The 253,090-nt window shown below is 54.3% G+C and overlaps 8 protein-coding genes, 1 non-coding gene and 1 pseudogene across 36 annotated transcripts; 4 read left to right on the top strand and 6 right to left on the bottom strand.

The window, feature by feature from the left end:
* Nucleotides 1-1,140: 1,140 nt before the first annotated feature.
* On the bottom strand, nucleotides 1,141-7,719 carry ANKRD23 (ankyrin repeat domain 23). Of its 7 annotated transcripts, none has more exons than XM_070068768.1 (9): nucleotides 7,583-7,719; nucleotides 4,630-4,776; nucleotides 4,390-4,518; nucleotides 3,699-3,827; nucleotides 3,454-3,552; nucleotides 3,268-3,366; nucleotides 3,034-3,132; nucleotides 2,795-2,893; nucleotides 1,141-2,687 (listed from the first exon to the last, which is right to left on the bottom strand). In XM_070068768.1, exons 2-9 carry the CDS (start codon nucleotides 4,672-4,674, stop codon nucleotides 2,592-2,594), a joined length of 795 nt encoding a protein of 264 aa, XP_069924869.1. In that variant the 5' UTR covers nucleotides 4,675-4,776; nucleotides 7,583-7,719; the 3' UTR covers nucleotides 1,141-2,591. The 7 variants fall into 7 exon arrangements, with proteins under 7 accessions (XP_069924869.1, XP_069924873.1, XP_069924871.1 ...); XM_070068772.1 differs by lacking the exon at nucleotides 7,583-7,719 and adding an exon at nucleotides 6,745-7,156 and having other exon boundaries at nucleotides 3,699-3,824; XM_070068770.1 differs by lacking the exon at nucleotides 7,583-7,719 and adding an exon at nucleotides 6,745-6,768.
* Nucleotides 7,684-21,643, bottom strand: ANKRD39 (ankyrin repeat domain 39). 2 transcript variants are annotated; one of them, XM_002710017.5, is made up of 4 exons: nucleotides 21,452-21,643; nucleotides 12,925-13,028; nucleotides 12,048-12,251; nucleotides 7,684-8,047 (listed from the first exon to the last, which is right to left on the bottom strand). In XM_002710017.5, exons 1-4 carry the CDS (start codon nucleotides 21,636-21,638, stop codon nucleotides 7,904-7,906), a joined length of 639 nt encoding a protein of 212 aa, XP_002710063.2. In that variant the 5' UTR covers nucleotides 21,639-21,643; the 3' UTR covers nucleotides 7,684-7,903. The 2 variants fall into 2 exon arrangements, with proteins under 2 accessions (XP_002710063.2, XP_051691834.1); XM_051835874.2 differs by lacking the exon at nucleotides 12,925-13,028 and adding an exon at nucleotides 17,408-17,505 and having other exon boundaries at nucleotides 21,452-21,623.
* Nucleotides 10,884-11,066, top strand: LOC127490436 (small nucleolar RNA SNORA73 family; annotated as a pseudogene).
* Nucleotides 21,644-22,038: 395 nt separating the features above from the next.
* Nucleotides 22,039-32,563, bottom strand: SEMA4C (semaphorin 4C). 6 transcript variants are annotated; one of them, XM_051835801.2, is made up of 15 exons: nucleotides 30,315-30,466; nucleotides 28,765-28,913; nucleotides 28,377-28,439; nucleotides 28,177-28,275; nucleotides 27,989-28,085; nucleotides 27,745-27,861; nucleotides 27,505-27,656; nucleotides 27,235-27,410; nucleotides 26,812-26,956; nucleotides 26,486-26,708; nucleotides 26,281-26,393; nucleotides 25,206-25,363; nucleotides 25,041-25,111; nucleotides 24,319-24,912; nucleotides 22,039-22,238 (listed from the first exon to the last, which is right to left on the bottom strand). In XM_051835801.2, the coding sequence occupies exons 1-15, from the start codon at nucleotides 30,421-30,423 to the stop codon at nucleotides 22,228-22,230; spliced, it is 2,277 nt and encodes a 758-aa protein (XP_051691761.2). In that variant the 5' UTR covers nucleotides 30,424-30,466; the 3' UTR covers nucleotides 22,039-22,227. The 6 variants fall into 6 exon arrangements, with proteins under 6 accessions (XP_051691761.2, XP_069924866.1, XP_051691751.2 ...); XM_070068765.1 differs by lacking the exon at nucleotides 22,039-22,238 and adding an exon at nucleotides 32,425-32,563 and having other exon boundaries at nucleotides 23,278-24,912; nucleotides 30,315-30,469; XM_051835791.2 differs by lacking the exon at nucleotides 22,039-22,238 and adding an exon at nucleotides 32,425-32,560 and having other exon boundaries at nucleotides 23,278-24,912.
* A 4,731-nt stretch (nucleotides 32,564-37,294) lies between these two features.
* Nucleotides 37,295-154,938, bottom strand: FAM178B (family with sequence similarity 178 member B). 15 transcript variants are annotated; one of them, XM_051835742.2, is made up of 19 exons: nucleotides 154,781-154,937; nucleotides 139,319-139,387; nucleotides 138,702-139,126; nucleotides 136,576-136,637; nucleotides 133,597-133,704; nucleotides 126,552-126,704; nucleotides 113,052-113,157; nucleotides 109,810-109,894; nucleotides 86,518-86,632; nucleotides 79,229-79,316; nucleotides 78,702-78,878; nucleotides 78,400-78,497; nucleotides 58,539-58,626; nucleotides 53,389-53,514; nucleotides 41,914-42,070; nucleotides 39,382-39,459; nucleotides 38,873-39,025; nucleotides 38,436-38,525; nucleotides 37,295-37,652 (listed from the first exon to the last, which is right to left on the bottom strand). In XM_051835742.2, exons 2-18 carry the CDS (start codon nucleotides 139,362-139,364, stop codon nucleotides 38,473-38,475), a joined length of 2,118 nt encoding a protein of 705 aa, XP_051691702.2. In that variant the 5' UTR covers nucleotides 139,365-139,387; nucleotides 154,781-154,937; the 3' UTR covers nucleotides 37,295-37,652; nucleotides 38,436-38,472. The 15 variants fall into 15 exon arrangements, 10 of the variants coding, with proteins under 10 accessions (XP_051691702.2, XP_051691678.2, XP_017195318.3 ...); XR_007915557.2 differs by having other exon boundaries at nucleotides 37,514-37,652; nucleotides 38,420-38,525; XM_051835718.2 differs by lacking the exon at nucleotides 38,436-38,525.
* Nucleotides 61,475-61,547, bottom strand: TRNAM-CAU (transfer RNA methionine (anticodon CAU)). The gene has a single exon. It is a non-coding gene; the product is annotated as a tRNA-Met (tRNA).
* A 12,530-nt stretch (nucleotides 154,939-167,468) lies between the features above and the next one.
* On the top strand, nucleotides 167,469-169,368 carry COX5B (cytochrome c oxidase subunit 5B). The gene is made up of 4 exons (XM_002710006.5): nucleotides 167,469-167,702; nucleotides 168,266-168,339; nucleotides 168,524-168,623; nucleotides 169,170-169,368. The coding sequence occupies exons 1-4, from the start codon at nucleotides 167,600-167,602 to the stop codon at nucleotides 169,280-169,282; spliced, it is 390 nt and encodes a 129-aa protein (XP_002710052.1). The 5' UTR covers nucleotides 167,469-167,599; the 3' UTR covers nucleotides 169,283-169,368.
* A 6,893-nt stretch (nucleotides 169,369-176,261) lies between these two features.
* On the bottom strand, nucleotides 176,262-185,343 carry ACTR1B (actin related protein 1B). Its single transcript, XM_002710003.5, has 11 exons — nucleotides 185,091-185,343; nucleotides 183,473-183,537; nucleotides 182,331-182,406; nucleotides 181,488-181,613; nucleotides 181,104-181,228; nucleotides 180,761-180,977; nucleotides 180,555-180,647; nucleotides 180,301-180,475; nucleotides 179,822-179,883; nucleotides 179,570-179,610; nucleotides 176,262-179,395 (listed from the first exon to the last, which is right to left on the bottom strand). Exons 1-11 carry the CDS (start codon nucleotides 185,136-185,138, stop codon nucleotides 179,293-179,295), a joined length of 1,131 nt encoding a protein of 376 aa, XP_002710049.1. The 5' UTR covers nucleotides 185,139-185,343; the 3' UTR covers nucleotides 176,262-179,292.
* Nucleotides 185,344-191,637: 6,294 nt separating this feature from the next.
* Nucleotides 191,638-210,580, top strand: C2H2orf92 (chromosome 2 C2orf92 homolog). Its single transcript, XM_008253663.4, has 9 exons — nucleotides 191,638-191,799; nucleotides 193,227-193,289; nucleotides 197,136-197,237; nucleotides 198,911-198,994; nucleotides 203,192-203,293; nucleotides 204,123-204,191; nucleotides 206,784-206,894; nucleotides 208,163-208,313; nucleotides 210,305-210,580. Exons 1-9 carry the CDS (start codon nucleotides 191,718-191,720, stop codon nucleotides 210,435-210,437), a joined length of 897 nt encoding a protein of 298 aa, XP_008251885.3. The 5' UTR covers nucleotides 191,638-191,717; the 3' UTR covers nucleotides 210,438-210,580.
* Nucleotides 210,581-213,555: 2,975 nt separating this feature from the next.
* ZAP70 (zeta chain of T cell receptor associated protein kinase 70) lies at nucleotides 213,556-239,280 on the top strand. Of its 2 annotated transcripts, none has more exons than XM_008253649.4 (13): nucleotides 213,556-213,687; nucleotides 223,938-224,388; nucleotides 224,820-224,980; nucleotides 232,971-233,109; nucleotides 233,199-233,286; nucleotides 233,367-233,413; nucleotides 233,586-233,649; nucleotides 234,440-234,632; nucleotides 235,076-235,282; nucleotides 237,074-237,266; nucleotides 237,358-237,498; nucleotides 237,585-237,697; nucleotides 238,870-239,280. In XM_008253649.4, the coding sequence occupies exons 2-13, from the start codon at nucleotides 223,987-223,989 to the stop codon at nucleotides 238,991-238,993; spliced, it is 1,872 nt and encodes a 623-aa protein (XP_008251871.2). In that variant the 5' UTR covers nucleotides 213,556-213,687; nucleotides 223,938-223,986; the 3' UTR covers nucleotides 238,994-239,280. The 2 variants fall into 2 exon arrangements, with proteins under 2 accessions (XP_008251871.2, XP_017195309.2); XM_017339820.3 differs by lacking the exon at nucleotides 213,556-213,687 and adding an exon at nucleotides 213,883-214,006.
* Nucleotides 239,281-253,090: the final 13,810 nt, after the last annotated feature.

Raw genomic sequence — 253,090 nt, 5'->3', positions numbered from 1 at the left:
GGGCGGGGGAAGTTTTCAATACACTGATACACTACCCAAATGGCTGCAACAGCTGGAGCTGGGCGGACCTGAACCCAGGAGCCTCTTCCGGGACTTCCATGTAGGTGCAGGGGCCCAAGCACTTGGGTCGTCTTCCACTGCTTTCCCAGGCCATACCAGAAAGCCAGCCAGATCGGAAATGGAGCAGCCATACTTGAGCTGGCACCCATATGGGATGCTGGCGCTGTAGGTGATGGCTTTACCTGCTATGCCATAGTGCCTACCCCAGGTTAAGTTTTTCTTACAGCCTGTAGCTGTCCAGGTGGTCCAGCTGTTGAGGACTGTTGAAGACAGTCCTCCCTCCATTGCTTTTGCACACTGGTCAAGGTCAGTGGGTGTGTCAGTGTGGCCTCTTCCTGTGTTGTCTCATGTTTCACTGATCCAGGCGTCCCTTTACCAGTACAGTGCTGATTGCTGTCGCTCTGTAATAAGTCCTGAAGTCAGGTACACTGACTCCTCTTCCCATGTTAGTCTTTTCCAGAATTGTTTTAATGTTTTTCATGAGTGTTAGAATAACCTCTTCTACCTTTACAAAACTCACTGGCATTTTGATAGGAAGCGTGTTCAAACCGTATTTATCAGTTTGGGGGAGAACTGATTACTGTGCTGTGTGTCCCCATTTCTTTATGTCCTTGATTTCATTGCAGTTTTTGCCATATAGATCCTTTTGCTAATTTTAAGCCTAGATGTTTCCTTCTTGGAGTCACTGTAAATGGCGCACTCTGTTCTGTGTCCCCATGTTCATTGCTATTGGGTGGATAGATTTTTCTGTTTGTCTTGTGTCCAGAGATCTTGCTGGACTCCCTTATTCTAGATGGGTGTGTTGTCTCTAGATCCCTTAAGATTGCCTACACACAGACACATCTGTCTGCTAACGCCAGCACCTGGGTCTGGCCTCTAGGACTTTCTCAGCCCCTCCTGGGTCCCATGAGTCGCTGAGGCTGACCGTTTCTCTGAGTGTGTCCGTCAGGGAGCAGAGGTCCCTGCGTTGGGACCCACCGTGCCACCCCACACTTAGCGGCCTCTCGGCTGTGAGGCCGTGGTTGCTAGGCCTGAGCCTTGCTGCTGAGACCCAGCCTAGAGAAGACAGGTAGACTGTGCTGGGTGATCGACCGCTTTAATGAACAGAAGATACTGACTGGTATAAAAAGGTGCAAAGTGTCCTCATTTCCTGGATGAGGACTTGTCTTTTCCATGGTCTTGGATGTCTGTTTCGTTCGTGACCCCAGTGTGTGCACACTGGCTGTCACCACAGGGCATGAGCTGCCCATGGAAAGGTAGTGTTGCTTGTGCCATGGGGCACTGGTCAGCTTTTATGTAGTAACGTAGTAGCCTTGTTCTTGGCCTGAGAAGGGCACTGGCGGCAGGCCAAAATAACTGCCGCCAAAGGGGTGTCCACTCAGGTGCCGCGTGGAGCCCAGGACCACACGAGGGAGGCTGTGCCTCCACCGGCCAGCCCTTCCCTCAGCCTGGGGTCTCAGTTGAGGACAGCTGTTCAGGATTCACTTTCTGGCGCTTAAAGACCCAGCCCCACCAGCAGTAGGCGCCAGTGAGACTTGACGTGCAGGACATTGGAATAGGACAGAGTGTGTGGGGTGAGGTCCTCCTTCTGCCCCGTCAGCAGACTGGACGGGGGAGGCGTGCGCCTCGCTGCCCCGCCTCAAAGGCAGGATGGGAGTGGCAGGCAACTGCAGGGTCCAGGCTGGAGCTCCAGTCCAGGGGTGGGGTAGGCAAAAAGCCTCGAGCAAACTAGGGTTACGGGCCACCGCCCCAAGAGTTGGGTGGGCCACAGGCAATCCCCAGCACCCAGGCCCTTTACACCTACACCCCTAAAAAAGAGCCACCAGCAACAGTGCAGGAGGCAGTGGACAGAGGCCTTCAGACAGTGGGCGAAAGCTTTCCCCAGCGCCTTAGCTCTGGCTCCTCAGTCTTGGGACTTCTGAGGCAGCCTGGTGGGTCTGGCCTGCTGTGGGCCCAAACCTGTTGGGCAGCGCTTTGAGAAGGCCAGAGCCCACCTCCAGAGGCCTGGAGACTGAGTGCCAGAGCCATTCCAGACCCTGTCAGGGCTGCTGCTGACGGGACTGGAGTTCTCTGGAGAAACCCTGCCCACGGGCATCGGGCAGCCACGCCGTGCCGTGCCTGGCACCTGTATGGCCTGCATCCATCGCCTCCCGTCCATCCTGGATAGCAGCTGCTGCCACAGGCGATTGAGCAAGGGCACAGCTCCCGGCCTGGGGGTTTGTGGACACCGAGGGCGTCGAGCAGCCAGCCCAGGGCTGTTCCCTTCTGCTGCACCCCGCCGGCCCTCCTCTGGCCCTGCTTTGCCGCCCTGTGGTCCTCTCCAGCCCAGCCCAGCGCAGCCCGACACGGAGAGGCCTGCTTGCCACCGCTGGGCTCGGGGCTGCTCCTGGGGCCTGACAGCTGCCTGAGGAAGTGAAGCCCTGGGGGGACTCGGGCCCAGGGCAGGAACCAGTTTGGGGGTGGAGGGGGCAGAAGCGCAGGAGGTGCAAGGGATGGAATGGTGGCTGAGTGACCCCACAGGTCTGTTGTCGTCAGCACCGGGTGCGGGGATGCCCAATGTGGGCCTGCAGTGCTTCCTGGATGCCCCGCTGCCAGTCTCGGGCCAGCTGCACCGGCGTCAGGGAGGCCTGGGGATGAGGACACAGGGTCACTGGGGTCTGCCCCTTGCTCTCAGGGGTTACACTGGCCATCGAGACCACAACACGCTGCGGGCCTCGGCCCAGCTCCCACTCACCATGTTCTGCACGCCCAGCTTGGCTCCATAGAGCAGCAGCAGCTTCATGGCTTTGTAGCGGCCGTGCCGCACAGCCTCGTGCAGGGCTGTGTCGCCTTCCTGCAGAGGGAAGGAGTCACGCTGCTGCCCCGCGTTTGCTGTCGGCCACTGCTCAGAGAACTCAGGTCTGTGGGGCTGGACTGCACCTCTGATCTGGCACAGGGTCAAGGTCCCTGAGTGGAGCTGCCCCGAGTACCTACCTTATCCTGCGCGTCGATGCGGGCTCCGCACTCGATGAGGTGCTCCAGGCAGTCAGAGTGCCCCGTGCGCACGGCCACGTGGAGGGGGGTGCTCCAGATCTGCAGTGGGGGGTCAGCGGTGGGTCTCGGTTGCCAGGGCCTCCTTCCCAAAGGGCTGTGCTTTCTCTTCACCAAGAGCATCTGCTCCCCTGCTCCTCCCAGCGGGCCACCGGAAGTTGGCACCCTGTCCCTCACCTTGTCCCGGGCATTGATCTGGGCCCCCTGGTTAAGCAGCTGTTTGAGGATGTCCAGGTGTCCTCCACGGCAGGCCCAGAACACAGGGGTCCTGTCCAGCTGCACAACGAAAGCCACAAAGCACCGTGACCTGCAGGTAGGCGAGGCAGGGCGTCCGCCACGAGGAGGGGTCTACCCCGTTCTCACCAAGTCCCGTGCGTCCACGGCGGCACCTGCCGCCAGCAGCTTGCTCACCAGCTGCCCGTGACCTTTCAGACAGGCCCAGTGCAAGGCAGTGCGGTGGAGCTGGGGGAGACGTGGGCGATTAGGCAGAGGGAGCGCAGCCCCGGGCCCCACCCTGGTCCCAGTGGATTCCTGCCAGTGCCACAGGGCTGAGGACAGCATGCCTGCAGCCGCGGGTCCTGCAAGCCCAGTGACCCCCACCACACTACCTTGTCGTGGGCATTGGGGTCCCCGCCGTCGGCCAGGTACTTGTCAATCAGGGTCTCCTGGTTCTCAGCAGCTGCCTTCAGGAACGTCTCCAGGGCCACAGGCTCCAGCTGGGCCGGGGGCTGCTGCTGCTGCACGAGTTCAAGGCCAAGGCCGAATCACTCCCAAGCCTGTGGGCACCCCTGGCCGCACAGCCCAGCCTGGTCCCCGAGCAGCTGACTGGACCCGCCCACAGTTGGCTGATAGAAACTCCAGTTTGCACAAATTCTCAGTCCTGCCCTCCCTGGAGACTGTGACAACAGGTGTCAAGAGAGTGCTGGGGATCGACACGAGCGTGGTGAAGTCCTCTCCCGCACTGTGTCAGAGGGTGACCTCGTTTGGCAACGGTCAAGGCGGGGCCACGTGGACTTGTTAAAGCAAGCCCCAGCCCGACACGACACGCCCTCGGATGAAGGGCTCCTTTGGCACCGCAGGCCCAGGGACTTGAGAAGGGGGTGGAGCTGCAAGCACAGCGGAAGGGCAGGAGCAGGTTCTGAGCGCGTGCAGACGGGCGCCACCCTGTGAGGGGCTGCTCCGGCCTCGGAGGCCATCCCTCTGCACTGCCTGGGCTGCAGCCTTCCGCGAGGAAGCCCCCCCTGGCCACCCGCCACAGGAAACGCTTCCTCGGGCCTGCAGCCCCACGTTGTCACTCACCTTAACCACGGGCTCAGGTTCCCTGGGGGGGACTCTGCGTCTCAGTCGCTTCTCTCTCCGTCTTTGAACCAAGTGTTCCAGGTCAGCCAGCGTCTCCAGATGGACTCTGGAGCTGTTAAATCTTTCAAGCTGAGAAGGCGCAGCGAGTGGACGGAAGACAGGAGCAGGCCAGACGTCAGCCAGAGGTTGGAGCAGGGCGGGGCCCCTGGGGCGGCCGCCCCACTCCCACCCAGCGCTCACCTTCACCTTCTTCTCCTCTTCCACTCTCAGCTTCTCCCGGGCCATGGCCTCCTGGGGCCCCAGCCTCCAGTCACAGGGCCAGCCTCCGGGGTCGGGGACTCCATGTCCGATTCCCAACGCTTTCCTCCCAACTCCTCCTCCACTTACCTGCAGGAACAGGCAGAGGACAAGCAATCAGAAAACAGGGTTGTACAGTGCCAGGGAGACGGCTGGCGAGGGCTGTGGACGGGGTGAGTTTTGGGGACTGGAGAGGCTGCCTCCCATCCGCGGTGACGTCCTGGGGGATGAGTGACCTCTGCCTGCCCTGCTCTGTCAGCAGGACCCAGGGGTGAGGCGAGCCCGCATCCATCCATACCGCTGGCCAGGGCCCAGGCACCCTTGAGCCAGATGACCGCTTAGCTTCCCTCCTGGGCTGCTGCCTTAGATTCCTACCGGATCACGCCATGCTGCCTTGCGGTACAAGCTCAGAGGGACTGAGACACACGCCCTGGGGGAATTCAACTCCGCTTGCTGGGAAACTGTCTCCATAAAACGGGCTCCAACCTGCACTTAACCTAAAGGAGCTGGGGCGGTTACGGGAGTTACTGGTCTCGTGCTTGGGAGTGAGTCCTCCCCTCACAGCTGGGGAGCACTGAGGACCGAGCCTGTGGGGAGAACAGGCTGGAATGATAGGATGACGGGGCTGGGGCTCCCGGCCAGACAGAACCAGATTCCCTTCTAAAGCAACGCTGCCCAGGCCCCACTGCTGGTGGGCAACGTGACATCCTCTAGGTCCCCAACACTGACAAAGCCCAAAGCACCCCTGGGGCAAGGATGCCCTTCTCCCTGCCCCCACCCAGGCCCTCCAGAGCAGTGGCCACCCTCGTGCTCCCCGGAGTCTGCCGCCTCCCTTCCCTGTCACGATCCAGGGCGGGGCTCGGTGCACACCAGGACTCTCACGGCCACCACACCCAGCTTCTTCCTTGCCTGCCAGCAGCTCATGCAGAACCAGGCACAGAGCAGACGGGAGCTGCCCACCTCCTGGTGCCTCCGCCCTGACCCTCAGACCCCAGTGAGCAGCTGCCTGCCCGCCACCCGATAGCCAGGGACCTGCCGGGGGGCGCCCCCTGTCCTCACCAACTGCTGAATGCTGATGAAGTCCATGGTCCCCCCGCTCTCCGCACCCCCAGTGAGAGCCCGGGCGCTGCCCTCTTATAGCTCGGCCTCCTCCTGGGGGCGGGTGGGGGCAGGGAAGGACAGATGACTCTGGGGTTCTGTCACATCGACCAAAATACCAGCCTGGGAAAGCAGCCCGCGAGGCAGACAGGGAGCCGCCGCCTTCCACACGCCCTCGCCTGCACCTCTGCCATACCCCACTCCGCTCGGAGCCGCTGAGCCACCGAGCACGCGGCCCAGCCACGAGCCCGTGCTCAAGGGGACACCTTTCCCACCTTGCTGCGTTCGCACCCGCCAGGGAAGAGACCAGTTTGGGCTTCCATGTTGTTGGAAGTCTGGCTGCCTGGGAAACTTCCAAGACCCGGCCCAGTGACCTTGGCACAAGCTGGCCAGAATCCTGCAGGGAAGAGCTGGCCTCTACATGACAATGCACAAACAGCTCTGTGTGATCTCAAGGCTGCCCCCATCCCTCCTGCCTCCCATGCCGGCAGCCCGAGTTACGCTGTGCCAGCCACTGTGGGGGGGCTGGGCCTCGCAAATGTCTCCCATGCTCCCTGTGGGTCCCCACCAGACACCCCCAGCCATGAGTGCACCCTCCACAGGGAAGGGGGGCTGCGGTCGGCCCCGGGTCCCAGGATGTAGCAGGAACCATGAAACCAGCCCCAGAGCAGTCTGTCTCAGGCCACCGTAAGCAAAAGTCCTGGATCTCAGGCCCATCGCCCAGCGGTGACCTTTGCGAGGAAACCTGAGAGCCAGTAAATAAGATTCCAGAGCCCAGCGGCCGCCATCGCCAGACAGCAGGGAGCGCCGGGGTCAGCAAGGGCCAAAGGCCAGCAGCTCTGGCCGTGAAGTCCAGAAGCTCACACAACAGAACCCGAGACAGTGAAGAAACTAAGCTCTGGGGTTTCAGGGGATTTTTTTTTCCGACAGAACTCTTTGGCTACAAGAGGAAAGACTCACCCAGACTAGAACGAGGACAAGTGGACAAGAAAAAGTCAGACTTCAGCCTGTGCGCCTCGGCCTCTGAGCACAGGGGCATTGCAATCAGCAGGCTCCACCCCAGACACTCAGCAAAAAAGCACTCGCCCTGCCAGGGCTAGCGCTGATTTTAAAAAGTCTTCCTAATTAAAAACCCAAAAGTAAACAGGAAGTCCAGGGCCTGCCGGCCCAGGGGAAAGCCCGCGTGGGTGCCGGGAGAAGGCACGCGCTCCCTGCTCTCCTGGCTCTCCTCCGCCCAGCTGCAGCTCCAGACGCACGCACCCTTTGCTGGAAGCGGCCTCGGGCCCCTAGCCCAGGCAGCACCGCCTCTGCGGGGGGCCCCCCAGGCTGAGTGCCTGCACGTGAACCTCCCTGCAGCCACGGGGGAGCAGTCCAGAAGCGCCAGATTCCTGGCTCTGCTCATTTAAATACATGTGGCCAGACTGCCACCTACCGTGACTGTACCGGTTTCCGTGGCCAGACACCAACAGAGTTAAGTGACAGCATGACAGAAGAAATTTGAAACGAATGGACATAAATGTACGTGTAAAACAGAGGATCGATATGCCGAATATAAACGGCTTTTCTGGGTCAAGAAAAGAAATCGACACGGGCGGGAAGCAGTATTCCCCTCACTGTAACTCGCCCGCAGACTAAAGCAGCAGCGCCCTCTGCCGGTCACAGGCCGGAAGGAGTGGGTTCCGACCCTGCCAGCACTGAGCACGTCTGGAGCAGGAACTAAGCAAAGCACTCGCCACGGAGCTCCCCTCCCCCAGTCCCCACGGTGGCCCTGGGGCGGGCCCCCTGTAACCACTCTCACCTCGGACCAGCCACCGGGGGACCGACGGAGCAGGGGCAGCTCTCGCCACGGGCGCCGCACTTGTGTGCTCTGATTTTTGGTCGTTCATCTTGAGGTTTATCTTTGTGGGCGGAGGTAGGGATTTGACTTTATTGGTTTTTCCAAATGGATGGACGTTCCCACAGGACCTGATTCAGAACATGATCGCCTGTCCGGGCGCAGGCACGTCCCGCCCCACCAAACCTCCTCCCTCACATCCACGGAGGCCCGGCGGGGTTCTTCCGGGGTCTTCTGGCCTCAGTTTCCCTCCGCACAGCGTGCGGCAGGAGGGCGGCCTCTCTCTCAGGCGGCCAGCAGGTCCCGCAGGTCGCTGTGGCTGGGCAGCAGGTCGCAGGCCAGCCGCGCCTTCCGGTCGCGGACCGCCTTCAGGGCCGGGCTGTGCTGCAGCAGCAGGGAGCAGATGTCCACGTGGCCCTTCTCCGCAGCCTGGGGACAGACACACCCAGGTCAGGCTCACCCCTGCCAGACCCTGCCCCTTCTTGCTCCTCTGAGATCCTGAGGAAGCGGGCCAAGGCCGGCCTGAGGCGGTTTCCTCGAACTCCTTTAGAAACCCAGCGACTCTCCAGGAGGCGGTGGAGGGCCCAGGGCCCTCTGGCGGGAGCCCGTCTTTCTTTCTATGTCTCCACCCTGTGGCCACTGCTGGCTTGGGTCAGAGCCACACAAACAGCTCGGCCATTCAGCCATCACCTGCAGGGTGCTGGGCGCCACGGGCAGCCGCCAGACGAGCTCGGGTTCCCAGCCTTCTCTTCTCCTTTGAGACACGGATCCTCATTTGGGCATCACTTTAAGATTTGTTTATTTATTTGAAAGGCAAAGCTAAGAGCGGGGGAAGGGAGAGGGACTGCTCTTCTATCTGTTGGTTCACTCCCCAAGATGGCCACAATGGCCAGCAATGGGCCAGGCTGAAGCCAGGAGCTTCTTCCAGGTCTTCCACACTGGTGCAGGGGCCCAAGCACTGGAGCCATCTTCCACTGCTTTCCCAGGCCATAGCAGAGAGCTGGATTGGAAGTGGAGCAGTCGGGACTAGAACTGGCGCCCACATGGTGCCACAGCACCGGCCCCTGGGCAGCAATTCCTAAATGTCGCTAAAGGTAACCGAGGTAAGCGACTGTGTAGCTTACCTTTCCCGATACCTCTCGGAGGTGGGAATCGCCACTACTGCCCCAGACAGACTGCAGCGCACAGAAGCGAAGCAACTTGCCCGAGGTCCCCGAGCTGCCGTGGCAACGTGGGGATGCGAAGTCGGCCCTGCTGACGGCTGGGCTCTGTACCTTCCCCGCACCTCCCAGCAAACTGACGGACGCCAGGGGCCCGCACAGGGCGAGAAGCAGCCCCAGAATCCACCACGGGACCTCCGGAGCCCGAACCTTCACGCAGCAGGTCCTCCTGGTGAGCGCAGACCCGGCTGTGGCTTCTGTCTCGCTGCCTAGTTCAAGCAGCGGTCTGCTGTGAGCAGGGCGAGATGCGGCCCCAAGAATTCCTCACGGAAAGCAAAATACCAGGGGCCGCACTGTGGTGCAGCAGGCTAGGCTGCTGCCCGTGACGCCGGCACCCCACGTTGGAGTGCTGCTCCAAGTCCCAGCTGCTGCTCCTCCAATCCAGCTCCCTGCAATGTGCTTGGGAAGGCAGAGGAAGATGGCCTAAGTGCTAGGGCCCCTGCACCCATGTGGAGACTCAGACGGAGATCTTGGCTCCCGGCTTTGGCCTGGCCCAGCCCTGGCTGTTGCGGCCATTTGGGGAGTAAGCCACAGGGAGCTCTCTCTCTGTTTCTCCCTCTCTGTCACTCTGCCTTTTAAATAAACAGAATAAATCATTAAAAAAAAGTTTGCAAATAGCTTATTTTAAAACCTAGCAAAGAAGAATAACTTCCAGCCCTCACACATTTTCCCTGTCCACATGAGAGAACAGGGGATGCGATGCATCTAAAGTGCTGCGCCCCCGTGGGTGACGCCAGCCAGGTGAACATGGAGCACCCTGCCTGTAAACACCCACCATGTGAACTGTGGTGATGAAACGTCGGAGCGACACCACTTCACACCATTAAGACCTAGGCAGTCTGCCCAGCCAACTGGCAAGGATTAAGAAAAACCCGACACCCAGCTGTCTGTTCAGCACATACTTGTGGAGCACCTGTGCCAGGGCTGCCACAGGGGTGAGATAAAGGCCCAGCTGTCTCCAGGGAGAGACAGGCGGCCAGTGGGGAAGCTCAGGGTCACAGCAGTCAGGCAACCTCGCGTCCAGGGAGCACATGGCTGGGCAGGTCTGGGGGTCAAGGGCGGGTAGGGTTGGGAGGGAGGAAGGGAGGGTGTGCATGTGTTACAGTCCAGAAGGAAGCGTAAAAGGGGCCCACGTAAAAAGGGATGGGACAGGCATCTAGAAAGGAGGAATAGCGTCTGACGTGTGGCCCTGGGGAGACAGAGTAGTAAATTAAGGAAGATCAGCAGGTCCTTGGGGTAAGGGACACATGGATAAGAACTCGGAATAAAACGGAGAGGGTGGTGGGAGCTGTCCCTAGAAGGGAACAGAAAGCCTCTGGAGGATTCCAAATGCGCATGATCAGAACCACTTTTTTTTTAAAGATTTTATTTATTTTTATTTGAGAGTTAGAGTTACAGACAGTGAGAGGGAAGGACAGAGAGAAAGGTCTTCCCTCTGTTAGTTCACTCCCCAAATGGCCACAGTTGAGCCGATCCAAAGCCAGGAGTCAGGAGCTTCTTCCAGGTCTCCCACGTGGGTGCAGGGCCCAAGGACTTGGGCCATCCTCCACTGCTTTCCCAGGCCACAGCAGAGAGCAGGATTGAAAGAGGAGCAGCTGGGACTTGAACCTGCACCCATATGGGATGCCAGTGCCACAGGCAGAGGATTAACCTACTGCGCCATGGCACCAGCCCCCAGCACCACTTTTTAAAATTTATTTTCTGGGGCCGGCTCTGTGGTGTAGTGGGCTAGGCCTCGACCTGCAGTGCTGGCATCCCATACAGGTGCTGGTTTGTGTCCCGGCTGCTCCTCTTTTGATCCAGCTCTCTGCTATCGCCTGGGAAAGCAGCAGAAGATGGCCCAAGTCCTTGGGCCCCTGCACCCACGTGGGAGACCCAGAAGAAGCTCCTGGCTCCTGGCTGTGGATTGGCCCAGCTCCAGCTGTTGCAGTCATTTGGGGAGTGAACCGGTGGGTGGAAGCTCCCCCTCTCTCTCTCTCCCTCTAAGTCTGTAACTCTGCCTCTCACATAAATAAATCTTAAAAAAAAAAAAAAAAAAAGTATTTCCACTGTGGATGCCCTGGGAGGGCGCTCTCCCTGGCTCTGTCCAGGGGCTTTGTCCTGTGCTGTACAGCCCCTCCCCACAACGCTGGAGATGACGTGGGCCTGGCGTCTGCGCCTGCAATTCCTGCAGCTTCCCCAAGTCCTGCAGGCAATGGCTGCGGAGATGAGCCGTGCAGGAAACACGTCTAAGCAGGCTGGAGTCTCACGGTAGAGTGAGAGGCTTCGGAATGTCATCTCAGATTCACTATCTCTCAGGGGAGCAGAGGAGCCACTCTGGGGCCCGGGCTCCCTTGTCTAGCAGGGAGAGCTGGTAAAGGATTCAAAAAATAAATAAAACAACTTGGGAATGCAGCAGGTTTGAAAAATCTTGGGCACATTTGTAGATTTTGGGGATTCAAGAGTTTCCAAATAATTGAATGGTACAAATGTGAAAGCATTAGAAGCTAGATTATTTAAAAAGACCAATGTATTTTATTTCTGATATAAATGTTTGCAGTTCACCTAAGGAAACTAAAAATATTGATGTATTGTGAACTGATATAAAGATGACTGTTCATTAAAAATATAGATTTTTATTCACTTGAAAGGCAGAGCAACCGAGACACGTGGCCCCAGTACCTGAGCCGTGACCTGCACCCAGGATGTATTTCAGCGGGAAGCCTGACTGGACACAGGTGAGACTCCAACCCAGGCACCCCAATACAGGATGCAGATATCCCAGGCAGCAGCTTAACCCCCTGGGACACAACACCCTGCCAGAGCCACTTGTTAAAATCCTCGCCCTCTGGAGCTAGTGCTGGGGTGCAGAGCAGCGCCGGCATCCCATACAGGTGCTGGATTGCATCCTGCTGCCCCACTTCCAATCCAGCTCCCTGCTAATGTGCAGCAGATACACCCGTGTGGGGGACCTGGATGAAGCTCCTGGCTTCTGGCTTCAGCCTGGCCCAGCCCTGGCCACTGTGTCCACTTATGGAGTGACCCAGTAGATGGAGATCTCTCTCTTTCTACCTCTCCCTCTCTGTAACTCTGTTTCCTATAAATAAATAAATCTTTTCAAACAGTCATTCCTCTGGAAGAAATTCAAGGTGGCAGCAAGGGAGGAATGTATTGACATACGTATGTCATAAATGCGCATAAACTGCCTCTCAGAGGGTGAGGGGGCCTACCTTATGCAGACTGGTCATGCCGTCATCGTCCACCAGCCTCGGGTTGCAGCCGTGGGACAGCAGCAGCCGAGCGATCTCCGTGTGCCCGCAGTAGCTGGCCCGGTGCAGCGCGGTGGCGCCCCCGTGGGTCTGGGCATCGCACTTAGCTCCGCTCTCCAGCAGGAACTGGCACACGGCGTAGTGTCCGTTGCGACTGGCGTAGTGCTGCGGGGAGTGAGGTCAGACAGCGGACTCTGGGCGGGCTCGGGGCCTGCACACGCGCAGGGGCCAGCCCCAGCGGCTCTGTGACCTGGGCGAGCTTCTTGACATCTAGATTCATCCTCCTCAACAGGGAAGACGGGGACACGAGCACTCCTCTCTCCTGGGACTGTCACGAGACAGAACTGAGCAGCTGACAGAAAGCTGGGATGCTCATTTGAAAACCCGGTTCACAGGACAGTTAAGAGAGCACTTTGTGGCCGGCGCAGCAGCTCACTAGGCTAATCCTCCGCCTGTGGCGCCGCCACACCGGGTTCTAGTCCCTGTCAGGGTGCCGGATTCTGTCCCTGTTGCTCCTCTTCCAGGCCAGCTCTCTGCTGTGGCCAGGGAGTGCAGTGGAGGATGGCCCAAGTGCTTGGGCCCTGCACCCCATGGGAGACCAGGAGAAGCACCTGGCTCCTGGCTCCTGCCATCGGATCAGCGCGGTGCGCCGGCCGCAGCGCACCAGCCGTGGCAGCCATTGGAGGGTGAACCAACGGCAAAAGGAAGACCTTTCTCTCTGTCTCTCTCTCACTGTCCACTCAAAGAGAGCACTTTGCCAGAAGAAGGGAAGGCAGAGGCAGCTTCCCACCCCAAGCTAAAGCTCCCCACCCCCACTCCCGTGCTCCTCCCAGCTCACCAGAGCAGTGTAGCCGGCAGAGTCAGGCTGACTGGGGTCCGTGGCCTTCTGGATGAAATACTTCACTCGGCCCAGGTCCCCGTGCAGAGCCGCCGCCCAGATCCCTGCAGAGTGAAGCACGGGCCTGTGTTACGGTGCCTGGCTGCCGATGCTCGGCACCTCTGTTACCCCTTGACTGCACTGTTCGCCCCTGTGAAATGGACAATATTTGTTCACTCAACAAATATTCACTGTGCCAAGGATTGCTCCAGGCGCTGGTGACACAGCTGGGAACAAGACACAGGGTTTGTCCAATCAGGCAGTCACAGAAATCCCCTCCTCCCTCTTCCAGCATGTAATGGTAGATAAAGTAGTATCTGCAATGTCTGAATATAGAGTCAAGGTCAAAAGCAAGAAAAGGAAGCTACCAGGTGCCAGGAACAAAGTGAAAACCCCTGCCAAAGTAGTGAGCAGGCATTGAAGCTCAAGAGCCCAGAGCACAGGGCCACCACCCGCAGTGCCCGCATCCCATGTGGGTGCCGGTTTGAGTTCCGACTGCTCCACTTCTGATCCAGCTCTCTGATATGGCCTGGGAAAGCAGTAGAAGATGGCCCACGTGCTTGGGCCCCTGCACCCACGTGGGAGACCTGGAAGCAGGTCCTGGTTTCAGCATCTGTGGCCATTTGGGGAGTGAACCAACAGATAGAAGATCTCTATCTCTGCCTTTCAAATAAATAAATATTTTTTAAAATTTGGCTGTTTGCAGCTCATTTTCTAATTACAGGAAACAGACGAGAAACCAACATATATTCACTTGTATATCGTGTACATATCCTTGCTATGTTTGGCACATAAATGTTATTTCATGGTGTAATTTTACCCAGGTATTCTCTGGATTCTATAAAGGAAGACAGGTGGTGCCAAGGGCTCTGAAGAAAAAGCAGGGAAGGGGAAGAGGCAGTGATCAGGGATGGCTTCTCCAAGAGGGGGCAGCTGAACGGCAACCCGAAGGGAGCAGGTGTGTGGGGACAGCAGAGGAGGAGCCCACACCAGTCCCACGCCCCGGCTCAGGTGCCTCGGAGGGCAGAATCGCCAGGAGAGGACGCTGCTGTAATCCAGACTTGCCCAAGGTGACCCAGAGAAGTGAATTCTGTAGGGGCCAGGCAGAGGCAACTTTTTTTTTTAAAAAAAGATTTATTATTTATTTGAAAGGTGGAGTTAAACACACACACACACACACACACACACACGTCCTCCATCCATTGGTTCACTCCCCAAATAACCACAATGACTGGGGCTGGGCCAGGCCAAAGCCAGGGGCAAGGAGCCTCCTCCTGGACTCCCAAGTCGGTGCAGGGACTCAAACACTAGGGCCATCTTCCACTGCTTTCCCCAGGCCATCAGCAGGGAGCTGGATTGTAAGTTGAGCAGCCAGAACCAGTGCCCATATGCCACAGCGCTGGCCCCAGAGGCAACTCCTTAAAAATACCCTGTAAGATTACCTCCAGGAGTTGGCACTGTGGCACAGCAGGGTTAAGCCATCACCTGTGACACAAGCATCCTGTGTGAGCACTGGTCTGAGGCCCAGATGCCCCACTTCCAATCCAGCTCCCTGCTGATGTGCCTGGGAAAGCAGTGCAAGATGGCCCAAGTGACTGGGTTCCTGCACTCACATGGGAGACTCAGATGAAGCTCCTGGTGCCTGGCCCAGCCCTGGCCATTGAGGCCATCTGGGGAGTAAACCAGTGGATGAAAGACCTCTCTCTGTAACTGCCGGAAGGGAGGGAGACCTCTAGGGGTGGGTGTTCTGGTGCAGCAGGTTAAGCCTCTGCACGGCTTACCCTCATCCCTTTATCTGAGCACTGGTTCAAGTCCTGGCTATTCTGTTTCCCATCCAGCTCCTTGCTAATGCACCTGGGAAAGCAGCAGAGGACGCCCCAAGTACTTGGGTCCCTGCCACCTACATGGGAGACCTGGATGGAGTTCCTGGTCCTTGGCCTCAGCCTGGTCCAGCCCTGGTTGTTGCAGGCATCTGGGGGAGTGAACCAGTTGAAGGAAGAGGTCTCTTTCTCTATCCTTTTCTTTCTGCCTTTCAAATTAATTACTTTTTAAAAGACCCCTCCTCCCTTAAAAGTATTTCTACAAGCCAGCCAAGGCAGGCTGAGACTCTCCCACAAAGGGGTGCAGACACTGCCTTGAAGAGCTCTAAGATGGGGCCGGCGCTGTGGCATAGCAGGTAAAGCCTCTGCCCGCAATGCCGGCATCCCACATGGGCGCTTTTTTTTTTTTTTTTTTTTTTTAAGATTTGAGGGCGCCGGTTCGAGTCCTGACTGCTCCACTTCCAATTCAGCTCTCTGCTATGGCCTGGGAAAGCAGTAGAAGATGGCCCAAGTCCTTGGGCCCCTGCACCCGTGTGGGAGATCCGGAAGAAGCTCCTGGCTCCTGGCTGTGGATCGGCGCAGCTCCAGCCGTTGTGGCCATCTGGGGAGTGAACCAGTGGATGGAAAGCTTCTCTGTCTCCACCTCTCTCTGTAGCTCTGTATTTCAAATAAATAAAATAAATCTTTTTAAAAAAAAAAGATTTATTTGAAACTCAGAGTTACAGAGAGGAGAGGCAGAGAGAGAGAGACAGAGAGAGAGGTCTTCCATCCAATGGTTCACTCCCCAAAAAGCTGCAACGGCTGGAGCTGCGCCAATCCGCAGCCAGGAGCCAGGAGCCTCCTCCGGGTCCCACAGGCAGGTGCAGAGGCCCAAGGACCTAGGCCATCCTCCACTGCTTTCCCAGGCCACAGCAGAGAGCTGGATCAGAAGTGGAGCAGCCAGGTCTCGAACCGGCGCCCATGTGGGATGCCAGTGCCCCAGGCCAGGGCATCAACCTGCTGCACCACAGCGCCGGTTTGAGTCTCAGCTACTTCACTTTTTTTTTTTTTTTTTTTTTGACAGGCAGAGTTAGACAGAGAGAAAGGTCTTGCTTCCGTTGGTTCACTCCCCAAATGGCCGCTACGGCCGGCGCTGCACCAATATGAAACCAGGCGCCAGGTGCTTCCTCCTGGTCTCCCATGCAGGTGCAAGGCCCAAGCACTTGGGCCATCCTCCCCTGCACTCCCGGGCCACAGCAGAGAACTGGACTGGAAGAGGAGCAACCAGGACAGAACCGGCGCCCCGACCAGGACTAGAACCTGGGGTGCCAGCGCCGCAGGTGGAGGATTAGCCTAGTGAGCCACGGCGCCAGCCTTTTTTTTTTTTTTTTAAAGATTATTTATTTATTTATTTGAGAGGTAGAGCTACGGACAGTGAGAGGGAGAGACAGAAAGAAAGGTCTTCCTTCTGTTGATTCACCCCCCAAATGGCTGCAACGGCAGGAGCTGCACCGATCTGAATCCAGGAGCCAGGTGTTTCTTCCTAGTCTCCCATGCGGGTGCAGAGGCCCAAACACTAGGGCCATCTTCTACTGCTTTCCCAGGCCACAGCAGAGAGCTGGATTGGAAGAGGAGCAGCTGGGACTAGAACCAGTGCCCATATGGGATGCCAGTGCTGCAGGTGGAAGATTAACCAAGTGAGACATGGCGCCAGCCCCACTACTTCACTTCTGATCCAGCTCTCTGCTATGGCCTGGGATAGCAGTAGTAGGCAGCCCGAATACTTGGGCCCCTGCACCCATGTGGGAGACCTGGAAGACGCTCCTGGCTCCTGGCTTTGGATTGGCCCAGCTCCAGCTATTGCAGCCATTTGGGGAGTAGACCAGCAGATGGAAGACCTTCCTCTCTCTACCTCTGCCTTGCCTCTCTGGAGCTCTGCCTTTCGAATAAATAAATCAATCTTTAAAAAAAACAAAAACAAAAACAAAAACTGTGAGATGAAAAATTGCAAAGCATGAAATAAATGATCCACTGCCATGAGAGGCAGTCAGCAAAGACAAAGGAGAAATGCAGGCCGCAGACACCAGCTGTCACAGCACAATCTAAAAATGCGTTTAAAACAGCAATGTTTAATATATTCACAGACACAAAGAGAGAATCCACAAACTGACATGTTGGGCAAAAACAGCCGCCAACGATAGGCAGATATGAAACAGAAGGCAGTAAATTAACCAAGGCAGCGCTTTGGCCTAACAGGTTTGTTGTGTGTGTGTGTGTGTGTGTTTTGACAGGCAGAGTGGACAGTGAGAGAGACAGAGAGAAAGGTCTTCCTTTACTGATGGTGCACCCTCCAATGGCCGCTGCGGCCAGCACACTGCGCTGATCCGAAACCAGGAGCCAGGTGCTTCTCCTGGTCTCCCATGCGGGTGCAGGGCCCAAGCACTTGGGCCATCCTCCACTGCACTCCCGGGCCACAGCAGAGAGCTGGACTGGAAGAGGAGCAACCAGGACAGAATCGGCACCCTGACCAGGACTAGAACCTGGTGTGCCGGTGCCACAGGCGGAGGATTAGCCTAGTGAGCCAAGGCGCCGGCTGCCTAACAGTTCTGACACCTGTAAGACGCCCACCTCCCACCTCCCAGTACCTGGGTTGCGTCCTGGCTCCAGCTCCCCATTCCAGCTTCCGGCTGATATAGACCCTGGGAGGAAGCGGTGATGGCTTCAGTAGCAGAATCCCTGCCACCTGCATGGGAGACCAGGATTGAGTTCCCACCCCTGGACTTTGGCCCGGCCAGGTCCCAGCCACCGTGGGCATCTGGGGACTGAACCAGCAGATTCACTCTCTCCAATAACAAATTCTAAAATTAAAAAGCCAAGCCAGGGGCAGGCATTTGGGAGCGCGGTTAAGATGCCACCCTCCTATATGGAAACGCCTGGGGTCAGCTCCTGTCTCCGCCTCTGATCCCAGCTTCCTGTTTAAGTCAGAGGGTCACTGTAACTTCCTATTGGGTTGCCAGCTCCTGGCTTTGGTTTGCCCCCACCCTGGGTGTTGTGGATATTTAGAAAGTGAACTAGTGGATGGGACATCTGTCTGACTCTCTTTCTCTCTGCCTTTCAAATAAATGAAATGAATCCATTTTTAAAAACTAAAAATAATTTGAAATAAAACAACTGATAGATTGAACAGTATGACAGACCCAGTTGAAGAGAGACTTAGTGATCTGGAATTCACCTGGAATACAGCACAAAAGGATAAAGAGAAAAATACTACAGAGAGGTAGAGAAATGTGGAAGACCCAATGTACCAACACAGGTCTAATAAAAGTTCCAGAGGATGAGAGAGAGGGAGGGAGTGGGAGAGAAACAGGGAGGGAAAGAAAACTGGATACAATGGGAGACAAAAATCACATGAACTCCCCAGGAGGGTTAACAAAAACAGGCCTCGCATGATGGACTGACTGACTGACCATCAGCAATAAAGAGAACACTTAAAAGTCACCAAAAAGTAAGCAAGCTCATGACCCATGAAAGGCCATCCGTCCGACTGCCTGCAGCAGCAGGTGCGGGGAGACCCAGGAGTGACGCTTCCTTCCCGAGGACTGAGGGGGAACAACTGTCAGCCAGGGCTTCTACACTTAGCTGAACTCTCACACAAAGAAAACAAGTGTCCCCACTGAAAAAACCATTCCGCAAGAAAGAAAATGAACTCGGAGATATGACATGAAGAAAAAAATCCAACCTACAAAATACATAAGGAAATTTTAAATGATTTTTTAAGGGGCCGCTGCCTGCAGTGCCGGCATCCCATATGAGCGCCGGTTCAAGTCCCGGCTGCTCCACTTCTGATCCAGCTCTCTGCTGTGGCCTGGGAAAGCAGCAGCAGATGACCCAAGTCCTTGGGCCCCTGCACCCACATGGGAAACCCGGAGGAAGCTCCTGGCTCCTGGCTTCAGATTGGCTCAGCTCTGTCTGTTGTGGCCCTTTGGGGAGTGAACCATCAGATGGAAGACCTCCCTGTCTCTCTCTGACTCTCTGTAACTCTTTCAAATAATTAAATAAAATATTTTTAAAAATTTAAATAAACAAAATAATATCAAGTTATGAAAACTGCTTTGATGAAAGCAATGAAAGATGACAGATTTATCAGGGTGACCTGGAGAAGAAGGCCCTAGCATGGATGGGGATAGGTTCTTTTCTTTCTTTCTTATTTATTTTATTTTATTATTTTTTTTTGACAGGCAGAGTGGACAGTGAGAGAGAGAGACAGAGAGAAAGGTCTTCCTTTACCGATGGTGCACCCTCCAATGGCCGCTGCGGCTGGCACACCGCGCTGATCCGAAACCAGGAGCCAGGTGCTTCTCCTGGTCTCCCATGGGGTGCAGGGCCCAAGCACTTGGGCCATCCTCCACTGCACTCCCTGGCCACAGCAGAGAGCTGGCCTGGAAGAGGGGCAACCGGGACAGAATCCGGCACCCCGACTGGGACTAGAACCCGGTGTGCAGGCGCCGCAAGGCGGAGGATTAGCCTAGTGAGCTGCGGCACCGGCCCAAGGTTCTTTTCTTTAAGATTTTATTTATTTATTTGAAAGGCGGAATTACAGAGGCGGGGTTGGGGGGGGTCTTCCATCCACTGGTTCACTCCCCAGATGGCCGCAATGGCCAGACCCTGGCCAATCCAAAGCCAGGAGCCAGGAGCTTCTTCTGGGTCTCCCACATGGGTGCAGGGGCCCAAGCACTTGGGCCATCTTCTACTGCTTTCCTAGGACACAGCAGAGAGTTGGATCAGAAGTGGAGGAGCCGGGACTCGAACCTACACCCATATGGGATGCTGGCGCTCTACCCTCTATGCCACAGCACCAGCCCCAGGGCTAATTTTTCTCAACAGCAGCACAATCCACATTTTGGGGCAGATAACTCTTGCTTGTGGGGTTGCCGTCCTAGGCATTGCAGTGTGTATGCAGCACCTCCTGGTTTTGACAACCAAAAACAAATTTTTAAAGTGTTCATATAGCTTTTTTTTTTTTTAAGATTTATTTATTTATTTGAAAGGCAGGGTTACAGAGAGGCAGAGGCATAGAGAAAGAGAGAGAGGTCTTCCAACCACTGGTTCACTCCCCAGGTGGCCGCAACAGCCGGAGCTGGGCCAATCCAAAGACAGAAGCCAGGAGTTTCTTCTGGGTCTCCCACGCGGGTGCAGGGGCCCAAGGACTTGGACCATCTTCCACTGCTTTCCCAGGTGCATTAGCAGGGAGCTGGATTGGAAGTGGAGCAGCTGGGACTTGAACTTGTGCCCACATGGAATGCTGGCACTGCAGGCGGTGGCTTTATCTACGCCCACAGCTCTGAGCCCCCAAAGTGTCTTTAGACAGTCAAAGTTTCTTACAGGGCAGGACCATCCGCAGCTGAGGATCTGAAGGCAAAGCATCAGGCAGATACCAGCCTAATGGTTGTGGAAGTTCATTTTTTTTTTTTTTCTATTTTATTTGAAAAGCAGAGAGACAGAGATCTTCCATCTTCCAGGGCTGGAGCAAGCTGGAGCCAGACCAGAACTCGATCTGAGTCTCCCACTTGGGTGGCAGGGACCCAGGTTCCTCTGCCATCACCTGCTGCCTCCCAGGGTGTGTGTTAGCAGGAACCTGGATCAGAACCCGAGCTGGGACTCAAAGCTGGCACTCCAAAGCGGGCGGTGGGGCACCCCAACCAGTGCACCCACGCCGGCCCCTGCAGGAAGTGCGCTCCTTGGGGGACAGGACAGCAAGAAGGAGGGCGTAACTCAAGAAGTCTCGCTTAACTGAGACACCAAAGCAAGTGTGGCCGATGCCCGGTGACTGAGAAGGGAAAGGTTGGGAAATAAAAGGAGGGTAGAGAAGCACAGTGGGCAGCGCTTAGGACCACAGAGCTCTGGCAGGCGGGGCTGAGGCTTTTGGGTTTATTCTAAAAGCAACGGGAACTGGTCTGGTCTGGTATTTTGCAAGGGTCTCTCTGGCTGCTGTGTGGGAGATGGAAGAGGGGAAGCAGGGGGACTACTGCAGTCGGCCAGGAGGTGGCAGTAGGACACACGCAGGGAAGCGGGCAGGTGCCAGCGACGGTGGAATGCGGCTGTCTATAAAGCAGGAGCGCTCTTACTACGGAAGCTGCCTCTGCAAGGCGTCATGACACAGCACGGTAAAAAGGCACAGCGGCTCCAACTCGCAGAAGGGGGGCTCGGGCGGCCAGCCCTCCCCCCGTTCCTCCCCGGCAGCCCCACAGGCCCAGAGGTACCGCCTAGCTGGCACGAAGGCTGCCGGTGGGCAGCTCTGTGCCTTCCCTAAAGCATGCACAGGGCCCACCCCAGCAGGCGCCCCCGGGCCGCAGCGCCGCGGCAGCCCCAGGCCCGAAGCTCCCTGCCTCCAGGTGCAGATTCTGCTCCCGCGCCCCCCTCTCTGACGCCCGAGCAAGCTCGGGTCTCCAGGCCCAGCCTCCCCACTCGGAAAAACTACAGAAACCAATGGCTGTCTGCCCGCCTGCTCGCCAAGACGAGTGTTCCATGGCCGAGCTCGTACCGGCCTCGTGAGCCCCCTCCTCGCCCTCCCCGCACACGGCCCGCAGCCCTCGGGGTGCCGTTCGCAGCCTCCCCCTTCAGCTCGCAACCCTGAGGGTCCCAAAGGGCCGGGCTCCGGGCCTGCGGGGCCACGCGACCGCCCGCCTCACCCCTCTCGAAGTCCATCTCCTCCAGCGTCTGCTGCACGCCGGGCACCGCGCTGGGACGAGAGCAGCAGGGTCCGTCCACGCACGGCCGTGGAGCCGCCATTGCAGCTTCTGCGCCTGCAACCCAGGGGCCGGACACCCGCTCGGCCCCCGCTGGCCAGAGTGACGGACGCAGTGCCCCTCCCGCCATCCCCGTATCTGGCCACTCACCGTGCGTCCTTGGCCTTAGAGTCCCGCCCCCTCCCCGGAGCCGGCCAATCCAGAGTCTTAGGCCTTAGCTCGAGAACGAATCGTGGTGGCGGGGCGGGACTTGCTGCGCCCCGGCGTCACCCGACAGCGCCACGCGAGGGCGTCCGAGACTAAGCGGAGGGCTGAGGGCGGCGGCGTGGTGTTCTGGGCCCTGGGAGTGGGGTCCCGCGGGGCGGACTGGCGGGGCTTTGCCAGGATGCGGAGGCGAGGCGGCTGGGCCCGGCCAGAGTTTTTATGTAACCTTCAGAGGCCTAGCGGGTTTTTTCCCTCACCGCCCTTGTCCACCTGGGCTTCCTCCACGATCCTTCACCCCCTCTTCCCACACCATTGTGGCCGCGCAGTGACCTTTGAAAAAGCACTTTATTTTAAAGGCAGGGAGCTAGGCAAAGGCAGATCTTCCATTGTCTGGTTCGCTCCCCGAACGTCCCCAACGGCCAGGGGTCCGGAAGTCAAGTCTGGGTCTCTCCCGTGGGCAGCAGGGCTCCAGTTATTTGAACCGTCAAGTAATTACTCGCCTCTCAGGGTGCAGATTAGCAGGAAGCTAGAAGCGAAGCGAAGGAGCTCTTCAAACTCAGCCACACCTATGGGATGCCGGCGTCCCAAGTGGCGTCTTAACCCCTGTGCCAAATGCCTAGTCCCCGTGACCTCTTCAAAGGCTCCCTGCAGATGCACCGTGTTACTCCAGCAAGGGGCAGCTGGCCACAACTTGGCCTGCTAGTAGGAGTAGCCCCACAGAAGCCCCAGAGGCAAGGCCAGGGCCTAGGTTTGTGCCCCACCCCTCTCCCCATCACCTCTCCCACCACAGGCACCTGGTTTACCAGATCAGTCTTCATGTATCAACCTCACAGACTGACACCTGTGGACCCGGCACTGGCACTGAGTCGCCAGATGAGCACACACAGGGCAGCCCGTGCCAGCAAGCCTGGGTCAGAGGCTGTGACAGCCACGGGGGACCTCGTTTCCATGTCCTGGACATGGGCTGGACTCTGGCGTGTCTAAAGCCATCGGGAAGGAGTCCAGGCTGGGTCCTGTTGTTTCTCACATCTTGGCCCCAGGCCTCTCCCTCGCTAGGACACCCTGGGTGGCAGCAGCAGCTCCTTCCCGGAGGACCAAAGGCCGGACGGGATCTCTCTTCCCCTAAACTGCTCGGGCGCCCAATCCCTCACGCCAGTGAGCATAACCATGTTCACCGCCTACCCGAGCTTAAAACTGCTTCTAGGAAGTCCCCTCCTTCGGCCCCCTCACTGCCCGGGGTTCTGGGAAGGCAGGCCCCTCCTCCTCCTCCTCCTCTCCCAGTGCCTGGACTTCTCCCTTTGGCCCGAAGCCAAGGCTGGCTCCCAAGGGGCTGCAGCCGTGGTCTGGTTCCCAGCCCTGCTGCCACCACTGTGGGAAAACCCTGGAGGAGTCTGGGCCATGCTCCCTGCAGAGAGGGGCACAGGCTGGCTGGAACCGCAGAAGGGGCACCGCCCAGGGAGCGTGCGTGGGCCCAGGGCAGCCTGGCTCAACCCACACAGAGCCTTGCCTCTTGGTACCTGCAAGACTTTGAGCTCACATGCCTTATCCCCCATTACCGTGAGAGCTTTATTTTCTCCATTTTATTCGTCAATATAAAAATACTCAAATATTTACAACAAATAAATACGTGGGACACAATAAGTTACAGTTAGGGGCCCTCCCCCTAGGGCTGAGAGGATATGCCCACCTTGCCCCTGCACAACCTTCCCCAGCCCTGGATGGGGGGAGGATGAATATAAAATACCACTGAACCCAGGCCAAGAGGGAGGCCCCGCCCACCCCTGCCCCCAAACACACAGGAGGCTCCATCTCCCTCCCCCCACCCTGAAAACATTCACAGCCCTGGGGGCGGGACCAGGCCCACCCCCCTCCCCCCAACGGAGCCCTGCACTCCCCCAAAGGGGTACCGCACCCTGCCCACCCCACCCCCATATGTACAGCACTGCCCCACGCTTGGGACAGGTGGGGGTAAGAGAGGCAATGCGATACGACCCCTTCCCCTTCATAGCTCCAGTGACTCACCAGGGAGACCCCAGGCCAAGGGAAGACTGAACAGAAAGGCTATGCCACATGTGCACGCGTGCACACACACACACATACACACGCACAAACACAAATACGCGCACACACACACACACAACTTGAAACTTCTGCCTTGGAAGGTTTTGGCGGCTGGGGTCCCACATGTCCGTGATCCACAGAGAGGAGGAAGACGCCTCCCATGAGGCCGGTGTCCTGGTGAGCCACACCAAGTGGCAGTGCCCATGCTGAGCGGGTGCCCGTGCCATGTCCCTGAGGTAGCTGGTGCCTGTGCAAAGTAGGAGCTGCGCCTCCCACGTGCCCCCCGCCACTGCGGTGGCGGGGCTGCCCTCATACTGATGACTCCTCGGGGTTGGAGTCGGGCAGGGGCTGGCGCTGCTGCAGTTTGCGTCTCAGTTCGTCGGCGAGTTCCGGCAGGGGGTGCCCAAGGCCTCCCCGGTCCTCCCCTCCCAGTTGTAAGCGCACGTAGCCGTTGGCGTTTGAGTTCCGCCCACCCCCCAGGTGAAGTCGCGTCGGAGAAGGCAGGGGCTGGCCGGGCATGCCAGGAGGAGGAGAGGGGGGCCCACCTCCAGGCTGGCACCGGGCGTGTCCAGGCACTATCTTGAGGGAGCCATCGGAGTAGTAGTAGCCAACCGGATCCCAAAGTTTCTCGTCGGTTTCAGGGCCAGGCCGGAAGGGGGCGCCAGTGGGCTCCTTGGGCAGCTCCAGAGGGTACACCAGGGTCCTCTCGGCGGCCTTGGCACCTTTCTCCAGCTCTTCCCGCAGCCGCCGGCGCAGTGACAAAACGAGGAGCAGGAGCACCAGACACACAGCTCCCAGGGCCACCACGGCCAGCCACACCAGCCCCAGGTTCTCCAAGGGGGCCCGGGCCTCCATGGTCACTGAGGGTCCCACCATGACATCCACAAGGTAGCTTTCAGCAGCCAGCCGCGCCCCCTGCTCCTCCGAAAAGCAGCGGTAGGTGCCGGAGTGGTGGGGCTGGGCAGCCATCACCACCAGGGCCTGGAGTCGGGCATCCGAGAGGAAGAAGCCGGGCTGTTCGGCGGGCAGGTCCCGGCCCCTGAAGGTCCAGTGGGCGTGAGCCAGGTTGGAGGAGAGGCGGCAGGGCAGCACCAGGTCTGTGCCCGCCACCACGGTGATGTTCTTGGGAGTGAGCCTGACTGCAGCGGCAGAAAGAGAAAGGGCAGAGTTAGAGCAGGAAACCCAGGGCCGGGGGGAGAGGAGCGGGACCGCCAGCTCGGAGCCAGGGCCCGGGCCGATGGAAGGGGGCACAGAAAAGCCAGCTCACCTTTCTTACCGCCCCGCTGGTTACAGACGCCTGAGGTGTCCGAGGTGTTCATCTGCTGCAACAGCAGGGATCTGCGGGGGAGCGGGGGACCCGTCAGCAGCCCGGCTCCACCCACCCCTCCTTCCTCTCCCTCCGGGGCCCCACAACGCCAGGAGCCCTCCTCACCCGGAGTGGGCGCCCACGGCCACGCAGCGGCTGGTGTTGGCGTTCCAGGCACAGAAGGGGTCCCGGGCGAGGACACAGTCTGCACAGGAGCGGTACTTGGCGCAGTCTGCCAGGGGCACCTGAACCAGCTGGGAGCGGGACCCAGCGAAGAGGAGCTTCTGCAGGAGAAGAGGGGCTCAGGCCAGGCCAGCGCAGGGGGCACACGAGGACCAGAGGGCGCTACAGCGGGAGCGCTAAGACCCAAAGACTGCACGGAGGGAGGGCTTACTACAAGCCACACGCAACCCTAAGCACCTTACAGACATGACCTTATTAGAAACAGGTGACGGAGCCAAGGCCGAGCAGCATAATCTCACACACACACACACACACACACACACACACACACACACACACACTCTCATACTCTCTCTCTCTCTGCAGGAAATACGTTTTTCTCAAGGCCAAGCAGCTCTCTCAGTAGCAGCAGCATTGCATAAGGTGTTTTGCTCTGTTGCAAGGGTGACTGCCAATCTGCGTGTTTATTCAACCACGCGCTTTCTTTCTGCCATTATTCCATGTTCTAGGGAACAATTTTGAATCACAATGGCCGGTGAAAGGCAAACAAACCCACGATCGATGTTGGGGGGGGGTATGTTGGGGAGGGCAGTGCTGCTGCAAACAAGCCAGGAAGGAGCCCTGCACGAGGGCACATTGAGAGCGCTTTAGGGAGTACGGGCTCCGGGGCAGAGCCCACTGGGGACTGGTGGGAAAGCTGTCCCACTGGTGGGGACTGGATGTCATGTGGGTGCCACCAACAGCTCACAGCCTGGGAGGGGTCAGGTCAACGTGGCACGATAAGCGGAGCCTAAGGGGAACAGTGAGAGCAGCTACTGAGGCCTCCCAGGGACCTGGCTATGGTGGCCCCAGGCAGTGCAGATTCTGTTTGCTTCTAGAAACTCGCCCCAAGCTCAGCGCCCTGTGCTAGGCTGGCCAAGCACACAAGCCAGCCTGGGGAAGGCAGAGACGAGAGGAAGCAAGCCAGGAAGGGGGGAGGGGGCAGGGGACAGTGCGGGTGTGGTGCCTGATTCATTACCTTGCTCTGGGACAGCACCAGGCTCTCCACCGGCTCTTGGTCAAACACCTGCAGTTCCTCGATCATGTGGACCCAGGGCCCCAGGCTCACGGCCTTGAGCAGCCAGCCATCTCCTAGGGAGGCGGAGCATGGAAGGGGTCCGTCAGAGGGCCCGAGGCCCCAGGACAGCCACATCTCCCCGTCCTGGGTGCACCCACGAGCTTACCTGTGCCAATGAACAGCACTATATAGGTGACTCCATCCAGCCCCGCGACCCGGTCGGCCACCACGTGCGTGAAGTTGGTGTTCTTCTTCACCAACAGGGGCCGGCCCCAGCGAGGGCGCACCTGCTCCTCCATCAGCGGGTGCTTCTTGATGAAGTTGAGGGTATTGTCAGGCAGCTCCAGAGAACTGGTGTAGCCATGGCGTCGGTGCCAATTATTGATGCACTGCCCGGGGTAGGGATGTGGGGAGGAGAGCCGTCAGAGGGGTGGGAAGGGCACAGGGGTGAGGGGTTGAGGGCGGGAACCCACCCCTGCCCCAAGGACTCACCGAGCCGGGCCGGGGGCTGGGGACCGGGTCGGTATAGCGGCCCCACTTCTGGGCTTCCTCCCGGTACTCCTTGTAGGGGCCCTCAAACACCTGGTGGATGTCTGCCAGCTGGTACTCGCAGATTGCCGACAGGTCCATGTCGCCCCTGTTGCAGCGAAGACAGGGACCGTAAGGGTCAGGTGTGGCGGCCAGCCCTGGCTCCAGGCACAGAGCAAGGAGATACAGGCAGGAGGACACACTGGCCACTCTGAGATGCCACCTGGGACACACCCTGCCCACCTCCCACAGGGAGCTTCGGAGAGGGACAGGTGCCCGAGTCCTCCCCCACCAGGGGCCTGGTGCAGGCTCTCACACCCACTCCCCGCCTCTAACCCCTGCACCTGCTCCTCCCTCACCCCCCAAGACTCAGGGCCAACAACTCACCATCGTGCCCTAAAAACCCCAAAGAAGGTGGTGTTGTGCCAGGAGGCGCCCTGTAGGGTGTGCGTGGCCTGCAGCTGGTTAAAGTAGAGCTGCCAGTCGGGCGCAGAGCACACCAGCCGCGCCTTCACGAACGTCGTCCACTTCCTCTGCAGGGTCCGCGCTCCCCCCAGGTCGCTCTGGCAGGTGACAAGGGGACAGAGCTGGTCAGCCCTGTGGGGGGGGTGGGAGGATGGCAGAGCACCCCGGAGCCCCTGCCGCGTGACTCGGTACCTTGCAGATGCGGGCCACTCGAGCCACCACCTGCTCAGCATAGCAGTCGTACTCCACGGCCCGCTCTCTGAAGAAGAAGTAGATCTTGTCATCGTCCCCCGTGAAGCTCCCCACGCTCTCAGGGATGTAGGCGGAGCCTACAAAGTGAGGCTCTGCGGGAAGCGGAGCGGGGGTCGGTCAGCGGGACGAGGCGCTGGGCCACCCCCAGCCCCACCCCGCACCAGCGCCTCGGTGGCTCACCGTTGAGCCAGGAGGCCAGGTACTCGGTCTTCATGGTGTGGTGAGGCCCCATGTTACGCAGGATAACAGGCTCCGTGCCCAGGAAGTTGTTTAGGGTGGCCGAGTAGAGCTCCCCATCTGTGAGAGACACAGGGCCGGGCCGGCCACCAGTGAGGCATGCATGGCTGCGCTCTGGCCAACGCGGCCCCACGGTGGGAGCAGGTCCCGGGGACTGGGCCAGCCTGCATCGGGGGCAGCCACTCACCCACTAAGAGGCCAGTGTGGCCCTTGGTTGGGTCGTAAGGACACTTCCCCTTGCCGTCCTCCGGCTCTCTGCGCTCCAGAGTGAAGGTGAGCATGTCCTATGGGCAGGGAGGGGCGTGAGGAGCCGCCCAGGGTGGGGCGGGGGCGGGGGTGGGGGCGGGGCACCCAGGGCAGGGGAGCGGCACTCACTATGTACGTGCACTTGGGCTGGAAGGCATAGGTACCACACACATACAGGTGGGACGCGTTGTAGGGCTGCAGGAAGCGGATGAAGTTGAAGCACTCCGTCTGGGGGGGGAAAGGCATTGGTTAATTAGCGAGAGTCCCGAGGGCCCGCGAGGATGGACTGAGACCAGCACCGGCACGCCTTCCCCAGGCCCAGCACCCACCTGATTGCTCTTTCCTTTCTGGGAACACTCAACCTTCTTCTCAGCCGGGGCCTCCCAGGAGATCTGAGGACGGGGAGCACACATCAGTGGCAGCCCGTGCTAGGCATGTCCCCCGGAAAGCCTGCAGCAGCGATGCGGGGACACGTAGCACACAGGCACAGTCCCCATTCTCCGGGAGCTTCGTCCGCTAGGGGACAGAAGTCCCAAACTGCCCCGTAAGAGGAGAGTGAACTCGCTGGTCCTAAGGAGTGGGTGGAGTGGGAAGCCAAGCAAGACATCCCCGGTGGGGGGGGCAGCTGGGCTGCGGGACAGCCGGAGCGAGCCAAGCCCCTCGGGGTCCTGCCCTCTCCCCCCTACCCCGTGCACCTCCCGCTGCCCCACCTCTCACCACTCCTTGTAGCTCCAGAGCCTCCACGCTGAAGGCAAACAGGACCTCACGGGCCCCCACGTACAGGAGCCCGGTCTGCTCGGTCAGGGTCAGTGTCAGGAAGTCCTGGATCCCCGTCTGCGAGAAGCGCCGCACTACCGTGGCCAGCTCTGTGGGAGCGAGGATGGGGTGGGCGTGAGCAGGGCTGAGGCTGGGCAGGCCTCCCCGGGGCTCCAAGCACTCCCACAACATCTTCCTCTCTCCCTGCAGTCCCGGCTTCCCCACGTGTAAGCCACCCCCGGCAATAAAGGGCACGTGCTGAAGAGCCTTTGGCTCTGCCAGCGCCCCCTGGGCCTCCCTGGCCATCCCCAGCCTGGGAGGCGGCAAATCCGGGCTGGGAGGAGGAAGGAAGGATATTTCAGCCACAGCTTCCGGCCAGAGGAAGCCATCAGACTGATGGCACTCCCTCCCGGGGTCAGTCACACCTCTGGCCTCAGAGCTGGGCACTTGCCCCGCCCCTCAGCTTCCGAGGCTGCTTTTTTCTTTGTTCCGCTGCCCACGGCAGACGGCGGGGTCCAGCAGGGCAGGAGGTACGGCACAGCCATGAGTGCTCCTTGTTTCAGGAAACCTTCATGCCAGCAGGTATCCAGACCCAGGCTGCCAGAGACGCAAGCACAGCTGGCCATTGGGGTGGGCAGGAGGGCCAGGGGGACCAGGAGGAAGTCAGGGCTCGGGAAACCAGAGCTGGCACTGACGCCTGGGGCCTGGGAAGCCTGGCTGCCACTGGGACACACAGAGCACAGTGACGCTCAAGTATCACGTGGTTCAATGCTAGGCCCCAAAGAGCTGCGGATTCGTCCTCAGGATCCCCCAAACCAGCCCTAAGTCAACGGATGCAGACACAGGCCAGCACAGGAGGGCGTCATTAGCGCCAGAGCGGAGCCTCTGGGAGGTGAGCTCATCCCAGGTCCCCAGAGCACAGGGATGATACAAACACCTGACATCACCTCTTCACACAGGTGCGTGTGCACAGGGAGGGCTGTGGGCTTCCCGCTGTGGACCCCACGCGAGCAGGTGCACGCACACGTACACCCCCATCCAGGGCCAGCAGAGGGCAGGAGCACAGGAATCGTGGAGGATCTACCGGGGCTGATAAGGGGGTTCTTGAGCACAGAGGGCTGGGAAAGCTAGCAGGGGCGGGAGGGTATTTGGTTTACACCCGTCCTGGTTCAGTGTTCTCTGTGCGGGCTCCCGGCACCACTAGTGATGGGGAGAGCAGTGCAGGATGGTCTCTGCCCCTTGCATTCTGGGCAGCCAGGTCTGGGGCGGAGTTGGTGAGCTATACCTAGCGCCACCAGCAAGTGTCAGAAGGAGGCGAATTCCAGGTCCTGACCTCAATGACCAGGTCTGGGCCTCTGGGCCACTCCCATTTCCTAGAAAGCTGTGCCACACACACCAGCACCTGGCATCCACGCTGGGGGCAGGGCCTCAGCAGCGCGCACCTGCTCCTGCCGAAAGCAGCCCTCTCCCACCCGCCACTGCTCCTGCGCCTCCCAAGCTCAGGCACTCACCCCCAGAAGGTACTGTCTTCCGGGGCACGAGGTTCCACCACACCTCAGCCCCAATGCCCAGGCCCCACAGCCCTGCTGCCAGCAGCCAGACGGCCCAGTGCGGGGCCATGACACACGCCCCGGCTCTAAGCTCCAGCTCCAGGCCACCTGCCCTGCTGAGGGGAAAGACATGGTCAGAATGACAGGTAGAGAAAAACAAACCAGAACTGGCGGCACCAAGACACAGGGCAGGCCAAGCCAAGACACCTGATCAGGCCTCTCCACTAGTCCTTGGATCACCTCCGGTCCTCTATATGGAAGGGGACCTAGCGCCTCACGCGGGGCTCAGCATCCCCAGCCCCACTTAGACCTGGGGGCAATGGGGTCTCCCTGGGAGGCAGGGGCGGGGCGAGGCTGCTGGGGGCGTGTACAAACACCAAGAGGCCCTATTTGGCCTCCAGGCCCTCACTCCCTCTTTAGCAAGAGAAGTTGTTTAGAAAAATTAAAAGGGATCTCTCTCTCCACAGCCTAAAAGGCTTGAGAGTTGCTTAAAATAAACTCTCGGGCAGCAGGACCAGTATCCACCGCCGCTCCACCGGCGCGAAGACCTAGTTCAGAGAGGCCAACCTCTCAGTGGGGCGGGGGGCATGTGTGGGGCAGGCAGTGGGCAAAGCCTCCCACGAGCACTGGGTGCAGCAGGCTGCCTGCGTGCAGAGGTCCCAGCCCGGCCGGTCCCCTCCCCCAGCGCAGACAATAGCCCGGCAGAGCCCAAAACCCCGTTCCACATCAGCAGGGCCGGGAGCCGAAGGGGCCCAGCTTCCCGAGGCCCCTTTGTTGCCCAAGAGGGAGGCAGGAAGTGGGTGGGATGGGCGTGGAAATGACCCGGGCCTCATCCTGTTCCTCGCACCGCCTCTTAGGAGACACCAGCCCATGGGCTGAGGGGTGGCGGGTCAGGAGCCCGCTGCGTTCTAATCAGCGATCTCCCCGCGGCGCTGGCCGGTGGGGCGGGGAGGGCCAGGGGGTGGGGAACACGAGGGGTTCCTCTCGGATCGCGGGGGACACACCGCCACCACGGCCGGCGCCTGCGGCACTCCCCCGGGGTCTCACGAACCTTCCCAACTCCCGGACTGCGCCCCGGGGACCCCGGCCTGGGCAGGCCAACGGGACTGATTTCCACTGCTCCAGCCCTCCCGTGCCGGGGACACAGATCCAGAGGCTGGGGACCTGCTCACCCCAAAACAAAGGGTCCCCGACAAGACCCCCGTCCCGGGTCCCCCACCCCACCCCGAGTTCTCCCCTCCCCCCGCTCCGGGGATTTGAATGCAAACAAAGCGGCGCTGGGAGCGTGGCGGAGCCCGGCCTGCGGACGCCCCCTGTCGGCCCAGAACCCCAGCGCGGGAAGGGTGGGGGGCTGGGGCTGCGATCGCCCCCGACCTGCCCCTCCAGTGCACCTCCGACCCTGCCTCTGCCGCTTACCCCAGGCTCGGGCTGGATCCCGCGGCGCGCTCCTTCCAAGGACCCGCCCGCGCAGCGGCGCCCCCACCCCCAGCTCCTCCCAGGGCGGGGGAAACGGGTAGCCAGAGGCGGTAGGGGGTGGAAGGGTGCGGGGTCCAGGCGGCGCGCACCGCACCACTGCCCACCCCGAGCTGCCGCCCGTGGACGGCAGCGCTCTAGCCGGGGACAGGGTGGCCGACGGGGGCCGGGGGCCTGGCTTTCCGGGACGACCCACCTCCCCAGCGGAACGGGCGGGCGGGGGGCCGCGGCAGGGAAATTCGATCCCACAACATCGGCCTTGGTCCAAGCCCGCCCCAAACTTTCCGTCGGGGGTGGGGGAGCCGGGGGGCAATTCGGGAGCCTGGCGAGGATCCCGGCCGCCAGCCGAACGACACAAGGGGACCCCCACTCCCCCGATCCCGCTTTCACCAACCGGCCAACCCCTCCGGCCCCCTGGGGGGCTGCGTGCACCATTCGCCCCGCTCCCGAGCTCGCTCCAGGCAGCCCGCCGCGCGCGCAGGGAGGTGCTCGGACGCACAGCTGTCTCCGCGCCCCCGGCCCCTGCCCGAGCAGGGGGACAAAGCGGCGGCCCCGGGGCCCCACGGCTCCAGCCCGGCGCAAGCCTGGCCTCACTCACCTCTTGCGCGCAGCTCAAATCCCTGGGCGCCGCCCTCGCGCTCTGCTCCGACCGCGGCCCGCCCCTAGCCCGCGCCGCCGTCCGCCCGCGCGCGGCCGCCAGCCCTCCTCGCAGCCCCTCTGCCACCGCCCCTCCGTCCCCGCTCGGTCCGCGCGCAGAGCTCGGGCTACCCTCGCCACCGCGGCGGGCGCCGGCTCTTTCTCCACCACCGCCTGCGCTCTCCGCCCCCTCCTCCCTGACGTCAGGCGGGGGGGGGGCGAGCGCAGGCCGGGGGCGGGACGCAAAGGCCCGCCCTGGATGGGGCTGCCACCCTCCTGGTCGCCCGCCCTCGCCGTGGGGGCTAGGACCCCCAGTGCCCGGCCTCTCCGTGCCGGGCAGTCGCCGTGTGCGCCTTGGCGCCCGGACGGGGGTGGGACGGGGAGGAACACCGGGCATTGCCACGGCGGGCAGGGGGGGATCGGACTCACCGGATCTTTCCCAAGTGTCCCCCGAAGACTTACGGTGGGGTTCGGAGTGGCGCTCCAGTGACAAGCATTAAACAGCAGAACCGGTTCGGGGCGAACGTGACTCCAAATTCTGCCTCTTTCCTGGGTCCCCCACGGCCCCACTGGCCCCTGCCCTCAGGCAACAATGGGCTTGGCCAGCCAGGAAGACCCCCCTCCCCCCAGTCGCCGGAGACACTCAACTACTTATTTCTTAGGTTCCAGGCAGAGCCTTCCCCCAGGAAATGACTCCTCCTGGTGGCACTGGAAGGCTGCTTAACAAGTGGCAGGAGCCCTGATGTTCCGATGAAAGCAGCCACCTCCAGACCGGCCTGCCTCGCCCCCAGCTGCTCTTCCAAGCAAGCCGTCCTCCTCCCTGCCAGCTGGGCAGGTGGACAGAGGAACCTCAGGGCAGCCGCCCCAAGGGCACCTGGAGGCAGATGCCAGCCCCTGGCTCGGGCAGAAGGGGCTGGGGTCGGGGAGAGAGGGGAGCTTCCACTTTAAGCCAGGGTGCAGCAGTCCTGGAGGGAAGGAACGCTTTAGTCCCCGGCAGCAGGTCTGGATTATAAATCAGTTGGACAGCAGCTTTTGTTCTGGGTTAAAACTTGGCATCTGAAAAGTGGAGACCAGAAGAGCAGTGGAGATAATTGAGAAAAGCGGCCAGTTTGGTTTCAGTAACAATTGAGTCTTTGCTGGTCACACATAAAGGCCCCTTCTCCCGCGCTGGCCAAAGCCACATTTCCCAGCTCCTTCCCAGTAGGAGGAAAAAAAAAAAAAAAAAAGCTGTGGCCTTGGAGATGCTGGAGATAGGGGCAGGCGGGTGAGCCTCACCACGGGGCAGGGTGGGACAGGCTCCCTGCAGCAGAGCCTGCCATGTGTCTCAACACCAGCACAGAGCTTGACTCTGCAACCTGCCTCAGGGACCTTCTTCTCCTTCCTCCCTCATGGCCACCCCCTAGCGAGTAGCGATAGTGTGTCTCTGGTGTTATAGACAAAATGAGTCTCAAAAGGTGGAGCGGTGGGTCCAAAGGCTCGTTATGTGCAAAGTGGCAGTGTCCGCGATCAGGGCTTGGAACTCCCAATTCTGTCTTCCCACGCAGTCACCAGATAGCCCCACAAAGCTCCCGTCCCTGTTTTTCCTCACTTCCGAGCCTCGGCCCCAGCCTCCAGGTGTGAGGGCTACCAGGCAGCAGAGACCTGAGCCCTCTGGCCCCGTGTCTCCAGGATGGCCCAGTGGAAAGTTTCAAAAGGCGATCTGGTTTCAGCAGCGGAGACTGCCTTCTTCTGTCCCTCGGTGGCAGGTGTTTGGGATCCCCGAAGCCAGGGATGGAGGCAGAGAGAAGCCTCCTCCAGCTCAGAGCCTGCAGGAGCCCCCCCCTCCAGGTCTCCTCCAAGCTGAGGCTCCAGCCGCCCCCTTCTCCCCACCTCCATGCATTTCCTGCTGGGTTCTGTTCATTCCCAGCGCTGGCCCTTTTCCGTGGGTGGCTGGGCAGAAGATAAAGTTTCCTGTAGGACTGCTTGTTCATGATTCATACTTTTAATAAAAGCGCAAACTGGTAGAAAAATGAGTATTCCTGGGTCTTCCATTAAGAAAAAAAAAGATACCAAGGCCAGAAAAAAAAAGTGCCTGTGCAGTCTCTTTGGGGTCTGCCTGGCATTCCGCCCACCAGCCTTGTGCCCGACATACCTTCCTACTCGCCCCTTGTATTCAACTGCTTGTGGCCAATTCAGGGGAAGAGACGCGCTAAACGCCTCCTGGAGCTAAGATTTGAGATGGCGATTCACTGGCAGCTCAGGCCAGCCCCCCACCCCACCCTCAGGTGGCCCAGGAGTCCACCTAAAAAAAGCGAGTGTCCCCTGCCCCCTTCTTGTACGTTAGGCCTGGTACCCAGCCCTGGAGCTGCCCGCCTGCCTGCCCACCCGCTCTCCCAAGGCAGCTCCCTGGCAGGAGGGAGCCCAGGTGCACACTGGGGTCTCTGGTTAACGCTCCCTGGGCCATTCCCATAGCAGCCAGGAGCTGCTGTCAGCCAGCAAGCGCACAGATGGGGAAATGACAAGACTTGGGCCAACCACCCTTCAGGGAGGGACCGTTCCAAGGGCCTGGGGACCGAGGTGAATGGGGACATAGGAAAAGGACTTCCTCTCCCTACTTCCTCTAAAGGGAGAGTTATCAAAGCTGTCCACCTGGGAAGCCTTTCCCTTCCCGGCCCCTCCCAGCCACCATCACCAAAAGGAAGCAGGAAAACATCGGTCATCACAGCCCCGGATGCTGCTTTTCCAGTGGCTTCCATCAGGATATCCCCCACTTTTTCCCAGGGGCTTGGGGATCTAGAAAGGTCGAAGACCTGCAGGGCAAGTGGTAAAGTTGCCAGCACCACTGGGGACAGACTGGCCTTGTGAAGGCTGAATTTAAAGATTTTTAAATGTTCTATTATTTATTTAAAATAAAAAGAGAGACAGACACACAAAGAGAGAGCTTCCATCTGTTCCCCAAATGCTTACAACAGCCTGGGCTGGGTCAGGCCAAATCCTGGAGCCTGAACTCAGTCCAGATCTCCCATGCGGATGGCAGGGACCCAAATACTGGGCCATCACCTGCTGCCTTCCAGGGTCAGAGCAGCAGGAAGCTGGGATCGGAAGTGGAGCCAGGCACTCTGCTATGGGATGCAGGTGTCTCAAGGGATGTCTTAATGGCTGTCCCAAATGCCTGCCCACCAGCCCAGTTTTTAGATGATCTGGTCAGCTCCCAGCCAGTCTCAGAGAGGGCCCATTACATGCCCCAGGGGACAGCGTGCACCCTTGGGTGACCTCCCACGGTGCACCTCTGCTCAGGTTTCAGCCAGGGCTGTGGAGCGCCTGAGCCGTCACCGACACCTCCTCTCCCCTCGGTGTCTGTTTCTCTCTTGGGGATGAGTGCGTTTCGGGAACAAGCAGCCAGGGCTGGGGAGCAGGGCTCCCCATGTCTGCCCTGATGGCCAGCTGGGTCCCTTTCTCAGCACCAGGTAGGGGCGGCATCGAGAACTGGAAACTCCCTGGTTCAGACTCTCAGGATCGCCTCTCTGCCCTTGGCAGTGAGAACAAAGAAGGGAAATTTCAAAGGTGATTTCCAGGTTTCTGAGGATTGACTGTCAGGATGTGTGGTGGCACAGCAGGGGCATCCCTGAGGGCGGGCGAAGGTGGCTGGCTCCCTGGAGTCCCCTTACTCAGGGGGCGGCCTGAGGCCCACGTAACGCTGCTGGGGCCTGCGGCCGGGTGGTGGGTTCCCAGCCAAGGACGCAGGCGACGCAGCCAGGAACAGAAACCAGAACTCTCCATCAAGTCGCCTGGGCATCCAAGTCTCGCTGGCCCTGAATGGGTTTCTTCCACCTCTCGTTTGGCAAAGGCTGCAGGGCAGAAAAGGTGGCCCGTGTGGTGCCCTGCGCTGCACCGGGCTTGTGCCCGGGGTTGTCTGAATAATAGATGCCCCCAGGCTCCCAGCATGCCCGTGACCCAGAGAAGGAACTGTGTCTGAACAGGCCCAGGGAGGGACGCGCTCTGCTGGGGGTCTGTGCAAGAAGCCCCTTAGCCCAAAAAAAAGTCCTTTATTTTTGGAGCAGTCTCTCTCCTGGTCGGCCTGCTTCTTCCTAACCCCTGTGCACGAAGCACAGCAAAGGACAGAGACGCATGCGCAGAGCCAGCTGTGCGCGGCAGCCACCTAGGGCTGCGTTGAGAAGTGGGCCCAGGCCAATCTGGGGAGTGCGTGGCGGGGAGACCGGCTGCCACTTCTGGCTCCCTCGCGTGCCTCCTGCAAAACTCCATCCCAACCGAGCAGACATCAGGACGGGGAGACTGGACACGGATTCCCAGGGTCAGAGGAGTGGGCAGGAATGTGCATATCCAGTAGCCTCCTGGGGGACACAGGCCCACTCACTCCTCCAGGGGGTTCAGGTCAAAGCTATCCAGTACCCTGGTAGGGCTCAGGACCCATGAAACTGATCCAGGCAAAGCCGCGGGAAAGCAAAAGCAGGATCTGGAACTGTCTCTGGGCCCGCCCCCACCCCTGAGTCTGGGGAGTTGCTTTCAGGCCTCAACAATAAATCGAATTAAGCGTAATTACAGCCCTGATCCACCATCTCAGTGTAGCCTCCCCAGCGGAGGCGGGACGTGGGGAGGGGTCCCACACTGGGTCCAAACAAATGTTCTTCATCCCTGCCCTCCCCCTGCCCTCCCTGGACAGTTCTCTGGCCACAGGGTAAATGCTCCTCCCCTGAGACTTGCAAAGAGCCCACTGCTGCCGGAGGCAGGGCCTGGCCCAGTCACGTGACTGTCCGAGGTGAGAACTGGGCAGGGCAGGCGCAGAGGCTGCCGGAGCCCTGGGGATAGGGATTGAAGGAAGTCTTCTACACCACTGATGCCGAAATAAGACTTTAATGTGCACAAAGAAACCTCACATTAGTGACAGAGAGAGGAAGGAGGGCGGGGAGGACGGAGGCCTGCCAGGACCCAGGAGGCCCCGGGGGAACCAGAGCTATGGAGACAAAAGCCTTGGGGAAGAGGAGCTGGGGGGAGGGGAGGCAGGAGAGCAGAGGGCTGGGCCAGGTGGGAAGAGGCCCATCCCTTGCTGAGTGGGGGGCAGAGGGCAGGAGCCCAGGCAGAGGCATGCTTTTGCAGCATCAGGCTGGTTGGCATCCGGGCTTCCCCTGCCCTTGACTCTGACCTCCGACCCTTGCCCCTTTACATGTCCTTCCAGGCACTGAAGTACTGGGCCTGTGCAAGGAGAAAAACAGGCTGTCCTGAGGCCACCAGACCCTGCCCACCTCCCCCCTGCCAGGTGCTGCAAGCAACAATTCTGAGTCTCAAGGCCCTGGACAAGGACGCAGCAAGTCCGCAGGCCACTTGGCCACAGTGCTCACCGCCCGACACCCAAGGGGTTGCCGTCCCGCTCTGCCAGGCCACCAGTCACTTTCCCTTGTCTTCGAGAGAACCACACCACTGCTTCCCAGCAGACGTAGTGTGATCCTGTTCCTCGTTCCTCGGGGCGGGAGGGGGAGGCTTGCTCTCCAGCTTTCTCAGAGACTTGTGAAATCTGAGCCCCAAGCCACAGCCTGTGGCCAGTGTGTCAGCCCAAGTCAGAGGTTATGGAGGGAAGGACCAGGAGGGAGTCAGAGGAGAGGCAAGCTGAGAGCCAGGGAGCCCTGCAAGGCAGGGGATGGGGGCAGGGAATGGTTCTTGCAGCCCCAGCTGTCTCCACCAAGGGGAAGAGCGCCCAGCCAGCCCAGCAGGTGCTGAGGCTTGTAGAGATGGAGGCCCGAGGTGGGGGGAGGGGGAGGGGGAGGACAGAGCAGGGCTTGGGGGTGAGGCTGGCTCTGGGCCCTAATTCTGACATTCCCAGGAGTGGCCTATGTGATGGCCTATTTCACCTCTCAGGGCCTCTAGTTAGTTTGCTCATCTGTACAATGGGCTTCTAACCATGGCTGCCTGGTGGGGGTTATGTGGGTTCACTCAATAGCTATAAGCTATACACATGGTGTTACCCTGAGGAGCTGACACCTGAAGGGTGGAGGGTGTTGCTCCAGAAATGGATGGATCAGGGCAGCCGAACAGTGGTCCTCCTACGGGGGCAGGAGGCCAGCCCAGGGCCTGCAGGACAAACGGGCAAGGGTGGACAGCTGGGGTCTCTGGCACTCCTTCTTGGCACTGCTAGCCACACACTGGCACGCCAGCCTGGGCCTTCTCTTCTCTGGAACTGTTTCTCCGCATTTGCCCAGCAGTAGGTTTCTCCCGGTCCCCTCACCCCACCCTGGGGCACTGGATTCCTGACAAGAATGATGGAAGTCCCCAGAGGCATCTCCTCCTTCCCCACCCTTTGCCCCCCGGCCTGGGGCTCAGCAGCTGCCGAGGGGGTGGACGCATACTGCTGACACTGGTCAGCCCTGCCTGACCACTTCCCTCCCCTCCCAGGGCTGGGGGACCGGAGGGGGCACCACCTGGGGCTGGCAGTGGGCCAGCAGCTCTTGCCAACGGATGTAGGTCTGGGTGGCCAGGTCCTTGAGGTTGGTCCTGTGCATGGCCTGGGGGCTCTCCCGGATATGGGTGCTGATGTGGCGGTCCAACTCCATGCAGAGCAGCTGCAGCTCCCCCTGCGGAGGCGGGCGGAGCGCGCGGGCCGTGGGCAGGTGGCCAGCGCATCCGAAGGGCAGGGTGGGGGAAAACAGGGGCAGAGGAAGGGAGCGACATGAGTGAGTGACAGCTGGGAAGTTGGGCAGGAAAAGGAGGAGAGGGCTGGGGCAACGGTTGGGGGGGGGGCTGGGTCAGCACCCAGTGGGACACGGCGGGAGGGGAGAGGCCCTGGCTCCCCTCGGCACCCTCTTTCTTGCCTCCCACTCTCGGCCGCTCCTGACAGCCGGACGAGCTCCATCCTGCTGACTGCTCGCTGCTTGGTGGAAAAGACACAGCTGGGGGCCCCCAGCCCACCCCAGCCTCCTGCGAGACTCACCCATTGGTCTGGAGTGATGTCCTGGCTGCTGACCACCACCCCTGCCAGGGTCAGCAGGCTGTGGCACAGGTAGCAGACCTGGAGAGACAGTGCAGGGAGACCTGCTTCCTAAGTCCCGGCTTTCCCTTCACCGGCGCGCCCTGGGCTCTGAGGGACTCAGCTCACCACGGAGGCCAGCGGCAGGGCCCAGGGAGGCATCTTCCAGGGCGCTGGGTGAGCCGCCACTCTGGGCCCCCTCACTCTGAACCGACCCCACCCCCAGGCAGCCCCCCCAGCTTTCCCTCTAATGAATGGCTCTCTCTGCCACCCAGAGCACACACTGCTCCCGGCTTCTCCTAGGGCTCCAGCAGAGGAAACCCGCTGGGGAGGCACAGAGGCACCCATCCACTGTGACCTGTGCATGCGTGTGACCATGTTTGTGCGTGCTCTGACCCGGGTGCCACTCTCCCCTGTGACACCTTTGTGCAAACAAAGAAGCACCCCCTCTGGTGGGGGGGCAAAGCCCACAGGTGTACAGCTCCTGCTCTGCACCCCTCCTTTGTGAAATGCCACCTGCACACACCTGGCTGTGGCTCTGCCTGACAGCTGACAACCTGTGCCTACATGCGGGGGCAAGGAGGGAGGTGGTTTGGTTGGGCATTCACACACCTTCCCCACCAAATGCACCCTCAGCCTTGCCATGGGATGCTCTCAAAGGTGAACACAGGACAAGGGCCAGTTCCATCTGATTAGAGAGCAGCTTGGTCCCAGGAAACACTGGGACTCTATTGGCACCTGTTCGCTTATGGGACATTCAGCTACTATGTGGAAACAATGAAATGGGGGCCATGGCAAAGATAGGATGCTCCTAACAGGAGAGCGCCGGCTCCTGGCACCCCACCCTCGCCCACAGCCCCCCGCCAGAGGTTCGTCCTGCCTTGTCCCCTTCAGACTCCTCAGGTCTCAGGGAAGACGGGTGGCAGGACTGGCAAACAGGCAGCTCTAGGCGTGAGCCGGGGGCGGGCAGGGGGCGGGGGCGGGGGCAGGCTCTGGAGGGGGCCGGCAGCACTCCAGCTTGGTGATGATGGGGCTGCAGCCCAAAACCCCAGAGTGGTGCGCTGACCACTCTGCCCTCTTAGAGCACCAGGCAGTGCCCAAGAAATGGCAGCAGCTCCTCTGGGCACACAGAGGCCACCCCAGGACGGCACAAAAGCGCTTCTGAGAGCATCTGCCTTGGCGCGATGAAATTTTTTTTTTTTTAAGATTTACTTATTTATTTGAAATGCAGAGTTACAGCTCTACAGAGGTAGAGGCAGAGAGAGAGAGAGAGAGAGAGAGAGAGAGAGAGAGGTCTTCCATCCACTGGTTCACTCCCCATATGGCCGCAACAGCTGGAGCTGTGCTGATTCAAAGCCAGGAGCCAGGAGCTTCTTCCAGGTCTCCCATGTGGGTGCAGGGGCCCAAGCACTTGGGCCATCCTCCACTGCCCTCCCGGGCCACAGCAGAGAGCTGGATAGGAAATGGAGCTGCCGGGACTAGAACTGGCACCCATATGGGATGCCGACACTGCAGGCGGTGGCTTTATCCGCTATGCCATAGCGCCAGCCCTGAACAAATACCATGATGCAAAAGTCGGAGGAAAGAGGCCATCTGGGTCCCCAGTAGCAACCACTGCCCTGCCCAGGACCGGGTCTGTTCAGCCCAACAGCTGGGCTGGCCGGACTGGGACACTCTCCCGCATCACAGGGAAGACCCGGCTGGGGAAAGCCAGGGTGTCGGGCGGGTGGGCTTGCTGGGGAGCTGCTCCCTGCTGGCACGGGCTGTGCTCAGCGGCCCTCGGGGCTCCTTGCTCTAGGCCTGGCCTTCCCTAGGGAGAGACCACAGCCCCGCGTGCCTTAACTAAGACACAGACAGCCACACACGCGGTCATGTCAGAGGGCTGCTGCCTCCAGCAACCTCAGCTGCCCCGCAAACCAAAAGGAGACAGGGTCCTTCTAGCTTTTTTTCCGGGGGGAGGGGGCGTGGTGGGCGTGAGTGGGGAGGAGTGGGTGCAGCTCAGTGTTTGCCCAGAGGAAGTGACTAAGCTAACGCAGGCCTCAAAGGAACGGCAGGATTTGAGGCAAAGATGGCCTTGTAGGGGCGGGGGTGGGCAGATTACAACAGCAGACAGGTCCTGAGGGCTGATGAGAGAAACAGAGGCAGGGCAAGTAAGGACTGCCGGGCCAGGTAGCCAGCTGGGCTGGTGCAGGGACAGGGCTGGCTGCACAGAGTGGGCGGGGGGTGGGGTGCGTGCTGGGTTGGTGGGTGGATAACGGGGACCCTGGGGCAGCAGGAGACAGAGTCTGTGCCAGTGTGAAGAGTGGCTCCCCCGGGCAGAGGGCCCGCGCTACGTCCTTTCTCATCCCCGGACTTTTTCTTTAAGGTGATGTCTCTGCCCTGCGTGCTTTCACTCTCACGACCACAATACAAGGAAAGCGTGTTTGTTTTCATTGTAACTACACACTGCCCACTCACTGCACCTAAGCACCGGGGCACCGAGGGTAAAGCACTTGCCCTTGAGTGAGCTGCCCGTGAGAGCAGCAAAGAAAAGAATCCAAAGGCCAGGGCCATGACGTAGTGGGTAAAGCCGCCGCCTGCAGTGCTGGCATCCCATATGGGCGCTGGTTCGAGTCCTGGCTGCTCCACTGCTGATCCAGCTCTCTGCTGTTGCCTGGGAAAGCAGTGGAAGATGGTCTAAGTCCTTGGGCCCCTGCACCCACGTGGGAGACCCGGAGGAAGCTCCTGGCTTGGGATCGGCCCAGCTCTGGTTGTTTCATCCATCTGGGGAGTGAACCAGTGTATGGAAGACCTCTCTCTCTGCCTCTGCCTCTCTATAACTCTGCCTTTCAAATAACTAATAATAAAAACAAATCTTTAAAAAAAAAAAAAAAAAAAAAAAGAAAGAAAAAGAATCCAAGCAAGGGCAACAGAGCCCCAGGGGGTGTGGGGATGGCTGGGTGAGACAGCCTTGGGCCATATGCAGAAGTGGGGAGACGGGGACCCTGCACCTCTCAGACACCTGCACCTCTCAGACACCTGTCATGGGGAGGCACCCTCCCAGCATGGGGCAGGCCGCAGCCCAGAGGAGGGGTCTCGGCTGTGGAACTTTTCTCCTTCTGGGAGGAGGCATGGCCAGAGCTGAGGGACGCTCTAGGAAGACCGGGCCATTCACCCCGGCAGTGGGGACTGACTAAGCAACAGAGCCAGCACGTGAGCGGCTCTGGTTTCACAACTCGCTTCCTTTGCTGATCCCCACGATCGAATCTGCAGGGAAAATCCCAGGAAAACTATTGTGAACAGTGTAGGGGGCAGAATAGCAAGTACGGGGTGCGCGTCCGGAAGGAGAGCCCTAGGGACCTCCTCATGGAAGCACTTTCTCCAGAGGGGAAAACCAGGCGCCGGCCAGCCCTGGCCTGCAGGCCACTGCCTTTCCCCTGGTGCTCCAGGGCACTTGGAGGTGGACCCACGTGAGGGGAGGCCCCTTTAGGAGTATTTTGACCCAGTTTAAAGGGACCAGGTTCCACCCGTGGCCAGAACTCATGACCTGGACAGCAGCGGAGCCAATGCCCTCCCTTGGGGGCACGCGGGGAGCTTGGCCCTAGCTGGACTCCCCTGTTTTTGCTTCTGAAAAAGGGTTTCCTAATTGGCACAGGACACACAGAGCCCCATCTCCTGTTGCCTCCCACAGCCCCATGGTCTTGAAGGTGAGGAGCGGGAGGAGGGGGTCCGATCTGGTCCAGACGAAGCGTACAGTCAGGCCTGGCCCCTTCTGAACTCCCCCACCCCCAACCAGTGTGAAGGGCGGAGGAGCCAGCCATTAGCAGAAACCAGGGGCTCTGCCCCAGGAGTTTCCCCTGGAAACGCTGGTTAAAGTTGGGAGACCGGAGGGCGAGGAGCGTGGGGCAGGCAGGGCTGGGCGAGGGAGGGGCCGTCACTCCTCCTGGGGTGAACAGCCAGGTGCCAGCGCCACACACTCGCTGCTCCCTTCCTGGTCTGACCAATCCCTGAACTCTGGCAAGCCTGCTCCTGTCCTGGCTGGCACCGCAGAGACCCAGGCTGCAGCTTCCCTGTGTAGCTCAGGAAGGGGTGGCCGCTGGGCAGGTGCACGTAACGCAGTGACCCCTGCCTGCGTGCCTGCCCTGTCCATTCCCTCCACTGCTACGAGCCTGAGGCGGTCCCTTCCAGGTCTCAGTGTTGGGGGAAGTCAGTATGGCTTCAGGGTGAGCCCCCTGTGGCTGGTGGCGGCTACACTCGTCCGGGCCTCAGGATCTTGTCTGCCAGGTCCCTGACCAACCCAGACAGCCCAGCTCCTTCTGCGCAGGACATGAGTCGAGGCTGGGAAGTCCCGATGGGAGATGGGACCCGGGAAACCTCAGTCAACATCGTGGGAAGACGCAGTCTGCAGGCAAGGAGAGCGACGTGCCTGAACCCAGCACCGACAAGACAAGGCAGGGACAGCCTCTGTAGCCGCTGCCAGCAAGGCCTGCAGCTCCTGTTGCCTGGGTCTCCCCAGAGTCTGGGGGTTATTCCCAGCAACCCCGTGCGGGCTGCCTCATTCCTGGCTCCCCTGCCTTAAACGGGGAGGAGTGACAGCGAGCAGCCTGCTTGGCCTTGTCACCCGCAGAGGGGGAGATGACCAATGACTCCCAGCTTCGTTTGCGCTGGTTTTGACCCCAGGAACCGCCAGCCAAGTGTTCCAGCTCAAGCGGGATCCATTCTCAGCACTTCTGACACAGAGCAGAGGGAAAATGGGTGGGCATTTCCCAGGAACTCCATACTCTAGAAAATTCCCCTCCAGCGATTGCCAAGGGAGCAGGCTGAGGCCCGGCGTATTTACGCTGAACATGGGTAGAGAGGAGGGGAGAGGCTGTCCCCGGAAGCTACTCGCACGTCACAGTTCCTCCTGCCGCAGGTCACGACCAAGCCCTTTCCCTGGAGGCTGCCCAGGCACGGTGGGCACGGCAGACCCTGCAGGAGGACCCTGGGAGAGCAGCTCTGGGGCAGCTGCAGGCTGGGGGCAGGGGAGAACGGAGGCTGACCCAAAGGACGTGGCTCTCCCAACCACGCTGCTGACACGCAGGGGCTCACCCCACAGGGGTCCCTGGCTCTTGCTCAGGGAGTTGGCCCTGAATGCCTGCTGATGCCCAAGCCCTGGGACAGGAAGGTCCCAGTACAGCCTCCTTCGTTTTCACCTTTCCAGTGCAGCCCTGCCTGCTGACAGATCCCGAGAGAGGATCTGTGCCCCACCTGCCAGCATCGCCACCCGTGGGTCCTCTCAGGGATTCAGATGCAAGCACAGGTAGATCAGCACTAGGGCAGCTGTTTGGCATGGCGGCTATGCCTGCCTGGGACGCCTTCATCCCATGTCGGAGTGCCTGGGTTCGAGGCCCTGCTCCACTTTCAAGTCCAACGTCCTGCTCATGTGCACCCTGGGAGGCAGAGGTGATGGCTCAAGTACTTGGGTCCCTGTCATGTCCAGGGGAGACCTGGATTGAGTCGCAGGCTCCTGACTTTGGCCTTGCCCAGCCCTAGCTGTCACAGGCATTTGGGTAGTAAACCAGTGGATAGAACACCTCTTTCTGTTCCGCTGTCTCTGCCTTTACAATAGATGAAAAATAAAATAAGATGAGCTCCAGAAGACAACTAGCCTGGGAAAGACTGAAGCTGTGCTGGCCTGCCTTGGGCCATTTCAGGCTCAAGGCTAGGTCTGGGTCATGGGACTGCCTTTCCCCTTTGTATTAAATGGAAGCCTCCAGCATCCGTTCACAGTGTCCTGACCCAGTGGGGCGCAGAGAGGGCCTGGGGACCCTCATTTTACAACACACGTGGAAGCTGAGACTTGGGGAGGTCCCCTGCCATGCATGACATCGTGCCAAGTAAGGGCAGGTGTGGCCACACACAGGTGGCTGCTCTCACACCTCGTCCAGACAAGCTTCCCATGTGTGCAAGGGAGCATGCGATGGGGGCGGGGAGGGCCTAAAGGGAACTGACGCTGGGGAGACAGCCAACCGCTGTGTACGCGGCAACCAGAGCCAGGGCCTCCTAGAGGCCTGGCGGATGGCGGGCGGGCGGGGGGGGGGGGTGCTGGAGTGCTGCCCGGGGGTGGGGGTGGGGGTGGGAGTCTTGTTAAGCTTCAACCCCCAAGGGCATGGCCAGGTACTCTACCACAGGTGGAACAAACAACAACAATCATTAGCCATGAGTAATCCCAAGCTGGCTACCTGCAGGCCCTGGGAGGGAGCCAGCGCTTGGCCAGCCAGTGCGTCCATCAGCACGGGCAAGCAGGGAGGCACATCCCACAGCCCCTGCCTCCATCTGTACTCATCCTGGAGTATGGTGACACCCACCATCGTCCCCAGGATGCCACTTCTCCCCAGACCCCGCCAGCATGCTGCATGACCCACAGCCTGTTGACGCAGCTCCTCTTCCAAGGTTACACCCCCTGAGCATGGATTTGGCAGGCACTAAAGAAGCAAGGGCTGTATTTGAAGTTCTGTTCTTAAAGGAAAGCTGATGTTGGAAGCGCCTCTGGCCAGGACAGGTCAGCAGTCGTAATTCCTGGTGAGCAGGAAATGACAAGGACACAGGGAAAAGAGGCGGGTGACGTAACACTTCTTCCTAGTCTCAGGTCCCTGAAGACACTGGGCCAAGAGGCCAGAGAGCAGCCGTCACGGGAGGGGCCTGCTGGCTCTCCTTGGAGCTTGCTAGACTGGACACTCAGTTCTGTCAATGAAAGCGCTTGTTTGGGTGTGGGGGGTGGGTGGAGCAGGAAGGAGGCCAATTTAGGGTGATGGGAGACAGGCTGGCAGCATCTGGACAGGAACCGGACTTCCGGCTCAGCTGTAGGAATGGCCGCAGCGCGGAAAGTGGCTCTCGGGGCCCAGCTGGGTGCAGAGCGTGCGCTCTCTTCCCAGGCTGCCGGAGGACTGCAACGACCCAGCATGCATCCCTGCTCCCCTGCACCCCAAGCTTCCCAGACAGTGAGTTCAGAGATCTGAGAGCCCCTCACAGTGGGATTCCCTTTTAAAGCTCTATCCCAGACTTGTGATTGCGCACCCTCAGTGGCTCTGGCTCCTGCTCTCCGTACTGAGGACAAACAGGGAACGAGGAGCCCACGGCACAGTGGCTTGGGGTGGGAAAGAGCTGGGGGCTGGGGCTTTTTTCTTCCTGTGCATGCACTGCGGGGGGTGACCGCTGAGTGCTCCCCCCATTCCTGCATCTGCTGCGGGACGAGCTGAGAGGCTGGGGGAAAGCTGCCTGGAGGGCTCCCACCAGTCCACCCTTCCTCTCTTGGCTTCCTGCTGCTGCTGCTGCTGCCGGTGATGGGAGGTGACAGGCGAGACTTGTGGGCTCTTCCTGCTTCTCCAGCTGGAACCAGCAACTTTTTATAACAAAGATTTATTGGGGGCAGGTGCCATGTCACAGTAGGTTAATCTTATGCCTGTGGTAACGGCATCCCATATGGACGCTGGTTCTAGTCCCGGCTGCTCCTCTTCTGATCCAGCTCTCTGCTGTGGCCTGGGAAAGCAGTAGAAGATGGCCCCAGTCCTTGGGCCCCTATACCCACGTGGGAGACCCAGAAGAAGCTCCTGGCTCCTGGCTTTGGATTGGTGCAGCTCTGGTCTTTGCGGCCACCTGGGGAGTGAACCAACAGACGGAAGACCTTTCTCTCTGTCTCTCCCTCTCACTATCTGTAACTATCTCTCAAATAAATACATAAAATCTTTTAAAAAAGATTTATTTTTGAAAGGCAGAGATAGAGAGAGAGATGGGAGGCTATCTTTCATCCACTGGTTCATTCCCCCAAATGGCTGTAATGGCTAGGGCTGGGCCAGGCCAAAGCCAGGAACCAAGAGTTTCATCCAGGCCTCCCATGTGGGTGCAAGGGCCTGAGTACTGGGGCCATCTGCCACTGCGATCCCAGGCACAATAGCAGGAAGCTGGGTTGGAACTGGAGCAGCCAGGACTGGAACCGGTGCCCATAAGGGATGCTGGCACTGCAGAGAGAGGCTTAGCCTTCTATGTCACAGCACTGGCCCTGGGACTAGCAACCCTGACCCCAAGGGGACGTGGACTGGAAAACTCAGCTCTGCCAGTGACCCAGCGAGGGGCAGGATTCTCGGCACACGTGTGCGTACATGTGTGACATGAGTGCTTAGGTGAGCACATGGCTTGTGTGAGTGATGGGAACCAGCCTGAGTATTCGCATGGCCACCCTCCCAGAGCAACGGCATCCTTAAAAGCCAAGGCTTCCTCCATCCTCCTCATCTTGCTCCCTAAATTGTCTGCAGGAGCGTTGGCCCAGCTGAAGCTCGGAAGTGCCGCCCTCCTTGTACCCCATGGGGACACCAGAGTAAGGCCAGTGCTCCTGGCTAAGAGCAGGAAAGATGGGACAGCCAGTTCCTGGGCTTCCAGCACCCTTCCCTGTCCTCTGTGAGTGTGTCCCAACCTCTCACCTCCTACACTCAGGCCAAGTGGTTCCATGGTGGTGACTTCAGCTGACCCAATGGATGGACACGTGACCCCAGGCTAGCCAATCCCTGGATCCCAGCCTGACTTTGTAATTGGCTTAGAGATGGGCACATGACCCAGGCAAAGCACTGAGAGTTGACTCTGGGGCTCTGGGGAAGACACTAGGGCAGCAGCTCTTTTTTCCCCTATAGCTGGGGTTGCTAAGTTCTTCACAACCGAGAGGGGAGAGCTGGCCTGGGACATATCGAGGGACGGAGCCAGGGAGTGGAGGTAGTGACCCCGACTCCTGACACAGTTCAGCCCCTGGACTGGGTGAAGCTGATAAGCTGTCCCAGGACAGCCCAGGGTCTGCATTTCTGTCAACTGCAGAGGCCTGGCAGAGACGGGGGAAGAAGGGACACAAAAGGTGGACAGGCAGAGAGCAGTCGAGAAGGCTGGGGTCTGCCCGGCAACTGCTGCTCCAGTCTGAGGACAGTGTATGTGGGACCCTCCCCCACCTTCCTCAGTCCTCTGGAGGACGTAGGAAGCCCTGCCCCTCACCCACTTGGGGCTGGCTCCGGCCTGGGAGGGAGAAGAGGGAGAGAGGCGGGCTTGGTGCAGGGGAGGCGGGGGAAGGGTCCCTCCTGGCAGGCTGCACCTGCTCAGGCTCAGGCATTTCAATGGCAGCCGCGGGGACACGGCTGAGAAGCTCTGGCCCGGCCGTCGCAGGTGACTCGGCTCAGGTGGGTGAAGCAATGTGTGCCTTGCTTTGAGGAAGCTGAGTGTAAGGGGGTTTCTGGGGAAGACACGCATTGCCGGGGTTCAGAAAGTGGGACTGGAATTGCAGGGCTAAAGCCGTGTGGATCAGGCAGGGCTCTGTGGATGGCAAAGTTTGAGCCAGGATCTATTTCTCCCTCGATCAGGATGGTAGGAAGACCGTTCACAGAATCATGTGCTAGAGGCTAAGCTGGGGACCCCAGGAGGACTGGGCCCAGGTAGGGCAGGACACACAGCAGGCCCAGATCCTGCCAAGGCCTCAAGCCAGCTGGGCTTGCACCAGCCTGCCCTCCCCGGCTCAGCTCTGTCACTTCGAGCCCTGCTCATGCACTGGCAAGGCAGCTGGAATGCCTGGGACCTCAGCAAAGCTGGCCTGGGCCACGACCTCGCACGGCCTTGGCGTGTTCAGAGAAAACTGGCCGCTTCCCAGATCTGCAGAGGTCTCCCTGCTCCGTTTCGGGAGGGCTTCCTAGAGGCCAGCGCCCTCTCTTTGAGGTTTATGTCTGGAGATGTCCACTGCTCATCATGCTGGCAGAAGTCAGACACAGCCAACCACAGACTAGCTGGGGGAGGGACCACCTCCTTTCCCCTCCTCCAAGCCAGTCTGCTTCCTGGCAGCCCTCCTAATGTTGGCCTGGGCTCACCCTACAGTGCACCGTGAAGGGCAGGAGGGAAAGAACTGGCACTCGCAGGAGAAAAGACAGAGACTGGTGGGGAGGGGGCCCCGGAGGCTCCAGGCTCTACTTGTCTTTCAGGGTAACACACAGGGCAAGGGCCCATGGGCCCTTGCTGGGTGAGAGTGCCATCGAGAGAGAGAGAGGTCAGAAGCAAGGACAGCAGGGCCACAGGGCAGCAGCACCCTCCCTGCCCCACCCCTGCAGGGAGACAGGCCTCTCCCCGCCACAACCTCCCATTAAGGCGGCTCTTGGCAGGGTCACCAGCCACAGGGACAGACAGCTGCAGTCTGCAGGAGCCGCAGCCAGCGCAAAAGCAGTAAAACTTGTTGGCCAACTCTCTCAACACCAATGGCACACCGCGCAGACACACAGGAGGTACACACCACCACGTGCTCACGCACGCATACCCTCGGCGGGGAGCTGCACAAACACCCAGGGTGAGCTCCAAGGTGGCCGCACGGCTGTGTGCCCTTTATCCTAGCATCACCCAACCCCCCGGAAAATCAACCCTTCACAGGCGTGCTTGTGTGACGGAAGAGCCACCGTTCAGGCTCAGGAGCCTAGATCCCGGGGACCTGGATGCTGTGCATGGAGAAAGTCTACTGGTGCCTGCCTATGGGTCCCGTCACAGCCGCAGATTTAACTATCTGGGCAAAAACTTCCACGGTGCCCAAAGATCCCGTTTCCATATACTGCCCCAAACTCTAAGAGGGAAAAAAATCCCATGGCTAGACAAGGCATCTGTGTAGCCAAAGGCACGAGGCAAAGCAAGAAATAACAGGCCAGAGTGGCAAACAGGGCCAGGATGGGCAACGGCACGTTTAACTGGACCAAAATGTCAATAATTTCAATAAAGGTGAATGAACCGTGACCCCGGCCTTGGACAGAACACAGCTAGACAAAATCTGGCCCCACAAGGCTTCTGTGAGTCAGCTAAAAGAAAAGCAAATGGCCCAGGAAACCTCTGGCTCCGGGTTGGAGGGCTGAGCTGGTAGCTCTGAGGAGACAGTGGCAAACTGAATCAGGTTACGCAATGTTTGTCTGCCTGGGGCCAGAAGGACGGTGTCCCCCAGTCCAAGCCTGGGAAGGCGCTTGCCTCTTGCAGAACTGGGATCCAGGGGCCAAAGGCAAGCTCTTGGAAGCCAAATCTCAGCGCATCAGACTCTCCTGTATGAAAACATCCTCCCTCCCACAGCTCCTCTGCAAACAGTGCACCTGCCTCTCCCTGGGCTGGACCAGACCTCACGCATCACTCCCACCTACATGTTCCTTCTTCTCCAGGACAGCCTAGCTACAAGCAAGCCAGCACAGGACGACCCCCTAGAACTGCCAAGGGCTCAGCACTTTAAAACGCCAACGCCATTATCATGGTTTTGTCTAAGAGGACGTTCCATAGGCGCTCTTATGTTCCATACAGTCCTGGCCATGATTCACTCAGTGACTTTGACCACGCTGAGACAGACAGCACAGGAACCCACGCCCGCACTGCCTCCCCTCCTGCTCCCCCCTACCCCCCCCCCACTTCCCCGCCCCCTCCAGGCAGTGTTGCTGTAGGAGCATGTTGCTTCTTTTGTCAAAGTACTTGGAGGTTAGCTTTCCCAGGCGGGAGCCTCACTAGCTTATAATTAGAAACAATGTGCGTGATTGGTTCTCTCATTATGTAGGTAACACTTCTGAAGTTGGGGGCCTCCGACAGAAGCCTAGGCCATAAACTCTTGCAACCTCATGGGGAGACTGGTCAGGTGGCGTGCACAGGGAGGGAGGTTTCCAGAATGGGGGCCAGAGTGGATGGCCAGAACAGGGTGGAAGAAGACAGATTGGAGAGGGAAAGGAAGGAGGATACAATTCATTCATTCATTCATCTAGCAGCAAAAATAGGATGCAACAGTGCGAGGCACCAGCTGTACCCGTGGTCTCGCCACATAGCCAGACAAGTAAAGGGAGCCAATGAAGTCACATCACGTCCTGGGCACCAGGGAGCCGCTCTCCCAGCCGCTTCCCAGAGGGAGGGCGGTGCCTGGACCAGGGCCTGGGGCGGGGAGAGGAGGTGGGGAGACAGGGGAGAGAAGCTGGGCAGAAATGTTTATTTGCAGGCCTGGAGGAGGGCTGTGACCCGCAGTTTAGGGCAGGAAATCTCCCAGACAGGAGGGGGCAGGGCAGGGGGATGGGAGGCATCAAAAGGCAGATGGCCCCCGCCAGCAGCCCCAAGGCTTGGGAGAGTGGCCGCTTCCCCCAGGCCCTGGCCTCAGTTTCCTCACTGTACTCGGAGGGGAAAAAAAGGCCAAGACTTTGAGCTCCACGGATGAAAGGCTCAGCCACAGCCCAGACCACCGCTCCCGTAAAACAGCGCGGGCGACGCCGGCCGCTCTTTTTGGCTGGTGAGTAGGGTGATCCCCTCTTTGAAGATGAAACGTGCTCAGGCCTAATGAGGAGTCGGGCGGCTGGGGCTGAGGTGGGAGCTGGGCCCAGGCACCTGCCCCACCTAGCTCCTCCCAGCCCAGGCCTTGTGTGTGTGTGTGTGTGTGTGTGTTGCACACTCTTTCCTCCCGACCGCCCACTGCTCCTGCCTCCTCCTCTCCTTCCCTCCTCCGCCCTTGACTGCAGTGCTGCTCATTCAGAGGCAGAAGTGGAGGGGGTCCAGCAGGTTCTAAGGTGGTCTCTGGCTGTGGTAAGGGCACATTCTGAGATCCACCCCTTCTGTTCCCAGGCCAGCATCCCCTACATCTTTGGGACACTCTGCTGGGACGTGCTGGCCTCTGTGTTTCCGGGTCAAAGGCGTCCTCATCTACCTGTGTGACAGGATAAAGGACACCCCGGCCGCTCACTGCCCCTGCGCCCCCCCCCCCCCCCCCAGCCAGGCTGCTGACCAGACATGTCCTGCCTCAGGGCAGGCTCAGGACCACACGGGGCCCAAGGGAAGTCTCCAACCTGGCAAAGGCCACATGGCTGCCTGATGGGGTCGGGGGCATGCTCCCGGCTCAGCCAGACCAGACACGACCTCTCTGTTTCTCCCTTACTCGGCCCCTCCCTTGCATCCGGCTCACGAAGACCCCACCCTGGGGCTGGCCCAGCCTCCAGGACCAGCTCCTGTTTCCTGAGGGATCCTTGGCAGAGCAGAAGGGCCTGTGGCAGCGGCGCACACTCTCCTGGGAGGAAGAAGCCTGGGAAGGGACTAGTATTAGGCACATGTCAAAGATAACGTTGCCGACACATTCCGGAAGAAGAGCGTGCACCCCGGGACTATCACATCTTCCTAATGGACCCTGTGTGTTCATTAAGTAATTAATTCATTTATCTGATTTGCACAGTGATGCCCAAAGATTGGGCTTCTGGAGCGTCAGCATCCACCTTCCTAAATTAGGGAGATCTCTATCTGCACTGCTCTCCTTGGGTTTCTAGGGATAGACGCCCTCACTGAGATGCACCCCCCACCCCGGCTCTAAGATTCACCCCCAGGGGCCCACAGGCCTCCCAGTTCAAACCCCACAACCTCCAGGCCCACGGGGGGTTCCTTGTTGCCCCTGATTTCCACCAATGCATGGCTTTCAAGGAAGCTGGGCAAGGTCTGGAAAACCAATGAGGAAGAGTCGGGGCAAAGCCAAGGACTTGGCCTCAGGAACAAGCACGGTGAAGGCCGACAGGGGGCCAGGCCCAGCTCTGTCCTACCAAACAGGATGGCAGCCTCCCATCTCTACACATCCCTGCCCCTCCCCTCCATGGCTGCCGCCATCCCCCACCCGGCTGCACACTGCAGCACTGCAGCTCCCCCGTCCCCTCAACAGAGCCACGCCAGGCTGCAGAGGGTACCGCGCAGGGCCAGGCGTGTGTTCCCCTTGCATGCCTGTGCACACGGCATCCTCGGCGCCCGTGTGAGCAGCACGGTCAAGGGCACTAATGATAGGCCTTGGAGAGATGATGAGCACCTCCCTTCCATGGAGGGAGGCAGCCGCTGGTCTCTGTCCTGGCATGGCCCCAGGGCCCTGGGAGGACTGGCAGCCGCTGGACCCGCAGGCTGTACAAGGCAGACAGCCCTGCCTTCCCTGTGGCTTGCGAGGGCGGTGCCAGGCAGGTGCTGGGTGCTCACCTTGTGGTCTAGCTCAACACCGGTCATTGGCTGTTGCTTCTGGCAGGGTGGCAAAGGATCCGAGCCCAGGCACTGCCCGAGGGATGACGGCCTCATGAGGCTCAGGAGCCGGCTGAGCAGCGACAGCTGGGGAGGACGGAGAAGGGAGGCTGTCAATCACAGAGGGTGGCACGGCAAGTGCTCGGGGTGCTCCAAGGACACACTGGCTGGCGGCAGCGGGTCAGAGACCCGGGGGCACGTCTCACCTGCGAGCTGCGTGGGACTGAGTGATCTCACCTGGAACACGGCCCACACACCTTGTCCCTGGGAGAGGAGGGTCACACCCAGTGCTGGGCACATCGTGAGCCCTCTATGAGGCGAGCCAGGCAATCTGCTGAGGCTTACGGTTGAATCCGCTTCCCTGAGGAACCGAGGGCCAAACAGCGGTCTCCTCTGGCACTGGCAAGGCGCAGCCCCCTCTCTGCACAGCCCCCAGTCTTCATACATGCCGAGGAGAGACCGTGCGCTGGGCCCTGCCTGTCCCTCGCGGAGAGCGAGGCCTGCGCTCATCGTCTGTCTGCCTTGCATGTTCTGTGGGTCCTCTCCCCTCTCCCCGCACCCTGCTCCTTCCTTCTAGAGAAAGCCGGAGGGGGGAAAAAAAAAGCAAATCCAAACATCAGATCCTTTTACCCATAAAGAGCTTCTAACAAAAAGGGACCAGGACTTTCCCCAATATAAACACGACTTTCTTGCCCAACAAAATGACTAAACATTGTGTACTATCACCCAACACCTGTGTTCGGTGTTCTCTGAGGGTCTCAAGAACTGTCCTTTTACGGCCGGGCTGTTCACGTGGGGATTCCCCACCAAGTCCTGCGGATGTGTCACTTCATCCACTGGCCGGCCACTCCCTCCCCATTTAGTTTTTAAAGAACTGCCCACCCTCCCCAAACAGGCAGGTTCTGAGCCCCTGGGCAGAGTCTGCAGCCAGCCCCTCCTTTCAGGCCCAGCCTATGCACCCCATCTGAGCAGCCTGGGGGCACCCCCAGCAAGGACTGCCCAGCTGCCCTGGAGCATGGCCAGGGCAGAGGCCGTGGGGTTCCTGGTCCCTGGTCTTTGTGAGGCCACATGCAACCCTTGGGGCAGCGGAGGATGAAAGATGTACCCTCTCCTTAGATCTAGCAGGTGCGGGTGGCTACGGGCTAGGGACAGAGCCCCCTCCTGCAGGCCCAGTTCCCTGCTTGAGCCCAGCCCGAAGGCACACCTGGCTTCCTCCAGTGACTCACTGGCAGACACCTGCTCAGCACCTCGGCCGGCCTTAAGCTCAGACAGCCCGCAAGAACAGCTGGGCTGGAGCCTAGGAGTCAGGTGGGACTTGGCCCTTGAAAGGGGGCCAGGGCTTCTTGGCTTAGTGTCTGATCCCTTCCGAAGGGGAGAGGCAGGGGGAAGGAGAGGGAAGGTTCTGGTTGAAGAGAGGCACCATCTGGGGCTTCACCAAACCCGGAGCCGCGCCGCCTCGTTCAGGCTTCCCAAGTCTGGGGTTAGTTTCCAAAACAGCCCTGCTCGCCCAGAGCTCACAGCTGTGCAAGCACAGGGGCCTGGCCCTGCAGCCCACGCCCCCAGAGCGGCCCTCGGGGGCGAGCAGGCAGGCAAGCCTCACCCGGACAGGGACCTTCCCTGCTGCGGGAGCCCTGGGCGGGGCTGGCCAGGAGAAGCACCGACAGCTTGCTGGCTTCTGTGTTTTTCCTTTCACTCCACGAAAACAGCTTCCTTGTGCTCAGCAAGCTGCCGCCCCTGCGAGCTGATTGCTAATTTTCTTTTGTTTTCAGCTCAGGCCGTTCCCAGCCGGCTTCTCTACTACAGGCAGGCCCCCTTCCGGCACTGCACGAGGGCTGGTTTGGGCCATGTGGGTTCCCAGCAGGATTGGGGAGGACCAGCGCTTTCCCTCCCCCCCCCTCCATCCCCAAACACTGGGGTGCATTAGGGCAGACACACCTTGGGGCAAGAAGCAAATGATCACCCAGGAAGATAGCACTGCAGAACCTTATCAGATGCCTGGCAGGAGGAGGCAGATTCTGGCTCCAGAGAGCCAGCTGTCCACACAGCCTGTTGCTCTTGCGCTTGAATCCTGGCAGGGGCTCCAGTGCGCACAGGGCTGGTGGGCCCCGTGACTTACTGCTGTTCCCTGGAGCCTGTGCCCAGGCACTGCGAAGCCGCCCCCTCCTCCTTCGCTCCCACCCACCTTTTTTCAGGTAGGCCTGCTGGAGCCCTGCATCCAACACACTGCAGTCAGTGGGCAAGGGCAGGCCTCTGACCCCGAGGAGGCTCCCTGCCTCAGTTTCCCCAGCTGTAAAGTAGAAATCATCACAGGAGCGCTCAGCGCCTAGGGCTGCTGTGAGGGGTAGGCACGTAGGTTGTCTCCCAGGACCCAGCAGGGGCTGTGTGAGCGAGAGCTGCACTGTTGTAGCAGGCAGAAGGGAGGAAGGGGCAGTGCACAGGCACAGTGGTGGCATGAGAGACCCAGGGGCTGGCTGGCCCCTGAGGAGGGCTGAGAACCGGCTGCAGGGGGCAGCGCGTGGCGATGCTGGGAAAGCGGAAGTGCAGGCTGGATGGTGGCGGCTATGGGGGACAGAGTGGCTCTTTGAAGGCGAGCTTCGGGAAGATCCGTCTTACAGGCCCGACTGGAAAGGGGAGTGCCTGCAGCCTGGAGACCAGGGAGAGGCCCGAGTGGCCCGGGGCTTGCAGTGGAGATGGGGAAGCGCTCGGCAAGGCCATGGGCAGGCCCCTGCTGGTCCGCCCCAGCTCTGCAGCTGCCTCGCATCTCTGGCTCCCTCTCCTCTCTGCAGGACAAGCACGGACTCATCCTCAGAGCCCTGGCTTGGGGCACCACAGGGAGAAGCTGCCTTGGTGTCCCGGGGCACATTTAGTCACAGCGGCCGCAGCCGGCTGGCTCACCCCTCTCTCCTGAGGAAGTCTGGGTACTGTCTGCCCGGGGCCTGGGCTGCCTAGCTGGTGTCTGCTGAGCAGGTGGGCCGTCTGCTGTGGTGGAACAGCCCTGGGGGCCAGGGAGTGCAAAGCTGCACTGGAGCTGGGTGGGCCCCTGTCAGGTGGCAAGACACCCAGCCCTTGGGAGCCACTGAGACCTCTGGGGCCACTTCCCCATGGGGGAGGCCCTTGTCACTCTCCTCGGTCTCCTGCCCCTCCCCTCCTCAGCCCAGCCCCTCCTCCCTGAATGCCTCCCCTGGGTCTCCACTGGGGATGCACGCTCTCCACACTTCCCTCGCTCTCCCTGCACAGGCTCTGGCCAAAACAACCCAAACCAACACAAACCGCCAAGCCCTGAACTGGCCCTGCCCCTGAGCGACCCTCTGCCCGTCCAGTCTTTTCGGCGATGCTCCTGGCGGATCTGTCCCCACCCTGCTTCCCCGCCTCCAGCCCAGGACACTGTGCTCTGCTCTCCGTCAGGCTGGGTGACCCCTCTGGACAATGCTACTGCCATTCCCCCAGGCTGCTCTCTGGAGTCCTGTGGACGCCCCCCGCTGCATCTCTGCAGCCTGTGCCCCTCACAATGTCGTTGGGCCTCTCTGCTCTCCCCTCTTCACAGGGTTACCTGTGAAGTGACCCTGCTGCAGGTCACCTCCTCACTCACCCCCCACCCTCTGCCAAGGCCGCGGCCTGGGGACACCCGGACATTGTCTGCTCATCCCTCAGGCAGGCACTGCCTCCCTAGGGTGCGCCAGGCCCTGTGCTAGGTATTGAGGGGCAGCCAGAGAGCAGGGATGCTGAACAAGTAAAGAAGGAAGTACCGGGGCCAGCACTGTGGCTTAGTGGGTTAATCTCTGCCTGCAGCACCGGCATCCCATATGGGTGCCAGTTCTAGTCCCAGCTGCTCCTCTTCCCATCCAGCTCTCTGCTATGGCCTGGGAAAGCAGTGGAAGATGGCCCAAGTGCTTGGGCCCCTGAACCCATGTGGGAGACCTGGAAGACGCTCCTGGCTGCAGATGGGCACAGCTCTGGCCATTGTGGCCATTTGGGAAGTGAACCAGCGGATGGAAGACCTCCCTCTCACTATCTGTAACCCCACCTCTCAAATAAATAAATAAAATACAATAAAAAGGCAGAATCAGGAGGTGGATGCCCAGTTAATTTAAGACAGTGTGGCAGACAGAGCTGGGGCATATTGGGTTGGGAGGTCAGGAAGGCCTCCCGGAGGAGGTGACATTTCAGCTGGTGGGAGAAAGACAAGAAGTTCCAGCTGCGCCAAGTCCTGTCTTGGTCTCAGCCATACAGCCCAGCCTGGCCTGTGGACGTGCTGGAACATCCTGCCAGCAGTGAGGGCAGGCGTGGCCAGGCTCACCTGCTCACCTCCAGGGGCTGGAGCGGCAGCCGTCTGCCCAAGTACCTGTCTTCAGTTGGACCAAGGGCTTCTCCCAGGAGTCTCGCGAGATCCTTGGGGAGGTGAGAGTGCTCTCAACCTCCCTGACCTCCAGCCTTGGGCTGGCAGTGATGCTGCTGCTCCAGGGACCCCAAGCTGCAAGAGGCTGCGGTCAGAGCCCCCTGGCAAGCAGAAGAATGGAAAAGGAAGACGACTCCATGGCCCTGCTGGCCCAGGGACAGCCGGCGCGGGCAACCTAGAGGTTTGGATTTAATAGTATTCCTTTTCATGGAGATTGTTTTCTCCCTATAAAATGTTACACGGCCAGGGGCTGTGAGATGGCGAGTTAGGGTTCAACAGGGATGGGATTTCAGTTTGGGAAGATGGAAGGATTCTGGGGACAGATGCCACCTTCCATCCACACACACGCGCCAGGGTGGGCACACCAGTGGGAACGTCCTTAGTACCACTGACCTGAACACTCAGAAATCTGCACAGAAAATCAGTTAAAATAGTGAAGCAAAAAAAAAAAAAAAGGTGAAATGATAAATTTTGCATTATGCATGTTTTATCACAATTATAAAAAAAATCACAGCAGAGGCCCCCTCTCCTGGCTCCATCCTCAGCACCTTGTGTGTCGTTGTTGAAGGCAAGACCTTGAGTACAAAGCTCAAACCCAGTTTGGCACTCTGGGCAGAGGCTCCCTAGAGTCGGAGGGAGCAGCCTGAGGAGCCAGCAGGCCCTGGTGAGGGCAGTCTCCAACCCCAGGCCCTGCCTGTGCGGGGCACAGACTCACCTGGGTCTTCTCTTGCCAGACAGGGAGCGCCTCTTGCTGGCCCAGCATCCGGGCGATGACCATGAGGCTGAGCCGGCTGCGGAGCTGCCTGGGAGGGAAGGAGTGAGAAAGCCTCAGTGAGGGGAGGGGGGAGCAAGCTGAGTGGGGGCTGGGCTGGGGTGGGGGTGGGGGGCCCTGCCTTGGACAGGGGACTGCACTCTTCTTCCCAGCGGCACCCCCACCCCCCACGGTCACCCATTCCTAGCCACGGGGCCGTCCAGGCAAAGTTCAACATTCTTGCTTGTGTACTCTCAGATTATGTGCCAGCTATGTATAGATAGACAGACAGGGAAAACTGGCAGGGGGGACAGCCAAAGCGAAAAAGGCACACATAGAGAGAGGGGGAGAACAATGAAGAAGAAAAACCCATTTTGCATCCCTGGGGCGTCCTCCCCCGCAGGGCTCCTCAGCTTCGAGCAGGTGGGGCACCTCGCCTGGGGAGGCCACCCTTGGCTGTCTTCACCCAGCATCCAGTGACCTCTCCTTCCAGGAACCTCTCCCCTCACCCCACCCCAACCTGGCCCGCCGGGGTAGGCCCGGGGTGACCCAGTCAGCTGCTGAGCGGTGGCCTCAGGGCCTTGTTGAATTATCAAGAGTACGTGCTAAGGTCCAGGCAAGCAGGCAAGCAGGGCCACTTACGCAGCTACCCCGCAGCTGCTGTGGCCATCCTGCCTTCCTGGTGTGAAAGCCCGGAAGAGGAAGTGCCAGGGAGGCCAGCAGCTGCAGGGGGACGGAGCCAGGGCCCTGGGAACGTGCCACGGGCCCTGCACCATGTGGTGGGTGAGCCTGATTGAGCCAGAACAGCCCCTGTGGCTTCAGTCAGCTGGAGTGGGCTTCCGTGTGCAGCCACCACGCTGCGCCACCCGGACCTAACACCTTCTCCTCAGGAATGAGCCATTGTTGGGTCCTCAGACCCTAAGGTTTGGGCCTCCACTAACATGGGTCCTTGAGCGACAGGGTGAGTGAAAAAAAGAAGAGAGGAGAGAAGTAGAGACTGGAGGATGGGGCTGCGGTGCCAGGGGGCTGGAGAGGGCTGATGTGACCAGGGGACACGCAGCGGGACAAGCTCCTCCCCTGTCTGAGCTCCCGGGGCCACAGCCGCTGCATCCCAAGCCACAGTCTGTCTCCACCGCGGAGGTTGCAATCTTGGCACCCCCACCTGCTGTTGACCCCCATAGGAAACAGCTGGCGAGGACTCTGATGCGGCCACAGCCCTTAATTCCTGAGAAAGGCAGCGCCAGGGAAGCACAGGAGAGGTGTGGAAGCTGGAACACGATGGGAAACACGTGGATTCAGCGACGCGGGGAGACACGCCCTCAGCTGACGACACCCCGCCCTCAGCCGCGGCCCTGCCTGGACACCGTAAGGAACAGAGGGACCCGACACGAGGCACAGCTAGAGGCAGGAGGGGAGACCCGGGAAATGATGCTTCCCTGGGAAGGCCTTCAGGGCGGGAGGGGCTGAGCCCTGTCACCCCCCGGCTGGCGCTGAAGCCTCCGCAGTTTTCCCCACGCGGGGCCACAGTGGATTCCCTGAAGTCCTGGTGTAGCTGAGCGACGCAGGTTCAGAGACCCTAGGTTGTGTCTCTTAAAGCTGCTGTTCATTTTCTTAGGGAATGGTCAAGAAAGTCAGAGGAAGGGGCTCTTGAACTAAAAATAGAGAAAATGGCCCGGCGCTGCGGCCTAGTCAGTTAAGCTGCTGCCTATGGCACCGGCATCCCATGTGGACACTGGTTCGAGTCCCGGCTGCTCCACTTTCGATCCAGGTCCCTGCTCATGTGCCTGGGAAAGCAGCGCAGGATGGCCTGAGCGCTTGGGCTCCTGCACCCATGTGGGAGACCTAGATGGAGCTCCGGGCTCCTGGCCTCAGCATGGCCCAACCCATGTTGTGGCCCTCTGGGGAGTGAACCAGTGGATGGAAGATCTTTATCTCCTCCTCTCTCTCTCTCTTTGCCTTTTAAATAAACAAATCTTTATATACATAAAAAACAAACAAACAAACAAACAAACAAACTAAAACTAGAGAAAGCAGAAAGGGGATACCAACCACGTACCAGGAGGGTTAAAGTGCAGAAGAGGCAATTGCCAGTGTCAGGGAAGGCGCAGGCAGTCACACCCCGCTGGTGGGAATGCCAGTGGACACACCTGTTCCCCAAAACTGAAGCCAGCCTACCCCATGACCCAGCAGTCCTCTCAGGCACGCAGAAACGAGAACCAGAGACCCCATGGTGCTCACGAGGGCAGATTCACAGTGGGTGAGCAGACTGGGCCATGCGTGTCCAGCTCAGTCCCACGGGGGGTGACTGTGACTGCACCCCAAGCACCTCACAGGGACAACATTCATGGAGCGCGGGGAGATACAAGGAATAGATGTGTAGGTTTTCACTTCTATCATGCACAAGAACGGGCTTATCGCGGCTGCTGGGAGCCGAGAAACCTATGACCCTGGGCAGCGGGAGGAGGGCAGCTTTGGACACGTTCTCCTTCTCCATCTGGATGCTGGTTTCATGTGAGCCCACGGAGCCCCACGCTGAATGGTCTGTGCGCTGTTCTGTTTGTCGCTTAGAAAAGCAACTCAGGGGACTGTGACGTGGCATGGTGGGCTAAACCGCAGCCTGTGATGCTGGCATCCCATAAGGGCGCCAGTTCGAGTCTTGGCCAATCTCCTTTTGATCCAGCTCCCTGCTGACGTGCCTGGGAAAGCAGCGGAAGATGGCCCAAGTGCTTGGGCCCCTGCCACCCACGCTCGTGGCTCTGGTCTGGCCCAGATCCAGACATTGTGGCCACTTGGGGAGTGAATCAGCACATGGAAGACTTCTCTCTGTCTCTCCCTTTATTTTTTTTCCCCAAAGAAACCTTTTTATTTAATGAATACAAATTTCATAAGTAAAACCAAACTGCCTCCTCTGAGGATCGAACTCAGGACCTTCAGATTATGAGACTGACGCGCTGCCTACTGCGCTAAGGAGGCAGGTTCTCTGCTTCTCAGATAAATAAATGTTTAAAAAAAGAAAAGGAATGAAATTCAGTTGCAGAGGGAGGGAGATTTCTCGATGGAGCAAATCAAAATATAGAATGTCTAGTTACAGTTGAATTGCAGACAAACTAAAACGTTTCTTTTTTCCTTCCTTTTTTTTTTTTTTTAGCCTAAGTTTGTCTCATGTGATATCTGCTCTCTGTAACACGTGATATCCGTCTGGTAGCCCTGAGAGTGACCGACCATCACCCCTTCCAGGTCTGGCCTGGAAGATCTGGCATCAACCAGTGCGGGGCTTTCTCTCGGGCTGTTTCCCTGTCGCCCGGACTCCTTTCTACGCCTTGCACCCCCTCCACCTTCCCCAGAGCAGAGTTAGAGTTCCGAGCAGAGGCATGCCCATGGAGCCCCTCATCCCTGCTGTCCCCTGGACCCACAGAACCCTCTCCAGACCTCTGTGGGTGCAGGCTAGACCCCACTCCTCCCCAAGAGCCCCACCCTGCGCATCTCTCCTCTGCCGCCTCCCCCTGCCTCACTGGCAGCCCGGACCTGCTTTCCAGCTGTTCCCCGGGAGCCCCTGCAGCAGCTGGGCCCTGACACAGTGGGAGGTAAATGGCCCCTCCGTGGCCACTGCTCTGCAGCCGGAGTCACAAGTCCTACATCTGGGCTTCATTAATCCCACACCCGAGGCCTGCCTTCGCGGGAGCGCCTTCGCCCGCCAACCTGGCGGGGAGGGAACTGGCAGGGCTGGGGGGTGGCTCCAGAAGCGGAGAGGCGGGCCGGGTGGGTCAGGACAGGGCTGCAATCCAGAAAGGAAGAAAAGCTCTAGAAAAAGCAGCAAAGGGGTGAATAGAAGAAAAGAAACCCACATCTGAGAGCGGCACGCCCCACCCCCACCCCATCCCCCCACCCCGCCGCCCGCCCACTGCCTTTCATCCTAGTGGCCCTGCCTGCTTGTACACACAGTCCCTGCTTTCCCAGTGGCCCCCCCTCCCCCAACACACACACACACCAGGACAGGGGGCAGGCCCACTTTTTCAGTTTACAAATGGAGAGAAAGAAGACTCGCCCCCACGCACCACCCAAACTGGGCAGGGCACAAGCAGAGGGGTGGGGGTGGCCGAGGCTGGCCCTGGCTCTTCCTCCCCCCAGAGGTTGCCCTGCCCCCGTCGGCAAGGCCTCCCCAGAACTCCAACCAGGCGGGGAGAGGAGGACGCACAGGCCGTTGAAGCCATCCCAGCCACTGTCATATAAGGCAACGGGCGCCAGCCCTGCACGCTCAGGCCAGGCCAGGCTGAGCCAGCCTCGTCTCCTCCCTTCCCCCCACGGAACTTGGTAAGACCAGGACGCTGGATTAGCATGCAGAGGAGCTGAAGGTGCTGGCAGACTTGAAGATGACTTTTCCAAACTCAGAGTGGAGCACGGGGCGGTGCAAGCAGGCGCTCTGCTTTGCCAGCCTCTGGCCAGCCGTGTAGCTCCTACAAGAGGGAGGCACTCTACGGAAGCACCCAGGAAGGCTAAGGCACCAGTGATGTGTGGGCCAGCGGGATGTCAGGGTGGTGGCATGGGAGCCCCTTGTCTTCATGGCCTCCAAAGGGAGCCAGGCCCTGTCAAGGCTCAACGGCCCTAAAAGATTATCTGGCATCTGGCCAAAGGTATGAGCTGCCTTTTCCACGTCTCCAGGGCAGCTCAGGAAGCAACGGCAATGGCCTGTTCTGCCTGACACCCTCCCTCGGCATCCGCCGGGCCTGCGTCCCCGGGGCTGTCCCCAGCTGCCTCTCCGCTGTCAGGGATGCGTCACACTACTTGTCCCCCGGACCTTCACTTGCAATCCTCTGTGCACCTTGCACATGACTGCCGGCAAACCAGGATCCGGGCTAGACACTGGTGAAACCTCCCCATGAGCACTAGCCCGTAGGGCCATTCCTGCACACATCACTCGCCCCGCTTCCAGCACAGCGATACCATGGCCACTGACGCAGTTGGTGGTTCTCCACCTGGCCAACAAAGGATACGTGTACAACCGACACATCAACGTGGTGGTCCCCTGAACGAAACGTGAGCAAAGGGAGCCAGACGGAGAATTCCGCGTGGTACCATTTAGAGAAAATGCTCACGGGCCGGCGCCGCGGCTCACTAGGCTAATCCTCCGCCTTGCGGCGCCGGCACACCAGGTTCTAGTCCCAGTTGGGGCGCCGGATTCTGTCCCGGTTGCCCCTCTTCCAGGCCAGCTCTCTGCTGTGGCCCGGGAGTGCAGTGGAGGATGGCCCGGGTGCTTGGGCCCTGCACCCCATGGGAGACCAGGAAAAGCACCTGGCTCCTGGCTCCTGCCATCGGATCAGCGCGGTGCGCCGGCCGCAATGCGCCGGCCGCAGCGGCCATTGGAGGGTGAACCAACGGCAAAGGAAGACCTTTCTCTCTGTCTCTCTCTCCCACTGTCCACTCTGCCTGTCAAAAAAAAAAAAAAAAAGAGAGAGAGAGAGAAAATGCTCACGAAGAAGCAAAATGAACCTGTGCAATGGCGATGGGGAAAGGGTTCCCTTCGCAGAGTCTGGGAGGGGCTGGAGGACGCCTTGGGGGACGTGTGACTCCTCTCACAGTCCAGCACTTGTTCCAGGGATGCGCCCTTGCAAAGTGCGCTGAGTGGCACATGCATTTTGTGTCCTTTTCTTCGGGGGGCAGGGGCCCTGGTACTGTGGCGTAGTAGGTTAAGCCTCTGCCTGTGTGGCCAGCATCCCATATGGCCACTGGTTTGTGTCCTGGCTGCTCCTCTTCTGATCTAGCTCTCTGCTATGGCCTGGGAAAGCAGTAGAAGACGGTCCAAGTCCTTGGGCCCCTGCACCCACGTGGAAGACCTGGAAGAATCTCCAGGCTCCTGGCTTTGGATTGGCCAGGCTCTGGCCATTGTGGTCATCTGGGGGAGTGAACCAGCAGGTGGAAGACCTCGCTCTCTGTATCTCCCTCTCTCTGTCACTCTGCTCTCAAGTAAGTAAATTGTAAAACACACACACACACAGGGCAGTCACAACCCAACTCCCATCCTCCTTCTCTCCCTCTCTATCTTCCCTGGAATTAGGATAAAATCATGGAAATTTAGGTTTAGAAAAAGCCTTCAAATTCCCTGGTCTAACGCCTGCATAGTTGCCCATTCAGCTCCTGTTGCTGCAGCCCTAGCAAGTGTTCTTCTCAGCAAAGGAAGCACAGAACGTGCCAAAGCGGCCCAGGTCATTTGTGGGACTAACCGAAGGACGTTTTCCCTACGTTTGGTCCAAATCTGCTCTTCTGTGACTTCCGCCCAGAGCTCCCGCCTTCTGCACCTGGCGGCCTGCAGACCGGTTAGGCCCCTCTGTGCCCTTGAAGGCAGTGGCTGCGTTCCCACGGCCACCCCTTGTCCAGATGCAACAGCCCCACTTTTCCATCTTTCGCTGTCTTTTCGCCACTGTCCCTGGGTCCTGCCAAGGCCCTTGGGGGTTGCCAACAGCTCCCCTTCAAAGGAGCGGCTCAGAGCAGTGGCGGATGCTCATTTTCTTGGCAGCCCCGAGATGCGCGAAGCAGTTAACAGATTGCGCCCGAAATCTCTCTTCACACGTCTGCCGGCAGCCGCACTTCCCAGATCCTGTTCTTAATTGTGCAGCTGGGCCTCTGCTTCCGACTCAGCCCCTGCGACGGTCTGGGCAGATCTTCGGGGAGCTTCAGTTCGCTGTCAGTTGTATTCATGTCAACTGTGAATCTGACCATTGTTCCACTAATGACCTCATCCAAGACGCTGGCTGGTTGTGCCCTGGCCAACCTGTCAGGGAGTGCGGGCCCCTGGGTGGCTGCGGGGGCCTGCCCGGGGCGGACTCTGGCGCCCGGCAGCACCCTTTGAGGAGGAGCCTGGCTGATTCTCCCGTCACTCAGCATGCATTTCTTCATGCTGTCCCTGCACAGGGTGACAGCCTCTACTGAGTGCTCTACCCAGCGCGCTCCCCAACCCTCTGCAGAGTGCTAGTCTGGTCCATGTGGCAACAGAGAAATAGGCCTAGTCTAGTTCGATTTCTTAGGAGTCTTACAAACCAGTTTCTAAGTATGTACTCAGAAACCAGCCCCGGGGGAAGGACGCCGAGGGGCAGGTCACCCCCACCTCCCAGGACCCTCCCTGCTCCAAAGGCACCCCAAGTGTACATCCATGGCCTGAAGTTCAGTCCGCACAGTGGGGTGCTGTCCTACCATCTCCAACACTCCCTTAGGCTTCATGGATTTCAACATTTTTGGTACCAAAATAAACTGATCTTTTAATGCTATTTTCTATGAGCTTTCTGAATTATCCCATGTTTGATTCCAGATGAATGATTAATTTCCATGACAAAGACCCTAGAAACAAAATAGGAATTATGTAGCATTGTTCCTTCTTCAACTATGTAACATCTCACTGTCAGCCTCAAACTGTGCTCCTTCCTTCAAAAATTAACTACACAGGAGCTGGCGCTGTGGCGAAGTGGGTTAAGTTGCTGCCTGAGACACTGGCATCCCATATAATCACCGGTGTCCCAGCTGCTCCACTTCCAATCTAGCTCCCTGCTAACGGCCTGGGAAAAGCAGCAGAAGATGGCCCAAGTGCTCGGGCCCCTGCACACATGTGGGAGCCCCAGAAAGAGCTCTGGGCTCCCAGCTTTGGTCTGGGTCAGGCTGGGCTGATGCGGCCATTTGGGGAATGAAACAGCAGATGGAAGACCTCTATCTGTGTCTCCCTCTCTTTGTAACTCTGCCTTTGAAATAAAAAGTAAATAAATCTTAAAACAAAGACAAAAACACAGAGGCCCCTCCTCACGGCCCTTGGTATCTCCCAGCAATGCCACTGCCAGTCCATGCCATGTGTCTGTCTGTCTGGCCTGGTATCCTGTCCATCTTCCACATCTTTCAAAAACCTGAGCTCACGGGTGAACCCCTGCGGGCCCAGCCCCCGCGGCCTTCAGATCCCTTCTCTGCGTTCCCTCTCCGGGAAAGTGGCAATTCATACTGAGCTTTAGTGCAGGATGTGTCTCCCAGCCCGCTTGAGCCATCTTTCTTCTTAGAATCTGCTACCAAAGCAAAGTCCCATCTCTTTCTGCTTTGTTGACTCCTGGGTGAGCATGCTCACTGAGGCCCAAGGACCCAGAGAGCAAAGCCACAGCTCCTGTCTTTCCTGCTCACAGCCCCGGAGCTGGCTCAGTGGCCAGTAGTCAGGGCCTGTGTTGGGAGGATGATGGGAAGAGGAACGGATTTGAAGCTTGGAGAGAAGGGCTGCTCGTGAGTCTGGGTGGCTGCAAAGTTCTATGATGTGGTGGGTGCATGGGAGCCTGCAGGGAGCAGGGGAACGGGTGGGATTGGAAAAAGAGGCACAAGGCCCTTGCACACCAAGCATCACACTGAGTGGCTTGCATTTCATTTGGAGGACAAAAGAAGGACAGGACCAGACACACATTTGAAGGGGGGGGGGGTCACATCGCCCGACTGCTTCGGGTGGATAAGACCAGGAAGAGCCGCAAGAAGACGGTCAGAAACCCAGGGGTGCTGTACTAAGAGCCTGAACTGAGGTGGCGACAGTCGGGACGGATGGACGCTGTGGGAGACGAGGAAGCTCCAGAGGACACAGCCTGTCCCTGGGACTCAGGCTCAGATCTCAAACACTTGCCCACGCTGATCCAGTGCTTAGCAAAAGAGTCTGGTCAACAGTACTGCTTCGGGAGCCACTGGCACATGTGTACATGAGACTGTCTCAGGCTGGCTTCCCCAGGAAATGGGTTCTGAAATGGAGACCAGCTTGCAGGAAATTTATGCAGGAGGGCAGAGGGAGGGAGAGCACCCTGCGGCTGGTGAGCTCCCGCAGGTGAGTGGAGGAAGCAGGTCTGGGTTTCGGGAAAGCTGGGTTGCAGCAAACGCCTTAGCTGACCTCACAGGAGCTCTGGGGCTAGCCGGCTCCTTCAGAGACATCCTGGACAACAAGCAACAGGCAGCCGGGCTGCCCCCAAGGGAGGGAGCCAGCCTCAGGTACGGTGACAGCGACAGTGACGACTGGGGGAAGAATGCTCCTGGCAGCCGAGGAATGACTTGGTTTCCAGGTAGGGCGGTCTGGGTGGAGCTCCCAGGACCCAGCACCCAGCACAGATGGCCCTGTGGACCTGTGTCCAGCCACCAGAGAAGAGGGACTAGGGGCAGAATTCAGAGGCAGACCAAGGCCTGGGCCCGACAGAGACAGCAGCGAGACAGGAGAACGGATGGAGAGAGACCGTCCATGAGCGAAGGGCATCAGCAGGCCACTGGTGATGGAGAGGTTTAAGAGGAACGCTTGGTGCCAGATGAAGGCTTTGTGAGTCACTGGACACCTCCCACCCACTCGCCAGAGCGAGCCACGTGGCCGCCGCCACTCCTCATGCTTGTGGCCTGCCTGTGACCTGCTTTCCCCTTACTGTCCTTCTCCCAGTACCGGCCATGGAACCTCAACAGTGACCTTGACCTGCCTCACACTAATTGACTTGCAACCCTTCGGAGGTCCCTAGGCCAATGGGACCTTGGCTGCCTCCTTCAAGAATGTTCTGGCCTTGTCCGCTCTGAGGGGCCAGATGTCTGTTTTCTCCCGTGAGAACTCCCTATGATGCTCTGAGCTCTGAAGAATCCCACAGGTGCCCAAGGGTGGGTAGGATTCAGACAAGGTGTGAGAACGAGGGTGGGGGCATGAGGGGGTGAAGGAACTTGGAGCTGCAGCAGGAGCCAGCTGGAGGAAGGTGTGGCTGGAGACAGACCTGTAGAATTGTTCTAAGGTGGAAGACACACGAGCATGTTGATTTGCTGTGCAAAAAGAGCCAGCAGAGGATGAAAAGCTAACAGTATGGGAACAAGGAGAGATGACTGCAGAAGGTTCCGGAAGAGGCAAAATTGCTGGGGTCTAGAGTGGCCGGTTCGGTGGAGAGGAAGGAGGTGGGACTTGTGAGTGTGTCAGGTTTGCAGTGTGGTGGTGGCAGGGATGTGATTGGCTGGGAGTGCAGAGGCTGAGACCACGAAGGTGTAATGAAGTCTGCAATCTGCTGTGCGCCCAGGGAGGCCGACCAGGAACTCCGAGTGAGGCCAGCGGCCAAGGTGGGGACAATGGGTGGACTCCGTGTGGCCGTGCAGTTGCAAGGTGGGCGGATCTAAAGACCAAGCAGGAAGGGAGTGAACAGTGGAGCAAGTGCTCCAGGAACTGGTCAGGGCCTGGACGCAGCGGCAAGCTGGGAGAGCAGAGGGTGGGGCCCTGTGGTCCCGCGGCGACGGAAGGAAACCGGAGGGCTTTGGGGGAGAGGTATGGTGCACTTGCGGACCTCACTGCTCTTGTCCCCAGCACGCAGTGACCCCGGAGTGTGAAGGCTGCTTCGTCCCAACAGCTACCTGAACTTCTACTTTATCAGCCAGTTCCTCCTTGGTGGCCAGACAGAATGTCCTCAGCTGGCTGCTTCGGACAGAAAACACACTAAGGGGACAGTGGGAAGCTCCAGAATTCTCGGAAGGCAGAGAACAGGGCCAGCGGATGCTGGGCAGCAGCAGTGACCCGGGAAAAGTCCCACCAGGCCGAGTCTGCTGAGGGCTGCCGTCCCTGGCTCCTTCCCTCAGGAACATCCAAGCAGTAGAGCGTGGTTCTAGCTCCCAAGAAGCGGAAAGAAAGGCCATCTGTCCCTAGCTTCTGCGTAGAGGCAGGCACGGCCAGCAGCCTCCCCCAACACAGGAAGCGCCGTCCAAATTCTGGGCACGTCCCCAGACCACGCCCCAAGCCCCGGAGAAGTTCGATCACAGCAGCAGAGAGAAGAAGAGAGTCCAGTTTTGCCCTTTACCACTGATTCTGCACGGGGCACCTGTGACATTATGGTCACCGTTCCAGGTGCTGGGGGACAGCCTGGAGGAGACGCTGACCTCACCCTCAGGTCACGTACGCTGTTATGGGAGAGGTGCAGGTAACACAGGAGGAAAAGAAGGAAGAGGAGAGAAGGGCTGTGTTCGGCACGTTAGTTAACATGCTGCTTGGGACTCCTGCATCCCCTATCAGAGTGCCTGGGTTTGAGTCTGGCTCTGCTTCTGATCCCACCTGCCTGCTAATGTGCACCCTGGGAGGCAGCACCGATGGCTCAAGTGGTTCCATGTGGGAGACCTGGATTGAGTTCTGGGCTCCCAGCTCTGGCCTGGCTCAGCCCTGGCTATTGCATTTTGGTTGGGAGATTTTCCTCTCTGCCTCTCAAATAAGTAGAAAATGTTAAAGAAAGAAAAGTGAGGTCCTGGAGAGCCCCAAGGTGGGGGCTGATGTGGAAAACAAGGGCTTCTCCAAGGCAGTGACTTTGGGCAGGGACCACCATGATGAGCAAGCGGGAGTCTCCTGCCAACATGGAACAGGTGCCTGGCACGTTCCCGATACACCTGCAGAAAGAGCAGTGGGCAGGGGTCCCCACAACGGGGACCAAACAGTTCTATTAAAAAGCTCTAGGGGCCCGAGCTGTAGTGTAGCAAGTAAAGGCACCGCCTCCGGTGCTGTCATCCCATAAAGGTGCTGGTTCGAGTCCTGGCTGCTCCACTTCTGATTCAGCTCCCTGCTAATGCACCTGGGGAAGCAGCAGAAGATGCCCAACTGCTTGGGCCCCTGCACCCACAGGGGAGACTCTTCCCTCCCTCCCTCCCTCCCTGCAACTCTGCTATTCAAATAACTAACTAAATACATCTTAAAAAAAAAAAAAAAACCTCTATAAGCTTCCTTCTAAAATGACAAAATCTTGGCAAATTCTAGAGCAAAGAAGTGACTCAAATACTTGTGACGGGTTCTATTGTGAAATGGTTTAGGTGTGATAATGATGTGGTTATGTTTAAAGAATAACCACAACAACCCGCAAGCGCCTTATCTTTGAGGGCTACCCACTGAGACAAACTGGGGATACTCTGGGATTGGTTTCACAGGGAGCTGGGGCTGGGGGTGGGTGCGGGCCAAAGGAATCCCCATGCCTGCAGTAGATGCCCGTGGGCTCGGTGGGGTTATGGACACCCTCTCTCTCTACTTTTGTATGTATTTTGAGACTTTCTGTAACAAAGCTTTAAAAAATTATTAAACACAAGTGACTCTGGCTAAGTGGACAGACAGGTTGTAGTGGGAGAGAAGAGAAACTGAGAGGCCAGTGCTGTGTGTGGGAAAGAGGAATGAGCCTGCAGAAGACCTGTGCCACTGACATTCACTCATCTCCACACCCAGGGGCTCCCTTTCCTCCCAGAGAAGACTGGGATCATGGGACTGGCCTTGTGGCACAGTGGGTTAGGCCACTGCCTGGAATGCCGGCAGCCCACATGGGCACATGTTTGAGCCTCAGCTGCTCCACTTCTGGTCCAGCTCCCTGTCTATGTGCTTGGGAAGGCAGCCCAAGATGGCCCAAGTACTCGGGCCCCTGTCACCCACATGGGACACCTGGATGGAGTTCTGGGCTCCTGGCTTCAGCCTAGTCCAGCCCTGGCCATTATAGCCATTTGGGGAATGAACCAGAGGAGGGCAAATCTCTCTTTCTCTCTCACTCTGGTATGTGTATGACTCTGCCTGTCAAATAAAAAAGCAAATCTTAAAAAAAAAATAAGCATCATATTTCATACATGGTTTTACAACCTTTTTTCATTTGGCATTATTCCCTCAACTTGCCCTTTCTTCTGTCATTTTAAAAACTTATTTACTTATCTGAAAGGCAGAGAGAGAGAGAGAGAGAGATCCTTGCATCTACTGGGTCACTCCCTAAATGCCTGGAACAGTCAGGGTTAAGGCATGCCAAAGCCAGGAGCCAGGAATTTCACCCTGATCTCTCATGTGGGTGGCAGGAACATGAAGTACTTGGGCCACCACCTGCTGCCCCCCAGGTGCATTGGCAGTGAGCTGAGTTGGAAGTGTGGACTGGCCAGAACCCCAACAGGAACTCCAATATGCGATGAGGGTGTCCCAAGCAGTAGCTTAACCTGCAGCCCCTCAATGCCCGCTTTTATTTTTTTTTAAAGATATATCTTATTTAATTGAAAGAGAGAGAGAGGTTTTCCATCTGCTGGTTCATTCCCCAAATAGCTGCAACAGTCAAGGCTGGGCCAGGTCATAGTCAGCAGCCTGAAACTCCACCTAAGTCTGTCTCCCATGTGACTGCGGGGCTCCCAGCACTTAGGCCATCTCCCGCTGCTTTCCCAGGCACATTAGCAGGGAGCTGGATCAGAAGTGGAGCAGCCGGGACTCAGACCAGCGCCCATATGGGAAGCCAGCACTGTAGGCGGCAGCTTAACCCACTGCACCATGACACCGGCTGCTGTCATTACTATGTGCTATAAAATAGCTCATAGTCCGGGTGGAACTTAATTTATGTTGGGGCACTGAGTTGTTCCTGATGTGTTACTATTGTAAACCTCACTCTGCCAAGCATCCTCATCAATAAATCTTTACTCATTCTCTGGTTCCTCCAGGTTAAACGGTTTATGGAAGGGTTTGCGCGTTTTAAAATCACTTACTGGATTTTGCCAAATTGCCCCCCAGAGGGCTGGCGCAGATGTGCACAGGGTCAGCAGGGGAGCACACGCCTGTTCCCTCACACCCTGCCAATGCTGGGCACCACTGTTCTGGCGGATCTATGCCAACCTGTCAGGCAAAAGGCTCAGTGTTGTGGTCACGGCCAGTCTTAGGACCTGTGTTAGGGAGACTCTGTCTACTTCCCTATCCGACTGGGCAGTGTTCTTAAACTGGCTTCACCTCCCCCTCGACTCTGAAGGCCGCATGGGGCAGCACGCACTGGATATTTAATAAACAGGCGCAGATGGTGAAGAAGGCTGGGCCCCCCGGCCGGGGAAAATCGGCCTTCAGTGGAGCGTGGGCAGCCCGTGGCCTCCCCCTGCCCCTTGCAGGGCTCCTGCACATGGCAGCAGGCATTTGCTCAGGGTGCACACTGGAGACCCTGGACAGAAGCTGGGGTCGCACAGGCCCCTCCCAGTGGTTCCCCAGAGCTACTATAGTGGGGCCGCTGTCCCGAGGCAGACTTCCCTCCGAGAAACTCCTCTTCCCATCGGCCTCCTGTCGGGGGGTTGGCACCAGCATTTGCCTTCATGTCTCATAGTGAAGCTCAACTGTTCCTTGAATCTGCAGCGCACCCCGTGCAGCCTTGATCATCGAGCGGGGAGGGAGTGCAAGCGCAGACGTCGGTGGGCGTTCTTGCTTTGTGCTTAACCAATCGAGTAGACTAAGAGTGCAACAGCCCCTTGTACAACAACCTGCTCTCCCTTCTTCCTGGGGTCAGTCTGGGCACTGAGCCCAGTGGGGCGGCCACCAGCGAGAGCAGAACAAGGCAGCCAGAAGCTCTTCCAAATCGGCCCGGCAGGGAGTGTGGGGGTGCGGCGCAAACTAAAGACCTGCACCGAATACAAGGAGGCTGTAAAGAAAGAATTAGAAGCTCTTTACAACCCAATCTGGAGCGACTGCCAAGGCATACCTTGTAGTGAGAGGCGTTCGCAGGGAAAACATGCATATACTCGCACATACGCACAGACGGAAGCCAGGGGCAGGCTAGGGGGCTCAGGGGGCAGGGGTAGCAGCACATTTTCAATGTCTGCTCCCTGGTGCCTTTTGAATTTTGGGCCATTTGAATGATTCTCTAAAGAAGGAACAGAGGCCAGCGCCGCGGCTCACTAGGCTAATCCTCCGCCTTGTGACGCCGGCACACCGGGTTCTAGTCCCGGTCAGGGTGCCGGATTCTGTCCCGGTTGCTCCTCTTCCAGGCCAGCTCTCTGCTGTGGCCTGAGAGTGCAGTGGAGGATGGCCCAAGTGCTTGGGCCCTGCACCCCATGGGAGACCAGGAGAAGTACCTGGCTCCTGCCATCGGATCAGCGCGGTGTGCCGGCCGCAGTGCGCCGGCCGCGGCGGCCATTGGAGGGTGAACCAACGGCAAAGGAAGACCTTTCTCTCTGTCTCTCTCTCTCACTGTCCACTCTGCCTGTTAAAAAAAAAAAAAAAAAAAAAAGAAACCGTGTTCTGTTCCTTTTTTTTTTTTTTTTTTTGACAGGCAGAGTGGACAGTGAGAGAGAGAGACAGAGAGAAAGGTCTTCCTTTGCCGTTGGTTCACCCTCCAATGGCCACCATGGCTGGCGTGCTGCGGCTGGCACACCGCGCTGATCCGATGGCAGGAGCCAGGAGCCAGGTGCTTTTCCTGGTCTCCCATGGGGTGCAGGGCCCAAGCACCTGGGCCATCCTCCACTGCACTCCCTGGCCACAGCAGAGAGCTGGCCTGGAAGAGGGGCAACCGGGACAGAATCTGGTGCCCCAACCGGGACTAGAACCCGGTGTGCCGGCGCCGCTAGGCAGAGGATTAGCCTAGTGAGCCGCGGCACCGGCCAGAATACGGTTTTTAAGTGTTCAGCCCTCATCCTGATGAGTGCTTTGCCCTCCCTGATGCTCTTGGCCAAGGGTGGACAGGTCTGTCTGGGAGCCAGGTGAAGGATGCTCATTGTGTTTGTTTCTCGGCAGCAGAGGGGCACTTGCCATGGGTCCTGGAGCTACCGAGACCCTACAAAAGACACTGATTCCCGAAATGTGGCTGGCAGATGAGTGAGTGAAGTTGTACATTTAAAATTTGAGAAAGGTGGCTTCAATTCTGTTGGGGAAAGGTGGGATTTTTTTTTTTTAAGATTTATTCATTTATTTGAAAGGCAGAGTGACAGAGAGAGATGGAGAGAAAGAGAATCTTCCATCTGCTGCTTCAATCCCCAAATGCCCGCAACAGCCAGATCTGGACCAGGCTGGAGTCAGGAGCCTAGAACTCCATCCTGGTACCGCATGTGGGTTCAGGGACCCAGGTGTCCAGGCTATTTTCTGCTACCTCCCAGACACATAAGCAAGAAGATGGGTCAGAAGCAGAGGAGCCAAGACTGGATCCAGCAGTCTGATAAGGAATGCAGATGTTGCAAGTGGTGGCTTAACCTGTTGTACCACAATGCCTGCCCCAGGATGAATTAAGACAAGAAAAACTGGTGTTGGGTCCATTGGCTCTTTAAGAATGGAAAAAATGAAGTCAGATCCTTGTCTCATACCTAAAAAAAATGGGTTCCAGATAAGATTAGGAATGAAGTTATCTAAGTACTGGAAGAAAAGAGAACACACTATTTTTGAGGTCTTGGAGTAGGGAAGGCCTTCCTAGTCAAGACAGAAGATTCAATTACACAAAAACACCAGTCAACCCTCTGTACTACTGCAAATCTAAGCCTGTCCTACAATCTCAAATTTATAGAAAGTGGTTTTGAAAATATCCAGTTCAGGGGTGGACATTTGGTATGGAGGTTAGGATGCTGTGTGGGACACCTGGGACCAGCCCAAGGTGTTTGGACTTGGCTATGTATTGGACTACCTAGGTTTGAGTCCCCACTCCTCTGCTTCCGGTCCAGGTTCCTGCTAAGGTGCACTCTGGAAGACAGCAAGTAATGATTCAAGTACTTGAGCCCCTGTCACCCTTGCAGGAGAACTGGATTAAGATTTGGGCTCCGGCCGGCGCCGCGACTCAGTAGGCTCCACCTAGCGGCGCCGGCACATCAGGTTCTAGTCCCAGTCGGGGCGCCAGATTCTGTCCCGGTTGCCCCTCTTCCAGGCCAGCTCTCTGCTGTGGCCCGGGAAGGCAGTGGAGGATGGCCCAAGTGCTTGGGCCCTGCACCCCATGGGAGACCAGGAGAAGCACCTGGCTCCTGGCTTCGGATCAGTGCGGTGCGCCAGTCGCAGCGTGCCGTGGCAGCCATTGGAGGGTGAACCAACGGCAAAAAAGGAAGACCTTTCTCTCTGTCTCTCTCTCACACTATCCACTCTGCCTGTCACAAAAAAAAAAAAAAAAAAAAAAAAAAAAAAAAAAAAAGATTTGGGCTCCACTGGCCCAAGTCCTTGGGCCCCTGCCCCTGCACCAGGAGGAAGCTCCTGGCTCCTGGCTTCAGATCAGCTCAGTTCCAGACATTACAGCTATCTGGGTAGTGAGCCAGTGGATGGAGACCTCCCTACCACTTCTGCCTCTCTGTAATTCTGCCTTTCAAATAAATAAATAAATAAATAAATCTTTAAAAAAAAAACTTGAGCTCCTGGCTTTGGCTTGGTTCAGCTATAGTGGTTACAGACATTTGGAGAATGAACTAGCACATGGAAGATCTCTTTTTTTTTTTTTTTTTTTGACTTATTTATTTATCTGAAAGTCAGACTTAGAGAGAGAGAGATATCTTCCATCTGCTGGTTTATACCCCAGATGGCTACATCAGCCAGGGCTGAGCCAGGCTGAGGTCAGGAGCCAAGAACTTCATCTGGGTCTCCCACGTGAGCACAGGGGCCCAAACAACAGGGCCATCTTCCATTGCTTTTCCCAAGGCATATTAGTAGGGAGCTGGATCGAAAGTAGAGCCGCCAGACTCCAAATGACACGGATGGTGGAATTGCAGGTGGCAGCTTTAGCTGTTACACCACAGCACTGGCCCGCTCTGTCTTTATATCTCTCTTTCTGTCTCTCTGCCTTTAAACAAAATGAAAATGAACAATTAAAAAAATTCAGTTCAGTGAAAGATACCACACATAAAGATTTGAAAAGGACAATTTACAACCTTAGGAAAAAACTGTTTGCAGCATATACTTGTATAATAAACAAAACGTAAATCAATACAGTTAATGAGGAGATAAATTACCTGATATAAAAACAGGTAAGAAACACCAAAAGGTAATTTATAGTAAGGAAACACAAAAGGCCATTAAATACAGGGAAAGATGTTCGATTCCACTGGCAACCAGGGGAATGAAAATCAGAACCACGGGATGACACTTCCCACCCTCCAGATCAGCTAAAACTACAAAACAACACAAAACAAGGCTACTCGAGTTAATGACGGTGTGGAGAAACAGGCGTTCTCATAACCACTGGGGTATATTAACCTGGCTACGTTTTTAGAGGTGCAGTTTTAGGACCACAGTATCACTTCAGGAAGTTGATCCTATGGAAACCTCGCATCAATGTCCAAGGCCAACCCACAGAGATGGTGGGTGAGCGTCAGGTATCTGGGGACCTGTTCCACTGGGAACAGGTTTACTGTATAGCTATGGATACAGATACAGGGATGTGGGGGGGGGGGGGGGAGGAAGAGAGGAAAGTAACCACAAACGACGTGGCCTGCTTGGAGTAAATGGGGAATGGAGGCAGATGACAGGGCCTTGGGGTCAGCCTAAGGCGTTTGGACTTAGCGGGGAGCAAAGCGAGGCAAGACATGGTAATCTCAGTATCTGCAGACCAGACGGGGTGGGGAGGGGGAGAAACAGAACACCTCTGCTGCCCAGCAGGTGAGGCCGTGAAGTGGAAGCAGGAGGGGTTGGGGAGGAGGCGACTGATGGCATATGACCCGGACAAAGCACCCGCCAATGGAGCTGACCTAAGGACGGATTTAAGATTCAGAGTTCAGAAAGCTGAAAGAGCAGGACTGAGGCTGGAAGGTAAAAGAGGCGGGGATGGGCCAGCGCCATGGCTCACTAGGCTAATCCTCCGCCTTGCGGCACCAGCACCCCGGGTTCTAGTCCCGGTCGGGGCACCAGATTCTGTCCCGGTTGCCCCTCTTCCAGGCCAGCTCTCTGCTGTGGCCCAGGAGTGCAGTGGAGGATGGCCCAAGTGCTTGGGCCCTGCACCCCATGGGAGACCAGGAGAAGCACCTGGCTCCTGGCTTCGGATCAATGCTATGCGGCCACTGGAGGGTGAACCAACGGCAAAAGGAAGACCTTTCTCTCTGTCTCTCTCTCTCTCACTGTCCACTCTACCTGTCAAAAATTAAAAAAAAAAAAAAAGAGGCGGGGATGGAAGAACCCTTTAGGACTGCAGTTTCCAGCTTGGGCAATGGAGGGGATACAGGGAGGCAGAGGCCAGCAATTGGAAACAGCCAGGTGTCCGGGCTGAATGGAGATGGAGTCCTCTGAGGCACCCACAGGCCTTGGCCAGAAGCTCATTCTTTCGAATCCAGAGCAAAAACCTCCTTCTGGGAGGAAGGCCTAAAGCGCCCCTATAGGAGGACGCAGCATGACTGTACTTGACTTTCTCAGTCACTGCGTACTTCCCTGGTTGGGCCTTGGGGTGAGAGGTGGGATCAAACGCTAAGCCTGCTACAGGCAGCCACCCGTGGCAGGGGCCCAGTGCAGGGTAACAGCCGGAGGCTTGGGTGGGAAGGGGAATCTTCCTAGGAGAACAGCAAATGGCTGGGCCCAGAGAGCAGAGGGGATGGGAACTCCCTGCGGCCATGGAGATGGAGATGGAGAGCCAAGCCCAGCCAATGGGCCTTGTCTCCGGCTGGGCTGAGTTTGTTTGTATGTTCACCTTGCCCACCATTTGAAAAGCACTTGCAAAGTGCCAATCTTGTGCCAGGCACTGTTCTTCTGCACCTGGGGTGACCCCGACAAGTTACCTCCTCTGGTGGAGGTGACTCAGAGGAGCGAGGCAGTCATAAACGGGTGAAGAAATAGTAAGACGACTCCTGGCAGAGATAAATGCCGCGCAGAAAATAATAAACGGAGGGTGTGGGAGGGGACGGGAGGAGCAGGACCAGCTGAAGTCGGAGTAGAAAGCCACCGCAGAGCTTGGGTGGGGGGAGCCGAAGAATGGAGGGCGGGGCACTGCAGGCAGAGGCTAAATGCACAAGGCAATTGTTTTGCTAATAAGAACATGTTAGGAAAATTAGGCATTTTTTTTCATTTGTAAAGAACTCATTAGTGAGTTGTATTTTTAGTTCTTCCTTCTGGGGCTTGGAAATCCGAGTGCGGAGGTTTGCTGGGGCTGGGGCTGGGCCTAACTGTCTGAGAGAGGAGGCACACTGAAGCACCCACCTGCTCCTGGAGGTCACTTCCAGGAAGAACTGCACGAGTGCCAGCAGGTTGTGATGGTGGTCGGACACCCAGCTCAGGGCACAGCACAGCTGCTGCAGCTACACGGGGTACACAGGTGGGCTGTGGAGGAAGCCCCTGACCACGCCTGCCCGACAGCCTACCCCATGGCCTGCCCACAACCTGCCCACAGAGGAGGCCAGGGACACAGCGGATGACCTCCACGCAGTGCTGCCCACCCCAGCCCTGTCCCCCTGGTGCTCTGGGGGGTGCCCTTGTTCCCTAGGGGCTGGCCTGCATGATACCTTCCCTGGCCAGTCTTGGATGTTCTCCAGGAGCAAGAGCAGGAGCTGCTGGAGGTCCGTCTTGGGCAGCAGGCGCAGCCCCACGTCCAGGCCAGTGCGGCACAGCTGCTCGATCAAGCCAAGGAGGTTCCCATCTGTGTAGGCCCCCGGCCGGGCAAGGGCGCACAGGGTCAGGATCTGGGGAGCACAGGGAGAACTGAGTTATCCGCGGCCGTGTTAGGGAGGGGTGGGAGAGAGGGAGTCAGGTGCATGAGAGGGACGGCACCGTGGGCCCCTTGGGCTGCGCCAGGTAGGAGCGGAGAGCGTGAGAATTGAGCAGCGAGGCCAGGGTCCGTGGGTCCGGCCCCTTGTGGGTCTGGAGGTGGTAGGTGCAGCCTGGGGAGTAGGCTGGCCGGGGCCTCGGCCCAGTGCTGGGCTTGTGATGGTGTTGAGCTCAGCAGCTCCCTGCCACTCACTGGATCAGACTGCGGAACAGGTCTGCCCTGTGCACCCAGGTTGCTCTGGGGCACGGAAGGCCCCCGACTCACCTTATAGATGTAGCTCAGACTTATGTCCAAGGCCGACTGCTGAGGGGAGTCCACCTGCCAGTCCAAGCCAGCCTCATTTTCAGTTACCCTGAGGTCCAGACAAAAGCAAAAACAACAGATGACTAGGAAATAAGAGGAGGAGGCACAGGGGAGGACAAAGAGAGAGGGAGACCTTCCCTTGCCCCAGAACAGGGCTCATAGCAACCTGTTCAGCTGAGGACACTCCCACCTGTGCACTGGCCACCTACTAAGGTCTCACAAAGCACCCCAAAGTGTAGTGGCTTAAAAACAATGTCAATTGTCTCATGCAGCTGTTAGGGGTCAAGAATCTAGAGGCAGGGGCCTGTGTTGCTGCCACCTACAATGCTAGCACCCCATATTGGAGTGCTGACTCAAGTCCTGGTCACTCTGCTTGATTCAGTTTCTTGCTAACGTGCCTGGGAAAGTAGCAGAAGGTGGTTCTGCCACCCACGTGGGAGACTGGGATGGAATCCCTGGCTCCTGGCTTTGGCCTGTCCAACCATGGCTGATGCAGCTATTTGGGGAGTGATCCAGCAGATGGAAGAGTTCTCTCTTTCTCCCTCTCTTTGTCATTTTGCCTTTAAAATAAATAAATCTTCAAAAAAAAAAAAATCTAGAGACAGCTTAGCTGAGTGGGTCTGGCCTAGGGTATTTTGGGAATTGTCTCTGAACTACTGGACAGGGCTATAGTCAATCTCAGGCCTGGTTGGACTGGGAGACTTGCCTCTGAGCTCACTCACATGGGCATTGAGTGCCAGGCCCCAGTTACTCGGCATATGGGCCTTTCTAAACGGCTCTGGATATGGATGGCAGCTGGCTTCCCAGAGCTAGAGAACTGAGACCACACAGCAGGGAGACCGAGGCAGAGCTGCAGCATTTCATGGCCTAATCTCGGATGTTCCAACCCATCACCTCTGCTGACTTCTATTGGTTACACAGGCTAGCCTGACTTCAGGTGGGAGGGGGCTACACAAGGGTGTGGCCCCAGGAGATGGTAAATTTTTTTTCTAAAGATTTACTTTATTTAACTGGAAGGCAGAGTTATGGTGGGGTGGGGGGATACATACAGAGTGCTTCCATTCGCTGGTTCACTAGCCACAACAGCTGTGGGCTGGGCCAGGCTGAAGCCAGGAGCTTCTTCCAGGTCTTTCATGTGGGTGCAGGGGCCCAGGGACTTGGGCCATCTTCTGGTGCTTTCCTGGGAGCATTAGCAGGGAGCTGGATTGGAAGTAGAGCAGCTGGGACTTGAACCGGTGCCCATATGGGATGCCAGCACTGCAGGTGGAGCACTGCACACTGGCTCCAGGAGGTGGGCATTAACAGGGGAGGGGAAGTATCCTGGGAAATGGCTCCCACACGCTGCCATTTAGGTGCAGTCTCCAGCCTCAGTTTTCTGGGACTTGGACACCAAAAAGTCACACCTCCAAGCTCCCCAAATGGTCTTCCTCCAAAGAGTTCTCTGTGTGTGTGTGTAATGATGGTGTCTATCCCTCTGCGTGCTGAGAAGTATGTCCCGTGCGGCGAGTTTCTAAAGCCAGTCAGTAAGGCAAAAATTAGCATCCAAAACCCTCTTGAAAACCCCCTCCAGGGTGGGTGTGAGCTGGGGCTAATGGGTTGTCTACTGACAAGTGCAGAAAGGCAAATTTCCCTAGTGACGGATTCAGCCTGGCGAGGCACCGGCTGAAGCTGGAGGCCGGGAACATGTGAAGAAATCTCTTTAAAGCTCTCAGACTTGGGGCGACAGGATGAGCAGTCAGGGGAGGGAAGGAGCGGACGGCAGTCACAGCTCCATTGCTGCAGTTTTTGGCACACGCTCACTGGCCAGAAGGCTGAGCTGGATCACCCACCCTGAATGGTCCTCTCTCTGGTTAAATGCACCTTGCTGACTTCACATACGTGAAGTGGGTTTCTGGCAAGGCTCCCCTTTGCTGTCTCATCTGCTTCTCTACTCTTAGGAACTAGTCTAGAGTTCCCGATCACAGAGGCTCTCAGTAAATGAAAACGCTGATGATGACAACCACACTGTTGACAATGACAGGCTCAGGTGCGGCCGCCCAGGCCACGGCCATGCACAGGGCTACTCCTGCTGCTCCAGGGGGAAGCCTCTGTTCTTCAATTGTGCTGCTTCTCAGAGGGGAAGGGGGAGAACGTTGTCTCCTGGCACCAGGGAAGCTGCAGCTAACAAACCTAAGGTGGTGGCAAGCAAGAGGCAGCAGGAGGATGGTGCTGGCTCAGCCCTTCTTTCAGATTTTGATTTTTCTGGCATTTATTAGGCCAGAGAATGGGTGAGGCTGGCCTTTGAGCATCTGGGGGAGGTCTGGCTCGTACCAGCCTGTGAGCCTGCACCGGCTTCACCAGCATGGGTGGGCATGTTTTCCCGATTTCCCAAAGGGTGGAGTTGCTGCCGAGTTGACTTAGCGCATCTGCTGAAGAGACATGGGCTTCCAGACAGTTCAGTGCTGCCAGAGGGAGGAGGAATGCAGGAAGTGTGAGCTGGTGATGCGTCTTCTCCAGGTTGGGGAGGGGAAGTGTGCCTGCTGGGAGAGCCAGCCTTCCTGGGTGGAGGGGGCAGGCGGCCGCCCAGGGAGCTGCTGAAATCCCCTGGCCCACGTCCCCCTGGGGACAGCAGGGAAACAGGCAACAAAATGGGGGTCCTCTGTGCCTTGTCCTTCTCAGGAATCATGCGCCTAAGCAACTGGTGTCTGTGACTGCTATCCTGAGACACAGCACCAGCCAGCCTCCGGGACTCCACCACTCTCACGTCCCGTGAGAGGAGCATGGGAATTCACAGCCTGTCAACCCCTGCTCCTCTCCTGGACTCAGCAGGTTAAGAGCGAGCCCCCGTCCCCAGTCCCAGCTTCTTGGGACAAGGTTCCCAGTCTGCAGACTGGGGTCTCAGCAACACTTACTAAGTCACTCATCTCACGATCACTTGCACATCACTGCCCTGTACCTAGGTTTCTGTATTTGTTTTCCTTGAGTTGAACAAAAGTGTCGCTCCCCCTCTTCGTGGAGGAACGACACTAAACCCTGCCTAGGCTTCATATCCGAGTCACGGCACCACTATGTCGTTCCCCGTCTTCGTGGAGGAACGACACAGGACCCTGCGCTGTTCTTTTGTCTGCTCGGCCCTCCCAGGGTTTGCTGCTGGTTCTTCCCGGGTTGGCTACCGTCCCTTCTACCTCCGTGGAAGGGCGGTTCCCCCTAGCCACATTCCCCACTTCCGCAGGGGAGCGGCACACCGCCGGCCGGCTCTCTCGGGGGCTGCACAGGTATTCCTTCAGATAGATGTTCCCCTTAGATGTTCCTGGTGCATGTTGTCTCTCTCTTCCTTTATAGTCCTCTTCCACCAATCCCAACTCGACTGCCCACACGCCGAGCACGCTGCTCTCCTCCAATCAGGAGCAGGTCCTGCAGTTTGTCAAGTTGGTGAGAGGCAGCTGGGTAGAAGCTGTTTCCTCCTCTCCCAGCGCCATATTGTGGGAGAGCAGATGCATAGAATAAGTCTTAATTCCAGTAACTTAGTCTAGTCCGAGTTGCTCCCAGTTGCTCCCCACAAAAAGAATCAACTTTCTATCTGTACGGTACTCCCACATTCTTGGGAGGGAAGATGCCACCCTATAGCTGAGAGCCCTCTGAAGGCACCCAGTGGCCAGGTGCCCCGCCATGCTGGCTGTATGCTGGCACCAAACAGGGTACTTTTCCTTAGGCCTGTGCCACTCAACCAAACCACACCTGTCATCTCAGCTCTATACAGCAGCAAAGTCAACAAAGAGAACCAACGCTCCATCAATGGAAGGAGAGAGAGGCAAATTTTACTGGTTCCAATTACACTGTCTGAGGATGGCCAATCACCATCTGTCCCCATGCTTCATGAGTGCCATTTTTTGTTTTTAGAGGTTTATATATTTATTTGAAAGGCAGAGTTATATAAAGAGAGAGAGAATGAGAGAAAGAGATGGGGGTGAGGGGGAAGACACAGAGACATAGAGAGATCTTCCATCTGCTGGTTCACAAACCCAGATGGCTACAACGGCCAGCGCTGGGCCAGGCTGAAGACAGAAGCTTCATCCGGGTCTCCTATGTGGGTGGCAGGGATCCAAACACTTGGACCATCTTCCAGTGCTTTCCCCAGGCCATTAGTAGAGATGCTGGATTGGAAATGGGGCAGCCAGGACACAAATCAGCACCCATTTGGGATGCCAGCTTTACCCACTATGCCACGCCATACCACTGGCCCCTGCAGGGTGCCCTTTCAATGTATTAATTATCATTAATTTATCTGCTTGGCTTGTGCACAGGGTTGCCTCTTCTTTTTTCTTTTTTTACTTGGAAGGCAGAGTTGGAGAGGGAGAGAGAGAGGGAGAGAGAGAGAGAGGTATCTTCCATCTACTGGTTCACTCCCCAGATAGCTGCAATGGCCGTAACTGAGCCGATCCGGAAACCAGGAGCCAGGAGTTCCTTCTGGGTCTCCCAGGCAGGTGCAGGGAGCCAAGGACTTGGGCCATTTTCTACTGCTTTCCCAGGCCATACCAGAGAGTTGGATCAGAAGTGGAATGGTTGGGACTAGAACCGGCGCCCATATGGGATGTGGGTGCCACCGGCAGCGGCTTTACCTGCTTTATCACTGGCGCCGGCCCCCAAGGCTAGATTTCTGAGCAGAACTCTTCAGCTGGGCTTTGTGATCAGGGAGCAGCCACGGCTACCAAGACCCAGCCCTGTGCTGCCTGATAAGACTGGAGCCCCTGACAAAGCTGATCTGTATCGTGGAGTGGGCACACGCCCCCTCCAAGGGTACTGACGCTCTCTCTGCTGCTCTCCATTCAGGCTCACACCTTGGTCCCTCCTCCCCTGCCCTTTCATCCCCAGCCTCAGCACTGGGCAAGGAGCCTCTCTGTTTTCATTTCGGGGGGACTCCGGATGGTCCCCTTGGTCTGGCTGCATTTAGGATGGTGCCTTTAGGAAATCTTGAAGCCCCTTTCCAGTGAGAGATGGTGGTGAATTTTAATGAAATCTGAGATTAGGAACAACAGGGTAAAGCAGGATCTTTTTTGGAATAAGAGAAGAGACAGCCAAGTTGTGAAGCCATGCATAGAGGCTTCTCAACCCCTGGTTTCCAGCCTTGGCCATGATGAGACTGAGGGTGCCCCCTCCATCCTGCCAAACGAGCCCTAGACTGGCGCATCCCTGAAGACAGCAGAAAAGATATTTGCCTGCTGTGGAGTCAACTGGCTAGGGACAAGCCTCTAAGTGTGGTCAAGAACAGGAGGCCTGGGCCGGCACTGTGGCTCACTTGGTTAATCCTCCGCCTGCGGCGCCGGCATCCCATATGGGGCTGGGTTCTAGTCCTGGTTGCTCCTCTTCCAGTCCAGCTCTCTGCTGTGGCCCGGGAGTGCAGTGGAGGATGGCCCAAGTGCTTGGGCCCCTGCACCCGCAAGGGAGACCAGGAGGAAGCACCTGGCTCCTGGCTTCAGATCAGTGCAGCCATTTGGGGAGTGAACCAACGGAAGGAAGATCTTTCTCTCTGTCTCTCTCACTGTTTATAACTCTACCTGTCCAAAAAAAAAAAAAAAAAAAAAGAAAAGAAAAGAAAAGAAAAAAAAAGAAGGAGGCCTGCCCACACAGCCAGGAAAGACATCTGCCCCTGGTGAGGAGATGCCAGAACCTTCCTGAATCCTCTGGAGGAGTCGTCCTCCAACGTCACGATGCCCAGGGTTTCCCTAAGTGCAGCAGTAGCCAGTGGGCAGCCCAAGGAACCGTCGCGGGCTTTTCTTCCGTCACCCACCCACGGGGTCTCCAGCCTGCCCTTCCAGTAGAGGAACAGCCCTTGCAGCCGTCAGCTGGATCCCCCCTTCAGAAGGGTCCAAGGGAAGAGGGCCTGTCTGGCAATGCAGCCATGTGGCGCTGGCAGCTCTCGGGCCCTGCCCCAGGACAGCGGGGCTCTGCTCCTCCCACACAGGGTTTAACTGCGCCTGGCAGAGCTGAAGTCTGCATGCTGGAGTTTGTGTGCCCCAGCACTTGCTGGTTAAAGGGCCCACTGCTCCCTGCTGCCTCCAGAGACAGCAGATTTGCTGCTCGAAGGGCAGGAAGCAGTCACATCTTGGGGAGAACTGGGAAGGGAGGGAGAGGGGGATTTTGCAGAGAGGAGTGTAGTCCGGGGGGTAACAGGCCCCTGTGCCACCTCCCACTTCCCAGGTGGACACAAGTGCTCTGAGGAGCAGTCAGAAGGGGCTCCTCTACATCCCACTCCTCTTTTAATTGCCAGCTCCCACCCCACCCTGCCGCCCCGTCCTCCTCCTCCCTTCCCCGACATGCATTTGTTTTTCTGAAAAGCCTGGCTCTTCCTCCATTCATCAGCGATGGTGGTGTGGCCAAAGCTCAGGGGTAGGCAGAGGCAAGTGGCCTATTGCACCAGAGCTGGAGCCCGAGCTGCAGGAGGCGGCAGGCTGGCACATGCGGGGGTATTTATAGCAGAGCCGGTGCGGTTTGGTTTGGCAGACAATTACTAAACACAGTCGTGGAACAGGTTCTCAGGGAAGTGCCGGGCTCTTCCTGTACAGGGCAAGGGAAAGATGTCGGGGGGTGGGGGGTGGGGAGGGGGGCCTCCGTAACCGCCCGTCCAGGTCTCTAAACCTTCAGTTATATCTCAATCCAAAGAGCTTGAATGTGCCGTAATTTGTAGAACAAGATGATGCTATCTAACACGTTTATGACCGAGACCTAGTCGCTGTGCACCTGACAATAGTGACTTGCATACCAGCACTGCATCGCTCTGTCCCCTGCGGGCAGGGACAGCACATGGGTGAACTACACCGCCGTTCTCCACCACGGCCGGACCCAGCTCGGGCACTCAGGAAGTGCTCACCAAGTGCATAACTGAGCATCATAGAAATTACGTGGCAAACCCGACTCTGCTGCTTGCGAGCTGGTGTTAGGTGACGGGCTTGAGGAGAGACCACGGGGACTACAGCATGTCCGGAGGACGCTAACCGGGCTGAGAAATCTGCACTCTGCCAGGGAGGAGGGGGCAGCAGGGCGCTGAGTGGCAGAAACAGAGGCTGTCAGACGGAGTGGCAAGGCACACCCACCCCTGCATCTTCCTGCTGGTCTCAAGACTGTGAGCATGGATGCTCACACGCCAATCACGGTGCGACATATGCATTCCCAGGGAGGCGTGCGTGGCCGTTCTGTGGCTCCCTGCCACGTGGGCTGGAGCCCGAGTCTGGAAAGTGAGTGTTGGACCCCCGGGGAGGAGGGGAGGTACTCACTGGTCACCGTGTTGGCAGGGCCCCAGCGGGTACAGTGCAGGGCAGTAGGCTCCCAGACTGTAGAACACCTCCATGACCTCCTGCAGCGATGGGTACCACAAGTACATTTCTTCATCTGCAAGGCCACAGCAGGACAGGGAGTTAGGGCAGGGAGGGGAGGACAGGACGCACTGCTCCCAGGACAAACCCCTGCCCAAGGCCACACTGTTTTGGCATTTGCTGGCACCCCCATAGGTGTTATCTGGAGGAACAAAGCAGTCGGCTGTTTTCAGATGCTTGCTGGAGCTTCCAGAGCCTGGGGGCCTTCTCATTTAAAAAAAAAAAAAAAAAAAAAAAAAAAAAAAAAGACTTATTTATTTGAAAGGCAGAGTTACACACACACGGGGCGGGGGAGAGAGAGAAAGAGAGAATCTTCCATCCGCTGGTTTACTCTCTAAATAGCTGCAACAGCCGGAGCTGGGCTAATCAGAAGCCAGGAGCCAGGAGCTTCTTCTGTGTCTCCCACATGGGTGCAGGGGCCCAAGGACTTGAGCCATCTTCTGCTGCTTTCCCAGGTGCATCAGCAGGGAGCTGGATTAGAAGTGGAGCAGCCCGGACTTGAACCGGCACCCATATGGGATGCCGGCACTGCAGATGGCAGCTTTACCTGTTACACCACAGCGCTGGCCCTGGGGCCTTCCCTTATTCTATCTTCAAGGTCTGGCTGCACTGAAGTAGAAGGGTCCAAGGATGACCAGGCCCTTGACCATCCACAGTGGCCAGCAACCAGGGGGCTCAGCTGCCCATGGCTAAGCAGCATGAAGAGTCCAGAACCAAATGTTCCAAAACTGTGCAACTCAGAAGATGCCGGCCTCAGCACTGCAGGGCCCTCTGCCACGAGGTGTGAGCCTGGGATGGCCTCGTCACCACGCCTGCTGCAGCATCCAGGTGCGCCCCCGACCTCCGTCCCTGCCAGGGGTGCACGTGCTCCCCTCTGCAGCCTGGGACCACCCTCTCAGCAAGTGTGACTTACAGGCACCAGCCTCCCTTGGCCAATTAAACAAATGTGAACGATAATCCGATGACATCAACTAAGAGGAGACACTGCACGACTCAGGGTACCTTCACAACCAGGAGAGGAGGAAAATAAAAAACAATGTGGAATGTAGCTTCCAAAGAGGGCTGCGACTCTTTACCCATTCCACGTGCTCTTCTGCAATGGATGTCTGGTTCCTTCATCAAAAGGTCCACTCCATAGCCTTTTGCCATACATATTATCTTATTTTTTTTACATGTATCTTTTTTTAAAAAAGTATTTGAGAGGTTGGTGTTGTTAACCCGGCAGTGGGTTAAGCCGCTGCTTGTGACACAAGCATCCCACAGGGTTGCCAGTTCAAGTCCCAGCTGCTCCACTTCTAATCCAGCTCCCTGCTAATGTGCCTGGGAAAGCAGAGAAGATGGCCAGAGTGCTTAGGACCCTGTGGGACCATGTGGGAGACCCAGATGGAGTACCGGGCTGCTGGTTTCATCCTGGACCAGCTTTAGCCTTTGTGGCCATGTAGGAAGTGAACTGGCTGATGGAAGATCTCTCTGTCTCTCTCCTTCCCTGTAACCCTGCCTTTCAAATAAATAAATCTTCAAAAATTATTTGAAATGCAGAGAGAGAGAGAGAGAGAGAGAGAGAGAGATTCCTAATACCTGCAACAGCTGGGACTGAGCCAGGCCAAAGTCAGGAGCCTGGAAGTCAAACTGGGTCTCCCATGTAGACGACACAGACCCAAGTACTATAGCCATTACCCATGGCCACCCAGGGTATGCATTAGCAGGAAGGTGGAACTGGAAGTGGTGTCAGGACTTGAACTCGGGCACTCCAATGCGAGATGTGGGTGTCACAAGCAGCATCTGCATCGCCCGCCCCGGCCACGTTCTCCCCTTTGCTGACTTATTGCTTCTAGTCTCTCACTCCTCATTAGGATGTAAATCCCACAGGGGCAGCGGCTATTATCTGTGTTGGTCACCTCTGTGTGCGCCCAGCGCCCACGGGAGACGTTGGCATGGAGGAAGCTCAATGAGTGAATGAATGAACAAACAAGTGAGTGGTGAGACTCCAAAACAAAACCTGACCAAGCAGTGCATGACGAGGAGGGAAGTGGAAAAACGCGGCCCGAGATGAGCTGGCGGTGACAAGAATGCAAATGTGGTCAAACGCTGAATTCGACAACGATGAGGGCAGCATCTGAATCAAGAACTTGGAAGCCGGGCTAGGCTCACGTTAGCGCAGGCTTGAGCCTCTGCTAATCTGGAGGGCGAGTGTTCTGTCCTCAGGGCCTACTCCTGTGCACCCACTGTGTGAAGGAACTAGCCAGCCAAGTGCGAAGGATAAAAAGGAGACCAGTGGAGCCCTTGGCCTCAGGGAATGCAATGATCTGAGGAGGCAGAGGAGCTGGGGAAAGAAGTAGACACGAAAGCGCTGGGCAAAAAGCAAAGCAAGGACAGGTGCACGGCTGGCTCAGAGGAGGAGGGATTAGTCGGGGGCGGGGAGCAGGCAAGGCAAGGAACAAGGCAGGTAACGCAGAGGGAGGGGCACGCCTGGCAGAGGGACAGAAGTGACAAAGGCAGGGAGGCACAAGAGAGTGTGGCACTTCTGGAGACCAGAGGCAAGAACGAGGTGCAGAGAAATGAAGGCTAGAGTGGGGGACTTCTGCAAAGACCACCCCAGGACACAGGCTTTCCTAAGCCGCCGGTGGGGAGGGTCGGCCGCAGTCCTGCGTGGCTGCAGCACCAGGCCGGCAGGCAGAGGGTCTCTCAAAGCCGTCCAGGGCCATTTCTGTAGCAGGCATCGAGTATCTCTCTCTTTGGAAACGTATATGGGTCGGGACTCACCAACCAAGTAATTAGACTCTTGGAGGAGGAAAAACTTTCTTGTTTGTTTTTCTTCCTGCTCGGGCAACTTAACAAGTAAGAGAGCGGTAATGATACCCCTCGCCTGCTTCACAAACGAGCTGGGGAGAATGGAGTGGGCAAAACGCAGTAAGATTCCACTCGCAGGGCAGCAGCGTTTGCCAGGGCTTTTGGGGCGCTGAGCACGTATGTGCACGCACGTGTGGGCGGGTGGGCGGACTTTCCAGGGAGGAGAAGAGAGCCAACCTAGGCCAGGCCCCAGGGAGGCCCCACTGACACACCCACAGGGGGTCTGTGCCAGTCCACCCCTCAGCCTACACAGATGCACCTTCTGCTGTCAAACCCCACGACAGGCAGCGGTGCTGACCCAGCCAGCCTCAAACCCGAGGCCTGGCACCCTCCCCTTTCCCCTGCCCGTCTTCTACACAGTGATCACCCCACAGCATCGTGTGACCCAGGCGGCAGCTTCAGAGGAAGGGGCCTGGGACGCTCTGGGATAAATCCGTCCCCATTGCCAGCCCTGGAAGTGGGTTATGTGATGACAGGAAAATGCCACCCTAGAATCCATAATCCACGTGGCCTCAGTAGGCCACGTGCTCAGCCTTCCCTCTGTGCCGTGTGTCCCGGATGAGGGATTTCTGGAGGGCTGACCCAGAAGGAAACTCAGGCACGTGGTGGTGGCCAGGCTCCATCTCCCCAGTTTGGTGTCTCCCTGTGCGGAGGAGTATTTTGGGTGGCTCCCAGGGGAGCACCAGGGCACGGGGCCTTTCAAGATGCCGGTGCCAACAGCTGGGCTTGGCTAGAGGCAGGGGCTGGAGGCTCCCTTTAGGCTGCTCCTGGAGGGGGTGGAAGAAAAGTGGCAGGCCGAAACGATGGGGGCTTTTCCATCTGGGCCACGGAAGAAGTGACTGCTTCACCGCCGCTCCTCTGGCACCATTTGCACGGAATGCAAAAAGCACGCACGTGCACATAAAGGGACTTAAAACAATTCATGGAAAATGGAAACCAAAGGTTAGTTTGGGGCCAGTGTTATGACACAGCAGGTTAAGCAGCTGCTTGTTGCCAGTATCCTATGTTGCAGCGTGGGTTTGAGTCCCAGCTGCTCTGCACCCAATCCATCTCCCTGCTAAAGTACCTGAAAAAGCGGTGGGAGATGGCACAAGTACTTGGAGCCCTGCCACCAATACGGGAGACCTAGATGGATTATCAGGCTCCTGGCATTGGCTTGACCCAGCTCTGGCCGTTGCAGCCATTGTAAGTTGGGGGCCAGCATTGTAGCACAGCAGGTTAAACTGCCACTTGTAATGCCAGCATCCCATACTGGAGCCCTGGTTTGAGTCCTGGCTGCTCTGCTTCTGATCCTGCTCCCTGCTAATGGGTCCAGGAAGGCAGTGGAAGATGCTCCAAGGACTTGGACCCCTGCCCACAGGGAAGACCAGGATGGAGTTCCTGACTTCTGGCTTTAGCCTGGCCCATACCTGGCTGGTGTGGCCATTAGGGGAGTACACCTGCAGATGGAAGATCTCTCTCTGCTTCTCCCTCCTTCTCTATTGCTCTGCCGTTCAAATAAATAAGTACCTCTTTAAAAATAAAAGAATACAAGATAAGTCTATTTTGGTGCAAAAAAAGTTGAAATCCATGCATATGAGGACTCTTCACAAAGTTCATGGAAAAATGTGTGTTCCAGAAAGACTATGCATGGATTTCAACATTTTTTGTTTTTGTTTTTGTTTTTCGGGGGGGGGGGGGGAGGGGTCAAAACAAGCTTATCCTTGAACAAACTTTTTGAAAGAACTTCATATCCTAAAAACCTCCCAGGCAGCCCCACGGCCTGGCTCCCGTCCTCCGCCCTGGGCCTCGAACATTCCCCTCTGTTCCCATCTTGGGCTTTTCTTAGGTGTCCAACAGCTCAGCGTGCATGCAGTGGCTCATGAGCCCCCGGGGCAGCGCTGGGCTGGGCTGGGAGGGCCACACAGCACCACCTGCCTGGGTCCTGATTATCTGACACCATCGCTGAGGCCCCAGGGTGCTGCAGGGGGGAAGGAGGCACCACCAGCCTCAGTGGAGGGGACTGGGTTGTTGGTAACGGCAAGCAGGCTCCCCTGTAAGACTGAGCCCGTCCTCACGGGAGTGTTGGCGGGAGGCCGGGACGCTGAGCGCTGTCTTTCCTTCCTGCTCCGCTCTAATTACTTAACTCCCCTCTGCACTTTTGCACTTACATTGAAACCTGCTCCAATATCCCTAGCTGTCCTCCATTAGCTCCAGCTATAGTCGTTTGAAATGCTCGTTCGCTCGGCAAATGTTAATTGAACACCAGACGCTGTTCCAACAGTGCTGGAGACCCAGCAGCGAACCAGACAGCTCTGCTCGGGAGGAGCTGAGCGCTTGGTGGGAAACCAGACGATGCGCACGTGACAAGGACGCCTACAAGGAGCGGTGCCAGGCAGCCCGGCAGCATGGAGGAAGAGCTGTCAGGGTGACGATGGAGCGGACGCAAGTGACATGGGTGACAAGGGTGCAGGCGGAGGCGGAAGCTCAGAGAGAGCCGAGGCCAGGGCTTGCTTCAGGATGCCACAGCAGGTGCAAGGCCCAGGGGTGGGGTCTGGGGCAGGGGGTGGGGTGGGCAAGGAGGCCAAAGGGAAGCAGCTGGTCTGGGGAGGAGGCAGTGTCATTATCAAAGGACTCCTGTACTGAGTGAAGACAGAATCTTGTACCAAGTCCACACTTGAGTGCACGCTTTGTGAGTCCAACCACAAGGTACGCACAAGACACTGCTGGACTGTCTCCCCGCACTGACCCTGCCTCTCCCCGCAGAGAACTGTGCACCCCAGGGCGGGGGCGGGGACGGGTGACTTGATAAATTCCAGCCTTCTCCTTCTTCCTGGGCTCTCTCCCCAGCAGCCCATTGCAAGGCCTGTATCCAGGCTCCTTTGGAACCTTCTTCTTCCTCTGTGTCCCACCATCAGCACTGCAGTGCCCTCACTGTCCTCTAAGTCCCTGCTCACCGGAGCCCAAGGCCCTCCCTTTCATGCCCCCCCCCCCAACAACTGTACCCTTACCATAACTTTGCAGCTCAGGCTGCACCACCACCCCCTCCCCCACCTCTCTAGGCCCCTGGCCTGCTAATTCACAGAGAGCGTCCCCAGGCCACCTCTCCTCTCTCCTGCCCTCTGTAACTCACACCGCTGCCGGGTGTCACCTAACACCAGCCAACATCCAAGGCCCCGTGTGCACAACAGTCACACTGTGCTACACCACAGGACCTCTCACAGCTGCTAGCATCAGGTTCAGCTGTAAATACAACAAAAAAGACCAAAATCTAAGGCAATTAAACAGGAAACCTCCCTGGGCTTACATTCAGCGACAACTGTATTTCTCTCTAACAACAAAGAAGCCCAGAGGTGGGCGGACGACAGCTGGTGCAGAGACCTGACTGCACCTCTAGGATGCTGGGTGCATTTGGGCCATCTTCCCCCTCTATCCCAGGGAGCTGGATTGGAAGTGGAGCATCCGGGACTCGAACCGACGTCCATATGAGATGCCAGCATTGCAGGCAGAGGTTTAACCTTCTACGCCACAACGCTGCCTCCCTACCCTACTCTCTCCACCTGTGTACTCTTGAGTTGTTTTTAAAAAATGCAGAACTGTTTGAGTGTGACTCAGGAACGTAGTGGCAAGCCACCATCCCAAGTTTGAAAAGTAAGAATTTGAGATGGATTTAGACTCAAAAAGCTTCCCAGTAATGACCATGTCTGAATGCAGAGTCTAGCAAATTCTCTCATTCTGGATTCATTCATTGCTGGGGCTACAGCCACTCTGGAAGAAAGTCTGGCAGTTTCTTACAAAGCTAAACACACGCTAACAATTGTGCTTGTTGGTATCTACCCCCAGCCAATCAAAAACTGACATCCATACAAAAAGCTGCACAGGGATGTGTGCAGTAGCTTCATTCACAAATTGTCAAAAACTGAGAGCAACGGAGATGGCTTTCAATAGGTGAACAGATAAACTATGGCACATCCATGTCATATCACGCAGCAGTGACAAACAAGCTGCCACGCCGTGACAAGACATGGACAGAGGGCCAGGGTGTGGCACAGTGGGTTAAGCTGCCACTTGCCACACCAGCAGCCCACACGGGAGTGCTGGACTCCTTTGCTTCCCACCCAGCTCCCTGCTGATGTACCTGGGAAAGCAGCAGCAGATGATGGCCCAAGTGCTTGGCCCCTGCACCCACAAGGGAGATCCAGATGGAGTTCCTGGCTTCTGGCTTTGGCCTGGCCAGACTTGGCTTTTGCAGCCATTTGTGGGGTGAACCAGCAGATGGAAGATTTCTTTTGTTGTCTCCTCCCCTCTCTCTCTCTGTTACTCTGCTTCTCAAATAAATAAGTCAATAAATCTTTTTTTAAAAAAATACAAGAGAAGCACTCTTAAAACCAAAAACAGAAGCAGGAGAGGTCTCCCTTGGGGGCAGAGCCGACTCCAGCGGTGGAAGGGACAGCAGTGTCTGCCCTCCTCCGTGTCAGGGACCCAGCCGAGAACTTGACCCCGTGGTTTGCTGACTCCTCTGCACGCCAGAATCACTTGGGGAGGCTACGTGGGTCCACGCCCTGCACCATGCTTTAATCACTCTCGGGTGTAGCCCAGGCTCCTGGAATTTAAAAAGAACTTCCAAGGGATTCTGATATGCAGCCTGGTTTGGGTACCGCTGATGGAAGGAAAGCCGTGACCCTGGCTCCAGACGGGCGCACCGGGCAGACGATGAGAGTGGGCAGGAACCCAAGGCCAGCCTGGGCTCACTCTCACCCCCAAATCTCATGGCCTTACACCTGAGGCCAACTGCCTGTGGCCTGGCTGCTTGGTGGAAACACCTGGGGAGGACTTAAGATGCCCACTCCCCCCGGGGTGCCTTGGGCTGATCTCCAAGGGCAGGGCCTAAGCATCAGCTCTTTGAAGGCTCAACCATGGCTGAAGACGGTCATGGCCAGACGCTGAGTCCCGGGGGAGCCACTGGCACCCTCTGACAGGGGTTGAGAAGTCAAATATTAAGAAGTACTTGCCAAGTTCAAGTCACTTAGATTGATTTTCCCTCCCATTTTAAGGGTGGATTGAGTTAAAGAGCTAAGATAAGCCCCCGAGACTGCCTGGCTGCTCTCTGCACCTCTGAGAGGTTTGAGGACTTGGCCACAGTCCCCAAAGCCTGGAGCTTCTTAGCCCCAGCACACATGAGAATCACCAGGGGCTAGAAAAACTTCCCTGGTGCCAGGTACTAGCGGCACGAAGCCACCTGTGCTCCCCAGCACCTGAAGAGCCGCACTCCAGGCTCCCCACTGATGGGGTCAGGGAACAAAGGAAGTACCAACTGAGCTGGGCAAAGCAGGCGTGCGTGTCCCCACGGGGCCACTGGAGCCCACGCCCTGACCTTGGGAGTCCAGGCGGATATCAGAGCCGGGCAGACACAGGCAGCTCCACAGCCGACTGACTGCACAGAATCAGAGCAGCAGCCCCGGGGGGCCGCTGACGTTCTGCGGCCAGTACTGCGCACGTGTTCCACGTTCCTGAGACCTGTCGACTCATTCAACGAGTCACCACCTGGGTCCTACTGTGTGCCTGGCTCACGCAGATGCCGGGAAGCCAACGGAAGCTAAAGCTGAGAACAAAGCAAAGACATGGTCCCTGCACTCCGGGGCTCACAGCCCATTAGAAACCATACGTCAGCTGTGACAGGAAGTTATGCCAGGGAAGCTGGGTAATCCAGAGGAGAAGGCAGAGCTAAGAAGGCAAAACCCCAGCTGGGGTAGGGGAGAGCATCCCAGGCCGAGAGTGGCACATGCAAAGGCCCTGTGGCAGGAGGAAAGATGGGAAGAACAGAAGGGCAGCGAGGGGTTGGTGGTGTGGTGCCCCAGGTTAAACCCCAGCCTGAGATGCGAGCATCCCCTATCAGAGCACCAGGTCAAGTCCTGGCTGCCCTGCTTCCTACCCAGCTCCCTGCTAATGCACCTGGGAAAGGAGAAAATGGCCCAAGTCCTTGGACAACTTGCACCCACCTGGGAGACCTGGATGGAGTTCCCAGCTCCTGGTTTTGGTCTGACCATCGTGACTATTTGGGGAGTGAACCAACAAATGGCAGATTTCTGTCTTTACCTTTTTCTCTGCCACTCTGCCTTTCAAATAAATAAATCTTAAAAAAAAGGGGGGGGCGCAAGAGCAGAGCACAGAGAGAATGAGACCAGGTGAGCTGGATGGCGGGTGGCTGACCACTGGGAGCCAGTGCATGATGAAAACAGTGTGCCGCTCAGGGGGCATTCCTCACACTTGCCAGCCCCTGGGTCAACTGTAAAAATAACAGTAGCTACTTGCCGGGTTGTTGTGCGATTAAATGAGATAGGTCTAGCCTGGGCTCCATGCCAGGCACAGGTCAAGCTCTCCAGAAATACCAACTCTTATTTTCTATTAAATTATTTTATCATCCTATCCAACAATAACATATTTTAAAAGCAAGGATCATTTTGAAGCTGAATTCCTATTATCATCAAATTCCAATGTGAGACTGTGAAGAGGCTGTGCAAATGAGGGCCCCCAGGGAGCCAGGCCCAGGGGTCTCCTGGGTGGTCCTCCAAGTGTTTTCCTGCCCATTTAGGTCTGCACAGCCTTCTCAGAACAGCAGCGCAGGAATTAGAGTAGAGCTGGGCGGCACACCTGGATTCTAGCCCACCTCTCCAGGCCTGGGGACTAAGGTGAAGGGTGTGCTGCCCTGTGAACAGAAGCCGGCGCTGCGGCTCACTAGGCTAATCCTCCGCCTTGCGGCGCCGGCACACCAGGTTCTAGTCCCAGTTGGGGCGCCGGATTCTGTCCCGGCTGCCCCTCTTCCAGGCCAGCTCTCTGCTGTGGCCAGGGTGTGCAGTGGAGGATGGCCCAAGTGCTTGGGCCCTGCACCCCATGGGAGACCAGGAGAAGCACCTGGCTGCTGCCATCGGATCAGTGCGGTGCGCCGGCCGCAGCGCGCCGGCCGTGGCAGCCATTGGAGGGTGAACCAACAGCAAAGGAAGACCTTTCTCTCTGTCTCTCTCTCTCTGTCCACTCTGCCTGTCAAAAATTTAAAAAAAAAAAAAAAAAAAAAAAGAGTCGGTGACATAATCAATGAAACCAAAAGCTGGCTCTTTGAAAAGATCAATATGTTTGATAAACTTGATAAACTTCTAATCTGATTGACCAGAAAGATATAAAAAAAATTAGCAATACCAGAATAAGATTCATCAACACAGACTCAGCAGACATTAAAAAGACAATAAGAGGATAGTATAAAGTCTAAGCCAATAAATTCGACAACACAGATGAAACAGACACAAACTAAAAATACTTAAGAAGAAAGAGATAATCTAAATTAAATAATACAATAGGTAAATATATATAAGCTCAGGGGCCGGGGTTGTGGCACAGTGGGGTAGGCTGCCACGTGCTATGGCAGCATTCTATACTGGAGTGCTGGTTTGAGTTCTAGCTGCTCTGCTTATGATCTGGCCTCCTGCTAATGTGTCCAGAAAGGCAGTGGAGATGGTACAAATACTTGGGCCTCTGCCACCCATGCGATGGACCAGGATGGGGTTCCTGGGCTCAGCCTGGCCAAGCTCCAGCCATTGTGATTATTTGGGGGAGTGAACCAGCAGACCGAAGATTCTCTCTCCGCACCCCCCATCTCTCTCCCTCTCTCTCCCTCCTTCTCTCTCCACCTTTCAAATAAATAAATCTTTAACAATAGAAATAAAGCTCTACTCTTAATTCCTGCGCTGCTGTTCTGAGAAGGTTGTGCAGACCCAAATGGGAAAACACTTGGAGGACCACCCAGGAGACCCCTGGGCCCGGCTCCCTGGGGGTCTTTGATGATAATAGGAATTCAGCTTCAAAATTGATACTTGCTTTTAAATACTTGCTTTTTAAAAATACTTACTTTTTAAATAAAACCCTGGTCTAAAGCGCTGGCATCCCATATGGGCGCCAGTTCTAGTCCCGGCTGCTCCTCTTCTGATCCAGCTCTCTGCGATGGCCTGGGATAGCAGTGGAAGATGGCCCAAGTGCTTGGGCCCCTGCACCCACGTGGGAGACCTGGAAGAAGCTCCCGGCTCCTGGCTTCAGATGGGTGCAGCTCTGGCCGTTGCAGCTATTTGGGAGTGAACCAACGGATGGAAGACCTCTCTTTCTCTGTCTCTACCTTTCTCTGTAACTCTTTCAAATAAATAAAATAACTCTTAAAAAAAGAAAAGAAATATAAATAAGCTTGTATCTACTAAAATCAGACTTATAGTTAAAAACCTTCCCACAAAGAAAACTCAAAACTATCTGGCTTCTTTGGGCAATTTTACCAAAGGAAGAATTAATACAAAGAAGGAAGAATTAATACCAATTTTAAGGAATAATTAATACAAATTCTATAAAAAATCTTCCAGGAAATTGAACAGGAGAGAATATTTCTCAACACAGCCAGAGAAGGGAAACCATGACCACGAAAGAGCATCAGTCTTCAGGGAAACGCAATCTGAAATCACACACCTATTAAAAGGACTGACCATGCCAGGTGCTGGGGAGGGTGTGGAGCAACGAGAATGCTCCACACACTGCTAGCGGGAAACGGTGCAACCCCTGCGGAACGTCTGGCAACTTGCTAAGCACACATTTACTGTCTGATCCAGTCATTCCACTCCTCGATGTTAACCCAGGAGAAAGGAAAGCAGACGCCCACATAAGGATCTGTAGAATCAAAGAGCAGCTTTAGCTTAAACAGCGCCCCCAACTGAAAACAGCAGAAACACCCATCAACATGGAAACCGTGGCCTGCACATGAGGGAATACTACTCAGCAACCAAGAGGCATCGCCTTACCAGCACATGCAACGGCATGGACGCATTTCAAGACAGTTACGCTGAGAGAAAGAGTACCTGCTGCCGATTCCATTTATGTAAAATTCTAGAAAATGCAAAATGCCCATTAACGCATACTGATTAAAAAGTGGATCAGTGGTTTCCTATGATATGAGAGGAGGGAGAGCTCAATTATGAAAGAGCGTAAGGAAATTTTGGGGTGTGATGAAAATGTTTATTAGATTGATTATGGTGACAATTTTATGGGTATAAATTGCACACTTTAAATATGTACAGGTTAATGCATGCCAATTACACCTCAATAAAAAGTACTGTATTTTTAAAGAAGGATGAGCTAGGATGTAAATGTGTTAATGTTAAACTGTTCAACACTTAAATTGTTAGAGATCAACTGTTTTTAAAGTTGGATATTGGGGCTGGCACTGTGGCACAGTAGGTTAATCCTCCACCTGCAGTGCCAGCATCCTATATGGGCAGTGGTTCGAGTCCTGGCTGCTCCAATTCCTATCCAGCTCTCTGCTATGGCCTGGGAAAGCAGTAGAAGATGGCCCGAGTGCTTGGGTCCCTGCACCCGTGTGGGATACTTGGAAGAAGCTCCTGGCTCCTGGCTTTGGATCAGTCCAGCTCTGGCTGTTTGGGGAGTGGGCCAGTGGATGGAGGGCTTTTCTCTCTGTCTCTCCCTCTCATTGTCTGTTACTCTACCTGTCTAATAAATAAATAAAAATATTTTTAAAAAAATTTAAAAATAAAGTTGGATAAGCTAAAGCGTAAATATAAGTGTTCATGTTTTCTTTTTGCACCCCAGTGACTTAGCCCATCTCCAAGGACCCCGGAGACCCAGGCCAGAACCTGGCCTGACCTGCCTGTTTCAGGCTATGGCCTTGCCACTGTACCCTGGAGGTGACTTCAGATGGATCCCAATGTGCCAGAAGAAATACAGTGTAAACATCAGCATAAAAATATGTAGATAACATGCAGTGTGCATTAATTTTGTCCCTGGAAGTAATCACAAGAACCTGTTACTAAAGAGTAATTAGGAGGTGGAAGTCACTTTAAGGAAGGAAGGCTTTCATTCCCATTGGTTCCCTTCTTTAGTGTGTGAATTGCAAACTTGATACACAGGTGGAATATTTTATGAAGTAACAATAGGGGTTGTTACCTATTGTTACCTGTTGTGACCTCAGTGGTCAGATTACTGGCCATCTTAAACAGCTTCCTGAATGTTATGGGGGCGGGGGGAGAAAAGAGGGAGGAATAAGAGAGAATAAGAGAAAACAATAATAGAAAACAAAGTGACCTGCAAACCTGGGGCAGGTCCCAGTGAGTTCCAGTGTCCCAGTGTCTAGAGACAAAGGAGAAGCGTGGTGACCAATGAGAAAGAACAAAACATCCAAAGACCCTGACTAGGAAAATGAAAATAATTTGTGCTTAGAGTTGAACTTCTCGCCCACTGTCAAAACATCCAAAGAATGCACTGAGCAGGGTCATTCTATTTTGTTATATCCCCCTCCTCCTACACAAATATTACAGAGGCAGAGAGAGAATGGAATGGGAAGGTAAAAAAGGAACAACATTGTTTCCAGAGCTAATGGGAAAGAACCTACGCGTGTTTTGTTCCATTTCTGAATTGTCTCAATCTTGTTGGTAGAGCTCCTTTTCTCAGGGCATTGCTTCCTACTCAGTAAAACTGGTGCCAGGTTAATGGCCACTCCTTCACTGGCTCAGGCAAAACATGTTTGTTAAAGAAATATGAAGCCATTTCTTTCAAGCAATTAGGTTGCACAAGAATATGTTCTCTTTCAAAGCCAAATTATACTACACACACGGATAAAACTATGAGACCTAATAAATGAGGCAGGCAAGGATGTTGGATACAAGGTCAATATTAAGAAATCTCTACTCTATTTCTATACAATAGCAATGAACAGTCAGAAAAGGAAATTAAGGAAAGCACTTCCACTTATGATAGCATCAAAAAGATAAAATACTTGGGCATAAATTTAACCAAAGGAATGTAATACATGTACCAATGAAAACTACAACACTGTTGAAATACATGAAAGCACCAAATAAATGGAAAGACATCCCATGTTCATGGATGGGAAGACTTAACGCTATTAAGATGATACTGGGCGGGGGGAGGGGGGCGATGCTGTGGCACAGTGGGTTAAAGCCTTGGCCCAAAGCTCCGGCATCCCATATGGGCACCGGTTCTAGTCTCGGCTGCTCCTCTTCTGATCCAGCTCTCTGCTATGGCCTGAGAAAGCAGTAGAAGATGGCCCAAGTCCTTGGGCCCCTGCACCTACGTGGGATACCTGGAAGAAGTTCCTGGCTCCTGGCTTCAGATCTGTGTAAATCTGGCTGTTGCAGCCAACTGGGGAGTGAATCAGCAGATGGAAGACTTCTCTCTCTCTCTCTATCTCTGCCTCTCTCTGTAACTCTATATTTCAAATAAACAAAATAAATATTTAACAAAAAAAGATGATACTTGGGTTTGAATGTGCCTCTCAAAGTTCTTATGTTGAAAACTTAACAAACCCAGTGCAGCACTGTTGGGAAGTGGAACCTGTAACAGGTGACTGGGTCACAAGGTCTCTGGCATCATGAACAGATTAATGTCATCACCAAGGCAGTGAGTTAGTTATTGTAGGAGTGGGTTCCTCATAAAAGGATGAGTTCAACTCTCTTTCCACCCTTATTTTTAAGATTGATTTTTTTATTATTTATTTGAAAAGCAGTGAAAGAGAGAGAGAGGGAGAGACACAGAGTGAGTGAGGGTGCATGAGTGAGATTCTCCCACCCATTGGTTCACTCCCCAAACCGCTGCAATGGCCACGGTTAGGAACCTGAACTCCATCCAGGTTTCCCACTGGGTGGCAGGGCCCCAGTATGTGGGCCATCTTCTGCTGCTTTCCCAGAAGCATTAGCAGGGAGCTGTAAAGCAAGTACAGTAGCTGGGAATTGAGCAAGTGCTCTGATTTGGGATGCTGGCATGGCAAGTGGCGGGGCCGCACTGCAACACCAGCCTCTCCCTCCCTTCGCGTGGGCTTTCCCTCTCATTAGGTGATGCCTTCCACCAGGTACGATGCAGCAAGAAGGGGCTCCCCGGATGTGGCCCCCAATCTTAGACGTCCTAGCCTCTAGAACTATGAACCAAATAAACATCTATTGCTTATACGTTACCCGATTTGCGGTATTCTATTACACCAGACAAAATGGACTGAGACAGATGGCAATACCCAAAGTTATCTACAAATTCAACACAACCACCACTAAAGCCTCAACTGTTATTTTGCAGAAATTGACAAGCTTATCCTAAAATTCATAAAGAAATTAGAGGGAAACAGAATAGCCAAAACCAGGTTTAAAAGGCTATACTATAGCTGGCCGGCGCCGCGGCTCACTAGGCTAATCCTCCGCCTTGCGGCGCCGGCACACCGGGTTCTAGTCCCTGTCGGGGCGCTGGATTCTTTCCCGGTTGCCCCTATTCCAGACCAGCTCTCTGCTGTGGCCAGGGAGTGCAGTGGAAGATGGCCCCAGAACTTGGGCCCTGCACCCCATGGGAGACCAGGATAAGTACCTGGCTCCTGCCATCAGATCAGCGCTGTGCACCGGCCGCAGTGCGCCAGCCGCGGCGGTCATTGGAGGGTGAACCAACGGCAAAGGAAGACCTTTCTCTCTGTCTCTCTCTCTCACTGTCCACTCTGCCTGTCAAAAAAAAATTTAAAAAAAATATAAAAAAAAAGAATATGTTAAAAAAAAAAGCTATAGCTGAAGGGTTCCAAATTTCGAAACTTACTACAAGCTATAGTCATGAATTTGAGAAAAGGATTAAGGCCAGGTATATAAATCAATGGAATGAAACTTAGGTTTCAGAAATAAATCCTTACATTTACGATTAACTGATTCTCAGCAAAAGTGCTAAGACAATTCAATGGGGTAAAGAATAGCTTTTTTTTTTTTTCTGGCAGGCAGAGTGGACAGTGAAAGAGAGAGAGACAGGGAGAAAGGTCTTCCTTTTTGCTGTTGGTTCACCCTCCAATGGCTGCTGTGGCCGGCACACCGCGCTGATCCGATGGCAGGAGCCAGGTGCTTCTCCTGGTCTCCCATGGGGTACAGGGCCCAAGCACTTGGGCCATCCTCCACTGCATTCCCTGGTCACAGCAGAGAGCTGGCCTGGAAGAGGGGCAACTGGGACAGAATTCGGCGCCCCGACCGGGACTAGAACCCAGTGTGCCGGCGCCGCTAGGTGGAGGATTAGCCTAGTGAGCCGCGGCTCCGGCCCAAAGAATAGCTTTTTCAACAAGATAATTGATATCCATCCATATGCAAAAGAACGAAGCTGGTCCCTATCTCACACCATATATAAGAATGAACTCAAAACAGATCAAAGACATAAATATAGGAGCTATAACTATAAAACTTTCAGAAGAAAACGTACGTGAAAACTTTCAGAGGCCACCTCTATGGCACAGCAGGTTAAGCTGCTGCTTGCAACACTGGCATCCCACACGGGAGGACCTGTTTGAGTCCTAGCACTTTGCTTTCAATCCAGCTTCCTGCCAATGCACCTGGGAAAGCAGAGGGTAATGGCCTAAGTGCTTGGGTCCCTGCCACCCTCATGTGAAACCAGAATGGAGTTCCTGGCTCCTGGCTTTGGCCTGGCCCAGCCCCTGGCTATTGCAACAATTTGGGGAGTGAAGCAGTGATGGAAGACGTCTTTCTTGCTGTCTCTCCCTCTCTGTCACTCTGCCTTTCAAATAAATAGTCTTTAAAAAACAACTTTCATGACCTTGTATTTGAGAATGATATGTTTAAGTTTGACACCAGAAACACAGGTCACAAAAGAAAAATAAATTTGGGGCTAGTGCTGTGGTGTAGTGGGCTAAGACTCCAGCTACAGTGCCAGCATCCCATATGGGCACCGGTTCGCGTCCTGGCTGCTCCTCTTTTGATCCAGCTCTCTGCTATGGCCTGGGAAAACAGAAGATGGCCCCAGTGCTTGGGGCCCTGCACCCACGTGGGAGACCTGGAAGAAGCTCCTGGCTCCTGGCTGTGGATCAGCAAAGCTCTGGCCATTGCAGCCATCTGGGGAGTGAACCAGTGGATGGACGATCTCTCTCCCTGTTTCTCCCTCTCTGTAACTCTACCTCTCAAATAAATAAATATTTAAAAAAGAAAGAAAAATAAATTAATAAAGTTGACTTCATCTAAATTAAAAACTTTCATGCATCAAATGATGACACTAACAAAAGAGTGAGACTCTCACAGAATGAGAGAAAATATTTGCAAATCACATTGTCTGCTAAGAGGGTCTAGAATCCAGAATATATAAAGAAATTTTGCAACTCAACAACAACAATCACAAAAACCAGACAACTCAATTAAAAAAAAAATGAACAAAGCATTTGAGTAGATGTTTCCCTAAGGAAAATATACAAATGGCTAAACAAGCACACACAAAGATGATGGATACGCCTCCTCATTAGGGAACTACAAGCCCAAAGCAAAACGAGATACCACCGACACCACTTCACACCCACTAGGGCGGCTGCTGCCAAAGGGTGGACACTGACAGATGCTGGTGAGGATGGGGAAAGCTGGAACCCTCCTACACGGCTGATGGGAAAGTAAAACAATGCAATCACTTTGGAAAACAGTTTGGCAGTTCCTCAAAAAGCTAAACACAAGAGCTACACTGTGGTCCAGTGATTCTGTTCCTAAGTCCGTAGCTGAGAGGGCTGAACGCATATCCCCACACAAACACTTGTATGCCAGTATTCCTAATGTTATTGGGAAGAGCCAAAAAGTGCATACTATCCAAGAGTCCATCAACTGAGAGGTGGATAAATAAAACGTGGTATATAGAGAGAGCAGAATAGTATTCGGCCACAAAAAGGAATAAAGTCTTGGTGTGTGCTGCACTGTGTGTAAACCTTGAACATTCTGCTCAGAAAAGGAGCCAGGGAGGTGAGTAGTTAGCCTAGCGGTTAAGACGCCCGCCGCCCATATTGCAGTACCTGGGTTTGATACCCACCTCTGGCTCCTGACTTCAGCTTCCTGCTAAAGCAGGTCCCAGCAGACAGCCATGATGGCCCAAGCAATAGGGTTCCTGCCACCCACATGGGAGGCCTGAATTGAGTTCCTGGCTTCACTCTGGCCCAGCTCTAGCCATTGTGGGCATTTGGAGAGTGAACCAGCAGATAGGAACTCTATCTTTTTCTTTCTGCCTCTCAAGTAAATACTATTAAAAAGAAAAAGAAGGCCGGCGCCGTGGCTCAATAGGCTAATCCTCCACCTTGCGGCGCCGGCACACCGGGTTCTAGTCCCGGTCAGGGCGCCGGATTCTGTCCCGGTTGCCCCTCTTCCAGGCCAGCTCTCTGCTATGGCCAGGGAGTGCAGTGGAGGATGGCCCAGGTGCTTGGGCCCTGCACCCCATGGGAGACCAGGAAAAGCACCTGGATCCTGGCTCCTGCCATCGGATCAGCGCGGTGCGCCGGCTGCAGCGGCGGCCATTGGAGGGTGAACCAACGGCAAAGGAAGACCTTTCTCTCTCTGTCTCTCTCTCTCACTGTCCACTCTGCCTGTCAAAAAAAAAAAAAAAAAAAGAAACCAGATACAAAAGGTTCCATACCGTATAAATGGTCAGATAAATGGACATTTACATGGAATGTGCGAAATAGGCAAATCCACAGAGACAGATGGTCGATTGAGGATTGCCAGTGGCCGACGGAGGGCTGGGGGTGGGGGGAGGGACTGGGTATGAGGTTTCATTCTGGGGAGGTGAAAATGTTCTGAAGGTATACAGTGGTGACACAACCGTGAACGTACTAAAAACTAAACTCTTCTGCCTTAGAAAGATGGATTGTGTAGAAGGTGACTTACAGCTTCAGACAACACAAATTTCATCCTGGCCTTGCCCACCACTGCTGAAGCTTCACCGTGTCTGAAATGACACCCCCATCCTCCAGCCCTGGCCCACACTTTTGGTCTCATCCCTTACTGTGGCCCTTTCAGGAGGCCCTGCTCCTGCCATCTCCTTGTCTTTGCTGCCACTGCTCCCTGCTGCCCTTGCACCTCTGCACGCCCAAGTCCTACCTGCAAGGCTGAGAACCAGTGGGCTCTCAGCAAATGCAGCTGCAGATGGGTTTACATGGGCGTTCTGTAGTCGTCTTCCCTGAATTAGTTACCAAGAGGAGACTCCATATAAATATCCGCATTTCAGCTGCTACCGCCAAAAGCCACGCCCCCCCCCAATTCTTCCCTGAATCCAGCTTCCTTCTAATCAAGCAATAGGGTTCCTGCCACCCACATGGGAGACCTGGATGGAGTTCCTGGCTCCTGCATTCAGATTGGCCCACCTCTGGCCATTGTGGGCATTTGGAGAAGGAACCCTGGCTTGTTCTACTGTCTGCTCGGAGAAAGTGGGTCCTCTCCAGTGGAAGAACCATTTTACTCATTCACCATTGTAGAGACAGGTCTAAGAGCAGCTTTTGGAGTGCTCAGAGCCCTAAGCCACAGACAACAGAGATGGGCTCTGGCTATTTCAGCAGGAAACAGGTGTATTCTAGCCAGAATCCAGTTTATCATAAAGGTAACTGGGCTCAGGCTCCATGGCTACCCCACTGCATGGGCCCCGGGTGGGAGGGGAAGCCAGGTTGCCATCAGCAAGCGTTTCTACATGAGCATTTCTGGAACACGTTCTAAAGAGATCCAGGATAAAGGGACGAGAACAGCCCGAGGTCCAGCATTTGGTATGATTTCTTTACCCATTTTAAATAAATGTTGGCTTTCATACTGAACTGTCCACATAATGAATTAGATGACTCATGCTAGAATTACAGGCAAGGGTTTTAAAGTAGCTATTGTGACTGTGCTCATTGTCACAAAGGAAAACACAGTCGTTCCATGATATCTGAGGCCCTTCATAGCAAGGTCAGAGGGTGCTCACACTCCTGGTATAAGCAGGGGCTGGCACTGTGGTGTAGTAGGTTAAGCATCTTCCTGTGGCACTGGCATCCCTTATGGGCACCAGTTCGAGTCCTGGCTACTCCTCTTCTGATCCAGCTCTGTGCTATGGCCTGGGAAAGCAGCAGAAGATAGTTCAAGTGCTTGGGCCTCTACACCCATGTAGAAGAAGCTCCTGGCTCCTGGCTTCAGATTGGCTCAGCTCAGCTCTGGCTGTTGAGACCATCTGGGGAGTGAACCAGCGGATGGAAGACCTCTCTCTCTCTATAACTCTGTTTCTCAAGTAAATAAATATTTAAAAAATAAAATAAATAAAATTTAAAAAATAGTATTTGTACATAACCTATAAGCATCTCCCCATCATTCATCTCTAGGGCACTTGTAACACCCAATACAGTGTAAATACTACATAAATGGTTGCTGTTTTGCTTAGGGAATAACGGCCTCCAAAATTCTGAACATTATCAGTACAGATGCAAGTGTTTCTCTGAGTACTCTTTTTTAAAGATTTACTTTATTTATTTGAAAGGCAGAGTTAGAGAGAGAGAGAGAGAGAGAGAGAAGAGACCTACAGAGAGATCTTCCATCCTCTGGGTTACTCCCCAAATGGCCACAACTGCCAGGGCTGGGTCAAGCCAGAGCCAGGAGCTTCATCCGGGGCTCCCAAATGGGTGCAGGGGCCCAGGGACTTGGGCATCCTCTGCTGCTTTCCCAGGCACATTAGCAGAGCTGAATTGGAAGTGGAGCAGCCAGGACTTGAACTGGCACCCACAAGGGATGCTGGCACTGCAGGAGGTGGCTTGACTTGTATGCCAGAGCGCCAGCCCCTCTCTGAGTATTTTAATCCACAGTTGATGGAATCTGTGGATGCTGAACCCACGGGTATGGAGGGCTGACTGTATGCCCATGCTGCTCGAGCACAAAGGAAATCTCAGTAAAGAAGTGGAAACTATGGAAAGAAAAAAAGAACTAGATGGGAATTTGAAAACTAAAAATTCCAGTATTTGAAAGAAGGCTGGAAAAGCAAGTCTCTTGAATTCTACCTTGGAGGAGTAAGTCCATGAGGCTTAACCCATTATGCCACAATGCCAGCCCCTTTAAACTTTTCTGTAAAGACCTTTTTCTAACAGTTTGATTTATCTATTTTTACTTTATTTGAAAGGTGGAGGGGGGCGGGGAGAGAGAGAGAGAGAGAGCGAGCGAGCACACTAGGCCAAGATGAAGCCAGGAGCCTGAAACTCAATCCAGGTCTCTCATGTGGTGGCAGAGACCCAGGAACTTAAGCCACGACTGCTGTCTCCCAGGAAACAGGAAGGCAGGATCGGAAGTGCAGCCAGGACTTGAACCCGGGCATCTGATACGGGATGTGGGCATCCCAAGAGGTGAGTTTAACCACTGTGCCAAACACCTGCCCCAGCGACTGAGTTTTAGTTCCAGCTTTCGGTAGATTCTCTCCTGGCACCTGGCTGCTTTGTTCTTGACCAAGCCCCCTTTTTTATTTATTTTTTTCAGTTGTGGTAAAATAGATGAAAGATGTACCATCTTAACCACTGTGAAGTGTGTGAATCAGTGGTGTTAGGTACATTCATAATATTGTGCAGCCATCACCCCGGCCATCTCTAGAACTTTCTCATCAGGGCTTGAGCCTGGCAGTTAGGATGCTGGGGAAATGCCTGCTTCCCATACGGGCTCTGGGCTCAGTTCCCAGCTCTGGCTCCTGACTCCAGCTCCCTGCTCTGCAGACCCTGGGAAGCAGCAGTGGTGGCTCAAGCAGGCGGGTCCCTACATTGAGGGACACCTGGGGAGTGAACCAGTGGATGGGAGCGCTCTTTCTCTCTCTCTCTCTTCTCTTCCACCTCTCAAGTTAAAAAGAATATATTAAAAACGTGTTCATCATTCTAAACTACTCTACACCTATTTGACCCCAAGTCCCCACTCGGCCCCTGACAACCACTGTTTTTATCTCTGAAGCTGACTACACCGTGGACCCCACTGAAGTGGCTCACACAGTATTTGCCCTTTTGCTTCTTCCACTTAGCAAGATGTCCTCAAGCTTCACCCGTGCTGTGGCACCTGTCGGAATTTTCTCATGTTTAAGGTGAACGAGGTCCCACCGTACATGAACATGACATTCATCTAGACAGCTGGGCTCCTCCCACCTCTCACCTCCTGGGAATAACGCCGCTCTGTATGTAAATGTCCGCGCAAGCCCCTGTCCTTCTGTGCCCCCGGCCTCTGCTGTTTCCCCCATCAGTCCAGATCCTGACCTTGGCATGGACTTGTCTAGGACAGGTTCTATTCCCCTGGGCAGGCAAACAGAATGCAGGCTGGCCTCTCAGGTCATGCCCACGGCAAACACCTGGAGTGAGGGGAACCAGACCCGAACTGACCAGGAGTGCCACGTCCCATGGAAGGGAAAGGAGGGACAACAACGTGGCAAGCAGCAAAGGAGAGTGGGCTGTCCCCTGGGCGCCTGCGGGGGAGACACATACCACTGCACAGAGGAGAGGGGCAGCACAAGGGAGGCCTCTGTTCCCCAAAAGGGCAGGCACGCCGCAGAGAAGGCCCCGGGGGCTCCAGAGGGCGGCCCAGGCTGCAGGGGCAGAGGTTATGCAAAGGGAGAGGATGCTGGGACTGGCGCTATATTCAGCAGCTCGGCGTGAGGGGCCCACAGGGGGACTGGCTGGGGGAGTCTGGAATCCTCCAGTTTGACAGATAGCCCCCAGCTCAGCCAGCTCTTGAAGCTCACAGGGCTGGGGTGCACAGTGCACCCTGCAACTATGCCCGTAGCCTTCAGAGTCCTGTGGTCTTGTGCCCTGGAGGGAGGGAGGGAAGGAGGGAGAGAGGGAGAGAGAGGTAGACTACAGCTTCGGTACAGGCGGGGCCTGGGCACCCAGGAATCCCTTTCACCCTGGACCGCCAGCAACTTTCAGATGGTTACTTGATATTTTTTGGTGCCAAAGTGTCTAAGTTTAGGTGCCAAGTGATGACAGCCTGGGAAGGGTGCAGTCGCTAAGAGGAAAATTAATGGCTCCCTGGAACTCTGACATCTTAAGGAGTAAAGATGAATTAAACATGTTCCCCCCAGACGACAGGGCCAAGGGACAGACTGGAGGCTCCCATTTCAGCCTGGACCACTGCTGCTCGAGTAGCCGAGGGAGGCTGCCAGTGGTGGGGAGGGCGGTGAGCTTCAGGTGCTTCCCGTCGGTGCCGCCAACCCTGGCAGCTGGTCTGATTCTGTGGATGTGTTCCTGGAACCCTCCCAGGCATGCTCTGTCCCCCTCGAACCAGAGACTACCCCAGTGTGAACCCAAATTTTTAGACTGCTCTGGAATCCCAGGAGACTGTGAGGTCAGCCTGGACTTGGCCTCGGAGACCAGGATCTGAGGCCGGACCAAGGTGCCAATGAGCCTGCCAGCTCAGTTTTTTACTAATGCTGGAGCCAGGGCCGAAGATGGCTCTGATGTCGCCACCAGCCCCTCCCTCTGTGCTGGGCTCTGGGGCACTGACAGCCGTGTGCTGTACGGGGCCAAGGGCGCCAGTCTTCCACCCTGCACCAGGTACTGACCAGACTGACGGAAAAGCCCATCCACACTCAGGTCCCAGAGGAGATCAAAGGCTCTCGAAGACGTTTCTGGAGGCCATGTCAGAAGCTAGGAGAAAAACAAAAACAAAAACAAAAACAAAACAGGTGAGCAGGGTCATTTCTAAGGCACAAAGGCAATGCCTTTCCACTACCCCGCATTAAATAAATCCCATTTCATCCTCACTAGGCCACGTGGGAGGAGGATGTGGTCACTGCTGTCATCGTCCAGATGAGGAAACCATGCTTGGGGGTCGAGCAACTCCCCTCGGGTCACGCAGCCCGTTAGTTGCTAACCCAGGAGTGAAAGCCAGGTCCGTGGGACTTGAAACTCCCTTCTCTGTCCACCTCCCTCTGGGAGGGTCTGGGGCCTTCTGGCTTTTCACTCCTTGCGGTCACCTCCATGTCCCTGCAGGGCGGGGGCCAGCGTAGAGGAGAGAAGGAGCTTGCAAGCACTGACCAACCGCAGTCAGCTGGGCAGGACCAGGTTGGCCCCGCTCTGGGATCCTCGAATTGTTTCCGGGTCAGTGCTTTACTTTCACAGTCATCTGAGACCACTGGCGTGGAAAATCCTGGTCCTGAGTGCAGATCCACAACCTCAAACAACTCCAGACAACAGGGATCCTTATTTGAATGCTCCTGGAGTCAGTGTGTCCTGCGCCGGGGATGTGGGCACAAACAAGTACCCAGCACCCACCCACAGTGCCACCTTGACTGGGGACACACAGTCGGGGCCAGGCCTCGGGGCGGGGTTCCTGAGAGCTCACAGCTGTGGTGGGTGCTGTAGGGAACTCCCCCTTTCAGACACAGTGGCTCTGGAGTGCCCGAGGGCTGAATGCCACTCCTGGACCTGGCCCGAGAGTATGACCTCTCCAAGTGCAGCCTGTGTCTGGTGACAGGCTGATGCTGGGGTCTGAGGGCCTGGAGCCCTCACTTCAACTCAGGCTACCCGAAAGGGTCACCGGATTGCAGAGCCCCTCAGGACTGTCGGGGACCCCTCCTGCTGCACAGCCCCTCCCTCTGCTGGATCTACTGCCCTCCCCGTCACAGCTGGGGCACTCGCAGGGAAGCCACTGCCTCGGGGTCCATTCCTCTGTGACTTCTTGTAACTTCTACAGCCGAACACTCGACTCTCTAGAAACTCACTGAGGATATACGCTACCTGCTCGTGCCCATCCTCCCTGGTGAGGCTCACCTGGAAGGTCCACACGAGGTGGACAAGCCCACGGAAGTCAAGAGCACTGTGGCTGAAGCCTGTTCCCCGAGAGAACATCGGCTGAAGCCTCTGGGGGGCGGGGGCAGCAGGACCAAGACCCCAGGGGAACTCAGCATGGCCTCTCCAAGAACGCAGTGGACTGAGCAGAGCTGGAGAGCTCTGACTCACCACCCCCAGCTCCCAGGATGGACCCCAGGTGTCCGTGTAGGCTCCTGCAGCCCCGCTCACCCAGCTGCCTTGACTGGACCAGGGGACCATTTAATCCTCTCAGGAAAACTATATTGTCCTTCCTGGGGACTCAGATTTGTGGACACAGCCTGGTCTTGCTTGGCCAGGGAGCCCCCCGGGGAGGAGAGAGAAGCGGAGGCTGGTCCAGCTTCCTGATGCTTCCCCATCCTGGTTCCAGCTCCACCCGAGAGCCACCCACATCCCTGTCCTGGGATCCCCAGGACCGTTCTTGCTCTCCTCCCCAGGAGGCTGCAGGGGGGCCCTTCTTGGATTTCTACCTCTTGCAGCCAGAGTCCTCACTAACTATATAAGCTTCTGAAGTGCGCGGAGCATACTGCCCAGAGGTCTCCCAAAGCCAAGGGCACCCCTCTTGCCAACCTGGCTTCCGCCGTGGTGGGGGATGGAGCGTGAACCGGGGCCTCCACCCGCTGACAATGCCAGGCCCTGGGCCGAGCAGTGGCCAGGGCGGTCTGCGAGGGTTACGCACTTCACTTGCACATGGGGCCATCGGAGCACAGGGCAGATGCTAAGGAACACACCCACAGGTGACCAAGCTTGACCTTGTCTTGGGGGAGGCTCTGGGGTCCCAGGACCTCATGGAGACTGATCCCCCCAAGAGGAAGGGCACTCCACGCCGTGTCAGGGTCACACAAGGCCCCTCTGTGGGCGCCCTCTCAGTTGGGCTCTTTGTGTCTCCCAATGCCTAATTGTGTGCTTCGTCATCTGCTGTGCAAGGAGCAGAGAGAAGCTGTCCTGGCTGGGCTGAGAATAATGGACACACTGTTCCCTGTTCCTCCCCATCCACTCCCACCAGGCCGTGGGGGGAGAGGGACACGAGAGCAAGGGCCACACCAGGGCCCCAGGAGCCTGGGGTCTTTCTCCTCTGCAGCAGACCAGCGCACGAAGGCGGCCCCAGGGCTGGGGGCTGGGGGTGGGGGGAAGCAGAAGGAGCTGGAGGGCTCTGCCTGGAGTGTGGCCAGCCTGCCGAGGGGGAGGACTTCCTTGAACCCGCCCTGCACAGTGGCTGTGATTTACAGCTGGGGTCCAGGCTCCAACTGGCAGCAACAGGACGAGCTGGAACTTGTGACCAGCCCATCCCCAGGGGCCCTGGGAGGGGGCCCAGGCCAGGCAGGCATCCTCATGCCAGGCATTCAGATTGTAGCAGTTGGTTCCTGGGCCCGTCCCTGCTGGGTTTTTACTGTCTCTGTCTCTCCAAAAGTTGCAAGCCCCAGGCAGGGTGGATGTTCCCCCAAGGCAAAATGTTCCAAAGACAACCAGGAGGGAAGAGACCGCAGCTGCAGGTTTCTCTGGCCGACTAACAGCAGACAGGAAGCAAGCCCTCCGACCCACCAGCACCCTCGGCTTTAAATCTGTGGGCACCCCCCTGCCCCAGGGGGCTGCCTATCAGCTAGGGGACCTTGGTGGCCGGGGAAGAGATTTTTGACACAACAGGAGCCCTCGTTGGGGAAGCATGGATCCACACACTGAGGGGTTGGACTTCAAGTCCACTGGGAGCGCCAGGCCCCTCCGGAAAGCTAAGCTAGGCTTCTGGGTGGCACAGGCAACACCCGGAGAGGTGCACACCGAGTGGGAGGCAGAGGCTGAGGCCACACCTGGGTCCCCGTGAGGATTAACTCCCCATCAGCTTTCCTCCCTCCTCTGCCCTCAGCCCCAGACTTGGCAGGACAAGGTTAATGCCCAGCCCAGCTCCTCCCGCCTGCAGGCTGGCCCCAGCTAGGAGGCTGCTGCACTCCCGCCACCTAGCGGCTGGTCTGGTCCTCACCTGGAACAGCCACTGCAGAAGGGGCACCGGGCAGCTGGTCCTGTGCAGGTAGAGGTTGCTCAGGAGGCCGTGGTGCAGGAAGGAGAGCTGCTGGGCCTGCGAGGAGCTGGGGGACAGGCAGCGAGGTTAAGGGAGGTCCATGGGAGATGGTCACGTCGCAGCCGCTCCAAGAGCTAATAGGCTTTTCCAGTCCTCGACACGAGGTGCCCTCATCAAACTTGCCTGCTTGTCACAAGGGCTTTCCAGGAACATTCCTGGTCCCCCCCCCCAACCCTTTTTAAAAGATTTATGCATTTGTTTGAAAGGCAGAGTTACAGAGAGTGAGAGCGACAATGAGATTGATCCTCCATCCGCTGGTTCACTCCTCAAATGGCTGCAATGGCCCAGGGCTGGGCCAGTTGAAGCCAGGAGCCTGGAACTCCATCTGGGTCTCCCACATGGATGACAGGAGCCCAAACACTTGGGTCATTTTCTGTTGCTTTCCTAGGATCATTAGCAGGGAGCTGCATCAGAAGTAGAGCTGCCAGGACTTGAACCAGACCCATATGAGATGGCAGCATTGCAGGTGGCAGCTTAATCCATTGCCAGCCTCCCTCACAGTGGCTTTTTTTTTTTTTAGATTTATTTATTTGTTTGAAAGGCAGAGTTATAAAGAGAGAGGGAGGGAGGGAGGGAGAGAGAAAGAGAGAGAGAGAGAGAGAGAGAGAGTCTTCCATCTGCTGGTTCATTCCCCAGATGGTCGCAACGGCCGGAGCTGGACTGATCCGAAGCCAGGAGCCAGGAGCTTCTTCCAGGTCTCCCACATGGGTGCAAGGGCCCAAGGACTTGGGCCATCTTCTACTGCTTTTTCAGGCCATAGCAGAGAGCTGGATCGGAAGTGGAGCAGCCGGGACTCAAACCAGTGCCCATATGGGATGCCAGCACTGCAGGCAACAGCTTTACCCACTGCGCCACAGCGTTGGCCTCTCACAGTGTTTTAAGTATACTTCTGTGTGGCACACTTTGATGGAGAGGGAAACTGAGGCATTTACTAAGGGTGAGTAGAGGGTCGTGGTGCCTTGACTGCAGGCCCTGACCTGAGGGGCAGACGGGATTACCGTGCAGCCGTGCTAGCGTCACAGTATCTGCTTACACACTGAGTTTCTGTCTGTCGTGGCTTTTTCCAACACAGAGGGGACACCTGAGAAGATGGGAAAATAACAGAAAATAATTTCCCAGGACTAGGAAATTCTGGGAAGGGAACAGTCAACAAGGATTCCGTAAAGGACTCTCAGAAACCGAGAGCAGCTGCTGTCCCCGAGTCAGAGGAATGGCGCTCGGGCTGACCATGGGCCTGTGACCTGTGGTGTGTCCACTCTGGCTGGCCTGGGCAGTCAGACCGCCGGCCTGGGAGGAGGCCTGCTTTAGGTGCAGCATTGCCTTTGTAGGACAGCTTGGTCTATCCCAGGTCTCCATAAAATGAGTTGAAGTAGTCGTGTGTGTGGGTTTGAGATTTATTTTATTTATTTAAAAGGTAGAGTAACACAAAGAGAGGGATAAACAGAGATCTTCCATACACTGGTTCACTCCCCGAATGGCCACAATGGCTGGGGCTGGGCCAGGCCAAAGCCAGGGGCTTGGAATTCCATTCTGGTCTCCATGTGGGTGACAGGGAGCCAAGTACTTGGGCCATCATCCACTGCCTTTCCAGGCGCACTGCTAAGCAGGGAGCCGGACTGGAAGCAGAGCAGCCGGGACTAGAACCAGTACTCTGATAGGGGATGCCAGCGTCGCACATAGCAGCTTGACATGCTGCACCACAACGCTGGCTCTGCTCGTGATGGGCACAGGTGCTCTGCAAGTCATTTTAGAGGGGTTGGCTGGGCTTGGTCACCTTCCCAACTCCACCCAGAGAGACTGTCTTTGGGGTGGATTTCTCCACTCTCTGTATGTTTTCTGACTATTAATATTTCTCTTTCTAGATAATGTCCCATTGAGAATTAATATGGAGTCCAGGAAATGAAAAAAGTAATTTCAAGTTTGTTGTTTTTTCTCCTTTTTAAAAATATTTTATCACTCACATTTTTTGATTAACGTAGAATACTGGCACATTTTTATTGGGCAGAGTGCAATATTTCAACACGTATGCATAGCATAAATCCATCATGGCAAGCAATGAGTCTTCCTACTTCTTTATCTTTTGTGTTTGGAGCCTACCAGCTCCTGTTCTCCATTTCAATGGCCAGATCCACACCAAGAACATTTCAGATAGATAGAATTTAACGTCCTGACCCTAGGTAGAGATTTCCTTGGTTAGTCCAACCTCTTCCTTTTTCCCCTCGTCCCTCCATCTCTTCCTCATCCTCCTCCGTTTTCTCCTTTTTTAAAAAAGGACATAGGACTTTAATCTGCCAGGAACAGAACGCTCCACAGTAAAGATCCCCCAAGCCAAGCTGCTGTCTCCTTGAGGATGTCCAGGCAGTTTGCAAAGTGTGTGTGTTTTTTTCCAAGTCATTTAAGTTCAGAGGAGAAAGCATCTTTGTTCCTGGGCTTACGAAGTTTACCGCTGGAAAACAGACCCTGATGTGTACATCCAAACACGCGTGAGCCCCCGGGCTGCTGGCACACGCCACTTTGCCCCACGTGCCTGGTCACACGGATACTTTTGCGGGCTGACCCTGACAGGCAATGCCTTCAAGTACATGCACAATACCCAAGTAAACAAAGTCTGGAGGGCCTTGCAAATTGGCAGGACCCCAGCAGAGGCCATGTGTCGAGGAGGCTGGAGCTCCAGGGGCACTTAGGAGAAGCTGGCGTGGTGCGGTGGGCGAGCGGGCGCTCTGCCAGTTTCCCAGTGGGGTGGTAGTACAAGCCCCCGTTGGCTCAGAGTAACACATTTGCAGCTGCTGCTCTGCGTGAGAGACGTCCTGGGGTTGCAACGTCTTCCTCCTGCTAAGCAGGCCTTGCAGCCGAGTTCCGTTCCTGCCGCAGAATGAGCCGTCTGCCTCTGAGTCCACTGCTGCTGGGCTGGGTCTCATCTGTAAGATCTCGGGAGAGAGAGTGCGCCGGCAAAGACACAGTCCTGCTCTTCCTTGGAGCGAGCGCGAGTGAACAGCTTTCAAGGAGCCGTGTAGAGCTCCATGGGCTGTCTCCGGTGCAGGCTGGGTCACGAGCCGGTGTGGTGCCCGCCCGCCTGGCACCAGGGGAGCGCTGCTTCCTTTCCGCGGAACCGCATGAGCCTCCACCTGGTCACCATGGCATGCAGTAACCTTGGTAACCTCGGTAACCTCAAGTGTGCCGTACGGATCCTCTCTTGGCACACACACTGCCCTGGCTGGGTGCACAGCAGGGGAAAAGGGAAACGATGGGAGGAGCATGCAGGGGAAGCTCAAAAGCTGCGGGTGATTCAATCAGATGTTATCAGATTTACAAAATCCCGTGTCATGCTTGCACGTCAAGAAGGCCGTCCCTGGGCCCAAGCGGGTGCCTTCGTCCGCGCTTAGGCCAATGCTGAGGTCAGAAGTTATGCTGAGAATGCCAGAGGATTTTGGAGTGAGAAGTGGGGGTGGGGTGGGGGATAGCAGGTGCCACACAGGCCTGGCTGAGCGTGAGGCACACAGCTGTCACCCTCGAGGACCCCAGGGAAGGGAGGTTCCCACCCAGGTCCCTTAGCCATGACTGGAGATGAGAGGAGCACGGGGCGCAGCCACAGCCGGAGCCCTGCTAATCTCCAGCCGCGACAGCAATGACAGAGGGCAGATGTCTGCGTCCTCCCCACCCCCAGCCCGCCCCTGGCCGCCCACTGGAGCAGAAGGCGGGGAGGGAGGGAATCGGCCCGGAAGGGAAACACACAAACAAGTCGGCACAGAACTGGGGGAGCTCCAGCCATCTCCCTGGCATTTCTGTCCCTGACAACGTCCAGGGAGGATTCTTGCAGCCTCTCCCTCCTCATCTACTTCGCGGGCAGCAGTCCCGAGGGCACAGTCTCTGCATGCCTTGGGATCCCGAGTGATGGCAAAAGGATAAACACTAAGCGTAGTTATTTACATGGGCTCTGTTGCTGGCCCTCTGCCAAGTTACTCAAATCAAAGTTTCAATAAAATGCCTGCGTAGAACAGAAACAAACAACGGATGAGGCTTCCCCTCCACAGCCCCTGCTTTTTCTTTTCTTTCTTTTTTTTTTTTAATAAAGATTTATTTATTTGATATGAAAGGCAGAGTTACAGAGAGGTAGAGGCAGAGACACAGAAGGAGAGAGGTCTTCCATCTGCTGGTTCACTCCCCAGATGGCTGCAATGGCTGGAGCTGCACCAATCCGAAGCCAGGAGCCAGGAGCTTCTTCCAGGTCTCCCATGTGGGTGCAGGGGCCCAAGCACTTGGGCCATCTTCTACTGCTTTCCCAGGCCATAGCAGAGAGCTGGATCAGAAGTGAAGCAGCAGGGTCTCGAACCGGCACCCATATGGGATGCCGGCACTGCAGGCGGTGGCTTTATCTGCTATACCAAAGCACCGGCCGCTTTTTCTTTTTCTAAATTATTTTTAAATTTTTATTTGAAAGACACACAGAGGCCGGCGCCGCGGCTCACTAGGCTAATCCTCCGCCTTGCGGCGCCGGCACACCGGGTTCTAGTCCCGGTCGGGGCGCCGGATTCTGTCCCGGTTGCCCCTCTTCCAGGCCAGCTCTCTGCTGTGGCCAGGGAGTGCAGAGGAGGATGGCCCAAGTGCTTGGGCCCTGCACCCCATGGGAGACCAGGATAAGTACCTGGCTCCTGCCATCGGATCAGCGCGGTGCGCCGGCCGGGGCGGCCATTGGAGGGTGAACCCACGGCAAAAAGGAAGACCTTTCTCTCTGTCTCTCTCTCTCACTGTCCACTCTGCCTGTCAAAAAAAAAAAAAAAAAGAAAGACACACAGAGACAGAGACCCTTCATCCGTGGAGAGACAGACCCAGAAAGAGACAGAGTGAGATCTTCTATCTGCTGGTTCACTCTCCAAATGCCTGCAACAGCTAGGACTGGGCCAGGCTGAAGCCAAGAGCCTAGAACTCCATCTGAGGCTCTCACGTGAGTGCCAAGGTTCCAGATCCTTGATCCATTGTCCGCTGCCTCCCAGAGTTCGCATGAGCAGGGAGCTGGATGGAAAGCAGGACCAGGACTTGCACCCAGGCACTCTGAAATGAAACAGGAGTCTCCAGGCAAAGCCTTAACTGCTATGCCAAACGCCAGCCTGCCCCTGCTTTTTTTCTTTTCTTTCTTTAAAGAGACGTAAGTACAACCTGGGCAAGAAGCCCAGGGACCCCAGCCACAGTCAAGGTCATCGCTGCCTCCTCTTGTTCTCTCTTCTCGGGGCTCCCTACTGGCAGCCAGTAGGAAGTCCTAGCCTAGTCGACACTCCAGTCTAGACAAATACACTTCACCTGCACTTCAACCTGGTCATCTTCCTCCAGGAAGGAGAGGGATTTGTGGCAAAACAACAACAACAACAACAACAACAACAACAACAACAAACCAGGGGCTGCGGGCCTCAGGGAGAAGCGGTGCACAAGCGCCATTGAGGTCAACAAATCTCGGACCCCTCTGCCTCCTGCCTTTTCCTGCCTGCTGAAGCATCCACGTGGTAGGCCTGGCCTGGGCATCAGGCTCTGGGGGAGTGTGTAGTCCTCACAACCATGGTGGCAGGTGCATCCACAGGACAAACGTGTGCCCCGACACTCCTGAAAGCGCCTCGGGGAGCTTGCGATGAACTGAGCAGGGCAGGCAATCTCCAGCCTTGCACAAGTTGGCTTCTGCCCTGAGCTGTGCGGTTTGTGGGTCTGGTCCTGACACATGCTCTTCCACTCAGGAAGACTGGATCTCCTTCAAGGGCTGCTGTTGAGGGAGGAGGGAGGAGTTCAGCTTCTGGAATTGGCTGGTACTGGCTTCTGTCATCCAGGCCTTTGACTTCGGTCCCAGGGAACTGACCTGAGGTCACGCATCCTGCCTGGTGATGGATGAGAGGATGAGAGGGGGTCGTCCAGACCATCTCCAGTTGCACAGGATCCTGCATCCGTTCACGGGGAGGCCACTTGGGCCCAGACGACAAGTCTGCAGTACTTGATGTGCAACCCCAGACAAGGGGCTTGCGTGATCTGTGTCCACATTTCACAGTTGGTTCAGATGAAGAGAATCTATTACAAGACAGGGTTTGGAATCCCCCCCCCCTTTTTTTTTTATTTTTTTGACAGGCAGAGTGGACAGTGAGAGAGAGAGAGACAGAGAGAAAGGTCTTCCTTTACTGTTGGTTCACCCTCCAATGGCCACTGTGGCTGGCGCACCACGCTGATCCGAACCCAGGAGACAGGTGCTTCTCCTGGTCTCCCATGGGGTGCAGGGCCCAAGTACTTGGGCCATCCTCCACTGCACTCCCGGGCCATAGCAGAGAGCTGGCCTGGAAGAGGGGCAACCGGGACAGAATCCGGCGCCCCGACCGGGACTAGAACCCAGTGTGCCGGCGCCACAGGCGGAGGATTAGCCTATTGAGCCGTGGCACCGGCTCAATAGAATAGAATTCCCTTCTAATAACAGAAATGATACGAAGGGGCTGGCACTGGGGGATAGGGGGTGAAGCTGCCTCCTGCAGTGCTGGTATCCCCTATGGCTGCCCGTTTGAGTCTTGGCTGCTCTACTTCCAATCCAGCTCCCTGCTAATGCTCCTGGGAAAGCAGCAGAGGATGGCCCCAAGTCATTGGACCCCTGCAGCCATGTGGGAGACCTGGAAGGAGCTCCTAGTTCGCGGTTTCTGCCTAGCCAGCCCCGGCCATTGCAGCCATTTGGGAGTGAACCTGCAAATGGAGGACCTCTCTCTCACTCTCTGTTTCTTCTTCTGTCTTTCAAATAAATAATTTTTTTTTAAGAAATGATACATGTTCATTGTAGGAAGAAATACAGAAGAAATGAGGAAAATAAAAAACCATTTGCTCAGAAAATGTTAACTTTTTGCATGGCAAGAATTGACTCAACTGCTTCTTCAGAGACATAATCGGGGCAGGCAGGTGCTGTGATGCAGTGGGTTAAACCAGTGCCTTCAATGCTGGCATCCCACATGAGCGTCGGGCCTCTCCACTTCTAATCCAGCTCCCTGCTGATGCACCTAGGAAAGCAGAAGAAGATGGCCCAAGTGCCTGGGCCCCTGCCACCCACATGGGACAGACCAAGATGGAGTCCCTCGCTCCTAGCTGCAGTCTGGTCCATCCCAAGCTGTTTCAGCCATTTGGAGAGTGAACCAGTAGATGGAAGATCTCTCTCTACCCCCATCTCTGTATCTCCTCCTTTCAAGTAAATAAATCTACGAGAGAGAGAGAGAGAGAGAGAGCGAGAGAGAGAGAGAGAGAGAGAGATGCAGTCACTTGGCCCCTCCTGTGGGGCCGTGCTTCTGGCTGAATTCCATGGGTCGTAACTGAGAGACAACCATTGCCCCCACTCTTGTGCCGTGTGTCTGCACTTGAAATCCTGGACACAAACAGGAAGTGAAAGATGACCCAAGGTTAAATGGTGACCTCCAGGAAGTGGCCCTTACGCACTGCCCTGCAGGGGCCCGGGAGGCTACAGGGGCCCGGGCATTCTTCCAGCAAGTGGCCTGCAGCTTTCTCAAGACTGCAGTCGCAGGCGCTGGCATCACCTTCCCCACTGTGCAGCATGAGCATATCGGAGGGAGGAGGGGCTGAATTCCTGGCTCCAGGGAAGCTGGGCGGCCACCTGGCCCCATTTGGCAAGGCTGCTCTGATCCCAGGTCACCGCGCCATGGGCCATCTCATCTGTCAAACACATCCTGCCTGCCAGCCAGGCCTGCACAGAAAACCTGCTGTCAGCACAAACTCCGGGCCAAGGCAGCGCAGGAAGATGCCTCCTTTCTCTGCTCTCCTCCGCTCCAATTCCTGCTGGCCCAGCCTTTGCCCCTCTCCTTTCTCCAGCTCCACTATCTTTTTCCTTCATTCTCTTTCGTTCCCCCCTTTTCATCACCTCTTTTTAAAAATTCTTTTTATTTATCTGAAAACCAGAGAGACAAAAAGAGAAACAGAAACAGATGAGATCGCCCATATACTAACTGGTTCACTCCTCGGATGGCTACAACAGCCAGGGCTGAGCCTAAAGCTGGGAGCCTAGGATTCAGTCCAAGTCTCCCATATGGGTGTCGGAGACCCAAGGACTTGAGCCACCACCCACCGCCTTCCAGGGTGTGCATCAGCAGGAAGCTGGAATCAGGGGCGGAGCTGGGACTTGAATCCAGACATTCTATATGGGATATGGAAGTCCTTAGTGGCATCTTAACTGCTACACCAAATGTGGATCCCAACTGTTCTTTAAAAATAGTATGTATGTATGTATGTATTAGAGAGGCAGAGAGAGACAGAGAACACTTCCATCTAGTGGTCCACTCCTCAAACGCCCAAAACAGCTGGACTGGACAAGGCTGAAGTTGGGAGCTGAGAACTCAGCCCAGGCAAATCCAACTCCTTGAGCCATCACCGCTGCTTCCCAGGGTTTGCACTAGCAGGAAGCCGAAGTCAGGAGCCGGAGCTGGGTATCAAACTGGGTGGTTCTGATGTGGGATGCGGGCATCCTAACCACTAGGCCAAGTGCCCAGCCTGCATCATCTCTTTAATTACTGCCTTTTCAATACATCAATGTGAAGTTTTTTCGATGGTGATATCTCAGACAGAATGATCTCACATCACAGCTAGAAGTATATTCTAAACCTCCGGATACATATCTATGTATAAGAATATTCTCTACCACATTGTCCAAAAGATCTGGAAATAACATAGATGTCCAAAAAAATAAGAATAGTAAAATGCGTTAGAGCAGCAATACAGTGCAGTAGTATTTCCTTCTTTTAAAGGTCTATTCACTTATTTGAAACATAGAGTTACAGAAGAGAGAGGGAGAGATACAGAGAGAGAGAGATCTTCCATTTGCTGGTTCACTCCCCAAATGGCTGCAATGGCCAGGGTTGGGCCAGGCCAAAGCCAAGAGCCTAGAACTTCATCTGGGTCTTCCGTGTGGGTGGCAGGGGCCCAAGTGCTTGGCTATCTTTTACTGCTATCCTGGGCACAATAGCAGGACACTGGATGGGAAGCAGAGCAGCCTTGAGTTGAACTGGTGTTTATAGGGGATGCCGGTGCCGCAGGCAGCAGTTTAACCCACTGCACCACAACACTAGCCCCTGCACTAGTATTTCGCCTTTGGCATCACATTGTCTAACTGCAGTGTTTGGATCTGTTCAGATCCTGATGAAAACCACTTACAAAAATATTTATAGGGGCCGTCGCTGTGGCACAGTTGGTTAAAGCCCAAGCCTGCAGTGCCGGCATCCCATGTGGGCGCCGATTCAAGTCCCAGCTGCTCCTCTTCCAATCCAGCTTTCTGCTATGACCTGGGAAAGCAGTAGAAGGTGGCCCAAGTCCTTGGACCCCGGCACCCATGTGGGAGACCTGGAAGAAGCTCCTGGCTCTTGGCTTCAGATCAGCCCAGCTCTGGCTGTTGTGGTCATTTGGGGAGTGAACCAGCGGAATGGAAGACCTCTCTCTCTGGCTTTATCTCTCTCTCTAACTCTGTCTTTCAAATAAATAAAATAATTCTAAAAAAATTATAAAACAATGGAGGGAGTCTGAACACTGACCTATACAAATGACACTAAGAAATTAGGGGTGGGCATTTGGAACAGCACTTAAGAGGCTGCTTGAGATGCCTGCATCCCATCCTGGAATGCCTGGTTCAAGTCCTGGCTCTCCCACTTCTTTCTGATGCAGCTTCCTGCTAATGTGCCCCCTTGGAAGCAGGAGATGATGGCTGAACTATTTAGGTCCCTGCCTACCATTTGGGAGGTCCAGATTTAGGTGGCATTGTGGCTTCAGCCTGGCCCAGCCCTGGCTGTTGGGGCATCTGTTTCTTTCTCTGTTTCTGCCTTTCAAATAAAATGCAAATAAATAAATTACTATTTTGGGGGTGTAATAATGATATTAAAGTTACACTTAAAATAGAGTCCTAGGCTTTAGAGACACAAACTGAAATATTTACAGATTAAGTTATGTGTTAGCAGATTTGTTTAGGCAGTCTTAAGGAGATGATGTGGGAAGGGATAGACCATGATAGGACTGGCTTTGAGCCGGTCCTTGTGGAAGGTAAGATATGGGTACACAGGGGTACATCCTACAGCTCACTCTGCCTTTAGATGTGCTTAGGATATGCCACGAGAGACACCTATAAAGGAAATATGTCAAAACATTAAGAGTAATCTTTATATTAAAAAGTAAGATGGACTTAGAAGGAATGTAATAAACATAAGGAAGCCCTTAAGTAGCCAGGAAAGAGATGAGGACTTGTGTGTGTGTGTGTTTAAAGATTCATTTATTTGTTTGAAAGGCAGCGTTACAGAGACAGAGAAAGGAGACACACACACACACAATCTTCTTTTTTTTATTTTTTTTATTTTTAAATTTTATTTATTTATTTTTTTTGACAGGCAGAGTGGACAGTGAGAGAGAGAGACAGAGAGAAAGGTCTTCCTTTGCCATTGGTTCACCCTCCAATGGCCGCCGCGGCCGGCGCATCGCGCTGATCCGATGGCAGGAGCCAGGTACTTCTCCTGGTCTCCCATGTGGGTGCAGGGCCCAAGCACTTGGGCCATCCTCCACTGTACTCCCTGGCCACAGCAGAGAGCTGGCCTGGAAGAGGGGCAACTGGGACAGAATCCGGCGCCCCGACCGGGACTAGAACCCAGTGTGCCGGCGCCGCTAGGCGGAGGATTAGCCTAGTGAGCCGCGGCGCCGGCCACACACACAATCTTCTATCCATTGGTTCACTCAGGGCTGGGCCAGGCTGAAGCCAGGAGCCAGGAACTTATTCCAGGTCTCCCATGAGGGTGCAGGGGCCCAAGCACTTGGGCCATCTTTCACTGCTTTCCCAGGAACATTACCAGGGAGCTAGATTGGAAGTAGAGCAGCTGGGACACGAATAGGTGCCTATATGGGATGCCGGCATCACAGGCAGTGGCTTAACCCACTATGCCACAATACCGGGCCCTAACTCCTGTGTTTTAAGTCCTGATGTGGCCAAAGAGGCCATAGAAGCAGCCCCACCTTTGTGCTTCTCTCCAAGTGGGCTGGCCCCTTCTCCATCCCCTTGACAACCAACCCAGCAGGGCGCTAGTCTGGCCAGCCATTGCCCTGGATCCTGAAGATTCCTTCTTGTTCTTGTTCTTGGATGCATTAGCTCATAATTGCAAGTATTGGATATTAACGTGGTAAATCTTTCAAAACTCATCCACCTACTCAGTGGTTACGTGATACTGTTCAGAATTTACTCCAGAAAAGTGGAACAGGGCAGCTGTCCTGGGGCTGGGGACGGACTCTTGCATTGTCATCAATGCAAGAGAGGAGAGCTGTGTCTCCAACAAATACAGCAACCCCCTTATCCGTGGGGAATGTGTTTCAAAACCCCCAGTGGATGTTCAGAACAGCAGAGAGTGCCAATTCTATCATTTAATGCCTTTTCCAACTTAACTAAGTACTTATCATGCATTCTGGCCCTAATTTTGGCACTTTGAGTTGCGACTGCAAGAACAGCATCAATTTCTATGTCCTTCTTCACAATATCACGGAAGATTCATTCCTCCATAGAGCTCAGCAACTTCAACATACAGTTTTTTCTTTCCCTTTTTTTAAACAAAAATTATTTATTTACTTGAAAGAGTTATAGAGGGTAGGGAGAGGCAGAGAGAGAGAGAGAGAGAGCGAGCGCTCTTCCATCCACTGGTTCACTCCTCAGATGGCCGTAATGGCCAGGGTTGAGCTAGGCTGAAGCCAGGAGCCAGGAGCTTCTTCCAGGTCTCCCACGTGGGTGCAGGAGCCCAAGCACTTTAGCCATTTTTTGCTACTTTCTAGTGCATTAGCAGGGAGCTGGATTGGAAGTGGAGTAGCTGGGACATGAACCAGTGCCCCTGTGGGAGGCCAGCACCACAGGTGGCAGCTTTACCTGCTACGCCACAACACTGGCCCCTTACTTTCCTTATTAAATTGAGAACTTTTACCTTTTCACTTAAAGGAAGCATTTACAGTTTTCCTTTGCCGTAGGTGAATTGCCAGCATCAGGATCCTCGTGCTTTGGGGTTCGTTAAGAAGTAAAATGAGGGCGACTTGAACACAGGCACTGCAGTACCATGGAGGTTGATCTGATAACCCAGACGGCTACGGAGTGACTGGCAGACGGTGGTGGTTACAGTGTGAGTACCGTGTACAACCGGAGGGGCTATGTCTGGGGCAGAGTGGAGCAGCATGGCATGAGATTTTGATATGGGACACGTCAGGGAGAGAGATTAATTTTAGGCTAACTCAGCCCACGGCAATTTCATCACACTACCCAGAATGGCCTGCCATTTAAAACTTACGAACTGCCTCATCCCTTGAATTGCCCATTTAGTATTTTTGGATTGCGAGTGTTTGGCCTGTGGCTAACTGAAACTGCAGGAAACTAGGAAACCATGCATAGTGGGCAGCGGTGGCGGGGGGGACTACCACAGAGGGAAGTGACCATCATACGCTCTGGGAGGCCCAGAGAGAGGCCCCTGCGCTGATGGAGACCCACAGGACCAGTCTGACTCAGACTGTTCCAGGAAACCGCGGCACGGGGGATGAGAAAGCAACATGCACACACAAACGCACGGCTGGGTGTTTGCAATAATGTAGGATTTTTAAAGGATAGGCATTGAAATCATTAAACATTGTAAGCACATACATGCAACTATGGTCACATTTCTAAAAGTTGACATGTGAAGATTGGCCAAAACATCACTTTGGATTTCCTTATTTAGGGTGACCATTTTAAAAAAAAAATAAATTGATTTTGGGGGACAGGCACTGTGGTACAGCAGTTAAACCCCAACTTGGGACTCCCATGTCCCAAATCTGGTGTGAGTCCCACCTCTGCCCCTGATCCATCTTCCTGCTAATGCTTAACACCCTGGTAGGAAACAGGTGATGGTTCCAGGACTTGGTTCCCTGCCGCCCACGTGAGAGGCCAGGACTTAGTTCCAGGCTCCCAGCTTCAGCATGGCCTGGCCCTGGCATTTGGGGAGTGAACCAGCAGATGGAAGATCTTTGCTTGTCTGTCTGTCTGTCTGTTGCTCTGCCTTTCAAAAAAATAATTTAAAAAATTATTTGAAAGGCAGAGTGACACGGAGAGATACAGATGACAGATGGTCTATCTGCCGGCTCACTATCCAAATGCCCAAAACAGCCAAAGCCAGGAGCCAGAAACTTTACCCAGGTCTTCCACGTGGGTGGCAGGAACTAAGCCATTAATTGCCACCCCCCAGGGTGCGCATCAGCAGGAAGCTGGCCTGGAAGCTGAATGTGGGTGGCCCAAGTAGTGGCTTAACCACTGCATCACAATGCCCACCCCTGAGTGGCTCCCATCCCTGGGATCCATGAGGAAGGGGCCCTGACTACCAATGCCCACTCCCTCTACCTGACCCCATGCACACCCACCTGAGAAACAGCCCTTCCAGGTGGCTGTGTGGCTCCATTTGTGAGGAGTCCAGGGCACAGGGCAGAGGGTGGTGTCTAGGCAGAAACACGGTCTCTCCTGGATGTACTGATGGGATGGCCTGCAGCGACACGGAGAACTTCTCCACCAGCATCCTGGCAAAGCAAGGGGCAGGACAGTGGGGATCAGAGGAGCACCGGGGGCTGCAGCATGGAGGGGGCCCCACGGAAAGCCAGGTGGAGCCGGGCACCCCTGCTCTGTGGTCTCCCTTGCAGGTCAGGGGGGACAGTGCCGCCAGCTGATGGAGGAGGAGACCATGAGACACAGGCTGAGGAGCCCCCACTCTGCCACTCTGTCAGGGTGTCCAATGCCTCCCTCAGGGCAGGAGTTGAGGGCCAGGAGACGTGGTTCCTGCTCAAGCCCCACCCACTGGCTCTGGCCAGGTCAGACTTTCACTGCATGTCTGTGATGCCAGGTGCTGAAGGCTGAGTCAGGCACAAGCCACCCAGGAAAAGCAAGCAAACCACTGCAATGCCTCTGGCCAGTGATTGGCCAAAAGATGGCTTACATGGTGCTTTGATGGGTAGGGGACAGAAGTGCTAGGTGCATCCGGGATCAGGAAAGTCATCCTGAGTGCTGGGAGCAGGCGCTGGCCTAGGGGGCAGCATGGGCAGAACCACGAAGCAGTGGGAGGGTCTCAGGGGTAGGTGCGGGAGCCTGGATGCTCCTTCTGGGCCAGCAGGCCTCAAGCTCTAGCCATCATGAGGACACCCAGGGGGCCTGCTGGAATTCAGATCCTCGGGCCCTGTCCCGCCCAAGAGTCTGATGGAGCAGCACTGAACCGGGCCATGGGTGGGGGAGGAACAAGGAACTCCTTCAGAGAGGGGACCATTGGGACTTCACGTCCTACCGAAATGGGGGTAGAAAAAATGGAGGCAGTTGAGACGATGTCCGAGAATGAGCTAAGTCCCTACATGATATAGGACTGGCGTGGACGGCTGACCACAGCACATGTGTGGGAGAAAATGACAAGAATCTGTGCGCCCATGTGTCTGTACCTAAACGGCAATCCCCTTATCCACATAAGATATGTTCTAAGACCCTCGGTGGATGCCCGAAGCCACAGATAGAACCAAACCCTATCACTGAGCGCCTTTTCCATTTCATCCAGGCACTTATGCATTGCGGATGCACCTCCTGCAGTTTGAGGTGTGTCAGCAAAACTAGCGTGAGTTCCCTTTCTTCCCTCACAATTTCACAGCCAGATCTGCTCTTCCGCGGAGCTTCGCAATTGCAGTATACAGTAATTTTTCTTTCCCTGTTAAGAGTTGAGAGCTTGCTTTCTTTCTTTTTCTTTTTATTCCCTGAAAGGAAGCACTTTAAGGCTTCTCTTTAGCATCAAGAATCCTGCACTTGGGGCTGTGATTAAGCAAAATAAGGGTTACTTTAACACAAGCACGGTGATGTCCTGACAGCTGATCTGATAACCGAGAGGGCACCAAGTGACTAACGGGTGGGGAGTGCGTACAGCCCAGAAATGCTGCACAAACGGATGCTCCGTGTCCCTGGTGGGACGCGCCGGGGCAGTGAGTGAGCTCATCGGCAGGGCGACACCCAGCTTAAAAAGTGCAAACTGCTCATTTCTGGGCTTCCCGTCATATTCTTGGACAGGGCTAGCTGTGGGTGAGTGAAACCTCAGAAAACAAAACCATCGATGGGGAGGAGTGCTGTATACGCAGGCACACACTCAAACGTAAGAGGCACATACAATACTCCACACACATAGGATACACTCAACTAAGATCTAGGGTCATCCCAAAGGAAACAATTGGGGAGGGGAGAAGCAGAAGAGGCATTTCCTGTTTCCTTCATAAGGCTGCTCTGCTTGGTACTGTAGCAACAGGACACACACACAGCAATAATGACAACAAAATAAAACACTACAGACACGGTGCCCTCCTGTCTCACCAGGAGACAGCCCAGATCAAGGTCCCCAGCAGGGTCCATTAGCTGAGGAGACCAGGAGAGCAGCAGCCTGGTCCCCATCAGAACTGGGCCACAACCAGCCGAGCCTACGGCCAGCAGGCCAGCCAGGTCGGCTAGGTGAAATCGGCCAAGTGACCCAAGGTGAGGCCCTACCCACTGCACAGGGCCATCTTAAGGATGAAATGGCACCATGAATGAGAACAATGATGGAAATCCAGGAAAATTCTGATCCTGTAGGCTTTTAGAAGCAGTCTCAGCAAACCACCCCACAAATGGCAAAATAATTTTCTGTTTTGTTCGTGTCTTCGCTGTTAGAGGTACAGTATCTATTGCTTCCTACGTTGCTTTCACAGTTAAGAGGAAGTGAATGGGTTATTTAAAGTCTGTAAGACACAGACTCAGCTGTGAAGGCATTCTAGCCCTGTCCCCCAAACCATCGCTCAAAGAGACTTTTGTGATATTAACGATAATGCATGTGCATTATTAGGAGTTCTGAGATGACTCGTACAAGTCTAATTGAAGATTTCCTGTGCACAAAGGATGACGCTGTCATTTAGACATCCACTTCCACCCCCACCCCCACCCCGGTCTCAGCACACATCACAGTCTTTTGACTTTAAGAAAGGAGAAAACTTAGGATGGCGCCTGTTCGAGATGCAAGCCAGTTCTGAGTATGGGCAGACACTCTGCTGTGGATGTCCAGGGGTCCCTTCTATGAGCGGTTATGACACACACAGGCCGGCCTGTCTGCCAGAGGATGGGTAGCCCCCGCCCTCCCCCTCATCCCTTCCTGACCTGCACCCCTTCCCTGCCCACCCCCACCCCACACCTCACTTCCTCAGCCCCATTCAGGCATGGAAGTGGCTGTGGCCTTGGTCTATCAGTGAGGCTTTTTTTATTTTGCAGAAGGCTGAAGAGTCCCAGCAAAAATGATTCCACATCAAAACCACCACCTCAAAGCAGCCGCCATCAAAGAGGCTTTCTCGAAGCACCCCTGGAAAAACATCACGTGCCCAGAAAACGATCAGTGATTTCAGTCAGCTGCACAGGCAGGGATTTCAAAACACCCAACCCTGGCATCCAGAATCCTGGATGGACACGGTAGAAAGGTGAAGAGTGAGAATTACTATTCGTGTTTGGGCATTTTTAAAAGGTTTAATTCCAAGGCTTTCTATCCAGTGAGTGGAGAACCCAGGAACTGAGAGATCGGTCACACAGGATGCCACCAAGGCGCTCAGGCTGGGGGAGGCCCAGTGGCCCTCGGCTTGCTGATTCCACTCAGCTTTCCTGTTCCACCACATCCGGCAGACTCTTCCCGACACAGCCCGCAGGAACCAGCACCTGCCCTCCTGGGGTCTGCCTGTGACTCTGCCCTAACTTTCCCCTGGGTCTCCGGGCAGTGTGGGAGGAGCCCTCTCTCTGGCTGTCTGGGATGACTGCTTCAACCCGAACACATCCACAGATCCACAGTGAAGACTGCGACCAGTCTGGAGGCGGGGATCGCCCCAGGTTGGGTCAGGCTGACCGCAGCCTGTGAGCTGGCTGCTGCCCATCATCGCCTGCATCTGCCAACGCCGCCCTGCTGCGACACGGCTGCACCCACTGACCTGTCATTCGTGGGGGGTTTCACGCAGCCACGGCACAGTTGAGTCACCGCCACAGACACTGCCTGGCCCTTGGAGCCTAAAATATTTACTCTCAAAAACTCGACAGGAAAAGTCTGTTGACCATTGTGGTAAACAGAAGGAGATTAGAAAAACAAGAGAAAAACGCCTATGGCCAGCCGAGGCACTGCACGTGGGCATCTCTGGGCTACTCTAACAAGACTCACAGTGTAAAGCATTGGGGGACCCTAACGACACCGGGTCCCCGAGGAAGGGTGGGGTTGTCACTTCCTAAGTTGTCACTCAGGAAATTGGACACAGCTGTTAACTCAGAGTATATGTCAGTGTTTCACCCACCCCAGCCTGGACCTCTCCTAAACACAACAAACCTTCAAAAAAATCTACGGAGGGGCCAGCCTTGTGGCACAGTGGGTTAAGCCGCCACTTACAAGGTCAGCATGAGAGTGCTGGTTTAAGATCCAGCTGCTTTCCTTCCAATCCAGCTCCCTGCTAATGCACCTGGGAAGGCAACAGAAGATGGCCCGGGTACTTGGGTTCCGGCTACCCATGTTAGAGACCTGGGTTTGCCCTGGCCTAACCCTGGCTGTAGCTGGCATCTGGGGAGTGAACCAGCAGATGAAAGATGTGTCTCTCTTTTCTCTGTTTCTCCCTCTCCCTCTCTGTTGCTCTGCTTTTTAAATACATGTAGACATATATACATATACAATTCTATAAAAGTTCACGGAAAAGATAAGTTTATCTTGGTGCAAAACATTTTGAAAGCCAATTATATAAGGGGTCTTCAAGAAGATCATAGGAAATATTCACTATGAAAAAATGATGTATGGATTTCAAAATTTTTTATACCAAAATAAACTTACCTTGTAATTGTATTTTTCCACAGACTTTTTGAGGGCCCCTCATACATGCGGGCTTAGAAAGCAGGGCCTGGACAGCAGACCAGCCAGGGCATGTGGCTGAGGCCACTCCTCTCCAGTGGCCCACCCAGGGCCTCCTTGGAATGTACTTCCTGAAGTTCGCCTTCCACCCCAACTCCACAGGCCTGTGGCATGCCCATTAGCATCCAAACATGGGACTACCTCCTCCATGAAAGAGACAGCAAGAAGGAAAGACAACACAGCCACCAGCATACCCTGATCCCACTTCCGCCTCTGGTCACTCCCCATTTTTCTCTTCTCCCCTGTCCTCCCATGAACCTATTCGCAGCAGCCCACCTGAGCTGCTCTGGTCAAGGCCACCGTGATCTCGACTTTTTATTTCTTTATTATTGTCTTTTTAATTTGCAAGGCAGAGAGACAGATGGGGGAGACAGAGCAAGAGGGCGAGCAAACTTCAATTCGCTGGTTCACTCCCCAAATGGTGGTGGTAGGGGAAGGCGTCCCTGAAGCCAGGAGCTGGGGACTCAGTTCAGGTTTCCCCTGTGGGTGACAGTAACCCGAATACTTGCGAGGATCTGCGTTGTCAGATTTCCAGGAGCTGCAGCCGGGAATCAAACCCAGGTACTCTGATGTGGGATGCCAGTGTCGTAACTGCTAGGCTAGCTGACCGCCCTGATCTCCGTGGTTTCTGACCCTCCAGCTGCCCAGCGCTCTGCTCTCTGGTTTTCCTCTGCTTCCTCTTCAAATGCCATGGCCCTGCACCCCGGAACCCCTCCTCTTCTCTGTTGTGGCTCCTCAAGTGACCTCATTGTTTCACAGCTTTGTCATTTATACACAGGGACTCCCACGCTCACCTTGCTGCAAGCCGGATGCCAACCCTGAAAGACTGAGTGACAGAGATGGGGGGGGGGGGGGATGAGGGAGAGAGAGAATCCTCCATCCTCTGATCCTCTGGTTCACTCCTCAAATGTGTCAGGAAGTCAGCCTATGTGTGTGAAAAGGGCCTAAGGAAACCGCGGTCTACAGCAGCCCAGCAAATGCATTTCAAAGTCCTGCCCAGACCCTGAGAACCTGCCAGGTGGTCCCCCTTCCCCCACGGGAAAACTCCCTGGCCTGATACACACCCTAGAGGAGCCCCCTGGCCCAGCACCAGCAAGACTCCCCCGTCTGATAACAAACTTGGGAAGGAATTTCCTAATTTACACTCAACAAACACTTTGTCCTGGAGAAGGGGGAGGGGGTAAAGAGACTCCCTTAAAAACCGGGAGTCTAAACAAAGATGGCGCTCTCCTCTCTGCTCTCTGCTGAGAGGCCTGCAGCCGTATTCTTTCCATTTAACTATGTAACCCTGCTTTCCCCAGTCTGAGTGACTGGGCGCTCTCTCTCCCTCTCTCTGTCCCTTCCATTCTGATGGATGCCATGTCCCCAGTAAAACCTTGTTACTTTGCTGTCTCATGCCTGAATTCTTTCTTGCATGAAGACAAGGACCCCATGACTTCTCTCTGGGGACACAAGTACTTAGGTCCCTGCGCCCACGTGGGAGACCTGGATGAAGCTCCTGGCTCCTGGCTTCAGCCTCGCCCAGCCAGGATGTTATGGCCATTTGGGGAGTGAACCAGTGGATGAACAATCTCTCTATCTGTCTCTCCCTCTCTCTAACCCTGTTTTTCAACTAAACCTTAAAAAAGGAAAGAAGGAAGGAAGGGAGGAATGGAGGAAGAGAGGAAGAAAAGAAAGACAGACCCTTATCCCCAATGTGATGGCATTACTTTCAGGTGGGGCCTTTGAGAGGTGACTAGATCAGGAGGGTGGTGCCCACATGAGTGGGATTAGTGGGATTATAAAAGAAACCCAGAGAGTTCTCCAATTCCTTCCTGCCGCTTGAAGACTTAACAAAAAGTCAACAGTGTGCAGCCTGGAGGTGGGCTCTCCCCGGAGCCCACCCTCGCTGGCTGACACCCTGATCTCAGACTGCCAGCCTCCTGAACAGTGAGAGAGGTTTTAGTGGCGCATCAGCCTGCCTGGTCCGTGGCGCTGTAATAACAGGCTGAAAGGACCGAGACAGATGGAAAACGTACCCTGAAGGTAGATTCAATTGTGGTCCCCGGGCATCGCCGCGTCTCCGCGGAGCAGATCAATCCAGCCCTCCTACCAGCCAATGGCCCAATTAAATCAGGGCCGGCAGAGCCCCCGATGACAGCACTCCAAGAGCTACCTTATTCTTCCCAGACAGGGGAGGATGAAAATGTCACGTGCCTGTAATTTTCCCTTAAAAGGCAGTTTTCTGCTAGACTGTGGGTTTGTGTATTTCCCCAAGAGATCCGGGCAGATAATTGGGGCAGAGCAGGTTGTTTTATGATCTCTGTGTTCTCAAAGGCCCACACTAGACTGTGATGCACAGTGGGTGCTGGCTATTTCCTGAACGGATGAATGGATGTGGCAGCCTTAGTCCTCACGAGCGGTACGCAGATGGCTGCAGAAAACCGTCCAGAGCCAAGGGTGGGTTGGCATTTAAGCCCCTGACCTCCAGAGGTGACTGCCTAGCCCCTGGGCCTCACCTGTGCTCGGGTGTGAGTGACACTTGATCTTCATTGAGATCCAAGGAGTCAAGGTCCAGACAGCTCTGCAGGAGCAGCTGCTCTCGCTCCTGTTCCAGGGCCTGTTCCCTGCGGGGAGGAGACAGCCAAAGCCAGTGTCAGTGCTGCCCCGGGCGTCCAGCCTTATCTCTGGGCTTCAGCTCCCCCCCACCCCGTCCTCCCAGAAACATGACCAGGCCTAGGGACCAGAAGGCTGTGCAGCTCTGGCCTCCCTGCACCAAGGCTCTCCAGTTTGGGTTTGGGGGTGGCGGTTGCATTGCGTGAACAGTGCTGCCTCGGGTGAGCAGAAAGGCCTGAAGGAAGGCGTTTTAGCGCAAGTGTGTGCTTATCTGCGCACCTTGTTCTGGCATTCGAATGCTAACATACACCTAGGCCTGGGCCTGGTTCTTCTGCTCTCCCTGGGTCCCAGCTGCACGACGGGGGGAGTCCAGGGCCCTTGGCTCCTGGGTGTCTCTGACTCCTGGGCTGACTCTGCCGCCACAAAGGGCAGCCCTCCAGCCCCTGCTCATTCCTGGTCTCTCCCTACCTTTTACCCTTAGGCCTTTGGTTTTCTCCTACCAGCTGGGTACCTCACTTCCCTTTTCAACCAGCACCCACCAAGGCCCTGTGCACCCACCATTGTCTTGCCAGAGCCCTGACCTCCTGACCCACAAACCCAGAGAGGAGACCAATGCACCCTTCAGCCTTCCTGTCCCGGTTCCCACAAGCTGTTGAGGGAGCCTGGGAGCTTCCCCAGCCCCTGTGCACCCCTCCAGGTGCTCACCCTGGGAGCCCTCAGCTCCCAGATACCTCCTCTCCAGCCAGGAGCTCCAATCCTAACTGTATGACTTCCAGCAGAGAGTGAGCAGGCTCAGATACCGCGTCCAATTCTGCATCCCTCTTCCACACACAGGCTCCAGCATCCCGGCCACCCAGGCCAACAGACCCAGGAACAGCCCCATCCCTCTCCTCCCAGGGACCTCCTGGGTATGGGCCCCTTCCCAGCCCCACTTCAGTGCTGTTACCCTCTCACCCCTCCTGTCCGATTCTGCAAAGGCAGTGTGTGTGCCTTTTCTTAAACATGTGGGAAAGCATGGCTGCTTAAAGCTCTCATATCCGGCCTGCTGTCCTGACTCACAGCACTGAGCTTTCTCATCCTGGGCGGCCAGGAGCAGCGGCAGGTCCTGACCCAGCCATCTTCACAGGAGCCGTCACCCTCCCCACCAGGAAAACACCGTATCCTGCAAGGCTCAAGGACAAGCATATCTCTGGGAAGCGAGCTCCACTATTCTGGGCCCCTCGTGGCAACCTCACAGCATGGCAAAGACCGGAATCATTGTGTTGCATTTCCAGATGGCCAGGGGCTGCCCCTTCAGCTGCATACCGTATCCCTTGCCTGAAGAGGGGCCCACACACAGTGCTTGAGACTGAACGTTTGCAGTTGCACGCTGAAGTCCTAGCCCTCAGTGTAGCTGCACTTGGAGTAGGAAGGTTATTAAGGTTAAGTGAGGTCACAGGGTGTGGGCCCTGATCTGATAGCATCAGCGTCCTTATAAAACAAGACTCCAGAGGACGCAGCAAGAAGGCAGCCGACTGCTGGCTGCTGTTTCTCTCCACCAGGACCTGAATGGGCCAGAACCTTCATCTTGGACTTCCAGTCTCTAGAGCTGTGACAAATAACTATTGTGTCAGCCCAGAGTGTGTGGTGTTCTGAGCTAAGACAGAGCAAGCACCTCCCAAGGCCAGGTGCACTGGCCAGGTGTGACGGCTTTCCTCCTGCTTGCTTTCCTCCAACATTTTCAAGTATCTACAGCCCAGGGATGCACACAGACACAGTCCCTTTCCTTATCTACAATCTAGATGGGAGAGAATATACTCAGGTACAGGAGCTGAACAGCAAAAGTCTTGGGCTACACGGCCCAGAGGAGCTGCATGGAGGAGATGAGATGACTCTGGGGTGGGCAGAGGGCCAGGGATGGACAAAGGCAGAAATCAACTAATTGGCCCACACATATGTTTACCTCTCTCCTGCAGGCAAGAGCATGGGGCTGGGCAACCCTGGAAGAAAGATGAGTGAGCATCTGTCCTGGCAGGTGCAGTGAGGCGAGAACTAAAGTGCTCCACTGCAGCCCTGTGCCCTCCCTACCTTAACTTCGGCACATGTCACATCCCCAGGAGAATGACCCAGACACACAAGCAGCTGCCCCCAGACACGTCACAGGGCCAGGTGTCTACTGTGTACCACAGGAATCTGGTGCTGTCACCCAACACAGCCCCTTGATGCAAGTCGGCCCCATCGCCAGGTGTCTTAACTGCACAGAGCAACAGCTACTCTTTCACCACCGCCTGCGCCTCCCTGAGGGATTGCCAATGCTGATCACACAGGGCTTCCGCCCTCGGCGCTGCCTTTCGAAGCTGCTATGGGCAGAGAGGAGTTAACTAGAAGCTCCTTTAGAAACCGACTCCTACATGCTGTGCTGTTCTAGCAGGGAGAGGCAGGTGTGAAACAGATAAAGTGCTGGTGGAAAAGGAACAAAGCCCGCTCCAGTGCGTGGTCAGGACCAGGCACCGGAAGTGCTGGAAGTCTCTCCTCCATCCAGCATAACACTCACGGCCATGGTCAAGTCGTATACCTTGGCCCCAAAGCTGCCTGCTTTTCCATTTCCCTCTAACAGAACACCCCCAAACTGGCATGAATTGGGCAGAACGGTACCTAGGTGGAGAGAGGAACCTAGGTGGAATGAGGGCTTCCTACGTGGTGGGGGTCTGGGAGCCTTCTGCCTTGGAGATGCCACCCTTGGACCTGGCTACCAGCCCATGTGGTTATTCATCAGATGACACGGGCACGCTGGGCCTGGGTGGGGGAGGCTGCTTTATTCCAGCAGGAGTTCACTGGTAGTCCTGAAATCGCTGCCATACCCACAGGAGTGAGTGCCATGATGGGTCTTCTCCCACACTCACCTCTTCTCCTGCAGCAGGTAATCCAAGCTGTTGATATACTTCTCTGAGCCCCCAGGGGTGAGCTAGAGACAGGACACGAGAATGGGAAAGAAATAAGACGGGGAGGGAGGGGGAGGAAAATAATTAGTCTAAATTCTTTTTAAAAAATATTTTTGAAGTCTTCATTCTTTTTAAAATTAATAAAGCAATTAATTTGAGAGGTAGATAGAAACACAGAGGGCTCTCTCGCTTGCTGGTTTATTCTTCTAATACCCATAACGGCCAGGGCTGGGACAGGACAAAGCAGGGAGCCAGGAACTCAATCCAGGTTACCCATGTGGGCGGCAGAGACTCAGCTAACCTGAGCCATTACCTGCCGTCTCCCAGGCATGCATTAGCAGGAAGCTGGAATCAGGAGTGGAGCTAGGATTCGAATCCAGGCACTCTGATAAAGGGTGCAGTACGGGATGTGGGCGTTTTAACCTGAGTTTTAACTGCTAGGTCAACTGCCTGCCCTTATTTTACTTTTTCTGAATAGGCAATACACTCTCACAATTAAAAAATCAAAACCACAAATGTATACAATAAAACCTCTTCATCTCCCTCCCCAGAAGTGGACCCTTCCTTGGGTGCCTTTAGAAATAGACAAGCAAACAGTAACGTATCATAGATCCTTCTCCAACACAAACAATAGCATACTCTACACACTATCCTGCACTTTGCTCTGCTCAATTAACAACACAATAATGAGGCCAGCATTGTGGCACAGTGGGTTAAGCTGCCGCCTGCAATACCAGCATCCCCTAGCAGGGCATCAGTTCAAGTCCCGGCTGCTCTGCTTTCGATCCAGCTCCCTGCTAATGCACCTGGAAAGGCCGCAGAGCATGACCCAAGTGCTCAGGCCCCTGCCAAACTCATGGGAGACCCTGGCTTCAGTCTGGTAGAGATCTAGCAGTTCTGAGCATTTGGGGAGTGAACCAGTGGATGAAAGATCTTTCTCTGTCTCTCCCTTTCTCTGTGTCATTCTGCCTTTCAAATAAAAAAATGAATAGATCTTAAAAAAAAAAAAACAATCAACATACGAGTTCTTCAAAGAGTTCATGAAAAACACATACCATGGAAAAACTATGCACAGATTTAAAAAAATCTTTTGTGCCAAAATAAACTTATCTTTTAATTCCATTTCCCATGAACTTTTATTTTTATTTATTTTTATTTGTTTGAGAGGTAGAGTTAAAGACAGAGATAGGTAGAGACAGAGAGAGAAAGAGAGAGAGGTCTTCTATCCACTGGTTCACTTCCCGAATGGTCGCAACAGCCAGAGCTGGGCTGATCCAGAACCAGGAGCCAGGTCTCCCCTGTGGATGCAAGAGTCCAAGGACTTGGGCCATCTTCCACTGCTTTCCTAGGCTGTAGCAGAGAGCTGGATCAGAAGAGGAGCAGCCAGGACATGAACCTATGCCCATATGGGATGCCAGTGCCACAGAGGTTTAACCTACTAAGCCACAGCGCTGGCCCCTCCCACAACCTTCTTACAGTACCCTCATATGTCTTGTGATGCTGTATGACATCAGTGCCAATGTGATTCTGTGTGTGTGTGTGTGTGTGTGTGTGTAACATTTGCAGGGTGTTCTGATATATGGCTAGAACATAGTTTCTGTTATTAGTTTCCTAGTGATGGACATTGAGGTTATCAACAACCTCAGTCTATTTCAAACCATAAAAGCCCTATTTGTAGAATAACTGTCCTGGATCTGTCAACCCACCAGTGTCCCCAGTCTAGCTAGCACCAGTTGTTGACTCGCAATTTGAAGTTCATCGCGTAGGGATCCTCACCCACATGCCCAGAGTCAGCCCGAGCCTCTGTGCCAGAACCCAATGGCACCAAGGCTCCTCCTTGTTCTGGGGCCATGATCCCAACTTCAGCCATGCGAGCCTTGAGGTGTCCCACGCAGTAGTGACATCAAATTTGGTCTCAACTCCCACTCATGTGTTAGCAGGGGTCAGAAGCAGAAACAAAGGGGTCTTGGGGTTGTGTCCTCAGCCTGAAGGCTCTAAGAGCTGAGAGAGCAGCAAAAAAGAGGTAACCTGGGGGCGACTGGGAAGGGGTTGCCAAAGAGCAGGCCAAGGCACGGCCGCTGGCTTACCGGGGTGTGGTCATCCTCCTGTGCTGCCACAGCCGGCTGGCCTGGGCCTGCCACGTCCCAGAACCTCTGCAGTGAGGCTGTGTTCCCCTTCGGGTCCGGGCCCAGGCGATCCTGCTTCACCTCTCTGCCGAGACTCTGCAACTCTCGCGGGCCTGCTGCACCCAGCTGCCTCTGCGCAGCGTCCTCCCTGCCAGCCTGCACCACCTTCGGGTTCAGGAACTCTATGGGTGGCGGGCTCCAGTCGGTGGGGAACATGTCCACGGGCGCCTGCATCTTGAGCTTCTTGGGCCGTGTCGGGGTTGGAGGTGCAGTGGGGCTGCAGAGCCGCCGGGTGCGGCGGAGGAGCCCTTGCTGCAAGGTGTGGTCCAGGACACCCCGCTTCAGGCTGGGTAACAGGATGGGCGTGTTGGTGGCTGCCCGGATCCCTGTGGACAGGACAGAGTGCGTGATGCCCCTGCCCGCCTGTCACCATCCCAGACCTGGAGCCACGCTGGGTGAAGAGAGGAACAACCTGGTGAGGAAGCAACTTGGGACTGCTGTGGGCGGGAAGCGTGGCAAATCCCTCAGCCCCGGGTTTGTGGTTATGAGCGGGCTCTATACGGCGGAGGGACACTCACCTTTGTTCTGAGGCAGGGCTGCCACAGTCTTCTGGGACCTGGCCATTTGTGCACTGTGGGCCGTCTGTGCTGGAAGGAAAAGTAAAGGTTCTGAACCCCCACACTTCCCAGGGAGGAGGGCCTGGGCCTGCAGGTGCCCTGGAGGGATTCCTGGTCCACTCCCAGGACCAAGCATCCTGGTACCACAAGGTCATGTTGCTGAGGCAAAGACAGCATCCTCTGACATCTTACTTCAGATGTGATGGGCAAGTGTAAGGACAGCAGCATGTACACAACCCTAGATAAGACCCAAACTAGCACAACTCGGCAGAGACACTGAGTTATGAGACGATGACCTGCTTGCATGCCCTCTATGGCTGTTTGCTCACAAGGGCTGGGGCAGGGCTGCCTGGTCCTGCCATTTCCCAAGTACTAGCAGATCTGCATGTGGTAGGAAGGCATCGATGCATTTCTGCTGAAGGAATGAGTGATACAGAGACCTCAAAGGGCTGGCGTTGTGGCAAAGCAGGTTAAGCTGCTGCCTGCAAAGCCTGCATCCCACGTGGGTGCCAGTTTGTGTCCTGGCTGCTCCACTTCCAATCCAGCTTCTTGCTAATGGCCTGTGAAGGCCCAAGTGCTTGGATCCTTTCCATCCATGTGGGAAACTTGGATGGAGCTCCTGGTTCCTGGTTTTGGCCTGGCCCAGCCATAGCCACTGTAGCCATTTGGGGAGTGAGCCACTGGATGGACTTTATCTCTCTGTCTCTGTCTCTCTGTCTCTCTCTCTGTCACTTCCACTCTTTCAAATAAAATAAATACATCTTTAAAAAAAGAGAGACTCAAGGCTGGTCCAACAAGCCTCCTCAAGTTTATGGGGCTGCCCGTGCCCAGTCATGTACACAGACATCCCCCACTGATAAGGCCCTGGTTCAGATAAACTGCAACACAGACGAAAGCTTAATACTGAAAGAAAGGCTAGAGTTTCACCAACCAGGGCCAGCACTGCTGCACAGCAAGTTCGGCTGCTTCTTGCGACACCTGCACCCCATATCAGAGGGCCAGTTCCAAGTCCTGGCTACTTCGGACATATTTTTTTTTGTAAGGATTTCTTTTTTTTTTAATTGTTAAATTATTTTTATTTAGTTGAAAGACAGAGTTACACAGAGAGAGGGATATCCAGAGAGAGAGATTTTCCATCTGCTGGTTCACTCCCCAGATTGGTACAACAGCTGCGGCTGGGCCAGGCCAGGCCGAAGCCAGAAGCCAGGAGCTTCGTCCAGGTCATCCACATGGGTGCAGGAGCCCAAACACTTGGCCCATCTTCTGCTGCTTTCTTAGGCATATCAGCAGGGAGCTGGATTGGAAGTGGAGCAGCCAGAACTAGAACCAGTGGCCATATGGGATGCTGGTGTTCTAGGCAGCCGTTTAATCTGCTACTCCACCACGCTGGCCCCTACTTTGCACTTCTGATCCAGCTTCCTGCTGGTGTGCCTGGGAGGTAACAGGATAACGACTCAGGTATTTGGGTTCCTGCCCACACGTGGGAGATCTGGATAGAGCTCCTGGCTCCTGGTTTAAGCCTGGCCAAGCAGCCCTGGCTATTGTGGGCATTTGGAGAGTGAACCAACAGATGAAAAACATCTCTCTCTAAATCTATCTTTCAAATAAAATAAACAAGTGTTTTAAAGGAAAGTATAATAATCAAAGGAAATGAGTTTGCAAAAACCAGGCACTACTCAATAAGGCCTCAAACTCAAATAAAGTGAAAGAAATTCAAATCAATGTGACTATGATGTATTACTCAGTAATAATGAAATCATGGGGTCAGCACTCTGGCGTAGTTGGTTAAGCCTCTGCCTGTGGTGCCGACATCCCATGTGGTCACTGGTTCAAGCCTTGGCTACTAAACTTCTGATCCTGCTCTCTGCTAATGCTCCTGGGAAAGCAGCAGAAGATGGTCCAAGTGCTTGGGGCCCTGCACCCGTGTGGGAGAGCTGGAAGAAGCTTCTGGCTCCTGGCTTGGGATCAGTCCAGCGCTGGCTGTTGTGGACATTTGAGGAGTGAACCAACATATGGAAGACCGTTCCCTCGCTCTTTCTCTCTCTCTCTCTGTAACTCTGCCTCTCAAATAGATATTTTTTTTTAAATCATAAAAATTGATAATTTATAACAGCAAATGTTGACAAAGTGGTAAGAAAATATATCACTACTGGCACCTGCAACAGTTATTCTATTTAGAGGGAACCTAGCTCTATATGATAACTGCAGGGACAGCTGTTTGGCCTAGCAGTTAGGAGGCCCGTGTACCATTCCAAGGTGTCTGAGTTTGATTCCCAGATCCCAGTTCCAGCTTCCTGCTGATGCAGACCTTGGGAGGCAGTGCTAAGGGCTCCAGTGACTGGGCCTCCGACACCCACGTGGGAGACCTGGATTGAACTGAGCTCCTGGCTCTGGCCTCAGACTTCGGAGGCATTTGGGGAGTGAACTGACAGAAGGGAGTTCTTCCTGTCTGTCTCTGTCTCTTGAATAAAAAATAATAGTGATGATAAAACACAGCAGCTTTAGTTGCTGCTGGGTGCCCACATGCCTAGTTCAAGCCCTGGTTCCTCTGCTTCTGATCCAGTTTCCTGCCAATGCACATCTGGGAAGCAGCAGATGTTGGCTCAAGTACTGGAGTCTCTGCCACCCATATGAGAAACTCAGATGGAGTTCTGGGCTCTTGACTTATCCTGGCTCAGCCCCAGCTCCTTTTTTTTTTTTTTTTTAAGATTTTATTTATTTATTTGACAGGTAGAGTTACAGACAGTGAGAGAGACAAAGAGAAAGGTCTTCCTTCTGTTGGTTCACCCCCTAAATGGCAGTAACAGCTGGAGCTGTGCCGATCCGAAGCCAGGAGCCGGGTACTTCCTCCTGGTCTCCCATGGGGTGCAGGGCCCAAGCACTTGGGCCATCCTCCACTGCCTTCCCGGGCCACGGCAGAGAGCTGGGTTGGAAGAGGAGCAACCGGGACTAGAACCCAGTGACCATATGGGATGCCGGCGCCACAGACCAAGTGAGCCACAGCGCCGACCCCTCAGCCTCAGCTCCTGCACGCATTTGGGGAGTGAAACAATGGATGAGATCTCTCTCTCTCTCTCTCTCCCCACCCCCGTCTTCCTTCCTCTCTCTTTCCCTCTTTCAAATAAAATGAACATAATTTAAAAGGGGGGGGGGACCCTGCTAAAATGTACATTCAAAGGAGTAACATCAACAAAAATCTGGCACAGGGACCCTCAAAAGTCTGTTGTTCCACAAATGCAGATATCAAGCCGGCAAAACTGTCAGAACCGAGGGCTGGCACCGTGGCGTAGCGGGTAAAGCTGCTGCCTGCAGTGCCAGCACCCTGTATGGGCACCAGTTTGAGTCCTAGCTGCTCTACTTCAGATTCAGCTCTCTGCTAATGTGCTTGGGAAAGCAGTAGAAGACGGCCCAAGTGCTCCTGGCTCTTGGCTTCAGACTGGCCCAGCTCTGGTTATTGTGACCATCTGGGGAATGAACCAGCAGATGGAAGATATTTCTCTCTCTCTCTCTCTCTCTCTCTCTCTGTAACTCTGCCTTTCAGATAAATAAATAAATATGTTTGAAAATTACTATGAGATAAAAGACACTATATTAATGCAGACACTACATTAATGTAATTAATATACATTAATAATGTATATTAATGTAATTTAACTGTAACTTTACCAAGAAGTTATTAAAATTATGTTGGCCAAAGGATACAAATTTCAGTTAGGAGGAATAAGTTCAAGAGATCTATTATTATACAACACAACGATTCCAGTTAATAATAACAAACAGTATTCTTGAAAATTGTTAAGGCTGGATTTGAAGTGTTCTCACCAGAAACTAGTAAGTATGTGAAGTGACACATGTTCATTAGCTCAATTTAGCCATACCATGACACATACATGTTTTAAAACAACATTGTATACACTATAAAGTATACAATATTTACTTATCAATTTGAAGCACAACTGATTACTTTATAAGAGAAGCTATAACAATTATAAATATACATGCACCTAAAAACAGAATCCCAGACCATATGAAGTAACTGACAGAACTGAAATAGACAGCTATAAATAAGCTGCAGGCTTTCTATGCTGCTTTTGATCATCAAACAACCACACAGAAAAGCAAAAGAAAACAGATTGACACAACACTGTGATCAGATATGAACAGAACACCTCCGACAGCAGAACAGTCCGTATGGACTCAAGCCCGTATGGACTGCTCTTCAGGGTGGGTTATACGGTGTACCACAAAACAGCTCTCAGTCAATTCAGAGAGGTTCGAATCATACAAAGTACCTTCTGACCACCACAGAAACCTCTAGATGTATAAGCTGGGAGAACTGATAACTAATATAAACAAAAAAACATGTACCCAAATATCTACAGTAGCATTATTCTTTTTTTTTTTTTTTTTTTTTTTTTTTTGACAGGCAGAGTGGACAGTGAGGTAGACAGAGAGAAAGGTCTTCCTTTGCCATTGGTTCACCCTCCAATGGCCGCCACGGCTGGCGCGCCGCGCTGATCCGAAGCCAGGAGCCAGGTGCTTTTCCTGGTCTCCCATGGGGTGCAGAGCCCAAGCACTTGGGCCATCCTCCACTGCACTCCCGGGCCACAGCAGAGAGCTGGCCTGGAAGAGGGGCAACCGGGACAGAATCCGGCGCCCAGACCGGGACTAGCACCCGGTGTGCAAGGCGGAGGATTAGCCTAGTGAGCCGTGGCACCGGCCCAGTAGCATTATTCTCAATAGCCAAAAAGTGAGGACAGGCCAAATGGCCATCGGTTTGTGAAATGGATAAACATAATGTGGTATATGCATATAAATGCATATAAAGACATATTACCCAGCCGTAAAAAGGAGTGAAGTCCTATTACATGCTACAGCATACATGAGCCTTGAAAACATTCTAAACCAAAGACTCCAGTGCCCACAGACTACATATTGTATAGTTCCATTCTTTTATTTTTTAATATAAATTTCTTTCCAGATTTTTAATCATATATTTTCTTTTTTAGTATTTATTTTTAGCTTTTAAGGTTCCATTATTATGACATATCCAGAGTAGGCAAACCCAGAGACAAAAAAGAAAGCATATTAGGGACCGGCGTTGTGGCACAGCGGGTAATCCACCACCTGAGATGCCAGCATCCCATATAGGAGCTGGTTCAAGTCCTGGGTGCTCCTCTTCCAATCCAGTTTCTTGCTGACAGCATGGGTAAAGTAGAAGAAGATGGCCCAAGTGCTTGGGCCCCTGCCACCCATGTGGGAGACGAAAGAAGCTCCTGGCTCCTGGCTTCACCTGGTTTAGCCCTGGCTGTTGTGGCCACATTGAGGGTGAACCAGCAGATGGAAAACCTCTCTCTCTGTCTCTTCCTCTCTCTGTAACTCTTTCAAATAAATAAATAAATAAATATTTAAAAACAAAAAAAGAAAGCAGGTGAGTAAGTGCTTAACGCGGGGCCAGCGCCATGGCTCACTTGGCTAATCCTCTGCTTGCGGCACCGGCATCCCATATGGGCGCAGGATTCTAGTCCCGGTTGCTCCTCTTCCAGTCCAGCTCTCTGCTGTGGCCCGGGAAGGCAGTGGAGGATGGCCCAGGTGATTGGGCGCCTGCACCCACGCGGGAGACTGGGAGGAAGCAGCTGGCTCCTGGCTTCGGATCCGCATAGCTCCGGCCGTAGCGGCCATTTGGGGGAGTGAACCAACAGAAGGAAGACCTTTCTCTCTGTCTATCTCTCTCACTGTCTAACTCTATCTGTCAAAAAAAAAAAAAAAAGTGCTTAACGCAGGGAGAAAGAAGGGAAGATGGGGAGTGACAACTAAGGGGCAAAGGTGTCTATTTGGGGGCTGATGAAAACTTTTTTTTTTTTTAAGATTTATTTATTTATTTGAAAGGCAGAGTTACAGAGAGGTAGCAGCGGAGAGAGACAGACAGAGAGAAAGGTCTTCCATCCACTGGTTCACTCCCCAAATGGATGCATCGGCCGGAGTTGTGCCAATCTGAAGCCAGGAGCCAGGAGCTTCTTCCGGGTCATCCACGCAGGTGCAGGGACCCAAGCACTTGGGCCATCTTCTACTGCTTTTCCAGATCATAGTAGAGAGCTGGATCGGAAGTGGAGCAGCGGGGACTCGAACCAGCACCCATATGGGATGCCGGCACAGCAGATGGTGGCTTTACCTGCTATGCCATAGCGCCAGCCCCTGGTGATGAGAACTTCCTTAAATTGGGGGTAAAGACAGCGTGAGTCTTTGGACTGTACACTTTAAATGGGTGAATAATATGACGTGTGAATTCTATCGCACCAAGACTGCTTTTAAAAAAAGTACAAGGTAAACAAAATTAAAGATCATTGCTGATGACGAAGTTGGACCTCCTAGGAAAACAAAGGAGTACAGTGACAGGAAGCTGGAAAAGATGCTAAAAGTGGCTCACACTGTAGCTGTTGATCAAAAGGCAGGAAGGAAAAGCAAAGAATAAGAAATAAAACTCGATCCTTCAAAAAAAAAAAAAAAAGATGATGTAATGGATTACGCCTTTTGAGAAATGATGGGGAGGGGAAGAAATAAAATTGTTCTTTAAAAACACTTTTATTTGGAGGATCTTAAAGTACCAAATGAGTCTGGAACATTTGCCAAAGGCAAGAAAACCAACCAAACCAACCTAACATGTTAGCATTCACAAGTCCATGAAGGGGATGATTGTTTGGCACAGTGGTTCGGATGCTGCTTGGGATACCTGTACCCTGTATCAGAGTGCCTGGGTTCAAGTCCTGGCTCCACTTCTGATTCCAATTTCCTGGTAATATATGCCCTGGGCAGCGGGGTGGGGATAGGGTAGCAGGTCATGGCTCATGTAGTTTGGCTCCTGACACCCATGTAAGAGACCCAGATGGATTTCTGGGCTCCTGGCCCCGACCTGGTCCACCACTGGCTGTTTTGACATTTAGGGAGTGAATCAGTGGCTGGAAGTTCTCTGTGTCTGTCTCTCCACACTTCAATTAAATACATAAAAATGTTAAGAAAGAAGTCCATAGAGATGATAAAATAGAAAAAGCAGCAGAAACTAACAACGTACCAATGAACGAATTCCACGCAGCAGAAGCTGCATGCGAGGGGGTGGGGTGGGAGGGCAGGGCACTCTCTCCTTTTTAAATTGGTTGCTTTTCTGGGCACAAGTGCTTTCTGTGTCATCCCGACAATGCAGAGCCCACTAAGTTTAGGAAACATAATACCAGCCTTTGTTCCACGCTGGAGCTGACGGTTTTTTGCTGTTCCAGTTTTGGCTGCTCCTCGAGATCCCAAAGCCCAGCACGCCCTGGTTTCTGCAAGTTCAGCAGTTCACTGCTGGGCTGGGAGGGGCGCAGAATGGCTGGGGTGGGGGCACTTTTTAAAGTCAGGGGGAGCAAAAATGCAATTGAGGACTCAGTTTCTCACTCCCCCCCCCCAGGACGTCTGTCTGTCTTTTGCACTCTGATAAGTCAGTTCTCTTTTCTCTTTCTCCCTCTCTTTCCCAGTTATGTAGTTCAAGTTAATGGCTGAAGGTCACTCAGTTCTAGTTCCCTCGAGCCACTTGAGTGTCCACGGGAAGTCTTATACTCCAGTGCCGAGCCCAGGGCCTGGCTCACAATGGATTCTTACAATATTGAGTGGGAGGTTATTGTAGATCAAGATGCAATATATTTTAAACACTTCTGCTAGGTGCGAATCAGGTTAATGAACTTGAAATTAAAGTACAACACACAGAGAAAAAAGGAGCAGAGTAAAAATACAGCTCAATGAACTTTGTACAAAGTGAACACACCCAGGTACACATGACCCAGGGGGAACAAACAACAACAAACCAGTGACACCAGTGACTTCCTTGTGCTCCCTGTGAATCACAACTCCCCAAAACCCAGACCTTAACACTGTGATTTGTTTTGTCTGCTTTTTAAATACTGCATATATGCAATTTAGAAGTGTGGATTGCTTTTGTGTATGGCCTTTTTCGTCAATGTTATGTTTTGTGAGTATTCGTTTTCTTTATTTAAAAAAAGAGTTATTTGAAAGGCAAAATGACACATACATACCACATACACACACAGAGACAGAGAGAGAATCTTCCATCTGCTGGTTTACTCCCCAAATGCCCACAACAGCCGGGCTAGGCCAGGCTGAAGCCAGGGCCAGGAACTCCATCCAGGCCTCCTACGTGGGTAGCCGGAACCCAAGTACTTGGGCCATCACACACTGTCTCCAGGCACATTAGCAGGAAGCTGGTTCAGAAGCAAGGAGTGGTCAGGACATGGACCAGTCACTTAATCTAGGATGCAGGCGTCCCCGGGGTGTCTTCACCTGCGGCACCACAACGCCTGCCCTTGGAAGTGCTCATCTTTCTCTGTGTACAGCATTTTATTGTATGAATAACAACTTAGTAGTCCTACTGATGATGGACATCTTCAGTGTTTCCACTTTTTTATTATGAATGTTTCAATGAACAGTGTATACCTAGACTTGCCTTTCATGCTCACACACACACACACACACACACACTCTTCTGTTGGGAGAGGACCTAGGTGTCAAACTTGTAGGTCGCAGGGAATACATATATCAACTTACGGTAGACAAGGCCAAGTAGATTCTAAGTGGTACAGTGAATTCACTCTCTCACCAGTCAGATAGTAGAGTTTTCCTTGTTCCATCTTTGCCAGCAGGTGAGATTGTGTTTCTAAACTGCTTATTATTCCAGCAGGTATAGTGTAACTTCTCCTTCTAATTTCGAATTTGCATTGTCCTGATTGTAATGAGGTAGAGCACCTTTTCATAGGGTGGCATCTGCCTAGATCTCTTCTTTTGCAAATTGCTCTGCTCACGTCTGCCCATTTGCCTATGGAGTTGCCCTTTCTGATCTTTGTTGATCTGTGGGCATTCTTTTTTTTTTTTTTTTTTTTTTTGACAGGCAGAGTGGACAGTGAGAGAGAGAGAGACAGAGAGAAAGAGAGAAAGGTCTTCCTTTTGCCGGTGGTTCACCCTCCAATGGCCGCCGCGGCCGGCGCGCTGCGGCCGGCACACCACGCTGATCCGATGGCAGGAGCCAGGAGCCAGGTGCTTTTCCTGGTTTCCCATGGGGTGCAGGGCCCAAGCACCTGGGCCATCCTCCACTGCACTCCCTGGCCACAGCAGAGAGCCGGCCTGGAAGAGGGGCAACCGGGACAGAATCCGGTGCCCTGACCGGGACTAGAACCCGGTGTGCCAGCGCCGCTAGGCGGAGGATTAGCCTAGTGAGCCGCGGCGCCGGCCGGGCATTCTTTTTATGTTCCCAAAATGGCCTTCCATCAATTATAGATGCTGCAAAGATCTTCTCTTGCTGAATGCCTTGTCTCTCACTCTCATAATGGTTCAGTGTATAAACGGAAGTTGTTAACTTTATTTATTTGAAAGGCACAGTTATAGTGAGAGAGAGCAGGGAGACACACATGCACACACACACACACATACATACATACAGAATATCTTCCACCCACTGGTTCACTTCTCAAATGGCCTCAATGGCCAGGGTTGGGCCAAACTGAAGCCAGGAGCCAGGAGCTTCTTCCAGGTCTCCCATATGGGTGCAGGAGCCCAAACACGTGGGTGATCCTCTACTGTTTTCTCATCACATTAGCAGGGAGCTGGAATGGAAATGGAGCAGCCAGGACGCAAACAGGCACCCATATGGGATGCCGGCATCACAGGTGGCAGTTCTACCTGTTGTGCCACAACCCAGGGCCAAGAAGTTCTTAACTTTAATGTATTCCAATTTATCAACATTTTCTCCTGTGGTTAATGCTTTCTGTGCCCTGGTGAAGGAATTTTCTCTACCCCAAGGTCATGAACATATTATCACATGTCACCTTTGAGAATTTTTATTATTTTATATCTTACATTTAGAGATAAGAATATAATACACCCAAGATATATTTTCAGGTATAACTTAGCTTAAGTATTTTTACATATACGTGTGTATGTAAAGCACACATGCAGATACACGCGCACACACACACACACACACGGTAACCACCACCCCATCAAGACACAGAACGTGTTTTACATTGTTGAAGATTCTTTCTCACCTCCTGTAGTCAATAATCCCCAAAGGTAATACTACTCAGCTTCTATCACTAACAATTATCTTGCTTGTCCTTGAACTTCACATACTTCTTATACTTCTTTGTGTTTGATTATTTCAAATCATGCATGGGAGAGTCAACCAGATGTCTGCATGTAGCAATAGCAGTCCATTCCTGTTCACGTTCAAATCCTACGTCATCCTAGGAATACACCACAATGCCTGTATCCATTCTCCTGTTGATGGCTGTTTGGAATGTTCCTTGTTGCAGGAGCATTAGTAATACACCTGTTCTCAATATCGTGTACATGTCTTTTGAAGGACATTATTAATTTCTGTTGGACATCTACCAGGACACACAAGATTTTCATGTAACCACACTATAAAAACTATTCAGATTTGTCAAGCTATCTTTGCCAAATACTCACAACAAATTTTTTCTATTCCCACATTCATTATTTTTATTGGAAAAAAATGGTGAAATTCTTTTTTGTTCTATTTTGTTAAATTTGGGAGTAATTTCAGACTTACTAAAAGTTACAAAAATAATAGAAAGAGGGGCTGGCATTGTTGCGCAGTGGGTGGCCGTACCACTTCTCATCCAGCTCCCTGCTAAGGTGCCTGGGAAAGCAGTGGAACATGACCCAGGTGCTTGGGCCCCAGTTGCCCACATGGGAGACTTGGATAGAGTTCCAGGCTCTTGGCTTCCCCCTGGACTAGCCCTGGCTGTTGTGGCCATTTGGGAAGCAAACCAGCAGATGGAAGATCTCTCTCTGTGCCCCCTCTCTAACTCTGCCTTTCAAATAAATAAATAAATCTTCTTTAAAAAAAAAAAAAAAAAGAATGCCCAGATGCTCTTCATCCAAATTTTCCAAATGTTAATATTTTAGTATATTTACTTTATAATTAATTATTTTTCTGTCTCGTGTGTGTGTGTGTGTGTGTGTATGAATGCATTATTTTGACACTATTGAGTGCTGGTGATTTTTGTTTTTGTTTTTGTTTTGTTTTGTTTTTGGCAAGTTTTATCAGTTTGGGTTTGTGTGTTGCTTCTTCGTGATTGGATACAGGTTACATATTTTGTACAGGAATGCAAAGCTGTGTCCTCAGCTTTGTTATATCAGAGCTCACGATGTCATCTTGTCCTATCACTGTTATTACCAACTTTAATTACTTGGCTAAGGTGAGATCTGCCAGGTTTCTCTGTTATAATATTACTATTTATCCCTTTGTAATTAATTGGTATCTCAAGGGAAAATGCTTTGAGATTGTGCAAACATATTGTGTCTTATTATATTTTCATTTCCTAGTTTTAGCATCCACTGCTGATTCTTGCCTGAAACAATTTTTACTGTAGGAATTGAAGACTAGTATTCATTTTTTGAAAAATGTGCTTGAAAGGTAGAGAGAGAGAGAGAGATCTATCATCCACTGTTTAATTCCCCAAATATCTACAACAGCCAGGGCTGGACCAGGCCGAAGCCAGGAGCCAAGAACTCAATCCAGATCTCTCACACAGGTGGCAAGGACCCAACTACTTGAGCCATCACTGCTGTCCCAGTGTGTGCAGCAGCAGGAAGCTGGAATCAGGAGCAGAGCCAGGACTCAAACACAGGCGTTCTGATAAGGGACTTGGGTGTCCCAAGCAGTACCCTAACTGCTGTGCCAAAAACTCACTCCTCATTTGTCTTTAATAGCTTCAAAACAAAACAAAACAAAACAGAAACAACAACAAAACAAAACACCTTAGATAATCAGTACTTTCAACAAAACCAAACTGAAGGGCCGGCGCCGTGGCTCAATAGGCTAATCCTCCACCTTGCGGCGCCAGCACACCGGGTTCTAGTCCCGGTTGGGGCGCCGGATTCTGTCCCGGTTGCCCCTCTTCCAGGCCAGCTCTCTGCTATGGCCAGGGAGTGCAGTGGAGGATGGCCCAGGTGCTTGGGCCCTGCACCCCATGGGAGACCAGGAAAAGCACCTGGATCCTGGCTCCTGCCATCGGATCAGTGCGGTGCGCCGGCTGCAGCGGCGGCCATTGGAGGGTGAACCAACGGCAAAGGAAGACCTTTCTCTCTCTGTCTCTCTCTCTCACTGTCCACTCTGCCTGTCAAAAAAAAAAAAAAAAAAAAAAAAAACAACCAAACTGAAATATGAAAACCCATGGGACATTTACCACAAAACCAACCTCAAAGTCACCTTCAAAGATGAAAGGAATACTCTGCTGGCACACTGGTGGGTGGCAGGGCAGTGGCCATTGGCCGCATTCTCAGGCAAAGTGAACCTGTGTCCTTGGAGCCCGGGAGTCAGCTTGCAAAAGAGGAGAATAACGCTCTCCTGAAAGCCTCCCCGTCAACACAAACAACTGTGAAGGGATGCTCTGCATGCTCAAAGCCTCTAATTCTAGCAGGAGTAAGGGCGGTCAGCCAGGGTGAGGGAGTGGGCGCAGGGGGCGGGCCCGGAGATCCTGAGGTGGTCCTCCCTCGGGATCCAACTCATGCCTTCCCTGGAGACAGGGAGGAAGGTGAACTTTGGCCTTGTATTTCCAGGAGTTTCTCAGTTTTCTGACTGTCCCCAGGCTGGGGACCTGCCTACCTGTTTCAATACCAAGCCTGGCACAGACAACCTGCTGCAACAAATGGAATTCCACGTTCCTGCAGTGTCTGCAGCCAGGCCACCAAGTGGCTCATTTACAAGGGGCTTCCAATCTGTAAGTGCACTGAGTCCCACAAGCTCGTTTAGCAAGCCAAGTGTTTGAAACGAGAAGGATGGGGGTTGGAAAGAAAGAAAGATCTCCACGTCAGCTCACAAAACCAGCAGCTCAGAGGACTTGGGCCTTGAACGGAACCTTGACCCAAAACGTGATTCCTATGAGATGGAGATTCCAACTCAGGCACCAGGAAGACACCTTATCTCAGACTGTCCAACACAGCTCTGTTGTACAAACTCCAAATTAGCATCTCTCAGGAGTCAGGCACGGTGCTGAGCGTGGGAAAGCCATGGTTGAGGCACTTATGGTCTCTTCTCCGAAGGTGGTTGTAGCACTGAGAGGTTTCTGCCATGGGACAGAGCCAGGGATGGCCAAGAAGTCAGCAGGTGCTGCAGCCTGGATCTCAAAGGAGTCAGGTACACTCAGACTGGCTGGTTATGCGGCTCATGGGTCAGGGATGCCTGCTTAGTGGGTGACTAAGTCTGCCCGCCACGAAGCATGCTTCAGTCAGAGGGACTCATCTGCCAGTGCATATGTGGCAGTCCAATTTTACTTGGAAAGGAGACACATCTGCCAGCTATTTCTTCCCTGTCATCTATCACCCAGGTACCTGTTGTTTCCACGCCTTGCCAACCGCTCTCACATTCCTTGAAAACACAAGACCCTTTTAAAGAGGAAGAAATAAGCAACAGCAGTGCCATCTGATAAACGCTCCTCTTTTTTCCCCCATCTCCAGCTCTGAAACGTACAGTCCCTGGACCACGGCCGCAGTGGACGGCACTGCTTCATCAGTGCTAGGATGCGGCTCCTTTTAGGGCCACCGTGACTTTCTGTGCCACAAAGAAAGCCAAGAGGCTGCCAATTGAAATGATGGCACAAGGAAGACACCATGGATTGCGGGCCCCAGCCCAATTTCGGAGCTGTGAAAATGTGAACCAACATGCCTCCTGGAATGGGTGACAAACGATAATTCTGCTTAGTCTTACGTGCTGCACGTGCTGTATGGTAGGTGCCATGCCAGGAATACAGCAGGAGACAAAGGCCCCCTCCAGTCAAACAGGAAGGCAGACTTCACATCTAAATTCTACATTCCCCCGTCTCCCCCAAGCCCTCCACACTCCAACCACTCAACTAAGGACTGCAATTATCTTAGAGCCTCCGCCCCCCCCCCACCAACTGGCTCCACTCCAATGTGGTTCCATCTGCCTAATGCATCCCTTGGCCTGGGGAGGGGGCGCCTCCCCAAATCCCACAAACCCAAGCCCACAACCTCTACCAGACAGCCTCCCTCCCCCACTCTCCCATGTAGCCTCAGTGTGATTTCAACAGTGTCACCTTACTTTCCTGTCCCCCCCCCATTCCAGCTACAATAAAAATAAAACAATCTGTCTTAAACAACAGCTATGAGATCAAATAATTATGGGATCCCAAATACTTTGAGTCCTGATGTCCAAAGACCCAAGATTAATTTAGAATAGTACAAGTGCCCTGTTTTTATAGTTATCACTTTGTCAAGATGTCTTATTCCTTTTTTCTTTTTTTCTTTTTTCTTTTTTTTTTATTTGACAGGTAGAGTTACAGTGAGAGAGACAGAGAGAAAGGTCTTCCTTCCGTTGGTTCACTCCCCAAATAGCCGTTACCACCCGCGCTGCGCCAATCTGAAGCCAGGAGCCAGGTGCTTCCTCCTGGTCTCCCATGGGGTGCAGGGCCCAAGCACTTGGGCCACCCTCCACTGCCCTTCCGGGCCACAGCAGAGAGCAGGTCTGGAAGAGGAGCAACCGGGACTAGAACCCAGTGCCCATATGGGATGCCGGCGCCGCAGGCGGAGGATTAGCCAAGTGAGCCACGGCGCCGGCCCAAGATGTCTTATTCCTAACATCACATTTTATATCTATTCTTTTAAACAAATCTTTAACAGCCTCGGAATGCTAGCGAGGGCGACGGTTCTGGTCAGCAAGAACTCAGCTCGCAGTCTGAAGGGTGGAAGGAGATGAGTTTTAGCCAGAAAGTCAAATGGAAAATTCTCGAGTGTCATGAACTCCACATCCACCACATGGGGCAGGGGCTGGGGACAGAACACCTTTCTGGAACGACAAACAGCAGCTCCCTTTGTGGCCCGGGGAGGGAACACTAAAACACTAAACAAAGCATGCCAAGCCAACCAAAACACACGCCATTTCTCAAAGGCCTCTGAAGACCACCCCGACAAAGCAAGCCATGCCTTGGGCACACGGAGGGGAGGGTCTCGCCCGGTGCTCAGGAAATGGCCGGGCTCAAAGTAGAAAACACGGGCGCGAGCAGCGCACCAAGGAACCTATAAAAGCCCACAGGAATAGCAAGGCCACGAGGCTCGGGACAGACACGAGCCGCAGCTGGGCCGTTTACTCCCTGCGTGGCTCTCCACGCGCCCAACCTCCGCCTGCTCACCTGTAACCAGGGGCTGGTGTCCTACCACCTGAGCTGCGGTCAACGCCAGCACCCAGGGAACTCCAACCCAGACGGCGGGAAGGGCAGGGGTCGGGAAGCCCGGGAGGCTGGCCGGAAGCGCGGGCCCGAGCCTCGGAGGAGGATGCCAGCCAGCGGGGGAAGGCGGCCCAGCAGCCCACCAGGGGCTGGCGGCGGAAGGCTCCCCTACCTCAGACGGCCAGGCCTCCCTGTGCTGGCAACGTTGCACACGAGCAGGCAACAGGCAAGAAGAGAAGTTCCAGGCTCGGGGCCCAGGGCCCGCGCGCAGGACGCGTCCGCACAGCCCGCGCCGCGTACGCGTCCAGAGACGCCAAGGTCGCTCACTCGCTCGTTCGCTCGCGCGGGACGCACGCGGCGGCGCACCTGGGTCGCGCGCATCCACAGCTTACTTTTTCTGGGCCGGTGCTGGGCGTGGGCCCACAGTGGGCACTGATGCGTTCCCTTTTACAGATGAGGAAACTGAGGCATACTTGCGCAAGGGCACATGGCTAGCAGGGGGTGGCGTCAAGATTTGAACTCACAACCGACGGGGTGGCCCTTCAGGTCCTTCCAGAGCTGAGACACGGCTGGTGTGCGTGCTGAGAGGCACCATCGCCGTGATTATTCCTCTCATTGTGCCCTGGGCACACATCTCTCCGTGTGGAATACGGGCGCTTCCACTCACGCTCACCAAGCTTGGTGTGGAGCTAGGATACTGACACGCGTTGTCCCATACCTTCTCCTCCGCGGGCCCCATCGCCAAGGAAAACCCACGCCGTGCGCTTCTGAGGAGCTAATGAACGATCCGCGCTCTGGTTCTGCAGGCCGGGGCGCAGCAGAGCTCAGCTGGGCTGGCAGTGTCCGGGGGACTTCCGGGTGCAGCCGCCCTGGTGAGCTGGCGGCGGCTTCACCATGAACGTGGGCGCTGGAGTTTGTACTTGGTTTAATGAATTCCTGCAGGAGTTTCGGCCCATTAATTCGTCTGACTTGCAGTTGTCAAAAGGAATATTGAAGAGGGAGAGACAGGTTCCCCCTCGGAAGCTTCACTGTGCCTTGGCGACCTCCCGCCATTTTCAAATGTTTTAAACATATACAGGAAGGTCCATTTTAATAAGCACCATTGTGAAATTTAATATAAAGAGACAGAGTCAGCCCTAGGCAAAGTCGAGAATAATAACCTACATAAGAATTACTTTTTTTTTTTTTACTGTACAAATTGCTTCCAGAAGCGTTACCTTGGTTGATCAGCACAGCTGACTGGAGGCTGCGATGACTTGTCTCCCTTTTCAGATGACAAGACCGAGGCTTGGCCGCTACCTGCCTGCTGTGGGACCCCACACTGGTTTAGGAGAGCCCAGAGTCCAAGTCCAGGGCCCTCGATGCTACAGACCTGCCTTTCCCCTTATCTCCTGAGGTTCTGCCCTCGCTTGAGGAGTTCATCGCCCTCATTTCTTTGTCTTTGTTCAGGTTCTGTGTCCTTGAGACCCTCTACATTCTTCCCGGAGGATCCTGGAAAGAGCAGAAAAAGAAGTTTGGCAAGTGGGGCTGGTTTAGGCAGCTCAACCATTCAGTAGCTGGTCCTGCAGTGCCCGGTCATTCCCAGTGCTGGAACTGCCCTCACCCCCGACCTGTCTTGCTTCAAGTGCTGTGCCGTGTGCCCACTCCTGGTGAGCTGATCTCTTAACCAAGCTAAAAAGACATCTTTCCAAGAGCCCTAATAGTGATCCTGGGACTGACTGCCAGGGAGATGCTTGTTTGGGCAAGTTGGCCTTTGCTCCTTACTCAATCACCCCACCTGAGTGGCGGCTTATTCTCCTAAAGGTCAGCCTGGAGCAACACTTTCAACTGTTCTATTCATTTATAGCCTGGCGTCATGTAATGATCATTTATTGATCATCTAGTGTGTGCTGCATACCCTGTGTACGTTGTAATTTCATCCTGGTAATGACCCTACAGAAGGGAAATTGGAGTTTCGGAGAAACTGAGTTGTTCAAGTTGCACAGCCGTAGGTGCAGGGCCTTTTGAACTTGTGTTTCTCTGACTCCAGGGCTTATGCCTTTCTCTCCACATCCTGATATCAAAATGACTGTTAGAAGATAGAAAGCCACAACCACAAAGAGGAGGAAGAGTCACGTTTTGTTTGGAAGACTTATTGCGATTATTGTGAATGAACGTTAAATCTGAGTGAGCTTCTCAGAGCCAAGAAAAGCAGGGAGTGGGACACAAGGAGCTAAGCTTCTCCCTGCAGTGTAGACTCTCTAAGGTAGAAGGAAAGGAAACTTCTTTCTCTTATTTTCAGATCCAAAAGAAATTCTCATGTAAGATCTTAATAATATTTATGTGACAAAAATGAAGTTTTGAGGAGTGGGCATTTGGCCCAGCAGTTAGGATGTCTGCCTCCCACATCAAAGTTCCTGCTACTTCAATTTCTAGTTCCAGATCCTCACTCCACCTCCCTGCTAATGCAGATCCTGGGAGACAGTGGTGATGGCTAAAGTGCTTGGGTACCTGCCACCCACGTGGGAGACCCAGAATGAGTTCCCAGCGTCCACCTTTGACCTCATTCAGGTTCTGTTGCAAATATCCAGGGAATGAACCAGCAGATGGGAGCTCTCTCTCTCTCTCTCTCTTTAATTTTTTATACTTAATTTAATTGAAAAAGAGAGAAATCTATCTTCCTTCCACTGACTCACTCCCCCAATGCCCACAACAGATAGGGCTGGGAAGATGGAAGCCAGGAGGCTGGAACTGCATGTGGATCTTCCATATGTGTCGCTCCCCCTCTTCGTGGAGGAACGACACAGGACCCTGCGCTGTTCTTTCGTCTGCTCGGCCCTCCCCGGGTTTGCTGCTGGTTCTTCCCGGGTTGGCTACTATCCCTTCCACCTCCGTGGAAGGGCAGTTCCCCCTGGCCACATTCCCCACTTCCGCAGGGGAGCGGCACACCGCCAGCCGGTTCTCTCGGGGGCTGCACGGGTTCCCTTAGATGTTCCCCATAGATGTTCCCCATAGATGTTCCTGGTGCATGCCGTCTCTCTCCTCCTTTATAGTCCTCCTCCGCCAATCCTAACTCGGCTGCCCACACGCCGAGTACGCTGCTCTCCTCCAATCAATAGCAAGTCCTACAGTTTATTAGTTGAACTGGAGGCAGCTGTGCGGAAGCTGTTTACTTCTCTCCCAGCGCCATATTGTGGGAGAGCAGATGCATAGAATAAGTCTTAATTCCAGTAACTCAGTCTAGTCCGGTTTGCTCCCCACACATATGGATAGCAAGTACCCACATGCCTGCTGCCTCCCAGGGTGTACATTAGCAGAAAGCTGGAATTGGGAACAGAGTCAGGACTTGAACCCTGCTACTCTGATATAGGATGCAAGCAGCGTTTAACCATTGTGCTAAATGCCCACCCCTCTGTCTCTGCATCTCAAATAAATAAATATTTAACAAATAGTTTTAGGGGCTGGTGCTAAGGCGCAAGTGGGCTAACCTGCTGCCAATAGCACCAATGACCCATATGGACACCTGTGTTTTTTTTTTTTTAAGATTATTTATTTATTTGAAAGGCAGAGTGATGGAAAGAGATGGAGAGTCAGAGAGAGAGAGACAGAGATCTTCCATCCACTGTTTCATTCCCCGGATAACCACAATGGCCAGGGCTGGAAAAAGCCAAAGCCAGGAGCCTAAAACTTCATTCGGGTTTCCTACGTGAGTGGCAGGGGCCCAAGCACTCTGGCCATCTTCAGCTGCTTTCCCAGGTGCATTAGCAGGGAACTGGATCAGAAGTGGGGCAGCTGGGACTCAAACCAATGCTCATATGGGATGCCAGCGTCACAGGAAGCAGCTTAGCCTGCTGTGCCACATTGCTGGTCCCTGATTTTTTTAAAATTGAGATAAAATTAATCTACCATACAATTTATCCTTTTAAAGTGTGCAGTGCAATGGTTTTTAGTAAACGCACAAGGTTTTACTGTCATTACCATCATGTGATATCAGAGTCTTCTCAGAAAAGAAACCCAGTACCCATTAGCAGTCACTCCTCGTTCCTCCTGTCCCTCAGCTGCTGAAAACCACTAATCGACTCTCTGGCTCTTTACTTTTGTGCTGAATATTTCATATAAGTGGAATCACATCACCTGTGGTCTTTTGTGTCTGGCTTCCCCCATTAAGTAGCATGTTTTCAAGGCTCATCCATGGTATGGCAGATAGCCCCAATTCTTCCATTTTTATGGCTGAATAATATTCCATGATGGGGCTGGTGCTGTGGCACAGCGGGTTAACGCCCTGTCCTGAAGCTCCAGCATCCCATGTGGGTGCTGGTTCAAAACCCGGCTACTGCACTTCTGATCCAGCTCTCTGCTATGGCCTGGGAAAGCAGTAGAAGATGGTCCAAGTCCTTGGGCCCCTGCACCCACATGGGAGACTGGAAGAAGCTCCTGGCTTCAGATCAGCCCAGCTCCAGCTGTTGCAGCCATTTGGTGAGTGAACCAGAGGACAGAAGATCTCTCTCTCTCTCTCTCTGTGTGTGTGTGTGTGTGTGTGTGTGTAACTCTGCCTTTCAAAACAAATATAAAAAAAAAAAAAGTATTCCATAGTATAACTGTTCCACATTTTGTTCAGAAAAACCAAACTCACCCGCTGATGAACATTTGGGGTTTCCTACTGTTTAGCTACACTGTCAGCACTAGTGTAGTTTCTGAGTGAAGACATTTTTACCCCTCTCTGCTGTCTGTGTAGGAGCTGAATGGAACAATGGCAGTGGGGGACCCACCAACGAGCCAGGAAGAAGAGCAAAGAGGAGAGGCTGGGGCGCCGAGGTGGGGGAAGCTTGGCATGAGCGAGAGCAGGAGGAGGTGGTCAAAGAGGGGAGGTGGCTGGGAGAATGAGATTGTAAACAGAGGCTGGGGTTTGGCCAGGAGGAAGGTGAGGGTAACCGGACAGAGTTTTGGGGGCCAGGTGGGATGGGTCAGAAGACGACAGGGTGAGAACACTTGTGAGCAGTTGAAGAGGTTGAGACAAGAAGGGATCCTCCGGGTAGTCTGGAAGTGAATGGGAGGAGAAGACAGATGGTGGCAGAGCAAGGTGCACACTGACGAGAGACTCGGGACTCAGTGCTATGGTGTGAATGCGGGTCATTCTCCACAGGCTCATCCAAGCTTGGTTCCCAGCGTGACTCTGTAAGGAGGAGGTGTATCCGGCGCTGTGGCATAGTGGGTAAAGCTGCCGCCTGCAGTGCCGGCATCCCAGATGGGCACTGGTTCGAGACCCGGCTGCTCCACTTCCAATCCAGCTCTCTACTATGGCCTGGGAAAACAGAACATGGACCAAGTCCTTGGGCCCACACTGGGGACCTGCAGGAAGCTCCTGGCTCCTGGCTTTGGATCAGCCCAGCTCCAGCCATTGCGGCCATTTGGAGAGAAAGACAGAATCTCTCTCTTTCTCCCTCTCTCTTTCTAACTCTGCTTTTCAAATAAATAAATAAATCTTTTTTTTATGAAAGAACAGGTTATTGTCCCAGACAGAGAATCTTGCTGGTTATTCCCTGAGTGTGTTCTTCTGCATTCACCCTCTGTCTTGCTGCTGCTCTCTGTGGCTGGTGGTTTATCCTCCACGGTCCCCATCAAGGGACTCCCTTGGCCTCTGATTGCCAACTGCGCAGGATGGTCAGAGCGTCCCGCGGTGGCTGTCCCTGGTCCTCACTGTCCTTTAAAGCTGTCAGCCCTAGCTACACCTCCACAACCAGCCCATCATGTGGCTCAAGGGGGCCCTAACTGACTTAGGAAGCAGGCAGAGATAGGAGGTGGAAGAGGGGGTAAGTGGAGATGGGGGGAGGGAGGAGGGGAAAGAAAGGAGTGGGTGTTGAGAGGGAGAGGAATGTTAGGATTTACCAGCTGGCTCCCAGGGAAGGATAAATGGGGGCCTGCAGAACGGCGGAAGTCTCTGGGTGAGAGAGGGGCCTGGGGAGCAGTGGGTGCAGTTTCCCACATGAATGCCCTGTGCTGCCCCATTGTTTCACCAGACTCTTTCTGATTCTTAAAATAAAGTGCTTTAAATAAGCAGCCTCTTCAGACCCCTCTGAGCCTCAGCTACAGCCTGGCCCCAGGCTGGCAACAGTTCCAAGTGACCCATTTTGGATTTGCACCATCTGCATAAAAATGCTGGGTTCCCTCTCGCCTCCCAGTGCCCAGCAGCCCTGCAGAGGCTCGGCTACCTTGTCTGGCCTTCCTCAGGCTTCTGGGGGGCCCTGGGGCCTGGACAGTCCTGGGCTGATGCGATCCCAGCCAGCCTAGGAGCCGCACTCCCCCACTCCCTTCTCCCTCTGTAATTAAAAACTGGTCCAGCACACACCTTCCTAAGTGCTCAGGGCCTCTGTGGCCCAGCAGAGCTCAGAGTTGCATCTTTGGTAACAGAAACGCAGACTAAATCCCCTTTTTGATCCCATTACTGCAAGCTTGTGTGTGTGTGGACTCTTCCCAGCTCCTTCCTGATTTTTAAAGCATTATATTTCTTTTCATTCTATTTGAAAGGCAGAGAAGCAGATAGCAAGAGATCTTCCTTCTGCTAGTTCACTCCCTAAATGCCTGCAACAACCAGGGCTGGGCCAGGTCAAAGCCAGGAAGCTGGTTTCTCATAAAGGTGGCGGGGGACCTCAGTACTTCAGTGATCATTGCTGCCTCCCAGGGTATGCATTAGCAGGACACTGAAATCAGAAGCAGAGGAGCCAGGGCTGGACTAGTCTCTCAGATAAGGAATTCAGGGGTTCCAAACAGTGAATTAACCACTATGTCTAATGCCTGCCTCCCCTTCCTGTTTCTTGCATTAGATTCAAGGCAGAAATCACATTTTACTTGTTCTTGAAAAGTGACCAGTCTTGGCTCACGGAAAAGACTCCATATAATATTCCTCATAGTCAACGAGCCCTTGCAAATCAATAAAATAAACAGTTTCTCCAAATAAGAATGTGGCTAGCCAATTTAAAAATGCTGATTTGGGGGGCTGGCATTGTGGCACAGCAGATAAAGCAGCTGCCAGCAATGTCAGCATCCCATATGGGTGTCAGTTCTTATCCTGGCTGCTCCATTTCCTATCCAGCTCCCTGCAAATGCATCTGGAAAAGCAGCAGAAGGTGGCCCCAGCGTTGGGGCCCCTGCACTCACGTGAGAGATCAGGAAGAAGCTCCTGGCTCTTGGCTTTGGTCTGCTCCAGCCCAGGCCTTCGCAGCCACGTGGGGAGAAACCAGAGGAAGGAAGATCGCTTTCTCACTGTCTTTCCCTTTCTCCCTGAAGAGAGAGTAACTCTGAAAGTAACTTTAAATAAATAAATCTTTAAAAGATGTTTATTTTTAAATAATTCATTCACATAATCAAAACAAAGACTCAAAACAGTGTATGAGGGATGCAGTGACACACTGTGCACAGGCCCAAGTCCCTCCACCACCACCCCGATGCACACACAGAGTTAAGAACTGGTGGACTTATGATTTCCTATGGTAAATAGAAGCCAGTATGAATACAGTGAAGATGGCACTGGTTCAAGTACTGGCTACTCCATTTCTGTTCCAGCTCTCTGCTGTGGCCCGGGAGTGCAGTGGAGGATGGCCCAAGTTCTTGGCCTCTGCACCCACATGGGAGACCTGGAAGAAGCTCTTGGCTCCTTGCTTTGGATTGCTCAGCTCTGGCCATTGTGGTCATTTGGGGAATGAACCAGCAGATGGAAGACCTCTGTCTCTGTCTCTGTCTCTCTCTTTTTCTCTCTGTAAATCTTTCAAATAAATAAAAATAAATCTTAAAAAAAAGTGTTGGGCATTGCCCTAAGGGCTTTGCAATTATCTCATTTAGTTCTCACAATACCCTGAGAGGTAGGTGCTATGCCTGACTAAAATACTTTTATGTTTATTTTTATTTATTTGTAAGGCAACGCACATACAAACAGACACAGAGGAGAGAGAGAGGGGAGAGAGAGATTTTTTTAAAAGATTTATTTATTTATTTGAAAGTCAGAGTTACACAGAGAAGAGGCAGAGACAGAGAGAGAGAGGTCTTCCATCCAATGGTTCACTCTCCAGTTGGCTGCAATGGCCGGAGCTGCGCTGATCCGAAGCCAGAAGCCAGGAGCTTCCTCTGGGTCTCCCATGTGGGTACAGGGGCCCAAGGACTTGGGCCATCTTCTACTACTTTCTCAAGCCATAGCAGAGGGCTGGATTGGAAGTGGAGCAGCTGGATCTTGAACTGGCGCCCACATGGGATGCCAGCGCTCCAGGCCAGGGCATTAACCCATTGTGTCACAGTGCCGGCCCAGGAGATATTTTCTATCTGCTGCTTCCCAAATGCCTGCAACAGCCAGGGCTGGGCTAGGCCAAGCCAAGAGCCAGGAATTCAATCCAAGTCTCCCATGTGGATGGCAGGTGCCAAGTACCTGCTGCTACCAGGTGCGCATTAACAGGAAGCTAGAATCAGACGTGCAACTGGGACTCGAACTCATGCACTCTGATATGGGATGCATGTGTCCCAAGTGGTAGCTCTCTATCTCTCTTTTAAAGATGTATTTATTTATTTGGAAGTCAGATTACAGAGACAGAGACAGAGAGAGATCTTCCATCTGCTGGTTCACTCCCCAGACAGTTGCATTAGCCAGGAGCCCAGAGCTTCATCCAAATCTCCCACATGGTTTGTAGGGGCCCAAATACTTGGCTCATCTTCTCATGTTTCTCCCAGGCCGTTAGCAGGGAGCTGGATCAGAAGCAGAGCAGCAGGGACTTGAACTGGTGCCCAAAAGGGGTGCTGGTGTCACAGGCAGTGGCTTTACCTTCTACACCACAATGCTGGTCCCCCAGGTGGTGTCTTAGCCACTACATCAAATATCTACCCCTATTTTCACTTTTATTTGAAATTGTCAGGGAGAGACAGAGAAATCTGCTGGTTCACCCTTCAAATGCCTACAATAGCCAGGGCTGGGCCAGATCCAGGCAAAGAGCTGGGAACTCGATTCCTGTCTCCCATGTCGGTGGCAGGGACTCAACTGCTTGAGGCATCCGTGCTGCCTCCCAGGGTGCACATTAAGAGGAAGCTGGAATCAGAAGCAAAGCTGGGGGCCGGCGCCGTGGCTCACTAGGCTAATCCTCCACCTAGCGGCGCCTGCACACTGGGTTCTAATCCCGGTTGGGGTGTCGGATTCTGTCCTGGTTGCCCCTCTTCCAGGCCAGCTCTCTGCTGTGGCCCAGGAAGGCAGTGGAGGATGGCCCAAGTGCTTGGGCCCTGCACCCCATGGGAGACCAGGAGAAGCACCTGGCTCCTGCCATCGGATCAGCGTGGTGCGCCGGCTGCAGCATGCCAGCCGTGGTGGCCATTGGAGGGTGAACCAACGGCAAAGGAAGACCTTTCTCTCTGTCTCTCTCTCTCACTATCCACTCTGCCTGTCAAAAAAAAAAAAAAAAAAAAAAAAAAAAGCAAAGCTGGGACTTGAACCCAGGTACTCTGATTGATAACGCATGTGGGCGTTTCAAGCAGCATTTAAATTGCCGCACCAAATGCCTGCCCCACGATGCCCATTTTAAAGAAAATGAAAATAAAGCAAAAAGAGGTGAAGTAGTTTGCCTGAAAGGCTGAGACCAGCATTTCACATTCCCAAGGAAATGCAAATGGTCAAAAGGCATCTGCAAAGATAGCTCAGCTCCCTTAGATGTCATTGTGTGGGCAGGCAAACTTTGAGTGAGATAGAGACAGGGACTGACACTTGCGTGCCCTACTGGTGAGAACAGGAATTGCTCCAGACTTTTAGGAAGCCTGGAAAAACCTATTCGGATGTTTCACACAGATACACCTCTTGACTCAATTCTTAGAAACCAAAGCTCCAAATTATTTATAAGACTGTATAGATTCTGTAAAAAAAAAAAAAAAAAAAAGAAAAGAAAAAAGAAATTATCAACTCCCAACTTGACTCTCACTGGGATTAAACATGACAATAGGTCTGATCTGATTTCATCATCAGTTAAAAAAATCATCTATTATTTTTCACTTTATGTTTCTGTGTGGGAGCAAACTGTTGAAATCCTTACTTAATGTATACTAAGCTGATCTTCTGTATATTAAGATAATTGAAAATGAATCTTGATGTGAATGGAAGGGGAGAGGGAGTGGGAAAGGGGAGGGTAGTGGGTGGGAGGGACGGTATGTGGGGGAAGCCATTGTAATCCATAAATCGTACTTTGGAATTTATATTCATTAAATAAAAGTTAAAAAAATGAAAACAAACAAAAAAAGACTGTATAGAAATGTGCACTGCATCATTGTTTGAGGGGCAAAAACCAAGAAACCATCTGAATGTTCATCAAGGGGAACAGCTAGATAAATTACAGCCCACTCATAGTAGGCAATGTTTTGCAGCAATTACAGAAAGTAAGCTAGACTTATATGTGTTGATCTGGGCAGATGTCCACAAGATATTTTATGAAATGAAAAAAAAATTAGCAATAACTTCTAAAGTGGTCAAAGAAAAAAACACATTTTACCAAATTTGTATATTTTCATTTATTATTTTGGCAGGCAGAGAGGTAGAGACAGATAGACAGAGACACATTTCATCTGCTAATTCACTCCCCAAATGCCTACAACAGCCAGGGCTGGATCCAGCCGAAGTCCGGAGGCTGGAATTCAATCTGGGTCTCTCAAGGGTGGCAGGAACTCAAGTACTTGGGCCATCACCTGCTGCCTTCCAGTGTGCACATTAGCAGGACACTGGAATCAGAACTGGAACTAGGACTTGAACTCAGGCACTCTGATATAGGATGCAGGGCATCACAGGTTGCATGTTAACCACAGCGCCCAATGCCTACCCGGCTACGTTTGTGTAATTTTAGGAAACTTCCTATATAGGTGTGTTTCTTTGAATATGTTAACGCAGGTATAGAGCAATATGTTCAAGCAAGTGTGATTTGGTCCCCCAGGGGGACAAGATGACTAATGACATTTTTAGTTGTCAAACACTAATGGCATAGCTGCTAAATCCTAAAACACACACTGGGCAGCCTCACCCCTCCCCTCTACACGTGTCAGTCACGCTGAGGTTGAGAAACCGGCACAGAGAAGAGAAGATAAACACCAAATTCTTAACCTTTTCCTTACTGTGTCTGTGTGGACTTAGTATAATAAGCATTTATTTTTGCAACTAAAAATTAGCCTGTAAAGGCAAAAAAAAAAGTTCATTTAGGCAAAGCCAATGATGGAGCAGGAGTGGCCAACTGCTCCCCCAGGAAACCTCAGGGGCACGGGTGTGAGTGAGGGTGGCAGGCGCTGGAGGCAGCAGGGGTGGGAGAGGATCTGATTTTAGAGCTCACCCGCACAATCTGAATAGTCCCGGGGAGAAGTGGAGCCCTGGACGAGGGCTCACTATGTGTGGAACAAGCCCCAATTCAATTCCTAACTTCTAGCTTGGAGCAAACCATCTGTGTCAGGCAGCAGGGACTCCTAACACATCAGAGCTGACTGTCCCACCGGCCTGCTCAGGAGCAGGTTAGTAGGTGCTCCCCACGAAAGCCTTTTGTGGCTAAGACAGGAAAAGTCCAGCTTAAGAAACTGCGAAGCAGAGTTCTTTGCTGCAGAGCCTTTAACATGTTGATTTGCACGTCCAAGAGGGTGGTCCTCACAAGCAGGACTGTCCTATCTTGGCCAATTCCTTTTTTCTGACCGCACATCTTGAGCCTTGGATTCCATAGAGTACTTCGGAAAACAGTATCCTCATCTGATTATCGTTTCACTGATTAGGACAAGGTGGCCAAAAAGAGAAAACAAAACAAAACAAAATCGGACTGAGCTGCCTGGTAGGGCCAGCTGTTTTCCAGACCAATGATTTTTTTTCTCACCAAACACCAAACCACAGGTACAAATCAACGATAGATCCTTGGGGACCATTCCTTGGTTTTAAATAACTTCCCTTCTGTGTAATCTAGAGGAGTTGCAGTGGATGTAGGAAGAAGGGGGCAACACTCAAAGCAAAACCCACCTTTGAAGAGGATCAAGTCAAGTCTGGTCTCAGGATAGAGACCATTTTTCTCCCCTTGGTGGAAAGGGCACCCAGGAAGACCACATGAGCTCCCCTGAAGGAGGAGGTCCTTTTGAGTATCATAACCCGTATGGGACCTCCACTCTCCAACCTGCCTCAAATTGCCCTATAAACCGATCCTGTATCCTCCGTCCAAGTACTAAAAATGCTATATATGCCAGGCCTCTGCAAGATACGTAACTCCACGATGATGCGGTATCATTTCCACTCTGAAGGGATTTTCCATCTGGTAGGGAACCGCAGACTTGCTAACACTTGATGCGAACCAAGCGGCGAGGAGTCGACAAGGAGGAAAGCGTTTCCCAAGGCTCTCCATGCCCACCCTAAGCCTGAAGGTAAACGGGGAGTTATTGGAGGATGTTGTCGGTTTTAAACAGAACTCTGGCCACACAGTGCGTTCTGCGACTCCACTTCCCATTATCACTTCCCCTTCCTGCTCCTCTCCTCCCCTCATCTTTTCCTTAGTTAATAACCCGCGGAAGGGTCACTCCCTCACCTCATATCATCAAAGGGCCTTGGTCCTGGGAGCGGCCACCTCTGGCTCTAGCCTCCTGCTCATCACCAGGGGGCTCATTACCCTACATAGTACACCTGTATAAGTAATTGGTACTAACGCAAGTCTCCTGACAGACGCTGACTTAAAGACTTCCGTCCGCAGCCTCCTCAGTGACCCAACCATCAGGTAAGACGCACAGCAACTCCCATTCGGCTGGGTCACTGAATTGTCCAAACCCCAGGGTTACCAAAAACCAAACCTAAAGACCCGCCATTGACGGGGCCCGAACCCGCGTCTTTGCAGTGCTGGGCATGCGCAATCTCCCCCACGAAACCGTCACGTGGACTCGGGAGCTGGTAGGAAGCGGAAGACTAACCAGGAGGAGAAAGAAGCCCGCCCCCGGAAGTCCCGCCCATCTCTAGAGCTTGTTCCCGGAAGTGGCGCTGTTTGTCGCGGGCGTGATGGCTTCAAGGTTACTTCGCGGAGCTGGAGCGCTGGCTGCTCAGGCCCTGAGGGCCCGCGGACCCAATGGAGCGGCTGCCGTGCGCTCCATGGCTTCTGGAGGTACGCGGCGCAAGGGACCGGTGTCGTTGCTCTCCCGGGGTGGTTGGGGCTGGGGCAGGAAAGCGGGTCGGGCTCTGCAGCCCCTCTGGGCCCCAGTGGCCACCTCTCGGCCCCGAGTGCATCAAGCTCTGCGGGCGTCGCCCTGTCATTTCGGGCTTCCGCTACTGCCGCCCACCGAGCTGACCCCGCAGAGTAAGACTCCTCAGCAGAGGTGCCGGATGACCTTGGAGGGCAGGGATTGCAAACGGGATGGAGCGGGACCGGGCTGCCCTTCAAACCCGCGCCCACTCTGAGCCGAGTGGACTCTGGTTGACCAGCTTTTAGAAAAATGTCGAAAAATCGGTTTTGGTGGTTGGAGGTGTGGAGAGAGCAAAGCTTCCGCTGGTGCTGGTCTTTTGGGGCTCGTCCCTAGAGGATCCTGGGTATCTGCAGCCTTTAGGAGCCCGTGAGCCCAGTAAAACATAGACAGGAGCTCGTGTGTGGCGTTTTCCGTCTTGATCATTTGCAGCGTGCCTTTTCCTGTCTGGGTCGCTAAAGGACATAATGCACGTGTCTTCCTTTAGGTGGTGTCCCGACCGATGAGGAACAGGCCACCGGGCTGGAGAGGGAGGTCATGATGGCCGCGCGGAAGGGACTGGTGAGGAGGGGCTCCCTTCTGTGTCTTCTGTGGTGCTCATGGGTCTGGGATGGAATCGGGGGAGTCGCCAGTCCTCTCCGTGCATTTGATCCAGGCAGCCTGGCTTGTGGGAGCAGGCCTCAGCTCCGGGAGGGTAGAAGTCTTATGGCATAGTGGAGTAATTCTTTTTTTTTTTTTTTTCCAGGACCCATACAATATGCTACCCCCAAAGGCAGCTTCAGGCACCAAGGAGGACCCTAATTTAGTCCCTTCCATCACCAACAAGCGAATAGTGGGCTGCATCTGTAAGTCCCTGACACGTTTTCTTAACTATTTAAGTAGTATATTCTGTTTGGGACGGCTATAAGCTGCTTCACATCTCGTGTGTGTGTGTGCAACTCTATGAATGTAAAGAGGATGTGTGTATAACTAAGTTGTTCCCAGAGTCCTGGCTCTCACGCAGTAGGTCATCCTTACTGGAAAGAGGTGTGGAACAAGCAGCAAGACTGGCTGGCTGGAAGTGCATGATGAAGATGGAATTTTCATTCACAAATCTTGGGCAATGTTTTAGGCCCCAGGGATGCACACCAGAGTGGACCCCGTTTGGAAGTCTGTGTAGGCAAGGGTATTGCTAGAACTTACAGTGACCTTGCTGTAAGGTCGGTATATGTGCAGGTAGATGCAGGGCCTCAGTTCTTCATCTGGAGAGTAGGGAGGAGAGTTTGAACTGATGTCCTCAGATGTCAGCCACAGTTTTATTTCTGTCTCCGAGGTGTCTGGGTAAAAAAGGTCAATGTTGAAAGTCTCTCTTCTTAGACCGGATGACTTTCAAACTCCTTTTGTCCTTTCAGGTGAAGAGGACAACAGTGCTGTCATCTGGTTCTGGCTGCACAAAGGCGAGACCCAGCGATGCCCTAACTGTGGAACCCATTATAAGCTGGTGCCTCACCAGTTGGCCCACTGAGCCCCTGCGCTAACTTAATCAGAATGTGCTGTGAGGTTTCTTCTTCCCAATAAAGATTAGCCATTGTATTGGCTCCTCCTCCCGTAGGTGACTGGCTTTACTTCTTTGTTTTCTTTTCCTTTTTTTTTTTTTGTAAGATTTATTATTTTTCTTTGAAAGGCAGAGTTAAAGAGAGGCAGAGAGAGGTCTTCAATCCGCTGGTTCACTCCCCAGATGTCTGCAGCGGCCAGAGCTGTGCTGATCCGAAGCCAGGAGCTTCTTCCAGGTCTCCCATGTGGGAAACCCCAAGGACTTGGGCCATCTTCCACTGCTTTCCCAGGCCACAGCAGAGAGCTGGATCGGAAGTGGAGCAGCCAGGAGTTGAACCGGTGCCCATATGGGATGCTGGCACTGCAGGCAGCGGCTTTACCTGCTATGCCACAGTGCTGGCCCCCATATATTTTTGGGTGGGTGATTCTTACATTGGGAATAGCTCTCTGTTAATACCAGCTTGCTACTCACAGTCTACAACCAGTGTGCACTGCTTAGATTAAGTAGATTAACAACCCGGAATGCAGTGCTTGGGAGCACCTAGTGCAGGGGAAAAGACAGGCTGTGGAATCAGGCTCCACCGTTGACTGTCACTCTGGACACGCCTTTGAGGATTGGTTACATCTACAGAAAAACAGATGTCTTGTGAGGTGTTGAGAAATTACATAAGAGCCTAGCGGATAGTAGGTCCTCAGGGTATCCGAGAGAGGATGGCATTGTGACAGCAGGTGCCTTTGAATTCGCAAGGATCCCAGGTTGAAAGCAAGAGTTCCTGGGGATACCAGCAGCAGAGTTCAGAATGTGGAAAAAAATCTAGAAACTAATGACCAGGGTTATCCAGATAGGTTACAGAGTGGATATTTTTTTTAAAAAAAAAGGTAGAGAACCTATAGAGTGAAACAGATTAGAGAAATAGCAATCAGCTAATGTGGATCTTATTGAATCTTGGTTTTGATAAGAACTATTAAAGGCGGGCCAGTGTCGCGGTACAGTGGATAAAGCTGCTGCCTGTGATGCCCACATCCCATGTAGGCGCTGTTTTGTGTCCCTGCTACTCTGCTCTGATCCAGCTCTCTGCTAATGGCCTGGGAAAACCAGCAGCAGATGTTTGGGTCCCTGCTACCTACATTGGGGTTCCTGGATGAAACTCCTGGCTCAGCCCTGACCATTGCAGCCACTGGGGAGTGAACCAGTGAGTGGAAGATTCTCCGTCTCTCCCTCTCTCTGTAACTATGACTTTCTAATAAATGGATAAATCTTTAAAGAAAAATAAAGGGAATCAAGATTGGAATTATCAACTCTAGATATCTAGGCATTTAAAAAAAAATCTTAGTTGTGCTTTTGGAGTTAGTTTTCTTATGTTTCAGAGGTACTTACAGAAATACAAGTTGAGGAGAGGGAGAAACACAAGATCAGTCCAACCATCATATATTTTGAGATAGCTTGGCCAAGTTCTCCAATTTTTTTCCTATGAAATGGAAATACCTTTACACTTGTGTTTAGCCAGAGGTGGCCTCACTTGTTATCTAACATTGGTTCAACGCAGATTCTTCAGTTTGAACCCAAGAGAACCCAAGAGAAAGGCCCTTTCTCCCTGTCTTGTCTTACCTGGTCTTGAAGAGGTAGGAGAGCTACTGCTTCCATCCCTTGCCTTCAGTCAGTCATTGCCTGTCCAGAAAATGCCCAGGCATTGGTCTGCCCATCCAGGTCCCTTCCTCAAACCCCAGAGAGTCTTTTATTAAATGTGACTTCTGCATTCCTGTCTTAAATGCTGGTCAGAACGAAGTTCCAGTAACTTCTGTGAAGACTGGTCTGGTACTGCTGCCTAGACCCCCGCCTGGCTTCCTGCAGGTCCTTCCCTTTTCCCAGGTCCCCTTGCACTCCACGCTGCTTGGGGTATCTTTTTTACTCCTCACATCATTAGTACAGATTGTCTTTTCCCTCCTTTACCACCAAGTCCTTGCTTCTTCACCTCCCCCCCTTTTATTTAATTTTAACCAGCTCACACTGTAGAAAAAAATCTCCACTACCATTCTAGACTGTGGTAGGCAGAAGATCCCCCAAAGATGTCCACATCCATTTCTCTAGAGTCTGATGGAACTAAGGTTGTTCATCAGCCAACCCCAAATAGGGGGAGTACCCTGGGTTGTCCACGTGGGCCCAGTAAGCACAAGGAAGGCAGAGTCAGTAGCAGTGTTGCTGGCTTTGAAGAGGGAGGAACAGGCCACAAAGCAGGAACACACATAGCCTGTCAAAAGGTGGAAAATGGGGCCGGCGCCGTGGCTCACTTGGTTAATCCTCTGCCTGTGGCGCTGGCATCCCATATGGGCGCCGGGTTCTAGTCCTGGCTGCTGCTCTTCCAGTCCAGCTCTGCTGTGGCCCGGGAGGGCAGTGGAGGATGGCCCAGGTGCTTGGGCCCCTGTACCCACATGGGAGACCAGGAGGAAGCACCTGGCTCCTGGCTTGGGATCGGGGCAGCGCCAGCTGTAGCGGCCATTTGGGGGATGAACCAATGGAAGGAAGACCTTTCTCTCTGTCTCTCTTTCACTGTCTATAACTGCCTGTCAAAAAAAAAAAAAAAAAAAAAAAAAAAAAAAAAGTGGAAAAGGCAAGAAAGTGATTCTCACTCAGAGTTCCCAGAAAGAAATGGATCCCTGGTGGCATTTTAAATTCAGCCCAGTGAGTACCATGTTGGACTTAGAACTATAATGCGTTTATGGGTTTTTTAGTTTCTTGTTAAGTTTTATTTGAGAGGCAGACCGAGATTTTCCATCTGCTGCTTCACGTCCCAGAAACCTGCAATCACTGGGTCTCAGAACTCAGTTTGGGTCTCCAACGAGGGTGGCAAGGACCGAAGTACTTGGGCCCTCACCTGCTGCCTCCCACGTTGTGCATGAGCAGGAAGCTGGAATCAGAGCAGGCCTGGGACTTGAACCTAGGCACTCTGATATAGGAGACAAGTGTCTCATGCCGTGTCTTAACCACTAAACCAAATACCCATCCAAATTTGTGTTGTTTTAAGCCACTAAGTTTACTGTAATTTTTCTATAACAGCAATGGGAAACCTAGACACAGTCTAGAAAATTTCAGGGGCCGGTGCTGTGGTGCAGTGGGTTAACACCCTGGCCTGTAGTTCCGGCATCCCATATGGGCGCTGGTTCAAGACCCGGCTGCTCCACTTCCTATCCAGCTCTCTCTCTGGCTTGGGAAAGCAGTAGAAGATGGCCCAAATTGTTGGGCCCCTGCACCTGTGCGGGAGACCCGGAAGAAGCTCCTGGCTGCTGGCTTCAGATCGGCACAGCTCCGGCCATTGTGGCCAACTGGGGAGTGAACCAGCAGATGGAAGACCTCTCTCTCTACCTCTTCTCTCTCTGTGTAACTCTGACTTGCAAATAAATAAATCTTTAAAAAAAAATTTCAGCTCCTGAGTCAGTGGGCCTCAAATTTAGCTGCACAGCAGAACCACCTGGGGGTCTGTCAGGACTCCGGGTGCCAGGCCACACCTGGCCCTTAGTACCTGGGATTGGGACCCAGGCATCAGAAGCGTAAAGTTCCCCAGGTGCTTGCCATGTGCAGCTAAGCTTGTAAACACCAGTAGCTCACTTCCTGTCCTCCTTGCAGTGGGAAACCCTAAGGACAGAGAGGAAATGTAATGTCCCTCACTGGAAGACCAGATCCTAGTGGAAATGGGTCCATCTGAACCTGTGGTCAGTTAGCTTAGAGATGGAATCTCCTTTCCCCTCTCCATGGATGAATATAACCTCGCTGTAATGATACTAAACTATCTGCAAGTACAGAATAAAGAACTTCCCTCCCCCAACCGGGAACATTGAAAGTGAACTGCTGATCTGATGCCCCAGCATGCGCTGGTGTATTTCTTTTTTTTTGGACAGAGTTAGACAGAAAGTTCTTCCCTCCGTTGGTTCATCCCCCAAATGGCTGTCACAGCTGGAGCTACGCCGATGAGAAGCCAGGAGCAAGGTGCCTCTCCTGGTCTCCCACGTGGGTGCAGGGGCCCAAGCACCTGGGCCATCCTCCACTGCCCTCCCGGGCCACAGGAGAGAGCTGGACTGGAAGTGGAGCAACCGGGACCAGAACCCAGCGCCCATATGGGATGCTGGCGCCACAGGCAGAGGATTAACCAAGTGAGCCACGGCGCCGGCCTCTAGTGTATTTCTTACAAAGACATTCAGCTGGGGCTGGCGTTGTGGCAGGGGTTAAGCTGCCACCTGTGATACCAGCATCTCTTGTGGGCACTGGCTCCTGTCACAGCTGCTTCACTTCTCATCCAGCTCCCTGCTAATTAATGTGCCTGGGAAAGCAGCAGCAGGTGGAGGCCTGGGTGGGGTCCCAGGCTTCTGGCTACAGCCTGGCTCAGTCTCAGTCGTTAAGGCCATTTGGGGAGTGAACAGTGGATGGAAGATCTTTTTTCTGTCTCTCTTCCTGTCTCTGTCTCTCTGCTTTTCAGATAAATAATTAGAAAAAAGACATTCTTTTAGCCACAATATGACCAGGAAAATACAGTGTGCATATATATATATAAATATATATAATATATATGATAATATATTATATATATTTTAAGATTTATTTTTGAGAAGCAGAGTTACAGAGAGAGAATCTAAAGCCAGGTCAGTCCAAAGCCAGGAGGCAGGAGATTCTTCAGGGTCTCCCACACGGGTGCAGGAGCCTAAGCACTTGGGCCATCTTCTACCACTTCCCTAGGCACATTAGCAGGGAGCTGGATTGGAAGCGGAGCAGCTGGGACTTGAACCAGCATCCATATGGGATGCTGGCGCCACAGTGCCGGCTCCGAATGTGCATGTTTTCTACTATCAAGTTCTCAGACTCCGTCAAAGTTTGGCTAAATGTTCCATAAGTGCCTTTCATAGCTGAAGGATCCAGTTCAGAATCACATTGTCTTTAGCTGTCACATCTGGAACAGTTCCTGTCTTTCACTCTCTGGACTTTGACACTGAGAATGACTTCCTGATTCCAGTTGCCCGGCTCGGGCAGGAATGCCATCCAGGTGCTGCACCCTTCTCGGGAGGCACCTGATGCTGGTTTGATGAGGTGCATTTTGGTCACTTGACGCTAATACCTGCCAGGCTTCTGTAGTTGCTCTCTGATTACTAGTAAGTATTTTATGGAATAATACCTTGAGATGTCAATACCCTGTTGCTCAATTAAGTTTTCAACTTATTAATTTATATCTTTATGTAGGCAGGCTTCTTGTACTATTCATTGGGTTTTTAAAAAAGATGTATTTATTTGAAAGGCAGGGTGATAGTGAAAGATTTTCATCCACAGATTCCCCATATGGCTGCAACAGCCAGGGCTGGGCCAGGTTGAAGCCAGGAGCCAGGAGCTTCTTCCAGGTCTCCCACATGGGTGCAGGGGCCCAAGGACTTAGGCCATCTTCTGCTGCTTTCCCAGGCCAGAGCAGAGAGTTGGACTGGAAGTGGAGCAGCCGGGACTCAAACTGATGCCCATATGGGGTGCCGGCACTGCAGACCAGGACTTTAACCTGTTGTGCTCCAGTGCCAGCCCATACTTTTTATTTTTTGATGTTTAATTTGTTCTAAATTTGGCCAATGGGAACCTCTTCAAGCTGGTTTCTGTGACTTTTTTTTTTTTTTAATTTATTTCAGAAAGACAGAGACAGAGATCGTCCATCTGCTGGTCTACTTCCCAGTTGCCCACAACAAGGACAGGGCTGAGCCAGGCCGAAGGCAGGATCTGGGGACGCAATCCAGGTCTCCCACGTGGGTGGCAGGGACTCAAGCATGTGAGCCGTCACCAGCTGCCTCCCAGGGTGTGCATCAGAAGTGGAGCTGGACTTCGAACCCGGACACTGGTATGGGAAGCCAGGGTCCTGACCTGCCTCTCTTGTGGCCTGGACATCTCTTTCTTTGAGCACTCATTTTCTGGCACAAAATGTTCTAGCCTCTTCCAGGCTGTAAAAAACCCATGAGGTAGGTGCTATTATTATCACCCCCTATTAGAGTAGTGCAACCAAGGAATGCATAGCATCACACAGCCGTTTGTGGTGGCAGAACTGTGGGTCCAGACCATTTAGCTCTGAGTCTGAGCTCTCTTGTCCCCCAATTATTTCTGACTTACAGAAAAGTTCCAGAAGTATTACAGAAATTCCTTAATGTGAACATCTGACATTACCATAGTACAGTTCTAGAAGCCGGGCAGTTAACATCGATATAGTGCTACTAACAGATCAGCTAGGATTTCACACGCTTTCCTGGGAAGGTCCCCTTCCACCCAGCGCCCCACGTCGCACACAGGTGTCATACCTCTTCAGTCTTTATCTTCATGACCTGCCACTTCTGAATAAGAGAACTGCTCTGTTTGGGTTTACCAGCTACAAGAGGATCCAAGGATACACAGGTGGAACTGGGCCCCTTTCAGTGTGTCAAGAGACTGGAGAGGTAAACTTTGATCTTTTGGTAAAAGTGGTGTCCACTAGGTTTCTCCTCCATAAAGTTACTGTTTTTCCTTCTGTAATTCTAAGTGCTTCTTGGAAAGAGCTTTGAGACAATCAAGTATCATTTCTGCCAATTTTTGCATTCATTCAAAATTAGCTTAGGGCTGAGTGTCTGACGTGGCAGTGAAGGTGCTGCTTGGGACACCTGTATCCCGTATGGGTTTGTCTGGGTTCAAGTCTTGGTTCTGCTCCCGAATCTGGTCTCCTGCTAATGCACACCCTTGGAGGCACCAGGCGAGGGTCCAAGTACTTGGGTCCCTGCCACTCACGTGGGAGACCCAGATGGCATTACCAGCTCCTGGCTTCAGCCTGGCCCAGCCCCTGTTGCTTTGGACATTTACGGAATGAACTATTCCTAGCCCGGCTGTTGTGGGCATGTGGGGAGTGAGCCAGTGGATGGAAGACTGCCTGCTTCTGTCTCTGTCTTTCAAATGAATCAAAAAAATTAAATTATTTTTAAAATAATTTATTTTTAACTGATACATGAAAATTATACACATTTATGGGATACCATATGATGTTTCAATACATGTATACATTGTATAATATCCAACCAGGGTAAACATACCTATCTCCTCAAACATTTACCATTTCTTTATGGTGAAAACATTCAAAATCTTCTAGTTTATTTTTTAGAAAAATATACAGTATATTATTATAAGAAATTATTACTGTAACAATTATTACTGTGGTGTTTGCCCAGTGGTAAGTTACTAGTTCAAGACTCCTTCTACATGAATTGGAATTCTGCTGTCCCTTCTTGCACATCAGTATAGACTCACAGGTTATCCATGGCTCATAATCCATTACAGACCTCCTTCAGGTTGGTTCCTGTGTCCTTTAGACAAGGCTCCCCCAACTCCCCGGCCCCTCTTTTGTTAGTGCTGCCTTGCTTTGTGGTACCATGATATTCCAGACTCATCTTGTACTTTCCTGCCCCAGGGAAATGAGGAATGGGATTTAAGAACCAAGGTCTGGACGCTGTGCCGTGAGGGGGTGTCACTGCTTTTCAGGCCCTCCCAGCAAGCAGGGCCAGGAAATGCATGTTCCTAAGCCTGGCACTCACACAGATGTGCATCTGTTTCAGTGTCTACACATACGTTACAGCCATGAGTTCATACCACCCCTGATTCCAATCCAGCACCTCTAGCCACCTCCCTTCCTCATCCACAGCTTTTCTCCTGTAACAGAGAGGAACCTGGCCTGAGCCCTTTACTCACTTATCCCTGCAGGAAGAGGGTGTGGGGAGAATGCTGCCTTGGGATTTTGAAGGTCATTGCTGTGTGAGGGCAGGCAGCGAGCAAAGCAGCACCTGACGACCGGTGAAGGGACAGATGGCCGGGGGCCTGCATCAGTTGTGAATAATGTGTGGATCGTGGACAGGACGTTGCCAACATCTCATCAATTATTTTCCACCAGGCAGAGGACAACTGCCTGACATTTTGGAACAGGAAGTGGTAAATTCTCTGAACTTTAGATTTGAGAGCAAATGGATTAGTTGGGAAGGAAAACAGAGCTGGGGGCGTGAGCTTGTGTGGCAGTGACCACAGTGGAAAGGAAAGGGCAGGTGGGAAGGCAGCACAGAACCATAAACATGGCAACGGGCAGAATAGGGGTGAGGGAAGGAGCAGGCAGGAGGCACGGGACAGGGCTCCAGGCCTGGGTGCTGGGGAAGAGAAGTTGGCAGGAAGAGCTGTCCATGTCCACTCTGCTTGGCTGCACAGTGAGCACACAGCCAGGCCTGATTCAGTGCTGGCTCGCTCCTACCTGCTCGCCCTGCTTCTGCACCCTCCCTCAGCCTCCACCAGCCTCAGCTGTCTTCAGCACACGGCCCTGGTCACCAGTCTACTGTGGCTGGCCACCTGTCACCTGGGACACAACTAAGAATCCTCTCACGGGTCAACCTACCTTTTCAGTTTATCTCAGCTATAAACTAGGTCTGTGCCTCAGTGGCCCCAGGCATCTCCTCGAGCCTTAAGCTTTACCTTAAGGTAAAACCTTCCAGGCCCTTGCTAGTCCACCTGCCCCAAGTGGGTCACTCGCCTGTCCTCCTGCTCTCTACAACTCCATACTGCAGCGGCCCGCTTGCCTGGCTCCCCTGACCTGTACGCTTGTTGGGGTGACATATCCTGCAGGCACATGGCAGGTGCTCAGATTCTTCAATGCGTAGACCTTCTCCAACCTCACTTCCCACGGCTCCCTCTGCTCTCTGCCTCTTCCTGGAGATCCCAGCTCCTCTCCCTCATCACTCCCCCACCCCATCAGGACCTGTCTGAACCCCGGAGCCTGCATCACTGCCTGTGTCCATCACCTTGGCCATCAGAGCGGGCATGCACAGGCACTCGCTCAGACAGATCGGGTGAGGACGCGGCTGCAGAGGCTCTGTCCAGGGCCAAGGCTTTCCCTGGGAGACTGTGGCAAGCAGGTAACGAGGCTGGGGAATTCTGCTCCTGGGTGACAACAGCCCTGCCAACCACCTTCTCTCACAGTCCCCGGGGATGGCTGAGCCAACAACAGCACAAAGAACCACAAGAAAACAGCCACACATGGGCCTTGTCCATAATTCTCACTATAATGATTTACAAAAAAGTTTTTTTTTCAGGCAACTGTGATAAATTATTGTACATTATCTGGGAGAGGAGGTGGGGTCCAGGCCACGTGGAAGTGAAGCCCTACTTCCCCGAGGAGGCGACAGAAGGAAATGGCCCCCTCCCCCTTGGACCTGACACTGGATTAAGTGGCTTCCCCTTCAAAGAATGAAGACCATGAACCAGTTCCCACCCAGGGTACGAGGGGTAGAGGACAGGGGGCAGCACGTCAGTGAAGTGCTTTGACAGGACAGTGCAACAGGCCCCGCTGCTGGGGCTGCCTGTGGCTCCCACGGCCTGACCCTGGCACACCCTCTCACCGCGGATGGCACTGCCTGGTGCTTGCCCTGTGCCAGTGTATTTGCCCAGGAAGAAGGGAAGATGGAGTGAAAAGGTTAGGGCTGCCTGTTGGGTCAGGAAGAGGGGGTGGCATGAGACACACTGTGGCACCTCACTGCACCTGCTGGAGTCGCTGGCTGCTCCTCCACCCCATGCTCCAGGTGTCCAGGCACTCTGGCTCTGGTGGGAGTGTGTCAGAGAAAATGGAGTGCTTGGCTGTTTGGCCCTGGAGCTCAGGGAAGCACCCCAAGAGTTGGAACAAGGAACCACAGGCTTAACAGGCCCCGTGAAGGGAGACACCCAGACCAACCCAATGCTGGGCTCCCCAGTTCCCACGTTCCAACGAAGACTGCTATCCATGCAGCTAACGTTACTGTGTGTGTGTGTGTGTGTGTGTGTAGGAGAGGGCTGCACAGAGCACAGCTGCACCACCTTCCCAGCTTCTGGACATGCAGGGGACTCTAAGCCTAGATAGGAGCCCAGGCCTAAAGGGGCTGAGGGCTCTGGCGCCCCTGTCCTCCTACTCTCCCCACATGCTCCATCTTCCCAAGGTGCTAGAACGTTTTGCGGTGAATAGCACGGGAGCCATCCTCTTCATACTCCTTTTTGGAAACCCACATCTTCTTAAATGTGTCCAGTGAGGCCAGGATGGAGCCCCTGTGGGGACGGAGGGCAGCATTCCTGTGGACCTGTGGGCTGGGCCAGCTGCCCTCCCTGGGCGCTCAGAGGCCCTGTTCCCTTACCGGGCAGGGAAGTCCACCCACCAACCACAGGAGAGGTGTCCAGGGCCAACAGCCTCCTCCCGAGCCCTCCCCTTGAGCCCCGCCTCACCCGATCCACGTGGAGTATAGCCGTTCCTGAGGGGCTGAGATCTGGAGGGAGCAAGCAGCCACGTAACTGCCCAGGCCCCACACAGCGGCCACCCCCCAGCCCAGGGCCTGAAGCCAGGCAGCAGGGGCAGCAGCTGGAAGGAGTGGGGCTGGTGCAGGTGGAGGTGGGGGGGTGCAGGCAGCAGGAGCCCTCCCCCCCCAGCTCAAGGCTGCCCAGCACCCCCGTGCCCCAGAGGGACCCTCTGCAGCCTACCTTGATCTTGACGTCCTTTGGGGCAAGCTTCTTCACCTCACTGAGTAATCGGTCGCCGAAGCCTGTGAACACACGGCTGGCCGAGCTGAGGGCCACCTCTGATCTCCCTGCCCCCTCCCCTGCAGCTGCCGCCACCTCTCTTCTCAATTCTACAGGGTCAAGGGCAGGGCTGGCCATCCCGAGGCCCAGCAGCCTGGGTGCAGGCAGGCCCAGCTTCCTCAGAGACATGATGTGAGAGGATCAGAGATATGATGTGAGAGGAAACCCCAGTCACTCCGCGCCTGGCCTCTATGCTCTTCCCCACCCAACAGTCCCCGAGAAAACCCTAGACCTCGAGTGCAAAACTCTAGACACAGATGTTAGCCTTAAACAAAAGCAGCTCACTGAGCTCCACCTAAGAAGCCAAGAGGAAAAGGGCCATGCCCCCGGCTCCAGGGCGTGGGCCTGGCTGCCCCTGGCCTCCGGTCTAACCCCAGTACCTTTGAAAAGCGTCGAGCCGCCCGAGAGCACAATGTTGGCAAACAGCGTCCGACGAAGGTCCAGGTCAGACTTGTGGATGGCGAAGGCCAGCACCTCGTGGAGCCCCTCGCTCTCGTCCCCCACCAGGTCTGGCTGGAACAGCAGCTCGGGGGCCCGGAACCGTGCAGGCCCCACCTTTGGAGCACAGGACCGTGGCAGACGGGCTCTGGAGAAGCCAGCCCCCTCTGCCTGCAGCCCGGGCTTGGCCACTTACGTCGAGCGTGCTGCCGTCTGGCAAGGTGTACTGCACCTTCTCCGTCTCCAGAGCCTCATCCTTCTGCGGGTTGATGGACAGGTAGCAGGCTCGCTGCGGGGAGCGGGGCGGGACACAGCCCTCAGAAAGCTGTAGTCGGGACTCCCACAGCCAGGGGCTCCGCCTCACGCCTCGTCCTCCCCCTGCCCCCTCTCGCCTCTCAGCACCTCTTTGATGGTCCGGACAACCTCAAACTCAGCCGAGGTGTGAAAGTCGGCTCCCTCCTTACGGAGCAGCAGTCGGAGATAGCGGGAGACGTCCCGGCCGGCGATGTCCACCCGCATGATGGAGTGCGGCATGGCGAAGCCCTCATAGATGGGCACAGCGTGAGTGACCCCGTCCCCTGAGTCCAAGACCACTCCCGTCGTGCGTCCTGTGGCGTACCTGTCACCGGGTCAGCATCCCCTCGCCTCAGCCACCGAGGCACAGGGACCCCTCCCCCCGGAACATCAGCATGATCCAGTCTGAAAGGGACATGCAAGCAGGAGGCTGGCCGCTGGGAGCACTCACAGACTGAGCACGGCCTGCATGGAGATGAACAGGGCCGGCACGTTGAAGGTCTCAAAGAACACCTCCGCCGCCTTCTCCCGGTTCTTACTGGGGTTCAGCGGGGCCTCCGTGAGGAGGACAGGATGCTACGAGAGATGTGAGAGTCATGGGCACGTGCAGACCACATGCTAGGCCCAGGAGGATCCTTCTGGACAGCCGCCCCCCACCCCCAACTGTGAGCACAGGTAGTTCAGCCCGTTGGGCAGCCACTGGTTGTGCACATGCGTACAGACGCACAAAACAAGAGGGAGAGAGGAAAGGTGGCAGCTCCCAGCAGGAGGGAGGGGAGGCAGGGGAGCCCAGGCTGGCCTGGGAGCCCGGCGGGAGCAGGGGCCGGCCGCGCACCTCCTCGGAGAAGGTCTGCAGCTGGTCCTTGGAGTACACGTACTGCCAGATGCGCTCCATGTCATTCCAGTCCCGCACCACGCCGTGCTCCATGGGGTAGCGGATGGCCAGCAGCCCCCGGTGCTCCTGCAGGAGAAGGAGGGGTCCCACGCTGAACAGCTGTTTTCTGGCCTCCCCTGCCCTGAACCGAGCTGCCCCTCCCCAGTGGGTGTCCCCCTGCTCCGAGCTGGCGCCTCAACGTGGATGAGCTTATGTGTCCAACAGCGTCTTGGGCTCCTCCCCACGCACTGCCAGGCCTCTTCACTGTTCTCTGCTTGCACGCTGCCCAGCTCCTGCCTCTTGCACTCCAGCTACCACTCTGGGCAACACAGCCCCTCCTGCAGGTCACCTGGGCCCAGGGCTCCTCGGGCAGTGCAGCCGTAACTGCAGAGCCCGCTCTCCCTCTCCCGCCAGCCCTCAAGGCTGCAATAGCCTGTGTAGACCCAGTGCCTCCACTAGGGGCGCCCCTTCCTGTGTAGCACCACGTGGCTTCTCAGCGGTAGCTCCTACTGAGCCTACCTTCTGAGAGCCCCACACGTGCCCCGCTGGCCTGCGGTGCCTACACACTTGCCCAAGCTTGGCCTGCTCTTCTCCCGACTGGTTGCTACTGAGAGCAACTGATCTGCCCATCAGCTCCCAGGCAGGTCACCGAGCCAGACGGCCAGCACCTCACAGCTGGAGCAGGCAGGTGGCCAGGCGGGCAGCAGCGGGGGCCTGAGAACAGATGCCTCTCCCCAGTAGCCAGCACGCCTGTGAAGGAAGACCCCACGCCCACCCGGGGGTGGGCAGGCTCCACGGCGTTACCTCTGCTTTTGGTCCGATGAAGAGGTCGCCCTCCAGGGCTCCAGCCATCACCCGCATGTGCTTAGGCCGCCCCACACTGCAAGGACAGAGAAGTCAGCCACGTGTGAAAGGGGGCAGGGATGAGCTCCAGTTTTTCCCACACCAAAGCACCAGGATGCGGCCATGTGGCCCAGGCTGGCAGCTGGGTCTCTGGGATGTGGAACTCACAGGGGGACAGGAAGTGCAGGGTCAGGAGCAATGGGCATCCCTCCCAGAGCAGGCCGAGCTCCTGAGCCCGTCACGGGCTGCCCAGGCCTGGCAGAGGGTCAGCCTTCTCTGACCACAATGACTCAGCCCACGATCTTGACCTCAGGGCCAGGGCTGCCATCAACGTCCCTGCACCCCAGGGAGCGGGCACAGCCCCTCTCTCCTTCAGCTCAGTGTTTCCCTTCCCGCTGCCAGGGCCTCCAGACAGAGGTGCAGTCCTTGGTAACTGGCCTGATTCGTCGAGCCACGTTTCAAAACGTGACCCAGGTCCCCAACGCACCAGCAGTGATCTCTCATCACCTCCTCAGAGAGCACCCAGAACAGAGCCGAGCAGTGCTCTGAGCTGCACTGTGCCCAGACCAGCCCGAGGTGCTTGGCCCAGTCAGCCATGTGGGGGCCCCTCTGCTGGCTTGCATGCAGGCCAGAAACGCCAAAGCCTCCAGGAGTCGAGAGGAGGCACCGCCAAGGAACCTTTCCTGGTGGGCTAGCGTGGCCCCCACACAGGCCATCTCTGGCTTTGCACCTCCTGCTTATTCCTGCCTCCAGCAGCGCCACACGGCACAGCCTGCCCTTGACCGAAACAAAACCTTTCCTAGAGTGCTGTGTGCGTCTGCGCGCTCTCTGCTCCAGGTTTAGGTCTCCCCGTGGACAGCTCTCCTTTTATTGTTGTTGCTGCTGCCACTCCCAGCCCCAGGGGAGCGCTGGCTGCTTCTCCTCCTCCCTGGCTCCAGAGGTGAAGACCAGCGACTCCAAAGAGGAAGGGGGCACCCAGGGCACTGGCCCTTTCAGAGTTCCCGGCATTGCCGACCTCACAGCTGTGTCTTCCTCAAAGATGGGGGCCAGCGTTCTCCCCGGAGCAAACCAAGCAGCAGGGCTGCTGCCTGAGCAACACTTACTAGTTTGGGAAACAGTATTTGGGAATCTGGTCTCCAGCAAAGCCAGCCTTGATCACCCCCGAACCCTGCAAAGAAAAACAACATTTAGCTCCTGATGAAGCACCGTGCACAGCAGAGGAGAGAGCTGGCTGCCCCACTGAGGGCTGGGGAGGAAGCCAGAGATCCTGCTGAGAGACCAAGATCACTTCCAAATATACTTCTGGGTGTGCCTGGTGACTGAGGTCGCGGGTAGGGGGGTGCTGCTACCGGCATTGGGTGGGCAAGGATGCACAGGACACCCCCATACCAACAATCACCCAATCCAGGAGGTCAACAGTACAGACTGAGAAGCTGTGAGACATACATTCCTCCCCATACTCTAGGGCTGGCTCCAGGCAGGAGGAATCCAGGGGACAAGTGCCAAGAGTCGGCCAGAAGCAGCCCCCAACAGCCTTCCCCCACCCCAGTTAACATGGACCATCAAAAGGCCTGCCAGTGAGGCCACTGGATGCATGGGACAACTGGCGTCTTTCTCCATTCCCCTTCCCACCAGTCTCCATCCCAAGTGCACACACATCTCCAGGTTCCGGGTGCAGGGGGGTTCCTGGGTTAGCCTGCGTGCATGACTTGCCCAGCTACAAGGGAAGCCGTCTGGGGGTTCCTGCAGCCTGCTGGAGACTTGCTTTGACAGCACACCCCATGCAGAACAGCCTCCTGTTAAACATTGCCTATGGGACTCAGGTGAGCTCACAGGGGTTCTCCAAAAGGCTGCCATGGGGACCCCACCAGGGTCAAGGGGGAGGGGAGGATTCAGGTCCCAGAAAACAGAGGAGTGAGTCATTTTTGCAAACTCCAAGGCCGGTACACCAGAGTAGAAACCCAGCTAGGGGTGGATCCATAGTCCCCAGCCCTTATTTTCCCTCCTGGGGCAGCTGAAAGCATAGCTCCTGTACTGAGGGCCAAGGCATCTTTCCTCCGAGGCTTCCAAACAACTGCCTCCAATTGCTTCTACGTCCTGGGAAGAGGCCCCGGCATTTCTGCTCGACACCGAGGATCACAGGAGCCGAAGGGCCAACCAGTGGTGGTGGATATGTGGCTGGGTGAAAGTAACCTGTATTTTTTTTTCGCCGGGGTGCAGTCCCCTTGGGAAGCGCTGTTGTGCAGATCACCTGGGGAGCCACCTCCCAAAGAAGAGGCTAGCGGTGTGCCAAAGGGCAGAGGCACCACCTCCATCAGGCAGCCAGCGCCAGGGCCGCACGATGGGCACAAGGGCTGGGGTCGCAACCTGCCCACTGACTCTACTCTCAACCGAGGAGGGTCCGTGTCCCGCCCGAGCTTAACGCACAGGTGCACCGACCGGCCAGCCGCCCGGCTGTCACCCAGCATCTCCCGCACTTTTCCGCTCCGCCGTCGGAAAGATGGGGGCAGGGGCTCCGCGGCACCAGCAGAGAGGCTGCCCCAAGGCCAAGGCTACAGGGCCAGGCGGGCGCGAGGCCCTGGGGCAAACCGAGCGGCCAGGCGGGGGCGGCTGGCGGCGCTCGGAGGACTAGCGGGGATGCGCAGGGGTCCCTCCCAGCGCCGCCGCGTGCGCCCCCGGGGGCGGCACACCCGCCCTCCCCCCGGCTGCCGGGCCTCTCACGTTATCGATGACCACGGGCTGGTTGGCGATGATGTCGTAGGACTCCATGTCTGGGCCGGGCCGGCCCTGCCCAGCAGGCGGGCCGCAGGAGGGACCGGCGGGCGGGCTGACGGGGACAGCGGCTGCTCCCAAAGCGGAGCCGCGCTCCTCCCACCCCAGCGCGCAGCCTACGCGAGCCCGCCGGGGCTGGCTGGAGGGCGGGCCCTGCTGCCAATCATCGCTCCCACCTGGCCCGATTGACTGCGGGCGCTCCGGCCCGCCTGCGAGGGAAGGGGCGGGGCCTCCTGGGGCCGACTAGCCAATTGGAGCTGTCCGGAAGAACGGCAGGGGCGTTGCCAAGATAGGCTGCGCCGCGACGAGGGTGACGTCATGGCTCGGTTCTTAAAGGAGAAGCGGGGTGTAGAAGGTGGCGCTGGACGGGTCCGTGGGCGGGGCCGGGGTCCACAGACCGGAGTGGAGGGTCAGCGAGTGCGACTTGTCCGAGAGGACAGGACGAAGGTACCTCAGCGCCTTGGACCTCGCTCCTTCGTGACCACGCGGTCCCCGAGGGTGCTGGCTGGCTCTGGGTATTCCATCCAAAGCACTTCTTTATTAACCATGGAGAAGAGCCCTTTTCCTTGTAACAATTACAGTTGTGTGATAATTTGATATTGTCCTCTGTGCCTGCGGAACATTTCTGCTTAATTTACCTTGGATTAAGTCCTTGCAACATAGTTGTAGCGGAGTCTTCGAAAAATTAATTTTTAACAATATTTACAGAACTATGACAGAACTTCATTTTATTTACTTTTTTTTTTTTTTTTGACAGGCAGAGTTAATGAGAGAGACAGAGAGAAAGGTCTTCCTTCCGTTGGTTCACCCCCCAAATGGCCGCTACAGCATTTTATTTACCTTTTAAAAAATAGTTATTTAAGGGGCCAACACTGTGGCGTGGTGGGAAAAACCACTGCCTGTGGCACCAGCATCCCATATGGGTGCTGGTTCGAGTCTGGGCTGTTCCACTTCTGATCCAGCTCTCTGCTATGGCCTGGGAAAGCAGAAGATGGCCCAAGTCCTTGGGCCCCTGCACCCATGTGGGAGACCTGGAAGAAGCTCCTGGCTCCTGGCTTCAGATCAGTTCAGCTCCTCTGTTGTGGTCTTTTGGGGGAGTGAACCAGTGGATGCAAGACCTCTCTCTCTGGCTCTACCTCTCTCTGTAACTCTGTCTTTCAAATAAATAAAATAAAATCTTAAAAAAAAAAGTCTTTTTAATGTGAGGAAGGAACCATTGGTAAATGTGAATGAATTCATTGTTACCAGGTGAAATTTTATATTGACTTGTTTTACCTTGAACATGCATATATTTACTTTTTTAAAAAGATTTATTTTATTTATTTGAAAGGCAAAGTTTACAAAGAGGACTTGCATCTGCTGGCTCACTCCCCAAGTGGCCACAAGGCCAGAGCTGGGCTGGTCAAAAGCCAGGAGCTTCTTCTGGATCTCCCACGTGGGTACAGGGGCCCAAGAACTTGAGCCATCTTCTACTGCTTTCCTAGGCACATTAGCAGAGAGCTGGATGGGAAATGGAGCAGCCGGGACTCAAACCAGTACCCTTGTGGGATGCTGGCATCACAGGCAGTGGCTTTACCCTGCCCTGGCCTCCCCGCCCCTCCTCCCATCCTCGCAGCACCCCCTTGTGCTACCTGCACTTGGGTTCCCTTGACGCTCAATTTCTGTAACTACTGCCCACGCTCCCCTTACTCATAAAGGCAAAATGGACCCACGGGCCAACGCAGACACGGAGAAGCCATGGGGTGGGGTCTGTGGAAACTTCCAAAGTTTCCAGTGATGGCAATTTCCCAAAGACAGATCTCAAAAGCAAGACAGAGCCGGTGCCGCGGCTCACTAGGCTAATCCTCCGCCTTGCAGCGCTGGCACTAGTTGGGTTCTAGTCCCGGTTGGGGTGCCGGATTCTGTCCCAATTGCCCCTCTTCCAGGCCAGCTCTCTGCTGTGGCCCGGGAGGGCAGTGGAGGATGGCCCAAGTGCTTGGGCCCTGTACCCCATGGGAGACCAGGATAAATACCTGGCTCCTGCCATCAGATCAGCGCAGTATGCCGGCCAAAGCGGCCATTGTGGGGTGAACCAACAAAAAGGAAGACCTTTCTCTCTGTCTCTCTCACTGTCCACTCTGCCTGTCAAAAAAAAAAAAAAAAAAAAAAAGCAAGACAGAGATGATGGAATGCTGGGCCTGATGCGGCCTCCTCCAGGCTTCTCCTACAGATAAGCGATTGTAACCACCAGTGAGCAGTGAGCAACTCAAAACGTTAAGTACAAGCCAGCGAAATTAACTCTGTGAGGATGGGATGCACTTTTGCAGGGGATCCTGGTTGGATTCCTATTTGTAAAAAAATATTTATTTATTTATTTATTTATTTATTTATTTTTGACAGGCAGAGTGGACAGTGAGAGAGAGAGACAGAGAGAAAGGTCTTCCTTTGCCTTTGGTTCACCCTCCAATGGCTGCTGCGGCCGGCGAGTTGCGGCCAGCGCACCGCGCTGATCCGATGGCAGGAGCCAGGTGCTTCTCCTGGTCTCCCATGGGGTGCAGGGCCCAAGCACTTGGGCCATCCTCCACTGTACTCCCTGGCCACAGCAGAGAGCTGGCCTGGAAGAGGGGCAACCGGGACAGAATCCGGCGCCCCAACCGGGACTAGAACCTGGTGTGCCGGCACCGCAAGGTGGATGATTAGCCTAGTGTGCCACGGCGCCGGCCAAAAAATATTTATTTGAAAGGCAGAAACAGAGATGGAGAGAGATCCTATTTGCTGGTCACTACCCAAATTCCCTGAATGTCAGGGACAGCCAGGCTGGGCCAGGCTGAAGCCAGGAACCAGTGAGTCCACCTGGGTTGGTTTCCCATGTGGGCAGCAGGGCCTCAGGACTTGAGCCATCATTTGCAGCCTCCCCAGGGCATACATTAGCAGGAAACTGGAGTTGGGAGTGGAGTGGGACTCAAACCCAGGCACTGATGTGTGGTGTGGGTGTCCCAAGTGGCATTTCAATGTCAAATGCCTGCCCGTAGATTCCTCTCTTTGCTATTCCCTTCAAGTAGGGTGGAAGGTTGGGTAACTGAAGGCACAGATACTTGGGCTTCATATGTCCTCTTCAAATCAGAACTCTATCTTGCTATCTGATCTTGGTATCACTCATAGGTAGGAAAATAGGACCACTTGATGCACTGCATTTTCTCATAGCTTTATTGAAATATAAGTGACATGATAACTGCATGTATATAAAGATTATAATTCGGGGCTGGCACTGTGGGGAGGTAGGATAAGTTGCTGCCGCTACAGCAGCATCCCGTATGAGCTGCTCCGCTGCTGATCCAGCTCCCTGCTAAAGCACCTGGGAAAGCAGTGAAAGATGGCCTGATTGCTTGGGCCCCTGCACCCACGTGGGAGACCCAGATGGAGTTCCAGGCTCCTGGCTTTGGCCTGGCCCAGCCCTGGCCATTGCGGCCATTTGGGATTTCTTTTTTTTTTTTTTTATTAGATTTATTTATTTATTTGAAAGGCAAAGTTACAGAGAGAGGGAGAGAGAGAGAGAGCTTCCATACGCTAGTTTACTCCCCAAATGGCCTCAACAGCTGGAGCTGGACCAATCCAAGCCAGGAGCCAGGAGTTTCTTCCAGGTCTCCCACGTGGGTGCAGGGGCCTAAGAACTTGAGCCATCTTCTGCTACTTCTTTCAGGCCTTTAGCAGGGAGCTGGATCAGAAGTGGAGCAGCTGGGACTTGAACCGGCACCCATATGAGATGCCAGTGTTCAGGCGGCAGTTTTACCTGCTACACCACAGCACAGGCTCCAATAAATCTGTTTTAAAAGTACAATTTTATGAGTTTTGATGTATGAATACACTCATGAAACCATTTTCCCAATTGAAATAATGAAGCTGACTACTGACCCAGAAGTTTTTTTGTTTTTGTTTTTTAAAGATCTATTTTATTTATTTGAAAGACAGAGTTACAGAGAGAGATAGAGCTAGAGAGGTCTTCCATCCGCTGGTTCACTCCCCAAATGTCCACAATGGCCAGAGCTGAGCTCATCTGAAGCCAGGAGCTTCTTCTGGGTCTCCCACGCGGGTGCAGGGGCCCAAGGACTTGGTCCATCTTCCACTGCTTTTCCAGGCCATAGCAGAGAGCTGGATCAGAAGTGGAGCAGCCGGGACTTGAACTGGTACCCATATGGGTTGCCGGTGCTGCAGGCTGGGGCTTTAACCCGCTGTGCCACAGCGCTGGCCCCAACCCAGAAGTCTTGTTGTGTGCCTTCGAAGTCCCTTCCTCTCCTCCTAGTTCCACCTTTCATCCTGTTGGAACTCAACTGGACATGAGTCCACCCATCTTGGATGTAACCACCATCTTGCCCTCTAAGTTTCCCTGGAGGTCATTCTAATCCATATGGGGTAAAGAAAGTCATCAAGGTAAACCACTGGGCTTATCTTGCTGGCTGGACCCTGGAGTGTCTCTTGTCTGATGCCTGGAATATTAATATTTCTTTTTTTTTTTTTTTGACAGGCAGAGTGGATAGTGAGAGAGAGAGAGAGACAGAGAGAAAGGTCTTCCTTTTGCCGTTGGTTCACCCTCCAATGGCTGCCATGGCTGGCGCGCTGCAGCCGGCGCACCACACTGATCCGAAGGCAGGAGCCAGGTGCTTCTCCTGGTCTCCCATGGGGTGTAGGGCCCAAGCACTTGGGCCATCCTCCACTGCCTTCCCTGGCCACAGCAGAGAGCTGGCCTGGAAGAGGGGCAACCGGGACAGAATCCGGCGCCCCGACTGGGACTAGAACCCGGTGTGCCGGCGCCGCTAGGTGGAGGATTAGCCTAGTGAGCCACGGCGCCGGCCAGGAATATTAGTATTTCTTGAGAAAGTCCAGATGCATTTAGGTTAGTCACAGGCCAGCTTTGTCTATTAGAGCCCTGCATCTTGCAGCCACCGGAGACCACTCTTCTGTCTGTAAATCCCCCTAATCCCAGTAGATTACAGCTGGTGTGATTTTGGATGTGTCCTAGGCAGCTGATTCTTGTATGCTGGGTTTTCCCAAACACAAGCCAGCACAGCCAACTTTCTGTGCTATGGATTAGCTGTCATTTTCTAGCGCTGGATGTAGATGGACCCCTGTCCTGTGCACTTTGTTTTATTTCTTTCACTCGTCACAGTTATTTTGATTGCTGCATATCATTGCGCAATATTTTTATTACTTTTGATTGCTTAGTAATGTTTCATTATATGGATATGCCAGAACTTGTCTATTTCACCTTTTGTGGATATTTGGGTTGTTCCCAATTTTTGCTTATTGCACTGGCTCCAAATTATTATTATTTTTTTGACAGGCAGAGTTAGTGTGAGAGAGAGAAAGACAGAGAGAAATGTCTTCCTTCCGTTGGTTCACCCCCCAAATGGCTACTACAGCCGGCGCTGTGCCTATCCGAAGCCAGGAGCCAGGTGCTTCTTCCTGGTCTCCCATGCGGATGCAGGGCCCAAGATGGCTCCAAATTATTTCAATATTTTTTGTTTAAAAGAATGTACTTTCTTCATTGAATTACCTCGACACCTTTGCTAGTTAATTGATCTTACATGTATGAATTTATTTCAGGACTTTCTATTTTTTAAAGATTTATTTATTTATCTGAAAGAGTGACAGAGAGAGGAAAGGAGATACACAGAGAGGAAGAGAGAGAGAGAGAGAGAGAGAGAGAGTTTTCCATTGGCTGGTTTACTCTCCACATGGCCACAATGGCCAGAGCTGCACTGATCCGAAGCCAAGAGCCAGGAGCTTCTTTTGTGTCTCCCATGTGGGTGCAGAGGCCCAAGGACTTGGGCCATCTTCTGCTTTCCCAGCCATAGCAGAGAGCTGGATCGGAAGTGGAGCAGCCGGGTCTCGAACCAGCGCCCGTAGGGGATGCCTGTGCTGCAGGCGAGGGCTTAGCTCACTATACCACAGCACCAGCCCCCCCATAACAACACTTAATGTGGCATCTTGGTTAATCATACAGTTTTTCTTGTTACTCTAGCTACATCCAGTTGTCTTAAGCTGATTGGGTTAAGTTTTTGTCCCTCACTTCTGAAGAGTCCTGGTTAATATTTTGCCACTGTGGGGCCAGCGCTATGGTGTAATAGGTTAAGCCTCCACCTGTGGTGCTGGCATCCCGTGTACAGGCATCAGTTCAAGTCCTGGCTGCTCTACTTCTGATCTGGCTTCCTGCTAATGTGCCTGGGTAGAGCAATTGACCCCTGCACCCATGTGGGAGACCCAGAAGAAGCTCCAGGCTTCAGATCGACCCATCTCTGTTTCAGCCACTTGGGGAGTGAACCAGCAGATGGAAGATATCTCTCTCTCTCTCTCTCTCTAACTCTGCCTCTCAAATATATGAATAAAATCTTAAATATATATCTTGCCACTGTGTTGTCCCCCTCTGTCCCTGTCCATGGACACGCCCCTCCCCCTGCAGATAGCCCCGCCCCTGCCCCGCCCTCTGGGTGTGATCTCACAGACCACTGGGTTCTACTGTATCCTGGAGTCAAGGCTATTGAGTGGGAGGACTCTTCAGGAGTTCATTTTCTCCTTGATAGCGGACAGACCTCAGCGAAGATGAGCAGAGCTCTGATCCTCTGTGTTTTCCTCTTGGTTTTCTGGCAAGATACCAAGCCTCACCCTATCAACCTGATCGAAGGTACTGTCGCAGTGCGTCTGTGTGGCAGCGAGTGATTCTGGGAGCCTACATCGGGGGCTGGTGTGGTGGACACAGGCGTTCTCCCTGCCTGCCATCTTACCTCCCTATACTTGCCATTAGGGATTTAGTGCTTGGAAGAGGGAGTAACCTCAAAAGTTTTTCAAATTTTGAAGCTTACTCAAAGTTCAGAGCTCCATGGGCTTGTAGCATACGTGTGCATTTTAACTTTTGATTATAAAAGTTTTCTAACTATTTTGTTTATTTATTTGAAAGGTAGAGTGATGGGGTGGGGGTGGGGAGAGACAGAGTGTTAGAAAAAGGGGCACAGATTGGTGCCTCCTCACAGGGAGCACCAAATGTGAGGAAAAGTACAGAGAGGAGACAGAATACGAACTCGCAGCCAGACCACATTTACTCAAAGAAAATAAACTCGCAGAGGTCAACCAACTGCCATCGAGTACACAGACCCAGTGACTTAACACAGAGACTTAACACAGAGAATTACAAGGAATGTGGTCAGCCAGTTAAGTTTAGTAAAATAGCGAAAGTGGTTCTAAAAGCAGGAGGTGACTAAACATCGAGGAAGGAGATCCAGGTCACTTTTCATAACAGGAGTTTTCATAATATCCAAATGGTAAAAACAACCCAAATGCCCACACACACGTAAGAGACAAAATGGGCCAGCACCGCAGCTCACTAGGCTAATCCTCCGCCTGTGGAGCTGGTACTCCAGGTTCTAGTCCTGGTTGGGGCGCCGGTTCTGTCCCGGTTGTCCCTCTTCCAGGCCAGCTCTCTGCTGTGGCCCGGGAGTGCAGTGGAGGATGGCCCAAGTGCTTGGGCCCTGCACCCACATGGGAGACCAGGAGAAGCACCTGGTTCCTGGCTTCAGATCAGTGCAGCACCGGCAGTAGTGGCCATTTGGGGGGTGAACCAACGGAAGGAAGACCTTTCTCTCTGTCTCTCTCTCTCTCTCACTAACTGCCTGTCAAAAAAAAAAAAAAAAAAAAAACCAAAGGGTGTTTATGATCTTTTACTCATGAGCTTACTGGAGGCGTCATGCTGGCATTGTATCGATTCTTTTTTTTTTTTTTTAAAGATTTATTTATTTATTTGAAAGATAGAATTACAGAGAGGCAGGGGCAGAGAGGGAGAGAGAGAAAGGGGTCTTCCATCTGCTGGTTCACTCCCCAGATGGCCGCAACAGCTGGGGCTGTGCCGATCCGAAGCCAGGAGCCAGGAGCTTCTTCCGGGTCTCCCATGCAGGTGCAGGGGCCCAAGGACTGTGTTAAGATAGAAAAGGCGTTGAACGTGTGTGTGTCCATATCCTCAGGCACCCACGGGGGTTGATGCCGGGTGACTAAGGGGGACCCCCGTCCAGGCAGACCCAGGGAGCCCTTTCATCACAGCTGAATTTACTTTCTCCACAGGCCCAGCCAATAAATTTTCCTCAAGCATTAAAAATGAGGATGAAGGTTTGGCTAAACTATTTGGTAAGTAGCCCTGCTCATCCCTGGTTGTTTCCAAGGGGACCTGTTCCTGCTGCTTAGGGGGCAAAGCGAGCGCTTTGTTTTCAGGCTAGACGCTGCTCCTCTAAATGTCAAAGTCCCTAGAAATTAAGCCAAGCCCAGGGGAGAAACCCCGGGAAAGGCCCTGCTCCTCACAGCGGCCAAGGCTCCTCCATCCGGAGCCCCTCGCAGGTGCAGAGGGAGAGTGCACCACAGACCAGCTGCATCCCACCTGCCCCTTCCAGAGGACGGGGACCTTCTCAGGGTGGGGGGTGGGGGCTCTCATCCCTGCCTGAGGCTGAGCCCGTGCCTGTCCTGGGGAGATTGTTACAAAGAGGCGTCCCGCCCTGCCCGGCCATCGGCCATGGGGGGGGGGGGATGTTTGTGCAGTGGATGCTAGAGTCCTTCGGGTGCCTCCAGGCTGGGGCTGACTGATGTACTAGAAGTCTCTCATTTAACTCAAGAACAGCTCAGGCCAGGCCCAGGCCGTCACCTTCAGCAGAGGCCTGAGGCTGAGACAGGTCTGGGCCCCAGCCGTGTGCTGAAAGAAGCCGGCCCCATTTTGGTGAGTTCTCCCTGGTGCTAAGAGGGTCAGGCTGAGGGCCGCCTCTGGCGGGAGAGAGAGCTCCTGGGAGAGTGAGCAAGCGAGCGCTGCTGCTTCCCGCTGGGCTGGCGCTGTTGGATCAGAGGCGCCTGGCCACCCTGCCTGCAGGAGGGGCACCTCTCCACACATGGCGGACTCTGTCGCAGGAGCTGTCCCAGGTCGGGAACTCTGGGTTTGCCCTGCTTCCGCCAGCGTTCCCAAAGAGGGCTCAGCCAGTCGGCACTGCCCGCTGACTGGCGGGTGGCCAGCCCTGACGGATGAATGGATGCAGGTTGCTCTCGCAGGTGCACCAGCTGTGTGTTCAGCAAGTGCTGTCTAGGAGCCAGAGGGCTGTTCTGTGGTGACCCCAGTGCCACAGCCCCTCGTGTGTCAGAGGAGAGTGAGCGCCTCTGGAGATAGGAGTCTGGGCCAGGGTTTGGGAGGATCCTGTCGTTACTCGCCAAGGACCTACCAACCTGCCGGTGCCGTAGCGCAGGCAGGCACTGATCCACTCGGCAGCTTCCATCTGGGTGGCGTTTCAGGAACTTGTAGGTCCCTACACATTCATCACGGGGCGGGGGAGGTGAGAACTTGCTGTTTACTCCTGGTGAAGCGGACCGTGATTTTTCCCGTGTCTATTGAAAGCACCTGTTCCGTGTAGTGGGCAAACCCTCACCCGGGGCCAACAGCCTTGAAAGTGGACTTGGGATATGGATGATGTGAGTGCAGAGTGTGGTGATTCTTTCTTGTGGCTTAGCAAAATAAAGCCAGAGGGGAAATAAAACTCTGTTTCCTGGAGAAAGCTTTAGATGGGAAGAGAACTTAATATGAGGAGTCTTCAAAAAGTTCATGGGAAAACACAGCGTAGGAAAAAAGCATGCATGGATTTCAAATGTTTTGCTACAAAAGCAAACTTTTCCTTTAGTTATATTTTCCACAAGCATTTTGAAGTACCCTCATATTAAAAAAGTAACTCTGAAGTATTAGCAACTGTTTCATAAGCAAAGAGCTCCACCAGCTTATGGAATTTGTTAAGCTTCCCTTCTACCCCACAGCCTCCACCCAGATTTCGTGGGTATACTTTCATGCACAGCATTTGTAAATGAGATTTATCCTTTTTTTTTTAAAGATGGATTTTATTTATTTGAAAGTCAGAGTTACACAGAGAGAGGAGAGGCAGAGAGAGAGAGAGAGAGAGAGAGAGAGATGTCTTCCACCTGCTGGTTCACTCCCCAGATGGCTACAACAGCCAGGGCTGGGCCAGGCTGAAGCCAGGAGCCAGGAGCTTCTTCCGGGTCTCTCATGTGGGTGCAGGGGCCCAAGCACTTGGGTCATCCTCTGCTGCTTTCCCAGGTGAATCAGCAGGGAGCTGGATCAGAAATGGAGCAGCTGGGACTTGAATCGGTGCCCATAAGGGATGCTGGCGCTGCAGGTGGCAGCTTTACCTGCTACGCCACAGCACCGGCCCCGAGATTTATCGTTTCTAAGACAGCTTTTCTCCGTGGGTTTGTTGTATGGAATGTCACACTCAGGCCCCCTCCTGCTCTGGATTCTCTTCTGATGGCTTGGTGGCGGTGTGTGTGTGTGTGTGTGTGTGTGTTACAGGACACCATAGGTGGCCCTGCTATGGGACCGACGTGGGTCTGCAGCAGCCCCCTGGTGACTGGTTATCTTCCTCTGCTCCCTTTCTCAGCTCTTGCTTTGCTGCCCGGTGTGGCTGTGTCAGTGTGTCCGGTTATGTCTGCGTGCCTGCTTCTGCCCCTCTGTATCTCGGGGATGCAGACGGGAGCCGGCTCTCTTTGTTCTCTGAGCTGCCGGCACCTCCTACAGTTGCTGTGCAGAGCCGGAGCTCCGGAAAGCTCGTCGCAGGAACGACACAGTCTTCTGCTCCATCCCAGTCTAAGGGGCACAGTGATCTTCAGGAACTTAGGCTCGGTTCTTCCATAAAGCGGCCAAGGTCATTGCGGCAAGGCGAGTCCAGGTGTTCCTACAGTGCCTGTGCCGGTTGACAATGGACTTGGCTGAAATTCCTGGAAAACCATCAATGACTCACAGTGGCTTCAAGAGCGACTTGCTTTTTCCTTCCGTTGCAGCCGTCTGAGAGAGGCAATGATGGCTTTGCTGTAGTAGCTTAGGTTACGGGCAGTTTCTCTGAGACCCTCAGGGTCTTTCCTGGTGCTTGTGCCTGTTGCTCACAAAATGGCCTCTGCAGCTCCAGACATCACATCTGCTTTCAAAGTAGGAGGAAGAGGAGAGGAGGAGGTGCAGCAGCGTTTCTTTCTCTTCCGTCCAGAGCAGTACTCTCCTTGGGTCCCAGGAATCTTCTGAGGGCCTCTGTGTCCTGTGGCACTGCTCTGGCTGCTAGGGAGGGTCGGGAAGGGTGTGTCTGTCTGAGAGTTTGGCCCTGGCAGCTGGGAGCACAATTAGGCCTGAGAGTGGCAGGTGATGGGAGTGCAGAGTCTGCCACACACACTTCTCTCTCTGTCCTGGGTCAGTGATATGTTTCCCTCGGGTGCCTTTTTTTCTTCCCCACCTACTTATTCCACTCGTGCAAAGCTCCCCTGAGCAGCCCCCTAGCAGTATTTACTAGCTGACCTGGGGAACTGTTTTGAGGATGGCGATGATGAGAAGTTTCCAGAATAATCCTCACACTGGCACTTTTAAATTCCTTCTAGGCGTCGATATCTTCCAATTTCACGAGTCCTTCCTAGGAGTTAGCACAGTCCCCACCCTAAAGGTCAGAGGGGAAGGGACTTGCCTCCAGTCATGTTTGGGTAGAGAGCAAATCAGGATTGGGGTCTAGGTCTGTGTGCCACCCATGCAGGAACTCACTGCGGAAGGCTTCCCGGGGGAGGCAGTCTCAAAGGAAGATGTGAATCTTGGGGGAACAGGAATGCGGTCTGTCCATGCATGGGAATGGCGTGCGGAAGGTCTTAGAGACGTGGGTCAGAATGACAACAGGAACAAAGGGAAGATAATAGCACCAGCTGTCAAAGGATGTGGGGCAAATCCCAGCCCTACCCCTGGAAGGAGCAGTGTTTCCCGCCCAGGGTGTTGTCGGCAATCACAATTTTCCAGATGATGTAGGTAGTGGGAGCGTCCCTTCCCAAGACCGGGGAGCGTAACCTCCTGTGTCCTTCGAATCTGGATTGTTTAGTCAATAGACCACTTTAGGAATTTACATGGCAAAATATACGAATCCCGCGTGCATTGCTGGTATTAACATGCCTTTGTTTTCTTCACTGGAGATGAAATCCTACTGCAAGTGTTGTCCAAAGGCCCGTATGATGCACCGTTTGAGGATGCAAGAACAGCAGACAAATTACTTGCCCTGAAAGACATGGAAGAAGGCAAGTGTATGTGGTGAACACTAGAAGTGCAGGAACCTCTTTAGGTTTCTACGGTGTATGACGTGTGCTAAGCTATCATTCTAGACTTCTTGTAACTGGATACCAAGTGAGACAAGATCAAAACTGAGATGTGAGAGAATTGTCCGAAATTGTCTCTCTCTAATCTTTTTTTTTTCTTTTTTTTTTTTTTTCTTTTTTTTTGACAGGCAGAGTGGACAGGAGCAAGAGAGACAGAGAGAAAGGTCTTCCTTTGCAGTTGGTTCACCCTCCAATGGCCGCCAAGGCCGGTGCACCGCGCTGATCCGATGGCAGGAGCCAGGTGCTTCTCCTGGTCTCCCATGGGGTGCAGGGCCCAAGCACTTGGGCCATCCTCCACTGCACTCCCTGGCCACAGCAGAGAGCTGTCCTGGAAGAGGGGCAACCGGGACAGAATCCGGCGCTCCGACTGGGACTAGAACCCAGTGTGCCGGCGCCGCTAGGCGGAGGATTAGCCTAGTGAGCCGCAGCACCGGCTCTAATCTTTCACCAGCTATGCAATCCATGGCCTAAAGTGTGACCGTCTCTATATTTTGGAGTAAACACGGACACATGCTGTCAGGTTCTGACACTCTAGGATCTGTTCAGAGGCCAGAAACACAATTTCCATTTGGGGTTCGCTGGTCCTTGGAACATGAGCTATGAGTACTGTGATAACTTTCTATTTAGCAGCCCTTCCAAGTTCACTGCCTGTGTGTGCACTGGTCAGCATCTGGGGCAGCAAAGCCTTCCCACGTGCCTGTCCATCAACCCCGCTCCTGCCCTGGCTTCTGTATAGTCTGTGCCCAGAGCACTCTGATGTCAGAGCTGAGAAGCAGCAGTTGGCTACACACATAAACAAACGTGGAGGTGAAGGGGCATTTGGTCTGGTGGGGAAGACACCACTTAGAATGCTCATGTCCCACGGTGGAGGGCCTGACTTCCCGATGGGCTGTGCTCCCGACTCCAGCTTCCTGCGAAGGTAGCTCTTGGGAAGCAGCAGGGGATGGTTCAGGTCCTCGAGTCCCTGCTGCCTACATGGATTGAGTTCCCGGCTTCTGGCTTTGGCCTGGTCCAACCTTTGGCTGTTGCAGGCATTTAGGGTGTAAACCAATGGATGACAGATGACAGTTCTGTCTGTCTCCCTTTGCCTTTTAAAAGAAATTTAAAAAGAAAATTTATTTGAAAGGCAGAGTTACAGAGAAAGGGGGAGACAGAGATCTTGCATCTGCTGGTTGACTCCCCAAATAGCTGCAATGGTCAGGAATGGTCCAGACCAAAACTGAGAGCCCAGAACTCCATATGGATCTCCCACAGGGGAGGCAGGGGCCCAAGCACTTGAGCCACCCTCCATCCAGAGTCATAGAGAGACAGAGAGACAGACAGACAGACAGACATAGAGGGAAAGGTCTTCCATCCACTGGTTCACTCCCCAGATGGTCTCAACAGCTGGAGCAGAGCTGCACTGATCCAAAGCCAGGAACCAGGAGCTTTCTTCCGGGTCTCCCACGTGAGTTCAGGGGCCCAAGCACTTAGGTCATCTTCCACTGCTTTCCCAGGCCATAGCAGAGAGCTGGATCAGAAGTGGAGCAGCCGAGACTTGAACCGGCACCCATCCAAAGAAAGATTTAACCACAGCTAAGGTTTATTTCCCGTAGGTTTTCCCCAACCGAAGAACTTGACCAATTCGGAATTTGTATCAAGTTCTGATCTGGAAGAAGAAAATTTGGCCAAATTATTTGGTGAGTAACCTTTGAACGTGAAACTTTGAGGCTGTGTTTGCCAGTGGTTTTTCCTAAGGAGCCTGTTCCTCTGCTCTGGGTGGATGGCAAGTACTTTTCCTGGAGGCTAGAAGCTATTCCTCTAAGCGCTGAAGTCCCAAGAAATTAATCGAAGCATAGAAGGTAAACACTTGGAAACGACCCTGCTCCTCAAATAACAATCCAAGTAGCAGGAGCAGGACCACCATCTTGGAGCACTGGGAATCCTCCTGGGGAGACAGTGACAGAGAGCCCTGCCCCACCGAAGTCTGTGGTGTGGGGTGAGACTTGGCATCCGTAGTTTTCAAAGCCCTCCAGCTGATTCTAGGTCGTGACTCATTGATTTACTTCAAGCCTCTCTACTGCCATTTGAAGGAAACTAAGGTTAAGTGGGAGGTGGTTGGGTGAGAAGCTCTAGAACTGTGTCCCTTTATGAAAGCAACAGTTGAACTGGCAAGAGTGATCTTAGGCAGCTGTTTTGGGAAACTGGAGTCTAGTACAACATTTGCAGTGTCTAAGGGCGAGCTGAGCTCAGCGAAGAGATGGATACGTTGTAGTGGATTTCCACGCTCCGGGTAGCGGCTGCCATTCCCCATGCCTGCGTCCTGTGGCAGGACGCGGTGTGGCCAGCAGCCCACGTTCTTGTGAAGCTTGCTGGTGCCAAGGTGGACAATGGCGACCTCGTCCTCCGAAACTCAGGAGATGTGGTTTGACTGCTGCTAGATCCTGAGGGACCACACTGGCACTGGCCACTGTTTCAGACCTCAGGGGCTGGAGAAGCTTCCAAGCAGATCTTTTGAGGGAATGTAGAGAGACAGTGGTTTTTGTTTTTCTCCTTTTGGGAACTACTTGTGGGTACTTTAAAGAAACACTTGTCAGGTCACTGACTGATCTCAGAGACAACAAAGCAGGAATATTCTGCGTAGCAGAAATAGCTTGAAAAAGAGACAAATGGGGGCCGGTGCCGTGGCTCACTTGGTTAATCCTCTGCCTGCGGCACCAGCATCCCATATGGGAGCCAGGTTCTAGTCCCGGTTGCTCCTCTTCCAGTCCAGCTCTCTGCTGTGGCCTGGGAAAGCAGTAGAAGATGGCCCAAGTCCTTGGGTCCCTGCACCCATGTGGGAGACTGGGAGGAGGCTCCTGGCTCCTGGCTTCAGATTGGCGCAGCTCTGGCCATTGTGGCCATTTGGGGAGTGAACCAGCGGACAGAAGACCTTTCTTTCTGTCTCTCCCTCTCACTGTCTCTAACTCTACCTCTCAAATAAATAAATAAAATCTTAAAAAAAGAGAGAGAGAGAGAGACAAATGGATGGCTCCAATCCCCAACAAGCAAAAATCAGGAATCTTTGAGAAGTGAGAGGATTAGATTTTTTTTAAAAAGATTTATTTATTTATTTGAAAGTCAGAGTTACACAGAGAGAAGGAGAGGCAGAGAGAGAGGTCTTCCATCCATTGGTTCACTCCCCAATTGGCTGCAATGGCCGGAGCTGCACCCATCTGAACCCAGGAGTCAGGAGCTTATTCCAGGTCTCCCAAGCAAGTGCAAGGGCCCAAGGATGTGGGCCATCTTCCATTGCTTTCCCAGGCCAAAGCAGAGAGCTGGATTGGAAGTGGAGCAGCCAGGACTAGAACTGGCACCCATATGGGAGGCTGAGGCTTCAAGGCAGGGCTTTAACCTGCTGCACCACAGTGCTGGCCCCAAGAGGATTAGATTTCTAGAGTTATCAAGATATGATACTCAGGATGTCCACTTTCAGCATAAAATTAGGAAAAGACAAAGGAACAAGAGTGTATGGCTCATTAATGTCCGGTTAAAAGAAAAAATTTTTTTTGACAGGCAGAGTGGACAGTGAGAGAGAGAGACAGAGAGAAAGGTCTTCCTTTTGCCGTTGGTTCACCCTCCAATGGCTGTTGCGGCCGGCGCACCGCGCTGATCCAAAGCCAGGAGCCAGGTGCTTCTCCTGGTCTCCCATACGGGTGCAGGGCCCAAGCCCTGGGCCATCCTCCACTGCACTCCTGGGCCACAGCAGAGAGCTGGCCTGGAAGAGGGGCAACCGGGACAGAATCCAGCGCCCCAACCGGGACTAGAACCCAGAGTAACCGCACCACAGGCGGAGGATTAGCCTAGTGAGCCACAGTGCCAGCCAAGTTAAAAGGAATTTGATAGAACCTTTCCTGGGGAAGCCTGGTGTAGGAATTATCAGCCAAAGACATTGAGTGAATGGCCTTCAATGTGTTTAATGAGCTAAAAGTCACCATGGATAAAGAACTTGAGTAAAACAAAATAGGAATACCAATAAATAGGCAGGAGTTATAAAAAGGAGCTAAAATGAAAGTATATAAGATAGCAACTTAAAGCCATGAGAAAAAATGGAAACCATTTTAAAGATGATGTCACAGGTGAATATATATTTCTTTTTCTAACGACTTATTTATTTGAAAGGCAGAATAACAGAGAAAGAGGGGGAGACAGAAAGATCTTCCATCTGTTGGTTCACTCCCCAAATGGTCACAGTGGAAGTCAGGAACCAGCAGCTTCGTCTGGGTCTCCTACATGGGTGGCAGGGTCCCAAATCCTTGAGCCATCCTCTGCTGCTTTCCCCAGGCCATCAGCAGGGAGCTGGATTGGAAGTGGAGCAGCTGGGACATGAACCAGTGCCCATATGGGATGCCAATGTTCCTGCCACATTGGCATCCCATATGGGTGCCTGTTTGTGTCTTGGCTGCTCCATTTCCAATCCAGCTTCCTGCTGATGGCCTGGGAAAGCAGCAGAAGATGGCCCAAGTCCTTGGGCCCCTGCATCAACATGGGAGACCTGGAAGAAGCTTCTTCCTCTGCCTCTCCCTCTCTGTAACTCTGCCTTTCAAATAAATAAATAAATAAATTTTTTTTAAAAAAGCCAGTAATTAGGGAAATGAGAAACAAAAAAGGCACAATACAGAAAATGAGAAAAAATGGAAGATAAATATTTCTTTACCAGTAATCACATTAAGTGTAAATTGATTGGATCATTAAAAGACTAGATTTTTAAAGATGTATTTATGTATTTGAAAGGGAGGTTACAGAGAGAGGCAGACACAGAGGTCTTCCATCTGCTGGTTCACTTCCCCAATGGCCTCAACAGCCAGGGCTGGGCCAATCTGAAGCCAGGAGCCAGGAGACAGGAGCCAGGAGCTTCTTCCGGGTCTCCCACATGGGTGCAGGGGCCCAAGCACTTGGGCCATCTTCTACTGCTTTCCCACGCCATAAGCAGAGAGCTGGAGCAGTCAAGACTCGAAACAATGCCCATATAGGATGCTGGCACCCCATGCAGCAGCTTTACCCACTATGCCACAGTGCTTGTCCCAAGAAAGTAAATTTTTAATTCTGAAGTGAGAGGGGGGCATTATTACTGATTTTCTGAAAGAAAAAGTGTCATAAGGAGGATAATATCAACATTTCTATGCCAACAAATTGGAGATTTTTTGGAAAAAGATTTTGTTTCTTTATTTGAGGGACAGAGTTACAGAGAGAGGGAGAGACAGAGAGAAAGGTCTTCCATCTGCTGATTCATTCCCCAAATGGCTGCAATGGCCAGAGCTAGGCTGATCCGAAGTCAGGAGCCAGGAGCTTCTTCTGGGTCTCCATGTGGCTGCTGGGGCCCAAGCACCTGGGGCATTTTTTGCTACCTTCCCAGGCCATAGCAGAGAGCTGGATTGATTGTAGAGCTGGGACTCCAACCAGTGCCCGTATGGGATGCCAACACTACAGGTGGCAGCCTTACCTGCTGTGCCGCAGTGCCGGCCCCGACAGTTTGATAAAGAAAGAACTTCCTGACGTTTTAAAATCTGTTATGCATTATTGTTACCCCTACAGCCATCTTCCCATTTTTCTGGGCCATCCTGGGGAAAGTCTCATGGGTGAGGAAAAGGAAGAAAAATCATGGCGCTAAACACCAGGAGCTCTGGGGCAGTTTCCAGCCCTGCATTCCAGGATATCTTGAGCAATCACCATATTCCAGATGGTTTGGGTTGCTGGAGCTTCGCTTCCCAAGACAAAGCATTTTAGAACGCAACCTCCCATGCCCATGGCGTCTGCATCATTTCTTCATGTCTTTGGACCACTTTAGGAACTTACACAGCAGAACGCATACATCCCGCGTTGCTGATAGTAACATGCCTTTGTTTGCTTCCCTTGAGATGAAATTCTGCTGCAAGTGTTGTCCAAAACTCCGTATGATGTACCGTTTGAGGAGGCGAGAACAACTGGCAAATCAATGACAAAGAGAGAAGTAAATGAAGGCAAGTATACGTCACTCAGCATGTGAGTGCGCGTCTTTTATAGGCTCCACGTTGTAGTAGTAGGTGTGCTTTGTTGTCATCCTCGCCTCCCTGAAACCAGCTACTGTGGGGCAAAAGCCTCTCTCCCCACCACCTGTGGAGGCCCTGTCTCAAGTGTGACTGTGCCTGTGTTCTGGGGTGATCCTTGACATGCGGGGAGCAGGCAGGTCCTGCCACTCCGGGCACCTGGTTTGTAAGTGGACTTTCTTGTTCCTTGCCACACGAGCCCTGGGTAACGTCATAACCTCTGTTCCACACACTTGATACTTGCATGTGCGTGATGTGGTTGAGAGACAGCCTGGATGGTCATCAGTGCCCCATTGAGTGGATGAGAAGACAGAACCAAAAACGACTTTCCCTGGGCATAGCCACAGACATGACACAGGTGAAGATAGTCCTCTGTCCCAGAGTAGTTTCATGGGATTGGAAAAAAAAAAAAAGTTCTTGGGAATTAAGACAGCTGTTTGATCAGCGGTAATGGGAAGAGAATTCCCCTGCGGCAGGGGAGTGAGCCTTGAGGAGGGGGTGGGGTGGGGTGGGGCGCGTATCTTGCATACAGATATACACTGCAGTGCCTAAGGGCAATTTCCCACTTCCTCTGCCCAGGAGTCTACACTCAGTCCGCGGATGGCTCTGTCTACACCAGTGACTCAACTTTCAGACACACATTTCCAAATACAAATCAAATTCTCTAGGGACATTTCAACTTAGCAATGTAAAATGAAATATGGATGCAGGTGTGTACTAAAGAAACCCTTTTTCTCCCCCCCCCCCACCTGTCTCATCAAAGGAGTTAGCAACGCTTGGAATTCTGAGCCGGACTATTTCCTCGGCACCGCGGACAGAATTGCCGATAACGGTAAGTGCGAACGGCGAAGCTTGGAGCTGGGAATCACTAAGTCGTGGTTCTTGTTTCTTTTGCCTGAGTTGAGAACCCAGTGAGAGGCAGAGGCAGGGTGCTGGCAGATGGATCTCAAGCTCTCTTATGAATGCTTGGGTGTAGGTGCTTTGCCCGTACTTGGGCAGAGTGCCCAGCGCTGGTCACGGTGCAGCATGGTGGCAGATGGGTCACCACGAGGGAGAGAGAGCTGCCCATGGCATCTGAGTCCTCTTCCCAAGCTTCCTCGCTAAGTCCTTCCGCCCCTGGAGAGTCCGGGGCTTGTAAGAGGCTGAGCACACTGCTGAGTGCCACCCCAGGGGGCTCTCTGCATCCCCAGGAGGATTATGGGAAGGTGTTCCTGGCTGATGAGAAAGGCTGGTCTTGCCAGTCTCACTGCCGTGGAGGCCAATTGGCTTGAGCACAGGGCGAGCACCTACAGTCCCAGGATGCATTTCTTCCTCTGAAAGGGATAAAGCAGGACAAGCTTGTCTCTCTCTGCCATGCTGGGGAGAGGGGCGGGGATGAGTGTCTACACAGAGCTGCATGTGGCCTGGAGCCATCTCACCCACACAGATCTTCCATCTGTTAGTTCACTCCCCAGATGGCCGTAACAGCTGGGAGCCAGGAGCCTATACAATAAACAATTAGTTGTAAATATGCTAAAATGGAGGGTATTTGGACAGTGCTTAGGTTGGATTTGTAAAGAGTTTTGGAAGAACAAGGAGGTGGAGCTGCTTCGTAAAGTTGCCTTGAGTAGCACAGGCAAGGGAAGAAGAGAACTGAGCAGACCCTGTGGGCAGTGGTGAAGGCCACAACCAACGCCCACCTTCTGAGGCTGGGAGCTGCTCTGAAGCCGGCCCACAGGGAGCAGGAAGTTCCAGACCACACTGTCTGCACCTCTAGCGACAGTAGTGATCAATGGTGGACAGGACAGGAGGAGCCTGGAGAAGTGACGCCTCTGCGAAGTGAGGTGTTGAGAGGTGTGCACAGGTCCCTGGACAGCAGCTCACACTGGGAGTGATCTTAGGTCCACTCTGGGGACTCCAGTCTCTGTCCTGGGACACCTGACAATGAGGTGCTGTTGACATCTAAATCAAGGCTCATTTCTTTTGTTCTTTTTAAAATTTCTTTATTTGAAAGTCAGAGTTACAGAGAGAGAGAGAGAGAGAGAGAGAGGTCTTCCATCTGCTGGTTCACTCCCCAGATGGCCACAACGGCCGGAGCTGTGCCAATTTGAAGCCAGGAGCCAGGAGCCAGGAGTTTCTTCTGGGTCTCCCACGTAGGTTCAGGGGCCGAAGGACTTGGGCCATCTTCTACTGCTTTCCCAGGCCATAGCAGAGAGCTGGATCAGAAGTAGAGCAGCCAGGACTTGATCTGGTGCCCATATGGGATGCTGGCACTGCAGGTGGAGGCTTTGCCCGCTATGCCACAGTGATGGCCCCCGAAGATTCATTTCAATGCTTGTCTCTTAAGAACATGAAAACAAAAATTGCAATGTAAAACTTCAACCCCGGGGCCAGCACTGTGGCATAGTGGATAAAGTCACTGCCTGCAATGCCAGCATCCCATATGGGTGCTGGTTTGAGTTCTGGCTGCTCCACTTTTGATTCAGCTCTCTGCTATGTCCTGGGAAAGCAGTAGAAGATGGCCCAAGTCCTTGGGCCTCTGCACCCACGTGGAAGACCCAGAAGAAGCTCTTGATTTCAGCCTGGCCCAGTGCCAGCTGTTTTGGAAAGTTGGGGTATAAACTAGTAGATGGGAGATATGTCTCTCTGCCTCTCAAAAATAAATAAAAATTCAACAAATAATTAAAGTCACAACTCATCACATAAAAAATACTCTTCAAACTCTCCAAAGAACTTTAGATAAACAGAAACTTAGGACCTTCCTGATGGTAAGTATAGAAAATGGCTCTTAATTCAGTTGGGTTTTTTCGTTGTGTAGAGAGGAGGAAAGTGCAGCTGTGTGTTCCAGGGTCAAGTCTATTTGTTTATGGCTCTGTGAAAGACAAGGCAAGCGCACATCCCCATTGGCTGCTCCATGGCGGCCAGAGCGTCCTCTCCGTGGCTGCTCATCTCTTAACTCTGGTATGACAAGCTGGCATTTTCCAAGTCAAATCACTGTGCGTCACATTAAATTGGGAGTTTCTCTCTTTCTAAGCCAAATTGGATAAGAAACAAGTTTCTGTTTCTCTAGGAATGAAGAGAACTTCATCAGGCTATATACAAATGAGTCAGATAGATAATAGTAGAGGTAGGATGCAAATACCTCTTATTTTGACCCTTCTATTAAAAGAAAAAGACAATGTGAGGTGGGGAAAGAGACAGATGGACAGGTAGATTCATAAATATAGTCAGACTGACAGACAGAAAGAGATCTTCCATCCTCTGGTTCACTCCCTTAAGACCCACACTATCCAAGGGTAGACCAGGTGAATATACTCTGTTAACACTACATAGTATGTAGAGTCTTCTCCAACACCCCAACTCCCTACTTTGACTCTAGAAAGAAAAAACAGAACTAATCACAGACCAACAGTGTTTCCTGATGGGCGGGTCTTATCTTTTGTAGATCACATTTCAGAAGAGAGGAGGATTAAAGAACCCTCCCTATTCCACAGAGATGTGAATAACCAATTAGCTACTGTCACTAGCGGAACAGCTGAAGGCGCAGTGAGCCCAGGTGAGTCTAGCGCGTGAGTGAATAAGATCCGTAACCGCAAATGACTTCAGAATGTGTCTGAGTAGATGGGCGGCACACCGTTAATTCACCTTCGGAAGTGTATGATCTGTGGTTAAAATTATGAATAAACTAACTGCACCCTTTCAAAAAGATGCTACTCATATCCTGATTGCACACAGCCAAGTTCATTCGTCATCCAGGTATCATCTCCAGAGGCCCCGCCACTGCCGAGCACTGAGGCTTTGTAGCTTGCAAGGAGGTTTAAATGCCAAATGCTGGCCCAGGGCCCCCGGGCCTGGCATCTTCCTCCTTGCTGGATTACCTGGGCCTGGGCTACCCCCTCCATGCAGCCTGTCAACGTAATGCCTGATCATCACTTTGCAAAGCTTGGAAAGGCAATGCTGGGTTTATCCACCAGAGCCCTTGGTGCCTCCTGATTGGCTGCCCTTTGAAGTGGCATGGATGAGGGCAGAAAGTTGGACATGCATAGTGTTCTTCCCCTAACCTGGCAAGACCCTTGGCCGGCACTCTCCTGCCTGTATCACCAGCTGGGCTTGGCTTCTCCCCACCTTGTTCTTGTCATTGAACCTCCAGACCCCATTTCTCTGATCCCTCTTTCCTTTTCAGTCCCCTTGCAAATAGGGTGACAAGCTCTAGAAGCCTGATGTCAGCTGGACTCTCCTTCCTTTGAGATCCAGCTAAGAGCCCAAGCCCACGCTTGGTGGCCCCAATCCACCCTCCAGATTGCTGGGAGGTCCTAGAGACCCGCTGGACCCTGGGATCACCACTACCTTGTGTTCACCTCCTGTTGGATCAGACCTGATCCCCACCCCAAACCTGCACACATGTGGCTGACTCTATATACAGTAGGATTTGCTGAAGCTGGGGGAACGGGGGCAGCAGAGACCGGGTTATAGAAGCGCTGTAGACCAAATGCCTCTGTTCCCATAAGCCTTTGCAACAGGGCTTTCTCACCTCTTCTCGTGTCTCTCCCACTGCTGTTTCTTGCTCCTTCTTTCTGCCCCCTCTGTTGCCTGCATCACCCCTCTGCCAGCCGATGATGAATGCATTTCCCTAAACAAAGCCAGTTCCATCCCCAAGAACACTTCTGGAACCAGCAGGTGGACTGCTGTTTTCCTCTCTGCAGTGAGCGTGACTCTCAGGTTGCCCTGGCAGATGGGGGCCAGGCTGTGAGTAGCAGCAGGGCTGTGTGTGTGTGTGTGTGTGGGGCACCCCTCCATGTCCCCTCTGGCCTGTGTCTTCCGCAGATAGTCGCAACGGGAACATGCCCTGTGCACAGCTCCTGCACTTCCTGCGAAAGAACATCATCATCACCGCCTTCTCCGTGGCCGCCATCCTTGCTGTCACGGTCATGCTGCTGCTCATGTTGACCTCGTACGTCAGGAGCAGGCAGCCCCTGTGAGTGGCTCCTAGCGCCCGCCCTTCCACCCGGGACTCGTGGGTGCTGGCACTGAAGCTGCCCCACCCTCCCCCGAAGCTTCCTGGATTGGGGAGGAGGAGAGTGGGGGCTCTCTAGGCCGGGCTGTGTGCAGACATCACCTGTGGGCTTGGAAGAGGACGCGTGCCCTGGATCCTGGGCCCTGTCTGCGTGACTGATGCACACCAGTCTTCCTGGACTGGGCTGTGCCCATCCGGCTACTGAAAGAGGAGACTGTGTCATGTCTGGCATGAAGATGGAAAAATAGCCAATGCACAGAGAAAGGAAAGGAAGTACACAGCTCCGAGAGGTGGGGTGGGGAGGGATGTGAGCAAGCTGGTGTGCACCTAGGGCCCGTGGTGGAGCTGCTCTGGTCGTTAGAATATTGCAGAAGGCTCCACGGGTCCCTCTACAGCCACTTCAAGAACCTCCCCCCACCCACCCACCCCTGATCCTGCACGTGAAGGGTTAATGCCTGGTACAGCAGTGGCCTTGAGAGGCCAGGCTCTACCAGTGGGCCCTTGGGCTGGCAGAGCCTATGTGCACCATTGTTCAGTGTTTTGATGAAACCACTGGATGACAGGGCTCAAGCATGGAACACTGGAAGCAACTAGTGTGCAAGACTGTGCACTCACTGTGTAAGTGAGTCACTGCGTTTGGAAATTCTATGCTGTGGGCTGTGCGGCTGGGGACGTGGTCACAGAGGACAGAGCAGCTCCCCAACAGGCCCCTCACTGTGTCGGGGGCTCAGCGTGTCCCCCGAGAGAGGGGACCGGGGCTGTGTGACGATGCTGAAGTGTCTGCTTCTGAGGCTGCGGTATTTCCATTTCCCCACAAGAAGGGCGTTGCTTTCTCTAGATGCCAGGAGTGCTCCAGGGGTCCTGCGACTGGTGACTCCTTGAGGGGGTTAGACATGACTTGTTTCAGAGCGCCTGAAAGTAAGCATGGCCCTGTTTCACAGTTTTGAATATGGCTCATCTTTCCGACGGGCCATTTCCCCTCCACGCCCCTTGTACCCGTCCAGCTCACAGAGACATAGTTGTACATGGCCTGGGTTAGTCGTGGACAAGTGTTTTCCAGAAAGGGATATTGCAGAGGCTCTGTGGGGGCCAGAGGTGGCAGGGATTTATTTTTATTTTTATTTTTTATTTTATTTTATTTTTTTTTTTTTGACAGGCAGAGTGGACAGTGAGAGAGAGAGACAGAGAGAGAAAGGTCTTCCTTTGCCGTTGGTTCACCCTCCAATGGCCACCGCTGCAGCCGGCGCACCGCGCTGATCCGATGGCAGGAGCCAGGAGCCAGGTGCTTTTCCTGGTCTCCCATGGGGTGCAGGGCCCAAGCACCTGGGCCATCCTCCACTGCACTCCCTGGCCATAGCAGAGAGCTGGCCTGGAAGAGGGGCAACCGGGACAGAATCCGGCGCCCTGACCGGGACTAGAACCCGGTGTGCTGGCGCCGCAAGGGGTGGAGGATTAGCCTATTGAGCCACGGCGCCGGCCATATTTTTTATTTTTTTTTTGACAGGCAGAGTGGACAGTGAGAGAGAGAGACAGAGAGAAAGGTCTTCCTTTGCCATTGGTTCACCCTCCAGTGGCCGCCGCAGCTGGCGCACCGCGCTGATCCGATGGCAGGAGCCAGGTGCTTCTCCTGGTCTCCCATGGGGTGCAGGGCCCAAGCACTTGGGCCATCCTCCACTGCACTCCCTGGCCACAGCAGAGAGCTGGCCTGGAAGAGGGGCAACCGGGACAGAATCCGGCACCCCGACCAGGACTAGAACCCGGTGTGCCGGCGCCGTAGGCGGAGGATTAGCCTAGTGAGCCGTGGCGCCGGCCAGTGGCAGGGGTTTCATGTATGACAAGCCCGCCTGTTGGAAGGCGGAATCCTCCCCACTCAGAACACCAGACTATCCCCGCCTAACAGGGACTCCTGCGTGCGCAGCTGAGCAGCGTTTGTTTTCTGTGGCTTGTTTCAGATACCCGCCGGCAAACATGACCTATAACATTTTCATCATGAATGGCAAGACTTGGTGGCAGAAGTCTCCAGATAAAAATCTCAGGAAGTTTTCTGGGAAGCAGAAGCTTCTGAAAAGCAATTCTTGTGTCTAAGGCAGGTGGGGGGGGGGGGGCAGCCACCCAAGTCTGCAGACTGCGCCGCGGGGCTGCGCTCCATCCAGACACCGCGAGAGGCAGTTGGATTTCTGGCTGCAAGGTGCCCTCACCAAACACCTTCACCTTCTCATCACCCAGTCTTGAATGGACCAAGAAAAAGTACTGCACCGTAGGATGCTTATGGTCAAATGGCGCTAATGCCGGTGCAGGAAATCGCCCATTTTTCCAAAGACAAACCTAGTTTTCCATTATGTAGTTCTTTATTTAGTAAAGCATTTGTTCATTAATTCAGCCTGTCATTGGACAGTTATTAATTGAATACCTAATAACGCAGACAATATCCAAAGGCAACAAGGGAGCCAGGGCTGAGTCTGGCCCGGCTTCTGCTCTGGGCAGGATGGCAGTGTGGGGTAGGGTGAGTCTCTTTTGTGGGAGGTAGGAATACATGAAGTATTCCACCAAGACCATGAAGAATTGCGGGAGCTCCACTTGTAACCAGGTTTTATAAGCTTCCACGTCTACAGCAAAACCCAGGCGTTTGGGTGTTTTAAAATGTTCCACCTATTCATAAAGCATAAAGCACTTCTGTGAGTAATTCATTCTCATTTAAACCAGCTGGGGTTAATTTTTGTATGGGGGAGGGACCGGGGTCACTACAACGTTTGGCTTTCTGGTTGTTCCTGGTAGCATGCAGTACTGCAGAGCTGCCCCTAGAGGGCGCACTTGGACTTGTCGGTTACCAGGCGCTAAAGAAATTGGGCAAATGGGGAGATAGATGGTGAGGGCGATAATGCAGCCTGTCTTTCTCAGGCCAATTGTACTTTTCACAACAGCCCTGCGAAGTAGGTACTGTCACCACCACCCCCTCCCCATTTCCCCAGAGTGAAAACTCTGGCTCCCTCAGTGCTAAGTGGCAAACCCAGGAGATAAAATTCCCTGCTGTCAGCACCCAGAGGAAGGCAAAGTCGGGCTGCATGCAGTGGGTGGGAGGGAATCCGGGAGGAGGTCTGGGACAGGGGCTGGAGTGCTTTTGGGGTCAATGGGCTGCAGGGTGACCCCCCCCCCCAGCAGCCTGGAGCCTGCAGCCCTCCCACCCCCACCAGCTGAGGTTTTCCAGCCCTAACCTGGTGGCCCCTTTACTGTCACGCAAAGCCCCAACTCCACCCAGTCTGAGGTCAGGAAGGCTTCCTGGAGGAAGGTCCATTTAATGGGAGACCTGAAAGAGGGCTGAGGCGGGCAGGTGAAGGGGCCGGGGCAGAGCATGGGCGAGGACCCTGCGGTGTGACAATTTCTTCCCTGGCCCTCTGCATATCGGGTGTGAATCTGTAGAGCACCCAGCCCACGTGTCCACCGCTTGCCCTTTCCGCCAACGTGCAGGAGCCACACTGCCTCTTGTCACACTGGCGGGACCCACACCCTTATCTGCGTCCCCATCTCAGAAGCTGCTGTGTAGTTTCTGGCCGTCAGCTCTGGGCAGGAAGGAGGGGAGGGGTCAAGGCTGCTGGACCTGTGCATGGCAAAGTCTGGGTGCCCCCTTCTCAGAGTCTGGAGACCCCGCCTACCCATGGAATGGGTCCGTGTGCTGCTGCCCCTTGGTGCCTGCATGCAGCCTGCTCCCTGGGAAGCTGTCCCCCGGCCCCTACCCTTGTAGGTAGTTTTAAAAAAGAAAGTTTGGGACCAGTGCTTGTGGGTAGAGAGTTGAGCCAGCATCGTGTACAAAGCGCCTACTGGAATCCCGGCTGCTCTATTTCCCATCCGGTTCCTTGCTGATGCTCCTGGGAGAGCAGCCGAAGATGGCCCAAGTGCCTGAGCCCCTGCCAGGGAAGCCTGGATGGAGTTCCTGGCTCCCAGCTTGGGCCTCGCCCATTCTTGGCTATTGTGGCCATTTGGGGAGAGAACCAGCGTGTGGGGTCCTGGGGCCCAGCTGCCCACACTCCCTTCCTGCCCGCGTCTGTGTTTATCTCTCTGGGCTTCACTTACTTCATCTGGGAAATGGATTGAGTGGGCTAATGTAAAATGCTGACCACAGTGTCCATCACACAGCAGGTGCGACTATTAATACTGCTGGGGTCAGGCACTGTGGCATACCGGGGTAAAGCCGCCGCAGGCCCAGCTCTGGCCACTGTGGCCATTTGGGGAATGATGAAAGACTCTCTCTCTCTCTCTCTCTCTCTCTCTGCCTCTGCTGCTTTCTAACTCTGCCTTATAAATAAATCTTAAAGAAAAAATGCTGCTGGGGTTGGTGTGATTCGGATGCTGTCACTGGGCTTCTCTTCAGTCTTCTAGAATATTCTGCCACTATTACCCAGATAAAGAGGAGCCAGTGTGGAGACAGGAGGCTTGGTCTGCGTCTCTGGTTTCCACGCCACCTTCGGGGCACAGGAAGGCATCTATTGAGGATAGTTTTGAGGGGGTGAGCACCCTCCTGTGGGCGAAGGGAGGAGAGGTTGAGGAAGAGGCTAGAGCAGGAGGCGGTGGCCAGCGGGGCACAGCTGTGAGGGCAGCGTTGGAACTGGACAGGTGCTGGGGGACGCCCTGTCTCTGTGTGTGACTCCTCTGGGAGCCCAGAGCGCCATGGAGCCCCTTGGGGTGCACCCAGGGCCCAGGTGTGTGGTCTCCCCTGAGCTCAGCCACCCCCTGCAGCCTGGGAGCCCGCCGAGGGCACGGATGGGCAGCCAGCGGCAGGAGGAACCTGAGCCTTTAGGGCTGCACCGACTTCGGGGGTTTGCCCCCGCCCACTCTAACCTGCCCATGGAGTGAAGCAGTCATTCCTCTGTGTGCTTCCGCCAGGCTTGATGGCTCTCGGCCAGGGAAAGCGAGTACTTCCCAGCTGCCAGTGAGCCTGGGGGGTCCCCAGCCTCCCGCGCCCAGGCTCACCCCTTTCTCCTTCCCAGGCTTGGGGTGCGGGGGAGGTGCTGCGATCACAGAGGTCACCCCCAAAGGAGCCCTGCCTGCCGCTGGCCTCGCCACTCCCCACCCCCACTCCAGACCCCTGGTGCCAGGGCTGGCACGCGATGGCCCCGGAAGTGCCCGCCGCCCGCCCCGGAGCGTGCGGCCTGCGATTTTCCTTGCACACAGCACTTTGTGACTCTGACGCAGACTTCAAACGGCCCCCTTTCCTGTGTTGACAACAAGGAAATAGGTGGCATTTCAGAGAAGCCTGCTGGCAGGAGCGCCCCAGACACCAGGCCTTCCGGCCCGCAGCCCTGCCCTGCTCTGGCCTCGGCGCCACTGCTCCGGCACCCAGGTGAGTGGCAGGCCTCGGGCCTGCTGCCCAGGCCTGGCCAGTATCAGGGCCACCCCAGGACCTCGGCCTCGGGGGTGCCTGGCCTACAGGAGTGGGGGAGTGGAACTGCCCCCAGGTGAAAACCCCTGCAGGGCGTGGCCTCCTCGTGTGTGTGTGTGTGTGTGTGTGTGTGTGAGTGTGTGTGTGTGTGTGTGTGTAGGCGGGGGCGCCCATGGGCTCTCGGGCCCTGACTCGTCACCTAACAGCAGCTCTGCTTGTTTGGGGACCAGAGACCCCGCAGGCGGCCCGTTTTCCTCTGCATCCACCTGCCCAGCCCCAGGTAAGTCTGGCCACGTGGAGCCGCAGCTGGCCCCCATCTCTGGCTGGCCTGTGTCAGGTGGAGGAGGACACAGCGTTAGCTGGGAGTGGGGAGCTCCTGGGGAGGCCCCGGCAGGCAGGGCCGTGGGAGCTGCGCGCTGCGGTGTCTGCCTGGAGCGGGAAGCAGACACGGCTGTGGCCACTCTTAGGGGAGCTGCTCTGCTCCCAAGGGTCAGCGGGCCACAGGGCTGCCTGCCCGGCCCCTGGCCTCCTGCTGGGCCCTGTCAGGGCTGCCTCCGTGGCTCCAGGAAGCAGAAGGAGCTTCTGAGGGTGCAGATGTGAGCTGTGGCTCCCTGGCCCTGAGAACGTGAGACTAGCTCACCAGGGCTGCGGACTCGAACAACGCATGGTTTCCACGCAGGGGCTCCGGGTCGGCCTGAGCCGCTCGTAGGTGAGCTCAGGTTAAAGGCCCGGGGCTGGGGGGGGACTGGAGAACTATGGGAATGGATCTCTCAAGCTCTGAGCAACTGCTGTGTGTGCCTGGCAAGAGGCTTGGCCTCTCTGAGCCTCTGTCTGTGCATCCGTTAGGCGTAGATGAAACTATGGGTACCTCGGAGGCGCTTGGTCCCTGACTATTGGGAAACGTGGCTTAGCAAGGGACAGGGGCTTGTGTGGTCAGCAGCTGAGGATGAGCTTCATTTGTCTTGTCTGGGCCAGCACAGCAGGTGACTGATAAAGCTTTGCTGAGACATTAGGGTCAAGTGCTCCCAGGACAGAGGATCCTTAGATGCCAGGGCTGCTCCTTCCTTCCTTTCCTGCCCTGTCCTCCCTGGCAGGGACCCCCGGCAGGCAGCCTGGAAGGGGAGGAAGCGCACCTGGAGCCAGCAGCTGGGCATCCTCGGGAGAATCGCTTGCCCTCTCTGTGCTCAGCTTCTCTGTCTACAAATCCTAGTGGTGAGTGATAGTATCCAGGGAGCCGGGCACACAGGTGCCGTCTAAGCATCTTGCTAGACCCCTCGTCCTGCCTGGCTCTGGGTCGGCTCGGGCTCTGCACGCTACAGCTGCTGCAGATGCCTGGTGGGGTAGCAGCCAGCCCCGCCATGTGGGTCCCCGCTGCCCTGCATTGAGGATTGGGGTTAAGTCGATCACTCTCACATGGGCCCCACTGCTGCCTCTTTGTCCCGGAGCCTAAGGTTCAGAGAGGGAAAGCTCCTTGCTGAGGTCACACAGCTCACAAAACGCAAGCAGTGGAGGTTGAGGTGGGAGGGACTGGCCTCACTGTGTGTGGAGTGGGGGGACATTGTTTAGTCCATCAACAGACACAGAGAACAGAGTTGGCTGGATTCAGGGACCTGCCCCTGTCTCCCCAAGAGTCGAAGGTTGCTGGGCCAGCTTGGGGGGTCGATGGAGACGTGGGGTCCCCTGGGCCCAGTTAAGAGCTGAGGGTCCTGCTCTTCTGGTAGATGTTCCCTAGGGTGGCTGGTGCCAGCTGCTGTGTCAGAGAGACCTGGGTTTAGGTCCTGACTGCCACTTGCAAGGTCACTGACCATGACCTTGAGACCCCTCGGAGCCTCAGCTTCTTTAGCTGAGGGAGGGGCGTAAGCGTCCTCATTTAATGGAGTTGTAGGGGGGCTTAGATGCAATGGACAGTGTCCCTGAAGGGCTGTGGGAGCTGTTGTTGCTGTACCCATTTGACAGACATGCACCCAGAGGAGTCAGGGGCTACGGGAGGAAGCCAGGTGGCCATAGGCTATGCCTTTGGGAGCTCAGCCGGGCCAGAGATGGAGGAGCAAATAGACAGTGATCGTCCAAGGCCATCAAGGCAGTGATGTCGGAGGGTGGAGACCCTGAGAGCCCAGAGCGCCACCAGACCCAACCTGGGGAGGGAGGTGCAGGAATCATGGATGGTACTAGGGGTGGGGGTGGGGTGACAACCTGGGGGCCAGAAGCACATGGCCAGGAGAAAGGCATGGGGGCAGGGCTGGGCGGTGGGCCCTGCCTGGCCGAGGCTCTCCTGGCCTGGTCCCCTCCTCTCTCTGTATTGGTTGGAGGAGAAGGCCTCCTCTCCCTCCCCTCCCCTCCCCTCCCCTGTCCCTACCTCTCCCCTTTCACTAGGGCTACTCCCAGGTGTCTCTGCCCATCACAGCATAGAGGAGGGCATTTCAGAAAGTCGATGGGAAAGTGGACTTCAAAGATCAGTTTATGTGGGTGTCAGGGCTGGCCTTTGGCACAGTGGGTTTACCTGCCACCTGTGATGCCAGCACCGCCTATCAGAGCGCTGGCTTAAGTCCTGGCTGCTCTACTTCCAATCCAGCTCCCTACTAATGCACCTGGAAAGGCAGTGGAAGATGGCCCAAGTGCTTGGGCCAAGTGGGAGACCTGGAGGAAGCTCCTGGCTCTTGGCTTCGGCTTAACTCTGCCTTTCAAATAAAAACAAAACAAAACAAAAGAAAACAAAACAAAAATCAATTCAAAAATCAGTTTATTTTGGTGCCAACAATTTCGACATCCATGCACACAAGAATCTCCAAAAAGTTCATGGAAATGTGTATTATGAAAATACTGTGCATGAATTTCAAAAAATTGTTGTGCCAAAATAAAGTTCCCCTTGAAGTCCATCTCTCCTTGCACCCTGAAGTCCCCTCACGTTTGGCACTGGCTGTATGCTTTGTTGATATGGGTGGGGGAGTGCGAGGGACCCTTCAGGTTCCCTGGCAGGGGACACAGCCTGTCCGTGAGCTGATTGTGCATTGTTACAATGGTGGTGAAGAACAAGGAGGGTGGGTCAGAGAGAGGGAGGGAGGGAGAAGCTGCTCTAAGGAGGAAGGTCCAGGAGGGCTTCTGGAGGAGGTGACATTTAGGCAGAAACCTGAGAGTGTTTGGGGAAAAGTAGCCAGGAGGAGGGAGCCATCCTTGCAAAGGCCCTGGGGTTGGATCATGCCCGATTCGTCCGAGGAACCTGAACAAGACACAGGGAGGCCCGTGTGGCTGGTGGAAGTAAGTGAGGGCAAGAAGGTGATGAATACGTTATGTCAGGCCTTGAGGGCTGGTGTGAGGATTGAACGTTTTTTTCTTTTTTAAAGATTTATTTATTTATTTTTTTGAAAGTCAGTTACACAGAGGGAGAAGGAGAGGCAGAGAGAGAGAGGTCTTCCATCTACTGGTCCACTCCCCAAATGGCCACAATAGCCGGAGCTGTGCCAATTCAAAGCCAGGAGCTTCTTATGGGTCTCCCATGTGGGTGCAGGGGCCCAAGCAGTTGGGCCATCTTCTACCACTTTCCCAGGCCATAGCAGAGAGCTGGATTGGAAGTGGAGTGGCTGGGTCTCGAACCAGCACCCATATGGGATGCCGGCGCTGCAGGCGGTGGCTTTACCTGCTGTGCCACAGTGCAGGAGCTCTAAAGGGCTGTGGGAGAGAAGGGTGGGCCAGGCCCCGTGCTGGGTGCTTGGGGGTCTCATCTCACGGAACCCCAGTAATCCCGTGTCTGGACCTTCACCGGCCCCGTTTGCCAGCTGAGGTCTCGAGAGCTTAGCTCAGTGTCCTGGCCACATCCCCCTGGTGTGCGAGACTCAACTCCTGGGGTCAGGACAAACCACCCATGGCACCGCACAGTCCGTTACCTTGATTGCTGTCTGCGTGGCCTGCAGTATAGCCCCTGATGGCCTTGTGTTCAGGGCCAAATGCCTGTGCCGCCTCTCTTGGTGGCACTGGGGCCGGCGATGGCCTGGAAGTGGAATTGGCAATAGCTTCGGGGCCTTGGTGAGAGGGCGTGTGGCCAGGGGGCTCGGGACCCCCTTCCAGCAGTGCCTGGGGGGAACGTCTCCTGTCTCTGGCTCCGGGTGGCATGGGGACCCCCAGGCCTGGCTTGTGCTACTCCAGCCCCCCTCCGCAGGGCCTGTGGGGTTGGATTGCTTGGGCTTGCATGCCTTAGCCTCTTCTCTGGGTGTTTACTGGGGCCTTCTGTGCTCAGGGTGGGCTCCCAGCCTCGGCCGGCCCTCAGGGCCCTGCTAGCCAGGTGTGGGAGTTATGGCCAGAGCAGACCCTTGTGCGTGGGGCGCTCTGAACCTGTCGTTGGCTTTGGCGGTATCATCGTATGCTGCCTTTGCCCAGAGAGAGGAACTGGAGCTTGGAACTGCAGGCAGGTACATGCGGCCGGGGTCAAAGCTTTCCTCCCCTTCCTCCCCAGACCTAGGCTGTGAGACCAAGGCTGGTGTCCAGCAGGCTGCCCACTGTGGGAGGACAAAGCAGTTTCTCTGGCCCAAGGGATCAGTGCAAGGTGGCATGGGGGCTCAGCTTGGGGGAAGAACAGGTTGATAGATGGAGGAATTGGAGTCGGGACTCCTAAACCCAAGTGGGTCCCCCCGGCCAGGACACAGGCTGGGGGTATCTCACAGGGGCTGTGTCTCCTGGCAGGTCTTCAGGGACATGCTCAGGACAGAAGGATCTGGTGTCCCCCATCCCAAGACTTGTGCCCGAGTCTCTGGTTCCACTGGGAAGGAAGCTGTGGATTGGTCCAGCTCTTCTGAGAGCAAACAGCCCGTGCTGGCCTGGGGGTTGCTGCGTGGAGAAAGCTCCAGCTTCTCCGCTCCTGGCCTTGACCTTCTGCCTCCTGTTTTGCTGGCACGGACCCTCATGAGAGGCCTAGGAGCCACCTGCTGTGTCGTGCAGCAGCCATCGTCATTGGCAGTGACACAGGGATGGTGGGAAGCGAGGGGAAGCCTGCCTCTGGGACACCTTGGCCTTGGGTCTGAGGGAGCCAATCATGGCTCGTGGCTCTTCCTGGGCCCTGAGAGCCAGCCCCCACCCCCATCTCTGCCTGCGTCCTTGCTGGCTTCTGGTTAGCCCGGCTGCACCTGCGGCCGCCGTGGGGAGCAGTTTCTCAAGCTGTGTTGCTGACAGTTTCCAGCCACAGCTTCCTGCCCGAGACCCACCTTACCAGCCACTCTTCCCCGCTGTCCCCCGACAAGCCCCCTGGTGCCTCCTCCCGTGCCCTGATGCCCCACAGAAGTGGCTCTCTGAGGCTGCAGGAGGGGCTGGCAGGACTGGGAAGATGGATGGGAGTGGGGGCACACCCAGTGGAGGGCACTGCGTGGGTCAGAGTACAGAAGTGGGGCTGCAGCAGGGGGCTGGGGACTTTAGATCCAGTGACATGGGCAGAAGGGAGCCATGGAAGGTTCCAGAGCAAGGGAGTCCTTGGGGAAGAATTGCTTAGCAGTGGCTTGCAGCCCCCAGAGCTGAGCTCACGTGGAGAAAGCCTGAGGGGCCACTCCAACCACAAGGTGCCCTGGGAGTTAAATTTAAATCTTGGTTTGTATTAATAGAAATAGCTGGTGGAGATCCAAGGAGGTGATGCCAGCTCAAACCAACCCAATCTGGGCCAGAGGACTGGTGGGTGTGACAGCAAGTGTAGCCACAAACAGGGTGACCCAAGTAGAGGTCCAGGGGCTGGGGCAGGAGTGTGAGCAGGAGGCATCAGAGAGGGAGGAGTCAGGCAGGGGCATTTGTGAGAGAGAACCACGAGGAGGGAGGGGCCCTGGGGTCCTTCAGTGAGAGGACCCAGCACCGAGGAAGTGTGTGCTGGGTGCTGCAGGCAGCAGGGGTTGGGTGGCGAGGGCGACCTTGAGCCCAGATGAGTGAGCAGGGCAGGAGTCAAGTACACAGACAGAGCCGGGTACATGACATTTGGCAACTGTCTCTGCTGCCGTCATCACGCTTAGTGCCCAGGGGATTGAGACCTCCCGGCTCCTTTGCCCGCGTAGTCAAAGACACTGAGGCCTGATGGACGTCTGGAAAACTAGAGGCCAATTCTGACGCATTCTGGGATTTGACAAACGCATTCAGCTGAGAAACTGCCAGTGCCACAAGACACAGACGAATCCCCCTGCTCCCTCCTGCCCCACTGTTGTCAGTCCCTCCCCTGCCCCCTCGCACCCATTGATGTGTTCCCCATAACTGCAGAGAGAGAGAGAGACAGAGATATCGAGAGATCTTCCATACACTGGTTTACACCCCAGATGGTGACAATAGCTGAGGCTGGGCCAGGTCAAAGCTAGGAGCCTAGAGCTCCATCCTGGTCTCCCACGTGGATGGCAGGGACCTGAGCACTTTGGACCATCTTCTGCTGCTTTCCCAGGCACATCAGCAGGGAGCTGGATCAGGAGTGGAGCAGCTGGGACTTGAACTGGCGCTCGTACAGGATGCTGGCATCACAGGTGGTGGTGTCACCTGCTGCACCACAACACTGGACCTGTATTAGCATCTCTCTCTCTTAAGGTATATTTATTTGAAAGGCAGAGTTACACATAGAGGCATAGAGAGAGAGGGAGAGATTGGTCTTCTATCTGCTGGTTTATTTCTCTAATGGCCACAACGGCCAGATCTGGAGGCAGGAGCCAGGAGTTTCTTCTGGGTCTTCCACGTGGGTGCAGGGGACCAAGTGCAAGGGGCCACCTTTCACTACTCTACCCAAGTGCATTAGCAGGGAGCTGGATTGGAAGTGGAGCAGATGAGTCTTTTTTTTTTTTTTTTTTTTTTTTTTTGACAGGCAGAGTGGACAGTGAGAGACAGAGACAGAGAGAGAGGTCTTCCTTTGCCGTTGGTTCACCCTCCAATGGCCGCCGTGGCCGGTGCACTGCGGCCGGCGCACTGCGCTGATCCGATGGCAGGAGCCAGGTACTTGTCCTGGTCTCCCATGGGGTGCAGGGCCCAAGCACTTGGGCCATCCTCCACTGCACTCCCTGGCCACAGCAGAGAGCAGGCCTGGAAGAGGGGCAACCGGGACAGAATCCGGCGCCCCGACCGGGACTAGAACCCAGTGTGCCGGCGCTGCAAGGCGGAGGATTAGCCTAGTGAGCCGTGGCACCGGCCGCAGCTGAGTCTTGAACCTGTGCCCATGTGGGATGCCAGCACGGCAGGCTGTGGTTTTACCTGCTGTGCTGCAGCACCGGCCCTAGCATTTCTTTTCATTCAGTTTCACTGCAGGCATGCACCACAGTTTGTTTACTCATGTGCTGAGAAACATTTAAGTTGTTCCCAGTTTTGAGCAGTTTCGGATAGGACGGCTTTAGCTGCCTCATTTCAGGTTTCTGAGTGGGTGGCAATTTCCGTGTCTCTGGTTCGGAGTGAGTCCCTGGCAGCCCTGGGGACTCTTTCTAAACACTTAGGGAGTGGTCACCTGCTTCTTGGCTGGGGGTGGGGGGTGTCACAACTGCAGTCCCTTATTCATTGCTGAGACACCTGCCGGCCTGTAACAGTTGGGGCGTTCAGACTCCCCCAGACGCTGGCCCTCCCGGAAGCATCAGAAACCATCCAGTGAGAGCTGCCCTCACCCACCTGAGTCACCCGATCCCACTCCCGTGGCTTCCTCTCTGTCCCTGCATGCCCTTGGCCTTCAACGCTTCTGCTGTACCCCTGCTTGCTTCTGCTTATGCCCCAGGCCTTGCCAGGCCCAGCTTAGTAGAGAAACAACTGCTAGAGAGAGAGAGAGAGAGAGAGGAGTGAGCATTTGCCCAACAACTTACAAATACACCGAGAGTGGAGAGAATTAACGCCCACCCATCATCTGCTCCCTTGATTTCCATCTTACTGTATTTCCTTGATCACCGACACTCTCTCCCCACGATTCATAGATTCCGTATTTGCAAGTTCCCCTGCGTGTGGAGGCTGGTTTGTAGCCTCAGTGCTGACGTGGTGCGGCTGTGATCCTTCAGCCACACAGAGCGGCAAAGCCCTTGAGTCACCTGCTGAGGAAGAACCCAGCGTCCACTCTGCCTTCCTGTTTCCTTCCATACTGTCAATAAGTGTCTTTGCCCTGGCCTGTGTGGTGCCACGTTTTGTGAAATTTTTTGAAACCTATTTTGATTACTATAGTTCATGTATTGACTTTCACTTTATTTGAAAAGGGGAGAGAGAGAGAGAGAGAGAGAGAGAGAACCTACATTGGTTCACCTCCCAAATGCCTGTAACATCAAAGGCTGGCCTGCGCCCAGAACACAGTCATGGTCTCCCACGTGGGTGGCAGGGACTCAAATACTTGAACCATCACCTGCTCCTCCCAGGAAGGAAGTGGAGCCACGACTCACCAAACAGTTTGCTATTGAGTGCAGGCATCAGGAGTGTTGTCTTAGAACTGACAACTGGCTCTCGCCACCTTTGTGACATTCCGTGCTGTCTGTTGGTGACTTCACTGGGTAAAATGGCCCCACACATCAGCTGACATGCTGTCTGGCTCCTAAGTGGAAGAAGGCTGTGATGTGTCCTAGGGAAAAAACACCAGCTGGGTGAGATAAGAGCTACAGTGCAGTGGGCTGATTCAACCTTAACAAATCAGCGGTGTGTATTAAACCAGCCGTCTTCCAACGGAACACACAGGCTACGTATCAATTGTTGATGACAATGCTGTGACCAGAGTCTCGCAGGAAACTAACTGTGTTTCTGCGAGGAGTGATGGTTGCATGTTTGCTAACTTAGTACTTGTGATGACTTTATAGAACTTCCGTGAAGAACATAAGTGATGGTGTCTGTCTCTCCACTCCCCTCTACCCATCAACCCATGGTGTTTTGGCCTTTCAAAGCCAATCACAGTCATCAGGACCCTTCAGAACAAAACAGTTCTGTATGCAGATCCTTAATAGTTTGTGGTTCTTTTCATTGAAGGGGTATCAAACACCATGAAATGAACAAATCCTAGGCACACATTTTCTGAGTTTTGGGAAATTCAGACACCGTGTAACCAAGCCCTATGAAGACACAGGACCACCATCACCCCCGGAAGTTGAGGGCAGACCATTTTAAGTAATCCTCATGACCTGTCTACCTTAATTCCTTCTCCCTGCAATCATCCATCCAACTGTGCTTAACGGCTGTGTCACAGTCCACACGGGGGCACACCTGAGGCTCCTAACCTGTGCAGATGGATATTCAGGTTGGTCTCTGCTTGTGTTAAGACAGCAGAAGAGCAGGAAGGGGGAATTGCTGAGGCCGAAGGGAGCCGGTGGAAGAGGGAGGAGAGAAGCTTCCTTGGACGAGCAAGGCTAGTCCCCGCTCCAGGACATTTGCACGTGCTGTCCCTCTGCCTGGTGCTCTTCCCACGCTTTTTGAAAAATCAGCTCCTCCCATCCTTTAGATCTTAGCTCACAAGCTGCCCCAGAGCAGGAGCCCAGCCCGGCCATGGCTACCTCCCTTACTTAGTATCACTCTGTGTTATTTCCTTTAGAATCCCGGCCTCCGTCTGTAATTATTCTTTTTTTTAAAGGAAAAAAATTATTTATTTACTTTGAAAGAGTTATAGAGAGGACGAAAGAGAGAGAGAGAGAGAGAATATCTTCCATCAGCTGTTTTACTTCCCAAATGGCTGCAAAGGCCAGGATTGGGCCAGGCAAAGCCAGGAGCCAGGAGCTTCTTCCGGGTCTCCCATGTGAGGGTGCAGGGACCCAAGCACTTGGGTGGTCATCTCTGCTTTCCCGGCCGTTAGTAAGGATCTGGGTCAGAAGTGGAGCAGCTGGGACACGAATGGTGCCCATGTGGGATGCGGGGATCGCCAAGACTGGGGCTTTATCCACTAAGCCACAGCACTGGGCTCTGTAGCCATTATTTTTGTCCGTTTGTTCACCATACCCATCCCGCTCCTTAGAGTGCATCTGAAACAGAGAATCCAACGCGTGCTTGGGAGATGAACCGCGGCTCCAGGTGCAGGTTGGGGGGGCACTAGTTGGGGTGTCCCGCCCTTCTGCACAAGGTCTTTGAAAAGACAGAGGTGCATTTGCTCCGTGCCCAGCAAGCTGCGGTCGACTGTAGCACAGGGCAGGCTCTGCACGCTGGGCGCGCTCCTCTGTGCCACACAGAGGCCCCTCCGTGCGCGTCTCTCCTGCCACGTCCAGGCCCCACCGACCGGGCTCAGCACCGGCAGCGGAGGCCCTGACGTGCGTCCCATGTCCGATCTGAACCCGCAGGGTGTGTTGAGGCGCCCAGGCGCTCAGCCTGCGAGGGGCGGCGGCGGCCATGCCGGACCCCGCGGCGCACCTGCCCTTCTTCTACGGCAGCATCTCGCGCGCCGAGGCCGAGGAGCACCTGAAGCTGGCGGGCATGGCCGACGGGCTGTTCCTGCTGCGCCAGTGCCTGCGCTCGCTGGGCGGCTACGTGCTGTCGCTGGTGCACGACGTGCGCTTCCACCATTTCCCCATCGAGCGCCAGCTCAACGGCACGTACGCCATCGCGGGCGGGAAGGCGCACTGCGGCCCGGCCGAGCTCTGCGAATTCTACTCGCGCGACCCCGACGGGCTGCCCTGCAACCTGCGCAAGCCCTGCAACCGGCCATCGGGCCTCGAGCCGCAGCCCGGAGTCTTCGACTGCCTGCGAGAAGCCATGGTGCGTGACTACGTGCGCCAGACGTGGAAGCTGGAGGTGAGCGCTTGGGGCCCAGGGCGGGGCCATGGGGAGGGCGGAGCTCTCTGGGGCTGCTTGTGTTTGGAAGCTGCAAGAGTGGGGCCTGGTTGGGGGCGGTATCTGGGTAGAGGGCTTGGAGGCAGGGGGCCTGAGAGGATGCTGCGTGGGGCACGGATGCGCCCTGGGATGGAGTGGTCAAAGGGGTGGCTGGACAACTTGCACCGGGTGGTGCGCTTAGCGGGGAGCTGGAATGTGGCATCTGGGACATGGTCACCCCTTGCATGGACTGGGGAGGGGGCCATAGAGATGGAGGAGGCTGTCCCCAGCTGCCTGCAGACACATCCTAGGGGCGTTTGGTGGGGCGAGCAGGAGGGTCCAGGTGATGGAAGAGGGTTCCAGTGGCTGTGCCGTTGGCCCTACCTACAGCCTCCCCGCCCCTCCGTTCTTAGGGTGAGGCCCTGGAGCAAGCCATCATCAGCCAGGCCCCTCAGGTGGAGAAGCTCATTGCCACGACAGCCCACGAGCGGATGCCCTGGTACCACAGCAGCCTGACGCGCGAGGAGGCTGAGCGCAAACTCTACTCCGGCGCTCAGACCGACGGCAAGTTTCTGTACGTCGGGCCTGTGGGCTACGGCCTGTGGTTTCCGGGTGGTGAGAGCTGGGGCTTGTGAGCTGGGCTCCTGGGGGCTGGGGCAGACCTGAGTGTGCAGGAGGCCCACGAGGGGTGTGCACGAGGCCGTGAGGTTTTCTTGCGCAGAGGGGCTTTTCTATGACAAAGCAGCGGCCGTGACTTGGAAAGCCTCCAGAGCCTGTTGGTCTGGCTGGGAATCCCGGGTCTGCCTCCTGCTGGCTGTGGACATTGGACAATATGGGGACTTCTGCCCGGCTCCAGTCCCCAAGTGTATACTGAATGCCTGCTGGGTAGGAGCAGGGAGCCCAGCAGACACAAGTGCCTGCCCGCTAAAAGATGAATCGATAGAATACAGACTCTGCCAGCGGGTGGTCAGTGGTACCTGTGTGCAGGTGGGGCAGACAGGTGATGCTAGATTAGGGCTGGGGTAGGCCTCCCTGAGAAGGTGACTTTTGCTAAAAGATAGATTTTTTTTCCTTTCTTTGAAAGGCAGAGTTTCTCTCTCTCTCTCTCTCTCACACACACACACACACACACAATCTTCCATCTGCTGGTTCACTCCACAAATGGCTGCAACAGCCAGAATGGGTGAGGCTGAAGCCAGGAGCCTGGAACTCCATCTAGGCCTCCCACGTGGGTGCAGAGACCCAAGTCCTTGGGCCAGCCTCTGTTGCCTCCCAGGTGCATTAGCAGGGAGCTGACTCAGAGGCAGAGGGTATGGGGCTTTGATGGCGCTGGGATGGTGGAGTTGCAACTGGCAGCTTTACCTGCTGTGCCACAATGCTGGCCCCCTGAGAATGTGACTTTTGAGTAACTGAGCAAAAGAGGTGAGAAGTAAGTGGTGTTGGAGCCGGCGCTGTGGTGTAGTGGGTAAAGCCGCCGCCTGTGGTGCTGGCATCCCATATAGGTGCTAGTTCGAGGCCCAGCTGCTCCACTTCTGATCTGGCTCTCTGCTATGGCCTGGGAAAGCAGTAGAAGATGGCCCAAGTGCTTGGGCCCCTGCACCCACATGGGAGACCCAGAGGAAGTTCCTGGCTCCTGGCTTCAGATTGACGCAGCTCCACGGGTTCACACTTGGGGAGTGAACCCACGAATGGGAGACCTTTCACTCTGTCTCCCCTTTTCTCTCTGTGTAACTCTGAATAAATAATTTTTTTTTTAAAGAAGTGAGTGGTGTAGCTTTCAGGTGGCATGGTGTTCCTGGCCCTTGTATGGAGATGGCAAGTTCAAAGGTCAGGAGGCTGGGATTTATCTGGTGCATTGGAGAGACATAGAGGGGGCCAGTTATGGTGGCACAGGTGTGCCTGGAGCTGAGGGAGGGAGGAGAGAGTGGCGGAGAGGAGGGCAGGGAGGTGAGTTTGGCTTTTGACCTAAGTGAGGCAGGAGCCCTGAAGGGTGTGAAGCAAGTCTCTCTGACTGCTGGAGATGGTAGCAGCTGTTATAGAGAGTGCATGCATTAGCACACGTGCTGCGATGGGACAGTACCTGACACATATGAAAATGCACCAGGTGTTAGCTCTTGTTACCTGTGGGTGAGTATGTGTGTGCATGCATCAGCTGTGGCTGTCTGCGAAGGAATCTTTGTTTTTAAAGAGATTTATTTATTTGAAAGTCAGAGTTACACACAGAGAGAAGGAGAGCTAGAGAGAGAGAGAGAGAGGGAGAGGGAGAGAGAGGTCTTCCAACTGCTGGTTCACTCCCCAGTTGGCCAAAATGGACAGAGCTGCACCCATCTGAAGCCAGGAGCCACGAGCTTCTTCCAGGCCTCCCATGCGGGTACAGGGGCCCAAGGACTTGGGCCATTTCTACTGCTTTCCCAGGCAATAGCAGAGAGCTGGATTGGAAGTGGAGCAGCCGGGACTTGAACTGGTGCCCATATGGGTGCCAGCTCTGCAGGTGGCAGCTTTACCTGCTACATCACAGCGCTGCCCCCCTCCCTTTTTAAAGATTCTTATTTATTTATTTGAAAGGCAGAGCTACAGGGAGGCAGAGGCAGAGAGAGAGACAAAGGTGTCTTCCATCCACTGGGTCATGCCCCAAATGGCTGCAATGGCCAGAGCTGGGCTGATCCAAAGTCAGAAGCTAGGAGTTTCTTCTGGGTCTCCCACGCGGGTGCTGGGGCCCATCCTCTACTGCTTTCCCAAGCCGTAGTGGAGAGCTGGATCAGAAATGGAGCAGCCAGGATTCAAACCGGCACCTATATGGGATGCCGGCACTGCAGGCAGCGGCTTTACCCACTGTGCCACAGTGCCAGCCCCAGGAATCTTTAAAGCTATTTAAAAACCTCTGCTGAGTGTTTGCCAGCCCTGCTGGGCTCATGCTTTCCGATTTGCTCATGGATTCTTTTGTATACCAGTTGCTGATTAGATGTCAGCTGAGGTCACTCAGGCCTCAAGGTATAGAGCAACTTGGCCCTGGCCTCTCTCCTATGACCTCAGGAAATCCAGTGACCCCTTCAAGAGGTCCGTGGGGGACAATTCCTGGGGCTCCCTTCTCATGGCCTGAGTTCCTGCCTGGCTAAATCCTCGCCATCCCTACCATCCCTCTCCTGGGCCATCCCACTGGGATTCCCTTGATTTCCCCCACCCATGCGAGGTGTGTATGATTGCCTGCAGGCCTCCCACATGATACAGCTTCCTCCCCGCGATTCTACCATCAGCTGATGAAATAATCATTTCCATTCCACTTTGCTACTATAGTTTGGATATGTTTAGTTTGGGGGTCCCCCAACAGCCCATGTGTTAGGGCCTTGGTCTCTAAAGTCTTATGTTGATGATTAATGGGTTAAGGGTTGGCGTAGTTAGGAGGTAGCCTAGTGGAAGGTCTTTAGATCACTGTGGGTGTAGCCTTAGGAGTTACTTCTCTCTCCAGGCCAGTGACAGGCCTGGGATGGGCCTGGCCTATCTCTGTGCTGGCTCACATGAGGGCCTTCCTCCCCATGCCCCTGCTGTCTGTCATTGTCCTCCAGCTTCTTCAGTTGGCCAAACCAAGAAGGCCTTCTCGATCTTGGACTGTGAACCTCCAAAACTGTGAGCTGAACTAAACCTCTTTCTTTCCCAAGTATCTCCTCTCGGGCATTTGCCACAGGGACAGAACACTGACCAATATACTCACAACTTTGAGATATAAAATGAGGTGATGTTGCCAAGGCTTTGAAGGGGGTCCTTGAATGCACATTACGGATAATGCCCAGCTGCCAGGATTGCTGCGTGCAACTTAAGGTTGGGCTGTTTCCTGGTCTGAGAGGAAGCCTCTGCACCTGGCCCACTTAGTATTCCCTCTGTAATAAACTGCCCCAGGGCTCACCGGCTTGAAGCACTGGTTACTGCTTGTGAAACTGGGCCCAGCTGAGCAGGTCTTCTGGTTCCAGTCAACTGGACGGGGACTGAGCAGGTTGGGGTGGCCGTGTTCACATTGTGTCAGTGTCCGGCCGTTGTGTCAGTGTCAGGTGGGTGATGGGGGTGATCTGGCTGGGGTGCAGTCGTCATCCAGCAAACGAGCCCAGGTTCATCCATGTGGCAGTGGTTGGGGGGTTCCCAGGAATGGTCAGAGAGGGTACGTTTCAAGACACAGCTGCATTCCAAGTCTCTGCTTATGTACTGGTATTGATGTCCTGTTGGCCAAAGCAAGCCGTGTGGTCCAAACCAAAGTTACTGAGAGGAGGGGGCTACCCAAGGGAGAATTGTTGAGGCAGGCATATTTTTTAAAAAGATGTATTTATGTATTTGAAAGACAGAGTTACAGAGAGAGGGGGAGAGACAGAGAGCGAGAGCGAGAGCGAGAGCGAGAGAGAGAGAGAGAGAGATCTTCCATCTGCTGGTTCACTCCTCAAATAACCACAATGACCAGGACTGGGCCAGGCTGAAGTCAGGAGCCAGGAGCTTCATCTGGTTCTCCCACGTGGGTGGCAGGGGTCCAGACACTTGGGCCATCTGCTGTTTTCCCAAGCACATTAATAGGGATCTGGGTCAGAAGTGGAGCAGCTGGAACTCAAACTGACACTTGAATGGGCTGCTGGTGCTGCAGGCAGGGGCTCAACCTGCTATGCCACAGCACTGGCCCCAAGGCGGGGGGTTTTGCAGCCTGTCATGGGGTTGGAACAGGGGTGTCATAGTGAAGGTATGGACATCTCAGACATGGGATTTGGAGCTCTTTCTTTCCTTTTGGTCCATGGATTTGAGGGTAGGATCTGCCTGCATTGGTATACCTGGAGGGCCACATATTTAGCACGTTGTGATGGCTGGTCCTGATGTTATCAATCTTCATCTGGGTGCTGCACCTCCCCCAGTGTGGCACTAAGATGTCACTAACTGGGTTGCACATCTCACGCACAGTCCTCTCCCACTTCCCCTTGCGCATGTTACCCTAGGTGCCTGAGTGCGGGGGCGCTCCCCTGGCTGGATGCGACAAAGGGAGTTGCTGCCACTTTTCCTGTTGCCATAGACATGTCTCTGCATCTCCACTCCCTCCTTCATAAAATACATTTTCACCTTTCTTTGGCCATGTAATCCGGGTTTCCTTCTCTGGGTTTCTCTCAAGTCCCCAACATAGCATTTTTTTAAAAAAAGTTTTTAGTTATTTATTTGAGAAGTAGAGTTACAGACAGAGATGGGAAGATAGAGAGAGAGGTCTTCCATCCACTGGTTCACTCCCCAGATGGCCACAGTGGCCGGAGCTGTCCTGATCTGAAGCCAGGAGCCAGGAGCTTCTTCTGGGTTTCCCATGCAGGTACAGGGGCCCAAGCACTTGAGCCATAATCTGCTGCTTTCCCAGGCACATTAGCAGGGAGCTGGATTGGAAGTGGAGCAGCCGGGACTTGAACTGGCACTCATATGGGATGGAGGCAGCAGGTTCTCCATTTATTCACTCTTGATTAGAAGGGTTGTCAGTTTGGACTAAGTTCAGCTGGATGGTTCTTCTACTGGTTTGTAAAAATTATTTGTGTGTGTGTTTGAGAGAGTGCACTCCTGTTTGCTGGGCTCCCCAAATGCACACAGCAACCCGGGGTCTGAGGCCTGGAACTGGGGACTCCATCCAGGTCTCCTCTGTGGGTGGCGAGGACCCAACTACTTGAGCCATCACTGCTGCCTCCCCGGGTCCACATTAGCAGGAAGCTGCAATCAGTAGTGTCTGCAGCTGGGGTTTGAACCCACGCATTCCAGTATGAGATGTGGATTCCTAACTGGTGTCTCCACTCCCATGCCAAAGGCCTGCCCCTTCTGCTAGGACTGAGCTGGTGCTTGGAAGGCCGACTGGGGCTGGATGCACTAGGATGGCTTCATTCACGTGTTGGGCAGCTGGTTTACCCACGTGGCTTCTCTGGTGACTGGCCTGGACTCAACCCCATGGTGGTTGCAGGGTCACCAGGAAAGCGCGCGTGGGCAGGTAGGCCTCAGGGCTCAACCATTTTTCAAGCCTCTGTTTGTGTTATCTCTACGAACGTCTTATTGGCCAATGCTAGTCCCATGGTTGCACCCTGATTCAGGAGATAGAGAACCAGATGCCATCAGTGGGTGGGAGAAGCTGCTAAAACTGGGGTGTTCTTTTTCAATATTGTACACACACATCACACGCATGGATACACATTTGCTGGTGAGCAGCTCAGCACCGTGTCTCTGTTTGAAACTTTTTTAAAAAAAGATTATTTATTTGAAAGTCAGAGTTATAGACAGAGAGAAAGAGAGGCGGGGGGTGGGGAGGAGGAGAAGGAGAGGGAGAGGGAGGGAGGGAGAGAAAGAGAGAGAGAGGGAGAGAAGGAGGGAGGGATGGAGAGGTCTTCCATCAGCTGGTTCACTTCCCAGTTGGCTGCAACAGCCAGAGCTGGGCTGATCCAAAGCCAGGAGCCTGGAGCTTCCTGCAGGTCTCCCATGTGGGTGCAAGGGACCCAAGCCCTTGGGCCATCTTCTACTGCTTTCTCAGGCCGTAGCAGAGAGCTGGATCAGAAGTGGAGCAGCCGGGACTTGAACCAGTGTGCCTATGGGATGCCGGCAGTGCAGGCAGCGGCTTTACCCACTACACCACAGCGCCGGCCCCTGTTTGAAACTTAGGAGTGTGCCCCTCAGGAGGTTTTCTCACCTCTCACAGGAAGGGAACTAGTTGCTCGAGGCCATAGCCCAAGGCTAGCCCAGCAGTCTGGTTACAGAAGTGACCTCTCTGTGGGACGTTTCGTTGTTCAGTTGGTTGTGGAGTTCTCTTCCTTGCCTTTCGGTTCTTCCTTATTGCACCCCCACCCTGGTATCCTGTCTTCCGTGTATCTTCAGACGGATGTGGGCTAGCCTGGGAACTGTGTTACTCTTCACTACATCGCTCTCTAGAGAACAGGCTTTCAGGAACGGGTCATGGTTACAGCCGTCCCTCTATCCGGGCCCTCTGTGGTGGCTTGGGGGACACTGCCCTGTTCCTTTGGCCTTGGGGAGGGCCATGGTGCGAGGCGGGCTCACCTCTGTCTCGCTCACCGCAGCGCCTGGCCTGTGGGCGATACTCACCGCTGTCTCCGGAATGAGTGAACGCTGCGGCAGGACGCACGCTCCACTGGAGTTTAAACCTCGAGGGGGTCCACTCACAGGCCATCTGATGGCTCGCCCTGCTGCCCGCAGCCAGCCAGCCAGCCCTTTGTGACTCGGTGCAGTCCAGGGATTAGCCGCCAGCCAGGGACAGCTTCCAGAGCTCGGAGACCCCGGGAGCAGCTGCCTCCCTCCTCCCTGGGAAACCTACGCTTAACCCTGCACAGACTGTGCCGCTGACTCCAAACAAAACTACTTTTTTTTTAGATTTTTTTTTTAATTTTTTAATTTTTTTTTGACAGGCAGAGTGGACAGTGAGAGAGAGAGACAGAGAGAAAGGTCTTCCTTTGCCGTTGGTTCACCCTCCAATGGCCACCGTGGCCGGCACGCTGCGGCCGGCGCACCGCGCTGATCCGATGGCAGGAGCCAGGTACTTCTCCTGGTCTCCCATGGGGTGCAGGGCCCAAGCACCTGGGCCATCCTCCACTGCACTCCCGGGCCACAGCAGAGAGCTGGACTGGAAGAGGGGCAACCGGGACAGAATCTGGTGCCCTGACCGGGACTAGAACCCGGTGTGCCGGCGCCGCTAGGCGGAGGATTAGCCTAGTGAGCCGCGGCGCCGGCCCAAACAAAGCTACTTTGTGAGTGATGCTGACCAGTGGGGTTTCCTGCGAGGGTGCCAGTGTGTGCGTGCCCGAGTGTGTGTGCGTTTGAGTGGATGGGCTCTTGCCACACCATCTTTGAGGAGCTCACTTGCCATCCCAGCCATTGAAAACGTGTGTATTCACTTTGGCAAATTTCCAGCAGAAGGCAATGGCGGTGTCATTGCATGGGAGGCCAGTGTGTCACCAGAGCTGGGCGATCTCCTGTGATGACAGGGTCACCCCTTCTGCCTTTGCATGAGCCGCCTTGAGAGCTTGTCACGGCCTGTGTTACCTGTGTGGGTCTTGTGTAGAAATGGCTTTCTTTCAGCCTATCTGCTGAAGAGCGTGTGTCCCCTTGTGAGTGGCTTGGCGTCTGTCATAAATGGCTGAAGTCCTTCTAGGCCCCCGCGGGTTCCTGAGTGCCTTTTGTGGGTGGCTGTCTTCTATTGGATGGTAGGTGTCCAGGCACGGGAAGCCAAGTATTCAACCATGGAGGGCCAGGTGCCCCCTGTGGAGTGGTACTCTGCCCCCACCACGGGCGAGGGCCCAGCCATGAGTGGCTGAGTGCATGGTCACGCAGGGCTGTGCAGCTGCAGTGGGAGGGGGCAGCAATGTCCCCACGAATGGCCGTACCAGACCCTTGGATGACTATGAGTTCCCCTCCCCCACGCTGACTTGTTAGCAGGACTGACCTTGGCCTCCCCGTCCCTGCTGCTTTTCCATGAGGCTCTGGGATGTGGGGCCCGTCAGGTGGAAACTGAGGCAGAGCAGGAGGACACCCAGGGGGCTGTAGGGATGACACGCCTTCCTTGCCTGCGCCAGGCTGAGGCCCCGGAAGGAACAGGGCACATACGCACTGTCCCTGGTCTACGGGAAAACCGTGTACCACTACCTCATCAGCCAGGACAAGGCAGGCAAATACTGCATTCCCGAAGGCACCAAGTTCGACACGCTCTGGCAGGTAGGCCGCCCAGGCACCCAGTGCCCCCCGACCCTGCCCAGGCAGATGCTGGGAGGCAAGGAGGCCCCGCTGACGCCCTCTGCCGGCAGCTCGTGGAATACCTGAAGCTGAAGGCGGACGGGCTCATCTACTGCCTGAAGGAGGCGTGTCCCAACTCCAGCGCCAGTGCCGCAGCAGGTGCGCAGGCTCGCGGGTGGGCCAGCGAGGGGCGGGCAGGAGCCCCACCCCCATACTCACTGGCCTCTCTGCTCCCCCAGGGACCGCTGCTCCCACACTCCCGGCCCACCCATCCACGTTCACCCAAGTGAGTCAGCCGGCATCAGAGTCGGGGGTCCGGGGGTGGAGCTGGGTGTGTGGGGGAGGACGAGAGGGTCTCCACCAGCACTGTTTCTGGGGGAGGAGTCTACTAAGAGGGGCTGGGCACCCCCAGCTCGGGCCCTGCTGACCATGGCTGACACCATGACCTTTGGCCTCAGAGACGAATGGACACCCTCAACTCAGATGGGTACACCCCCGAACCAGGATACACCCCCGAGCCAGGTGAGCTGCCGAGGTGGAGATGTCGGGGTGCAAAGCAGGGCCCCTGGCTGGGAGGGGCCAGGCCTGCAGGGCTGACTTGGCTGGCTCTGTGCACACGCGTGCCTCCGCCATCACACCTCCCCGGTGTGTGTGCTGACATGCAGGACGCGACCCTGGCCCCCAGGTTCCCCACACAGACCTTTGCTGAGGGCCTCCTGTGTGCCAGTCACAACCCCAGGCCACCATGGGACACACTCATGGGATCCCATGGATGGCAGTGCTTTGGTGGAGGAGAAGGGGAGGGCGGGTCTCTAAGGTCCCGCGGCTGGGGTTTGAACCCGGGCAGGCAGACTCTGCTGTGGCTGCTCTTGTGTGGACAGAGAGCATATGTGGTTACATGTGCACCCGGGGGCCCACCTTTGGAGGCGTCGCAAGCATGACTGTGGTGCACACAGGGACAGACCTGATTGTAGCTGTGCATGTGTGTACGCGTGTGTGTGTGTATGTGTGCGCGAGTGCACCAGCTGGCACCCTGTGGGTGACACGTGGACACTGTCGCACGTGCTTCCAGAGCCCACCTGCACATGGCTCTCCAGGCCCCCACAGATGTGACCAGCAGTGTGAGCAAGTGCACATGTGGACACACACACACACACACGAACATGTGTGCCCTCACTTGCCTGTGTGTGCTCTGGGCGGGTGCCCTTTGGCTGGGTCATGTGCTGTGTGGGTGCTGAGTTGCCTTGCCCGCCCTGCCCTGGCCCCTGTCCCCACCCTCTGCCCGGGACTGCACGGCTGTGTGTGTCCCTAGCGCGCCTAGCTTCCCCAGAGAAGCCGCGGCCGATGCCCATGGACACGAGCGTGTATGAGAGCCCCTACAGCGACCCTGAGGAGCTCAAGGACAAGAAGCTCTTCCTGAAGCGTGAGAACCTCCTTGTGGCTGACATTGAACTTGGCTGCGGCAACTTTGGCTCCGTGCGCCAGGGCGTCTACCGCATGCGCAAGTATGGCCGCCCCTGCAGCTGTGGGGGGGGCAGTGGGGGGGACAGTGGGTGCTGGGATGTCTGTCTGTCTCAGAGACAGACTCTCGGACAGGACACTGCTTGTTGGAGGCCTCCCCGAGACAGATTGGAGGCACTTGGGGAGCGGCAGATGGAGGTCTGGGCCAGGGAAGGGTTGGGCTGAGCTGCACAGCCCCTGCCTCCCCTGGCCCCTGCCTCTGCTGCTGCTGGTGGGATCCAGGTCACCCTGGGGAGGTTGTCACTGGCAGGGGTGGTTTTCAGTGAGGGCCCTGGCTATGAGTTGTCTTCTTGACCACTGGAGGAGTGAATGCCTTGGCCTCAGTCGGGGCGGTGAGCATCATGCGCGCAGGGGAGAAGAGAGGTGGGTGCGTGGGAACAGGGCTGGCTCAGCCCTGTGTGTCCTGCCTGGCTGTGCATCGTGGCAGGAAGCAGATCGATGTGGCCATCAAGGTGCTGAAGCACAGCACGGAGAAGGCGGACAAGGACGAGATGATGCGTGAGGCGCAGATCATGCACCAGCTGGACAACCCCTACATCGTGCGGCTCATCGGCGTGTGCCAGGCAGAGGCCCTCATGCTGGTCATGGAGATGGCAGGCGGAGGGCCCCTGCACAAGTTCCTGCTGGGGAAGAAGTGAGTTCCCCCCGGGGCAGGCCTGTGGGTCGGGGCTGTGGGCGAGGGTGTGTGGGGCTCATCCCGTGCAGCCCTGGGTGGGACGGCACTCACACTGCTGCTAGGGCTGTGCACACACCACACGCAGGTTCACACTTCGGGGACACCCACATGTGTCCACAAGGGGGAGCTGCCAGCTCCCTGTTCCCCCATTTGTATCACTGCAGCGATAACAGTACCTAACATCGGGACCTGACCAGCATCAACACTGCTAGGGAGGACTGCACCAGTGGCACCCAGCCTCTCGGGCCGGCTTCCTCACTGCTGGGAAAGTGCAGGGGTGGGGGTCTCTCACCTGGAGCAGCCTGCAGCCTGCAGCCTGCAGCTTGGTCTTGTGCTATAGGTTTTTTTTTTTTTGATTTATTTATTTGAGAGGCAGAGTTAGAGACAGAAGGAGAGACAGACAGAGAGGTCTTCCATCCATTGGTTCATTCCCCAAATGCCTGCAAAGGCCAGAGCTGGGCCAATCCGAAGCCCAGAGCCAGGAGCTCCTTCTGGGTCTCCCACACGGGTGCAGGGGCCCAGCAGAGAGCTGGATCGGAAGTGGAGCAGCCAGAACCCACAGGTGGAGGCTTTGCTATGATGCCACAGCGCCAGCTCCTATAGTTCATTTCTTAGAGGTTAAACACAAGAATACGGAAGAGAGCCCATAGATGGCATCTATAGGTGAAAATATTCACTCTCTGTCCCTTCACTGAAAGGCTGTAGCCTTTTCTTAGTGCCGCCTGGGGCTCCGGACTCCTGCCCTCATGGCCAGGCATCTCTGTGCTCCCTGGGGGACGCTGTGCCGCTCCACGCTCTCTGAAGTGCTCCACGCTCTCTGTGGCGCACCTGCCTTCATGGTGCGCCCTGCTCACAATCAGTCCTGGAGCGGGTATCTGTCGGGCAGTTGCTCTGTGGCAGGAGTAACTGGTGCCGACACCTGGGATCATCAGCAAATACAAGAGCAAAGATGCGTGCCCTGTTCCCTGGTTGGAGAAGTGAAGCAGTAAACAATCATGATAAAACAGAGCGGGGCACTGGAGAGAAGGGAGTAGGGCAGGCCAGGGGCACGGGCGTGCCGGGGTGGGAGCCCCAGGGAGAATGGGAGGTTTGGGCAGACTGGGGGGGGGCAGCTAAGCACAGATCCATGGGAGAACATTCCAAGCAGAGGGTACCACCTGTGCAAAGGCCCTGGGGTGGGCTCCAGTTCCCACTGTTGTGGGAACAGTGGAGACAGAGTGTGGGCAGGGAGATGATGCAAAGCCTTGTGGGCTACCAGGGGGACTTGGACTTTTGCCCTGAGTAAGGGGGGAGCTCTGGGAGGGGCAGGATCTGATGCAGCTGGGGACTGGACAAGATTGTGCGAGGCCTGGGCAGAGCTGACAGTTCTAGTCCAGGCGGTGCTGATGAGGGGCTGGTTAGGCTGTTGGAAGCAGTGGGAAGATTCCGGAGCACTTCTGACCACAGAGCTGCGGGGCTTGCTGTGAGTGAAAGGTGATGGAGGGCAGAGCGCCTGGGGAAGATGGGACGTGGCTGGGGGGGGCTCAGCCTTGGCTGCATTTGAGGAGCCTGAGGGACAAGCTTGGGGGGGTCACAGCATAGGGTGACACTTCAGCCTGGAGCCTTCTTCGCACTGTGACCCCAGCCCCAGGCCTGGCACACAGCTGGTGCTCCTCTGGCCTCTGATCTGATAGTCTGAGACGGGTGGGCTTGGTCCCAGGGGGCACTTGGGCTGTCTTCTCCCAGCTGCCCCCCCCGGCCCCACCCCAGGGAGGAGATCCCCGTGAGCAACGTGGCCGAGCTGCTGCACCAGGTGTCCATGGGGATGAAGTACCTGGAAGAGAAGAACTTTGTGCACCGTGACCTGGCGGCCCGCAACGTCCTGCTGGTCAACCGGCACTACGCCAAGATCAGCGACTTTGGTCTCTCCAAGGCACTGGGTGCCGACGACAGCTACTACACGGTGCGCCCCTGCCCTGCGATGCCCAGGCAGAGGCGGGTCGGGGGGCTGGAGGGTCCCTGAGCTCTGCCCAGCAGCATCTTCCCCTCCCCAGGCCCGCTCAGCAGGGAAGTGGCCGCTCAAGTGGTACGCGCCCGAGTGCATCAACTTCCGTAAGTTCTCTAGCCGCAGCGACGTCTGGAGCTACGGAGTCACCATGTGGGAGGCCTTCTCCTACGGCCAGAAGCCCTACAAGGCAGGCGTGGGCAGCGGCGGGCAGCAGGTGGCGGGCGGGGGAGGAGGCCTGGCCACGCACGCTGACCCCCGGCCCTGGCTCCGCAGAAGATGAAGGGCCCCGAGGTCTTGGACTTCATCAAGCAGGGCCGGCGGATGGAGTGCCCACCGGAGTGTCCACCTGAGATGTACGCACTCATGAGCGACTGCTGGATCTACAAGTGAGTGCTGGGGGCCTCCGTGGTTGGGCTGCCCCTGGACGCTCCCCCAGCCCACAGCCTCCCTCACCTCTGTGATCTGAGCCCCCCTACCCCTACCGACACTATAGGGCTCCCAAGGGCCAACACCCAACACCCAGACCCAACACCTACCACCTCCCCCCTAGCCAATGCTCAACACTGATCCAGCAGTTCTCAGCGCCACACCTGTTACCCAGCTCTGATGCCAGTACTCAGGGCGCGGGTCAATCCTCCCAGGATTGAGCCCTCAATATATTCAACCTCCCCTCCCCTTCTGGTTGAAGCCCAACACTCACCATCCCGCCTGCTAACCCCACGGTGGTCCCAAGTCTCCATCAGGCACGTGGAGCTGTCACTGAAGCAGTGTGAGACAGCCCGGCATCTGATAGCCCCCCAGCCAACACTGGCGTTGACACCCAGACACCCACGGCAGCCAGCAAACAGCATCCAAGCCTGGGAGTCCATCCTAGTGTAGTCTCCACGGGGAGGCACCCGGTGCACCAACCAGAGAGGCCGGCACCCAAGTGCCCGACAGGACACAATCGCCCTCTGTGGCCGTGGGTTCCTCGCCCTTGGATTCAACCCACCCAGGGTGGAAATAAGGCTTGCAAAATTGTGCCAGGAACTTGTACACACTCCTTTCCCCGTCCCTAATCTCAAATGATACAGTATAGGGACTGTTTACCCAGTATTTTTTACATTGTAGCAGGCATAGGAGCCATCTAGAGATGAGTTGAAACTAAACGGGATGCAAATACTCTAACCATTTTACATAAGGGACTGGAGCACCCACAGATCTCCCGCACCTGTGGGGAATCCTGGAGCCGATCCCCCGTGGGCCGAGAGCCGGCTGGGCAGGGGTAGCCCCCACACAGCTCCAGCTCCCACCGCCACACCACTCCCAGGACTCCAGTCTTGGGTCTGACTGCTGGCCGTACACCTGCGCCCACACAAGCGCGGCCTGGGGACTCTGACGCCCAGAGACCTCCATTGCCTGAGCCCTTCTGGTCAGCACGTGCTACTCAAGTGCCTTCTGGGACCTCACCCCCGCGAGGCCTCTCCATGACCCAGCAGCCCCACCGAGAGCCCACCCCGCGCTGAAACTGGGCTCTGGGGGTGTGGGCAGTGGCCTGGAGCTAGCGTTCGCCCCACAGGTGGGAGGACCGTCCAGACTTCCAGGCGGTGGAACAGCGCATGCGGGCCTATTACTACAGCCTGGCGAGCAAGGCGGAGGGGGCCCCGGCGGACGGCCAGGGTGCCGAGGCTGCCTGTGCCTGAGCTCGTGCCCAGCGTGGACTGCAGACCGCTGGGCCCTCGGCCGGCTCCCAGGACCCGCGCAGTGCAGCTGAGGCCGGCGGCAGGTCGTTTCCTCCCACCAGGGACACCCCAGCCCCAGCGTTCCCCATGCGGTCCCCTGCCTGGCCACGGGAGGAGGGGAGGTTTTGGGAGGGGGCCTGGTGCTGGCCCGGGATCCACTGGGGGCCCCGTCAGGAGGGAACCCTCGTTCTACTGGGCCTTGCCGGGGGGGCAAGGTGTTTGTCATAAAATAAACTCAGTTCTCTGTCGTGGGCGCTCCCTCATTTTATCCCGGGCAGGGCAGCAACCGGGGATGGGAGATGGGAGGTGGGAGGTGGGAGGTGGGAGGAGGCCGAACCCAGAAGCGAGCCCCGGAGAGCGGCTGCTTCTCCTACCGCACCGCCCCAGACGCAGCTTTGTGAGGACGAAGGGGGAAACTGAGTCCAGGTGGGTGGATGCGGGGCCGAGGGTCCTGCTGGCGCCGCTTGCCTGTTGGGTGCACCTGGAGAAGTTTGCACGGAGCGCCGGGCCCCCGCCGACCACGCGAGATGCACAGGTGCGTTTTCAACTCTCTTTATCTGCTGCTCTCAGCCAGCCCCCCCCCCCCCCCAGCTGCACCTCCCAGCCGTCCAGGGCCCGCACAGCCACAGCTGGACCCTGCAGCCCCGGGCGACCCGAGTGCCGGCTCGGTCCTACTCCCGAGAACAGGCCCCACGCGGGGAGTACTGGGGTGTGGGCAGGCCGGACTTAACAGGTGAGCTGAATGGAAGCCGGACGCCCCCACCCCGACCCCGCCATCCTGGGCTGTGATTGGCCCCGTCCCCAGGCCCCAGCGCAGGTCCTGGGGGTGGGCGTGGGCAAGACCGGAGGCGCCTCTGGACCCAGGAGTTTCTCCGTCGCAGCCTGAAGCCGGCGGGGCTGGGGTGCGGGTGGCCGTTCCGTGGGACGCGGGCAGGGGCTGTCGCGCAGAGTGGGAGCGCGAGGGCCAGGCCGGTGGCTGCAGAGAGGAGGAGAGCCGGGAGCCCGGACGTGTGAGTACCCTGTCCCGCTGGGAGGCTGGCCCTGGGACCGCCAGGCTCAGACCACCTGGCTCTGACGGCGCCGGCGAGGTGGAGTTTTCTTAACTGATACCTAAGCTTCAAATGCACGTGTTTTACCACTGGTCCCTTAAGGTTGTATCCAGCATGCGAGTTAATTCAGAGAGCCCCAAGCATCGTCAGCGCTGGGCTCTGTGCGTTTGCTTTGAGAGCGAGGCTGCAATGGCCTTGAGAATGATGCGATATGATCTTTTCTTTTAATTGAAAAATGAGCATATTAGTTCATACATGAACAGTATTACTGAATTTGAATAGTGTTAAAATCCAAACGTTGTCTTTAAATTAATTGTTTTAGAACTAAATGAACGAATCAGGAAGAAATTACATCCGTAGTATAATCTTATGGATTCCTAAGCTGTGCTGTTTGCAGGTGTTTCAATGTTATTAAAATGTACATACTGGGCAATAATTTACATTATCGCATAAAATATATCAGGCGGTGAATACATTTTGACTTTCTTTTGTGGACACAATTATTTTGATTCATTTCATGATTATTGCTGAAAGTAGTAGTATTTTATAGGAAGGAAGCGTTTAAAAGGTGATTCACTCTGGGAGTCACCTGCGTTGGGAATAAACGCAGGCACACAGTAAATCGTGAATGAACCAAGGGCGCAGTTATACAATGAGCCACCAGGTGGCGCTGTTCCCCAAGCCAAGGTCGACTCAGTCCTTCAACTCCGTCCTCGCCTTCAGCCCCACCTCGGGAGGTCTCCTCTCCCGCCTGGAGCAGGACCTCTGGCTGCTCCCGCATCCCCAGGCCCGCAAGTTTGTCCCTGTACCACGTTCGCTGCAGGAACAATTGCAGGATTTTTCCCGCTAGCAGCTCTGGCCAAGTCCTATACCCCCCTGTAGGGTTCTCCAGACATAGCCATGCCCAGGATGGTTTTCCTGTCCCTGCTGCTAATGTCCACCAGGAAATCCTGTACTGAGCTTGCAGATTCAGCCCTGGTTTCCCTTGGGGACAAGCTGCTTACGCTCCGTGTGCTTCAGTTTCTTTGGATTGGTTGGCTGGAAAGAGAAGGTAGATCCAGGGCGAGGCATGAGAGAATCTGGAAGGCAGTGGGGAGCCACAGAGGGTGTTTGAGCGGGAGAGTGCCCTAGGAGGTAAGGAGAGGAAGTCCTCCCCTTCCTCTGCCTTCTGGGGGTGTTGGGGATTAGGAGGAGGCTGTCGCTTGGGTCAGCCTAGGGACCCTCTGCGCGGGTCGCCAGAGGCTGGCCCAGAGCGTCTCCTTGCTGTCTTCCCTGGAGCGTTGTCTGTCAGCTCTGGGGTGACTCCCACAGGGCCAGCCTGTGGCTCGCGATCCCTTAGCACACACCAGGTTGGGGGCGTCAGCCCTGGAGGGGAGGTGGGGCCTCCGGCAGGAGGCGGAGGCCCTGAGAGACTGGGCTGACGCACTTGGGATTGGCTGGGAAGCAGTGGGGAGGGGCCCTGTGGGCAGAGGGGGGCCCCAGCCTAGTGGCCGCAGGGTGGGGTGGGGGGTGCGCATGTGGTGTGGCTTCTGGGACCCCACCCACCTCGCACCGGGAGCCTAGCTAGCTGATCCTGGAGGGGAGCCTGCTCAGGGTGTTCCCCGTCTCCCCGAGGAGCCCCTGCCGGAGGGGCTCTGGCCACTGGGCCTGGCGGCTTCGTGGTCCCTGCGCAGCGGGGGCTCTCTGCGGGTCACACAGGGGCCTTGGGGCTTTTGCTCTGAGCAAGGTGTGAGCACCTGGGACTGCACAGATGGAGCTTGACACCCCCCCCCCCCCAGTCTCTGTGAGGTGCCTGCTCTCCGGGCAGCTGTAGCATCAGCGGAGTCCCAGGGACACGGCCCGAGGGGCTCATGTGCCAGGAACCCTTCACGGAGCGTGTGGGGCCCCGAGGCTGCCCAGGGCTCGTAGCACCGGCACCCCGCAGCAGTGGGAAGAGCAGCCTGCTCTACCTCTGGGCCAGAATGCGACGTTAGAGGGACGTGGGATAGCTCAGGCCACTGGACCCTGGATAGAAGCCTAAAGGGAGGACCAGCCTCGGCCAGGGCTCCCTGGGCGCTTGCATACCTCCTCTGATGGGCAGCTCACTCATTACCATTACAGGCAGCCAGGCCTCTTGGCGAGCTTTAAATGGCACGAACCTCCTCCTCCTCCATGGTTCTGAGACCACACAGAGCACACCTGTTTCTCCAAATAGTCACTCCTCCTGTGTCTCTTGTGTGGCTTCTCCAGATAGTTGAGTCATGGAGACACAGACCCAGAATCACCGCCAGTGGCATGGTGCTGCCCACGGGGTCCTGGGGACCCGGCAGAGGCTCCTGATCTAGCCAAGAGAGAATCAACCTTGGAGGCTTCCTGTAGGAGGCAGCGTCTAAGCCGAGTTCCGAGATCAACTGCATTGTCTATCTCGACTTGTGACAGTTTGCATGCAGCATGCCTCAGACAGGATCTTGGCTTGCTGCACCTTTTTTTATGGGGTCTTTGGGCTTCTGGAACCTGGTTGTGTTTATTGCAAAGTTTCTAGCAATTGTTTTGTTAAATAGGTTTTCTATGGATTTTTTTTTCTTTTCTCCTTCTGGAATATCTATAATGTGAAGCTTTTAATGGTGGTCATTAAGTCTTAAAGGGGCATTCTTTTTTTCTTGATTTCTTTTTTGTCTCACCAGTTATTGCAAAAGACTTGTTTTCAAACTGAGAAATTCTCTTCTGCCTGATTTGTTCTGTTGAGGCTCTCGGCTATATTTTAATTTTGTTTATCGAATTCTTTAGCTCCAATATTTCTGGCTGGTTCTTTTCAAGATTTATTTGTTCATTTGAAAGGCAGAGCTGGACAGACGGAGGGAGGGAGAGAGGTGGAAAAAGACAGAGGTCGTCCATCCGCTGGTTCACTCCCCAGATGGCCGCAATGACTGGGGCTGGGCCAGGCCAAAGCCAGGAGCCAGGAGCTTCATCTGGGTCTCCCAGGCGGGTGCAGGGGCCCAAGCACTCGGGCCATCTTCTGCTGTCCTAGGTGTGTTAGCAGGGAACTGGAGTGAGAGTGGAACAGCTGGGACACAACCCAGCACCCCTGTTGGATGCCAGCATCCCAGGCAGTGGCTTAACCCTTGGCACCACAAAGTTGTGCTCCGGTTGATTCTCTTTTTTTTTTTTTTTTTTTGACAGGCAGAGTGGACAGTGAGAGAGAGAGACAGAGAGAAAGGTCTTCCTTTGCCGTTGGTTCACCCTCCAATGGCCGCCGCAGCCGGTGCACCGCGCTGATCCGATGGCAGGAGCCAGGAGCCAGGTGCTTATCCTGGTCTCCCATGGGATGCAGGGCCCAAGCACCTGGGCCATCCTCCACTGCACTCCCTGGCCACAGCAGAGAGCTGGCCTGGAAGAGGGGCAACCGGGACAGAATCCGGCGCCCCGACCGGGACTAGAACCTGGTGTGCCGACGCCGCTAGGCAGAGGATTAGCCTAGTGAGCCGCGGCGCCGGCCCTGATTCTCTTATTTCTAGCTCTTGGCTGAATTTCTTTTTTCTCCCATTTTTAAAAAAGATTTATTTATTTATTTGAAAGAGTTACACAGAAAGAGGAGAGGCAGAGAGAGGAGAGGCAGAGAGAAAGAGAGGGGTCTTCTATCCGGTAGTTCACTCCTTAATTGGCCGCAATGGCTGGAGCTGTGCCGATCCTAAGCCAGGAGCTTCTTCTAGGTCTCCCACGTGGGTGCAGGGGCCCAAGGACTTGGGCCATCTTCCACTGCTTTCCCAGGCCACAGCAGAGAGCTGGACCAGAAGTGGAGCAGCTGGGTCTCAAACCGGCGCCCATATGGGATGCTGGCAGTTCAGGCCAGGGCGTTAACCCCCTGAGCCACAGCGCTGGCCCTCTCTCATTTTTAAAAATATATATAAGGTGAACAAATTTCATGCATTTTATAGATACAGATTTAGGAACATGGTGATACCTCCTACCCTACCCTATGCTACCTCTTAGCACACACCCACACTCCTTCCTCCTTCCTTTCTTATTCTTTTAATTTTTTCCCCCAGAAACCTTTTATTTAAGGAATACAAGCTTCATCACTTCATAAATGCACACTTTCGGAACACAGTGATTCTTCCCACTGTACCTGCCCTCCCACCCCTCTTCCTCCTCCCTCTCCTAGTCCCATTCTTGAGAGCTATTTTCAATTAACTTTATACACATATGATTAATTCCATACTAAGTAAAGAGTTAAACAAATAGTATTAAAAAAAACCCTATTCCTCGACCGGTGCTTGCTGATACTTGCTTTATGGCCTCGTATGTGGTTGATCCTAGAGAAAGTTCCATGTACTGGTGAGAAGAATGTGTATTCTGCAACTGTAGGATGAAAAGTTCTGTAGATACCTGTTAGATCCATTTGGTCTATAGTGTTGATTTTTTTTAATTTTTTTTTTTTGACAGGCAGAGTGGACAGTGGGAGAGAGAGAGACAGAGAGAAAAGTCTTCCTTTGCCGTTGGTTCACCCTCCAATGGCCGCTGCGGCCGGCACACCGCACTGATCCAATGACAGGAGCCAGGTGCTTCTCCTGGTCTCCCATGGGGTGCAGGACCCAAGCACCTGGGCCATCCTCCACTGCACTCCCTGGCCACAGCAGAGAGCTGGCCTGGAAGAGGGGCAACTGGGACAGAATCCGGCGCCCCGACCAGGCCTAGAACCGTGTTTGCCAGCGCTGCTAGGCGGAGGATTAGCCTAGTGAGCCACGGCGCCGGCTTATAGTGTTGATTAACTGTTGTTTCCTTGCTGACTTTCTGTCTGGTTGATCTGTCCATTGCTGAAAGAGGGGTATGGAAGTCCCCCATTACTATTGTATTTGAGTTTATGTCTCTCTTTAAGTTCATTAACATTTGTTTTAAATAGCCAGGTGCCCTGTAATTAGGTGCATATACATTTATAATAGTCACATCTTCCTGTTGAATTGATCTCTTAATCATTACATAGTGACCTTTGTCTTCTTTTAATGGTTTTTGTGTTAAAGTCAATTTTGTCTGATGTTAGGATGGCTATACCAGCTCTTTTTTTTTTGTTTGTTTCTGATAGCATGGAATATCTTTTTCCATCCTTTTCACTCTCAGTCTGAGTGTATTTTATTGGTGGGATGTGTTTGTTGTAGGCAGCAAATAGATGGATTTTGCTTTTTGATCCATTCACCAGTCTGTATCTTTTAACTGGAGAGTTAAAGCCATTTACATTCAAGGTGACTATTGATAAGTACCGGCTTGGCCCTGCCATTTTCCATAAACATCCCTATTGTATATGTTGTATTTCCTTTGTACTTTTACTGGGAGATTTTCTGCCTTCAGCTTCTTTCATAGTGATAATTATGTTTCTGTGTGTAGCACATGCTTAAGCATCTTTGTTAAAGTTGGATGAGTGGTGACAAATTCTTTCAATTTCTGTTTGTTCCGGAAGATGTTATTTCACCTTCATTCATAAATGAGAGCTTTGAAGGGTACCGTATTCTGATTTGAGTTTTTTCTCTTACTATATATATTAAGAATACTATGTATGATCTCCTAGCCTGTAATATTTCTAATGAGAAGTCAGCCTTGAGTCTAACTGGGGATCCTCTGAAGGTAATCAAGCGTTTCTGTTTTGCACATTTTAGAATCTTTTCTTTATGGTTTACTGTGGAGAGTTTGACTATAGTGTGTCATGGTAAAGATCTTTTTTGGTCATATCTACTAGGAGTTCTATGTGCTTTCTGTACTGGGAAATCCCTTTATTTCTCCAAATTAGAGAAGTTTTCTATAATTATTTTCACTAAAAAGGCCTTCTAATCCATTTTCTCTTTCCACACCTTCAGAAAATCTAAGTCCTGTATGTTGGGTCATTTGATAGTATCCCATAAGTCTCCAACACTGTTTTTTTAGTTTTCTAATTTCTTCATTTTTTTTGGTCTGACTGTAAAATTTAAAGAGATTTGTCTTCTAACTCAGGGAAAACAGAAATATTTGTCTTCTTGGGAATGACTTATTTCATTAGATATAATGGTTTCCAATTGCATCTATTTTGTTGTGAAAGACATGATTTCATTATTTTTTATGGTTGAGTAATATTCCATGGTGTATATGTATTGTATTTCCTTTATCTAGTCATTGGTTGATGGACATCTGTGTTGATTCCATATCTTAGCTAATGTCAATTGACAATAAATGTAGGGGTACAGATAACTGTTTTGTAAGCTGATTTCATTTCATTTGGAGAAGTTTCCAGGAGTGGGATGGCTGGATCATATGATGGATCTATTTTCATGCTTCTGAGGAATTTCTATGCTGTCTTCCAAAATGACTATACTAGTTCACATTCCCACCAACAGTGTATTAGGGTACCTTCCCCCCAGCATCCTTACCAGCATTTACTGTTGTTTGTTTTTTAAAAAATTCACTTATTTATTTGAAAGGCAGAGTTATAGAGAGGCAGAGAGAAAGAGAGAGAAAGAAAGTTCTTCATCTGCAGGTTCACTCCCCAGATGGCCCCAACAGCTGGAGGTGTGGTGATCTGAGGCAGGAGCCAGGAGATTCTTCCAGGTCTCTCACACGGGTGCAGAGACCCAGGGACTTGAGCCATCTTCTACTGCTATCCCAGGTCATAGCAGAGACCTGGATCAGAAGTGGAACAGCTGGGAATTGACCAGTGCCCATGTAGGATGCCGGCACTGCAGGTGGTGGCTTTACCTGCTATGACACAATGCCGGCCCCAGCATTTATTGTTTGTTGATTTCTGAATGTAAGCCATTGTAACCGGGGTGAGGTGAAACCTCATCATGGTCTTTTTTTTTTTTTTTTTTTTTTTTGCATTTCCTGATAGCCAGTGATTCTGAACATAGTTTCATGTGTCTGTTGGCCATTTGATTTTCCTCTTTTGAAAAATGCCTTTTTAAGTCATTTGTCCATTTCTTAACTGATTTTTTTTTTTGGATTGGATTTTTGTGTAAGGTATAAGGTAGGAAACTTGTTTCACACTTCTACATGAGGAGATCCAGTTTTCCCAGCACCATTTGTTGGAACTGTCTTTGCTCCAGGGATTGATTTTAGCTCCTTTGTCAAAGATAAGTTGGTTGTAGATGCTTGGATTGTTTTCTGGCGTTTCCATTCTGTTCCATTGGTCTATCCATCTGTTTTTGTACCAGTATCAGGCTATATTGATTATAACTGCCCTGTAGGATGTCTTGAAATCTGGTATTGTGATGCCTCTGGCTTTGTTGTATAAGATTGCTTTAGCTATTTGAGGTTTTCTGTGCCTCAATGTAAATTTCAGCATCATTTTTTTCTGTATCTGAGAAGAATGTCTTTGGTATTTTGATTGGTATCACATTGAATCTGTAAATTTCTTTCTTTCTTTTTTTTTTTTTTTTACAGGCAGAGTGGACAGTGAGAGAGAGAGAGACAGAGAGAAAGGTCTTCCTTTTGCTGTTGGTTCACCCTCCAATGGCCGCCGCGGCCGGCGCACCGCGCTGATCCAAAAGCAGGAGCCAGGTGCTTATCCTGGTCTCCTATGGGGTGCAGGGCCCAAGCACTTGGCCCATCCTCCACTGCAATCCCGGGCCATAGCAGAGAGCTGGCCTGGAAGAGGGGCAATCGGGACAGAATCCGGTGCCCCGACCGGGACTAGAACCCGGTGTGCTGGTGCCGCTAGGTGGAGGATCAGCCTATTGAGCCATGGCGCTGGCCCGAATCTGTAAATTTCTTTTGGTAGTATGGACATTTTGATTATATTGATTCTTTCAATCCACGAACATGGAAGACTTTCTCATTTTTTTAATCTTCTGGTTTTTTTTTTTTTTTTGATGTTTTATAATTCTCATCAAAGAGATCTTTGACATCCTTGGTTAAGTTTATTCCAAGGTATTTGATCTTTTTTTTGTAGCTATTGTGAATGGGATTGATCTTAGAAGTTCTTTCTCAGCCATGGCATTGTCTGTGTGTACAAAGGCTCTTGATTTTTGTGTATATTTTTAAAACTTTTATTTAATAAATATAAATTTCAAACGTACAAGTTTTGGATTATAGCAGTTCTTCCCTTCATAACTACCCTCCCACCTACAAACCATCCCATCTCCTACTCCCTCTCCCATCCCATTCTTCATTAAGATTCATTTTTAATTATCTTTATATACAGAAGATCAACTTAGTATATACTAAGTAAAGATTTCAACAGTTTGCACCCACACAGACTCACAAAGTATAAAGTTCTGTTTGAATACTAGTTTTTAATTCCCATAGTACAACACATTAAGGACAGAGATCCTACATGGGGAGTAGGTGCACAGTGACTCTCATTGTTGATTTAACAATTGACATGTCAGTAATCACCTGAGGCTCTTGACATGAGCTGCCAAGCCTCTTGAGTTTACAAACTCCGACCTTATTTAGACAAGGCCATAGTCAAAGTGGAAGTTCTCTCCTCCCTTCAGAGAAAGGTACCTCTTTCTTTGATAGCTCATTCTTTCTGCTGGGATCTCACTCACAGAGATCTTTCATTTAGGTCATTTTTTTTTTTTTTGCCACTGTGTCTTCGCTTTCCTGCCTGAGAAACTCTCATGGGCTTTTTAGCCAGATCCAAATGCCTTAACGGCTGATTCTGAGGCTAGAGTGCTTTTTAGGGCATCTGCCATTCTATGAGTCTGCTGTGTATCCCGCTTCCCATGTTTGATTGTTCAATTAGTTATTATTAGCAGACACTGGTCTTGTTTATGTAATCCCTTTGACACTTAATCCTGTCTTTATGATCAACTATGAACTTAAATTGATCACTTTAACTAGTAAGATGGCATTGGTACATGCCAACTTAATGGGATTTGGAGTCCCATGGCACGTTTCTAGCTCTACCATTAGGGGTAAGTCCGAGTGAGCATGTGCCAAACTGTGTGTATTGATTTTATATCTTGCTATTTTACCAAACTCTTCTATGAGTTCCAGTAGTCTCTTAGAGTTCTTTGGACCCCCTATATAAAAAAAATCATATTGTCTGAAAATAGGGATAGTTTGACTTCCTCCTTCCCAATTTGTATCCCTTTGATTTCTTGTCTTGTCTAATGACTCTTGCTAAAACTTCCAGTAATATATTGAATAGCAGTGATGAGAGTGGGCATCCTTGTCTGGTACTGGATCTCAGTGGGAATGCTTCCAACTTTTCCCCATTCAGTATGATGCTGGCTGTGGGTTTGTCATAAATTGCTTTGATTGTTGGTGAGATGTGTTTCTTGTAGGCAGTAAATAGATGAGTTTTGTTTTTTAATCCATTCAGCCAGTCTGTGTGTTTTAACTGGGGAGTTGAGGCCATTTACATTCAAGGTGACTATTGATAAGTAATGACTTTGCCTTGTCATTTTCCCAAAAATATTCCTAATTTATACTTTGAATTTCCTTTGATCTTTTACTGGGAGATTATCTTCCTTTATCTTCTTTTGTAGTGATGACCATATTTCTGTGTTTCTGTGTGCAACACATCCTTAAGCATCTTTTGTAGTGTTGGATGGGTGGTGACAAATTCTTTGAATTTCTGTTATGGAAGGCCTTTATTTCACTTTTGTATAAGGTGTAAGGTGGGGGTCTTGTTTCTTACTTCTGCATGGGGGATCTAATTTCCCCAGCGCCATTTTGAACAGACTGCCCTTGCTCCAGGGATTGATTTCCAGGGATTGATTGGCTGTTGTAGATGCATAGATTGATTTTGAGGTTTCTGTTCTGTTTCGTTGGTCCACATGTATATTTTTGTGCCAATACCAGGTTATTTTGATTATATGTGCTCTGTAGCATGTCTTGAAATCTGGTATTGTGATGCCTCCGGCTTTGTTTTTGTTCCTTAAGATTGTTTAGCTATTCAGGGTCTCTTGTGTTTCCATATAAATTTTAGCATCATTTTTGCCAGATCTGAGAATAATGTCCTTGGTATTTTTAAAAAAGATTTATTTGAAAGAGTTACATAGAGAGAGACAACAGAGAGAGAGAGAGAGGTCTTCCATCCACTGGTTCACTCCCTAATTGGCTGCAACAGCCAGAGCTGTGCCGATCTGAAGCCAGGAACCAGGAGTTTCTTCCAGGTCTCCCATGTGGGTGCAGGGACTCAAGGACTTGGGCCATCTTCTACTGCTTTCCCAGGCCATAGCAGAGAGTTGGATGGGAAGTGGAGCAGCCAGGACTCAAACTGGCACCTACATGGGATGCCGGCACTGTAGGTGGCGGCTTTACCTGCTATGCCACAGCACTGGCCCCGTCTTTGGAATTTTGATTGGGTTCACATTCAATCTGTAAATTGCTTTCATTAGTATGGACATTCTGATGATATTACTTCTTCCAATCCATGAACATTTTTCACTTTTTGTGCCTTCTATTTCTTTCTTTGATGTTCAGTAGTTTTCATCGTAGAGATCTTTCACATCCTGGGTTAAATTTATTCTGAGATTTTTAAGTTTTTTTTTTTTGTAGCTATTGTGAAAGGGAGTAATCTTACAAATTCTTTTTCAACCGTGGTATTGTGTGTATATATAAAGATTATTGATTTTATATCCTGCAACTTTACCAAACTCTGTTATGAGTTCCAGTAGTCTCTCTCTCTCTCTTTTTTTTACTTGACAGGCAGAGTTAGACAGTGAGAGGGAGAGACAGAGAGAAAGGTCTTCCTTCTGTTGGTTCACCCCCCAAATGGCCACTATGGCCGGTGTTGCGCCGATCTGAAGCCAGGAGCCAGGTGCTTCCTCCCGGTCTCCCATGCGGGTGCAGGGCCCAAGCACTTGGGCCATCCTCCACTGCACTCCCTGGCCACAGCAGAGAGCTGGCCTGGAAGAGGAGCAACCGGGACTAGAACTTAGCGCCCATGTGGGATGCCAGTGCCGCAGGCGGAGGATTAACCAAGTGAGCCACGGCGCCAGCCCCTCCAATAGTCTCTTAATGGAGTCTTTTTTCCTTCTATATGTGGAATCATGTCCTCTGCAATCAGGGATAATTTGACTTCTTCCTTTCCAATTTTTATCTCTTTGATTTCTTTTTCTTGCCTAATAACTCTTACTTAAACCTCTGGAACTATATATTGAATAGCCATTGTGTAGTGGGCATCCTTATCTTGTTCTGGATCTTACTGGAAATGTTTCCAACTTTTCCCCATTCAATGTGATGCTGGCCATAGGTTTCTCATAAATTGCCTTGATTGTGTTGAGGAATGTTCCTTCTATACCCACATTACTTAAAGTTTTTATCATGAAAATATCATGTTGTATTTTATCAAATACTTTCCCTGCATCTCTTGAGATAATCATATGGTTTTTATTCAGTTTGTTAATGTGATGTGCCGCATTTATTGATTTGCATATGTTGAGCCATCCCTGCATACCAAGGATATATCCCACTTGGTGGGAGCCGGCATTGTGGTGTAGCAGGTAAAACTGCCACCTGGGATGGCTGCATCCCATACAGGTGCTGGTTCAAGTCCTGGCTGCTCCACTTCCAATCCAGTTCCTTGCTAAGGTGTCTGGGAAAGCAGTAGAAGATGGCCCGAGTACTTGGGCCCTTGAACCCACGTGGGAGACCCAGAAAAGGCTCCTGGCTCCTGGCTTTGGCCTAGCCCAGCCCTAGCTGTTGTGGCCATCTGGGGAGTGAACCAGCAGATGGAAGATGTCTCTCTCTCTCTCCCCCCTCCATCCTGTTCCCTCTCTCTCTACCTCTCCTTCTTCCTCCCTTCCTCCTTGTGACCGTGCCTTTTAAATAAGTAAAAATAAATGTTTAAATATCAGCTTTTTTTTGGTGATGATCTCTCTGATGTGTTATTGGATTTATTCAGGTATTATTCTTTTAAAGATTGATTTATTTATTTGAGAGACAGAGTTCAGAGAGGGAGACAGAGAGGTCTTCCATCCGCTGTTTATACTCTAAATAGCCACAATGGCCAGAGCTGAGTGGTTCCAAATCCATACTACCAAGTATCCCATGTGGGTGCGGGGGCCCACACTCTTGGGCCATCTGCTTTCCCAGGCCATAGCAGAGAGCTGGATCAGAAGAGGAGCAGCTGGGACACAAACTGGCACCCATATGGGATGCTGAAACCCCACATGGAGGCTTAGCCCACTGTGCCCACAGTGCTGGCCCCCCGATTAGCTGGTATTTTGTTGAGGATTTTTGCATCTATGTTCAGTGGTATTGGTATATATTTCTCTTTGCAGTATCTTTTTCTGGTTTTGAAGTTAAGGTGATGCTGGCCTCATAGAAGGTTTTGGGAGGGTTTTCTCCCTTTCAATAGCTTTGAATAGTTCGAGAAAAATTGGAATTAGTTCTTTGTTAGAAGTCTGATAGAATTCAGTGGTGAAGCCACCCAATCCTAGGTTTTTCTTTGTTGGCAGGTCTTTATTACTGATTCAGTCTCTGTCTTGGTAATGGGTCTTTTTAGGTTTTCTGTGTCTTCATGGTTCAATTTAGGTAGGTTGTATGTGTCCAGGAATCTATTCATTTCTTCTAGACTTTCCAACTTGTTGGAATATAGCTGTTTGTAGTAATTCCTGATGATTCTTTTTACTTCTGTGGTATCTGTTGTTACATCTTCTTTTTCATATGCTTTTATTAATTTGGGTCTTCCCCCTCTTTTTTTTTTTTGGTTATTTGGGCCATGGATATATCAATTTTGTTTATTTTTCTAAAAAGCAGCTCTTCACTGATCTTTTGAAGTACATTTTATGGATTACAATGGCTTCCCCCCCATAACATCCCTCCCACCTGCAACCCTCCCTTTTCCCACTCCCTCTCCCCTTCCATTCACATCAAGATTCATTTTCGATTCTCTTTATATACAGAAGATCAGTTTAGCATACATTAAGTGAAGATTTCAACAGTTTGCTCCCACACAGAAACATGAAGTGAAAAATACTGTTTGAGTACTAGTTATAGCATTAGATCTCAATGTACAGCACACTAAGGACAAAGATCCTACATGAGGAGTAAGTGCACAGTGACTCCTGTTGTTGACTTAAATTGACACTCTTGTTTATGGCATCAGTAATCA

The sequence above is a fragment of the Oryctolagus cuniculus genome, chromosome 2, assembly GCF_964237555.1.
Source record: "Oryctolagus cuniculus chromosome 2, mOryCun1.1, whole genome shotgun sequence".
Taxonomy (NCBI): domain Eukaryota; kingdom Metazoa; phylum Chordata; class Mammalia; order Lagomorpha; family Leporidae; genus Oryctolagus; species Oryctolagus cuniculus.
Note: the sequence above shows the minus strand (reverse complement) of the source record. Positions and strands in the feature narration are given on the sequence as shown.

Bases quoted from the DNA above. Each gene is read 5' to 3' on its own strand.
- ANKRD23 (XM_070068767.1), bottom strand. From the start codon at position 5,772: ATGGACTTCATCAGCATTCAGCAGTTG. The intron at 3,553-3,698 runs GTAGTGTGGTGG...CGTCTCCCCCAG, and splicing joins ACCCCAATGCCCACGACAAG to CTCCACCGCACTGCCTTGCA. The intron at 3,133-3,267 runs GTGAGGGACAGG...CCCCCACTGCAG, and splicing joins AGATCAATGCCCGGGACAAG to ATCTGGAGCACCCCCCTCCA.
- ANKRD39 (XM_002710017.5), bottom strand. From the start codon at position 21,638: ATGGCGGGAGGGGCACTGCGTCCGTCACTCTGGCCAGCGGGGGCCGAG. The intron at 13,029-21,451 runs GTGAGGCGGGCG...TTCACTCTGCAG, and splicing joins GGAGATGGACTTCGAGAGGG to GGATCTGGGCGGCGGCTCTG. The intron at 8,048-12,047 runs GTAGGCCCCCTC...GTCTGTCCCCAG, and splicing joins GCATGACCAGTCTGCATAAG to GCTGCGGAGAAGGGCCACGT.
- SEMA4C (XM_070068765.1), bottom strand. From the start codon at position 30,423: ATGGCCCCGCACTGGGCCGTCTGGCTGCTGGCAGCAGGGCTGTGGGGC. The intron at 27,657-27,744 runs GTGAGCCACCGA...CGCTTCCCGCAG, and splicing joins CCTGGCCTCCTGGCTCAACG to AGCCTCACTTTGTAGGCTCC. The intron at 26,957-27,234 runs GTGAGTTGTTGG...TCGCTGCAACAG, and splicing joins GGGGTTTTTAGGGCACGATG to GGGCGACATGGACCTGTCGG.
- FAM178B (XM_051835718.2), bottom strand. From the start codon at position 139,364: ATGGCCAGGTCCCAGAAGACTGTGGCAGCCCTGCCTCAGAACAAAG. The intron at 133,705-136,575 runs GTGAGTGTGGGA...TCCTCCCCGCAG, and splicing joins TACCTGCTGCAGGAGAAGAG to GGAACAGGCCCTGGAACAGG. The intron at 78,879-79,228 runs GTGAGTCGGGGG...TGTGCTCCCCAG, and splicing joins GTCTGAGCTACATCTATAAG to ATCCTGACCCTGTGCGCCCT.
- COX5B (XM_002710006.5), top strand. From the start codon at position 167,600: ATGGCTTCAAGGTTACTTCGCGGAGCTGGAGCGCTGGCTGCTCAGGCC. The intron at 167,703-168,265 runs GTACGCGGCGCA...GTCTTCCTTTAG, and splicing joins GCGCTCCATGGCTTCTGGAG to GTGGTGTCCCGACCGATGAG. The intron at 168,340-168,523 runs GTGAGGAGGGGC...TTTTTTTTCCAG, and splicing joins TGGCCGCGCGGAAGGGACTG to GACCCATACAATATGCTACC.
- ACTR1B (XM_002710003.5), bottom strand. From the start codon at position 185,138: ATGGAGTCCTACGACATCATCGCCAACCAGCCCGTGGTCATCGATAAC. The intron at 183,538-185,090 runs GTGAGAGGCCCG...TTTTCTTTGCAG, and splicing joins AGCCCGTGGTCATCGATAAC to GGTTCGGGGGTGATCAAGGC. The intron at 179,396-179,569 runs GTGAGGCGGGGC...CCGTCCCCACAG, and splicing joins CTATACTCCACGTGGATCGG to GGGCTCCATCCTGGCCTCAC.
- C2H2orf92 (XM_008253663.4), top strand. From the start codon at position 191,718: ATGAGCAGAGCTCTGATCCTCTGTGTTTTCCTCTTGGTTTTCTGGCAA. The intron at 197,238-198,910 runs GCAAGTGTATGT...TATTTCCCGTAG, and splicing joins CCTGAAAGACATGGAAGAAG to GTTTTCCCCAACCGAAGAAC. The intron at 203,294-204,122 runs GCAAGTATACGT...GTCTCATCAAAG, and splicing joins AAAGAGAGAAGTAAATGAAG to GAGTTAGCAACGCTTGGAAT.
- ZAP70 (XM_008253649.4), top strand. From the start codon at position 223,987: ATGCCGGACCCCGCGGCGCACCTGCCCTTCTTCTACGGCAGCATCTCG. The intron at 224,981-232,970 runs GTACGTCGGGCC...TGCCTGCGCCAG, and splicing joins CAGACCGACGGCAAGTTTCT to GCTGAGGCCCCGGAAGGAAC. The intron at 237,499-237,584 runs GCAGGCGTGGGC...CTGGCTCCGCAG, and splicing joins ACGGCCAGAAGCCCTACAAG to AAGATGAAGGGCCCCGAGGT.